Source organism: Nannobrachium achirus, assembly GCF_963921795.1.
Source record: "Nannobrachium achirus genome assembly, chromosome: 16".
Taxonomy (NCBI): domain Eukaryota; kingdom Metazoa; phylum Chordata; class Actinopteri; order Myctophiformes; family Myctophidae; genus Nannobrachium; species Nannobrachium achirus.
The window spans coordinates 39,533,688-39,783,616 of record NC_137823.1 but is presented as its reverse complement, the minus strand read 5'-3'; the positions used below and the strand labels follow the sequence as shown (position 1 = coordinate 39,783,616).

Here is a 249,929-nt window from a genome sequence, read left to right as displayed (position 1 = left end):
CAAGTCTCCATGGGATGAGTAATCGATAGAAAAGGGTATTTTTTAGGGTGAACTATCCCTTTAAGTGGTTAATGGATTTGGGCTAGCATTTTGTCCAAAGTCATTAAAGCGATGTGCTGAAATTGAGTCAGTGTGTGGAAATAACTTTAATGTCATGAGAGCTCTCATAACATGATGTGTAGAAGGCACCCAGGATTCAAACAAACAATGTTGAGTTTTCCAACATGAGAGCAATTTTCAAAACAACAAAACTTCCCAAAGAGTCCAACTCCATACAATGTCCAAATTCTACTTAAAGACAGTCCACGTTCAGTCCTGGGGTCCATCTCCTTCCACTCATCCGCCGTGTGTCCACCTCATGTCACCTTCTTCTGTCTCATACTCATACCCATGCTCCTACCTCTGCCTCAATTCACCCTTTGTCAAGTCCCGCCCATTGTCCTGCCCCTCTCCACACCCATTGGTTGCTTTGACTTGGAGGGACATTCAGTGGGACATTCCATCCACTGCCATGTTAATCCAGTGGCTTCATATTGTTATTCTGTGTGCTCAATTCTAATTTCAAACTTTGTTTCAGTCAATTGGAGCTGCTCAGTGGCAGCATAGTGAATCAGCATGTTTTTATTTCTCCAAAAATTATGTTTTAGCTAATTCAACATAAAAAAGGCGGAACCAGGGCGGGACAAGGCAGATAGAGCCTGCTGGTTGGTCAGTCAGGGACCAACCAGGAGGCTAACAAAGGGTGAATTAGATTCCAAGCACCTGCACCTGTCTGTGTGTGAGGCCCTCTGGGAGTTGTAGTAGTTCTTCTTCTTCTTCTTCCTCTTCTTTGAGTTTTAATGGTGGGTGACATCAACGTGTCTAAGTTTATACCGCCACCTACTGTATACATTATATGCTGAGAAGACAAACTATTGGGAAATGGAAATGGAAGCAAAAGACGGGTACAATTTTGAATAATTATCTGTTCACTTTAGTGGGATGTCAGAATGCCAGAATTATTGGAGACATGTACGAAAACACTTTTTTCTGTATGTTTGTTTGCTCACTGTAGATATTCACTTTATTCCAAGACACATACTGTATGAGGACTGCATAATTGCTTCTTTTCACTGCTGTCTATCATAAGTTATACTGTAGCCTTTGTTGGAGGTGTCTTGTGATAAACACAGCCGTGAGGAGGCAGACATTGGTCCTTGATTTGTTCTGACAATCTGAATACTTAAACAATCGATATGTAATTTTATACTGACCTGGTATTTATTGCTTATGATGACAGCTTGTATGACTATGGTTGTGTTTGTGTGTTCGCCAATCTATAGGCTAACAAACTTCTCTTCATGGTCACTTTCTGAGGTGTTTCTGTTTGCTCCCTTCTTCCTTTTACTTGCATTTCATATAATTTTCCTCCCAATCTTATCGGCTGACTCCATCTCCCCACAAAACATTTCCAGACTCCATCATCCTCTCTGTGTCCACCTTGCTTTGTTTGTCTCATAGACTCGTCCCTCTGCCTCAATTAGATGCCTCAAGCACTATACCTGTCTGTGTGTCGAGGCCCCCTGCCCCTGGGGGTCGGGGTTTGGGAATGTATACTATACCCATCTACCACTTGACCCCTTGTGAGGCCACAAAACATAATTATCAGAATTCAGTTTAAAACATTTTTTTTTCTTTGGCTTATCAAATCAGTCCATGCTTTCAAAATGCATTAAAATACAATGATACGGTAATTTTGATGAATGCTAGTAAATGCCAGTGCATCTAAAGCTAATTTCAAGCCTCTGCAATCTGATTTTCAAACCGTACAGTATACCGAAATGAACGGAAGGAATCCAATAATTTCCTCAAAAATCAAACAAACCACGTACAATATCGTTGCTGTCGGCAGAAGAAACCAAACCAAATATACAATAGCCTACTATGCAAAAACATCACACTGTATAAACAAGTGGTATTCAAAAATAATGATGTGCAGTACCCGCAACTTATTTCCTATTCTGAGAAGAAGACAGAAACTAAGGAATTGGAAATGGAAGAAAAAGACGGGTACAATTTTGAATAATTATCTGTTCACTTTAATGGGATGTCAGAATCCCATTATTGGAGACATGTACGAAAACACTTTTTGATGTGTGCTGCACTTTATTCCAAGACACATACTGTATGAGGACTGCATAATTGCTTCTTTTCACTACTGTCTATCATAAGTTATGTACTGTAGCCATTGTTGGAGGTGACTTGTGATAAACACAGCCGTGAGGAGGCAGACATGCATCGGTCCATAACTCCCTGTTCTTATGATTTGTTCTGACATTCTGAATACTTAAACAATCAATATGTAATTTCATGCTGGCCCTGGTATTTATTGCTATGATGAGTGACAGCTTGTATGACTATGGTTGTGTTTGTGTGTTCACCAATCTATAGGCTAACAAACGCGTCACAATGTGATGCGTTGTGAGCTTATAGATCTGCTATTTTTGCGATTTTCCAAAAGCCCAGCAAATCCAGCCCTACAGTCAATCAATGAAGAGTGCACGGTGGATCTTTAAGGTCTGTGTGGTGGCCCTGTACGGCACGCATATCCAATCAATGACTTGCCGAGCGGCTCCATGGGACATGATTGCAATGATGAATTCATGCCATTGATTCAGACCTATAATGCGTATTATGAAGATGTGCTGAACATGTGACCAGGGGCGTCGCACCAAATTCTGGGCCCCGGGTACTTTAACTATTGAAAAATAGCAGATATACAAGCTCACAGCACGGCACCGAGTGCCGCGCTGCAAGCTTGTATTTTTTTGTGCATTTTTCAAAAATATTTAAAATCCTTCTCTTTCTATGTCAGCATGGTGCTCAAACTTTTTCATGTGAAAGACCTGATAAATGGATTTCTATAATGTGTTTCTCTTGTAATCATTTGCATGTTGATCGAGTTGATGATTTATATGTAAGCAACTACATGTTAACTTAAACCTAACATGTAGTCCAAAATCCTTCATTAGTATAGCAACCGAGTTAAGGTATTTTGACCACCACTCCTCTGCTGTCTGCATCTGTTGACACTTCCTGCTGTACTGATGAGGATCCTGGGACTTCACAATGGGAAAGGAGGCTAAACCTGTGATGAACTCAAACATACAATGACTTGCTGCCTCAGTTGTTGATTCCTCCAATCAACAACTATCAGTTTGTGACTGTCTCATCACCCAGTGCCTGCCTGCTACATTGACTTGTTTCATTTAACTGTTGTCAAAGGATGTGAACTGATTAATCCAATCAACAGCCTCAGCTTTCCACTGTCCCACGACTGCTTGTTGAGTAATTTCCTGCTTGTACTTTGGAACTTGGAGGTGTGTCTTGAAGAGGAGTGACTTAATTTCAATAGCCTATATAAACCTGTGTCTTTCTGTATTCTGGAGCACTTACTTTGAATAAACCATGGAAGGAACACTTTTTACCCTCCTGAGATCTGGCCTGGCGTCTTTTCCTTTTCAAACAATGTTTCTGAGTTAAAGGTTCAATTTCCTAGCTATCAAGACCCCCAAAATTATATGTATTTGGCCACGGACCCCCATGTCAAAATATTTAGTTCCAGGGACCCCCCAGAAGCAAAATTTGAGTTACAAATGTTTGCCTAAAAAATAAATACATAAATTAAAAGATTTGCACACATTTTCATGTTTCAAAAAAATAGCAGATCTACAAGCTCGCAGCGCGGCATTCGATGCTGCGCTGTAAGCTTGTCTGCTATTTTTTCAATAGCTTTATAATTAAGGCCCCTCCACCTTGGGCACTACTAGTAACTCAGTCCCACTACCCCCCCCCCCCCCCCCCCCCCCCCCGCCCTTGTGACGCCCCTGACAGTGTGAGAACAGCAGGATGATATTCGTCTCTCTCTCTCTCTCTCTCTCTCTCTCTCTCTCTCTCTCTCTCTCTCTCTCTCTCTCTCCCTCTCTCTCTCTCTCTCTCTCTCTCTCTCTCTCTCTCTCTCTCTCTCGCTCATCTCCCCATCAGCTCATCTGATGATCAAGACGGTCAGGAATAATCATTATGTCAATAGAGTCCATCAGTGTCAAGAACACTTGCTGGAATGTGCTATATATTCCTTGCATTATTATCGCAGTAATGTATGAAGTAGCACATCCCAGCAAATGTACTTGATGCTTGCGGGCTCAATTAACATAGTACTATTATTATGCGCTTATACTGTACGTGCACATGTCTCCATTTAGGAAGGTAACAGTTAGCCTGTTTTAGAAGGGAAACTAGGCTGAAACTATAATATAGTTTCAGCCTAGTTTAATATAGAAACTATAATATAGTGGTCCAATACCCAGGTCCAGTGGTGTAAAGTAACTAAGTACATATACAAAAGGACTATACCTAATTACAATCTTTCTTACTTTCTTCAGTACTTAAAAATTTCAATACTTTTAATTCACTCCACTATATCTCAGAGCAAAATATTGTACTTTTACTCCTCTACAATTATATGAAAACATAACTATAGTTACCTTTTATAGGCATATTTAGATTATTACATCTACAAGCTCATCTACAAGCTCACAAGCACATCTACAAGATCTACAAGCTTGTATCAGCTATATATATATATATATATATTCTTTTACAATTGTTTACATATTTCACAACACACATAGGGATATCTCCCTGCTCATGCATGTGGGAATCCTCCTTCACTTTAGCCTCAGGCAAGGCTACTCCATTACACTTGGACCTGTCTTCATCAGTTTGCATGTCAAAGGCCGTAAGAGGGTTTAAGCCTTGAAAATGTGTCATGATCTGAAAATGTTTCAGTTCCATTCAAGTGTATGACTAATAGGACAAGTATTCAGAAGTTGTAACTCTTAGTTATGTAAGTGAATTGAAATTAAAATGAAATACTACAGGATGGAAAGACTTTGTTTCACATTAATGAGCACTTGTCTTCAACCACCGCCAGGGGCCTAAGATGATTTAATCCTTTAAAAACAAGAATGCTCTTGTTATTATTTATTTATTACAAGATCAAAAGTTAAAAGGAAGAAACTTAAACCTATAGGTAAACTTTGGCTATTTGAAAATAGCAATGTGACGTGTTGTGTGCTTGTAGATCTGCCTTTTTTTTTTTTTTTTTTACATTTTAGGCATAACTTGTGAAACAGATAATGCTTTTACCTTGATACTTAAAGTAGGCCTATATCTTGATGCCAATACTTTTGTACTTTTACTTTTACCAATACGTTTACTTTAAATCTGATTACCAGACTTTTTACTTGTAACAGAGTGTTTCTACATTGCAGTATTGATACCTTTAGTTATGTAAAAATGTGCGTACATTGTGCTTTTTCCAACACTGCTCATTAGCATCGGTTCAAGGTTGCGATGAGAAGGAATGGCTAGAGCCTATATGCTTTGTGGTATAAGCAGAGCCTCACTCAGTAAAGTGGCATCTGAGACCATGTCAAATCAGTGTAAATATATGTACAAGGCTAGGAGTGCAGTCATGCATACAAATGTGCAGTGACATACGTACAGTACTGTACCGCAGCAGTTCCCAAACACTGGGTCGGGACCCATAATTACTATTTTGTTTCCTACATTTTGTTATTATTTTTATTTTTTATTATGATTATTTCAAGACATTTTCAAGACAAAAAAAAACGAATGCAATGATTTTTTTTTTCTAAGCAATTTCATTATAATAAGTAAAAGAAAAATCTAAACAATTCCATAAATTAGAAAAAAAAGGTTTAAGAAATTGTGAAAATACGAGCTTGTAGATCTGCTGTTTTCACTAGTTTGGGTACCGGGCTGTTACATCCCTATGTATTTCCTATTACTCTATTACTCTATTCTATTACTATTTTCTAGTTATCTTTATTATTACGTTACTATTGTTCCCAATATTGGTTGGAGTCCACATATACTCATACTAGTGTCAGTTTAGGTCTTGGCCTTGTGTTGGAGTGGGAGGAGACGAGACCTGAACTTGGAGGAGACCTGAGTGAGCTGAGCTTGATGGAGAGCTACACCCTGATTCCACCTGGTCCAATCACCTGCGGGGCCTCCCTACAAAAGCCTTGCCAGCCCAGAGCTCCTCGTCAGGTGGAGCATGTGATGATGGAGTGCAGGGAATACGTAGTGGAAAGAAGTCAGTTAATAGAGAAATTAGCAGAAATTAAAGAGAGATATGAATTAGTAGATATATTAAGGAAGAATTCAGGAAATAAGTGTTATAAGTATATATTAGAGTATCTTAGGGAAACAAATTTAATTGGGAAAATCTGATTTTTCTTTTTTTGTTTTTTTTGTTTGATTTTTCTTTTTCTTTTTTTGTTTTTTTGTTTTTTGTTTTGTTTGTTGTATTACAGTAATATAAGTATCATATGGGTGACTCAGGACTCCAATCACACGTAGGGAAAAGTAAAGAGGAAATAAAGAGTTAAGTAGGTGGCGGTAATGCATGAGTATGTTTGCCAACCGCCAATAAACCCGAATAGAAGAAGAAGAAGCTCCTCGTCAGTTTGTTCCTTGCTGCCCATGGGGGAACATCCTGTCCAACATATATGACACTCACATGCTGCTGCTCTGGGAGCTACTCACTAGTAGTTTCCCTCTGCTCTGTGTAGCTTTAGAATCTGCTTAGCCAATCTGCTTAGCTTGTAGCATTCTTACCTTTGTGAGCTTGGAGAACATTGGGAACTTGAACTTGACTTTGTTTAAACCCACAACTAGGTTGTGGCCTTCAGCTAACACGTAGCTACCACTGCCTGCTTCTTGTAATCGCTCGTGTTTTGATAGTTTAGAATAGTGTAGTTATGTTAGTTTAGTAATCTCCTGTAATTTTGATTTGGTCTAGTTTAGTTATTTAGTGGTTAATATATAAGTTTAGGATTAGTACATTTTGATTGTTTCTTTTCTTTGCAGGGTAGTTATTCATTTGATTTATTGTTAAAGTTGTTCCTTTTGTGTTATTCCATTCATTCATTATTTGTAATCTGTTCCCTAAATACTCACCTAAAAGAAGTTATAATAAAAATACTTCTTCCACCTACCCTTTGCCTTACTAATGTTGCATAACCTTGTACCCTAGACTGGGGCATGTAACACGGGCAAACGTCTAATTTCTCTTTTGAGCTAAAAGGTTTGGGAACCAATGCTGTACCGCAAACACCATTCATACCGGTATACAGTATGCACCAATACATTACGGTAATACAATTTAATAATAGCATACATAACAAACAAGGCGCTCAATGTTCATTAACCTTAATCTTGTGTACAACTCACTGATTCTTTTTGCACCTGGATGTCTAATATCTTGTACAGTGTGCACCATATACTTGCTGCTATGTTGATGCACTTTACCTCATGCTCATACTATACTGGATGGATATGCTATGTCATGTGTATATATATGAAAAAGATTGTTGATTTGCCCCCACCCCCTCCAATAGTTATTGTAAAATGTCACTACATACTAGGCAGTTCTCTTATCCTTCCATTGTTTTCTATGGAATGAAAGGGCCAGCGCTGTACTATATGCAATTCAATGGTTTCCTATACACTTGCTAATATCAGCATAACATCAGCTGCCAACACTGTTATGAATTCTTCATTGTCCTCAGGGGCTTCGTTAGCACTGGTGTGGCTTCTATAGAGTCCAACCCAATATACCGTATAACAGCCTAATGGGCTTAATAGGGGACAGACAAGTTACCTTGTTAGTTCTCATCATTTTTGTATAGCACCAGAACCTTGACTTTGCTTGCCATGCCTTATGCTTACACTGAGAGAGGCCAAGCGAATGGTTGGCTTGGTAACGTAATCTCTATGCAAACAAGCTTTTAAAATTTCCAAGCCTTTTTTTCCCGAGCATGGGAATTTTAAAAGCTAGTTTGCATAGAGATTACATTGAATTACCAAGCCAACCATTAGCTTGGCTTCTCTCAGTGTGAATGCAGCATTAGGCAGTATAATGTAATCACTATTAGTTGTCACCACACAGAAAAACAAACCAACTACCTGGGCTATCGTGAGCACCCCAGAGAGTTTTTAACTTCAAACTCCATTTTAACCATGTTAGATTCATTGAAAACTACTGTCCTTGGTTCTGGGGTCTATTATTGTCCTAATGCAGGTATGTGATTACATTTCAGATAATAATCCATAATGACATTCTTCCTAGAATCCACTATTGTCATTTGATATATCCATGACGTCATTCTTCCCAGGAAAAACATCACTTTTGCCATTAGCAGCTACACATATATCTTTGGACCACTATGGACAGTGGGATGACCTTCAATGACAACACACAGAGGCCATTTTCACAAAGTGTCCGCAGCGGACCTGCCTCGTACGGAGGCTGAGATAATGGATGCCCCCCCATCGTTCGGGGCGGGCAGTGCAGTTTCATCCCCTCTGCCATTAGGCTCCTTCAACCCCCCAATACCTGATCCACCTCACATGGTCCAACTGGACTTGCTGAGCAAAACACATTTCCCTTGTGGATAATAAAGACATCTAATTTAATCTATCTAATCTCATTCATGCGTATTGGGCTTACAATTTCAGATGCTTGCATTTTGGATATCTAAAATTAGTTTTCTGTTATTCTTGAGTGTACGTTTTGTGCCCATATGTACTTTTAATGTTTGTAGTCTAGTGAGGTGTACATGTATTGAATATTGTTTGTTTGTACACTTAAAGTCTTTGTTGAATGCCATGCGTTGAGCGTCATCCACGTTTCCTGAGTTAAGTGTCTCTATTCAGAGCGCTGAACAGGAAGTGAACAGTGGTGGAATGGGTCTGAAACCATGCCCAAGAAAGGGGTCATACGATACGTCATACAGAGATGCGTCACATGTGACTGGCGTCACCGGCTGGTCACATGAAGTCAGAGCTACACATGAAGTCACGCCGTCTTTGAACCGTCTTTTGTATTGTCATCTCTAAAGGTGGTGGTGCCTCCAGTGGCAAAAACGAAAGAAAAACTAATTCCATGGCTAATCTCACACACAAGTAGGCTGATTTCAAATATCTTGCACATGCTGCCAGCAGGCCAAGGACCTCCATTCTCAAATCATTTTCAACTGTCATTTAATTTAAATTATAATTCCCTTCAGGCTCTGTCCATAATAACTAGTTAAATCATTGCCCAAAAATAGACAAATATTGAGATGATATATGGTCAGTAATAAAGGAGATACTGAAATACGAAATACAGAAAACAAGTGTGGTGCTGTATCTAGGACACTTGACACAGGAAAACACACATGGAGAGGACATGTAGGCTATCTGGTCAAGGTGCTGCTGGCAGCCAGCAAAAAAGCAATTACAAGATTGTGGTATAAAAGTGACCCTCCGAGTCGTGAGCAATGGCTGTGCATTGTGGAGGAAATATATGTGATGGAGAGATTTACTCATAAACTCAGGTTACAAGAAGAAACATTTCTCGAGAAATGGGAAAAATGGACTGCATACAAAACCCAACAGGATGACACCACGGGAAACTAACTTTGAAAAGGACTAAAATGTGAATTTTTAAATGATGTAACAATGTAAACCCTGCGCTGTATGATTGCGACAAAGTAAAAAACAAACAAAAAAAAAACGAGTTAAATCACAGACATGCATTGGCCGGTGTTGCTGCATGAACAGACCTTTCCTGGGTCACAACAACATTAGACACTTCATACCGGGGGATCCTGGGGTGAAGATAATAATCACCTCTGACCCTTGGTCTGCTCTGGCTGTTGCCTCCTACCAGCAGCTCTACTCAGTCTCTCCCGTGTGGCTGAACTTCTCATCTTGCTATAGGGGAGGCCAGCCACACGCCATGGGGAAACTCATTTTATCCGCTTGTATCTGCCATCTTGTTCTTTCAGCCATGACCCGCACTTCATGATCAGAGTCTGTAACTCAGCCTTGCAAAAGTTTCTATTTCTCTGCTAAAGCAGCCAACTAGACCCTGTAGACAGGCTTTGACTAATTTGGTTTCCAGTATAGGTGTTATTTACACACTGCAAAGGGCGAAACGGAAGTGGTGAGTGAGACGGACATCCAGGGACGGGCAGAGTGTGTGTGTGTGTGTGTGTGTGTGTGTGTGTGTGTGTGTGTGTGTGTGTGTGTGTGTGCAGTCTTAATACACAGTGGCATATGTGCCAATGTGTAAATATTGAGGTACAGTAGATGTGTGAGGGGTGTTATACAGTATGTGTAGATATGTTGTGTGTGTGTGTGTGTGTGTGTGTGTGTGTGTGTGTGTGTGTGTGTGTGTGTGTGTGTGTGTGTGTGTGTGTGTGTGTGTGTCATGCGCGCAGGGGGTAGGGGGGGACGGGGGGATTAACACCTCCACTTCTTTTGGGTGGGGGGGATATCCCCTCCAGTGTTCAGGTCCAAGAAAAAGCCGCAAATATGATCGATTATACTGTACACACTGAGTAGTTCTCATTTCAAGGCGTATTACTGCCCTCTAGAGGCACAGTCCCACCAGTGCAGTGCAGTGCAGTCGGCAGCTCAGCTCAGCTGTTCTGAATGAGTTTAATTAATGCAACGCGATAGTGACAAGCAGGCAGGCAGTGGCAGAAGGAGACCGTCATTGCAGGTGCTGGACCTGCTGCTGGTGTGTGTAGGCTAGTCTCACATCATTCTCAGTCAAAATGAAACGGTCAAAAAACCAAAAAACGATAACGTCGTTCTTTAAATCAAGCAACCTTTGAACAGATGCATAATGGAAATGCAATTTCGTTTGTCAACACATTTTACGTTTCCTCTTGTTACTGTGGTTCCCAACTTTTTCATGTCGGACCCAAAAATGGACACCAATGAGGCAATCACTCATGGCCCCACGTGAAAATAAATCAGTGAAAGAGTGAAAGAATCACTGTCAGTGTCACTCACTGGTCACAGAATATTTTACTAAAGTAAAACACTGTACATGCATGTGGTGTCTTCGGTTTGAAACTTGTCAACATGCACAGAACATAGAACAAATTGTAGTGATTTAATTTTCATGATTTATGAAACTTTATGACCAGGCGAATTCTGACAACAACAACAACAACAACAAAAAGACAGCAGCCGACATGTGTCTTTGGTTTGACACAGGGATATGTCCCCCCCTCCTCGTGGCAAAAGTGGGGGGGATATCACCAAAAGTGGGGGGGATATCACCAAAAGTGGGGGGGATACCCCAAAAATGTTTGCGTGCGCTATGCGCGCGCACATACCTCCCAGATGTGTCCCCTTCACTTTTAAAATGCCTCCTGCGCCCCTGGTGTGTGTGTGTGTGTGTGTGTGTGTGTGTGTGTGTGTGTGTGTGTGTGTGTGTGTGTGTGTGTGTGTGTGTGTGTGTGTGTGTGTGTGTGTGCGTGCGCGTATGCGTGTGCGTGCATAATGTGCTATGTTCCTTATTGCAAGTGGCTTACATCTCGTAAATGAAATCTAATTGTGTCCAAATATGGCGGGCTTACAGAATATGACACCTAACCAGGTGTCTTTGGCACACTCATAGGCGATTTTAAGGGGTGTCCTAGGGTGCACGTGCACCCCCTGGTCGCCAGGCGGCCATTTAGATTTTTTTGATCATAATAAACACGAAGAAGAACATCTCAAATTCGCCTTTTTTGACCCTTTGAAGCACCCATAGCATGACTTCTAAACCAATCACAGCAAATGGGGGGCGGGAGGTAATAGGACTACTGGTTTCTCAACCAATCACAGTGACTGTCTGAACGTCTCTGACAGCACAGCTGAAAAACAAACGGCAGATGATGACACCTGCAGATTTATCTAAATAACAGAATTAAACAGTTGTTTCACAGTGGAATATGCTACCTGGGGTTAACTACAGACATCCATAGGACATGTGGATAGCTTTTACATTTACCATACGTGAACTAAAGTTTTCGGCGCTGCTCAACGAGGCTGGATTACACGATGTGTTCTGTGCCTCCAAGGAATAACACTTTCTTCTGGGCACCTCAATATAACATTGGATATTTTCTTGTCATTTTCTTAAGGTAAGACATGGCTTTATTTAACTATCTGTTCACTGTGGAGTTAGCCAGCCTGTTTTCTTCTCCTCCGTGTGTGTGTGTGTGTGTGTGTGTGTGTGTGTGTGTGTGTGTGTGTGTGTGTGTGTGTGTGTGTGTGTGTGTGTGTGTGTGTGTGTGTGTGTGTGTGTGTGTGTGTGTGTGCGCGCGCGCGCGAGCGAGCGCGCATGCTTGCTTCACTTGCTTGTAAATATTGGTAGCTGCTGGTTATGGATCTTTGGTGGTGTGGTTGTGCCACACCACCAATGTAAATGACTGCTTGATTGCTTGATGAATGATGATTAACTTGATGTTTGGCTTTATATGTCCTGGCTGTGCTGCCTCTGTCTGCAAAATAAGTAAATAAATCCTATAGATAGACATATGGTGTCTAGAAAAAGAAGCACCTGTTTTACACTTTTTTTTGTTTATATTGTGTTACATTTGGGTACAAAATTAACTGCAGAAATCCGCTAAAACAACATTACAAAACCGCTAATATCCGCAATTTTTTTCAAGCGCGCACGCGAACGTCGTGCACGCGCGCTGCGCGCGCGTGCATGAGGTAATAGAGGTCGTGCACCCCCTGCTGGAAGAGGCTAGAATCGCCTATGGGCACACTGTTACTGTACCGTAGGTGTCATAATGCATGATGTAAGCATGAGGTGATGATGGGGGTGATGGAGAAAATGCCACTTATAGGCGGTGCTCCATTTTGTATGAGCACAATTTATTTACCACTGATAATGGGCTTAACAATATTATAATATTTGCAATTTATATAGGAGATGCCTTGAGAGGCAGGCGCCTTTAAACTGTTCAAAATAGCTTAGCATGTTCATGAAAGAATGTCACTTGAAAAGGCCTAACACTAAACATACTGTACAGTAGCCTATAAAGGAACATTATGATCAAGTGGTATCATCTCTGTTGAGTGTACAAAACGGTTACTTTTCAGGATTAAAATTCAAAAACAGCAAAGGCTGTAGTATGATCAAGCACAGACGAAGAAAATATATTATGTTATATGATTGAGGGGCCTATGCAACAGTGTTGATTTTGTTGACTAAAACTATGACGAAACATGGCGTTGACTACCTTTTTTCACAGACAAAAACTAAATAAAAGAACTAACTTATGATGACTAAACATAAGACTAAATATTTTGATGTTTTTTTTTATATAACACTCATCATTTCTTTTATCTAATTACTAGTCTAAAATATGAACCCGGACAGCAGTGAAAATGTATTTAGTTGCTGTCGACCACAAGTTTCTGCAGCAGGGGAAGTCCAGTCCAATTAAGTCTGGTTAGGATCTGGCATAATTAATTAACTGTGGAGGGGAGGGGAGGGCCCAGTCATCAATGAAGCCCACATTGTCTACATTATATAACCTGTAATGTTTGGCCAGGACAAGTGAGGAAACATCACAGTGAGGAAACATTTTGTTTCATTTTGTTTCCTCACAGTTAGGTGTTAGGTAACCTCACTGTCTATATTATCATGTGTATGTATGTACTATACAGTAGTAGGTTATGCATACTTGACCTTGTGATTTTGTTCTGACAATCTGAAAATTATCGAATCAACTTCATGCTGGCCTGGAATTATAATAATAGGCCTACTAATAATTGCATTTCCTTTAGTTGAGGTTGTGGTACACACATTTGCACAAGCACATCACCGTTCCTTGGTTTCAAGTGTGTGTGCGCGTGCGTGCGTGCGTGCTGCATGCGCGCGTGCGTGCGTGTGTGCGTGTGTGTGTGAGTCCTACCATAGACTGTAGAAACCCTGAGTTCCTGACACTTTTACTTGTTTTTATAATGTATGGAAGTGAAAGCTAGACTCATTCAGAGCGTCTGTCTAGGACTCTAGGCCTATAAGAGGAAGTAAACAGTGGTCGAATGGCTCCGAGATGGTCTGAAAGCATGCCCAAGATTGGGGTCATACGTCACACAGATACTTCATTGAACCATCTTGTTTTGTGTAACATGTATTGCCTCTTCTCAGTTCACACTCGTAAAAGCGACAAAGAAATATATAGAGAATTTGTCCTCTGCATTTAACCCACCCATCTGAATTTAACCCACCCATCTATTTGTAGCTGTAGAAGTAAGTGGGAGCAGTTATAGGTTAAGTGTCTTGCTCTGATTGCCAGACAAGGGGGGCTTCTCTTGCCACAAAACCACTGGTTCTCAGCGTCCGGTTCGGGGACCACCAGTGTGGTCCAAATGGAGTGTTCAAATGGAACCTAATTGGTTCCATTTGAGACCTTGCAGAGTTTCAAGGAGTGATATTTTTGGTAGTTAAAACGAAAAGTTGTTTTGTTAAAGGTTAAATCACTTTATTCTGATAGTAATCTTTGTTCTCTGCTCTTTTATAAACACAACATTCATTTCCTGGTGGGTTTGAACCTCAACCAATCTGTGTCCATGTATTAGCTTCAGTGTTTTCCGGTTCCAATTTTGTTTTCTTATTTGTTTGTGCCATCACTTCCAATTTCACTTTTAATCTATTTAATCCATATTCTAAGTAAGTTCTCTCCCCTGAATGGATAAAATAGGTATCAAGACCTGAAAATGCATTTTCTGTTTAATAATGAGCAGGAGAGACGGAGAAACTCCTGAAAATATAATAACACTATAGTCTACCTTTAAATACAACACGGATGGGGTTCGATTGGGGTTCCAGTATTGTTTAGTTCAGTAGTTCTAAATCTTTTTTAATTTCAAGGACCCCCAGTTTGATATGCACTAAAACCAGGGACTCCCACTTGATACCATTTGCTTTTATCTCTGGGACCCCAGTGTACTGTACACTGTAAAATCTTCAGGTGTCACATAAATGCGATGATATGATCAAAGCATGTTCCTTCCTCCCGAACTACATTCATGTTGAAGACAGTTACAGTATCGCAATTACAAATATGATTTAATAAAGACATTGTTTTATAATCAAATATCATTATCTGTTATCAATCCAGGGTCACTCAATGTTTATACTACTGTATAATATATTTCCTTTTCACATGTATTCATTGTTAGGAGAGTCAGTTCATACTTGGTAGACTGCTGTCGTGGTGTGAAAGCCAGCAGATGTGCTCAGCACTGCTGACTGATAGAGCAGTAGATATAACTGTAGAAATAAGCGTCTCAAAGCGGAGACCATTCCATGGTTTTCCATTTTCTTCAAGGATTGCATTTTCTCCAAGGACCCCAGGGGTCCTTGAAGAAAATAGAAGGGGGTCTAATGATTGAAAGAGGTTATCAATGTGTGAAGGTCACTCTGCACTACTACTACTGACCCCTAGTTGACCCCTAGTTGAGCTATCACAAGAATTTGAATATGTTGTCCTCATGTACGCACGCACACGTGATATGACTTCAAATCAATATCACAATTCTGCCCTACAAAGGCAGAGTGCAGTAACTACGTACAAGAATTTCTCCAAAAAAAATGGGTTTAAAAGTGTTACAGCTGATCAGCCAAATGAGATAAAGGCATATACGTAATAGTGACAGAAGGGGTATGACTACACCTCTCCCGTGCAGTGTCGTTCACCAACAATACGCTACTTTTGCACATCAGGCTTAATAATTCACAAAATCTTATCAATAACAGTCAGGTTTAACACTCAACACAAATCACATGACACTGACATTTTTAAACACACAGTATTTCTGCATATCCGGTTTGAAATGATCAAAGTCATAGTGTGCTCACAACTTTCACCACTCGTCCAATGCTGAGCTGGGTCTCAAAAATGTTTTACTTTCATCCACATCACCCATAAATACTGAAGAAAATGTAATGAATTATATTGATAAAAGAAACACAACCACATCCCTGAAGATCTACTTGGTTGGTAAACATGGATTGATACAAATGGACATGTAAAGGTTGTGTACATACATGACAACATGTAGAAAATGACAACGTGCAGTGAGCTGTACTATCTGACTGTATGGCAGTGTTTAGATGTTTGAATGCTTATGGATTTAGGGCCAAAATACTTTTCTGATCTTGTGCTATGCTATCAAGAACCATCTCTCAGCCAGATCATCTGGGTAAGGTCTGCTTTCTGTCCCTAAAACCAAAAATAAACGTGGGGAAGAAGCATTTAGTTTTTATTCACCACATATCTGGAACAAACTCCCAGAACACTGCAGGTCTGCTGCCACACATCTAAAGACCTTTCGGGTTGCCGGCCGCTGCCTTTGATTGACTTTTTTCTTTCTCTTCTGCACCGTAACACGTTGAATTGCCGTGTTGTTTAAATGTGCTATACAAATGAAACTGCCTCGCTTGCCGCTGTACTTTTAAACTGGCAATTTATCAATCAATCAATCAATCAGGTGCTTGCTACTTTGGGAGATAAGCAAGAAAGCATTCACATGGAAACGTTAAACACGCACAATAAAACGAATAAAAGCTCGAACACATACAACGCAATCAATACATACATGGATAAAGGGATCATTTTCTGGTCCTTGCCTGGGGAAAGGCTTCACGAATCAGCATGAACGTGCGATTACGAACCCATTTTCTGCCCATAACACGGCAGATTGAATCAAAGCTGGAGATTTTTCTGTTGGCCGCTGCCTTTTATTGAAGATTCCTTCTTTTGGTTTACAATGTAACTTTAATCTCATATTATACAGCATCAGTTTTATTTTAGGTTATTCATATTGTTTTTCCTCTTCTCTTTAATAAATGTTTTAAATTGTATTCAAATGTCCTTTTATCATGCTTTTCTTTCGCACTTTGGCTCATAATGTTTTATGTAAAGCACTTTGAATGGCCTTGTTGAAAGGCCATACCTTGAGACGCAAATGCTAAAACCCTTATATGTACACGCACGCACGCACGCCCGCACGCACATATATTTATATATTTCTTTCCTTTTTAAAAATTTCTATTAAAATAATTTGTTTTCCTCTCCCATTCAATTGGCCTCCCTGGCGGGCCACAACCCACACTTTGAGAAGCACAGCATGGTCCAGCTCTGCACCGGCTGTATCCAGTTCAGCAGTCTGCACAAACCCAGCGGGGACCCATGATGCACCGGGGCGGGGCAGAGAGTGTGTTGACCGCCTCAGTGAGGGGATATACAGTAGCTCCAAACCTCTTCTCAATTCGTTCTCAACACCCGGGAAAGTTCTTTCAGCAGACGTGACGAGAAGGTATATAGATTACTCCCTTTCTGAAACATGTAACACGTGTCACGTCGAAGAGATGGGCAGGAACTCTCTGACAGCCTTGTGGCTCATGGAGGACGGCGTGATCCTCAGCTTGGAGCCCCAGGCCTGGTTGATGACGACGTCGCCGTGGATGTAGCTGCTCCCTATAGTACGCTTGGCCCTGCTGCTGCTCCGGCTCTTCCTCGACAGGCTGAGGCGGCCAGAGGGTCTCTCCTGGAGCTCGATCTGGATGGGATGGGGCGGCGCCTGGTGGAGCGTGGCGGAGCGGACGCCCACCCGGTTGCCCAGCACGCCGGGACACAGCGAGCGCAGCAGGCAGCGCAGCTCCTGCTGGAAGGTCTTGTTGAAGTAGAAGTAGATGAGCGGGTTGTAGACGTGGGAGCTCTTGGCGAAGATGGCCGGGAGGACGAAGACCCCGGGGCTCAGGGTCAAGCTGTCCTTCTGGAAGATGGACGCCAGGGAGACGGCGGCGTAGGGCGCCCACGCCACCACGAAGCCCAGGCTGATGCAGAAGAACATCTGGAGGACGAAAGAAACCCGCAGTGAATCCTTGTACCCAGGGGCCAGAATTTGGTGCTACACCCCTGTTCACCATTGATCGATAAGGATTGATCGATATCAATATAAAATTACATTTTAATGTTAGTGTTAAAAGTGTCAAGGTTATTTTGTTTTGAACAACTAACTAATGCACGTGATGAGATGTACTCCGCTGCAGGTCTGTACAAAGGGTGATGATCAGAGAAATGATATGTCAATAATGTCATACTGTCCAGGACACTTTGATAATGGAAAAGAAAACATTCTACGTCCTTGCTTCTGAGTCCACTTGACTCAGTCACGACACCATCTCCTGATACATTGTTATGTTATAATTGTCCAATCAGAATGTGACTAATGTATTCTGTAACTCCATATATCTGTGAAATTATGTTTTGTATGGACACTGGACAGAAGGCACTATGGGTGAATTGCTGTACTGTACGCTGAACTCTGAACTATTCTCTTAATACAATTATTTCAAACTGACTTATTCTTGTGCTGCCTCTTTCTTTGACTCTGACTGTGGATATATTCTTGGGTGGAAGCTGAGTCTTCTGGAAATTAATTGCTTTCTAAAGGAATAAATATACCTATCAACCCACGCAGCTCACCATGGAGAGGCGTTTCTCGGCGTGCCGCAGGTTGTTGCGGATGCCACGGGCGGACAGCGAGTAGGAGAAGTGGTAGACCTTGAGCAGGATCTGGAACTGGGAGGCGGCGATGAGCAGCACGGGCACCAGCGTGAAGCAGGCGAAGGAGCAGATGACGTAGACGGCGTCCTTGGCCGAGGTGTGGTAGGCCCGCCAGGCCACGGTGCAGGACAGGCCGTAGGGCTCGGGGACGTACGAGCCCCAGCCCACCAGCGGGAAGCAGGACCACACGGTGGCCACCGTCCACGTGGTGGCGCACACCAGGCGGATGTTGGCGCCCTCCAGCCACACAGCTGCAGAAGATATAAGGAGGATCAAGAACATGGAATGGAGGTTACCAAGAGTTTTTATAGGCACCGGATTTAGGCCATGTTTCAACAAACAATGGTCTCTAGAGCAGGGGTTTTCAACGTAGTCAGGCCAAGGACCCCTTAGTTGAGAGAGAGAATGAAGCAGGGACCCCCACAACCTTCTCATAGATTCCATATAGTTTCTTCGTTTGACAGCACAATAATCAGTGTATTTTGGATTCATGTCAATCTGTGTTTTCAGATATTTAACCACTTGAACCGTCAATACTTAATAAACTTGACCTTTCACTCTGTAATTAGTCTGTTCTTTTTCCCCTCTACACCAAACCTCTTTGCAGAAAATAAAGTGCTGGGAGAAGAGGGTTCACCTGGTTCATGCAAGGTGGGGTGGGAGCAGCCCGTTTCGGCAGAACATTGATGAAAACAAGATGATATAAGGGGTTATCCTTTCAATAAAGGTAGTATATACTGTTCCTTTATAAGCCCTGCAGGAAGAGCCCTCTCTGGCCCTACAGATCAGTGACACATCAGATAATAATTGTCTCTGTCGAGTGAAAAACCTCATTATGTCGTATTATATACTGTTTCACAAGCTCAAACCGTGTTGCGTTTCGAACGCACGCACGCACGCACGCACGCACGCACGCACGCACGCACGCACGCACGCACGCACGCACGCACGCACGCACGCACACACACACACACACACAAACAGGCGGCCATATAAGGGGCTATAGCACCCCATTAGGCTATAGCACCCCATTAGACAGTTCTTCCTCATCTGAGTCATCTCACTCATCCACATTCCTGCTACTTGGCCGATTTTCACACCTTGCTCCCATCGAAATGAAAATGTACATGCACCGAGCAAGAGAGTGACGGAGACAGAGAGGGAGGGAGGGAGAGAGATGTTTCCTCCACAATTAAATAGACAAAGATCTAAAAAAGAAAAAGCGTTCGGCTTCTGCTTGTAGCATGTTAATGTAGGTACAATGTCATGCATTCATTATTTTGTTAAGAAATTGTGAAACATGCTGATTGCTGAAAGGGCACCCATTTGAATAGAGAAAAATCTGCGCCCATGCATACACACACACACACACACACACACACACACGCACGCACGCACGCGCGCACGCACGCACGCACGCACACGCACACGCGCACGCGCACACGCACACTCCCAATGCATGACACACATCCCATCATCCGCCACTCCTGACGGAGTTCACGATACGTGCAGAAAGATCAACCTCGAATCACAACATGTTCACGCGCACAGTTCAGATTGAAAGCCATGTTACAGGGGTCAGCGTGGCATTTAGAGGGCTTTGGTGGACAGGAGGAACCTCCTGTTTGGTGGACAGGAGGTGTTCTTGATGATCTAAAAATGATTCTCAAACTTTTTTTATTCCAAGGACCCCCAGTTCGACATGCAATAGAGGCAGACCACCCATTCGCTGGGGTTTCTATCTCAGAGTCCGCAATCTACACTGTAAAATCCTTAAAGTTGATTTAAATCTGAAAGCGTACAGCACACATTTGTACACTCTCAGCACAGGCCTGTAAGGGTCCATTTGGACCTCTGGTGGTTCCTAGACCGCATGTTGAAAACCACTGGTCTGAAGGCATAAGTAACCATTCACCTGCCTCCTCCTTTGTGCATAATGTACACTTACTGTACACTCCTGACTGATTGAAGTGGATTTGGCAGATGGAAATAATGAGCACCTATAGCTCAACCTCCCTGACATTCTCTAAATGCCTCTCTTAATCATCAGTACAAGCAGGTTATGTACTGTAAAGATGACATTTTTATCTTTCCGAGTTTAAACCAGGGGGGTGTCATATGGGTTCACAAGGGATGACAATGGCCACCCCATTTACACTTAACCTCAAATTCAGTTATTGAATGTGTCACGTCATGAGTCATGACACATTGTGTGCTCGTAGGCGATTTCTGAATCAGGGCTTTTATGTGGCTGCTAATAATATAATAATTTTAGTTATATTTCTGTTTGCCCTAAATATGATTTGCCGAAATTGCCGTGAACTTGGTTGGCCCATATATTTGAGTTAACGGAAGTGCCCCAATTTGGTAATTCATGCTTCCGGCATGAATTACCAAATTGGGGCACCATGTACGGTATATGGCGAGGTGTCAGTGGGACACGGCACGTGTGCTATACTTTCACTCACTGACGAAGCGTTTGTTTGAGCTTGACACAGGGCGGAACAAGGTACTTTGTTTGCTATTCTAAACGTGAATATTTGCATTACTATCATGTCTTCTATGCGTTGATTGATGTATTGATTTGCAGTCGTTTGTTGCTGTCTATTCCAGGGCGGACTCCTTCTCATTCCATTTGGGTTATGTGGCCAGTGAGGTGTGTTTTATTGCACAACGTTTGTGCCTTATATGTTCTAATATGTTTTATGTACCATTATTTACATCTGTGTTGATTTATGCTTGAACAGTTTGACGCAGGCTGGTTTGCGTCTGCAAGAGTTACACAACAATAGGATGCTACAGATGTTCTACCAGTCTGTCATGGCAAGTGTCCTCTTTTTATGGAATAACCTCTTGGGGTAGCAACAACAGAGTGGGTGACACCTTTAACCTAAACAGACTGGTGAAGAAAGCGGACTCTGTTGTTGGGTCCTCTTTGCAGGGGGTGGAGGAAGTAGCCAGACTGCGAACGGCTAAGAAGCTAGACTCCATCTTGAAGAACTCCTCCCACCCCCTCCATCTTGAGATCTTCAGTTACTGGAGTAAGATAGGAAATGACCGTTTTGCCTACCCAGGATGGAGATGCGAGAGACTAGGAAAGTCTTTTGTACCGGCTGTTCTCTTTTTCTAGTTGTTTTTATATCGCACTGACCTATGGACACTCTGCACTATTAGGTTGTGTTAGTAGTTTTGAGTTTTTTTGCTTGTGTTTGACATGATGGTGAGATACTTGTTGCACTAACTTGCATTGACTGTTATGGTCACTTTGATTTGGGGGCACTGTACTATATTGATAGTTGTGCCTAAGGACACTTTATGTATATATATATATATATATATACATATTATTCGTTCCCTTTCTTGATGTACCTTGCTCTTAAGATACTCTGTTCTTGTTTTGTTTTTTTTCTTTATCGTTTTTCTTACTTCTCTGTAACTTTGTAAATAACCGCATCCCTGGGCATGTAATTATAGAGTACAATACAGTATAACATCTCTGAAAGGCAAAAATAGCTGATCAACAAGCTTTCCTTCTAAATTAATTTGCATTCCATTTGAGTTAGGGTTAGGAGTTATACACCTGCTTTGTAATTAAGCAATATTACACGAGAGGGTGTGCATTAACGCGGTTATCCTGCACGACAGCCTTTCCACAGGAACGAGCCGACAGGCGAGATCCGTAGGAAGGGCTGGAGTTTAATATTGCGATTATACAACTGTTGCCCTTAAAAAAAAACATGTCAACTTTATTTGATTGTAATTAAGATATTCGATAGGAATTTGTAATTTTTTAATGCCACATTTAGCTACTGTGTCCCTGAACGTCACATGAAAACCGCTAGCCAGCCGCCTAGCATAGTGTGGGGGGAGAGGAGCGCTTGCGGTCTTTCGTGACCAACGCAGCTGATTTCTTTACTTGATGAGAGACCGTGCATCTGTGCTCGTTATATGCACGGTTGGAGAGCCTGTTTTCCATTGAGAGCCCGACTACCTGTTGTATAATAGACCAATTGACCACAACATTGACTGATAAACAATGTAAGTTACTGTAGCTTTTTTAACTGTTGTTTTAATCATCCATTTAACGTGCAGTTACATCTACCATGCACATTCCAGTGAATGCTAGCTCACAAGACGATATGCCCATATATAGCAGATCTCTGTATCTGGCAGTCCTTGTCCCTTTATGCCCAAATATGGAGATCTCGGATCTGTCATCAGTATATGCCCATATATGGACATGCACCCTTTTGTGCCCATAAAGTATATCACTCTTTCGGCAATGTTTATACGGTAATAAAATCAAGTGTAAAGTCTGGTCAAATCCCCATTGTAATGGCGTGGTAATTCTGCGGGCAGCAGGAGGGTAATAGCAACTCTGTTACAAAGGCTCTTGCATTATCTAGTTTTGTCAGACGGGTCACCATCAAACCTGGATCTCCATATATGGAGCTGACTGGATAATGACCTGGATCTCCAAATATGGTTATAGCTGACTCGTAGCTGACATCACCAGGATGACTCGACCAGCTCAGAGGAGGGTATAAAGAGACTGCACATTCTGTCCTAGTAGTACAGAATCAACCAACGCACTCGAGAATCTCCAACAGGGCTCTTCTCAGCACTGGACATAAGACCACAGGACGAAGGACAACAGGACGCATGACAAGAACAGGACCCAGACCTCTTCAGGACTCTATCTTCAAGACCATCCATAGACCTTCAGTAGACGATTACCCTCAAGCACACTCCAACTCCAATTCCCAAACAAACCAGGGTATCTGGCCTTTAGATACCTCTCTACTAGCTTCCTTCGAACACCCTGAAAATCACACGGGTAGGTCTACTATTTATCAGGTCATCATTATCAACGTCCTACTGAACTCAAGACGATAAAATGTCAGCAAGCAAAGTCGGATCCCCAACGGAAAAAACGGGCCTCGAATATCGATTCTCAAAGTGGACCAAAGATTCTCCATTCCAAGATGTCTTTCCTGCCAAACTACCACTGAAGATACATGTCTACAGTGGTAACAGTCATCTCAGCCATCACCAGAGAATTCACACAGGAGAAATGCCCTACCTCTGTGACCAGTGTGAGAAACGGTTCACCACAAACACTCATCTCAAACTTCACCAGAGAATTCATACAGGAGAAAAACCCTACCATTGTGACCAGTGTGGGACAAGGTTCAGCCGGAGCAATCATCTCAAATCTCATCAGAGAATTCACACAGGAGAAATGCCCTACCACTGTGGTTCAGCCATGGCAGTAATCTCAAACTTCACCAGAGAATTCATACAGGAGAAAAGCCCTATGACTGTGACCAGTGTGGGACAAGGTTCAGCCAGAGCAGTAATCTCAAACGTCACCAGAGAATTCATACAGGAGCAAAGCCATACCGCTGTGACCAGTGTGGGAAAGGGTTCTGCACGAGCACTCATCTCAAGCGTCATGAGAGAACTCATCGATGAGAGAGGACCTATCACTGACGGTGGGAGATGTTGAGAGAAAAGCTTCTCTGTAAAGTCTCACCTCTAACAACACCACATCCTAAGCTACTTTGGGCAATGTAGTGGCACACACCGATGCAACACAAAACACTCTCACACTCTCACACACACACACACACACACACACACACACACACACACACACACACACACACACACACACACACACACACACACACACACACACACACACACACACACACACACACACACACACACACACACACACACACACAGTCAGACGGCCATGGATTTGGCTAATTTATATGTAGATGGGGGTCTGCAGCCAAATACATATTACTTTAGGGGTCCTTGACATGAAAAGGTTTGAGAACTCCCCCGACCATAGAACCGTTATGGTAGAGAGCCCCCTTCACCATACAGGTGTAGACCCCCCCGCCTCCCCACCTCCCCTTACCCCCTGGCCTCACCATAGAGCAGGCTGTAGCAGGTCTTCAGGTAGCGGATGACGCTGATGGCGGCGACGGTGAACATGCCGCACAGGCCGAAGATGAAGCAGCCCAGGCCGTAGTAGACGCAGGTGGGCCTGTGTCCCAGCCAGGCGTGGTTGAAGGAGGACATGATGGACAGCGGGTAGAAGAGGATGCAGCTGAGGAAGTCCACCATGGCCAGGTTGACGCACAGCAGCTCCGAGCCCACCATCTTCTTCCTCCTGCGGTAGGAGATCAGCAGCACCAGGCCATTGCCCACCAGGGAGAGGAGGACTGAGGAGGGGGAATAGGTAATATCGTCATTGTCGGGTGGAAACCTTGTATGCCCAAAACCGCTTGTTTTGTATTTATCATTTTTAAAATGATTTAGACTAATGAAACAGCACACACACACACACACACACACACACACACACACACACACACACACACACACACACACACACACACACACACACACACACACACACACACACACACACACACACACACACACAATTATATTTACACACGTTAATATTATTGAACTCAAGTCTCCATGGTGTGAGTAATCAATAATAATAATTTAAAAAAATAATTTGGGGGTGAACTATACTCCTTTAATGTCTGAAAATACATATTAACATGAGTCCAACATACACCCATGATAGGCAGGCCTACTAGTGCTAGTGTCTAACAAATCAATCTATGCAAAAGTTTATTCTGCAACACAATATACACTTTAGTGGGGGTCCCTGCTTCATCTCTCTCTCACATAGGGGACTAAGGGGGTCCTTGGCCTGCCTGATAAACGTTGAAGACCCAAAGTTTCTTTTGGCAAACATTTTCAGTACCTTTCTGCCATCTAGTGGCTAGTTTTTAACTGCAGCATACGTACACCTTCACATGAAACAACGTGACATTCCAGCTTTCAATCCATTCTTGCTTAGAAGCTCATCAGTCATCATCATTAGTAGGCATACCATGTTTGACCGTAGACTCTACACAGAAACATGCACGCACCCACCACACACGGAGGAGTGTAGCCTAATAGGTTTTAGTTTAGTTTTTAGTTTAGTTTCTTTATTTTGGTCATGACAGTTGAACAGGACCGGACAATAAAGACAGCTTCTGCTTTACACATAGGCTATTCAGAAAACAGGTGAAACACTTATAGCCTTTTCTTCAATAAAGTGGTAGACATAATAGTGTCAATATCGAGAAAACTGTAGCCAAAACACAAATAGCCTATCTTTCCAAACCAAAAAGTGATAGTGGATAGAGGACCCCAATCAATGAAAACAAGCCATTGTGCTTTCTTGGGTTTAAAATCCTATTTGTAGCCTAGACCGCTTGTATCTGAACTTTACTGTCCAGTGAGCGTGCTGTGAATAAAGTAGGCTATTCAATCAATCAATCAATCAATCAACCAATCAATCAATCAAAGTGTGACGTAAGACGGCGCTGGCTTATGTTATTAGGCTATTCATCATGTATATCACATTATTTCTATTCACAAACAGAGACAGACAGTTTTATAACTCACCAACCATAAGGATAGCCAGTCCTACGCATATATCAGCACCTGGTGCGAGTTTGGACGCGTAGACAGAGACGGTTGTGTTGTGATGCTGAGCGGCAGAGTCAGGGTCGTGAGAGTCCTGGCCATGAGCGGAGCGGTTGAGAGGCATGTTGTTGTCACAGCATCACATTCCCACCACATGTAGAATGTGTCATGTCAAGGTCCTCTCGTTCCTTCCTTCTACATGCATGTGCACCAGCAGCGAATCACTTCTCCCCTCTTCTATTAACCCATTAAAGACCTGTGGCAGAGTCTGCAAAAATGCCTCATAAATAGTTCTCAAACTTTCGAGATTTTTCAAAAATGTAAAAAAAAAAAAAAAAAAAAAGAGAGAGAGAGAGAGAGAGAGAGAGAGAGAGAGAGAGAGAGAGAGAGAGAGAGAGAGAGATTTAGTGTGTTGCTGCTATTTTTGAATATCCAATGCTAAAATGGACAATGGAGGGACACTTTGAATCTCTGAGTCTTAATTGGGCTATAATTGACACTGATCAGTGTGTGACTGAAAGCCTGAAATAGGCTGGTTAGTAGAATAATTATAAAAAGAATATAGCTGCAAGCAGAGATACAGGGGCCAAGCAGGAATCAAAAAAAAGAAAGGGAAGGAGTAGAAGTGGGGAAGCAATTATGTAAGCAATTTACCCCGAGTGAGAGGACATTATGCTCTCATAATGTCCGCAGTGAGGGTGTTATCGGACGAGGCGCAGCCGAGTCCGATAACACCCTCACTCAGGACATTATGAGAGCATAATGTCCGACCCCGAGTGGTAAATAGCTTTTCTACCACTTTTTCCCGTATACATGAAAGAAAACACATAGTTGTAACTTGCAAGGATCTTAAGTTACAATCATTATTGCCTATAAAACTTCCGCGAGACAGCAGATAGTTCCACAAACAACATCTTCTACTCACCAACAGATGGCGCCAACTCCATACTAATCCATGCGTCTAGCTTACAGCTAAGCTAACGTCAGTTAGAAGTACCGTTCCGGCCGTAAATAGAGGCTGTTCGCTTCCAGAAAGGCATAGGTTCAGAGAAAAGGGGCTTTAAAGTTGGCGGATTGCATTGGATCCAAATAAATCGGCGACTATAGCATGCACGTTAGTAAACATAGGACCGTTGCCACCGTCATTTGTTGGTTGGGGGAAAGGTGTTCCGACTACCTCCTGAAGTCCCCGGATGTACACTGAGGCGCATTGATCTCCTCACTCAACTTTGCGGCAGTTGTCCTCTCATAACCTCCGGAATTTAGCCAATCAGAATCCAGTATTTGAACACGTGACTAGAAAAAGTGGTAGAAACTATTCTATAGCTTTTCATCACAGCCTGGAATCGAACCTGTGAACTTCTTTTTAGCGGGAATACAGTATATGCATTCAGCTACAGCCTGGTTTAAATAGCTGCAAAGCAAAAGGTTTTGCCTTTCAGGAGGACCAGCCCCCCCTGGTCATCCTGGTGAAGTATGTGCATAGGCCTATGTGTTAGGGACAGAAGAATCATTTTCATAAAACTCCAATATTCATTGGCTCATAAAAGCTTAAAATGTTAACTTAAAAACAAAAAAAACATCCAACATTTCTTTAGATATTGGTCCAAAGGGCATATTGTAGAAAGTTTCATGCACATAATTCAAAAAAACCAGGAGTATATTATATTTTAACTGTTTTTCATATAATTCCAAATGGTGGGAGATCTAAGGGTCGGGGGTCAAAGTGACATATTTGTTCCTCATGAGGAGACGTGTATTGAAGTTTCATGGCTTTAGGTCAAATGGTTCATGAGCTACTGTATATGCTACAACGCCACCCTTTGTCTACACCTGTACAACGTCACTGTGACTCAGATAACAGGAATCATCAACATCAACATTTTTCAAAATAATTTCATAAAATAAAATAAAATGAATAAATAATAATAACTAGATAATACTGTTCCAATGTTTTAGCTTAAAGGAAGGGGTCAAGGAATTCCATACTTGGGTGGCAGTGCTGAATTTACCCATGTTTGTTTTATGGGTGGGTGTTATCAGATCGTTGTTTACGCTCCCTCTATCACAGTGATGACTCGACCAGCTCAGCAGAAGGGTATACATGCCAAAACGCCCATATGCATGCACCCTAGCCTCGTACCCGCCCTCTTCCGGAAACCATTTCACGGAAGTTGGTCGTTTACTAGGCTACATGCACCCATGGGCGTCTTAAAAAGTGTAAGTATTAATTATTATTCGTGTTATGACGAGATAACACACTTTATTGTGACCATAGGGAGCAGTTAGTATCAAAACCTCCGCCTCATGTCAGTCAGTCACGCCTCATGTCACACTCCATATATGGCCGTACTTGTCCCTTTTATGCCCATATAAGGAGATCCCTGATGTCATCAATATTAAGCCCATGTCACACTCCATATATGGCTGTCCTTGTCCCTTTTATATATGGACCTGATGTCATCAACATTAATCCCATAACTGGGAATGCCCATATATGGACATATTGTGTCTCATGTGGTCTCAGCGCGACCTCGCCCTTAGGGCATCTTACTAAGTAATATACATAATATATTACCCCTTTTTTGCTGTATACAACAGTACTTTTTCATACTTTTACCTGTAACTTTCTACCCTAAACTGCTGTGTACTGATTTTCCACATGGGATAATAAAGTAATGTTTCCATCTATTGTATGACATTCAGTATTAATGTGTGAACATGTACCTCTTTGATGATCTTCAATAGGCCTAATACCCAATTGTTGTTTAGATACATGGTGGATGGAAGACTTTTATAGCAATATCTGCCTCTCTGCGGTTCTCTGATATCATAAATCAATAAAGGTGGGGACCTTATTCCAGAATCATTCCTTACAGCAGGTTAATGATTACACAATGTTCTTCATTTACAGGAATCACTTGTCAGTCTTATTAGCCTGTTGGCACTGGAGGACAAAGCTTATAGAGTCTGGACTTGTTTCTTCAAAGACAAACTCTGGAGACACTATTAAGGTAAGCACTGATCTGGCAATACAAATACATATAAAGTAAAATCAATCAAGGTACAGATGTGTTTTTATATAGATCACATGAGATTATATAGTAGGCCTACATGATGGAAGTACATATTACAATTGTACAATGAACTGTTCACAACACCAGTACATGATCAGGTCTCGGACAAACGATTCAGGAGCAATTTCTACTCCCAAATCATTAGACTGAAAAAAACTTAAATAAAATAAATAGTTTAGTGCATCTAATCTGCATTGCAGGGTAAAAAGAAATCTGTCTCGTGGGCCCCAGGTCGAGAAGTAGTCGAATCAGTTACAAATGTGTTGGAACAGACCAGTTTCTGTACAGATGAAAAGTTATCTAGCCCCATGCATGGCCCTCAAAGTGAGGTCGAAATTTGTTAATATAGCATCAAAAATCATAACACATATCTTGTATGTTTTTAGATGGGGGTCCGTGGTCAAATATTAATTTGTGTGTCCTTGTCATGGAATTATTTTAGCACAACTGATCTAGTCATGGCTCCATACGGCACATGCTGGACACTAAATCCTGATCAGTCCTTCTAACATGACATTGTTTTATTGTCTTTTACTTATTTATTTATTTTTCTGGTGTGTTCTTTTGTCGTTTGGCTGCATGATGCAGAGATCATATAAACCGTTAACAACCACAACAAACAACAACGATGATGATGATGATAATGATGATGATGATGATGATGATGATAACAGCAGCAATGTGACTATGCAATGTTTTCTCTGACAGGAATGGCTGGCCTCAGGATTGTGTTGTTGGGAGTGTTTCAGTCTGGAAAGAGTTCAGCAGGAAACACCATTCTGGGAGGAAGTGTTTTTAAAACTGCTCAGTTGTTAGGTCCCAGGTCAGTGCAGTGTGAGGTAAAACATGGTGAAGTAGCAGGGAGACATCTGACAGTGGTGGACACACCAGGCTGGTTCTGGCACAGTAAACTGCAGAACATTCCAGTGATGGACAAACTGGAGATCCAGAACAGTGTGTGTCTCTGTCCTCCTGGACCACATGCTGTTCTTCTGGTGGTTCGTGCTGATGAAGCATTCACCAAAGAAGATAAAGTAGCAGTAGAGGAACACATGTCACTTCTGTCAGAGAGCGTGTGGAGTCACACTATAGTGTTACTGTTCACCCATGAAGACCGTTTGGGAAACAGAAGCCTTGAGCTGGACATTCCGGCTGGAAGGGAAGACCTCCGCTGGCTTGTTGACAAATGTGGGATGAGGTACCATGTCTTCAACAATGACAAGAGAGATGACACTCAGGTCACACAGCTGCTGGAGAAGATAGACCAGATGGTGGCACGAAACAGAGGTGGACACTATGAAGTTGATGATGGAGATGTTGCAGAGTTGTCAGAGAGAAAGAGGAACATAGAGGAATGTGTCCGCTCATTGATGACCAAGACACACAGACAGACAACTGTTCTGAAAGCTCTGTTTGAAGGTGATGTTTATACAATCAATCAGTCAGTCAGAGTTGGTTCCCAAACTGGGTGTCGGGTCCCCAAATGATGCTGAGGGTCCCCAGATGATTATCTGAATTTGCAACTTTGTTTTCTCACTCAAATTCTCACTAAACGTATAGGGACATTTTCTTACTTATATTGATCCCAAGTGACTGTCCATGGGGTTTATTTAGCAGCATTTCCCCTGTCGTTTATTTTCCCCAGCAGATCCCCAGAAGCCCTCATAGCATAGAGTGGAGCCCGTGAGCCTATATCTCTACTTAAATAGTGAACTAGTGAACTAATGTAGAGTTTGTGTGTGTCAGGAGAACATCAGAGTCTACCAGATGTGAGGCTGATGTTGGTTGGAGGAGACCAGAGGTCCAGGAGCTGGGCTGGGAATGTCATACTGCAGGAGCTTGTGTTTCCAGAATGGAAGGTGAGTAATATTAAATGAATTTAATGTTATAATGAATGACCTCACCTGTTGGTAACTGTCACTGTACGTCCATCTTGTTTCATTTAAATATTCAGTGGTTAAAAGCTGATTTTGTAGAAAGTCCATCAAATGTATATTTTCATTTGCTCTGTAATATTTAATTCAAGCCTTCTGTGTTTTACAATTACATTTCACTGTGATCCATGGTCAGGCACATGCTCACATAGACATCAAAGGAGGCTTTATTTAGGACAGAATAGTCATTTAGATTATGGTTTAATTTAGCCCAACACCTCAGTCACATGTATTGATTATTGTAAATAACATATAAATATCATCTTACATACCAAACAGACAGAATGTGTCAGACAACAGAGACAAGTTGCTGACAGAAATCTTAGCGTGGTGAACTGTCCAGACTGGTCGACTACACCTCCATCGCAGAAGATTAATGACGTCCTTCCACACAGTGTGACTCTGTGTTCTCTTGGACCCCACGCTGTCCTGGTGAATGTTCCTGTCACGTCCAGTTTCTCTGAAGCTGACAGAAGATCAGTGGAGGAACAAATGGAACTCCTGGGGCACAGAGTCTGGAGACACGCTCTAGTTCTGTTCACAGGCGGATTCTGGCTGGGAGAGAGACGTGTCGAGGAGTACATGGAGTCTGAAGGAGAACCTCTGAAGTGGCTCCTGGAGAAATGTGGCAACAGGTACCATGTTCTAGACTGCCTCAAGGCGGACATTACAGAAGTGAAAGAGCTGATTGAGAAAGTAGAAGACATGGTGACAAGGAACAGAGGACAAGTTGCACCTTCAGACACTGGGCACTTCAGGAAGGGACATGAGACAAGACAGATGACATGGTTTGAAAGACTGACATTATTTACTGCTGAAGAATGGAACCTACGAGAAGAAGAATTCAAGAAAGAATTACAGAGGGGAGAGGAGGAAGGGAGGATGAGAGAGGAGGAGATGATAGAGAAGATGTTGAGGTTTGTGGTGACGGAGCCGGAGCCGGAAGAACCAACCGGGGGCCGCTCTCCATTCCGACATGTCGCCACTCCGACAGTGACTTCTTATTGTCGGAGTGGCAACACTTCCATAGAGGTTAAGGTTAGGGTTAGTGTCTGTCGGAATGGAGACATGTCGGAATGGAGAGATGTACCCGAACCAACCCTGCCAGCTGCCAGGAGAAGGAAAAGCAAGGACTGGACTCCTCCAAGCAGTGAGTATCAATATAATTGATCTGTTCATCTGAATACACTTAAATGTGATTGTTTCTAATTCTTACAGTGACTTTTCTAAACGAAACATTCAATCAGATAAACTCATTAACGCAGGCAGGCAGGCACACAATATTAGTATTTGTAGTACATGTGTTAGTATATAGTAGCCTACTTTAACTTGGGGCAATGATTTCATTTTGACAAAATGTCCACCACAAGCCAGCATGGCGATGACAATGACCCCTGATTGCGACCGTCAGGTCGCAGTTTAGTATCAAAACCTCCACCGGCCGTCCGTCCGTCGGTCACACGTCACACCTTTGCCCTGCTCATATCTCCGCATCAGTATGACATCACACTGCTTGGTGTGTGCCGTCAGGGTCATTTGTGTACGGTGTGATGTCATACTGATGTCAGCAGTGTGATGTCATACTGATGTCAGCAGCTATGTCTCTATATATGGAGTTATATGTTGTTCGTGTCCAAATATGGGGCTTGTGAGGTCAGACTTAGTGAGATTCGTCGGTTATCTCCATATATGGAGGGAGAACCAGCTTATGAGCCGATGAGTTGTGTCAGAGTCGAGATCCTGCTTGCATCTAATCTGTCGGTAGATAATGCCGGTCTTATATAAGGGTCATTTGTGTACGGTGTGATGTCATACTGATGTCAGCAGTGTGATGTCATACTGATGTCAGCAGCTATGTCTCTATATATGGAGTTATATGTTGTTCGTGTCCAAATATGGGGCTTGTGAGGTCAGACTTAGTGAGATTCGTCGGTTATCTCCATATATGGAGGGATGTGTTGGTTATCTCCATATCTGGAGATTCAACCTTCAACGATTTTGACATCTTGTTACTAATCTGTCGGTAGATAATGCCGGTCTTATATAAGGGTCATTTGTGTACGGTGTGATGTCATACTGATGTCAGCAGTGTGACAGGAGATAAGCGACCAACGGTTGCTTATTGCGACCGTCAGGGAGCAGTTTACTATGAAAACCTCCACCGGCCGTCCGTCCGTCGGTCGGTCGGTCGGTCGGTCGGTCACACGTCACACGTCACACCTTTGCCCTGCTCATATCTCCGCATCAGTATATAGGGCTTGTTTGTTTATTGTATGACATCACGCCACATCATCAGCTGTGGACTCTGTGATGTCATCGTATCGCATCAGTATATAGGGCTTGTTTGTTTATTGTATGACATCACGCCACATCATCAGCTGTGGACTCTGTGATGTCATCGTATCTCCATATATGGCCATCTCCGTATATGGAGATATAAGTCGTCCATGCCCAAGTATGGGCTGGTGAGGTCAGACTTTGTGTGATGCGTAGGTTATCTCCATATATGGAGATTCAACATTCCAGGCAATGCTCTCTTCCCTGGTGAGAATTGCCCCTCTATATAGGGCTTGTTTGTGTATTGTATGACATCACGCCACATCATCAGCTGTGGACTCTGTGATGTCATCGTATCTCCATATATGGCCATCTCCGTATATGGAGATATAAGTCGTCCATGCCCAAGTATGGGCTGGTGAGGTCAGACTTTGTGTGATGCGTAGGTTATCTCCATATATGGAGATTCAACATTCCAGGTGTAACTATGGCTACCCGTATGACGTGAGAGGTGGAGGTTGTGATATTTGTGGAGATAAGCGACCAACGGTCGCTTATCTCCCGATTAGGGAGTCTTACTGGTCTCCCGATTAGGGAGTCTTACTGGTTGCGACCGTCAGGGAGCAGTTTACTATGAAAACCTCCACCGGCCGTCCGTCGGTCGGTCGGTCACACGTCACACGTCACACCTTTGCCCTGCTCATATCTCCGCATCAGTATGACATCACACCACATGTGTACACAAACCTTTGTGTACGTTGCTGTGGCAACAGTCTGTTGTTGCTGGTTTGTTAGTGTACGTTAGCAACCACCTTAGCAACCATGGTTTTACCCTAGCAACCAACTGTTTACCCTAGCAACCAACTGTTTACCATAGCAACCATGTTTTTTTACCCTAGCAACCAACTGTTTACCATAGCAACCAGATACGCAGAGCAGGGATCTCCATATATGGGCATAAACAGGTGACATCACACTGATGTCAGATACTCAGAGCAGGGATTTCTCCATAATATATGGGCATAAAAGGGATTCTGTTAGGGATCTCCATATATGGGCATAAAAGGGATTCTGTTAGGGATCTCCATATATGGGCATAAAAGGGATTCTGTTAGCTGTTAGTGATCTCCATATATGGGCATAAAAGGGATTCTGTTAGGGATCTCCATATATGGGCATGAAAGGGATTCTGTTAGGGATCTCCATATATGGGCATAAAAGGGATTGTATCCCAGATGATGCCCTGTTAGGAGATCCACACTAACAGAATCCATATATGGTCCTACCGACAGCTGCTATAAGCCAACCCTGGCGATAAGGTCTGAGTCGAAGAAATGCTTCTTTCCTGGCAAGAATTGCCCCTTTATACTGTAGGGCTCGTTTGTGTATTGTATGACATCACGCCACATCATCGGCTGAGGACTGTGTGATGTCATCATATCTCCATATATGGAGACATAAGTTGCTCATGCCCAAATATGGGCTGGTGAGGTCAGACTTAGTGTGATGCGTAGGTTATCTCCATATATGGAGATTCAACTTCAATGAGTAACCATGGCAAACTGTCAACTGCCCGTATGTCTTGATAATTGGTAAAACAAACTTTTGGCATATTTGTGGAGCTCCCGATTAGGGAGTCTTACTGGTAACTATCTGCTGTATCATGTATACTCACCTTTTCCACAGTTTGTAAACGTGGTGTTGAATGAGTGTTTAGTAGATGTAGAGCTTAAGTTCTGCTGCCTCCTCCAGAGTCTAAACTACTTTCTGACAGTTTAGTGTTTTAACTTTCGTTTCAGCGTGTTTGTAGAGGTTAACCCTTCACTTCCTCCACTCCTCTCCATCTCTTTCTCATTCAGTCACGCTCTCTACTTCCACCATTCATGGTGGGCACCTGAGAAGTGAAATTGGCTATTTTCACCCTGTAAAATGTGAAAAGTTAAGAAAGTATGCTTTGGAAAATGGTTTGAAATAAAGTAGGCTAAAAATATGATTTGAACTTGCACGGTATAGGCTACATTACAACATGTGGTTCTCAACCTTTTCAGGCCGTGACCCCCACAAAATAATAACATTTGAACTTGGGACTACCCTGACGAGCACTAAGAGTTGAGACATTTTGTATATCAGGGTTCTATACACCAGAGAAGTCATGTCGTCATTTCCACTAGATGGCGCCATTTCACCTGAAAAAAATGGTTCGTTCCGTTTTCATTGCATTGACATCGCTATTGTGGAATCTTAGATCGCCTAATATAAGACCTGTGTTCAACATATAAACACAAAACTCTTGCTTTTCTGTCAAGGGGGTGGTTCTGCATAGTTTATGATATTCATTCATATTTGATATAGCCTGTTGTTAGAGAAAATCGAATCTACAGTGTCTTAAAAGTTGGAAACTACACAGGGTTTGAGACAGACTGTCAGACTGTCGCTGCTAAAATACGTCACGCAGCCCCGGCTCCTTCAAAACATTCCGGAGATTCTTTCACTACGCTGTCAGTGACACAACACAGTGAATCATCATTATTAATTATAGATTTCAAACGTTATTACAAAAGTATAAATAAAATTGCAGTTTCTGTTTTTGATAGGCCTATGTAATTTTTTTTAAAGAATAGAAAAGCGTGAAGAGAGGGGAGAATCACTTCAAATCTGACTATGTAGAACAGTGTAAATGGTCATTTTAACTTGGCTGGTCAGAGCCAGCATGCGTGATAGATTATATTGTTTCATTATCATGAAACTGTACTTTTTTTTTCTATTGCAAACTTCTAATAAATTCTTCAATAAATCAATCAATCAGTATGAAAAACTAAAAAAGATAAAATAAACATTCATAGATCCCCAGTGGTAAATTTACCTGCAAAAGCATCTCTCCTCAAAAGCCAAGATGTTTAATTGATGTTATGCTATGCAAAGTAGGCCTACTCTGTTCTGTCAGTCTTTCAATGTTATATGAGACACAAAGTGGCAAAGTGTAAATAAGCTGTAATGCTTAATAGGGTCTCCTTTTAGTTGACCTTGTACCAGTGATTTGTGCTGTCATGAAACAGTACTTTTTCCTATTGCAAACTTCGAATTATATTAGTGGGACCAATAACTTAGCCTATCTATGGCAAACATGGCTGCATTTTAAGAATTATATAAAACATTAAGGGAAAGTCATAATTAAACCCTTCATCATGGCACAGACACTTCAAATATTCCCAAGCATCTTTAATAACAGATCAAACAAGTCAATTATACAAAAGAAATTTTAATCAACAGTCTGAAAAGTTGGAAACTACAGACACTTCTGTGTCTGAAACAGATGCATTCCCCATGGAGACCTGCCAAGTGACAAGATGTTCAGTGAATCATACCAAAGCTGTTGTGTGTAGTTGGAAATAAAGGAAATAAATATTGCCAAGATTAAAAAATAGGCTAATATAAAATAAATTGCATCAGCTGTCAGTGATACCGGTAAAACAGCCTCAAGGTCGTATTCCCCACGTAGCCTTTTCAGTGATGCGTTTGGCTTTGAGTACACATCCAAAATTGCTGGCTGTAAGACGTCCTCGTCTGTGAGCATGCCACTCCTACTTGTCCCGCTGGCCAACAGTCATCGGCTGGATGATCTGCTGCTGTTCCTCTGGAGAGGATGGCAGCCGGTCCTAGATGTCCACACTGAGCCACATATAATATAAACTTTATACAACAGTATACAACTAGGTAAGACGCCTCAGGGTGACGTGACAATTCTTGGCCATCTGGCCAGTGATGTATATCGGACCAGTTACCCATACAGTAGTATATGGAGGCCACATCGGCCACGTACCACACTAACAGAATCCATATATGGCCAAGACAGCCCATATCTGTGTGGCTGGTTCTACAGAAAGGGATCTCCATAAGAGGTTATGATGTCAGATGTCATACAGGTCATAGGACTTTCACATAATGAATAACTGAGTAAGGATGTTTGAGTTCTCAAAGCATGTCTCCATATCCAGTAAATGGATCTCCCTATATGGGTACCAGGGGTCATCATAGGACATCATTCCCAAGTCCTGTTAGATGAGAATAGGGAACTCCATATATGAGCATAAAAAGGATTCTGTTAGTGTGACATCACAGTGAATTCAGAGTGTGATGTCAGAGCAGCAAACCCCTTCTGCTAGAGTGGTTCCCCTGAAATCACAGTGACATCAGAACATGATGTCAGAGCGACAAACCCATAGAACCAGTGTAAGGCGTGACAGAGATACATACAGTACACTACATACATACGGACAAGCTGTGGCCGTTTATAGACTAACAATATCAGTTTCTGTTTTTGACTTCATGTAATCTTTTTAAAAAGAGAAAATTGTGAAGAGAGGGGATAATCACTTCAAATCTGGCCATGTAGAACAGTGCATGTATGCAGATGGTCAATTAACTGGGCTGGGCTGGGCAGCACGCACGATCGCATTTCGGTAAACAAGTCAATTACATACCAGAGAATCCTTCATTTGATCTATCAAAGGATCCTGCATGTTCACCAAAACACAACAGACCTGAACTAACACATCAGCATAGCATCGAAGATGGTGTGGAATTAAGCTGAGGAGCTGTGGCTAACCCTTGAACTGTAGTCCCACATAAAAAACATCTAGGAATATTGCTCTGTCTGGCAGACCCGTCTCCATGCGCAGGACATCATCCGGAAGTTCAGAGGCAGAGTACCTAACCCTACAGTACTCTTTTTTCTTATCCCTTAAAGTTTGCAGCTCCCTCATGCACTCTTCATGATGAGCATCGTCAATGATGTTCTGGATTCTTGGCCAATCTGCAGAGGTGCATGCAACAGGAGGTGCCATGGCAGAGGCAGAGGTGCATGGACTTGCTGGTGGTTGCATGCAAGGACAGGGACAGGGACAGGGACAGGGACAGAAAAAGACAGAAATGGACGGTGTTAGCCATTAAAATATTATGGTGGGAGTATATTTACAGGCAGATGATGGTGGATGACGCTCAACATTAAAAACAACATACATGAAATGCATGGAACTGGTATTTCCAATGTGCCTGGATCGGTTGCAGAGGTGCTTGGATTTGCTGGGGGTGGAGAGAGAGAGAGAGAGAGAGAGAGAGAGAGAGAGAGAGAGAGAGAGAGAGAGAGAAACTTGGTCATGAAAAGATTGAGGTAGAAGCATATTTATGAGCAGATGTAGAAGTGGATAAGGGTGAACATTAAACACATAGATGTATGGAAGTGGAGGTGACTTGGTTGAGGTTGCATACCTGCAGAACAGGGCATAACCCTAACCCTAGGGCCTTTTCTACCCTCGAACCATATAGGCCCTTTGGAGATGCCGGCAGGAAAATGACAGCTGCAGACTCTCGAATCTTTACTGGGCCTCCGGTCTTTCCGTCTAAAAAAGAAAATGATAACAGAAGAGGTTAGACATTGTTATTTAGAGAGTAGGGCAGTCACACGCATGACATTTTAATTTACAATTAAGTGTCACATTACAATTAAATAAAATAATACCCAAGAATGTGTCTGCAATAATTGAGATGTTCAGACAAATCAGTAGGGAAAGAACATTTCTTGCAGGCAGGGCTGGCACTTTCACTCACTCACTCAGCCATTTTATCATGCCCTTACATGGGACACTTAAAGGCTGGCTGGCTATGAAAAAATCTCTCCCCTTGCTTTCACTGGGTGAGCCAATTAGATACACTTTATAACCGATTTCAGCATGCTACAACTGGTCATATGATGCAAAACCCTCCAACTGTAACAGGGGGAGGCCGTAGGATATGAGCCAGCTTGCCAACAGGTGCCCTGATAACCCAGCTAGAACAGACACATACGTAGACCTGCTTCACCCTAAAGCACACCCTACCACAGGACAGCATCCAGTGGTGGAAAAAGTACTCAAATGGTTTACTGAAGTAAAATCACCAAAACAGCAATATAACACTCTGTTACATGTAAAAGTCCAGAATTCCAATGTACTTAAATAAAAGTACAAAAGTAAAAGTACTTTTTATGCAGAATGTCCCATTTCAAGTTCTCAAAATTTTGACATTTTGAAAATAGATCTACAAGCTCACAATGTGTCTGTTGCCCTTATGGGGTTTATTCTAGGAATTAGGAATAAAACACCAGACATACTGTAGAATCAGGGCTTGCCTTGTTTATAGTTCAGTAGCTTGGTACTGTACATTGTAATAACAATGTTTGCTGTAATTAAATAACTCAGCATTTATAACAACACACAGATTTCAAATCCCAAATGCACTTCTGCTGTAATAAAATAAATCGGCCTACTGTATATTTCAAGTGTACAGATGTAAGTGCACAGATCTACCAAACCTCTACTTTAGTTAGCATTAAATCCAAACAGTATCCTATAACACCAGATGCCTGCTGAGCTAACCACTAACTAAACTGGATGTCAGCAATTTCGCTAGCATCATGCTAACGTTAGCATTCTTTGTTTGAGTTTAACAAATGATTCATTAAATGAAATGCACAAGCAAGCAAAATAAGTTTCCTCAGTAACAAAACGGACAGCATTGTTCAGCACTCATTAACCAGTGTTCTATGTGTGTGTTTTACCTACCTAGGAATTGGGAATAAAACACCAGACATAGAATCAGGGCTTGTTTATAGTTCAGTAGCTTGGTAGCCTACTGTATGAACTAGTCAAGACCCCAGCATGCAGTAACAACACAACCATGCTGCCCCTAGCAGATGTCACAAATGAAATAAACAAATGGGGCTAAATGGGGGGTATAAAATGTACCCATATTATTACGATAACATGCTCTAGTGTACCACATGTCTCAAGCGTGTAGATAGACTATTTTCAAATGACCAAAATGTCGAGGCATTTAATGTATGTTTTGTAATAATAATAAATCCACAAAGTAACTAGTAACTTATGTTTTCAAATACATTTAGTGGAGTAAAAGTACAATGTTAGGGCTTGAGATGTAGTGGAGTAGAAGTAAAATAAATAGGACATACTCAAGTAAAGTACAGATTTGTACAAAGGTATAGTACTTTTAACATTTTAGCTCAAAGTTTCCATGAATAGAACTTACCGTATCCTTTCAATCCAAGAGCGTCTTGTCCTCTCATGGGTTGGAAAACGGTGAAAAGAACAGCCATGGCCACTTACTTGGTCCGCTATAATGATTGCAATCTGGCACAAAACACAGTACCATTTCTGCAATTTTGTAAAGGTTTTCTTTTGAGTTTGTTGAAACGTTCAACCTCCAACAACTGTATCGCGGTCCAGAAACAATACTAGTCTTCTCTATGGTACTAGTCTAGAGCTGTGTTGTTTTGGCTCCAGCCGCTCCACGTTGCTGAAAACAGCTGAAAACACACTGCGCGTGACGTATGTTGTGTGCGCCAGGCAGCAGCGGCGTTCATGGGAAATGTAGTTGTTGTGTTTTGTTAAAATCGTTTCTAGCGGTTTATTGTGTTAATCGGTGGGTAGATATGTACATTTCCACCTCAGTCAATGCTTTATATCCATTTGAGTCAAAAAGCAAGAGTTTTGTGTTTATATTTTGAACACAGGTCTTATATTAGGCGATCTAAGATTCCACAATAGCGATGTCAATGCAATGAAAACGGAACGAACCATTTTTTTCAGGCGAAATAGCGCCATCTAGTGGAAATGACGTCACACTTCACTGGACTATTGTGAAAATAGCAGATCTACTATCGGCTATTTTCACAATTTCTGCCTCTAATATTTGACCATTTGGCCAATGTTTAATTTGTCATTTTAGACACCAGAGGTAGGCTCTATTTAAAAGTCCTTAAAATGTCACTTTAGAAATGTAGATACCCATACACTTAAACTTCATACCCATACACTTAAACTTCATGTTGGTTCGTTTACTGTTGAGTGAGAAAACAATGTTGCACATTAAGTTAATCTGGGGACCCCACAAAATAATTTGGGGACCCCGCAGGTTGAAAAGCGCTGCTTTACCATACATTTATCCTTCAACTTATTGTTGTAGCAATTTGTAGCAAGTGTTCAAATAGGCCTTTTCAGACTGTTTGGAGAAAGACCACGTGACCTACTGTATCATAATGTTAAACTTCTGGGCGCCAGTAAAAACATTTGAGTACTTTTTTCCACCATTGGTCACCACGTCTCCGTCCTTTCCACCGCAGAGGAAAAGGTTTTACCTCCACAGCTATTCTGTAATGTGGGCAATGTGAGGAAAGTGCGCCATCTTGTGACGAAGCAGGTGTATAACACACACCTGTTGCTGTTTCTGTGTACAGTTGCAGTTAAACGTTGTTTACTGGTGGTCATCAGTTTAAACAAATAGGCCTACCTACATTCTAGATAGGCCTATATTTAAAAGATAGATAGATATTGTTTATTTTTGTTTGTTGTTTAACTAGCTAGACGATTAATTGACGTTAAGGTTTGTGTATGTTGTCATAGCGACCGCATTGCATTGTGGGATTATGCCTGGGAGTGTCCTACAGGCATTAATTTAATGCATTAACGTAGGCTACTGATACTGAGGAGCTACTATCAATTTTCTTCTGACATACTCAAAAGTAGCCTACTGGGGCGCCCGCTGACCTGGTGGTCAAGGCGCATACCACATACTAGGCTATGATGCCTGCTGGCGTCGCCGGTTCGATTCCCGATGTCATTCCCCATCTCTCTCCCCATTTCCTGTCAGTCTACTGTCCTATCGAATAAAGGCATAAAAAGCCCAAAAACAAATCTTAAATTTAAAAAAAAAAAAGTAGCCTACTAATTTCGTAATTTGTCATTCCAACAAAACGTTTTTATTATGGAATTTCAGACACCGTGGTGACGTCACACAGCCAGGAGCCACCGTTGCGCGTTCTTAGCAACGGTTGCTAGGTTTTGCGTGACACACCAAATCAAAACATGTCACAAATTGTGACGTGAAGGTGACGTTGCAGAATTTGGCTCCATAAAAGGCAGATCACAGCCACACATGTAGCACTAGTCAGTTTGTTTATTGAGCGGTGTGTCATTGTGCATTTATATGAACACAGTCAATACTCAATATGTCCCAACTTGGAGATGAAAGACCTTCATGCAGCGACTCAGGAAATGATTCCAACTGTACAGCAGATGAATATGACTCCATGTGTTCAAATGGAGACAGCAGAGGGAGGAGGATCAGAGTAGGGGTGAAGCATGAGGCAAGGCAGAAGAAGGAGGCAGCTGTCCCACTGCAAAAACCCAAGAAAAAGTCACAGGGTCGCATGAAGATAGACATTAAATTCATTGCAAATGTGAAAAAGCGACAAAAAACCTTCTACACACGTAGAAATGGTGTATTAAACAAGGCCAAAGAGCTGGCCACGCTGACAGGAGGCCAGGTTCTCCTGCTGGTGGCCAGTCAAACGGGACGCGTCTATGAATTTGCCTCCGACAAGCTCCAGCCCGTGTTCACTAGTGAGGCGGTCAAAGCCCAGATTCAATTGTGCCTTGGCTCACCATTGGACTCACCACCACCACTCCACGATGATGATGATGATGCACCCATGGATTTGAGCACCCGTCCACGAGATGATGCACCAACAGATGTGAGTACCTGTCCACATGATGATGATGCACCCACGGATGTGAGCACCAGTCCACGTGAAGACGATGATGTTTCGCCCATGGATTTGAGCACCCGTCCACGAGATGATGATGATGTTGCCTCCACGGATGTGAGCGCTACGGCCGCCACGGGCTATGAAGAGAAGATGCATGACCTCACCTTCCAAGCTTCTGAGTTGGAGAGCCTGAGCAACACTAATGATGAATTGAAACCATCTTTCGACAACGTGGTCAGTCTACCTGAAAGACCTTCATGCAGCGACTCAGGAAATGATTCCAACTGTACAGCAGATGATGTGCTAGAGGAGACTGCCAGCGAGCGCCGCCGCCGTCTGGACAGGGAACGCAAGCGCTGCCGACGCCAGAGTCTCACGGAGGAAGAGCGCCGCCTGGAACGAGAGAAGCAGCGCTGCCGACGCCAGAGTCTCACGGAGGAAGAGCGCCGCTTGAAAAGAGAGCGGCAGCGGCACCGCCGCCAGAGTCTCACGGAGGAAGAGCGCCGCCTGGACAGAGAGCGGCAGCGGCGCTACCGCCAGAGTCTCACGGAGGAAGCCGCCGCCAACCAGCGCCGCATGAAAAGAGAGTGGCAGCGGCGTCACCGCCAGAGTCTCACGGAGGAAGCCTCCGCTCACAAGCGCCGCCTGGACAAAGAGCGGAAGCAGCTCACGTGAGCGCAACAACACCAGCCACCTCTTGCCACGCCTCAGCAGAAGTCCTGAGTGTTCCCCAACAATTAATTCACTAATAAATGAATGGCCAAATATGGAGCATGACATGAGGCGTGACTGACTCACTCACTGACATGAGCTGGAGGTTTTGATACTGCTCCCTACGGTGACTTGAATGGGGAAAACTAATGGCAAGACAGAATTAATTTGCAAGTGTGACTTAATTAGGTCACAGCAACCACACTTGCAAATTTATTTTGTCCTTGTCCCTTTGATGACCATATATGGAGATCCCTGGGGTCGTCAATATTAATCCCATATCTGGGTATGCACGTATATGGACATATTGTGTCAGTCTAATGATAACCAGTGTCGTTGCCGTGACGCGAGTAACACTTGCAAATTAATTCCATCCTTGTCCCTTTTATGCCCATATATGGAGAATATGGAGATCGCAACGTAGGTTACTTCTCGCCCCTAGGGCGTCTTACTAGTTATGTGGTTTGATTTTTATGCATATTGATTTTTCTCTGAAACCCGTTGTACTGTTTTGAAAGGTGCTATATGAATAAAGATTGTGATTATGATTTTATTATGATATGTTTATTATTATATAGAGGCAAGTGCCAAGAAAGAAGAAAAGAGAGAACAGCTCCTTGGTGATCAAAATAAATCACTTAAACAAGTGGTTGATGATGTAGGCTTTGGCTATGCCAGTTCGTTCCATCGTATACTATGCAGACTAGCCTCGTACCCGCCCTCTTCCGGAAACCAGGAATCCTCCTGGATAACGGAAGTTGGTCGTTTACTAGGCTACATGCAGACCAGCATTGTCTAACAATTTGACAGGCATCTGGACACATATCCACTCCAAATTGTATAATATATTCTAATACACTTACTTGAAAATATAACATTTTTAAAGGCATTTCATTTCCAAGTGACGATGACGAGCAATTTCAATCAAACTATGGAAACAATAACAAACAACAGCCAAGTTACGTAGGTGCTTTAGTCATTCACCCATTTAAACAAGTTAAGTACTTTAACATTCAGTCATTCGGAAACAATAGAGGGTATGCGCGTGACATCATCATCATACCAGGAAGTTATGCGGGAACGCCTACTGAGTGGCAAAAAAACTACTTTCTGGCCTTGACAGCCCATACATCCAAATAGAAAAGTCCTATCTGATTGCATTAAACGATGTTAAATGATGTTAAACTAATTTTGCAACTCACTTTGCCACTCGATTTGCCACTCGATATGCCATTCACTTTACGCATGCGCATACCCTCTATTGCGGCTCTGGCTCAGACCTAGGCTATATGAGCGTTTCATAGACAGTGAACTTGTTGTGGACATTTTTGTCAAAATTCAATTTTTGGACAATAATAGAAACACATAAAGAGATTGCCCTGAATGACCATAACAGGTCTAAAACTCTAAGAGTGTACGAATGGAACCAAATGGACTGTCAATAGAGTTATTGGTCCTTGCAAATAGAATGAGACATCGAAAAGAAAGCAGTAGATACAATAAATATAGGTAAATTATTCTACCTTCATTAAACTCTATGACTGGGGAGGGGGAAGTGGCTAATGTATGTTTTGTAATAACAAAACATGACAAATCTTAAATCCTAAAAACTTAAAGGTAAGATTTCCTAGCGTAATACAAATGTAACATACAAAAAAAAAAGAAACATCAGATGACAAACTTTAATGCAACAATATTCATTATGGTTTTTATTACTGTTACTGTATGTGCAATCTGGATCACTGCCTTAGGCCAGGGGGGTTTGATCATGGTGATTTTAATCACATCAAAATTCAGAATCATGTTACAAGTAAGGTGGGTAAGATTCTTAATTGTGCAGGCTCATCGTTGCAGTTAAAACATAGTCATATAAAAGAAAAGAGGAATGGGGGGCAGGGGGCATAAAGTGCATAATATGACTAATCTGCATAATAAATTAATGTGACTATGTGCATAATTGCGACGGTTAGGGCGCAGTTTAGTATCAGAACCTCCACCGGCCGTCCGTCCGTCGGTCACACGTCACACCTTTGCCCTGCTCATATCTCCGCATCAGTATGACATCACACTGCTGACATCAGTATGACATCACACCGTACACAAATGACCCTTATATAAGACCGGCAAGAAACAGTGGTCTAAAACAGTGGTTGCTATGGTAACCAGTTGGTTGCTAAGGTAAAAAACATGGTTGCTATGGTAAACAGTTGGTTGCTAGGGTAAACAGTTGGTTGCTAGGGTAAGAAAACATGGTTGCTATGGTAAACAATTGGTTGCTAGGGTAAACAGTTGGTTGCTAGGGTAAAAAAAACATGGTTGCTGTGGTAAACAGTTGGTTGCTAAGGTAAAAAACATGGTTGCTATGGTAAACAGTTGGTTAGTAGGGTAAACAGTTGGTTGCTAGGGTAAAAAACCATGGTTGCTATGGTAAACAGTTGGTTGCTAAGGTAAAAAAACATGGTTGCTATGTGTGCCGTCAGGGTCATTTGTGTACGGTGTGATGTCATACTGATGTCAGCAGTGTGATGTCATACTGATGTCAGCAGCTATGTCTCTATATATGGAGTTATATGTTGTTCGTGTCCAAATATGGGGCTTGTGAGGTTAGACTTAGTGAGATTCGTCGGTTATCTCCATATATGGAGGGAGAACCAGCTTATGAGCCGATGAGTTGTGTCAGAGTCGAGATCCTGCTTGCATCTAATCTGTCGGTAGATAATGCCGGTCTTATATAAGGGTCATTTGTGTACGGTGTGATGTCATACTGATGTCAGCAGTGTGATGTCATACTGATGTCAGCAGCTATGTCTCTATATATGGAGTTATATGTTGTTCGTGTCCAAATATGGGGCTTGTGAGGTCAGACTTAGTGAGATTCGTCGGTTATCTCCATATATGGAGGGATGTGTTGGTTATCTCCATATCTGGAGATTCAACCTTCAACGATTTTGACATCTTGTTACTAATCTGTCGGTAGATAATGCCGGTCTTATATAAGGGTCATTTGTGTACGGTGTGATGTCATACTGATGTCAGCAGTGTGACAGGAGATCCGATTAGGGAGTCTTACTGGTTATATTGTTGTGTGTTGTTATCTTGTGTTGCAGTGAGTGGTGGAAGTGGAACACCTTCTGAAGCAATAGGGTCGTCTGACAAGGTTAAAGATTGGCTGCTGAAGAGACATGCTGGATCAATAGCATCCTCTTCAGGATATGACACTGAAGCTCCCAGCCAGCCAGACACCCAGAAGGATGAGAGCATTCTCCGGCAGCGGCCTTGGCATCGCCAGAGCCCGGAACTGCCGACAACAGCCGCGGCAATGATTCCTAATCCGTGGCACAGCCGGACAGAAGTGAACAGTGAAGGGTGTGAGGGACGGGTGAAAAGACTAACAGCACTATTTGAAACTCCTTCAGACTGCTAGTCTGTTTTTAAAGTCTGGCGACTTTTAAATGCTGGCTTATTTCTTTCATATTAAGGGATTTCAATAACTTGAAATAAGCAATGCCCCTCACACCTGTCAACAATTTCCAATACTTTTACTTCATACTCACTGTCTCCACTCATCTACTACTGCTCACTATGTGTTGTGAGCTTTCAAACATTTTGTAGGCTATACTTTTGAGTACATTTTTGATGCCAACACTTTCATACTTTTACTCAAGTACATTTTGAATTCCAGACTTTTACTAAGTTTCACCACTGGTGGAAACGGAGAACTGCAGCCTAACTGGTTAGTTATTTGTATTCAAAGTAAAGGACGGAGTCACCTAAAGACTATTCATGTTGAGTAAATCTGCAGTCCATGTCCAGTCACCCATCCATCCCTGTTACTAATGACACTTAGGATAAATCTGATTAAATTATGTAAAATATATCTAGACCTATTACATTAGAGTAGTAGAGATAGAGGTGTAACATATATCTACGGTTAGAGATAGGTTTGGTATCTTGACTTTACATTTTGGTATGGAGTGATCTTGCCACAGGTTAACACTTACTGTAGTTAAAAAGAAACATCAAACAGAAATGAATTCTCCTTTAACTTTGACCAGGAACTTCCAGCTCACTGTAGCAGTGATATTGAACTAGTGGCCCGTGGGCCAAATCCGGCCCTAGCTGAGCTTCAAGTGGCCCCTGGAACATGATTTTGACAACTGTGCCACACTCAATTTTTTAAATATAAAACACGTTCTCATATGGGGTCCATCCATGACACAGAATCTTTTCAAATGGGGATATAGGCCTATATCAATATGAGGGGCCCTGGACTTGAAAATGTTTGCGGACCACTGCTAGGACAAAAAAACAAAGTTCCCAGGACTGTGTTGTGTTATCCTTTTAGCCCAAATGTCTGACAGAGTGACAGTACCTCATGCCGTTTACATTTCTGTCTAATAAAGTATTCAACCAACCAATCATGCTGTAGCAGGCAGGAGGAAAGTTGAAGCGCGTTCATCTGGCGCCATCTGTTGACACCCACAGCACCCTACAAGTCCACACACAGGGTATATAAAAGACAGTGGATGTATAGTTTGGAGTAGAAAGGTAAGGTAGACTTTATTTGATGGCGTTTCAAAGCCTACATAAAGGTCTGCCGTTACAAAACACAGGTTCCCCACACAGTTGTATGTCACAGAGATTGGAATGGTGTGTACTGACAGAAAGGCATCATAATCATCATCACAGCGGACCTAAAGTACAGGTTAGGCAGTCCACTTTAACCACTTGAAGCCTGGCCTTCAACTATTTTGGGCATGTCCTTATCTGCGAACATGTTTGCTTTGTTCTCGTTAGTTCTACTTAGTTTTCTAGATTTCCAAAAGAATTTCATCGAAATGTCAACAATAGCTGACCTGCAAGATGTGTTGCATCACGGCGTGTTGTGAGCTTGTAGATCGGCTATTTTTGCTATACGTCATATGGCAAAATGTATAGACCATAAGTGGTTAACCACTTAAACCTGTATACTGTGTCGGCCGGGAGTCCCCCAGGGGTCTATACTTGCACCCCCTTTCTTTTACCCTTACTAAAAAAGAAATCAATGCCGAAAATAGCACATCTATCTAAACTTGACCCAAACCTCTATGCATACAATCTACAATACAATCTAGCGACGCAAGCTTGTAGATCAGCTATTTGCGCCCATTACATGGCCAGAATAAGGGACGCTGGGGTTCATGTGGTTAAAGAGGAACACAGCTCAATTTAAGACTTCCTGTGTCGTATTTCTAACGGCCAGTTCAATCCATATTACACATTATTACATTGCTGTCAGGTGGAAACCTTGTATGTCCAAAACCTTTACTTTTCAGGAAATGGGAAAAAAGAACATGTTTTCCCATGGAATGCAGTTATTATTCAGTTAAGCTCTTGTTAATACTTGACTACAGAGAGAAATGTCTTCCAAAATAGCAAAAACAGACGATCTACAAGCTCACAACCTGAGCTTATTAAGGCGGCTATTTATGCCACTTTTGTGTGACCCTGTAACATGAACAAGTAGGGCGTTAATTTACGGAAAAGTCGTCGAAACAGAGATAAAAGGTTTCTGCCCGACAGCGATGTGTGGAAATGGATGAGTGAAGTCCTGAAGCTCTGTGACGTCCTCAGACAAAGACCTGGAGGTGTGAACGCAGAATGAACAGAGCAGAAGTTAGCTTTTGCTCAACGACATCACAAACGTGAGGCATCATCGTTCCAGACGTCCACCACAGGAATAAGTTAACATTCGTGCTTAAATCGACTGATGTTTGCCTTCAAGATGCTATAGTCTCACACACGCACACACACACAATTAACCAACACACCACATCCAGCCATATTTAAACTGCACACCTGCACCATCTACCGCTGTTATCGTAAAAGACAAAAAAAAGGATTGCCATGACAATACTCTTGGGGTGTGGGGGGAAAAAAATATATGGCTCATTTCTTTGTGTCTGCTTTTATTAATTCTATTCAGCCTGGAAAAATACAATGTATAATATATTTATATAATATATCTGTGCCCATTTCGTCATTAATTTCTCTAAACTATGATCATTTCAATGCCTTACTGTAAATAAGTCTTATGGCTGCAAGGTCATGGTTTGTGTTAAAAATAGAGTCAAGCTTTGTGTCCATCCAGATAAAAAAAAAGATAGAAGAAATCAAATAAACCGAAACACCCGAAAGGCTGAAAAAAATATGTCATGATATTGACATTCTCTAAAAGGAGACTTCCAAAGAGTTTAGCCTGCGTTTCCCAGAGTCACCGATAAGATTTCTGCCTTATTAATACTTCGCCAAACGACTGCATCACATGTCGAAAATAGCCGATATGCAGGCCTGCAGGTCGGCTGTTTTCGATGTGCGATACAGTCATGCGACAACGACCGAATCTGGCTTTGTCCATCCAAGATTCAGAGCTTCAATTGTCCCATTCAAGGGGAGAGGGCTGTCATGATTAATTTACGACGGCGTTTCGCACCCGACAAGTTATACATCAGCCTTTTATACACCTCACACACCCCTGCCTATATACATCATCAATAGACACTTGTCTATCAAAACGGTCTGGTCCCAGCCACCCGCCCAGTCCTCCAAAAGCTTGCAACACCTCCTCCCCCCCTTCCCTCTCCCCAAAAAGGTTTGCTTGCACCCGTGTGTTGGCAGCAGTGAGGAAAAAAAAAACACATACAAAATAGACATCTTTAAAATAGCAATATAGGTTTCTCTAAGTGCAGCGACAATCAGAAACATTAATTTCAAGTCATTATACCCTCCCCTCCCAATGTCTTGTATATCACAAAATGAATCAATTCTCAGTTAAGAAACTAAATGTGAAAGGATAAACTTTGATCAGACCAAAACAAAAAAAGATCAATATACTGCAGCCAGGCTGTACTGTAACATCCAAAAATATAGACTTAAGTTGAAATATGCTTTCTGCCAAAGAACTGCTGGCATTTTAGTCACTCTAAATAGGTTTACTCTTTTTTAATATACTGATGAGGTTTAACTTGTGTATTTAACCACCTCCTTAAAGCTACAATCCGGGACTTATTTTAATGGATGAAAACGGTTTATTCTAAACAATCTGTACTGTATGGTAGAGAGCATGTTAACACAATACAGCTATCACATCTGCAGTGGGTGGAGGTGGTCTCCCTACTCTTCCATTGAGAAATCTAGACCCTGGTGTCGGGGGTTAGGACACCCGACTGGTCGACAACGTCAATAAAGTTATTTGAAGCAGACGGCGCAAACCGGATTGGACACTAGTTTGGACATCGTTTACAATTACAGTACCTCTCTCTGTCAGGAGAGGTAAAAAACAACAACAGAGAAAAACCTTACGGATTGTAGCTCTAAAACGTTGCCCGCTTACAGACAGTTCTTTTTCTTACTGCGGTATGTGAAACTGTTTAGGTAATAGAAAACTCAAGTCCTGTGTCATTTGGCACACGGAGGTTCGCTCTTGGCGGAAGGTGGCGCGGCGGTGGTGGTGGTGGCGGTGGCCTCGGGGTTGTTGTCACGGTCAGCCGTGGCCTCGCGGCTGTCGTGGTCTGCGGTGGCCTGGGGATTGTTGTCGCGGCCCGCGGTTTCCTCGTTAACTTTGTTGCCGTTCTCTGCGCCGGCCTGGCGGCTGTTGTGTTCCGCGGTGGCCTCACCGCCGCCCTGGTCGTGGCTGTGATTGCTGCTACTGGTGTTGTTGTTATTGTTGTTGTTGTTGTTCTGGGCGTTCTGCAGCCCGTGGCTGTTGTTCTGGATGAGCTCAGCGCTGCCAAGCCTCAGCTCCTCCAGCTTTCTCCACAGCTCTTCCCTCTCCTGCTCCTTCTTCTTCTCCCTGACCAGGAGAACCACACACATTACATTACTTAGCACAGGGGTCTTCAACGTTTTCAGGCCCAGGACCCCTTAGTTGAGAGAGAGATGATGCAGGGACCGCCACAACCTTCTCTAGATTCCATATAGTTTCATATAAATAATCATATTTGAATTGGGGACCCCCACACCGACAAGCTCTTGGAATTGTAAGACGTGAGGCATTACATTTTGTATAACACGGTTCTATTGTGAAAATAGCTCGGCTATTTTCACAATTTCTGCCTGTAATATATGACAATATGTTACATTTTTTAAAAGGTATTAAAAGAGTCTTCAAGTCCTTAAATTGCCAATTCAGAAATGTGCAGATACCCTCTATAAACTTAAACTTTGTGTTGGTTTGTTCACTGTTGAGTGAGAAAACAATGTTTCACATTAATTTGATCATCTGGGGATCCCCTAAATTAATTTGGGGACCCATCCGGGGGTCCCGACCCACAGGTTGAGAAGCACAGCTCTAGTGTACGGCTGGTCATCATCGACTCACCGTTGCCTGTCTGCTTTGTACGAGGCGGTGAGCTCGTCAAACAGGGTGCTGTTCATCTCCATCAGTGTCTTCAGCACGTTGTAGACCAGCGCTACGATGGTCCTGCAACAGCACAAAACACAAACAACCGCTTTCAGTCACTTGCCCTTGTATGAAAGACACTGTCCTGGGAATTAAATTCAAATCTCCCAACACAAAGTACAGCGTAACACCTCGCGATGCGACGCGTTGTGAGCTTGTAGATCTGCTATTTTCAAACATGTTGTACTTTTAGTTTTGGTACTTTAAGTACATTTTGAATTCCGGACTTTTACTTGTAACAGAGTATTTCTATGTTGCATTGTTGTATTGATACTTTTACTTAAGTAAAATATGTGAGTACTTTTTCCACCACTGCTCCAGTCCATACCCTCCTTCAAAACCTCTATAAAAGAGCTCCTAGTATTGATGATCTCTTGTATAGTATTGTATGTCTACTGTATATGTCTTGATGAACTGAATACACAGGACCACATTGGAAACAAGCCCTCAGGGCCTTTGTGTTATCCTTTTAGCATACACATCTCCATTCAGAAACATTGCCATTCAGAAGATTGACTTCCATTATTCTAAATGGAGGTGTCACCTAAACCTAACCTTAACCCTCACCTCAGTGGGGCTATTTCTGAATGGGGATGTTTCTAAGTGGGGGTGTTTCTGAATGGAGGTCTGTTCCCTACCAGGTAACTCAAAAACAAAGCAGAAATCAATGCTGCTGCTGATTCACAAGTCAAATCAATGGTTTGCCAGGAAGACGACTGATTACCACCAAATGGAAATGGACCAACACAGTTCTCAACTGCCTGTGTAACTTCCTGCCAATGAGACTCCTCGACATAAACACGACTCACTTTTAATTTCTGTAGGGCAGAAAACAGTCTAGTTTACTAGGCTAGAAATCTTGTATCTTTTGTATTTTTCTTAAATTAATGGAATGTGTTACACTATAGTGTTCCCCCAGGGGTCTGCATTTAGCCCCCTTTTTAAATCTATTCTCTGAAAATCTTAGCTTTTGACAGATCAGCGTGTCTTGACTGAAAAGCAGCCAGAACAGAATACATACGGGTTCCAGTGTTCTTTGACTGAAAAGCAGCCAGAGCAGAATACATACGGGTTCCAGTGTTCTTTGACTGAAAAGCAGCCAGAGCAGAATACATACGGGTTCCAGTGTTCTTTGACTGAAAAGCAGCCAGAACAGAATACATACGGGTTCCAGTGTTCTTTGGAGATCCTGTACAGGCTGCCAAACATGATTGGTAGGATCTTGTCAATGTTCTCCTCGATCAGGCTGAGAATGTACTCGTTGTTCCAGAAATACAGCGCTCGCTCAGCCACCTGCAGGGAAGGAGAGGTACTGCGGTCAGAAACAACTAACATAACACTCTGAATGTACTAAACCAGTAAGACGCCTAATAGTCTTAAATTGGACATCTGGCCAGTGATGTATATCGGAGCAGTTACCCATAATGGAGACCCCCTGGTACCCATATATGGAGTTCCATGTACTGTATATGGAGATATGCAGTGAGACCCCAGGGACATGATGTACCATTTCTAATACTAAACTGTGACCTTCGGTCGCAATAATGGCAACACCTGAACGTTAAACACTTAAACCCTGTATACTTTGTTGACTGGGGTCCCCCAGGGGTCCCAAATCGCTTGGCAACGGTTACAGAATCTATAACATATCTGCTATTTTCTGTTGTGTCATGCTAAGAATAGGGACAATTGCTGTAGGGTTCAAGTGGTTAATATGAGCACACACCAGACCAATCCATCTGAAAACTAAGATTCATAGTTGCTCTTACGGTACACAAGTTGCAAGTACAGCGTGTGTGTGTGTGTGTGTGTGTGTGTGTGTGTGTGTGTGTGTGTGTGTGTGTGTGTGTGTGAGAGAGAGAGCATACCTGGAAGTGAGGATTGGCCACACATCTAGAGATTTGCTTGAACAACGGCTCCTCAATTTTCTTGAACTGCGTGGGCTCAATGACGTCCAAAATCTCCTCTATTTCCCCTAGATACATCACCTGATTGGACAAGAGACAGACAGACAGTGTAAACCATTGGTTCTCAAACCCTTTGCAGACAAACCCCGTTAACAAATCCCAAGGGTCCCAGAACCCCACTGGTGTAAAGTATTCATCATCACAATACTGGCTAGTCAAACTAGTCAAACTAGGCTTTTTTCATGATTCTGAATCCATTGTAAGCATTTGTTTTGCACAAAAACATTCCTTGGGCTAAAAACGGCTCTCACAAAACTGTGAAAAGAGATGACTCATCACTAAACCATAGTTTTGTGGGGCCGTCTGACCCCTCAGATGCTAATGGGACACAAACGTACAGCAGTTTTTTATGAGGTTTCCCCCGGGAGTTGAATTTCAAACTTTTAGTATGTGTTATTACACACTATTAGAAACAAATTGGTCATCACTAAACCATAGTTTTGTGGGGCCGTCTGACCCCTCACATGCTACTTAAAACAGATTTATTTTTGTATTTATTTCCTGTATTGTAAAGTTAAAGGGACACAAACTTTCAGCGTTTTTTTACGAGGTTTCCACCGGGAGTTGAATTTCAAACTTTTAGTATGTGTTATGTTATTACACACTATTAGCTACTATTGTTACACTCACATTTAGTTATAATCTACCATACAGATTGTAGTTTTCATGTCAGATATAGTGCTTTCAGAGACAGACATAATACTGTACCTCCTTCTGGCTGCAGGTTTTAGGCCAAAACTTCAACAGTCCACGGATTACCTGCAGATAACCGAGAGGAACATAATAATAAATAACATAATCATATAATGACAGAAACCATGAAGTTACGGTAGGAGTGCGTACAGGCTGGATTATATTCAGTTGCATGACGATGTAACACGTCTGAAATAGCTGTTCTACATGTGGTTGTTTTTATAGATCATTGCTGTCGGGCAGAAACCTCTTATCTCCATATTTTATTTTATTTTTTTGTAAATGAACTCTTTACTTGATCGGACTACAGTGTCATACAAAAGCATCATAAATAGCAGATCTACAAGCTCTACAAGATGTTTTGAGCTTGTTGATGTGATAGAGCTTGTTGATATATTTTGTATTTATTGGAATTTGAATCCTGAATAGTAACGGTTCTGGACATATGTTGTTCTCCCCCCGACAGAGGCTACAGTAGGCCTATATATTTGTCAGGGAACAAGATTCAAAAAGGTCAGTAGGGTAATTTGTGTGTTAAAAACTCGACAAAATGTCGTATCATTTAAAAATATATTCGCATTTCTGAACGCACAGAATATATAAGCCATTAAATAGATAGAAATAGAGGTATATGTATTGCAGGCATTCTATCACCAGCAAAAAAGGCATAATAAGAAGAACAAACAAGTCGTACCGGCTCAGTGAGTGTGGGGTCCTTCTCCAGGAACTGGACTACGCAGTAGGCCAGCTGAACAACAAGAACAATGTTAGAACCTGTCACAGTATTAACCTTTATTTCACTTCACAGCCACTAGATGTCACTGTAGTGCTTCACCACAGCTCTCCTTTAGCTCAGAGAGAGCTTACTACCATATATATTTTATCGGGGGTGTAAAGGTGGTTGCACACTGCTGCGTTTTTCGGGCCGAATATCGGAGTGAATTTCGGAACACGCAAATAAAAAAATCAACCTCACTTTATGTCAGTCACGTTTGCACACTGCCGCCCGTTTCGCGCACCACTCAGTCCCTTGCTCTCTCTATCTCTCTCTCTCCAATTGCCCTGAAAAACGCATTTCGCAACGAAAAACGCAGCAGTGTGCAACCAGCTTAAGGATACATTTTATGGATACATGGTTGGCGATATGCTATAGGGACGATATTTGTTAATTTATAGCGATAAAATCAATACAGTGACCATTTAGTCTGTGTGAAATGTATATGTGTAGAGTGTAGGATTTGCCTTTTATGGGAAAAGTTAATTATTATGGGTATGAATAAGTAATCAAAATGATTCACTGGCAAAATGATTCACTGATTCACTGGCAAAATGATTCACTGGCAAATGATTCACTACATAGAACTTTATTTGACCAAAATATGGACAAACTCACATCTTGACAGGCATGCAGAGGTTCCACATTTATACAGATGAAGTGTAGTGATATGGAATGCAGCGTGAAGTAATTAAAACCCTCGCTTTAAGGCACAAGTTCTTAGCATCGATACAATCGATTCTTATTGTGGAAATAGAAGATCTACAGGAAATTAAAATGTTTAAGTCATGTATTGCCATAAAAAAAAATCACTTAAGGAAAAGGCCGATCAGCGATCCGACTTTGGATTGTTTTATATAAATGAAATCAAATTAAATTCTCTGGTTTCTCTGGCGCGGCAGCAAATGTTGGGGCAGTAAATGAGTTAAAAATTAATGAAAATCTTTCAACATGGAAACGATTATGACAATTATGCAAAGAATCATCATATATTTATAGTTTCCTACTATAAATTAATTTCTAATTTCTGTTCATCAGCTGCTGAATCGAGGGGAAACATTTTTTCCAATTGCCCTAGCACATTGAGCATCAATTTACAGAATATGAATGTGAATGCAAAATAATTTACAATGCTATTATAGAGGAAAATAGTTAAAAACCAAGCAAGACCCTTTTCAAAAGTGGCTGGCAGGCCTACCTGCGCGTGGAACAGTGACAGTCCTTTAGCAGTGTGCATGGGGATGAGCACCTTCATCAGGAACTGCTTGTGTTCCGCCTTCAGAGGCAACGCAAAGCCATTGATGATACTGCACAGTGCACACAGACACAAAGACACTATGTTATTATGTTATAGACCTTTACTTTATTTTATTTCAGGGGTCTTCAACATTTTCAGGCCAGGGACCCCTTAGCTGAGAGAGAGATGAAGCAGGGACCCCCTCTACATCGACTTCATAGATAGATTCTGATTCATAGACTTGTTTGACAGCACTGTCATCAGTCTTTGTTGGATTTGTGTTTTTAGTGAACTTGACCTTTCACTCTGTACTTGGGTCTGCTGTTTTTTTTTACCTCTACACCAAACCTATTTGCAGAAAATAGCCGATCTGCAGGCTCTCAACGCCTCGCAGCGTGAGGCGGTGAGAGCTTGCAGATCTGCTATTTTTGTCTAAAGTTCTCCTCAGAATAGGTATGCGAGGGTTCAAGTTAAAGAATGATCCAATCACAAAGATTTGGTGGCCCCCCTGTAGTAACTCTGAGGACCCCCTAGGGGTCCCGGACCCCCTGTTGAAGACCCCTGCTTTATTTGTTTATTTAGACAGGACAATGCACATTAAAGAACAAAGTCTGCACGTAATTTTGGGTGTCCTTGACATGAAAATGTCTGAGAACCACCGACATAGAAACATGCGTTTTTTGAAAACCTTAGAAGGATTTAGAAGACATTTATAGAATCGCATCAAAATATTCAAAGAATTTTTCAAATATAGCAGATCTACAAACTCGCAGGGCGGCACTCGGTGCTGCGCTGTGAGCTTGTATTTCTGCTATTTTTCAATAGTTAAAGCATAAAACAAAGGTTAAAGTAATAATGCGTTCCGAGGCCTAAATGGGTCAACATGTTTGAGAACCACTGGGTTTGAAGGCTTGTGAACTAGGTTTGTGCTGCGTGACTGGACATGGTCAGGTGACCAACGAGGATGTGCTCATGTGACCCCGCCTTTCCCTGCAACTCTTCTTGACTGCTTTTGCATAAAAAGCCACACTTTGTGTAGCCTTTTGGGACATGATTTTTGATTGAGGGATTGACATTGATTGTGTAAATGGATTATGTTGTCCTTGCTGCAGAGCACACGCTGTTCATTGTCGAACCTTTCAGTGTTTATTCTGACACACTATGGATGACTTGTCATTTCATGATTGCCGACTGGTTTACTGAGAATTGTTCATTTGTAATCATTAAATTAGTTGTATGCCCCAGGTGTGTTATGTTTGCAGGTGATGTCAGATACTTGACAAAGACCGCAAAGGTCGAAACGTTGTTCAATCTTTTGCTGCTGCTGAATAAAAAAGACTTCGGAGCATTCTAAATTGAGTTGTGACTTTTTGTTTTCATTGTAGGTGAGCCCTCCCCACTTCTATATGACCACCCCAATGTTATGTCCTCCTCATGGAGGTCGAAGCGTGAGTTATTGTCTGCCTCTAATAAACTTTGGGAGCGTATCAAGACGGTGTGTATATATATATATATATATACACAGTATATATATTTTTTCTCTACCACACGTGTTAAAGGAAAATTCCAGAATAAAACATATTAATCCTTAATCAGCCTTTTATCACGTCTGTACATACCTGGTATGATGGATTTTTATCATAGTCCTTCCAGTTTTTACTTCTCCTGGATTCCTCAGATCTCTCTCCCACAGCCAAAACGGCGGTCAATTGAGGTTCTCCCAAAGCGCTAATTTTCACCGCTGCAAAGTTACTTTTTTCTTCATAAATCTTCTATTTATAGTTCCAAGACAGCCAGTAATCCATTGTTTTATCGCAGCTTGAGGGAAATGGCTACAATGGATACAATATAATCACAAAATAATCGTATTTTCCTCAAGACATTCTGCAATGCCTCACCAAATAAACTTTAGGTAAAAATTACCTCATGACCACAGAAACGTGTCTTTCATGAGGTACTTTTTACCTAAAGTTTATTTGGTGAGGCATTGCAGAATGTCTTGAGGAAAATACGATTATTTTGTGATTATATTGTATCCTACATTGTTTACAAATAATAATACATGTCAAAATTATTTTGTAAGTAATTCCATGAATAAATAATAAATAAAATCGAAGAAATGTATTGAGGAAAATAAAAATAAATAAAGGTAATATAATTACCTTATGACTACAGGAAGTCCGTTAAAATGCTTTGTTGTGAGTCCTTCTCAGTCATATTACAGGATTCTAGCGATCAACAGACTAACTAGATTATATTCTTCTGCTTTCTTATTTTTTATATATATACCACGATGCCTTGTTGTGTACATACTGGCTGTAATAACTCCAGGAGAAAGCTTTCATTTATTTCATTTTCGCTAAAGGGGGCGCGGTAATCACGCGAGACGCGAGACTTCATTCTTCTTCTGTGAATGCTACTATTGGGATCATGTAAACTACGGCCATTTCCCTCAAGCTGCGATAAAACAATGGATTACTGGCTGTCTTGGAACTATAAATAGAAGATTTATGAAGAAAAAAGTAACTTTGCAGCGGTGAAAATTAGCGCTTTGGGAGAACCTCAATTGACCGCCGTTTTGGCTGTGGGAGAGAGATCTGAGGAGTCCAGGAGAAGTAAAAACTGGAAGGACTATGATAAAAATCCATCATACCAGGTATGTACAGACGTGATAAAAGGCTGATTAAGGATTAATATGTTTTATTCTGGAATTTTCCTTTAATCCACTGACCTTCCCAGGATCTCCAGGAGCTCAGCCACACCGTTGAAGTGATCTGTCTCATAGATGAACCTGCAAGAGCACAAAAACAACACACACACACACACACACACACACACACACACACACACACACACACACACACAATATATTGAGATGGGAGTCTGCAGCCAAATACATATCAATGTGGGGGTCTTGGCATGAAAACGTTTCAGAACCACTGTTCTACGAGTCACCCATGTTCAACTGGCCGGGTGGTACAGTCGGTCGGTGCCCACTGGAAACAGCGGCGCTTGGCAACTGTGGCACTATTTTTAACCCCGACAGCAGATGGTCAAAGTGGAAACATCCGTTGTCTTCGGTGCCACTTTTGCCTGTTGGAAGTGACGTCGAGTGCCCCCTGTCTTTTTGCCCAGCCGGGCTTAAATACCGCTGTATCACAGCAACCAGGGTGACAACCATTAAACGCGCCCTCGTCGATGATGCGAGGATCGGAGGGTTTGCTCTCGAGTTATGGCGCCTGTTGTAGCAGCTTCAGGGTCGTCTGTCTGCACGGAGAGCAATGAGTTCTCTGGCTCAACACGTCTCAGACCAACTCCGAGGAACACCATTGGGGTCATGTTCGTGGGAAGGAAGCAGTCTGGCAATGTCTGTCACAGCACTAGAGCAGCTTTTCATGTCAAGGACCCTCGAATTGATATGCGTTTGGCCGCACACCCCTGTCTGCCAAGGTCTTGCCAGGGAGCCCCAGAAGAGATTTATGTAAAAAAGTTAAAAAAAGAAAAAAGAAAAATCCAAATGTTCCTAACATTAAGATTCAACATTTCAAAAGTAGCAAAACTAACAGATCTACAAGCTCAAAATGCGTTGCTTTGTGCCGTGTTTCCTGCTTGTGGATCTGTTACTTTTGATGCTTTTATGTGATCAAGTAGCCCTATAGGGTATTAATTCACGAAAAAACACAAAAAGTTAAACATGGAGACAAGAGTTTGGAGAGTTTTCTGCCCAACAGAGACGATATGACCCGTCAAGGACAGCATAGTTGTTAGAGTGGACAGCTATAAGAACGAGATGGTGCTCTGGGTGCTTTGGGTGCTCCTGGTGCAGGCCAGGAGGCCAGGGCCATGCTGCTGTAAATGCTGTTTTTATGCTCCAATTGTCTTCAATAAATGCTACACTTCACCCTGAGCGGAATATTAATACTTTCCATAATAGGGGTCAGCAGCAGTGACAAGGGACTATAGTACAAGGGACGAAAGGCTTTTACACACCGGGAGCCGTGGCGAATAAACAAATCAAAAATGTGTCTGGCAATATTTCGCATCCAATGATTCTTATAGTTTATGCCTCATTGCTACAGGTTGAAGCCTTTTATTCTAGGTGGAAATTGGCCTTGTTCCACTTCATTGGTTGTGTAACAGTGCTATGTTCTACCTGTAACACGCGTATATGGTGTCTGCTGTCGGAAATAAAAATATGAATAGCGTCTGCCCTCGTGAACCTTTCAAAGTAGCGTATTTGATAGGCATTATGCACTGGCGTATAACCTGTCCACACGAATAGCCGCGGATCATAGATTATAGTATGCCATCAAAAAAAGTCTAGAACACACCACTGGTGTGTAATAATACTCAACACAAACACCATTTTGAAAAATGTATGTACAGGTACAGTGTTTTTGGGGCACGAAAACGACGCATTACAAGGACCTTGACTTCAAAAAGATAAAAAAGGAGGGAGAAAGAACTCTCTACTGTAACATTCCTAGTGTCCCCAGGCTCTCCCCATCATGTAGGCACGTCGCCAGATGTCTGATGCCTGACCTACAATCACTTCATGTGTGTCGAGCAGAAACAGTATGTGCGGAGGCAACCTGTTGAAGACCACTGGCGTAGAGGTTCAAACGCGGCTTGGAGGCCAATCACTGAGTTTCTTCTCTCTCTCCCAAAAGACCACCATCACGTCTCTACGTCTGAACCATTTGAATAGATTATAAAGCAATGTTTCATGACTGAAACATTTTATTAGGCCAAGTGTGAAACAGCATGAAAGGGGCAACCTCCCCAAAGCACTAGCACTGAGTTTCATAAACAATTAGCAAAATAAGTTTTGGTGGCTATAAAGCCAACCAGTAGAGAAAGTTGCTACTGAAAACAGTCGTAGCTACTGAGAGAGCTGTAATCCATGCTTTTGTCTCACCTAGGGATGGGACGATACACGATATTATCGTTTATCGTGATAAAAAACACTCACGATAATCGTAACGTGGAGATGTCATTTATCGTGATATCATCCTCTGTCATGCACTGGGATCAATTCACCTTTTATTTGCCGAGCTGCATATCTGGTACCACTTAACTCATTGAGTGCCAATCCCGAACTAGTTCGGCTTTATTAGCGTATCGTAGTGTGCCGATCCCGAACAAGTTCGGCTTTTAAAAAAAAAAAAAAAAAAAAAAAAAAAAAATTTTTTTTTTTTTTTTGAAAATTTTTTTTTTGAATTTTTTTTTTTTTTTTTGGGACCCCATCAAATCTGGTGAACATGATTTCAATCGCGATTTTGCATGTTCCACCCCCATACAACCCCATCTAACATACAGGGCAGCCATTTTTGTTTACATTACATGTAAAACATAATGGCGATTATCTCAAGAATGCCTGAACGGATTTCCAATCGGATTTTTTTGTTTGAAAGCTGTGAACAAACTGCACAAATCCACTCCAATGCAATCCAGGATTGCATTGGATTTTTTAGAGCTCATTCTTCTCTGTTTTTTTCCCATGCATGAGGTGTGCAAGGTTTAATCATGGCTAAGTTGACGAAAATAAGGCTTCTAAAATGCTTGGTAGCCAATAGCTAACTTCAAGCTAACTTCATCCTCTTCCTGTACATGCACAAAGGAAAGTGTCCTTTCCTTTGTAAAAAAAGTCCTGGCTCCAGGGCTTGGGCATGCATTACCAGCATATCTCTATTATTCTCTGGTCACTGGGCGCCCTCTAGTGGTGATAGGCTGGCACTCAATGAGTTAAAACCCTCTATAATTGGTAAAAGGTACTTATAATTAGGGGTGCCACAATACTGAACCGGTATACCGAACCGAATGGCCCTGTACCGTACCGAACCGAACAGCACATACCGAATGAACCGAATTTCTATTTTTTTGGGTGTGGCCACATAAAAACATAATTTTTCTGTACACTTTTTTGGAGAAAATCTTCCTCCTAGTATAAATATAATAACTGATTATCATGTTTTAGGGGGGAAACAAATGATTGCACCCCATCTTTAAAATTAACGGAACATTTTGGATTCTTTATTTTTTCATTTTCAATTTTTACTGTACCAAAACCGTGAGCCAAAAAACGAGATACGAACCGAACCGTGGGCTGACTGAACCGTGGCACCCCTACTTATAATATATGTACTTGAAATAGTATTTTTTTCACGCTCTATCAAATGTCTTTGCCAAAAATAGCAAGATAATGGATTGTGATTATAGCGATAAACCTTAAATCGCAATTTCTTTTGTCACAATAATCGTGATATGACATTTTCATATTGTCCCATCCCTAGTCTCACCGCAAGAAGATGTTGTTGATCTGCTTCCGGATGAAGGCTCGCAGACCCAGGAACTTCCCGTAGATCCGATGCAAGATGGTCTTGAGGAAGTCCCTCTCCCTGGGGTCCTCGCTGTCAAACAGCTCCAGCAGCTGAAAAACACCCGCCACAGAACATCATTACACTGTGTCACCTGCAACCTTCTCCACAGAACATCCACAGAACATCAATACACTGTGTCACCTGCAACCTTCTCCACAGAACATCCACAGAACATCATTACACTATGTCACCTCACCTGCGTCCTTCTCCACAGAACATCCACAGAACATCATTACACTATGTCACCTCACCTGCGTCCTTCTCCACAGAACATCCACAGAACATCATTACACTATGTCACCTCACCTGCGTCCTTCTCCACAGAACATCCACAGACAATCATTACACTGTGTCACCTGCGTCCTTCTCCACAGAACATCCACAGACAATCATTACACTGTGTCACCTGCATCTTTCTCCACAGACCATCATTACACTGTGTCACCTGCATCTTTCTCCACAGAACATCATTACACTGTGTCACCTGCGTCCTTCTCCACAGAACATCCACAGAACATCATTACACTATGTCACCTCACCTGCGTCCTTCTCCACAGAACATCCACAGAGAATCATTACACTGTGTCACCTGCATCTTTCTCCACAGACCATCATTACACTGTGTCACCTGCACCTCTTCAGCTAGGCCACAACTACTGTACTAAGATGGTATACAGTATAGATCGGTGTTTCCAAAACAGTTAGGCCAGGACCCATATGTGGGTCACAGCAGACCAATTCTTATGGGTTGTGAAGTTCATAGTTTGTTTCATAGAATAAAAACAAATATTATTCAAATGTCTTTCCAAAAAAAAAATCACCCCGCCAAAAAAAATGCAAATAAATAAATAAAATACAGGTTTTCAGGGAAAATAAATGTTTAAAATAATAATAATAATAAATGATGAAAATAGCAGATCTACAATCTTTATTGTCACTATTAAATAGGGCGGTCCTGGGTAGACACAGGATGTGTGTTTTGGGTCTGGAGCACAAAAAAAAAGAACCCCCGGTATAGATGGGAGTCATAAAGACCAGCATTCCGTTCAGAACAAGCAATGCTGAAGACAGTAACCAGCTCGCCTCGCTGCACGGTCGACATCTGAACAAATTGGCATAAACAAACAGCATCACATCTTTACCAGCAGCAGCCCACGTTATGTAACTGACTCATGTAAGCAGCCTAAAGGCAGCGTATCGTATATAGATTTATACCCGTGGCATAGGAATGGCTATTTTCAGCTGTGTGTGATGAGTCATTAGGGCACGGTTGCTTAGCGCAGGCCGAGCAGCTTGAAGAGAATGTCACCGACACACATCTGCTGAGCACTATAACTATAAAAATCACACCCGTGTGAACTGAGCGGTGGTTTACCCACCAACCCCTAGAGCTTCGAATTAATTTATATTGAATTAAAACAACAAATCTGCAGCACTTCTCGCGTGTAACGTTAAAATGTGGCTGGTCTCGCGAGGCAGAAGTCTCCATTCGCCGCTGCAAAAGTGGGCTGATCTACAAGTCCACAATGCGTCACTGATCCAATAGGTTGTGGGCTTGTAGATTAATTAAAAGGGTGCTTGTTTAGCGACACCGACATACAGCGAAGAATAAACCTCCAGCTACTGAACTTTCCCTACACTGACCGTCCTCCGCCTAGCAGACAGTGCTTTGCCTCTTGAGTTAAACGTGCTCACGTTTCACACAATGTAACTTTAATTGATTCAGAATGATAACGAGTCAAGCTGAAACGGGCGACTCATTTGGTAGGGACGGGAAGGCAGACTGTTTACGAGACTTCTCCACCGAAAACACTGTGTAAAGCATGGATTTCTTCTCTCACGAGTCTGCCTGCACGCAGCCACGTTCACGGTAAAACTCCCTCCGTCCCTCTGTAGACTACCTAATTTGGTTCAAACGAAAACATAATCCATTGGTGTGATTATAATTGCTCGTTTCACATCGTGGTTGTTCCACGCTTCGCATAGACGATGCGATGATACTGCTCTTGCTTTTTTACCAACGCCAGTCGTCAGGCACGTGCACACAGACATCAAACGGGGCTTGAGCCCCTGCCCTTTTAAGAGAGAATTGTCCACCAAAGGGCCCTTTTAGAAATGTCAGCCCCTGCCTCTCTTAACATTCTCTGCACGTCCCTGACCAACGCGGTCCCTGACCAACGCGTGAGAGAGATAGAGAGAGAGAGAGAGAGAGAGAGAGTGTGTGTTGTCTGCCTCAGTGGTGCGTGTTCCCCACACTCAAGCCCCCACCGTTGCGCTGTGTGTGTGTGTGTGTGTGTGAGAGAGAGAGAGAGAGAGGGAGAGAGAGAGTGTGTTGTCTGCCTGCCCTGCTCAATAGCGCCCCTCCTTTAACGTGTGTGTGTGTGTGTGGTCTGTGTGTGTGGTCAGGAGAGGTATGGCCGGCGACAGACATACACGGCAGGCGACAGACATACACGGCCAGTAACATCTTGAAAGCGAATCACAGGAGCGGCTACCACCGCTCAAAAAATATAGTTTTCAAATTGTTCTAAGTCAAGTGGATGGCAGTGTTCACACCAACTATGAAAAACAATACTATGGTGATAGATACAGTTATAGTTATCTTTATAGTTATCGTGGCCATTGGGAATGGCACTTAAAGGACAACTAAATATCATCTAGGCTAATTTTCCTACTTATATTGATCCGAAATGTAGTCCATGGGGTCTATTAGGCAGAGATGTCCGTCGTCCAGTTTTCCAAGAAGAACCCAGCAGCCCTCATACTGTAGCATGGAGTGGAGCCCATAAACCTATTGCTTTTACGCTATTTGTTGCAGTCAAAAAAAATGTTTTCTCCCATCAATATGTTATTAGTTGTCATTACACACGCATCCATACCATTGTTGTCCCACACGAGCTGCCACACTCTGCTAAACAGATGTTATGCGGTTATGCATTTTTCCCAGAAAAGACGCGCTGTGATTGGCCAGAACAGCCACTTTGATTGGCAGTTGTGTCGAACGCTCATCCCAAAACATGATTTATGAGACTGTGGTGGCTCGTGTGGGACAACAAAGGCATGCGTTTGTAATGACAACTAGTGACACATTCATGAAAAAGGAAATCACTTTTGACTGCAACAAATAGTGTAAAAGCAACTGGCTTATGCACTCCGCTCTATGCTATGAGGGCTGCTGGGTTCTGCTGGGGAAACTGGAGGACAGGGGCCCCATGGATAGTCATTTGGGATCAATATAAGTAGGAAAATGAATCTAGTTATTTAGTGCGGAGTTGAGCAGCACGAGGCGCGTCCTCCGCAGGGCTTAAAATCAGTGCTGCAATTGCAGCTTCCAATTAATTAAATCGACGCTTCCCCCCTCATTTAAATTTGAGTGTTGAAGAATTACTGATTTAGGTAATAGTTTAACCGAATAAGCACGTTAGAAACTATGCATAATGGCATGTTTACACCTGGTGATAAAGAAGCAGTCTTTCAAGAGTTATTGGATTCGAATGCTTGGAAGTAAGAATCAATATTTAATCACAACAATCAACCACTCCCCTTAACCTTGACCAGAGATTTTAATATATATTTTTTATAGCAAACCTTTTTAACTAAAATCTTTGTTCCAGGAACAAAACATTTTCTGATGGGGGTCCATGGCCACATTTGGGGGGTCATTGACATGAAAAGGTTTGAGCAACACTGATATAGCAAGATAGGTTTTACAGAAAGAAGACATTTATAGAATCTGCCTCAGGCCTTAACGTTATAAACATAACTTTACGCCTGGAATGGACCTTAAGAGTCCTCCTGGATCCAAACTGATGACCTTCCTGCCGTCTCTAAATACTAGCACATACTAAAGTAAACACATCTTGTGTTCCAACACGTTGACCCCTATTTACATACAGAACACAATGAGATCTCTATGGAATATGACTGAGATGGCCCCCAGGTGCGCAATATGGTCTGACTCGGTTCCACAGATAAATATTGTGAGAATAGCTGATCTACAAACTTGCGAGGCGTTGTGAGCTTGTATACCAGCTATTTTCAATACATTTGCCTCATTTTTATATTATTTATTTGACAAAACAAAACAAAAAAACATCAGAAAGGTAGGGAACCCTTTGCAAACAAACATCTGGGTTTTAGGACTACAAACTTTAGCACCGTTGTTAAGAAGCTGCAAATCATAACTTCTTTTAGTGAATAAAATGTACTTTTAAATGATTTGGCAGACTGTTAATACAATTAACTAGTAAATCTGCAACTCAAGTAGGACCCCTTGACAAGAAGTATTGCAAGAACCTCAAAAGGAAATTTCTCTCCTCAAATGGGCTCTCCACATTATTGCTCAGCAGTAGAAATGTTGACGCTCACATGGGGTTCGTACAATATATCAATCAGAGTAGGACTTGAATGGTATAGACTGCAGACTTTAAAGAACAGTAAACTAGGGCCAAACGGCAGACAGGAAGTGAGACACTAACACTGTACAGTCTAGCAGAGTTATGATTCAGCTCATGTTCAAAGCCCCGAGGTTAGGGTCAATAGTTAATCTGTCACACACATTCAGCCACTTGTTTTTCCCCCCGCTGAGGTTTGAACTGGGGCTTTCTCCTGTAACTGAGTGACCAATCAGACACTCTATAAGCACAAGGATTTCCCCCCTGAAGCGAAACTAAGCTGAAACCTTATGTATTAAAAGTTCCGAGTTGAATTCACACACAAGACTAGGCAATGTGTGGCAATGATGGCAAAAACGATGCACAAAAAGGTGAGAGGAAAGGAACCAGAGAAAAGCCAGTGTCCGGGTTGAAACAACAAAAGTGTTTTCATAGGTCTCTGTCGGGTGGAAACCTCATATGTCCAAAACTGTCACTCTTCAGGATCCAAATTCAAAAGTAGCGGCTTCACACCGCGTTTTCGAGCTTGTGGATCTGCTACTTTTGATGCTTTTGTGTGAGGCTGTAGTATGATCAAGTATGGACAATAATTTACGAAAATAGTAATAAGTTAGAATATGGGGATAAGGTTTCTTTCCGACAGCAACGATATTAAAACGACCTGGTGCTACTGTCCATCAACACCACAGCACTAATTGGGAGACAGGGCTCAGTCAGTCTGAACATGGATTCTCTTCTCAAGCCAAACAACAGCCTGCTATTTTTAAACCCTCTGACGCCCACTGTGACTGTGGCTGGCTTGGGAAACATCACGTTTTGTTTTTAGAGGCTCATCTTTTGCAGCAACCAAAAGCCAAACCTGGTAGTATTTTAGCAACTTTAAGCCTACAGTATATTGTTGCTGTCGGGTACTCTTATCTCCATATTCAAATATTGTGTATTTTTTTGTTGTAAATAGGCCTAGAATTATTGAATGCTTTAACCAGTGAAAAATAGCAGATATACAAGCTCACAGCGCGGCACCGAGTGCCGCGCTTGTAGATCTGCTATTTTTGAAAAAGTTGTGAAAACGTGTGCAAATCTTTGAATATATGTATTTTTAAAGCGAACGTTTGTAACTCAAATTTTGCTTCTGGGTGGTCCCTGGAACTAGATATTTTGAGATGCGGGTCCGTGGCCAAATAAATATCATTTTGGGGGTCCTTCATGTTAAAAGGTTTGAGAACCACTGACATAGTAGTCTCTCAAGAACAGACTAACTGAGCTCCAAGTGAAAAGGATCTTTTGTTTTGACGATGGCTGGCCAGATTGCTGACATAGAAACATATATTTTTCAAAAAACCTTAGAAGGATTCAAAAGACACTTATAGAATCGGGTCAAAATTCTAATTTTCACGACTTTTCAAAAATAGCAGATCTACAAGCTCGCAGCGCGGCACTCGGTGCCGCGCTGTGAGCTTGTATATCGGCTATTTTTTTATAGTTAAAGCATAAAATAATGATACACAATAATGTGTACCCGTTCTAAATGGGTTAATGCCCTACTTGATTATACTAAAGAGTCACACAAAAGCATCAAAAGTAGCAGGTAGTAGCAAGCTCGAAATGTGATTTTGGACATTTCCACCAGACAGCGACCATTATACTCTGTTGACCGGGGAACCCCAGGGGTCCATCCTTAGCTACTGCCAACTGCCTTTTCCCCCTCCTACACACCAAATCTCTCGCCAAAAATAGCCTTGCTAACGTAGATCGGATTATTTTTGCCAAATGTTTGGCTTATGGCTATCATGACAAGCCCAGAATAGAGACGCTAGGATTCATGGGGTTGATGGATCAGATGCGAGCCAAGATCTCCATCTTAACAGAGTTGAAATGCAATTAAATTCACAGTAGACACAGGAATATTTACATTGATTAAGATTTCCAACACAAACACCTGACGCTATGAACTATGACACACCTACACAACTAGAGTGATTTTACATAAGCGTGCGTGTGTGTGTGTGTGTGCTGGTATTAAAGTAAAAACAAATCTCATGACTGATTTTAGGCTCAATCAGTGGTAGAAAAAGTATCAATACTGCAATATATAAATACTCTGTTACAAGTAAAAGTCCGGAATTCAAAATGTACTTGAGTAAAGGTATTGGCATCAAAATGTCCTTAAAGTACGAAAAGTAAAATTACAATGTTTGAAAACGGCAGATCTACAAGCTCACAACGCGTCGCATCGCTATTTCCAAATAGCCAAGGTATAAAATAGGGCTAAAGTGGTTAATGTTTTATAATATTAAAATGTATATCTGCAAAGTATCTATTAACTAAAGTTTTCAAATAAGTGTAGTGGAATGTAATGTAGTGGGTCAAAGATGTAGTGGAGTAGAAGTAAAAGTACTGGAAATTGGAAATACTCAAGTAAAGTACAAATACCTCAAAATTGTACTCTTGTACAGTACTTAAGTAAATCAGTACTTGGTTACTTTCTATCCATAGATACTTTCTATCCATAGAAAGCTAGATGCCTCATTGGCCGCCGCAGTCCATTGGAGCGACGAGCAACAACTGGAGTGCGGACGTCCGTGATTGCCGGAGACCACGCTGCCGGTCATGTGACTACTGGCCAATCACAATGTGTCTTTTCCTTATCAATCCATCTATTTCCTGATGTTGCCTGTTCCTGTTTCAGCTGTTCTTTCTTACAGGCTGCTTATGTAAAGGCCCGCCCCCACCTGCCTCTGATAGGCCAACAACTTCCGGTTTTCTGTGACGCAGATGGAAGTGGGAAACGACCGGAAACCACGGTTGCCGAGTCCCGCGATCTCACGCCTCAGAGCCGAAGGAGGCGTCTACCTTTCTATGGCTATGCTTTCTTTAACTGTGTGTGAATCAGCATGAAACAAGTCCTCCTGCTCCTCCATACTACAGCGTTGTTTCCTACAATTAGCACAAACTGTAGAATTATCTCTGTGGTTAGTCTGTGTGTAGCTGACACGCGGAGCTATAATGGTGGTATGTTGATTGACGAGCTCTAGGGAGGGACGACTATAGTGCACCAGCAAGGTAAACAGGCTGTGCAGTGCAATCCACCGGGAGGTCACCACCTCTGGCACTTCCTCTACCCCCGGCCGACCCCCCACCAAGGTGCTAACAGCCTCATCTAGAGCCCTTCCTTTCACTGTGCCACGGCAGTTTATTAATAAACCCCTGCAAGAGACTCAGACATCGACATTCTTGTCTACTATTGTCCACTTAAGACTATGACGAAAGATGTTCGCCGACTACTGAATGAAAACTATTGATTGACTAAAACTATGACTAAATAAATACATTGACAATTTTGTCCACAAATTACCAAAGATTTCACGTGGTTAAATGTCTGAAAACACATTGACATGAATCCAAAATACGCTGATGATCGTGCAGATTCGCGCTAAACAATGAAACTATATGAAATCTATGAAAAGGTTGTGGGGGGGTCCCTGCTTCACCTCTCTCTCAACTAAGGGGTCCTTGGCCTGAAAGCGTTGAAGATCCCTGCACTATTCTGTAAGCCTATATACACCAAAAAAATAGTAAAAGCTCACAAAAGAATTGAGTAAAAAAGTGAATATTTGGAATATTGTTGAAACAATTTTAACAACAGAATTCTTGTATGCCCCCCTCTCCCTGGTTCTGGTCTAGTACAAATTAATTTGGGGGGTCCTTGATAAGAAAATGTTTGAGAACCATATTGTCCTAAAGTATAATAACAGCACAAGGGATTAACCGGTTAAATCTCAATGCCAAAAAAGGAAAGATAAAAAAAGCATGTGGGCAAGTAGACGGTAATTAAACGATGATGAAGTAATCAAGTGAACCATGTTATTAACTATGTAATGTTAAATTATCCAGCGGCACAAAATGCCTGTTTAGAATTAAAATGTGCCCCAGAGCTGACATTCTGCTTCCAGAAGCCTGAGCTTTGCAACGAGCAAAGAAACAGAGGGCTGTCACGATCACAGCATTTTAGCTGACGATCAAACTGCAAATAATTGCGGTTAATGATTTATAATTGTGATTATGGCCTTGAACACAGGCATGGGAACGTAAGGTATAAATAAAAATGACATTTATGTTCGTCTTTTTAAGGCTTTAAAAACTAAATCCCACAGGGCAGATATGACAAATAAGTTAAATATAGTCTCTGTCGGGTAGAAAGCTCATATGCCTAATAAAAAAAAAAACACAAAAAGATAAAATATGGAGATAAGAGGTTTCGTCCCGACAGCAACGATTACTTTTGTAGTGGGTAGAGAAGCTGCCTAAGGAAACAGAAGGTCCCCGGTTTGTGTCATGATCAGTGTTGGGTGTAGCGGCGTTATAACTAACAGCGCTGTGTATATCATTCTTGTTTTTAACTGCAGAGTTCATTAATTTGGGCCATAGATAAGGCCAACCAATGACGTTAGGCAGTAATGCAATGTAACCAACTTGCGCAAGGATTTGAAAATGTGTTTTAATTGTCGGTAAGGGAAAAAGTAATTCGTTAAGTTACTTTTCTCATTGGGTAGTGGAGTAACGTAACAGATTAGTTTTCAAGTCAGTAACGAAAGTAACCTAACGAGTTACTTCAAAAAGTAACAATACCCAACACTGGTCATGATCTACACACGTCAAAGTGTCCCTGAGCTTAACCGCTCACTGCTAACCCAAGGCACTGCCCCTGTAGCACCTACTGCTCCTGATGCTTGGCATGCGTTTAAATGCAGATGCCACATTTCACTACAAAGCATACAGTGACAAATGCCACAGAGGAGTGCGGACCTCATCATTCTTATTATGATTACCTTAACTACCTACGAGTCCAGGTCACCCCACAGATCACCTGACTCTAGTGGGCTGTCGGTGAACTGATGAATCCATCAAAGACATTACACCACATGCAAACACAACCTGATAGTAAAACACATTTTGTACCAGGTCCCCTCCTTTTGTTCCCCCTCACAAGGGTGGTTAACGGCCACCCACGATCCCCTAATGCAGCGGTTCTCAAACTATCACAAAGTGGGGTCGCAGGATGGTGCTGTTGGGGTCGCACATTGGCAACAAAAAAGAATCAATGAATATATTTTAATCAAGAAACGCTTAAAAAAAGCGAGGTTGTTGTGACCAGCGTGAAGAGAACGGACACTTCTCTCCCTCTAACACACAGCTCTGCCCCCAACAACAAGTAGCAGAACAGAACAGAGCACAAGCCATTGAAGCCAACACACACACATTCACAAGCCCTTGTAAGCAGAGGCTAGAGAGTAGAGACACAAACTGATTTGAACTGTTCATAAACTATTTGCTAGGATTATGTTTAGTATCAGCGGGTGGTACACATTCATGGACCACTAGTCCATTTGGTTCCATCTGTACCCTCGCTGTGTTATATTTCGATGTAACATTACCGACTGGCTCGCTCGGAGTGGGGAGATCATTCCAGACAGACAGACCACCAGACCAGTTATCGTAATATGGGGTCGTGCTTGAAAAAAAATTGAGAACCCCTGCCTAATGCATCAAATGTTTGAGAGCATGTGTCTAGCCTAAAGCCTAAAATACGCTCATGCCATTTGCCAAACTGAAAATGAGCAGTAGGTGGAAAGTACATTTACTTTTATAGGTATTTGTAGTTACTAGTAACTTAGTTACTAGTTACTTTGTACAATGTGATAATTCAACAAAACATACATTAACCACTTCAGCATATACATTCCGGACATTTTATAATAGCCCATCTACAAGCTCACAAAGTGTCGCATGGCAAATGAGAAAATGATGAGAGCACAATGCTGCAGTTCCGCTCTGTGCCACATGGTTCTGTTCTCACGTCCAGGGCCGTCCTCCTCTGTCCTCCCCGTCCACCAGGAGAGTAAATAACTAGGGATCTATTTTAAAGCTCTTCCCTCCTCCTCCACCACCACACAATCACATCATGGAAACTCAGCAGCGCTGGAGAAAGTACTCACTTTTTTTTACGCAAGTAGAAGTATCAATACTGCAATGTATAAATACTCAGTTACAAGTAATTCAAATTCAAAATGTACATGAGTAAAAGTACAAAGGTATTGGTATCAAAAGGTGCCGTAAAAGTACCAAAAGAAAGTACTCATTATGCAGAATGCCCCCGTCACAAGGTTTCAAATGTATGAAATGCATAAAAATCTTTTGAAAATGGCAGATCTGCAAGCTTACAATGTGTCGCATTGTGAGCTGAAGTGGTTAATAATACAAATCTACAAAGTAACTAGGAACTACATTTTTCAAATAACTGTAGAGAAGTACAAGTATAATATTTGCCTCTGAGATGTAGTGCGGTAGAAGTAAAACAAAAAACAAAAAAATATGAGATACATCAAGTGGTTCCTGTATAAATAAGCCACAAAGCTTACTAGGATCTCCTTTTAGTTGACCTTGTACCAGTTATTTGTACCGTCATGAAACTGAACTTTTTCCTATGCAAACTTCGAATAAATTCCTCAATCAATCCATCAATCAAAGTAAGAGTACCTCATAATCGTACTTAAGTACAGTACTTGGGTAAATGTACTAGAGTTAATTTACACCACTGGAACCCAGTGCAGGGCAGGCACCTCGGATGTGGCCCAGCCAGGCCGGCATTCCACTACTACCCAGGCTCTACCCATGTCTCCACGTTCAGCCTGTGGCTTTGACACGGCCAGATGAAAAGTCAAGCTCTCCTGTGATTCTAAAACAAGGAGAGGTGGGACCTGGCATGTGGCTGGACCGCGTATGGGGCCACGTGTGAAATAGTAGGCAACTTGCTAGAGGGATTGTATGTCAGAGGTAGTGTTTATATAATGTTGGAATCAAATGATGACATAAATTGCTTGATCAAAAGTATTTCAGCTCATCGCTTTTTTTAATATAATAATACTAATAATAATTTCCATTCATCTGCATAGAAACAGCTCGATAACATTAACAGGAATTTTCAGAACAAAACATTTTGGTCAAAACCTTTCTATTGTACTACTGTAGCTCACGACGCGTCACAATCTAACGCTTTGTCAGCATATATTGTAGCATTGCAATTTTTGCATGGAAATTATTAAATATATGGCCTGATTTGGCCATGGTACCTGTATATTATTTATTTTAATTATCGGCACTGCTAATTGTGAACCATTCCTTTGTATATTTCAGTGTTGTATAATAATGCAAGTTATTTGGCATATCTGTCCTTTGCAATTTGTGTTAGCAAAGTCTAAAAGGCAAACAAATGTCACGGTTATGATAGCACTCTGTGAAATCTGCCTGAAATCTTTCTGCAGATCTGTTCCTATAATTGTTCACCGTTCAACACTGTCCAATGACAGAAGAGGAACGTCTCTATTCAGCCAGTCAAAATGTTGCAATCTGCCACTGACTGATTGAACCTCGCGTCACAAGCGCTTTCCGAAACTGAACGACGCTTACGTTTGAGGAAAGAGACTAGGGGTGCCACAATACTGAACCGAACCAGTATACCGAACCAAATGGCCCTGTACCGAACCGAACAGCCCATACCGAATGAACCGAATTTCCAAATCTTTTTGGGTGTGGCCACATAAAAACACAATTTCAACTCTTTCTGCACATCTCCCCGGAGAAAATCCTCCTCCCAGTACAACCACAATAACTGACCATCATGTTTTAGGGGGGAAACAAATGATTGCACCCCATCTTTAAAATTAACTTAACATTTTGGATTCTTTCTTTTTTCATTTTCATTTTTTACTGTACCGAAACCGTGAGCCATAAACCGAGATACGAACTGAACCGTGGGCTGACTGAACCGTGGCACTCCTAAAAGAGACTCACCGCTTGAGAACCACTGACCTAGTGTGTCCGGCAAACATTGGTGCAGTGGACCTATCTGCTGTGATGCCGTCCACTCTAGCACTGACAGACTGCGGTGTCAGAGCTGTGCTCCCGTTTGAATTCCCATTTCCTCCCCTCTACCACTCGCCCTTGCTCGGAGGCACAGAAGGCCTTTACCTTAAAACTATAGAGGGCTCACATACTGTAAAGGAAGTCAGGAGGAGTACAGGAATGTGAAAGACAACAAACAGATGACACCCTAGTTCTCTGCTTGCCTGCCGTGGCAGGCGCCGGTTACAGAGGGAATGACCTAATGTAACAAACAGGACAATAAGCCACATGAACCACAGCGTCCCTATTCTGGGCATGTCATCGTATTTCGGCAAAGTAATAAGGCTCAAGTTCAACATTACTGTAATTGTGGTGAAAACGGGACAATAGGTGAATGTTGAAAAACAGGACGTTTTTGTTTGTCATTCTTTGGTGTGATACTTTTCAGGACACAACGCTAATGGTTTAATGTCTTTCTTTTGTAATGATTCCAGATGTAAATGCCAATTTTGTCAATGTGACAAGCATAAGTCTTATATTAAGATATTAAAACCCATTTAGGCCTAGAATTATTGAATGCTTTAACCAGTGAAAAATAGCAGATATACAAGCTCACAGCGTGGCACCGATTGCCGCGATGCGAGCTTGTAGATCTGCTATTTTTGAAAAAGTCGTGAAATTGTGTGCAAATCTTTGAATATATGTATTTTCAAAGTGAACGTTTGTAACTAAAATTTTGCTTCCGGGTGGTCCCTGGAACTAGATATTTTGAGATGCGGGTCCGTGGCCAAATAAATATCATTTTGGGGGTCCTTCACATGAAAAAGTTTGAGAACCACTGACACAGTAGTCTCTCAAGAACAGACTAACTGAGCTCCAGTTAAGTGAAAAGGACCTTTTCTTTGACGATGGCTGGCCAGATATAGATGACATATAGAAACATAGGTTTTTAAAAAAAACCTTAGAAGGATTTAAAAGACACTTATAGAAGCGGGTCAAAATTCAAATTTTCAAGATTTTTCAAAAATAGCAGATCTACAAGCTCACAGCGCGGCACTCGGTGCCGCGCTGTGAGCTTGTATATCTGCTATTTTTCAATAGTTAAAGCATAAAATAATGATACACAATACTGTGTACCTGTTCTGAATGGGTTAAGACTCTGTCATATGGTGAAAGTTTCAACAGCATTCTAAAAACAGCATCTGGTTTTAGAGTTTGGTGAAAATATCGAAGATTAAGGTCAAGGTGACATTTCTGTATAAATACATGTCCATTTTGGGGTCCCAGACTTGAAAAAGTGTGAGAACCACTGGGGCGAACGACTCGCTGTAGGTTACAAGCAATTTCTCAGCCTCAGACGCGCTACGTCGGCTTGGTCTGTGGTCTCAGCCCATTAGGCCAAATGATGGCTCACTCATCACAGTCAATAGTCAGTCTATAGTGCTGGCCTCACAGGTCCAGACAAAAATAAAACAACTCTGCTCTCCCTTCTCCCTCTCATGTCCCCTGGGTGGGCTGTCGTGAAATGCCAAGCCAGGCACAGCCCCCAGCTCCACTTAAAATAAAGACATCTCAGCAGGCCCGCCCGTGTTCTATTTTGTGCGCCGGAATTCTTTACGTTTTTTTCTGTCCATTGTTAAGAAACAGAAAAGAAATGTTCTTAAGCTTTGTCACAGGACTCAAGATATCTGAACAGCAGCCACTGAATGGCAGCCACTTTTAGGTAGATAGTCTGGCTGTCTTGTGCTTGCTTCTGTTGTTTTAACCACATGATCCCTTCATCTGTTGTTTGCATTCCTATTCTGCGCATGTCATAATAGGCGGACATTCGCAGAAAATAGCCGATCTACAAGTCCACAATGTGTTGCATTGTGAGCTTGTAGATCAGTTAGTTTCGGCAACGACATTTGATGTAGAGGGTAAAAGGAGAGCATCAAGTACAGACCCCTGGTGAGGGGGTGGATTCTGACGTGTGATAATAATAATAAAAAAAAATCCATTCATATTGTAAAGCTGAAGCCTGAAAGTGGCCTGTACGGTACACTGATGCAAGAGGAATGACTTGCTAATGTAAGTTTTTGGCATAACAACAACTCGACTCAAGAGTGCAGACGGCGCCATGTTAATCACACTGGGTCAGCAAAGAAGGCTTTAATGCAATGAAGACACTTACCTGAAGAACAAATCTCTGATCAATGTAGCGCTTTGCCATGCTCGGCTGGAAATCTGGGTTCTCCAAAAAGCGCAGGAGAAATTCATAGACAAGCTATGGATAGAAGCAAATGAAAAGGTAATGAGAAAAAAAAAATACATCCTACCACAGCTAAACTAGCTGTTTATTTTGTTCCATTGCTGCGGTTTTATTTTATTTTTGCTGTAGTATTCACCCATCTATGTCAAGCACCAAACTGTGTGTGTGTGTGTGTGTGTGTGTGTGTGTGTGTGTGTGTGTGTGTGTGTGTGTGTGTAATGTAAATGTAATGTTGTATTTTATGGGCCGATGTAGGTATGTGGACTTTATTGTCTCCACCAGCCGAAGGCTTGGGGGAGAGTATGTTTTCCCCTTCGTCCGTCCGTCCGTCCGTCCGTCCTCGCAGTTTGTGTGCAGCTAATCTCAGTCGCCGTTGGCCCGGTCGCTGCCAAAGTGAGCACACACATTCCCTGGATGCCAATCTAGAACCTCTGCCCTAAATTTTTCAAATGGGCCTTTTCTAGCGCCACCTAGTGGCCGATGTTCGCAAAACACATTTCGGTGCACTACTCTTACAGATTTTGTCCAAAAATCCTACAAATCGGTAGGGAGTATCTCGACAGTCATGTGATCGACACGGATCTGTCCGATTTTTCATATTCCATTCTGATTGGCTTCCAAAGTTTGTAGGATTGAGCCGTTTGGAACAAAATGCCTCAAATACCGAACGCAAAGTGCAATTATCATGAAATTGCGCACACACGTTCCCACTAGGTCGAGGAAGAAATGCCACTTCAAATTTTTGAAATCAGCCTCATGGTGGCGCTATAACAGGCCGATTTGTGGTTTTACCTATAACTCCACCGATCAGTTTCAAACTTTGTAAGCACACTCCCTAGAGGCTAAGGATAAACCTTTGCCCTGCATTTCTCACATCAGCCTTTTATAGCGCCACCTTTGGGCCGACTTATGTAAAACACATTTTTGAATATTACTCCTTGAGATTTTATCCAAAAATCACGCAAATCGGTACACAGTATCTCTATAGTCATGTGATCAAGTCCGATCCGTCTGATATTTCATATTCCATCCTGATTGGCTAATATTGGCTTCCAAAGTTTGCAGGATTGCTCCGTTTTTGAACAAAATGCCTCAAATCATCAACGCAGCTTGCGATTTCCGTGAAATTTGCCACACATATTCCCAAGGAACAAATGCTACCTTTTTCACATTGGCCTGTTATAGCGCCACCAGCAGGTAGACTTTAGCAAAACACATTTTTGGAACACAATGCTTCAAATCATGCATGCAGCGTCCGATTGCCATGAAAGATCTAAGGTGAAGAACATATGCCACCCTTTTTACATTGGCCTATTATACAGTAGCACCACCAGGATGCACAGCCTGGTGGAGACCTGTGCTCGGAAGAGCACTGCTTCTAGTTTGTATCTGTGTTTTGCAATGTGTCTGAGCTGAGCTGTCTGTATTGTTTTGTTATAAAATGTAAAAATCAATAGAAATATTATGAGAGAATAAAAGAGATGTTATAGGCTTACTTGTATGTGTGGCCATGAAGCCTCCAGCGTTGGCTCATCTTCCTCTGGGTCAAAGTCGGGGTTGTCACTCGGTGGAAGAGTCCGGAATATATTGGTGCAGATCTGGAGACAAGAGGAAGGAGACAGAATGCTCATGAGACAATCAGGACTTAACGGTTGCTCGCCTTGGGTGATGTCTAGACAAACACACTCAGCCATGGGTGTGCCTTTATTGATAGGATAGTAGTTTGTCAGGAAATGGGGAGAAAGATGGGGAGTGACATGCAGCAAAGGCTGTCGGGACTCGAACCCACAACCCGCTGTCAGGCTACTTTGGAGCCTAAGTGCCCAGACCACTATGCCATTGGTGAGGGCCCGTTTGGCTCTTTTTGACTACAACTACTGTAAGTGAACCATGTCGTTGTGGCGTGTGAAGTGTTTCACAGGTTCTGGGGTTGTTTCCTTTCACCATGGCTGGGTTTCACTTAAGGTTCTCAGAACTTAATTTGGGCCCTTACTCTAGAGGAGGTACTGTACTGAGTTCTGGGGAACCCTGAACTTATCCTTTCAAAATGTTTCTTGGCGGGTTGTGCGCCTGTAGATCGCCTATTTTCGGGTGGTTCTGGTTAAAGAAACGCACGGGAGGCGTAGGACGGAGACGCTACGTCCTCCCGGTGGGGGCTCCTCGCTGGCAGGTGAGACAGTAGGGGGCAACATTGACAAGACTACACAGGAATGTATTGGTGTCGGAGTGTGGGAATTGGCAACAAAAATCATTAAAATAAAATAATGATTGAATATCTTCTGAACTGTATAATGCATTAATTCTCCTGGTTAAAATGTAGCCTAGCTCTAGTTACTTCAAGAGATCCTGCTCATCTCTTAGGGTTTTTAAATACTTGCCCATTTCTTGATAGTGCCAGAGAAGTAAATATGATTCAAATGTCGTGTGACGCCGCGGCTCTCAATGAAAGGAATGTCTGTGATAATGTCAACAGGTTCCCAAAATAGTGGAACACACTGGCATACAGGAAGATATTATTATATTATTATCCTCCAGTGTTGTAAAGAAGTGTCAGAGCAGACCCAGCAGGGCTTGTGCAAGGTAACAAAGTGCGCACTGGATGAGGTGGTGTTAAGCAGACACCGTGGGGGGGGGGGGGGGGGGAGAGAGAATAAACGACAACCTAGAAGTGTCTGAAGAGGTAAAATGTGTCTGCATGAACTGAGAAAAAAATAAAAGTGGAATACAACAAAAAAAGTCATTTTCTACAGCTAGCTTCTCATCATGTCCATGTTGTTCATCCTGCACACACAATGACAATTATTTATAATAATAACAATACTTAATAATTTATAAGAAGGACATTTAACCCATTTAGGCCTAAGTTTTATTTGAAGAAAAAAAAAAGCCTTAAATACCTAAGTCCGATTTGAAAATTACCCAGTTTCTCTGGAAAACTATTACTCAGCCTCTGTAGCAGCATGAAACAAAATTCCAAAACTATTTGATAGCTTACACCTTTGGCTTTCATAGAAAAGTTTCAGAAAATCAATACATACAATAATAACCAGTAAGACTCCCTAATCGGGAGATAAGCGACCGTAGGTGGCTTATCTCCACAAATAGGGCAAAAATTTGTTTTTCCAAAATCTTCCTGATCCATGTTGATGACATGAGTGTAGACATGCTGTGTAGTGATATTCGTGATTTTAGGGCAAAAACTGTAGGAGCAGTGTCCAAAAATGTTTTAAAAATCGGCCTGAAGGTGGCGCTAGAATAGGGCCATGTGAGAAATGAGGGGTGGGGTCTCCGCGTTGCCTTGGCGGACGAATAGGTACCGGCCCCGGCTCTCCCGGACGCTCCTAGCCCGAGTTACGGCATTTTATGTGCGCTGCAGTGGCAGGGGGTCCTCCACTGGCGGCGCCACCACTTTTGCATCCGTTCTGGAGCACCAGGAGTCGGTGGTCCCCGGGAATTCCCCGTGAGCAGCCCCGTTGGGGTGGTCATTTTTGCACAATTGGTCATTTTTTACATCTGGGGGTCCCCCAGGGACCTGGGGGTCCCTGGGGCTCCGGGGGTCCTTGGAGGTTGTAGTTTGGCAGGCAAGGAGTGTGTGTGCAAAATCTGGCATGGATCGGGTCAACGGGTGCGGAGATATAAGCAGGGAAAAAGTGTGACGTGTGAGCACATTTGGTCATTTTTTACATCTGGGGGTCCCCCAGGGACCTGGGGGTCCCTGGGGCTGCGGGGGTCCTTGGAGGTTGTAGTTTGGCAGTCAAGGAGTGTGTGTGCAAAATTTGGCATGGATGGGGGCAACGGTTGTGGAGATATGAGCAGGGCAAAAGTGTGACGGACTGACTGACCCACAGACAGCCGGTGGAGGTTTTGGTAGTAAATGCGACCTACGGTCGCAACCAGTAAGACTCCCTAATCGGGAGATAAGCGACCGTAGGTGGCTTATCTCCACAAATAGGGCAAAAATTTGTTTTTCCAAAATCTTCCTGATCCATGTTGATGACATGAGTGTAGACATGCTGTGTAGTGATATTCGTGATTTTAGGGCAAAAACTGTAGGAGCAGTGTCCAAAAATGTGTTGTAAAAATCGGCCTGAAGGTGGCGCTACAATAGGGCCATGTGAGAAATGAGGGCTGGGGTCTCCGCGTTGCCTTGGCGGACGAATAGGTACCGGCCCCGGCTCTCCCGGACGCTCCTAGCCCGAGTTACGGCATTTTATGTGCGCTGCAGTGGCAGGGGGTCCTCCACTGGGGGCGCCACCACTTTTGCATCCGTTCTGGAGCACCAGGAGTCGGTGGTCCCCGGGAATTCCCCGTGAGCAGCCCCGTTGGGGTGGTCATTTGGTCATTTTTGCACATTTGGTCATTTTTTACATCCGGGGTTCCTTGGAGGTTGTAGTTTGGCAGGCAAGGAGTGTGTGTGTGTGTGTAAAATCTGGCATGGATCGGGTCAACGGGTGCGGAGATATAAGCAGGGAAAAAGTGTGACGTGTGAGCACATTTGGTCATTTACATCTGGGGGTCCCCCAGGGACCTGGGGGTCCCTGGGGCTCCGGGGGTCCTTGGAGGTTGTAGTTTGGCAGTCAAGGAGTGTGTGTGCAAAATTTGGCATGGATGGGGGCAACGGTTGTGGAGATATGAGCAGGGCAAAAGTGTGACGGACGGACGGACGGACTGACTGACCCACAGACAGCCGGTGGAGGTTTCTACAGTAAGTAGCTCCCTACGGTCGCAATAAACAAAAATGTGTTCCTGGCTTGAGGGGTAAAAGCACAAAAATGTGTTCCCGTCCATAATGGGACTGGTGGCTACAACAACCAGGCCATCTTTTATAGTGGTTCTCCAAAGTGGGGACCGCCAGGGATCCTTGGGAAGATTGAAAAATAGCCGATCTACAAGCTCAAAACACGTCTCATTGTAAAACTTGCTTGAGGATCGCAAGCTTGTAGATTGGCAATCTTGTATCCCCCATACAAGATTTGCGTTTATAAAATATTCAAAGGTTCCCCAGGATGTTTTTCTCCTGGAGCAAAATAATTTCAGATGGGGGTCAGCGGACAAACATACAGTATATTCCTTTGGGGGTCGTTGACATGGAAAATGTGTGAGAAGAGAACCGGTGGTGTGGCGACCTGGTGACTAAGCATGTTTGAGCAGAGACAGAAATTAACATGACAACAACAGTAAGTAACCAAACAGAGCCATTATGAATTCTGCACGAGCCACAAGTCCCCATTAAAATTCTGTGCTCAACACTATGATTGTAGACGGGTCATATCCTCCACTACTGCAGCAGCACAGTATTTATAGCTAGGAAGAATTGGACAGAGTCACGCACAGCAAGAAAGTCTGCCTTTTTACACTGTGTGTGTGTGTGTGTGTGTGTGTGTGTGTGTGTGTGTGTGTGTGTGTGTGTGTGTGTGTGTGTGTGTGTGTGTGTGTGTGTGTGTGTTAATTATGTATCACTATACTGTACTTGTGGGGGCCAACTGCCAATTTATGTTATACCTGTATACTACCAGTAAGACTCCCTAATCGGATATCACAACCTCCACCTCTCACGTCATACGGGTAGCCATAGTTACACCTGGAATGTTGAATCTCCATATATGGAGATAACCTACGCATCACACAAAGTCTGACCTCACCAGCCCATACTTGGGCATGGACGACTTATATCTCCATATACAGAGATGGCCATATATGGAGATACGATGACATCACAGAGTCCACAGCTGATGATGTGGCGTGATGTCATACAATAAACAAACAAGCCCTATATACTGATGCGATACGATGACATCACAGAGTCCACAGCTGATGATGTGGCGTGATGTCATACAATAAACAAACAAGCCCTATATACTGATGCGGAGATATGAGCAGGGCAAAGGTGTGACGTGTGACGTGTGACCGACCGACCGACCGACCGACCGACCGACCGACGGCCGGTGGAGGTTTTCATAGTAAACTGCTCCCTGACGGTCGCAAAAACGGATATGTGCCCAAATATGGAGATCTCTGTATCTCTCAGTCCTTGTCCCCTTTTATGGGCATATTGGTTGGATTGGCGATTCTACTGATCTTTTTTTGTTTTGTACAACTGTACATCACGCAAGTACAGTAACGGCAGGGGAAGATCTGAGCTATCCGTGTGCGAAAGTTGGAGTCTTTAGAACCAACCATGTGCAGTGAGACCCTGTCCATGCGACTCGGAGCCGATCGGCCTCGGCTTCAATTAGTAGTTGGGATGGGATAGGATATTTAGGTTGGTGTTGGGCTTACTATTAGGCATTTAGAGGTTAGGTTTAGGGGCTATAGTTATGCTTTTTGCACTGGGACACATTATGAGATAACAGATGGGCTATTTTAGGTACATGTCACCGGCACACAACTAATTATAAGTCAGATAACAATGGCATTTAAATGAAATTGTCATCCTAAAATTCTGATGTCCTCGCAAGTATAACATTCAGTTAACTATTGACAGCTGGAAGTTCCACATTTTAAGCTGACAGAAGGGCCCAACTTTCGACAAGCTTTCAGCTAAACTTTGGTAGAGAGACAGACCATAAATTATTCCGCAGCTAAGGCGTTGGAGGCTCTGTAGGACTGGCCACCGACAACATGTCTGCTCACCTTCACTCTGCATCATCAGATCAGTGGCCTCTAACTCGTTAAGCATCTGTGTAACCACTTTAACCATTATCTTATACCTTGGCTATTCAAAAATAGCAAGCACATAGCTCATAGTGAGCTTGTAGATATGCTATTTGCTGAATCTTAATTGGTTAAAATACCTGGGCAAACAGCAGGCAGTATGTCTGACACCTCATACAGAAGAGAAGCCTTGGCTAATGTCATACTGTACATGATGTACTGTAGCCGTTCTGGTGTTACTACACTGCAAACATGCCCCGGGTCAATTATGAGCAGCACCAATAATTCCCTTGCCTAATGAGCTTGCCTGAAATATAATGTGACACCACAGTTGTAGCTCTGAGTTCTTGCGTTGTGAATTGGCTGATAATGGTTGGGATTCTGGAACCAGAGGAACCGATTCCAATACTGAGGAACTGAAATCGGTTCCATCACATGTGGAACCGTTTCCGGAACCGCTTTTATCACGTCAGAGATGGCATGTGGACTTAACGTCTGCTATACAATTACAAATACCGGTGGTTCTCAAACTTTAACATCTCACGGATCATCATAACTGAGAACCAAATGAACTTTTACTTGTCAAATTGGTTCGATTTGTACACTCTCAGAGTGACAGACCTGTAGGGGTCACAATGCGCCACGTTGCAGGCTTGTAGATTGCCTATTTTCTACATAAGTAGTTAAATCATTTCCAAACTAGAAGCAGTGCTCTTCCGAGCACAGGTCTCCACCAGGCCGTGTGTCCCGGTGGTGCTACTGTATAATAGGCCAATGTAAAAAGGGTGGCATGTGTTCTTCACCATAGATCTTTCATGGAAATCGAACGCTGCATGCATGATTTGACGCATTGTGTTCCAAAAATGTGTTTTGCTAAACTCTACCTGCTGGTGGCGCTATAACAGGCCAATGTGAAAAAAGGTAGCATTTGTTCCTTGACGTAGTGGGAATATGTGTGGCAAATGTCACGGTAATCGCAAGCTGCGTTGATGATTTGAAGCATTTTGTTCAAAAACGGAGCAATCCTGCAAACTTTGGAAGCTACTATTAGCCAATCAGGATGGAATATGAAATATCAGACGGATCGGACTTGATCACATGACTATAGAGATACTGTGTACCGATTTGCGTGATTTTTGGATAAAATCTCAAGGAGTAATATCCAAAAATGTGTTTTACATAAGTCTGCCCAAAGGTGGCGCTATAAAAGGCTGATGTGAAAAATGCAGGGCAAAGGTTTATCCTTAGTCTCTAGGGAGTGCGCTTACAAAGTTTGAAACTGATCGATGGAGTTATAGGTAAAACCACAAATCGGCCTGTTATAGCGCCACCATGAGGCTGATTTAAAAAAAATTAAGTGGCATTTCTTCCTCGGCCTAGTGGGAACGTGTGTGCGCGATTTCATGATAATTGCACTTTGCGTTTGGGATTTGAGGCATTTTGTTCAAAACGTCTCAATCCTACAAACTTTGGAAGCCAATTTTAGCCAATCAGGAAGGAATATGCAAAATCGGACAGATCTGTGTCGATCACATGACTGTCGAGATACTGCCTACTGATTTGTAGGATTTTTGGACAAAATCTGTAAGAGTAGTGCACAGAAATGTGTTTTGCGAACATCGGCCACTAGGTGGCGCTAGAAAAGACCCATTTGAAAAATTTAGGGCAGAGGTTCTAGATTGGCATCCAGGGAATGTGTGTGCTCACTTTGGCAGCGACCGGGCCAACGGCGACTGAGATTAGCTGCACACAAACTGCGAGGACACACGGACGGACGGACGGACGCACGGACGGACGGACGAAGGGGAAAACATACTCTCCCCCAAGCCTTCGGCTGGTGGAGACAATAATCATTCTTCTTTAAAGGACAACTGTTTTTTACAACAAGGGTTCATATTTTAGATAGTCATTAGAGAAAAGAAAAGATGAGTGTTAAAACGTTTTCATTTACTTCTTTTTATCGTTTTAGTGGTTTTAACGCCCATTCCCAAGATGCACCACAATCTTTCATGACTTATGGGGGCTGGTGTAAATAGTAAAATAAATTGTCAGCTTATTATGTCAAAAAATACATATTTAGCCACTTGTACGCATACCCCCAACCACTGAAATCAAAATACTAAAATAGCTAAAACGATAGAAAGCCGTAAATGAAAACATTTTAACACTCATCTTTCCTTTTCTCTAATTACAATCTAAAATATGAACCCTTGTTGTAAAAAACTAAAGTTGTCCTTTAAATGCAACGGATATTGTTGTCTAGATTATGGGATAGTATGTCAACGTCCAAATTAACCTGATGCCCTAGCTTAAACAAAGTAGTTATCTTCAAAAACATTAATAATGAAACCGCTTTAAGGAAATAAAATCTAAAGGACACCTGAGGCTGTGCTACTGTGTGATCTTGGCATTGGTGTGCTGCTCTCGTAGCTGAAGGCAGACCGTAACAACATGGCACAGAATAGCAGTTCCCTCTGGTGTATTAAAATCTACATTCATTATGATCTCCACTTTGAACAGAACATCTTTCATCCAGGCACATCAATAACAAAGCGCTATCACTCAGCCAGGGAGGGACTCAGTCAAAGACGTCCTTGTCTGGTCCTTGCCAGTCCAGACAGCAACAAAAAGAAAAAGACTCCAGGGCGCATAAAGACCTGCATGAAAATAGATCAATAAAAGACTATTTTCTAGTTTCTTCCAATATGTTAGATGCAAGCCACTGAAGAGCCTCGGCATCAATGTGAAACGGTGTGTGCGATTAATCACGGTGTTATGTAGCGGACATGTGTGTACAGGGGTTGACACTAAGGTCTCAGAGGCACTTGCCCATCGGGCAAGTACAGGTCATGTTCTACTTGCCCGAAGGTAATGCCCACTTGCCCGAAAAGTAAATCGTCCATTAAAAAATGATAGGTACGATAAAATGTCATACCTCAATACCTCCAAATCCAAATACCAAATACTTTAGCTATGATTGAATATATGTCTATGGTTTGGGTTCAAACCCATAACACTTGTTATTTTATATTTTTAAATGTAGCAACAGTAAAAACAGCACATTATAGGTAAATAGTGCTCTTATTTTACATTACACAGACCAGAAGACACAGTGCACTGGCCACGTTCAGGTGTTTAGACAGATATCTCGTGTTGTGTTTATAGACATTTGTGTCCCCTCTCAAATGAGCACTTGCCCTGTCGGGCAACCTGAAAGCCAACTTCACCTGCCCTGACGTTTTATTTACCTGCCGGGGGCAGGTGGGCAAGCCTTAGTGTCAATGCCTGGTGTATGTACGCGCGTGTGTGTGTCTACGCGTGTGTGTGTGTGTGCGCGCGCGTACTTGTATTAATATGCTAGTGAGGGTGAAATGTGTACTGAACTATAGTAGAATTGTGAGAAAAATACATTGTGACAAAGTCTTTTCCTGGTCCTGACAAGTGAACATGTTGGTTTTATGGTTAACAAATAATATTTGAAGAATGAGGGTTACAATTAGGAAAAGCTTCAAGTTAGTGTTAGGGGTGTGTATTTAGAGGTTAGGTTTACACTGAAACTACAGTAACTGATCTATATGCTTACAGCGCGTTGCAGCGCTGTAAACGTGTAGATTAGTGAATTTTTGGCATTAGCCTTATGGTTAAAAATTACCAAAGAAATGTCAAAATACTGTTAACATTCATAAAATCGGCGTCCTATTGGTGACCTTAAAAGTATAGTACGTGTGTGTGTGTGTGTGTGTGTGTGTGTGTGTGTGTGTGTGTGTGTGTGTGTGTGTGTGTGTAGAGACGGGCAGAGCGATACAACCAGCCTCGGCTACAGTACATTGCTGAATGTGGAAACAAAGGCAGAAAGAACGTGTCCAATCAGGACGAGGGAGGAAAAAGTACGTGTGGAAAACCGAGAGAGTGCAAAGCCAAGAGGAAGCCGTCTGTCACCTTGATGCGGTCACGGAGTGAGTCTCTCTCTGGTGTCACACAGATAGACGTCCCACCCACCGCCCACACCTTGATGCGGACAGAGTGACTCTATGTCTGGGGTGTCACGTAGATGGACGTCCCAACCGCCACCCACACGCCCCTCCCTGCACACTACCACAGGTGAGCCAGCCCAGAAGAAAGAGACGCAGGGATTGCCGCCCGGCGCTCCCAGTCTGTCTGTGTGCTGTCAGCCTTTTCACGCTTAACCGCCATGAAAGGGATTCTGAAGAAGAGGCTCTCAAAAAAACCGTTGCCGAGGCACAAGTGAGACGAGTCCAGGTGCGCCTTGCAATTTTGTGACAACCATAATTATTACAATATATCGTCGTTGTCGGGTGAAAAACTTGGATGTCCAAAACCGTTCGTTTTGCATTTATCATTTTAAAAATGATTTAAACTAGTGAAAACAGACGATCTACAAGCACACAACGCCTCGCACCGCGAGGCGTTGTGTGCTTGTAGATCGGCTGTTTTCACTACTTTTGTGCGACGGCCTTGTACGATGAAGCAGAAAGAACGTACACATTTGAAACTTGGAGATACAAGGTTTCCACCCGACAATGACGATATGTAATATATTATTACAATAAGTCCCTATGTCTTTATGTTTGGTGACCTACCTTCAAGTGGCACTGTTGAGCAGCCTAAAGGGCCATTCACACTGAGCACTAGAACTACTGTATAACAAGTGGCCACCAAAAAGGCACCGCTCACTTATTTTTTTTTACTACTACTGCAAATTGTGCAAACTAATTTCCCATTAAGGATGCAAATTATATTTTCTTAAAATATATCATCTCTGTCGGCGGAAACCTCATTATGTCCAAAACTGCAACTTTTCAGGATTCAAATTCAAAAATAGCAAGAGTGGCAGATCGACAAGCTCAAAATGTGTCTCGCTGTGCGCCGTGCTTCGAGCTTATCGATCTGCTATTTTTGTTTGACGCGGTAGTATGATAACATTAATTTACGAAAAAACACAAAAAGTTAAAATATGTAGGTTTAGGTTTATGAGGTTTATGTCCGACAGCAACAATATATTTTAGCCACTTTCAACTTATTTTGGGAATGACATTATACAGTAGGTGATCATTTTACATTTAATTTAATGCATTTATTCAAAATGTGTGCAAGACAGCTTGACAAAATCCCATAGATTTGAAAGGGAAACTATCATGAATTTTAAACATTATACATTAAGTGATTAGAGTGGTCACAATCATGATTCACGACATTTTTGTAATTTCTGTTCATCTCAGATGAATGAGAACAAGTCTAACAATTTGTGCAAAATGATTGCGATGACTCAAGTCGCTGCAATCAGGCGATTATGTCATAATTGTGACAGGCCTATTTGTGATGCCCTAAGGGATGTCAGTGGGGTGCAATCAATCTGTGAATGTGAAAACTACAGCCCTTTACTCCTTGGTTTTAGCCGCTAGTACCCTCAGTGTCTTGTGACATTGTCCTTGTTGGCTTTGTTTATGGCCAAACAGCCATCTCGACTTCAGAGAAATATGAATGAAGGTTGATGACAGCCGTAGACAGGCTGTTGACAGGCCTTAGACCGTATGGATGTACCAGGCCGCTGCTTGCATGCGTAACAGAGTAAACCAACCCTGCCTGCTCGAAAAGCTAAATATATCCCATGTCCAAGGGGGGAATTCCCAGAAGAACCAAGGTTCAAATCCTGGGTGTTACACCTGCAACGAATGTATAAATGGAATGGCAGGAATGCTGAGAATGAGAGACCCGAAGGAGAGCTGAACTGAAGAGCTGAACTGAAGAACGTATCATGGTAGAGCAGCTTCCCTCCAGCAGTGATGGTACTTAAAGAGCCACTTCACCTCATTGTTGTTTGGGACACGACAACATAATCCTGAGTAATTTTTTGTGTTCAATCTGTGCTTTTAGATATTTTAGTATTTCAGCATCACTAGTACATGCTGAAATACTAAAATATCTCAAAAAACAGATTGAACACAAAGAATTACTCAGGATTGTGTTGATCGTGTCCCAAACCACAATAAAATAAGATCGGGTTGTCCCAGAGGTGAAGTTGCCCTTTAAGGTAAAACATTTTTACTCAAGTAAAAGTAAAAATCTCAAATGTACTGTAGAAACACTATGTTACAAGTAACAGTCCGGAATACATTTCTTACTAAATTTAGACGCCCAGACACAAACTGTTCACTACTACTACGACCACGGTCGGCTGGGCAGGGAGGCCTACTGTTCCGTAGTGTCAAGGGTAAAAGACTACCAGATTCCTGAACAGCTTCCCCCCGGCTACAATCAGACTACTTACTGTCAAGAGGCCGGCCTGTCAACTGTCTGGAAACACTTTCCTTTACCCTCTTCATGTGGATATCGCTGATGTCGGGAAGAAACCTCTTATCTCCATATAATCTTAACTCATTCGTAGTTAACGGCCGAGGAGCCCGAAGTTTTTTCTATGTCTTTCATTGCTGGCTTCTCCTACCTGTTAAAGCGGCAGCTAATCCAGTTCCCATCGTGCGTGATCGAACACTGCTATGTATGGTGTGTTCGCGTATTCCATCAGCTTCTCAAATCCTTTTATTTTTACGTTTTGTGATAGCAAAACGTCTTTACCTAGCCCCTGGAAATCACTTTGGAAGTCACGTGGGCATGGGAAAGTGATAAATGTCCCCTGGTTAGTCCAGGCGGGCGGCGTATCATGTATTCCATATAGAGGCCCGCCCCTGAGTTTCAACAGTATGTCGAATCGGGTGCTCCTCCTGTAGTGGGCTTTGCTAGTCGCTCCAAGTAGCCCCCCTTGTTTGGTTTGGGAAGGGCGATATGTGTCGGAAGGTATTTGGCCGGGCGGAGCCAGGCTGTCTTCACGTATTTTAGCGTATTTTAGTGCCCTCACCATAGATGTGGAATCGAGCACCACTGCCCACTAGCCCTCCCTCGTTTGTGCCTCGGCACAAGTCGCCCTCCCTCGTTAAACCTCGCTGCCGTAGCAGTCAGTTCTACAACGGCAGAAGGCACCTCTTCACGTAGCGCTCACAACGTCGAGATCAGCTGATTGATTTTACTACTGTGGACGCATTTTTTGCATGAACTCGGGTTATAATTACACTTTATTGTTATTACTGCTTTTCTCCTTTTTTTTGTGAAGCAATCGTGATGTTTGTTCTTTACATGTGAAGCACTTTGAGCTGCAGTCTCTGTATGAAAGGTGCTGCTATATAAATAAAGTGTGTTATTATTATTAGTATTAATGTTAGGCCTTATTATCTGGGATAAATGAATTCAGTGAACAGTCCACTAACTGTGCGAAAGTAAGATAGGCTACACTTTTCCACACAGCATGTTGAATAAGCTCTGCCGCGAGCTGTCCCCATCTAGCTCAGTCGGCTGACTCAAAGACTAGAACAGGATTTCTCAGCCCCTACGAGGCATTAACTTCAGTCACAATAAACTAAACTACTTCGCTACTCACCCATCCAAAGGTCGCTTTTCGTTGTTGAACGTCTATTCTCCGCGGTGGGCAATCTCTCAGCACCAAACCCACTCTGTAAAATATATTATTTTTGTCATGAAATAAAACTCACCCACCTCGAACCACCGCAGACACAACCCGGGAATAAGCGGCGGTTGAGTTGGATGCGTTTTATTTCATGCCAAAAATAATGTATTTAACAGAGTGGGTGGGGTGCTGAGAGGTTGCCCACCGCGGAGAATAGACTTTCAACAACGCAAAACTACCGTTGGTTCGGTGAGTAGTGAAGTAGTTTAGTTTATTTTTATTGAAGTTGAGCCCTCGCAGGGGTACAGAAATCCTGGTCTAGTCTTAGAGCCCGCCGCCTGTCATAGGGAGCTGACGCTCTGGACCAGAGCTGTGTGTGCCACTGACACAGGCATCATCATAGCGCACACGCACACACACTGTATATGCGATCAGCAGGCATCTTTTTCACCGGCTCGTTAAGTAGGCTGATGCGCGATGGAGTGTTGTCATACCCGAGGGAAGTAGGGGTGCTGGAGGTGCGGCCGCACCCCCTCCCCCACGTCCCACCGCACCCCCTAAAGGGGGGTTGGGGGAAAAATATTGCCGATCTGACATCAGTGGCGTGAAGTAGGAGCTATTGGCTACTTCTATTTCCAGTACAATTTCAAAATAAACATGTGTTGAATGATCGATTGTATAGACAAAAAAAAAAGAAAGGCTCTTGTTTTGAAATGTGCTTCTGGGCACTGTCTAGAGAGGAAATGGCTTTCAAAGGACTTCCCTTTTAACTTGTCTGAGCGTCTGTCTCTCCGTGCGTAACATATCCCAGTAAACACTAGCCGTCATTTAGCCCAATGGTTATGTTTAGCCCTCATTAGTTGAGTTGTAGCCGTCATCTGAACGCTTCCATTTAACGATATATCACCGTTTTGGACAAACGTGTGTTAGACCATCTTTTTTTTTAAATACATTTTTATCAAGTTGTTCATTATCAGATGCTAACAGTATCTCATCCCGGTTCTACCTTAATAGTTGTAGTTTAATTGCATCCACCGAGCAGTTTTCTGGCCATTGCACATCTTATAGCTGTCTAAAAGACGTGCTGGGCAATACCTTTGAAAAATTCTAAAAGTGTAATAAATAATGGCATAATGCCGTGGTGCTGCTATGACAGCATACTATTACTTCTCTGAGTTACATAATTCATTCTGACACCAACAGACACAAACACACAAGACATGTCTCCCCACCCCACCATACGATAATGATTAAATAAAATCGTTTTATAGCTATGCATCAATATAAATTAAGTTAGTTTGTGTTGTCAAACAAAATGCACCGACCTCAAACGAACAGCGGGAGGCGATATGTCAACTACTAATAGCTGCTGGAATACATATAAGTAACAAGCTGTGCCGTGGTCTAGCGGTAGCGCACAGGTTTCATTAACAGAAGGTCAGGAGTTCGAACCCCGTCGACTCCCAGTGTCAAATAATAACAGTGTAAGAAATCATTACAAATACGATCAGCTGCGGTGGTTCGGGTAGCATACGGCGCTCAGAACCAAGGAATAGTGATTTTAAACCCTGCTTGCTGCCATCATTTTCACTACATTTTCACTACTTTCGGCGGCCGCTAGCGGCCGCTAACGGCGTTTAAATGACGGTGATACAATGTCTAGTCTATACTAGCCGGTGAAAAAACTTTAAAATTTAAACTCGTCACAGACCGGATCTAGCTAGCCGTCCGGTTACGGCGAAGACGTCATTTGAACGCGATTTAACCCCCAAATTGCTTAGTGGGATGCGTCATGGACTCGGTGAATTATAACAATACGGGCATAAAGGAATATACAGAACACCAAGACAACACAACCTAGGCTATGAAGGCATTAAACATCGCCCTCTGCTAGCCCTGGCGTCCTCACTGGTGAGTCGTGGCTATAGACTTGTAATGATGAATGCTATGTTATGCTGCTGTGCTGCCTGGCTAGGCTAATGTTTGGGCTAGCTAGTGGCTAATGGCTGTGGTGTACCAGAACCAGCTGTTTCCTAACACTGGGGTCTGGACCGATGCGGCGGACACGTTGTATGGGTCACAACGCACTGAACGCAGTGCGAAGCAACTCGTTGTGAGCTTGTAGATCTGCTATTTTCACTACTTGTTTGGTACAGGGTAGTAATGTCTCTTGGTTCACGGGCTAAAAAGTTTGGGAACCATCATGCTTGCTGTTGCAGACAGTGGTGTAAAGTAACTTACCACCGCCAGGCGGTGGCGTTGTGTATTGTTGGTTCCGTCGCCGCCGGCTGTGAGCTTAGCGGTTTGGACCGCAACGGCGATTACGTCATAGCAGCCGTAGTCCCGCCTCACGTCGCCGTATTAGAAAGGCGCCGCTTAATTTCCCTATTTGAAACCACGGCGAGAGTAGTTAGATGAACTGCAGCTCAGATTTGCCCAAAAGACGCCGAAACGAAACGTCATTTAGCCAACAATGGAGCAAAGTAAATGAGTTAATAAAGAAGCGCAGAATTGACGAGTATCATCATGCACTTTGCACAGTTTGCAGCACTGTGTGCAGTGGCGTAGGGGAGGGGCACGCAACCCCCGCAATGCAGGGGGGCCTCCAGCAGAGGGGGCCCCCACACAGCACACACCCAAATGCTCCCTACTGCTCCAGTCTAATTCTCTCTCCCCCTCCCCCGCCTGCTGGCCCAGTCTCCACACAGCTGTGTGGAATGTAGTTAATGAGCACTCCTTTAGCTTTCCCTTACCAAGAAAGGAATATATGTTTTGTTTCCCAAAAAAGAAGAGCACAGAAAGGTAATCCACCCTCTCTCTCTCTCTCTTTGTTGTTGTTGTTGTTGTTGTTGTTGTTGTTGTTGTTGTAGTACTAATGTTGTACCACTGGCACTTTGGCTGAAATATACATCAGAATGTTTGGAGCAAACATGTAGCTGTTAATATTATGGGCTCATTGGGCTGTATGCAGATAAATACATTTACTGCACCCAGCATTTAGCTAGTGGTCGTGTTGGAGCGCCTCAGTCCGCCAGCAGAGTTCATGTGCAACTTCTTCCAGAGAGATTGATTGATTGAAGACTTTATTAGAAGTTTGCATAGGAAAAGGTACAGTTTCATGACAGTACAGTTCACTGGTACAAGGTCAACTAAAAGGAGATCCTAGTAAGCTTTTCAGCTTATTTATATAGGAAACCTTTATGTATGACTCATATAACATTGAACAGATATAACTCCGTCATCATTTGCAAAAGGGCCCCCACCCCCCTCCTCGCAGGGGGGCCCCACAATTTTCAGGAATGATGTCAGCAAAGAAAAGGTAGAACGCAATGCATGTTTAGGTTTTCCTCTTGTCACTAGTAACAAAATAACTGCAGCTGAGCATAATTATACCCACAAGTCTCCCCTTCTCTTCCCCTCTCTCTGTTCTATTATTTCTGCTATGCCAGTCATGTGGATTAGATTTCTAACGGGACAATTTAACTCAAGAATAATTGCAAAAAAGATACAGTGTAGGGCCATCATGAATTCATGAAGGGTATTTGGGTGCATAATAAATAAAGGAGGTAGGCTAGTCTTAGTTTCAGGGCCGTGCAGCCCATACAGGCAAAATAGGCAGCCGCCTGGGTAGGGATGGGTATCGTTCACCTTTTAATCGATACCTTTTTCGATACCATTTTCGATACTTTTTATTTATTATTATTATTATAATTATTATTTGCCTTTTTCTATGGGCTATTTTATAGACGTTGGATCATTATCATAATAATAAACATTATAGGCTATTCTTGGCTATTTTCACAGTAACGAGTGTAGCCTACTAAAGCAGTCATTAAACTCTCAGTAGCCCAATTTTACAGATGCGACCGGCAAGGGGTGCATTCAAAAGTATCGAAACAAGGTATCGTTTGTTTTTACGTGAACCGATACCGATAGTATCGACGTCATTGAATCGATACCATTAAAAGTATCGCTGACGATACCCAACCCTACGCCTGGGGCCCCACACAGGCTGGGGGCCTCATGAGATTTTTTTTTTTTTTTAACTAACATGGGCATGGTGATTCAGCAGTGATTCATGGTGGTCCATTGGCTAATAAGTGTCAATTTAGGGGTCCTTGACATAAAAAGTGGTGTAACTTGGAGGGCGCTGGTTTAAGCTTCGCTTGTTTAGCCTTGGATCAAGACAGTCATAGGTCAGTCTTGTTAACTCAAATATTTACTTCTGGGGGTCCCTGGAACAAAATATTTTGGGATGGGCAGGCCATGGAGCCGCTCCGTGGACCAAATACATATCATTTGTGCATTTCCAGGGGTTAGCTGACATTTGGTGGGTGAACACTAGGCACAATCATTGTCATTTTGTGCCATACATTTTAGGCAGATTACCCCCCCGGACCCCCTGCGGCTTAACACATTAAGAAAACAACAAGCAACAAAACGTTATTATTGAAATATTCAATTCTAGTTTTTCAATTGATCCATAAGTCTCAATGTTAACTGGTCCGCTCAATAATGTGTCCGTGTAGAAACCGATCACAGAGCATTAGTTCCGGCCTATTTTAGTTCCGTCTCGATAAAACATTTTTTTTATTAAAGCTTATTAAATCTTCGGGTTCCTCGGGCATGGCAAGGAAGGGGTACAAAGGGGTATTTTTTTGGTTGAGTTAAGGCCCTACTTGATCATAGTACAGCGTCATACAAAAGCATCAAAAGTAGCAGATCCACAAGCTCCAAACACGTTTTCAGCTAGGTTTCTTTTGCAATTCTTTTTATTTGAAGTTATTTTCTTGTGTTTCTTATGTTTTTTTTTTCTTCACCTTATGTCTAAACATGCTAAACTGCACCTGTGGACCTACCAATGTGTTACCACTTTTGCACCTTACGCTTAACCCCATATAGTATCTGCTGGTCTTATGATATGTGTTATGTGTAGCCTAATAATGTATGTGGATATACAGCTACAAATCAAAAATGAGCTATAGCCTTAAATTGTATCAGCGCTTTTAGTGTTTTTTTTTTCTTTTACCATTTCCGCTCCCCTTCTCTCTCTCGAACCACAATTTCAGCTCTGTTCCATAAATGGAAGAGTAACTAACTCTTGCCAGTAACCAGTTCCCTGTGCTGTTCATTAGGACGGTTTGGCTTGAACAATACTCTCATTGGTGACAGACACAGCAACAACAACGTAGACTGGCCATCCATGTACAGTACAGGCCAGCGGCTCTCAACCTGTGGGCCGGGGGCTAAATAATTACAGTCCTGGTATTTTTTTCCTTTACAACTTAGAAAAATGAGTTTTCAAATAATAATTATAATAAGGTATATCAAACATATAATTTTCTGTCTGTCTGTCTGTCTGTCTGTCTGTCTGTCTGTCTGTCTGTCTGTCTGTCTGTCTGTCTGTCTGTCTGTCTGTCTGTCTGTCTGTCTGTCTGTCTGTCTGTCTGTCTGTCTGTCTGTCTGTCTGTCTGTCTGTCTGTCTGTCTGTCTGTCTGTCTGTCTGTCTGTCTGTCTGTCTGTCTGTCTGTCTGTCTGTCTGTCTGTCTGTCTGTCTGTCTGTCTGTCTGTCTGTCTGTCTGTCTGTCTGTCTGTCTGTCTGTCTGTCTGTCTGTCTGTCTGTCTGTCTGTCTGTCTGTCTGTCTGTCTGTCTGTCTGTCTGTCTGTCTGTCTGTCTGTCTGTCTGTCTGTCTGTCTGTCTGTCTGTCTGTCTGTCTGTCTGTCTGTCTGTCTGTCTGTCTGTCTGTCTGTCTGTCTGTCTGTCTGTCTGTCTGTCTGTCTGTCTGTCTGTCTGTCTGTCTGTCTGTCTGTCTGTCTGTCTGTCTGTCTGTCTGTCTGTCTGTCTGTCTGTCTGTCTGTCTGTCTGTCTGTCTGTCTGTCTGTCTGTCTGTCTGTCTGTCTGTCTGTCTGTCTGTCTGTCTGTCTGTCTGTCTGTCTGTCTGTCTGTCTGTCTGTCTGTCTGTCTGTCTGTCTGTCTGTCTGTCTGTCTGTCTGTCTGTCTGTCTGTCTGTCTGTCTGTCTGTCTGTCTGTCTGTCTGTCTGTCTGTCTGTCTGTCTGTCTGTCTGTCTGTCTGTCTGTCTGTCTGTCTGTCTGTCTGTCTGTCTGTCTGTCTGTCTGTCTGTCTGTCTGTCTGTCTGTCTGTCTGTCTGTCTGTCTGTCTGTCTGTCTGTCTGTCTGTCTGTCTGTCTGTCTGTCTGTCTGTCTGAAACAGCGTTTCTCCTCAGTGGCTGGAGCAATTGATCTGAAATCGCATCACCATTAGCATATGAACACACCTAACATAACTGTGAAGCCCGTTTGTCACTTTCACAAATCGTATGCTGTATATTAGCATTTTTATGGTGCATCTACTATCTATTCTGCATCTAGCATGAGGCCTATCTATTCTGCATCTAGCATGAGTCAACATGTTTAACCAGCTCTGTGTGTGTGTGTGTGTGTGTGTGTGTGTGTGTGTGTGTGTGTGTGTGTGTGTGTGTGTGTGTGTGTGTGTGCACGCGCAGGCGGGGGGGTGGGGGGGAGTGTCATGGCCCTGTTACAGATTGTTGTCCAAAAATCATGCAGATCAGTAGTAGTACACAGTATCTCTATAGTCTATAGCCAAACGAAACGGGTATTTCTTACATTGATGCTCCTACATATTATCATGTAAGCACCAGTTAAAGTTACTTTCCATCCTTCATATACTGTGTACCCACAGTGCACCCCATAACCCACACACTGCACATCATTTCAGAGCTCATATCTTTGAACGGGTAAGGGCTAGTTTTCACTGATAGACGGAATAATAATGTGACCATTAATGTTAATTAATATGAAAAGAAAACAAAAAAAGTCTGCAATGAGCTCAATATAAATATACATAACGCAATATATCGGTATCAGCCGATTTCACCTTGCATATTATCGGATATCGACATCGGCCAAAATGTCAACGTTGTGCATCTCTACTGAGATTGTCAAGTGGGCCCGGATCCAAAAAAGAAGATTGAGAAAGAACCGCTACAGTAGGCTTGTTATGTAGCTTTGTCCGCTGCTACGGTGCTGAACACAGCAGCACAAGCCACCCCACCAGTCTACAGCAAATTGCTTCGCAGCATCCCGTTGGCAGATGTGGAGGCAGATGAATAAAACAGGAGCCACTCTCCCCTGTTCGTTCTCATTGCTATATTGCTTTTTGCCTTCCCCTGGTGTGAAGCACCTCATTGGACAGGGGTGCTTAGGTCATGCTACTCCTATGTCCCTGTGCGTAGCCAAGCGGGGCATTATGCCCTACATGATGCCTACCGTACCCAACAGAGAGCCACTGGAAGTCTAAGGCTCACTCTCAACACACAAGCAATGCATCCAGTCTGAAGAACTGCTTAAAGGGAGAGTTCTATCGATTTACTCACCCCATGGAGACTGGAATTCAATTGGATATGTTTTTGGTTTTGTCGCATTCCTGAGGCAATCATTTTATGACCAGCAGTGGTTCCCTATGGCAGGGGTTCCCCATTTTTTTTGTCTCAGGGCACCCCATCAATATTTTTTTAATCCGAGGCACCCCTACATTATAATTTTCACTCCCAGCACCTTATATTTATAGCATATCGTCGTTGTCGGGTGGAAACCTTGTATGTCCAAAACCGTTGAGATAACAGCCATTTTGGTTAGAACTGACAGAAAATAACTTTGTACTTCTAGTTTAAAACGATACTAAATATTTCTTCAAGTGTCCAAATAAATTCCAAATATTATCAAATGATCTCGCGGCACCCCTGGACTGCCGTCGCGGCACCCCAGGGTGCCCCGTCACCCACTTTGAAAACCCCTGCCCTATGGAGACTAGAGTTCTCAACGGGCATGAAAATTAAGGCCCGGCCCTAACTGGGCCCTAAATGGGCAGGCCCGAGGCCCTACCCGGCCCTACTAGTTAGCATACCTTTTAGGCCCTACCCTACCCTAAATGTCGGGTCGGGTTCGGGTATGGTCGGGTTCTCATTACTCTATCACAGAGTAATAGTAATAAAATAATAATAAAAAATATCTTTTCTTTTTTCATTGAGCCCGAGCCCTACCCGGCCCGACTAATTAGCATACATTTTAGGCCCTACCCTACCCTAAATGTCGGGTCGGGTTCGGGTATGGTCGGGTTCGGGCAGAATTTGAGAACTCTAATGGAGACACAAAGAGTCTCCTCAAACTATTGGCTTAGGAATGCGACAAACACAAAAAAATATATCCATGATTTCAAGTCTCCATGGGGTGAGTAATCGATAGAAAAATACATTTTGGGGTTGAACTATGCCATTATCCCCCGGAAACAACCTTTTTTGACAAATCACAACGCTTGTTTCATTCACGGAGCCTCAGTGTCAATTCCCTGGGTGGTACTTCCACAAAGTTCTGGTACTCCCATTTAGACACTCAACCAGCTACTGTAGGTCCTGCCCAGCCTGACCTTAAAGGGGAAGACCACCCATTTTCAATTTTGAACTATGTCAATGTGATGACATCACACTGTTGTACTTTACAATACAAACCCCAAAATCAATCTTCCAGTTCTAGGCAACACAAAAGCGGGGGAACTTTTTTTTCTATTTCCACTCAACTCCTCTAAGGTATATTAATGACATAGTTCAATATTGAAAATGGGTGGTCTTCCCCTTTAAGTCTAGTTGTGACAATGGATGTTTTAAAATAGTAATAGTGACACATTTAAGGATGAACAAAAGAAATATCAGATTTCCTAGGAAATATTCGACAAATGACTCTATGCCCATTGGCCACCCATAACAATTGTCAGTGTGCTGTAATGGTCTAGGTCTCTTGACATGCATAGTGCAAAACAATGGGTTATGTAATTCAGCGCGCGTTATCACACACACACACACACACACACACACACACACACACACACACACACACACACACACACACACACACACACACACACACACACACACACACACACACACACACACACACACACACACACACACACACACACGTTAGGCATGCCCTTTTCAGTGTTCCAGTCAACACTCAACATGACAGGAACGCAGGAATGTTGAATGATGTACAGAACACGAAGAGAGACTGAAAGAGCTGCAACAACTTTAAAACTGGCGTCCCTACTTTCGGCATGTCATATGTGAAAATGGAATACAACAATAAAAAGTGTGTACACCTTGTGCCAGTTCTACTGAAGCAACATAATCATAGATTACTAACCAGTAAGACTCCCAAAGGGTGAGAAGCGAGGTCGCGCTGAAACAACAGAGACTGACACAATATGTCCATACATGGGCATTCCCAGATATGGGCTTAATTCATGACATCAGGACTCTCCATACTGTATATGGGCATAAAAGGGACAAACACGGAACTCATTTTCAAGTGTGACTCGCGTTGCAGTTGGTTGTTTAAGTTGGTTGTTTAAGTTGGACCATATTTTCCCAAATATGGAGATGACATCTGACATCAGAGATGTCTGACGTCATAGACCACATGAGACTATCACAATATGTCCATATATGGGGCTTAGAGTGACGCACGCACATGATCCGCAGGTTTTCATACTAAGTGCGACCTACGGTCGCAATAATCATCTATGGTCCCTTCATATTCACCGCCCATCGCAACATTATAGACATGATGAGCAGATTAGATTAAAACTGCTTATTGGTTTCTTCCGTCTGTAAAAGCCTTTTCACACACTACTACGGTGACACCGGTGCCCTAATATAGAACGCTTAATGTGAACGTTGTGTAGCTAGCCTTTTGACTTGAGACTTCATCTTATTAGGAGGCCAGCTGTCTACAGGTTCTAAGGTTATTCACCCCATGGTGTCCTAGTACTACACAGAGGCTTGTACACTTCTATGATGACCAGCTATATTAACCAGTTAAACCCTCTATACTTGACCGGAGAGGGCTTTGTACTTGTCTTGGTGTGCTGTTTTTTTCCCCCTCAACACCAAACTTCTTTGCCAAATATAGTGTGTGCGTGCACCCGAGTGTGTGTGTGTGTGTGTGTGTGTGTGTGTGTGTGTGTGTGTGTGTGTGTGTGTGAAAGAGTGTGAGTGAGAGAGAGATGAAACATAAAAGGGAATAATGGCTCAAGCATCCTCAAACCATTCCCCCCTCATGTCCCTGTCACACATGAAAGGGCCAATTCAATCAAAAACGGTTTGAGAAGCTATTTCTTTTTAATATAACATAATGTCTCTAATTGCAACAGAGCGGGGGCCAAAGGAAGGTACTGTAAACCTGGTGGTTCCATTATAGATGAAAAACCTGTCTTGTTTATGTAATCTCTCAACAGGCTCAATGATCAAAGCATAGCTGGCCCAGCCAGCATAATAATGGACCGGCCATCTCTTCATTACCATGTGATGTCCAGCAGTGGTGTGTACAGTAACTAAGTACATGTACTTGTCTCAAGTAGTGTACTTAAGTACATCTTTGAGATATTTTTACTTTACTAGATTATTTCCAATTTTCTGTACTTTTACTTCTACTCCGCTACATCTCAGAGGCTAATATTATTACTCCATTTTAATATTGTGATTGTGAGCTGGTAAAGCTGCCATTTTCAAAAGATTTGTATATATTTTGGACATTCGAAAAGTTATGAAATGGGACATTCTGCAGACATTCTACTTTTGGTACTTTAAGTACATTTGATGCCAATACCTTTGTACTTTAACTCAAGTAACTTTTGTATTGCAGACTTTTACTTGTAACAACACAGTATTTTTACGCAGTATTGATGCTTTTACTTAAGTAAAAGTACTATGCTTTGCTCCGATGTCCAGAGAGTGAAGAGAGTCTCCACCTGGCCTGTGTCTGTGAAGGCGCAGCTGCAGCTGCCAAAGGGTCTAATGTTGCTGACATGCAACACCCGGATACAATGGGGAGTCATTGGGGACGTCGTCATTATGAACCCTCTGTTACACTGGAACCCAGTCAACCTGCTGTGTACCCAACACCACCACCACACCAACAGGGCCATAGACATAGAAAGGTAGATGCCTCCTTCGGCTCTGGGGTATATCCATCGCGGGACTCGGCGACCGATCGTTTCCGGTCTTTCCCACATGCGTCACACATACATTTGGGAAGTTGGCAGGTGGGGTCTGGTCTTTTCGTACGCAGCCTCTAAGAACAGGCTGAGCCGTGCAAACGGAACTGGATGGAAGCAGTCCAATAAAGCTCTGTTGCAGGGGTCTTCAACGTTTTCAGGCAAAGGACCCCTTAGTCGAGAGAGAGATGAAGCAGGGGCCCCCACAATCTTCTCATAGATTCCATATAGTTTCATCGTTTGACAGCATGATCATCGGTGTGTTTTGGATTCATGTCAATTTGTATTTTCAGATATTTAACCACATGAACCGTCAATACTTAATAAACTTTACCTTTCACTCTGTTCTTAGTCTGCTCTTTTTCCCCTCTACACCAAACCTCTTTGCCAAAAATAGGCGATCTACAAGCTCACAACGCCTCGCGCTGCGAGGCGTTGACCGTTGAGAGCTTGTAGATCTGCTATTTTTGGCGACGGTTCTCAGAATATGAACGGTTCCAGTGGTTAATATAGAAAAGGAGAAAAAAAAGCTTCTATCACACAAAGATTTGGAGGACCCCCTGTAGTAACTCTGAGGACCCCCTATAGGTCCCGGGCCCACTGTTGAAGACTCCTGCTCTGTAAGTGAATGAGAGAAAAGTTAATTTGAGAAAAGTGCTTGGGACCGTCAATTTTTGAATTCAGCGCACAAAAATACCCCTAGGTGCAAATTTTCACGCTTTCTGCCGGAAGTGAACACCTTTTTCACATATTTCTCCCACTACAGTAGTCACTTTGACTGGCAGCGTGAGCGTGGTCTCCGGCACTCCCAGACGTCCAGCCTCCAGTTGTTGCACGTCGCTCCAATGAACAGCAGCGGCGGATGAGGCATCTAGCTTTTTGAAGCGGTGAAAGCTGCTTCCAAGGAGTGGCTTTGTGTGTCCCGTTCATGTCCATATATGGTCATTTCAGTCCAGAATGAACAGGTTTTATCTGTCCCTTACATCCAGAATATTATGTGTGTAATGTCCATCCCGGTCTGATGATTGGATGATTAAAAATGTCCAATGAGACCATACTTTGAGGATTGGTCAAGCTTCACATGACAATTCGGCCCTCCAGATAAAATCATTCATTCATTCAGAATTGGAAGAATGTATAGATCACAGAGTTCGTAGCTCTAGAACATTTAGTATAAAAGTTCACCGCGTCACTTCGAACCGAGGTTTGATTTTTACATCTATGAACAGGACGCTGTTTGGGGACCGGATCAGGATGCATGAATATGGGGGACAGGCCAAGGCTTGTTAACAGGATCAAGGTAACAAGTTCAAGGACGACAAGGAGTAAAACAATATTTTGTTCTGGTTCCTCAGACATTGTAGCAAAATCAATAATACATTTGAGTAATCAAGTAAGACAACAGTTTGACCACTGTCCTAGCACTTGCAGTGCTGGAAGAACATTTTAAAGTTGTGAAAATAGCTACAAAGAGATTGTAGATCGGCTATTTGACCCATTTAAAAATGTTAATTTTTTTTCATTTTTTTCAAAATAGTAAAAGAAATAGCAAGACAAGACAGCTAGTGTCCTTGGCATTGTTCAACACACAGATGAGGTTGCCTTTGGCCACAGAAAATAAGTAGCAAAACTTTAACACTTAAGCCCACTTTCCCCACCCATAAATAAAATATTTACCTATAATGACAGACCCCAAAATGGCAAGGTTGAAAAAAACAAGAAGCCCCCCGAAAAAGGTGATGAGAACGGCTGTGCATGGAACAGAAATGAGAAATAAAACATATGCCTGACCATCTCATTTGACTCTCAGCCGGATGCATTTATGTCCATCTGCAAACTTGTAGATTGTGTGAACATTGCAGTTCAATATGCAAACTGTCTGCTAACCACACACAGCAGACACACAGAGAGGTTGCCTGTCTTCCCTGAGTCATTCAGTGTTGGAAGTTACGAGGTTGACTGTTTTTCCCTCCGAGTCAATGTTGGAAGCAGGGACATGCTGGCCATTGGGAAAAGCGGGACAACTCCCGAACGTCCGGTTCATTCCCTGCCGGTCCAGGCCAGCCATTAGGAAAAAAAAAAATCACACCTGTGTGAACTGAGCGGTGGTCGTGGAGGCTGCGCAACAGCAAAACAAATATATATATATACCTGTATATATATATAATAAAAATCACACCCGTGTGAAGTGGAGCTGTGTGTGTGTGTGTGTGTGTGTGTGTGTGTGTGTGTGTGTGTGGATCATGTGTACCGATTTTTGTGACATTTGAAGAAAATATGTAGGAAAAGGAGCAAAAAGTGTGTTTTGGAGAAAATTCAAGATGGCGGAAAATCTATCATGGCGCAAATGGGCGTGGCCTATATGGGGAGATGCGTCATGACCCAAGGAATCCAGGGAAAAAATATTTTTAATTTTCCGACCTACGGTTCAAGAGTTACAGGCCAAAACGTAAAGTGGGGTGTTATGGCGCCACCATGCGGCCAAATGACACAATTATTTTTTATTTAATCCTTGAAATCATTATGAACCTCCTCTCCAAGTCTTGAAACTCTAGCCCCTATGGTTTGCGAGAGACAAATAATTGAATGTGAGTTTTTGCGATTCCCATTATAAGTCAATGGGGAAAATTAATTCACTAATAAATTAATATCAATTAAACTATAGAACCTTTCTCTTAGCAAGTTACTAGCCCACGATTCCCGAGTAAGCCGGTCGATTTGACATATGGCGCGAGTGTGTGGTGGCAAAACTGTGGGACTAGTAGCGTGCCGAAGTTTAGGAAGTTCAGGCTACATACACACAGACACACACACAGACAGACAGACAGACAGACCCACACGGCCACGTATAGGGAGCCTGTGTTTCACACAGCTCCAAAAATATTAAAACAATATTAAACAAAATATTAATAATAAAATGCATGTCACTCAGGCCGCCACTGGTATCCATCCTGTGTGTGTGTGTGTGTGTGTGTGTGTGTGTGTGTGTGTGTGTGTGTGTGTGTGTGTGTGTGTGTCTGGTCTGGCCTGAACAACAGCGCCCCTCCCTTTACATGTGTGGTCAAAAAAGGTACTGACAGGCTACAGACAGACAGACAGACAGACACGGAGACATACCCACACACACGGCCACGTATAGGAGCGTTGTGACCACCGCTCAAAAAATGTCGGCCTTCGTTCCCTTTTGGGGGCTGGGCGGCCATTCGGCCAACAAAGTAAATTGTCACTGTCGGGCAGAAACCTCGTATCTCCAAGTTTCAAATTTGTACATTTTTTCGCAAAGCAAAGCCCTGCTTCATCATACAAGGCTGTCGCACAAAAGTAGTGAAAACAGCAGATCTACAAGCACACAACGCCTCGTGTGCAAAGCTTTGTGTGCTTGTAGATCGGCTGTTTTCACTAGTTTAAATCACTTTTAAAATGGCTTTGGACATACAAGGTTTCCACCCGACAATGACGAAATATAATCATAACTCATGATCTGAAATGGCAAATCTTTGAGTAGTAGCAGCGCTATAGATAGCGCGCAATGAGGGCCTCTACAACTCTTTTTCCCGGGCTGAATCAGGGGCCCAGCATGTCCCTGGATGGAAGGTATGATTTGGGATTATTATTACGTCTGGGCCGGCAGCTAATCTGAGGTCTCGACTCAGCAGAGCGCACACAGAGACACACACTGACATTCTTTCCTATTCAGCCGTACGTAATCTGCACGACGTGCTGAATCACTGGGCAGCAGTGGCTGCAACACTGTGCTTCTAAACACTGTGAGTCACCCACCGCTGGCCTTCGAGGGACAGCAGGGTAATCCATGTCTGCTGGCCTGCAGGTAGACGTGCAACAGGCCAGGGTGGTCCGTCCTGGCTGTTTACCGAGACCACTCTGTAGGCCTGTAACAATTATTACATAATCGTCTAATTGCAATTATGACATAATCCCAATTATTCTGTCCTAATCGTCATAATCGTTTCCATGTTGAAAAAACGTTCATATATTTTCAAATATCTTCAAAAATAGTGGAAATAGCTGATCTACAAGCTCACAACGTGTCGCATCGCGACGCGTTGTGAGCTTGTAGATCGGCTATTTCCACTATGAATGTTCTTTTTGAAGTATAAAGTTGTCAAATATGTCATTCATTTCTTTGTATATTACGGTTATGTGTCATATCTGCCATGTGCAACTTCAAAGCCTAAAAGCCAAACAGAAATGTAATTGTCAGCGAGAAAAACACAATTAAATCGTTAATCGCCATTGAGTGACAATTAATCGTCGTGTAAAATGTCATAATCGTGACAGCCCAACCGACATACAAGTGTCTGTTCTGCAGGCTGAGTGGGCCACGAGATGCCTCTGGTGTAATGCATTAACTTGCAGACACGTGCATGTGTTTATGTATATGTCACGGTTTGTTAGAGAAACAGGACGGTCGAGAAACGGAGCACTCGTCGTGCAGCACGGGGCGGAACGGAGCCGCTCGATTGTCCACGACATTGCAAGCGGCGCGCAGGCCAGCGGACCTTGGTCCTGCTCTTCGCCCCGAGCACCGCAGGTGCGAGTGGCCGCGAAGAGCGGGCCAGGGCCGCGCGGCCGGCGGAGCGCCGCGCGAGTTACGAAGCCGTGGTGAATGCAATCGTTATATTTATGCCCAGGCCGTAAGGCCTGGGCAAGCCCACGATAAACGCCCTGTCCAAGTGACTACAATGGAGCTAATGGCTAGGCTAGGCTAGGCTAGGCTAGTAAATAAAGAAAGAGTCGCAAACGAGTGACGTCAGCGCCTTCACTAGTGAATGGCTGTCGCATTATAACTCTATGGGCTGTCGTCGCCACCTGGTGGTGATTGGTGTGTGGTGAACGACAAAACAAGCGCTCTTACATAGAACGTCCTGAGTTACCCAAACATCCGGTAACATATACATCTCTCAGGGGGATAAGTGAGGTTTCCTAAAATGTGGTAACCTAAAGTGCTTTCAGGCCAAATAGCCAATCTACAAGGTCACAACACGTCGCGGTAGGACCCGTTGTGAGCTTGTATATTTTTTTTATGTTGGACACTGGCGCTCAAACAAATATAATCAGGTTTCAGAGAGCAGGATGGCATGATGGCATACAAGTATTAAACTAGGAAATTGCGTCAAAGCAATCAGTGGAAACTCTCAATTTGGCCTGCCCATTCCTGCCAACCTAAGCACCCCCCCCCCCCCCCCCCACACACACACACACACACACCCCAACATGCATGTCTCATCATGTCAACCGCTGTGCGAGGCTCAATGCGCTTACCCTGCCAAGTAGGTTAAACCTAATTGACAAGAGGGAGAGGTCACGTTTGTTTTCACTGTGACTGCATGCGTTCCAGCGGGGTGGTGGTGGTGGTGGGTGCATGCGGCACGGCAGGGGAAGAGGAAAGGATGACAGAGGTGGATCAAAAGAAAGTTCTGGAGGGACGGAGCTCTCGCTGGCGGTGAGCGCGCTAATTCAAACCCCACTGATTCAATTCAAAGATGCTGATTTGAGTTTATCTGGCGGCGAGGATGTGTTTGATGATCACAGCAGCGAGTGTGTTGTCGAGCACCGTGAACTTCTTCCTGGTTGCTAAAGCCCTGTTTGGTATTCCTGGGCCAATTAAGCCCCATAATGTGATGTGTGTCATAGGACAAAAATATACTGCCGCTGTGGGGTTGACACCAATGTATGTCCAAAAAGTTTACTTTTCAGGAAATGGATCCAATGTTTCTTTTTTTATTTCTTTTTTATTTAAACCCCCTGTTTTCCTCACAACATAATCGCTAAAATATGCTATAAATATAAGGTGCTTGAAGTGAAAATTATGAATATATTGTAGGGGTGCCTCGGGTGAAAAAAATATTTATAGGGGTGCCAAAAAAAGTTGCTTAAGGCATAGAAAGGGAAAAATTTGTCTTTTTAAGCAGACCTTTGCATTACACTGCCATACGATGAATTATGAAATAGGGCATTCATGAAGAAAGGCCGCAAGAAGAACGTGGAAAACAGCCGACTATGCGTAGCGTCATGACACGTGAGCTTCTGTATCCTATCAGACCCTGTAATTTCTGAAAATTATTTCTATTTTGACATGTTTTGTGTCTTATGCCAGTGGTTCTCAACCTGTGGGTCGGTCCCCAAATTATTTTGCGGGGTCCCCAGATGATTAACTTAATGTGCAACATTGTTTTCTCACTCAACAGTAAATAAACCAACATAAGTGTTAAGTGTATAGAGCAGGGGTGCCCAAAAGGTAGATTGTGGTCTACCAGTAGATCACAAAGGCTGTCCAGGTAGACCACATGACATGCCCCTAAAATACAGTAAAATTATATGTACAGTATAATTAAAAAACCCTCTTTTTGACATCTGTCAATTAAGGTTACTTGATTGATTGACATCAGAAGGGCCTGTCAGCTCCCTTCATGGCTTCTAGGCAAACCCCCCAATGCGAGTCAGTAGCCGTGCAAGGAACCTGAAAACCTACCACTTCCAGTTCAGTGTGCCGCTATTCCAAAGCCCCCTCAGGTAATCTTTTGCGGGGTGGGTAGATCATGTCGAGCTGGTCATTTTAAAAGTAGCTCTCAAGTCCAAAAAGTGTGGGCACCCCTGGTATAGAGGGTATCTGCACATTTCTAAAGTGACAATTTAAGGACTTACCGTAATAATACATCTAAAATGACAAATTAAACATTGGCCAAATTGTCAAATATTAGAGGCAGGAATTGTGAAAATAGCCAATTTACATGCTCACAATGCCTCGCAGCCCGAGGCGTTGTGAGCATGTAGATCTGATATTTTCACAATAGAACTGTCCTAAACAAAAAGTAATTCCTCAACACTTAGTGCTCGTCAGGGTGGGGGCTCCCCAGTTAAAATATAACTATTTTGGGGGTCGCAGCGTGGAAAGGTTAAGAACCACTGTCTTATGCAACAGTTGCACACTTTAAATACACTCCTTCGTGGAGTGATTTGCTGATGGTTCACAGTTTTGATCATGCACCACCCACCACCCCCACCATGCATGATGAGAGAGAAAAAAACCTGTTCCCAGCAGAGCGTTTTCTTCTGAGAGCCATTTGGACTCAAAAAGGTTCCCCGGAGCGTGGAGCACACATGATGCAGAAATGATTGTCCGTGACAGATAATGTCGGTTGCAGAAAATAGACCGTGATGCCACGCCCACTGCTCTTATATCAAAGGTCCTCCTGTCCCGAGTCACGTCAGAGAAATCACTCTGACTCGGGACAGATCATCTAAAATTACAGTAAAAAGGCCAACATGGCGGACATGCATGAAACGCATCGTTGCTGTCGGGCAGAAACCTCAAATCTCGAAATCTAAACTTTTTGTGTTTTTTCGTAAATGAATGCCCTACTTGATCATACTGTAGCGTCACAAAAAAATAAAACAAAATCAAATACAGCAGATCTCCGAGCTTGAAAGGCAGCTCGTCAATCTGCTATTTTTTTAATATATTTTCGAATTTGAATCCTGAAAAAAGTAAGTTTTAGACATACGAGGTTTCCACCAGACAGTGACGATATTCCATAATGGCAAAAGAATAGCAGATCTACAAGCTCACTAAACGATACCACGTGACGCGTTGTGAGCAAACAGCTATTTTCATTTTTTTGTATAATTTATTTAAATAGGGTTGGTGGTTAAATATGGCCCAGCATGAATTACAGCCAGCATGGGTTCTGCTACCGCATATCACACTGCAAAATGCATGACTCACACTTAAAGACACTGCAGTGCAGTTGATCACATAATGAAGCTAATGAAGTATGATAAATACATTTGAAGTTTTTTGGTTTAAATTGTGTGTATAGATGCGTACGAGTGTCATGTCATGATCCCTAGTCAACAAACGGAAGTGTAAATAATCACGTATTACCAACAAGAAACTAGGATAGCAGGCAGTGTTCATTTCGTTGTCTAAAACTATGATGAAAGTTTTTCGTCAACTATGTTTTTTCACTGACGAAAACTAAATAAAAGGTTATGATGAATAAAACTATGACTAGCATATATTGACAATTGTCAACTAATCTAGACTAACATGTTAGGGAGGGACTAGTAGTGAAGAGGAGATCCAGTAGAATTAAGACAAGTCATTTTATGTTTGGTTGCGCTTGGGTTGCACTTGGGTGTTGCAGATTCACAAGCTTGTCAATCTGCTATTTTATGGCTTTAAGAGGTTTCTGCCCGAGAGCAATGACGTATGAGTGCCACAGTACTTATGTAACAAGTGCTACGAGAGGAAAGTGACTTGAATTAAACGTTTCCTAAAAGGTTACTGCATCAAAGACGGTGAGGGAGGTGGATCAAGGTGGCAGTGACCACTTCCAAAGACCTCCTGACCGTAACCAGTGACAGTAAATGAAGAGTAATGAACAGTGGCGACTTAAACAGATCCACCTGGTATGATGACATCCATCCACAGCAGAGTAGGTTCAGACGAGGGCAAAAGGATGAATGTGATTAAAAGCGGTTGTGTGTGGGAAAGTTTTATCAGGCCTTGTGTCGGCCCTTTATTGTCTAAGTGCGTGCTTGTTTCTGATATAACAGCGTCATGTTCTAGTCTGCAAATAAATCTCTGTGAAAAACAGAGGAACAAATGAAATCTTTTTCTCCTATTAGCCTTGTACAAGAAGGGGTGGTCATGTATTGCTGTGGAACTAGCTGTGGTACCATGGCTGTTACTAATTCTTTCATCAAGCTGGAGCCGTTCTGATCTCAATCAGCTGTTTTTCACCAGCTGGTCTCATCTCAGAACTTCCGCCTGATGTCGGTACAGCTCACACATCAGCTGTGAGTCGTCTGGTTTTTGATGCACTGCAGCTCAGTGATTCTTAACCTTTTTTATTTCAAGGATGCCGCCAGTTTGATATGAATTACTCCGCTGCAACCACAATTGAAGCAACACTCCCCCCCATCTCTCCAGCTCTTCTGTGGACAGAATATACGTTAGGATACCAATTTTATCCAGTCAGGAGAGAGAACCCCACAAAGATTCAGCTTAAATTAAATTCACAGTGTCCCACTTCGAATTTTGACTTCTCTTTTTTTTACTCACCACTTTTTCACTCGTCTCTCCCCTGATTGGATAAAACTGTTACCTTGACCTGAATATTTATTTCATGTTTACTAAAGAACTTGAGAGACTATTTGCTTCTTGCTTTTTTGGGAATGTTTTTTGGAAGATGTTTTGAAATTAAAAACTAAAATGTGGGAAACAAAAAATTAAGGGACCCATAGAAATGTGTCCGCGACCCACAAATGGGTCCCGAACCAGTGTGGGAAACAGTGCACTCCACTCCACCATGTTGGTGATCTTTTTCAATGACTCCACCAGCGCGGGGAATACCATTCTCAACATCAAACTATGTCATTAACACATTGGACTCCAAAATTAACTTCTTCAGAGCCACCGCTGACTAATATGGCTGCTTGTTTACGATGGCGAGTGGACGGAGCGGAAAGAAGAAAGCAGTGAATTGAGCTAAGCACCATGGGATACTGTATGTAGTGTTAACTCACTTACTGCCAATTTAAAATGCCCCTCGAGTGGCACTAGTGCCAGAAGCCTCCATAGACTCCCATGTAATTTATAGTGCACAGATCATGCACGCCCATGCACAGATCATGCACCATGTTTGTGCAGGCTGTTCACAGCTTTCAAACAAAAAAAAAAGATTGGAAATCCGTTCAGGCATTCATGATTTATCAGCCATAATGTTTTCTTCAGATGTAAACAAAAATGGCTGCCATGTTTGAAAGATGGGGTTGTATGGGGGGTGGAACATGCAAAATCGCGATTGAAATCATGTTTACTAGATTTAATTGGGTCCAAAAAAAAAAAAAAAAAAAAAAAAAAAAAAAAATTTCCTAAGTAAAAGTCGCCCAAAGTCGCTTGGCAGGGAACTCCATAGTGAGAAAGTTGCTCTAAAAGTCGCCTGGCACTGTATGAGTTAATGCGAAAACAGCTAAATATGTCTTTTTAGATACAATAAGCCAGCAGTTTCTTTTTACAGTAACACTTCTAGCCCCCAAAAGTCACATCCATCCAACCATGAAAGGTTGCGTTGTATCTTGGAAATGGGCTTATTCTGTGTAAAATGACATATTTAGCTACTTATACGCATGCTCCAACCACTGAAATAAGAATCTCTAAAACAATAGAAAGAAGTAAATGAAATAATTATTATATTTAATTACAATCTAAAATATGAACCCTTGTTGTAAAAAACTAAAGTTGTCCTTTAAATTCTATTAATTCTTTCAATGGACAAAAATCTTGTTTTATTCGATGGCCAAAATGGACAACACCAAAGGCCTATTAGTGGCCTTGCCCTTAATGATGACATTCCAGGCCTGGTGTAGGCAGGCCTAGAACTGGAGGATGATTGTGAGGTCATGTGATCAGTGACATCACGAATGAATAATGTACTCTGCAAGCCAATAGAGTATTCCCAGGTTAAAGACTGTTCCTCACTCCACTCACCATGTTGGTGATCTCGGGGTAGGCGGACTCCACCAGCACGCCCCGGTTGGTGGACACGTAGTCCACCAGCTCGTTGAGCACGGCCCTCTTGATCTCCTTGCTCTTCAGGTCCGTGACGGAGTCCATGAAGTCGAACAGCATGCAGCACTGCTGGAGCTTCTGGTTGAACAGCTCCTGCTGCTCTGTGGACGGAGCGTCTGCCAAGGAGAGGAGGAACAAAAGGAGGAGGAGGAGGAGGAGGAGGGGGAGGACACCGGCGTTAAGTTATGTCATTGCTAATATACAGTAGCTGTCACGTTGACAGTGGTAGAGAAAGTACACAAGTGTTTTACTTAAAGGACATCTTCACCACTTTTCTTCATTATAATTGGTCCTCACTAATGTTCATGATGAAATAACAACCAAAACATCTACTTGGTTTGGTCTGTGTCTCTTAGGAGGGCTTACTTGAGTAAAAGTACAAAAGTATTGGCATCAAAATGTACTTAAAGTACCAAAAGTTAAAGTACTCAGTATACAGAATGTCCCATTTCAAGTTATCAAATGTATATCGATTGTTTGAAAATAGCAGAACTACAAGCTCACAATGGGTCACATACATTGCGACGCATTGTCGGCTTGTAGGTCGGCTATTTTCAAGTGTCCAAAATGTATATAAGGCTGAAGTGGTTAATGTATGTTTTGTAATAATAATCAAAATCTACAAGTAATTAGTAACTAGTTTTCAAATAAATGTAGTGGAGTAAAAATTATATTTGCCTCTGAGATGTAATGGAGGAGTAAAAGTATTGGAAATTGGAAATACTCAAGTGAAGTGCAAATGCCTCAAAATTGTACAGTACTTAAAGCTCCTATGACACGGAAATGATCAAAGTATGATACAGTAAGTCACGTGGTCTCTCTGAAAACAGTTTGAAACGGCGCGCAACGTACAGTATGTACTGTATGACTATGGTCTTCCTGAGAAAGAAATGCATGTTGTGAGCTTGTAGCTCGGCTATTTTTCTGTCCGCACACACACACACACACACACACACACACACACACACACACACACACACACACACACACACACACACACACACACACACACACACACACACACACACACACACACACACACACACACACACACACACACACACACACACAGTGTTTGTATGAGCGGGGGGAAAAGTCATGCTGAACCGTAAAATACGGGATCGGCCCGTTTTGTAAACTAAAAGACGTGTCCCGTATCCCATATTTTAAGGTTGGGGGATAAATATGAATGACGGGATGATTTAATTGATAAAATGATTCTGCCTGTCAGTGAGCTTCCACTTCCACTCTGCTCTCCTCTGAGACGACAAGCTGCATCCCATTGCTGTGTGAGGTGCTGCGCTGTTTGTAGGCAGAACATTGTTTAATGTCTTAAAAAAAATGTGTGTACAAACAGATTAGACATGAATCCATGATAGGTGATAGCCTAAAAAAAGGGGGAAAAGCAAGCAGAAAATTAGCCATGGAATGGTATTCCTGGGAGCACTACAGTAGTATTGTCTGCCAACTAAAGCGACCCCAGACTGGCTGGTATGTGAAATAACATACAGTAAGCATGCGTTGATTTTGTTTTTAAAACCTAATGGTGATTACTGTATGCCAATATGATTAAACTAGTGTTGGGTAACCAAAGTGTTCACATGAGAACCAGGTAGACCTGGCTATATGTTTTGGAAAATTGAGAGAAATAAAATATAGGCCTACACTACATGATTTTAAGGTAATAGCTGGCCCAAAGACACCCGAATTAATATTGTGAAAGGAAAAATATGATTTAATATAGGAAAATACCTGTTTTAGCCAACTTTATAACCGATAAATACCCGATTTCAGTTTCGTCAGTGGTATAAGGAGGTGTCCCTTATTTGAAACTCTGGGAGTTGGCAACCCTATGTTTATGCCTGCAAATGCTAGTTTACTTTGCAACTGCTAGTTTTTTTTTCTTCGCATTTTCACTCCAGCCAGCTTTCTGTATTGCAGATACATAATGAAATGCATGCTTAACTCTGCCCCCTCGCCCCACAACAATGGATAACCATTAGTACAGTAAGTACAGTAAATGTATTGATTAGCTTATTGCGCATTCCTACAATGACATCTAAATATTAGCAAATAAAAAAGCATTTTTTTAAATGTCAGCAGCCGTTTAAGTGAATGTTGGATTGGATTGGATTGGAGTAAATCACATTACTTGGCACCAGCGCTGCATTTGAAAAAAAAAAAAAAAAAAAAAAAAAGGAGATACTGGTTCGGGGCTCGTAGCATGCATTCCAAATATCTCGAGGCACCCCTGGACTGCCGCCATGGCACCCCTGACCCCACGGTGCCTGGGCACCCCCTTTGAAAACCCCTGCTTTACACCACTGCACGTTGAGTTTAGGTGGCGAATACTGCTAAAAATACTGTTGGTGTATATAACGTACCGAGACCATATGCAAGTGCTGACTTTCTCTTTTGGCAGTTGGAAAAGAAGAGGGAAAATGTATTAAAAAAAGAAATACCGGGCAGAAACCTCTCATCCATATATTCTAACTTTTTGTGAATACATGAACTACAGTTGTGCATATTATTTAGCTATCTGGATCGTCGTCTTTCGTTCTGCTTAAACATGGCCTGAATGGATCAGTGCCATCTGGTGGAAAACTGTTCGTGAAGTGTGGAGATGATGGTTTGTCATCAGAATCTTACTGATCGAAGCTCTTAAGTGTCACACTGTTTTCAACTGTTCTTCTCCACTGTGAATACACTGGTGCCTCTTCAGAGATCTTAACACATAGAAACCCTTCTCACACTGTTTACACACAAAGGGTTTTTCCCCACTGTGAATACGCTGGTGTCTCTTCAGATAACCTAACTCACTGAAACCCTTGTCACACTGTTTACAGAAGAAGGGGTTTTCTCCACTATGGATACGCTAGTGTATCTTCAGGTGACCTGACACACTGAAACTCTTCTCACACTGTTTACACACAAAGGGTTTTTCTCCACTGTGAATACGCTGGTGTGTCTTCAGAGAACTTAACTGACTGAAACCCTTGTTGCACTGTTTACAGATGAAGGGTTTTTCTCCACTGTGGACACGCTGGTGAGTCCTCAGGTGATCTAACCGACTGAAACCTTTGTCGCACTGTTTACAGACTAAAGGTTTTTCTCCACTGTGGAGACGCTGGTGTTTCTTCAGGTTAGCTAACACACTGAAACTCTTCTCACACTGTTTACACACAAAGGGTTTTTCTCCACTGTGAACACGCTGGTGCTTCTTCAGAGAACCTAAGTCACAGAAACCCTTGTGGCACTGTTTACAGACGAAGGGTTTTTCTCCACTGTGGACACGCTGGTGCACCTTCAGGTGACCTAACTGACTGAATCTCTTCTCACATTGTTTACAGACGAAGGGTTTCTCTCCACTGTGGATACGCTGGTGATCCTTCAGAGCCCCTAACGCACTGAAACTCTTGTCACACTGTTTACACTCAAATGGTTTTTCTCCACTGTGGACACGCTGGTGTGTCTTCAGGTTACCTAACACACTGAAACTCTTGTCACACTGTTTACACACAAAGGGTTTTTCTCCACTGTGAATACGCTGATGTGTCTTCAGGGAACCTAACACACTGAAACCCTTGTCACACTGTTTACACACAAAGGGCTTTTCTCCACTGTGGACACGCTGGTGTATCTTCAGAGAACCTAACACACTGAAACCCTTGTCACACTGTTTACACACAAAGGGTTTTTCACCTGTGTGGATGCGGTGGTGCTTCTTCAGAGAACCTAACTCACTGAAACCCTTGTCACACTGTTTACACACAAAGGGTTTTTCTCCTGTGTGGATACGCTGGTGTGTCATCAGGTAATTTGACCGACTGAAACTCTTATCACACTGTTTGCACTGGAAAGATTTTTCTTTGATGTGGACATGCTGGTGTTTCTGGTGGTGTTTCTGGTGAGTATCCGATACCTCAATGAAACCCTCATCACATATGAGTTTTTCTTTCCTGTGTATGTCATCAAATGTGTCTTTACTTCTCCCGGCTGAGTTGAAGCCCTCGCAAGATCTTGCTTCGTCTGTGTCTTCTTGTTTCTGTCTGGTTACACAGCTCTCCAGCTCTTTAGTCTGAGAGGAGGATGAGGGAAGCTGTCCATTTCTCATCTTTTGACTGTAGAGGTTGTTGTGGCTCGTCTTCATGTTTTCATGGATGAAGACCTGAGATGTGAAGGCGTTTCTTTGTCTCTTGCGGTCTGGAAAGATTTAGCTTAGATATATACTCTGACCAGAGCTCTGGTCTGATGTCACACAAAACACAAACCGTTGACATCATTCCTAACACCACCGATTTGCACAGACACAGTTGCGGTTCATCCATCAGTGAATTTGGCCATATACTGTATCAAATCGACCGGCTTAAAGGGCCAGTTCACCTCTGGGACAACCAGATCTTATTTTATTGTTGTTTGGGACACAAGATCAACACAATCCTGAGTTATTTTTTTAGTTCAATCTGTGTTTTGAGATATTTTTGTATTTCAGCATAAAAATGATGATGAATTTTGCATCATCAATGAACTGGCCCTTTAATCAGTGTGCCATTTGTTCTCCATTGAGCTCAGGAGCAAGCAGCTTTACAATAAAGTACAGTAAATTAATTTGATTGGCTTATTCCGCATTCCCACAATGAAATCTAATATTAGCAAATAAAATAGCAGTTTTTTTTATGTCAGCTACCGTTTAAGTGAATGTACCTAGTTACTTTACACCAGGGGTAAAGTAATTTTCACCCCAAGCATCTTATATTTATGGCATACTTTACTATTACCTTTAACATAACAGTATAATCTAAAACATTTTTATCACAAATTGGATTGGATTGGAAAAAATGTAAACTTTTTATTATTAATTATTTTAAGATGATGACAACATCTGAATGAATTTGTGTTTTATTGAGTAAATCACATTACTTGGCACCAGCGCTGCATTTGAAAAAAAGAAATAAATACTGGTTCGGGGCTCGTAGCATGCATTCCAAATATTATCACATTATCTCGAGGCACCCCTGGACTGCCCCATGGTGCCTGGGCACCCCCTTTGAAAACCCCTGCTTTACACCACTGCACGTTGAGTTTAGGTGGCGATTACAGCAAAAAATACTGCTGGTGTATATAATGTACCAAGACCATATGCAAGTGTGCATGAGCTGATTTTCTCTTTTGGCAGTTGGAAAAGGAGAGGGAATGTATTAAAAAACATATCGGGCAGAACCTCATCTCCGTATTCTAACTTTTTGTGATCAAATTAACTCGAGTTGTGCATATTTTGAGCCATCTGGATCGTCGGCTTTTGTTCTGCTTAAGCATGGCCTTAATGGATCAGTGCCATCTGGTGGAAAACTCTGTTTCTGAAGTGTGGAGATGATGGTTTGTCATCAGAATATCTTACTGGTCGAAGCTCTTATGTGTCACACTGTTTTCAACAGTTTTTTCTCCACTGTGAATACGCTGGTGCTTCTTCAGAGAACTTAACACACAGAAACCCTTGTCACACTGTTTACACACAAAGGGCTTTTCCCCACTGTGAACACGCTGGTGCTTCTTCAGAGAACTTAAGTCACAGAAACCCTTGTCGCACTGTTTACAGACGAAAGGTTTTTCTCCACGGTGGACACGCTGGTGTATCTTCAGGTTAGTTAACACGCTGTAACTCTTCTCACACTGTTCACACACAAAGGGCTTTTCTCCAGTGTGGACACGCTGGTGTGTCACCAGGTTACCTAGAAGACTGAATCCCTTGTCACACTGTTTACACACAAAGGGTTTTTCTCCACTGTGGACACGCTGGTGTATCTTCAGAGAACCTGACTGACTGAAACCCTTGTTGCACTGTTTACAGACGAAGGGTTTTTCTCCACTGTGGATACGCTGGTGTGACTTCAGGTTACATAAGTGACTGAAACTCTTCTCACATTGTTTACAGACGAAGGGTTTCTCTCCACTGTGGAGACGCTGGTGATTCTTCAGAGCCCCTAACACACTGAAACTCTTGTCACACTGTTTACACACAAAGGGCTTTTCTCCAGTGTGGATACGCCGATGTCTCTTCAGAGCCCCCGACTCGCTGAAACCCTTGTCACACTGTTTACACACAAAGGGCTTTTCTCCACTGTGGACACGCTGGTGCTTCTTCAGAGAACTAAAGTCACAGAAACCCTTGTCACACTGTTTACACACAAAGGGTTTTTCTCCGGTGTGGGTACGCTGATGTGTCTTCAGAGCCCCTGACTCGCTGAAACCCTTGTCACACTGTTTACACACAAACGGTTTCTCCCCACTGTGGATGCGGTGGTGATTCATCAGATTACCTAGCTGACTGAAACTCTTACCACACTGTTTACACTGGAAAGATTTTTCTTTGGTGTGGACATGCTGGTGTTTCATCGGAGTCGATACCTCAATGAAACCCTTATCACATGTGAGGTTTTCTTTCCTGGGTACGTCATCAAATGTGTCTTTACTGCTCCCGGCTGAGTTGAAGCCCTCGCAAGATCTTGCTTGGTCTGTGTCCCCTTGTTTCTGGCTGGTTACACAGCTCTCCAGCTCTTCAGTCCGAGAGGAAGATGAGGGGAGCTGTCCATTGCTCATCATTTGACAGTAGAGGCTGTCGTGGCTCCTCTTCATGTTTTCGTGGAGGAAGACCTGAGATGTGAAGGCGTATGGACAGGAGACCTGAGTCTTGGAAAATTGGTTCATTAACACCGCTTCTGTTATTTGGACGTTTCTTTGTCTCTTGCAGTATGGAAAGATCTAGCTTTAATATCCTGTTTACCTCTTTCTTCCCTCTAGTTGTCTACAGCACACTGGTCGTACACAGACTAAAGTTGTTTAAAAACTGTTTCACATCTTATTCAGGCTGACCAGAGCTCTGGTCTGATGTTAGTGAATTTGGCCATAATACCGTATCAAATCGACCGGCTTCATCAGTGAGCCATTTGTTCTCCATTGAGCTTAGGAGAAAGCAGCTTTACAATAGTCTTTTTGGCATTGTGTGTCATAATGCCCAGCGATATCTTTTTGCATGTTATGACCATAGATGGAGATCCCTGATGGCATCAGTAAGACTTAAGTCTGTGCGTGTCAGTGTGACGTAAATCGCATATGTGCTCATATATGGAGATCCCTGTATCTGTCAGTCCTTGTCCCTTTTATGCCCAAATATGGAGATCCCTGATGGCATCAGTAGGATTATACACCCAATATGGGCATATTGGTTGGATCAGCGGTTCTATTAAAAAAAATCAAACCTCGATTCGAAGTGAAGCGGTGAATTTTTATCCTATGTGTTCTAGAGCTATGAAATCTGTGTTCTAGATCTATACATTCTGTGTTCTAGATCAATACTTTCTATGTGCTTTAGTTCTATATTTTTATGAATTCTGAATGAATGAATGATTTAGTCTAGAGGGCCAAATTGTCATGTGAAGCTTGACCAATCCTCAATTCTGCATGCACGGGACACACAAAGCCACTCCTTGGAAGCGGCTTTCACCGCTTCAAAAAGAAAATGTTTCGTACAACTGTACATTGTGCAAGTAGAGTAACGGCAGGGGAAGCTGCTAAGATCATAGGCACAAATCTGAACTATCCGTGTGCTAAAGTTGGAGTCTGTAGAACCAGCCGTGTGCTGTGAGACCCTATTCATGCTGCTCCGGACCCCATGGATCCCGGCATCAATTAGAAGTAGGGATGTCCTTTCTTGATCATACTACAGCATCGCACAAAAGCATCAAAGGTTGCAGATCTACAAGCTTGAAACGCAGCACAAAGCTGCAGTACATGATACCATGTGTGATGTATGGCTTGCGAGGTGCAGAGGTATTACAGTCACGTCTACTGGCTTCCATTGTAAGGCCCTCTAAGGATTAGACCAGTGGTTCTCAACCGTTTCAGACCTCGACCCCCCAAAATAATCATATTTGAACTGGGGACCCCCCACCCTGACAAGCACTTGGAATTGTAAGACTTTGGGCATTACATTTAGTTTGACTCGGTTCCACATACAAATTGTGAAAATAGACAATCGTCATACGTGTTGAGCATGTAAATCTGCTTTTTTTTTTTAAATGTTTGCCTCTTTCTCAAGTAATTTTTCAAAATTTGGCCAGTGTTTGACAATTTTGTATTGTTTCGTTTTTTTTTATTACTTTTGACACAGTAAAGGCCTTATTCTTTATTTATTTTAGCCGTGTTAAAAAGTCCTTAAATTGGAACTTTAGAAATGTGCAGACAACCTGTATACACTATACACTTACACTGTATGTTGTTTTATTTTTACTGTTGAGTGAGAAAACAATGTTGCAAATTAAATAAGCTTATTTGGAAGCTTTAAGATTACTTTTGAACCCACAGGTTGAGAACCACTGGATTAGACAGCGCAGTGAGTCGAGGGCTATTAGAGCTGTCAAACCTGACCTCGGCCCGGGTCCGTCTATAAACGGCATCTGGCAGTCGTCCAGAGTCCAGACATGCGACCGACACACTGTGCAGCGTTGTTGTGCAGCCCATGTTCCGCCCAGCGCGTCGGGCAGAGCGTTAAATATGTGTGTGTGTGTGTGTGTGTGTGTGTGTGTGTGTGTGTGTGTGTGTGTGTGTGTGTGTGTGTGCGTGTGTGTGTGTGTTCAGATACAGCTTGCTAGAGCAACACACAGGGGTGTCGCCCTGGGTACAAGGATTCACTGCGGGGCCCCCCATGAATGTTCTTCATAGGGGGAGGGGTTTTAACCCATTTAGACTGGGAACGCATTATTACGCGTTATTTTGTGCTTTAACTATTGAAAAATAGCAGATATACAAGCTCACAGCGCAGCACCGAGTGCCGCACTACGAGCTTGTAGATCTGCTATTTTTGTGAAAAATCTTGAAAATTCTTTGAATATTCATGTTTCTATGTCAGTGGTGCTCAAACTTTTTTCACGTGAATGACCCCCAAAATGATATCTATTTGGCCACGGACCCCCAGTTCCAGGGACCCCCCAGATGGCCCAGAAGCAAAATTTGAGTTACAAATGTTAGCTTTTATTCAAAGATTTGCACACATTTTCACGACTTTTCAAAAATAGCAGATCTACAAGCTTGTGAGCTTGTAGTACATCTCAATAGCTAAAGTATAAAATATTTAAGGCCCCTCCTCCACCTTGGCTTGGGCCCTAGTAACCCAGTCCCACTTTTCACCCCCCCTTGTGACGCCCCTGCAACACAGCAGGCCTGATTTACAGCCGTCCAAGAACATAACACCTGGAGGTGTGCAGAGGTTATGCAAACACAACCGCCATGTTGACTCTGTGTGGCTCAGTGGCTTCATGAGTCAGCACTGTGGTCTACAAGTCTGAATGAAATATGTTCACTCATTATGTTTCAATCTTTCTTGACAAATTTCCCATCTCATTAGCAAGGTTAAGAATGTGAAATGCTTGCAGCTTCATTGTGCCTTGAAATGAACCTGAACATTTATCAACTAAATATACTTGGTGGTACTCAGAGGGGTAGGGCTGTCACAATTATTACATAATTGTCTAATCACCATTATTTGACATAACCCAAATTATGTTGTCATAATCGTCATAATCGTTTGTAAAAAATTATCATATTTTCAAACATTTAAAGAAATAGTGGAAATAGCAGATCTACAAGCTCAGATTGTGAGCTTAATGTGAGCTTGTAGATCGGCTATTTCCACTACCAAGGTTCTTTTTCAAGTATAAAGTTGTCAAATATGTAAGTCATGTCTTTGTATATTTAGGTCATGTGTCATATCTTCTATATATGTGCAACTTCAAAGCCTACAAGCCAAACAGGAATGTAATTGTCAATGACAGAAACACAATTAAATCGTTAATCGTAATCATTTGAGTGACAATGAATCGTCATGTAAAATGTCATAATCGTGACAGCCCTACAAAGGGGTTTACTATTAGGTTTTGAGAACGACTGCTATACTTAACCAGAAGAACCAAACAAAGTGTCCCTCTTCTGGAGGAGACCATAATAGGCAGCAGTATAGACAGACTTATACAGTAAGTGGTTTGAAGTTTAACTATTTATTTGATGAATTAATTATTTAAGTTATTACGAATGCATTTTCTACAAGACCAAAAACCTCCAATTCCCTTCAACATCCAAGTGCACAACGAATATTTGGTGCTTTGTGATTTTTAAGTTGTCAGGTTTGTTCTGTGGGAGTGGGTGACATTATCCTCAGCCCTACCCTGTTTTCCTGTGCAAGCCATTAGCTGACGGACAAATGTATCGGTTTGTAGCCATTAGTTGACTCATAACATCGGCAATTATGCTGCAGAGCTGTCCCGATCCTTAAGTATTGTGATGTTGTTGTGAGCTTAAATAAAATAAAAGAGTACAATGCTTAAAGTTAAATCCTATATATTGCATTTAATATATATACACTTGAGTTAAATCGATTTCAAGATGTTGCATTGTTGTCCAAAATAAAGTTCAAACCATTGGTAAGAATAGTAACAGGAACAAGATATTTACTAGCGACCCATAAAAATAGCTTCGCAACCCAAAATCAGCTCCCGGCCCACTGTTGCTCTAGCTAGCTAATACAGCATTGATTTACACACCCCGTCCTGCTCTACTACCCCCCCACTCCCCCACACACACACACACACACACACAAACACACACACACAGCTACTACAAGGGGAATAGGAGATGACATCAAAGGGACGGTAGTAGTGCAGTAGTGCAGAGCTCCATTTCATATTGAGAAGTGACAGATTTCTCCATTATGTAACCAGTCAGGCATATCCCCAGAAAAGAACATGGCACGGGGGGAGAAACAGCGCCTGCCAAAGAACTCTCACCGAGTTTCACACCTAATGAAAATGTTCCAACGGTGCCGAAGGCGGCCGGTGTACGGAGGTACTGTAACTGGATGCTAACAGGTCGGAACGGACGCTTGTTGCTTGGCAGAGGAAAGTCATCCGACTGTGTACCTAGCAGTCGTGTAAAGTAACTAAGTACATTTACTTACATAAGTACAATTTTGAGGTATTTGAACTGTACTTGAGTATTTCCAACTTGTAATACTACCCCACTACATCCCGGATCCAAATATTGTACTTTTACTCCACTACATTCATTTGAAAACATAATAGTTACTTTGCAGATATAAATGATTTTATTATAAAGCATACATTTTACCACTTTAGCCCTATTTTATATCTAGGCTATTTGAAAATAATAGCCTTGCTGCTATACAAGCTCACAACGGGTCGCATCACGACACGTTGTGAGCTTGTAGATCTGCCATTTTCAAACATTTTGTACTTTTACTTTTGGTACTCTAAGTATATTTTGATGCCAATACTTTTGTACTTTTACTCTAGTACATTTTGAATTCCGGGCTTTTACTTGTAGAGTATTTCTACACTGCAGTAATGATACTTTTTCTTAAGTAAAAAACGTGACCACCACTGGTAACTAGACCTTAGTCTGCTAGTAAACAGTCCAACACCCCGTAATGTACGCTTCCTATAATACCACCCTTCCAAGGACTGAATGCTGAAGGACTGTCTATAAAAGCAAAAAAGCGAGCTGGGAAGGTAAAAGATAAGTTGACACTCAGACCACAATGCCTCTCTGTCCAAGAGTGTATTGTGGGTTAGCGTGACACATAGTTAACATTCCACCCCTGTAAGTGCAGAAATAGGCATGCTGTAAGCTTGTCTAGGTGCTGGAGGAGTCATTGCTTTGGGGCAGGCGTGCGCTGCTGGATTTGAATCTTAAGTGGGACGGCCGGTTTCAGTCTGGAGGGTTAGGCCCTGTTGTGCAACTGCTTCGAACATGGAACGAGGCAAAGTGTACAAGTAGGCGTCGCAAGTGGGGGAAAAGTGGGACTGAGTTACTAGGGCCCAAGGTGGAGGGGGCCTTAATTATTTTATACTTTAGCTATTGAAAAATAGCAGATATACCAGTAAGACTCCCTAATCGGGAGATAATCTCCACAAATAGGCCAAAAGTTTGTTTTACCAATTATCAAGACATACGGGCAGTTGACAGTTTGCCATGGTTACTCATTGAAGTTGAATCTCCATATATGGAGATAACCTACGCATCACACTAAGTCTGACCTCACCAGCCCATATTTGGGCATGAGCAACTTATGTCTCCATATATGGAGATATGATGACATCACAGTCCTCAGCCGATGATGTGGCGTGATGTCATACAATACACAAACGAGCCCTACAGTATAAAGGGGCAATTCTTGCCAGGAAAGAAGCATTTCTTCGACTCAGACCTTATCGCCAGGGTTGGCTTATAGCAGCTGTCGGTAGGACCATATATGGATTATGTTAGTGTGGATCTCCTAACAGGGCATCATCTGGGATACAATCCCTTTTATGCCCATATATGGAGATCCCTAACAGAATCCCTTTCATGCCCATATATGGAGATCCCTAACATAATCCCTTTTATGCCCATATATGGAGATCCCTAACAGCATCCCTTTTATGCCCATATATGGAGATCACTAACAGCTAACAGAATCCCTTTTATGCCCATATATGGAGATCCCTAACAGAATCCCTTTTATGCCCATATATGGAGATCCCTAACAGAATCCCTTTTATGCCCATATATGGAGATCCCTAACAGAATCCCTTTTATGCCCATATATGGAGATCCCTAACAGAATCCCTTTTATGCCCATATATGGATATCCCTAACAGAATCCCTTTTATGCCCATATATGGAGATCCCTAACAGAATCCCTTGTATGCCCATATATGGAGATCCCTAACAAATCCCTTTTATGCCCATATATGGAGATCCCTAACAGAATCCCTTTTATGCCCATATATTATGGAGAAATCCCTGCTCTGAGTATCTGACATCAGTGTGATGTCACCTGTTTATGCCCATACATGGAGATCCCTGCTCTGCGTATCTGGTTGCTATGGTAAACAGTTGGTTGCTAGGGTAAAAAAACATGGTTGCTATGGTAAACAGTTGGTTGCTAGGGTAAACAGTTGGTTGCTAGGGTAAAACCATGGTTGCTAAGGTGGTTGCTAACGTACACTAACAAACCAGCAACAACAGACTGTTGCCACAGCAACGTACACAAAGGTTTGTGTACACATGTGGTGTGATGTCATACTGATGCGGAGATATGAGCAGGGCAAAGGTGTGACGTGTGACGTGTGACGGACGGACGGCCGGTGGAGGTTTTCATAGTAAACTGCTCCCTTACGGTCGCAACAAGCTCGCAGCGCTGCAATTTTTTTGAAAAGTTGTGAAAATGTGTGCAAATCTTCGAATACATGTATTTTTTATACAAACATTTGTAACTCAAATTTGCTTCTGGATGGTCCATCCATGGAACTAAATATTTTGAGATGGGTGTCTGTGGCCAAATACATATCATTTTGGGGGTCCTTCACATGAAAGAGTTTGAGCACCACAGACATAGAAACATAGGTTTTTCAAAAAACCTTATAAAAATTTGAAATATTCAAAGACTTTTGAAAGAAGAAGTTTTCAAGATTTTTCAAAAATAGCAGATATACTGTACAAGCTCACAGCGCGGCACCGAATAGTTAAAGCACAAAATAATGCGTAATAATGTGTTCCCAGTCTAAATGGGTTGAGCCCCCTCCCCCTATGAAGAACATTCATGGGGGCCCACAGTGAATCCTTGTACCCACTACCAGGGCCCAGAATTTGGTGCGACACCCCTGTTAGTGATTTGGAGTAACACACTCTGTCTGAACCCGGAGTCTGTGTAGCGTAGAGCTGCTTTTTAAGCGCTTATTTCCCCCTCCTGTCCTTTCATGGCAACAAAGAGAGGCTACATTTAGGCCAGGCCGAGCCCTTTACATGCACTTGCTCTTTTTGGCAAAACAAAAAACTACATTATTCCACACAATTGAGTTGAGGAGGTAGGCTGCTTTGGGAAAGAGCTTTTCCCCTCCAGGCTATCAAGAGATCTGAACAATGACCCTACTTGCCAGGTCAACTTTTAACCTGTAAATACTCGCTGAACAACAGAGCACTGCATTTTTGTACAATATCTTGCACAACCTCCTTGCACAAATTGCACTTTTTGGATTCTCAAAAAGCAAGTCTTTTGCACACCTACGAAGGCAACAGGTGTGTAGGACAAAGCGAAGGCCCCAAGTTACTGAAAGAAATAACTTCGGTCTGCAAATGCAATTAAAATGAAAAATTCAAACCTTTTAATTGCACTTGGAAACAGTGTGCGAGTTTTCTCTTTCAGTATGTTTTTCGATTGCACCTAGCTCACAATTGTTATAGTTACAGCAAATAACATTGACTGCCATTAAACACAATTTTAATTTTTTTCTTCATTTGGGACACCATATACGTTTAGTAACATAACTCCATGAGTATGCAAGCTACATTTACAAACTTGGTATTGCTGGATTCAATCACACCTTACAAGCCTTTATATGTGTTGCAAGTGCAATGACAATTCATGTCAGAGTCACTAGAAAGAAAAGAAAACATTCTACATTTCTGCCTATTGCATTTCCATTCAGATATTGACATACTTTTTTTCTATAATATATAGGGGCATGTCCTGGCTTCAATATGAACCTCTCAGAGCTTCCATTGAATCTACATGATTTTACTTTATACACCTCAACTCTACAGACAGCCAGGCTGTAGGGTACCTTTTTATCAATTTAACCACTTTTGAAGTAAAATATTTTTTATACAAGAATCCATTTCATGTATGGATGAGGAAAAGCAATGTTGTGTTTGATCCTACCTCCGGTGGGGGTATCTCGAAAACTAAAGCCATTTTTGTCTGTTTGTCATTACCCTATCGGGCTCCATGTGTCCTGTGGGGACTGGGAGTAGAGATGGCTCAGCCTGGTGGATACAGCCTGACATGTAGATTCTTTCCCCCGATGCAAAGCTATTTTTACCCCTCAGAAACGGATCGTCATAGCGTACACATTCCAGAAGGGTACTTTGAGAGAGAGAATGGAAATATTTCCATGAGCGCAATCTGAAAATGGCGCTCCAATGGAGCTCAAGACGGTGTTGTTGGCATGTGAGAAGATCACGCTCGTTGCTGCCAACGGCTGCCTACTTCTTTCTACTTTTCTTTATGTTTTACTTGATTTTCGAGTGATTAAATGAAGTATTTAATGTGTATTGGGTAATTCTGACCGCTGTTTCTCTGCAATGCTTACTGTAGTTTATGCTTTGGCACCGGGAAAAGATGCTGTTACGCACCAGAAACAACCGATGTGTCAGCTCACTACGTGTCCTCGGATCAGTGGTTCCCAAAGTGGGGTCCATGGGGGGTTTCGAGGGGTCCGCAGTAAGGCTGGGCGATATGATAACGTTGTTGAATACCTCGATATCGATATTACCTATGATATTAGTATAAACAATTGCATTATATCGTTTTTCATGTTTTTCTGCTTTAGGTCCACTGCCTGCCTAACCCAGATAAAGAATATCCATGCATGCACACTGCACAGTGCACATAGAATAAATACATTAAATGCCTTATATTTCCATTTTCCAACAATGGTTTTATTGAAATAACCACACCTGGTTACAGGACTGCTTTTTTGCATGTGCTACGTGCATAGTGTGTCTGTTAATTAATTTGACCATCAATACCTCATTTCAAGCTGTCTTGTCGGTATGTAATATGTATACCTCGCATGTTGATACCTCGATATCGATATATTTTTGATATATTGCCCAGCCTTAGTCCGTAGCTAAATTTGTCATTTTAACCACTTTTATCCATTCATACGTTGGCTATTCAAAAATAGCAGATCTACAGGCTCACAGCGCGTCTCTCCATGACGTGCTGTGAGCTTGTACATCTGCTATTTTTTAAACATTTTCAAAAAACTTGATTTTGATTTTTTTCATCTTCTCTTGTCTCGACATCTCTTCTGGGGGTCCCTGGCAGATAACATTTTCAGATGGGCAGACCAAAAAATATATAAATTTGGGGTTCCTTGACGTGAAAAAGTTTGAAAACCACCGATTTAAAATGGCATTGTCTCGTCCCGAACTTTTAAAACTCATTGGAATGTCATTTAATGTACAGTGTAGGTGAGATTCAGGTTAAATATTGGTGAATTAGGGGCCCGGCCCACCGGCAGGTGAATGGACATCAGGTCACACCGACCATAATGGAACGTCGTAATGTCTCCGGTTGGCGCCCGGCCCGGAGCCATTTGTTGCACGTCTTTCCCTTGTTCCTGTACCCCCAGCTTCCTGTCTCTCCACACTCTCCTGTCTAAATAAAGCAATGATTGCCCAAAACAATAAACAAATACATTGGCAAAGATCACCCTTTGATCATAAGGAGGAAACAGGAAACTCTCTATCTCTCTCCCATGGGAGTTTATTTATTTATGTGGGTTGCAAACCTTCATAATGGCATCACAAATAAAAGCTGGCCTGGAATAATGACAAGGCAATTTTCCCAGACTGACGCTTTTGTATTGACGATGAGGTTACAAAACAAAAAAACATTCATTTTATTCAAGCTATTCGATTTAACGGCCTGGCACTTGAAAAAGCACAGCAAGCATGGTGTACTGTATGCGATTAAAGCAGCCATATTGGAAAGAAATTGGGCCTCTGACTTACTTCCCTTCCCAGGTCTTACCAATTATACCAGGGGTCTTCAACGTTTTCTGGACAAGGACCCCTTAATTGAGAGAGATGAACCAGGGACCCCCACAACCTTTTCGTAGATTCCATATAGTGTCATCGTTTGACAGCACAATCATCATTGTATTTTGGATTCATGTCAATTTGTTTTCAGATATTTAACCACTTGAACCGTCAATACTTTATAAACTTGACCTTTCACTCTGTACTTACTTAGTCTGCTCTTTTTCACCTCTACACCAAAGCTCTTTGCCGAAAATAGCCGATCTACAAGCTCACAACGCCTCGCGCTGCGAAGTGTTGTGAGCTTGTAGATCTGCTATTTTTGGCTAAAGTTCTCAGAATATGGACACAAGGGTTTAAGTGGTTAATATAAATAAAAGGAGAAAAAAACTTTCTATCACTCAAAGATTTGGAGGACCCCCTGTAGTAACTCTGAGGACCCCCTAGGGGTCCCAGACCCCCTGTTGGGTTAGACCCCTTAATTATACTAATTAAGGCTCTGTTCAATTTATTGTAGCAACCACAATGGACCACAATTTCAGACCCACTGGTGTAGCAGAGTGTTTCCTATTGAGCCAACATGCACAATATCAGCACCCTGACTGTGTTTGAAAAGAGCCTTTTAAATTCACAGTAGTATAATATTGATAAGACCTGTGAAGGAAGTAAGGATTTTTATTTTCCTTAATTTATTTATCTATTTGTTAAACATTCACAAAGAAAATTTGCAAGATGCCAAATCAGGATTGGCAGGAAACCCAGAAATGTGGCATTGGCCCGGGCGGCAGGCTGTAGTTACAGCAGTGCTGATGGATATAGGATCTCTGAAGAGTTTAACAAGTAGGGCACAACAAACCACATGGTATGCAACTATGCATTATTAAACCCTTGAGGTAAAGCTCTGATGTTAAACACTTATGATGACTGACTGTGACTGCTCTGGAAAGAATGGCTGTGGCATCACAACCGCACCGGGCCCTACATAACATTACGGTGGCTACTAAGTCCTTTGAAATGTATTACGTCAACGAGGGCACACAGCTGGAATCGCTCTCTGGGAACACAAGTGATGACAAAAGCTGAAAACACAGAGAGACAAAATAAAATCCAAGGCTGCGTATACATTTATTCATTCAGAATGAACTCATTCCGAATAGAGATTCATACCCAAACGTTTACATGGAACCTGAACAAAAGTCTATTCTGATTCAAACGGTATGTACCACCCCTCCAGACCGGAATGAAAATTAATTCTGAATGGATATTCTATTCCATTCTGAGGTGTTTACATGAGCATTTTCATTCTGAATGAGCAGTCATTCTGGATACAAGTGGAATGTAAACTCAGCCAATGAGCGGGAACTCAACCACTTGTCGCCGGGGCAGAAACCTATTATCTCCATATTTTAACATACTTGCATCAAAAGTAGCAGATCTACAAGCTCGAAAGGGACCAGGGAGTCTCCTGTCCTGACCTGAATACATATTTTCAGGACAGGATATCAATTTTATCCAGTCAAGAAAGAGAAACAGACGCTGACATGTCATGAACACACGTGAACACAATATCAATGTGCATTAAAGAGATATTTCACTTTCAAAAAAACTTTTGGTCATTTTATCAGGGGACTGCCCATAAGTCCGAAGGTTCATTAGTCCGAATTTAGTTAGGGTTACTGAGATTAAGGTTAGGGTTAGGGTTAGGCATAGTATTCTTAACAAATTCGGACTAATGAACCTTCGGACTAATGAACCTTTGGATTAATGCCATGGCACCTTTTATCATCTACTCAGGCTTTTATGAACACCCTGAGCAGATTTTAATTTACTTGATTCAGTATTTACTTAAAATATCTAAATATTGAATCAATCATATTAAAATCTGTTCAGGGTGTTCATACAAGCCTGATTAGACAATAAAATGACAAAAAGATTTTTTGAAAGTGAAATATCCCTTTAAGAAGAAAGAATAGAGCTATTCCACACTTAAAAAATAGCAAGAAGAAACAAAAATGCATCTAATATCCCCTTTGAGACAGTCAATACTTTATGCACCCGGGTTAAGATACAGGGAACAACAAAGGTCTGAGAGAACAGGCTACTGTGGTGGGGCCAACTGCAATTATGCAACCACTTTCCATTTGACCATCTCATGTTGGCCTTTTTGTGTGCGATGTGCTGTGAGTTGGATGGATAACCGTAGGTTGCTTTCAACCCCAGCAGCATGCAGCAGTCATGCAACACAGAGCTGGCCAGCAGACACTTACAATTAGGGATGGTCCGATCAGGTTTTTTGGAACCGATCAGCGATCACCGATCACAAAAGTTTGATCACCCGATACCGATCAATCACCGATCCGATCAAGTTATTATTTATATTTTCTAAATGTTAATGTTTTAACTTTAATTCATTCATTCACTCATGAATTCATTTATATATTTGCCTTATAGTTATTTACCAGCATTACTATGTATTTATTATCATAGCAGTAACTCATTATTCCTTCAGCACTGTGGAAATCAATACCCCAAAATGGCCTCAAGTGGGCATACTGAACGGCTGGTTGATCGGATGCACCGATCCGATCGGATCGGTGAATTTACCTTTTGATCTAAACCACCGATTATCGCCGATCACGCTTTGATCGGCCCGATCCGATCCATTGCCGATTGATCGGTAACATCTCTACTTACAATGCATACAGTAAATATGAGAGAGAGAGAGACACACATATGTTCTGTCTCTTTTAGGGCAGTATACACAGACAATCCTAATGAGAGTCCTGAGGTAATCCATCATCATCCTAATGTTTTTCAAACTGCAGTTAGGGCTGTCACGATATGACATTTTACATGACGATCAATCGTCACTCAAATAATTGCGATTAACGATTTAATTGTGTTTTTGTCGTTGACAATTACATTTCTGTTTGGCTTTTAGGCTTTGAAGTTGCACCTGGTAGATATGACACATAAACTAAACATACAAAGAAATTACTGACATATTTGACAACTTTATACTTAAAAAGAACATTGATAGTGGAAATAGCCGATCTACAAGCTCACAACGCGCCACATCGCTATTTTTTACTTTAAAAAAAAGATATGAACATTTTTCAACATGGAAATGATTATGACGATTATGAAACATAATCACGATTATGTCAAATAATTGCAATTAGACGATTATGTAATAATTGTGACAGCCCTAATGCATACAGTAACTATGAGAGAGAGACACATATATTCTGTCTCTTTTAGGGCAGTGTACACAGACAATCCTAATGAGAGTCCTGAGGTAATCCATCATCATCCTAATGTTTGCAAACTGCAGTATACATTATGTATACATGGGTTACACAACATTACACAACTGACAAGTATTCAAAACGTGGGCCTTTAGTGTACTATGCTGTTAGTGTGTTGGTAAACCTACAACAACGATGTTGGTAGCTGATCGGGTACTAGAGAGGCCATAATGGGCATTGGAAGGTCGCCGGTTCGACTCTCGGCTCACCCAGTCAAAGTGTCCCTGTCTTAGCAAGACACATTAAATCGAACAGCTTCCGCCTGTGCACTCATCTGAGCATATCTATCTGAGCAACCATCCGCTGGGTGAGGCTGTAAAAGGAAAACATTTCCACTCCTGCTGGGGAACAGAAAATACTCCTGTTCATATCTAAAAAGGAAAATCACGGTGCGGGGCACAATAGAGGTCATGGGATGTCGGCGGCTCACTGTACAACAAACATATTTGTTGTATTATCATCCTGTCCACGGACAGACAGTGCTGCTCATCAGCCAGACGGCTGCCCGTCCATCAACACCTCAGAGAACATTAGCCAAGCAGAAAGACACCACAACAAGTGCAAGGTGGGTATGCAGGTCATATGACCTCTGTCTGCAGTACGGCTGTGTTACCAGTACGGGTGGGTTTGTTCACTGGTGTCTGGTTCTCCCCTGGGGGGGCCCAGGCCAGGGGGTCCTTTTTTCAATCGTTTCTCAACTAATTGCCCCTAGTTTTACATCGCTGCCGTCGTGCAGAAATATCCATGATTCATTTTAACTGTTTAAAATGTGGAAAAGAAAAAGTAAAGTAACGCCCTACTTCATACAGCGTCAAACTAAAGTATCAAAAGAGGCAGATCTGCCAGCTCAAGGCTCCTGAACTACGCACCACATGGCTCAGGAACTTAACTTACGTATCAATCATTTAGCTGGGGACACCCTGGAAATCCCTCAAGGACCCATGGGGATTCATGGATCCCATGTTGAGTACCACTGGTATAAAGGAGACAACTGAACAAACCGAAAAAGTACCAAAATCACAGCACTGCATCTTAACCTACACCCATGAATAAAGGCCTGGGATACTGTACACTCAGCTCCCCAGCATAATGACAGGCTAGATTTAGGATTCCACATAAAACTGATATAGCCACCCTGTCAACATTTACCCTTGAAGTGGTGCTATCTCAACGATAGCCAACTACTATTCTCTTACAATTAAACTTAAACTTTGCACAGCAGCACTCTAAACATTACAGCCAAATTGGTAAGACATATTTGCTACTCGGGCAAGGCTTCTTTAAGTATATTTTGACCGGTTTTGTTTTGACCACAGCTATATTCTTCCATGACGCGACCGAGTATTTCACGGTGAATCTGTGCGCAACGGTGGGGGCTTGGGAGTGTGGGGGACACGAACCACTGACTATTGCTGATGATGGAGAGGTTATATAGCTTAGCTTTTATGTATTATGTTATGTAATGTAATCTTGCCGATTTAGTAAGAGACTCGTCGCCAATTGCAAGATATTTAAAAGTTATTTGGGGCCATGATGATATCCTTTCTTCCCACAACAAGGATTTATATTGTCTGTGTTATTGTTTACACACAATTATTTACCACAATTATTCACGTGTGGCAAGATCGCGGTTCACTAGTTTTTTGTAAGCTATAGACTCGAAGTGGGTGAAGCCTTTTCAGAAGTTAATTTAATGTTTTCCATTTAATGATTTCCTTTATCCTCATCTAATCTTGCGCTAATGCACGCAACTGTTTTTGCCATGTTTTAAGGCCGTGTATGCTTTTCAGAAGTTAATTTAATGTTTTCCATTAAATGATTTCCTTTATCGTCATCTTCCGCTAATGCACGCAACTGTTTTCGCCAGGTTTTAAGGTCTTATTTTAGTTGTTTCTCATAAGCTCGCAACCCTCCTTGCCCATCGCCCCCCACCTTTGCGCACAGATTCACCGGGAAATACTTGGTCGCTTCCATGACTGACTAAAACAGTCCCACTAGATTTTGACATGTTTCACCACGGACGTCTTTTTGCAGGGGGAGTTATGACACGTCATGTAACACTGTGAACATTCCAGCATGGACAACAGACTTTAGTGTAAAAGAAAAACATAACCTCTTGTATATCTGTGTTTCAAAGCCAAAGGTGAAACATTAAGATGATCAATTTAACAATGTCCCCTCTATTCAAGCAACGACTCCCTTTTAAAAGTTAATGTATGTTTGTGCTTGGTGGAACAATATCACAGCACTGTGATCCATTTAACATTATCATCTAATCTTTAATATCAAAATCAAAATCATAACGTTAATAACTACTCTATGGAAGGCAGAGTAATGTTTTGCTGAACAGAGATGCAGGGTGTCGATCAATGGAAACGAGACAGGTTTGTAATGAAATCTCAGCCAGAGATTCTAGATCAGCAATTTTCGGCTAGGGTTGGACAATACACTTCCCGCAATGTCTGTTCTCCAAATTTATTCTGCTGTGCCTGTGTTTATCTTCTTCAAATAGCGCAGCATGTTTGCAACTAAGTTCTACCCGAGGAGGTTGATCTGCGGTCACTTTAACTATATATTTTTTAGTCTGTAAACAATGTTGCAGGTCTCGTGATGCATGTGTATGCACCGTTTGAGCAGTGTGTCTTCTTCCAGTCTGCGTCCCAGGGGAGACACATTTTCAACTCCAAATACATATTTTTATGTCCCCCTGGATGACTGTTATAGTGACATTCTACTGTAGGCTGACTGTGACATTCTACTGTCGATTGAATGTGACATTCTATTCAATGTGACATTCTACTATCGATGTGACATTATGTCCAATGTGACATTCTACTGTGGATTCAATGTGACATTCTACTGTGGATTCATTCAATGTGACATTCTACTGTGGATTAAATGTGACATTCCACTGTCAATTCAATATGACATTCTATTCAATGTGACAATGTGACAAAATAACCCATAAAAGTCAAATTGGTTCCACCTCCATTTGTACACCATCAGAGTTACAGACCAGTAAGTGGTCTATTTGGAACCCCCGAAGGAACCATGAGGGTGTCTGGACCCCACTTTTAAGAACAACTAGTGTAGAGTAGACCATGGGTCTTCAACAGGTGGTCCGGGACCCCTAGGAGGTCCTCAGAGTTACTACAGGCGGTCCTCCAAATCTTTGAGTGATAGAAACTTCGATTTAATTTTATTTTCACTGTATTTTATAAAATATTGAAGCATTTGGAAAAAAATATATAATTGTGAGTTTTATAACATAAATATTCTTTTCTGAGAGGTCCCTGGCACAAAACCTTTTCAGATGGGGGTCTGTAGCCAAATACATCTAAATTTGGGGGTCCTTGCCTTGGCATGAAAAAGTTTGAGAACCACTGCTGTAGACAGAATGTGACCGGCGTCCATGCATTACAGGAGTGCCTCGTCGTGTCCCTTACCAACGACAAGAAACCATCGGCAAGCTAACAACCAAGCGTCGGTCGTGTCATGACACGTTAGCTTGAAGATCTGTTCTCTAGACAGCCGTACGTTGGAAGAGTACAAATTGAGCTCTAAGCCCGGCGCTCACAAGTTGCTGCCACAGCAACTGTCAAACTGGTTGGGTGAGACTGTGCTCAGCGTGCTTCTCACTCTGGTCTCCAAACTTGTTTAGGGTTCACACCGTCGAATTATGCTGGCAGAGTGTGTCACAACAGGAGCCCGCAAGAGACGCCAGAAAACTATTGATATTTTAATTTAGCAACTCACGATGTAGAGATACTCTGCTACAAGAAAGAGTCCTGTGTTCAGAATGTTACTTGAGTGAAAGAACAAGGATTGGCATCAGAATATACAACAGTAAAACAAAAATTACTCAGAATTGTCTTTTTTTTTTTTATAGCAGACCTACAAGCTCACTTAAAAGTAACGTAAAACAGCCATTATATATATATATACATATATATATATATATAGTTACTTTCCACCTTCTGGTTTAAGTGTCACAATAAAAAGACACTGACGGAAATGTGAGAGAAATCTTAGAAAATGTCCAATGAAAAAGTGCATGGATTCCTTCCACGCCACAGTCTTAACAGTCAGATACAAGCCTGACACAGAACAGAAATACAGAACTGGTCGTCAAGCAACATTCTGGTGATCTGATCATCAAACCTACACTAAGTATGTCTGTGTGATTACAGTAGCGTCTGGCTGCCAGGTCGCTCTGCCATGCACTAAATGCCTCTATAAACTCATATGAGGAGAACAGAAAGCACTACACACACACTCTCACACAGGGACGTGCAGAGAATGTTACACAGGCAGGGGCTGACATTTCTAAAAGGGCCTTTTGGAGAAAATATCGAAGATAGCAGACCTCCGAGCTCACAACGAGTCGGCATATTTCACCATTTTCTCCATATATGGGAATAAAAGGGATTTGTTCCCCCTGGCATCACAAGGATCTCTCTAACAGGGCATCATTAACTGTTCTGCCGCCGTTGACAGTCCTCACCGTCATTGAAAGGGTTAATACCATGGCGCCGTTGACGGTGAGGACTGTGAATCTTACTGTATATACAGTAAAGATATTATTACTTACTTAATGTCGCTCCGGTCCCGCTCACATCGGTAATGTCGGCGATTTGTTTACAACGCACGTTGGGCGTGCACGCGAAGTGAAGCTCCTCAATGTTAAGTCAATGGAGAGGCCCATAAAGAAACTTCATTTAAACAAAATAGCCATTTTGAGACATTTTGCAGCAGATCTAAATGTAAACAAGGCACAAGGCAGGGCGCAGCCATCTTGCCTCTTCTTGTCCCACACTGTCATGTGACTAGATGACGTAATCGTTGCCGTCAAGTGATAATCCAAAAAAACAAAAACAACCCCCTTCCGGCCCTTCAAAATAATAGCGGCGGCCGACGGAGGAAACGACGTGGCACCAAGGCAACAAGCAACCTTCAGATTAAGAGGCAGTAGATGTGTTAATATTGATGACATCAGGGAACTCCATATATGGGCATAAAAGGGATTCTGTTAGTGTGTGACATCACAGTGAAGCCAGAGCGTGATGTCAGAGCGGCAAACCCATGATGTCAGAGCGGCAAAAATGTGTACACGTCTACATGCAGACAAGCTGTGACATTTCTCATGGTAAACTGCGACATTCGGTCGCAACTATTAATACGCCTCAGGGCTACAAGCAACCTCGCCACAGTGATGTGGACATCAGGGATCTCCATAAATGGGCATATAAGGGATTTGTTCCCCTGGCATTACAGGGATCTCTCTAACAGGGCATCCTTAATATTGATGACATCAGGGTACTCCATATATGGGCATAAAAGGGATTCTGTTAGTGTGACATCACAGTGAAGCCAGAGCGTGATGTCAGAGCGGCAAACCCATTTCTGGTAGAGTGGTTCCCCTGACATCATCAGAGTTTGATGACATCATGATGACACATTCTTACGGTCTATGGGTTAAGGTTTGCCCATAGAAAAATGGGTACACGTCTTACGTCTACATGGACAAGCTGTGACGTTTCTCATGGTAACGTTTCTCATTGTGCAGAATGTCCAAAAATTCAAGTTCAAAACGTATTTATAATAATAATAATAATAATAATCTTTTGACAAGAGCCGATCTACAAGCTCACAATGGGTCCCATCGCAACACTTTGTGAACGTGTAGATGTTTGTCTTCACTACTATTCTTTCACAGGTAACAGCCATTGTACAGAGGGATAGAAGAAGAGTGGCCACTGAGGAAGAGGGCCACTAAGGAAGAGTGGCCAAGAGAGAGGAAGAGTATTACAATTGGTAAAATATTGTCAAGCATGAATGCCAAAGTGTTTTTATCCCAACTCATATCCCAGCTCTGGGTTTTCTGCCTCAATTCAGCAGATTTTTGCATTAATGAAGAATGCGGACAGAGGACTTTTTAATGACCAGCATCGCTCACTTGTTATTGATAATGGTGCCAAGACCAGACCAGTGAAAACAAAGCCTCCACTCTGCAGGATCCCTGTAGCATGGTTTCTAATAACAAACCCACAACACACCATAAACACTGACCAGGGTTCACCATGAACACGCCAATGAACACAAGCAGAAAGACAGAACAGAACACGGGCCTCTCCTTAACCACTTCAAGGACCACTTCACCTCATGTTCAACCTATCCTCATATAATTGGCCCTCCTCACTAATGTTCTTGATGCAATGTTTACCTTTTTTTGTCTAATAGGATGGCTGTGGAAACTTCAGAAACCCGCCTACCAGTGACATCAACGTTAGGCAGATTTTATTTTCCAGGAACAGAAAACCTGCAGTTTCTATTAGCTTGGATTCACTGGCAGGCAGGTTCTGAACTGTCCGCAGCCCTTCTCTGAGACACATAGTGAAGAGACAAAAATGCTACCATATTATAATTAGAGCCCGACTGATGTATCGGTCGTTTTTGGACCTCGATTTAGGGTGACCATATTTTCAGCCGCTCAAACCGGGACGCGAACCACTGATGCCTAAAACCGGGACCCTCAAAGCAATGTGCATGTTACCACGCACGCGCGTGCCCATTCTCTAACGTTTGTGCGTTAGAGAATACGTTTGTGCGTTAGAGAATGAGTGAGTGATTGACAAACAGCCTCAGCGTTGAATTCAGACCATATTCAGACATGCAATGAATTTGTTCATGTTTTCTAATTGTTAGGTGAGCAATGAGCATGTTCAGATGAAAAGAACATGATAAATGGCTATACAACCCCTGAAAACAGCTACTATTATTTATGGCGAAAACCAGGACAATTTCGTAGTGAATGTTGAAAACTGGGACATATTAGTGTTTTAGAGATATTTGTCGGGACACGCAGCTTGAAAACGGGACAGTCCCGGCCAAACCGGGACATCTCGTCACTCAACCTCGATGTCAGCATCGGACATCGGTCATTATCTCCCCGATGTATCGGTCGTTAATTAGCCACCATTTGATGACATTTTGCCACTCAGACACAAAATGTAGAATATATTGTCGTTGAAAGGATCCATTTGGTTTCATTTTACACTCATGAGTTAAAGATCTTATAAGGGTCCATTTGGTTACCAAATCTCCATCATTTAGCTGGGGACCACCTGGAAACCCTCAAGGACCACTGGTAGTCCCCGGACCATTGGTTAAAAAAAGGTTTTGAAGGCAAGAAGTTTTTGAAATTTAGGCTATTTATTATTATTTTATATTATTACAAAACATTGGTTAAACATCATCAAGTGCACTCTCCATCGGCAAACGTCAGACTCAGCATCGGTCCAAAAATATGGCATCGGTCGGGCTCTAATTATAATGAGCATTAGTGAGGACCAATTATATGAAGATAGGTTGAAGGTAGGTAGGTGAAGTACAGTAGGTGCTTTAAGCCCAGTTTTACCGTAGTATGATTGATGGTGTTTAGTTAAAATATCTTTGCTATTTTGAACCCTATTCTAACCCATCACATATTTTTGCTGTCGGGCAGAAACCTTGTATCTCCAAGTTTCAAATTTGTCGTGTTTTTCCTAAATTAATGCTCTACAGTCTGAAAGACAGAATAGTTTCACACTACAGTAGTGAAAACAGCCGATCTACAAGCACACAACGCCTCGCTTGTGAGCTCGCCTATTTTCACCATATTAAATTATTTTTAAAATAATAAAATCCACCCGACAGCAACGATATAATGATGACATGCCAAAAATAGGTACACCAGGTTTAAAGTGGTTGAAGCAATAATCATACTCCATTGTGCAAGGGTGTCGCCTGCCAAAAAGAACAGATCTAAGATCAGGTAGAACTTATTTTGGCAAGCAACACTTGCTGTACCGCCGAGTATGAATGGGGCTAATACTGTCTCCGACAAGAGATCCAAACTAGAAAGGCAAATTACCTGGAAAGGAAGCGCACTCAACGAAGGCTACAAGCTATTTTTGGTTTTTTAACAACTCTGTACTATGAATGTTAATCCCAGCCTGTCACTGAGAAACTACAGGGCCATTTTACTTGTGTTACCTTTATACCGCAGACGGTGAAACTTGAGCATGTGTTAAGGGATTCGAAGAAAGATGAATGTGCAATGAAGAGACAGGGAGACGTCAGTAGTGTTACTAGAAGAAAAAGATGTAGAACGAGTGGAGAGCGCTAAAGCTGGTTGCACAGTGCACACTGCTGCGTTTTGGATATCCGAAATCCTCAAAAACCCTTTTCTGGCCAAGGAGAGAGAGGAGAGAGTGAGAGAGCAAGGGACCCAGTGGCAACAGTCAAACCTGGTCCAAATACGAAACGGGCAGCAGTGTGCAAACGTGATTGACATAACGTGCGGTAGATTATCTTATTCACATGCTCCGAAATTCTCGAAACATCTCTCTCTCTCTCTCTCTCATTCCAACAAAACACTGTTTTATCTGGAACCAGGGAACAAAGGGAAAAAAAAGAAAAGAAAAGAAAAAACAGCCAGTCATATTTTTAGCTAGTCAAAACCAATAAATAGATGTTTAGTATTGCCATATGTTACTATAATATTCTCCATTTTGATCTATCATAAACAACATAAGAAAATAAAGAAATATTATTTATTTTTTTATTTTGAGAAAAAGGGACCTTTTTTAAGCAAAATGAATGGGACCCTATGGAGGATTTTCGCTGTGATCTGCGAATGGAAAGTGATCCGCGGGTCGGGCGTCACCTACAGACTCCGCCGACGGTACAGTAACGTTTAATAATATAACATGATATACTGTATACATCCCGATGATATTCGGGATAGGCACTCTGCGCCCTCTTTTAAAAATCCCGAATATCATCGGGATAGGCACTAAATGTATATGTAATATTTCCACTCAAATATAATTCTGAGTGGAATGACTGACTGGATTTTCAGTGGTAGACTAGACCTGCCTCTCATGAGGGCTGAAAAAAGGTGACAAGTTCTTAAATCAAACCCTTGTTCAGTCTGGGGCATGACTTGATAATCTACCTTGAAAAATATAACGCAGCAGCCTATAAGAAGTTACACTTAACATGTCATGTAGTGGCAGTCAGAGCAAACTACAATCCAATGTTCACACACCTCAAATAACTTTCTTCTCTGAACCATCCTTAAACACCATTCCGAAACAAAAGAAAACGAAAATAAGAATTATTTATGTGTGCGTTTGTGTGAGCATGCGTGTGTGTGTGTGTGTGTGTGTGTGTGTGCGTGCGTGCGTGCGTGCGTGCACACAAATCTGAATCGACTATAATCATTTAATGGCGTTCAATTGAAGCTTAAAGCCAAGCTCAACGTTACATTTACATCGCACAAACACTCAATCCTGTGACAGAAACATCAGCATGAATCAAGCAGCAGTCTATCTTTGGAAAGTAAAAAATTTGCTTGACTCTCTCTCTCTCAAGGCTTGTGGCTGCCATGGCAACCGTGTTGGTCTCTCAGTGACTCATCTTTTCAGTGTCTATCAACACCTCACTGCAAGAAGCAAGAAGCATCTTAGAACGGGTACACTATATTGTGTATCATTATTTTATGCTTTAAATATTGAAAAATAGCAGTATACAAGCTCACAGCGCGGCACCGAGTGCCGCGCTGCGAGCTTGTAGATCTGCTATTTTTGAAACATTGTGAAAATTTGAATTTTGACCCGATTCTATAAGTGTCTTTTGAATCCTTCTAAGGTTTATTGAAAAACCTATGTTTCTATGTAAGCAATCTGGCTTAGCCATCGTCAAAGAAAAGGTCCTTTTCACTTCTCAGCTCAGTTAGTCTGTTCTTGAGAGACTACTATGTCAGTGGTTCTCAAACCTTTTCATGTGAAGGACCCCCAAAATGATATGTACTTGGCCACGGACCCGCATCTCAAAATATTTAGTTCCAGGGACCCCCAGAAGCAACATTTGAGTTACAATCGTTCGCTTTGAAAATACATATATTCAAAGATTTGCACACATTTTCACGACTTTTTCAAAAATAGCAGATCTACAAGCTCGCAGCGCGGCACTCGGTGCCGCGCTGTGAGCTTGTATATCTGCTATTTTTCACTGGTTAAAGCATTCAATAATTCTAGGCCTACCACTGCAGGTCTAATGAGATCTGATGCAAGATTACCGCCACACTGATAGCACATTTTTAGTCCATTGCACATTATTTTTGGCAAGCACCACTTTTATTTTATTTTATTTTATTTTATTTATTCTTTTTTTTGGGGGGGTGGGGGGCACAGAGCAAAGGTCGTCAGACTGGGGAATCGAACACATAACTTGCTGTCGGGGTGCATTAGAGTCTATATATGGTAGGCACTTCAACCGTTAGGCCAGAAGCGCTGGCAAGCAACACTCTTGACCGTTGTCAAGGCCCATTAGGCTTCTGTTTTAAATGACTAAATGTTTTGGGGATGAGGTTCCAACAGAACGGTGAACTGGTTCAGGACAACAGTCAGACATTCAACGGTGAATCCAAGTGATGTGTTGGGATGAGCACAGACAGCACTGTACCCAGTTGTCATCTCAACTATTCCAAGGATTATAATATTAACAGCCCTGGTGTCTAGTCATAATAGGGCTAGAGACAAGACTTATGTAAGATAAAGCCTGTTTATGAATGAAAACCAAGTACCCACTAAATGCGGACGTACTAAACACCACTCAATGCTACGTCTGCCTCAAAGAAGACAGAGCTTAGTGAATGTAAACTGTACAAAAAGGCATCTGCCCAGACCTGACACCACAAAGCACCGTGGCCTGTGTCAAACTCTGGCCTCGAATGAAGGTAGCATTGGCCAAAAGGCACTCGATTCAAACCTCAAAAATACTTAGAGAGGCCAAAAATACTCAAAGGCAAGTTCTTATGGTGCAGAAAGAACCAGTGTTTTATTTACCCTTTTCAGACAGCCCAGGCAAATGGTGAACAAAGAAAATACAGGAAACTATTTACAGGGCACTGGGCAGCAATTGGCTTTAGGTCCTCTCAGCTCACAGCCCTACATCGACTGCCCAGTGCAGTGCCCGAGCAGTGGCAGGTCCCCCTTCTTATCAAGGCTAAGCCCCTCCCACTGGACCGTACCAATTCTGATTGATTCCACAATAAACCAGTATCTTTCAATGTCCAGTGTCCACTCCAAAGACATAAAAGGCTACCCAGAACAGGAAGCACTGTGGTATGAAAACCAAACATTTTCAAATAGTAAAACTCTACACCTTACAATAATAAACAATGTGTTAACAAACTTTAACCCGGTGTTGTGTGATATCATTTTAAAAGTTAAAACTTGGTGTAAATACTGAAAACCTAATCAATGCTATTAAATGTAGCATCAGTGGCAGGGTGAACTGCCACACCTGGTTGGCACTGCCGCCATAGAGCAGTAGTTACCAGTAAAAAATAGCAGATATACAAGCTTGTAGCGCAGCACGAAGCGACGCGCGGTGAGCTTGTAAATCAGCTATTTTTGGTGAGACGGTTTAGTGGTCTGTCTTACTGAGTATAGAGGGTCTAAGGGCGGCTTGCACCAAGAGGGATTAAATAAATCTTAGTTTAGGGTTAATCAAGGGTTTGTTGATCTAGGTTTCATTTTAAATCGAGGTGCGTTGCACCACTTAAATTTAAGCATTGCTTAACAAATCTGTGATTAAACCCTTAACCTGTGATTAAAACCATAAACTGTGATTAATTCATGGTTTAAATGTCCTCCATCTTGGATTTCGATGTAAACAAACTGGAATATGCTATTCTCTTGAGCCTAATATCATTAGCGTTACTCTTTTATTCACTTCTAGGAGAATGTGGGCAGGCCAATGTTAAGAAGAGCGCCTACAGCCAAAACAAAACAAAACAAAAATATAACCCTCCCCGTCATACGACGGTGACGCTCGGACGCTACAGTGCGGTGCGGCGATGCGGTCTCACGATGCGCGGCTAGAAGCAAGAAAAGACCACAGTTTTGATCACATTCACATTTGAGTCAATTATGAAGCGATTTCGAAAATTAAAACGTCTCCATGTTGCTTGGGAAGTCCACAAGCTTCCATGACAAATGTCTGTATGTCCCTGTAAATATTTAAATGTTCGCTAATTTAAAATAGCCGATGTACAGTAGGCTACTACAAGGATGTGATGAGATGTTTGTTTTCAGCTGTGAAACGCTGTCTGCAGTTTACTTGCTGTGGGGCTTCCCTCACAGGAGGGGGACCCCCATTCATGTCAATAGCATGTTTGCATTTAAACCACCTCTACAGCAGGTTTAAAATTAATCCCTTACTGATGTTTAAATCAAAGTTTGGTGCAACAGGATTAACAGTAATCCAGGTTTACAGTGAAAATTCAAACCAAGATTAAAAGGATTGTTTAAAACTAAACCTGATTAATGAAAACTAGATTTAAGGTTTGGTGCAAGCTGATTAAAAGATAAACCTTGATTTAAACCAGTTTAAGGCTTAAACCGTGTTGGTGCAAGCCGCCCTAAGAGGTTAAATTGAAGGCCCAAGCTTTGTGAACCACAGATGGAAACAGACAAAGACTTTGGTGCCCAAAGTGCAGGACAGGTTACAGCAGAATAAGCCCACCTGAGGCAACATCTGCTGCCCATAGACGCATCGCCATGGGAACCAAAGAGTTCAGTAAAAGGGGTGGGACCCCGTCGCCAACGGCTGGTTGCTTAACGATTTTGACCTCTACGGCAATTACGTCATAGCAGCCGTAGTGACACAAGAGGCAACCTGCACTCAGCAGCTTGGAAGAATTGAGTGTACTCTGATGTCTATGTCGACAGGAAAGTTATTTCTGGCAAACAACAGAGCCCTTGGAGTCCCTGACAGCGATGCCAGGTCTGCTTATTATAAGCGACTTTTGGGCATGTTTTACTGTAAAGTCACTTGTAAATATTGGTAGTTGTGGATTGAGGTTTCTTGGGCTTGTTTCTAAAGTGTAGTTGCTTATTTGAGCTTGCTTTCTAATGTTGCTTATCTATCTATCTATCTATATATACAGTATATATATTGCCGATATCGGATATCAGCCAAAATATAGATAGTTTCGGATCACAGCAAAAATGAGCGATCACAAATATGCACATTTATTTTAGTTTTATTTTATTGTATATTATTATTTGTATATCATACTATATACATCAAATATGTGCTATATCGGATCAGTATCTGTGTCGGATCAGTATTGCTATCGGATTGGTATTGATTCTGCCATATCGGGAATCAAATCGAAAGTGAAAAATCTAATCACAGCATCTCTATAGCTGATCTACAAAAGCTCACGTTTTGCAGTGTTTGCAGACATTTTCAACCGATGCACAGGGGTAAAGTATAGCTAAACTGGTTTTGATTAGACTTAATAAAAAATGTTAAAAAAAAACAGACTAAATAAAAAATAAAAAAAATTGTCCCCCATCACCTCCCCCTGGGAAAAACATTTTCCTGCAGGAAACCCTGAACGTGTCGCGATGCGTGGCGTTGCTTTTTCCCCCCAAATAGCCTACATACAGTAATATAGTCTGGTTGCTTGTTTCTCCCGCAGAATCTTTCAATCCGGCCCGGACGGCTGACATAGCCTGAGCCATTTGGGCACCTAGGCTGGTAATCCCGGGACAATCCCATCAAAAAGCACCAAAAGCCCCAAAAATATATTTTAAAAAGAAACAATCTTTAAGCCCTGATCCCTGACTGTGTTTTCGATAACAAGACTAATCGGAAGCATCGACAATGTACTGACAATGTAATGCGTAATGTGCACAACACGTGACGTCACGGTTTATGAACTTGTGAACCTTGTCGTTATAATCCCCTCTCTTTGTCAGTCACTCTCTCTCAGCTGTATGAAGCCAAAAGAGTGCCACAGAACCTTTGAAAGGCTAGTAGTGTTGATACTTTTTTTTCCTAAAAATGGGAACAGCGGAGCAGTGGATTTCTGCTTTCAGGTCACACCCCAAGGTCAGTCGCCTTGTTCACTACTTTGTCCCCAAGCAAGGGACCCATTTACTGCCGTGTGCCATCACAAGACACAAGCGCGCGCGCACACGCACACACACACACACACACACACACACACACACACACACACACACACACACACACTTACTTTTAAGGCCATACTGATCGTTGCTGCGAGCTAGGCCTGTCTCAATGATTATATAATCACCTGATTATTTGAGCTATTGATTTTGTATTAGCTATGACATCACATTGTGATTTTGAGCTTGTAGACCCGCTGCTACTTTTGCCATTTTTTAATTTGAATCGTGAAAGCTAAGTAACAGTTTTGGCTATATGAGGTTTCCACCCGACAGAGACTATAATTGAAGTAATTTGTCACATGCTATTCACATGCTATGCTATTGATGCTATTGACGTCCACACTGTTCTGAAATTGTTCTCCAATGTTTTATGTTTTTATTCTTCTGCTTTATTCATGTGTATTTTTTTATGTGTTAACCCTCTAAGGCCCAAATATAGAAATACTTGAAATAAAAAATTGAAAAAAATCAGATGGTGTTGTAGGAGTCCTAATAAGAGGAAAATGTAATGTTTTTTTCAAAAAAATATTTTTGTAAGGTTTTATAGCCATAAATCATAAATCATGCTCTAATTTACATATGTGGGATATTTTTCACAATAATAACATATGTACATGTTCTAGACATTCTAATGATCACCAAAAAAATAGTACAGGCATTTTACTTATGTTTTTGTGAGGAATAGCTTCCATTAAAAAGTGAGATGTTCGTCAAAACTCTGTAAAGTCAGCGGGTGTGGCGGGTGTGAATGTCAGCCCCAGTGGGGGGTATTTATATGCAAATATTGTGGCCAATGGCATTGTAATACTAAACAATAGAATCCAATGGTGATGTTTAGGTGGTAGGGGGAGCTAAAATAAAATGATTTATACCTTTTTTTGGATAAAATACAAACGTTGTAATATTACAACAGTGGGCCTTAGAGGGTTAAGCACTTGTGCTTCATTTTCTGCTCTGTAAAGCGCTTTGAGCTGCATTTCATGTCATGAAAGGTGCTATACAAATAAAGTTTTATTATTATTATTATTATTATTACATCAGCCCGGTGCAATTTACAAAGCCAAAAAGTAAAACGTATTTTTTTACATTCTGTATTATGTTCAATATTGAACATTTACCATTGCTGACCTGAGTCGTACATAACTCACTCCGCTACACAAGACTTAAGTGAGAGACCATCACTGTGACGTTCTGCTCTGGGACAGCCTCATCCTTGTCAGTTAAATAAAACACAACACAACTTGGTCACTACTAGAACATTCAGCTGACTCTCTGCCACCTGATCGCCATGAGGGAGTTAATGTGAGATGTAAACAGAGGAGCTAGCTTCCCGTCCAGTTGACCAACAAAAAGATACTAATTATTAGCTTATGTCTGACACAGGACATAATCACACACAACTAACAAAAAGCAAAACAAACTGAAATGTAATAAATTCCACCCGATTCGGCTGCAGTGCTGTTGCTGGGTTACATAACTGAGAAACTAACTACACACGGGGTGCAAGAGTTAATCGTCCACACAAGCTCACAACACAACATGGCTATTTTTGCCATCCGTCATAAGACAAAGTATAAAGGGCTAAATGTGGTTACTCAGGTGGATACTTACTGTACCTGGTGACCCGGCCTTTCAAAGAATAAAGTAGGTAACGACTGATGCTGCTTTCAGAGTTCAGACTAGAGTGGCGACAAAGCAACAAGGCTAGAAGTCATTTTCAACGGATGCTGACGATATTATGAAGCCACACAAACTGATGCCCGTGTCACTGTCGCCGTGTGACGGGCATGACGTGCTACAGTTCAAAAGTTGAGCTGGCTTCTACTTTTTTTTTCAACACTCCCATTGATTAAGTGAAGCATCAAACAATAATGTTTTCGCTCCGTCATTTCCCCTCCCCTTCTCTCCCCACACAAGTCCATCTGTGTTCCGTAATAGGAAGAAAAACTCATTGTTGCCGTTAATAGGGCTGTCACGATTATGACATTTTACATGACGATTAATTGTCACTCAAATAATTGCGATTAACGATTTAATTGTGTATTTGTCGTTGACAATTACATTTCGGTTTGGCTTTTAGGCTTTGAAGTTGCACATGGCAATAATGACACATAACTTAAATATACAAAGATATTACTGACATATTTGACAACTTTATACTTAAAAAAGAACATTGATAGTGGAAATAGCCGATCTACAAGCTCACAACGCGTCGCGATGTGACATCTTGTGACCTTGTAGATCTGCTATTTCCACTACTTTTTGAAAGTGTTTGAAACTATATTAACATTTCTCAACATGGAAACGATTATGACGATTGCGAAAAATAATTGCGATTGCCTCAAATAATTGCGATTAGACGATTATGTAATAATTGTGACAGCCCTAGCCGTTAATACAGTTTCCCTGCCTGTGCTATTTAGGCCTGTCCTCTAAAAATCGACGAATCGACGCGTCGTTTTAAGCCCCCGGAATCGACGCCAATTGTTTGAGTCGAGCCGTCAAAAATATATAATTTTTTTATCACACCAGTATACTGTGGTGCGGTATGAGAGCGCTGGACTGTGACTGTCATGTAATTCTTATTGAGTCCATACTTCCTACTACTTGTAAACTAGACTTAAAAATAAAATCAGTTCACGTGACTTGAAAGTTGCCTTGATCATATAACAGGGAGCTCTTATTTTGAAGTTAACCGCTTGGAAAGGAAATGCGTCGACGTGTTGTTATTCTACTTGAGAGCTGGCCAAAGAATCAGCAGAGCCAGCGCGATGCGCTTTCACTTTCACTGCCGTGGGTGTGTGGTGGTTGGACTCAGGCTGAGGAATAGCGACGGGTGAACTGTTTTCTTTTTATTATCTCGCACCAGATCGGCAACATAGCTCTTTTGATACAGCAGCGGTGCTCTGAGAAAATACAACTTGTGGAAATAATACGACATGCTGTCAAAGAGATGCATTATTCTCTCCTCCGTTGTTCTACTCTGCTCCACAATTCACAATTACGCACGGCAAATTACGCACGGCTGGACGCAATCTTATCGTCATTAATGTCCAGTGTCCACCGCTATCATGTCTCAATATGCACGGTAGTTCATGGATCTAATTCACTTTAAAGGCTTAAAACATATTGCTGTTTTATTGTATTACGTTGACGTGGTTTAAAAGCTTAAAGCACCACTTTTTTTCTTTTTTTCTTTTTTTTTTTTACATAAACGATTCGTCGACGCGTCGGATTAACCCCCGCGACTCGAATCGACTTGATAAATCCTGCGTCGAGGACAGCCCTAGTGCTATTTAACCCCTTTTTTTATATTTATGCAGCTTGGTTAAGCAACATGTCCAATGGTGACTCGGCAGCAATGTAGCTGTCCACACACACTGGGGTGTTGTGTAGCTGGTTTGGTTAGCTTGGTTTAGTGTATTATCAACCATCGGTTTCCTCCTGCAGTCGTTTTGAACAGGTTGAAACTTGCCTTGTCATTTCGTTGCCGTCGGACAAAAACTCTTGTCACCATTATTCTCACTTTGTGTTTTTTCATAAATTGCCCCACTTGATCATACTAGTACAGTCAGTGTCGCATAAAAATATCAAAGGTAGCCGATCTGCAAGTGACACGTTTTGAGCTTGTCGATCTGCCACTTTAGCTATTTTTGAATAAATTAATAAATTACAATAATAAATTGATTTTCCAGAGGTTTGTAGTGGGAACTAAGAACAGCTGTGTATGTAATGATGATATGGACAACTGCATCTCTCAACAGAATTACAAGCAGCTGATGGGTGACCTGATGGAAATCGGTGAAATAGTTTTTAACGAGACTGAAAAAAGAAAGAATGAAAACACACTAAATTAACACTCAGTGTGTGCGTGTGCAAGGTATTTAACACACACACACACACACACACACACACACACACACACACACACACACACACACACACACACACACACACACACACACACACACACACACACACACACACACACACACACACACACACACACACAATTAATTAATTACTGAGCTAGTGCATCATTGATGAAGTGAGCAGTGGTTCTCAAACTTTATTGGCTCAGGGCACCCCTGTAAATATGTAAATCTTTCCCCCTAAGATACAGTATGTCACGACTCACGAGGAAAACTAAAATAACTTTTATACTTTAAAAGTGTTTAACCACTTAAAACACCAGCATCCCTATTCTGGGGGGGGGGGGGGTGGACATTCACCAGAAATAGCTGATCTACAAGCTCACACAAGGCGTCACATACGTAGATCTGCTACTTTTGGTGAAGAGACTTGGTGTAGGCCTACTGGAGACTACCGCTTTACTACACTAAGTGGTTCAACTGAAGTGACATTGATTAATTTCAAATATTATCAAAGTATTCGGAGGCACCCCTGGACTTGCGTCACGGGACCCTAGGGTGCCACCACGGCACCACTTGAGAGACCCTGGCCCAGAGCATGTAGGGACTAAAGTGGATAATGTCATTGTCACCACGTGTGAACAAGGCTGCTGGATCTAATTAATTAATTTGTTCCCCATTCCTTGGGGTGCTTTTTTTTGTCACTGTATACTTGCACATACAGTGCGTGAAATGTGTCCTCTGCATGTACCCATCCTCTAACTCACTGGTTCTCAAAGTGAGGTTGGGGACCCCCAGGGGTCCTTGAGGGAGTTCCAGGGGGTGCCCACTGCCCAGCAAAATGATACTTAGGATTGAAATGGACCCTATCTAACTCAGAGAGTGTACAAATGTAACCTAACAGATCCATTTGATTCCATGTGTATACTCTCAGAGTTAAATTAACATTGATTTGACTAATTATGGTCTCAGGGATAGAAATGCCATTAAATGGGGGTCCGTGGCCTAATGCATGTCAAACTGGGGGTCCCTGAAATTAAAATGGTTGAAAATCACTGCTAGACTAGAGCTGTACATGTCTTCTCTTATATGATGGTGCCAGGCATATCATTTCAAATGGGGGTCCGCGGGCTAATGAGTGCCAATTTGGGGGTCCTTGACATGAAAAAGCTTGAGAATGACACCCCCTGGTGAAACTCTAACGTATCGGACACGCTCCAACATGACCAACAGTGTAAAGGTAGATTGCTAACAGGGAACAGAAATAATGTCTAAAATGTTCTGCTGTTACATTGCGGAGGCTACACAATGGTGAAAACTCACAAAACCTGATTAGACTTAACCCTTCATTTGAGTCCATAACCAGAAGTCTGCTTCATGCCCTCTAATACATGCTGGTGAGTTAACTTGTCAAGACTTGCCCTTATAAAAGGGAAGCAATTTAAATTGTAATCATAATACTAACTTGACGATTGGATTACATCCACACACACACACACAAAAAAACACATGTATCTTAAAGAAATTCAGAATACACAACTAACAATACTAAACATATTAAAAATCAGAATTCTAATAATGGCTGAATAATGTCAGGAATACCGGTATGTTATATTATAAAATCTTCAATCATTCACAAGTGTGTAATATAAGCTAACCTTCTTGTCTACATCATGTTTTTGCTAGCAAAGAAAATATGAAATAAAGCCCTTTGCACACAGACGCGTTTATCCGCACGGATAAAACGGACAGAATTTCATTTTTTTTAAAGAAAACAATGATTCTGTACGACCTCATGCACACCGGATCCGAATTAGCCGTGCGACGAGTGGCTGCGGTCGTGCGTTTCTTTCTTGATCGAACCCAGTTCGATTTGTGCGTCTTGTCGCATGCGGTAAAAAACTCATCACTCCTTTTATGACTCCTTTTGGGATCCGCAGCTACGATTCCGCACAGCATTGCACACCAAATCCAATGCATTTTATTCATACAGCAAACGGAAGAAACGCAACTGTCCTGTGTGCAAAGGGCTTAACTCTGATCAAATATGTACAGTAGTATGCACTTGTCTAGACAGTGGTTTTTAAACCTTTTTGTGCCCAAGGGCCAGGCACAGCAAAAGGCAAGTAAACTTCTCAAGGCACACCTGTATTCTTATCTGTGCAAAGTAGCCTCTACAACACGTGTCATCACTAGGGATGGGACGATATGAAAATGTCATATCACCATTATTGTGACAAAAGATATTGCGATTTACGATATTATCACGATAATCAAAATCCATTATCCCGGGCGGAACATTTGCCAAAAAATAGCAGATCTATAAGCTCACAACGCATCACAACGTGACACGTTGTGAGCTTGTAGAACGGCTATTTTTTGGTGAAGACATTTGATAGAGAATGAAAAAAAAGACTGTATCGAGTATGTATATTATAAGTATCTTTTACCAATTATAGAGGGTTTAAGTGGCACCGGATATGCAGCTCGGCAAATAAAAGGTGAATTGATCCCAGTGCATCACGGAGGACGATAATGCGATAAATAAAATCTCCACGATACGATTATCGTGAGTGTTTTTTATCATGATAAACGATAATATTGTGTATCGTCCCATCCCTAGTCATCACTAGTTATCACACTGTAAGTTTATTTTGATTTACCATTCCCACCCCAAGTCTAACTCAGTTTAGCCTTGTTTTATACTTTCACAAATAGCGGAAAAGGATGCATCGCAGTATTGTGCGTTGTGTGCTCGTACATCAGCTATTTTAGCCATTAAAACCAAGAATTTCCACCTGGCCAAAAGAGGGATGCCAGGTTGTAAGTGGTTAACTTCAAATATGCATAGATTTTTACGGCATAGAATTTGTCTGTAGGTATTTGGAACTGTATAGTACATTTTAAAAAGACGTTTTTGTATAGCGGACTATATTTCAATAACAATTTCAATTTGTGGTAATATGACTAAATCAAATCCCAAGGCACACCAGGACTTGTCTCACGTCACACACCGTTAATAGAACCACTGCTCTAGTCTAGAGGGACAAACAATCAGATAATTACATTTTCCGCATAACGTAATTGGTGGTGAAAATATCAATGTGCTCGCTCACGGCCAATTATTGAGTTTCAGTACGTCAAGAGCATGTTCATACAAGTCCTCTCCTTAGTGTTATAACGCGATGTGTGAGAGTGTGTGTGCACACTGAAACACTCAGGGTTATGTATCCATGTGTAACTCAGAGAGTACAAAATGTAGCGGGGTTACATTTGTAAATTAACACTCAGGATCTTCACTGTGTGTAGTGTACTACTGACAGGTAGCTACTAGATTCCTCATTCAGTTCCCATGTCTCTGCATGCACCCATCAATGGGGTTAGCTGCCAATTTACGGTCATCTAGTAGTTGGTTCTCAAACACTTCCATGCCAAGGACCTCCAAATTGATTATGCATTTGGCTGGCTGCTGCAGTGCAGACCCCCTTCTGAAAAGATCTACCTCACAAAAGTGAATAGTGCTTTGTTAGACTGTGTTCTTCATTTTACAGGGGACATTCAAGGACCCCACTTGAGAACTTCTATTAATTAATTAATTCATGAAAATGGTTTTGTTTATTTTATTTTATTCATGAAATACTTTTGAAATATGTATTTTTCAATGGAAGGGGATATTTGCCTGCGACCCATAAAATTTGGTCTGCAACCCAAACGCGTAGACAGACAATCGGAGATCTCCTACCGATACGTCTAGTGACACCTAAATTCAATGTAGGGGCTACAACTGGGTGGAAACATTGCAGAGATTTAAAAAAAAAAAGACTTCAGGGAGGTCCTTCGTAGCCTGGCAGGGCCCTCCCGAGCTACGTCATCACAAATGTGCTTCCTTCCTCAGTCTGGGGTCCCTTCCATAGAGTCTCATTATGAGAAATTATTTTCTAATTTCCAATCAAATGGCTGCATTTGGAGTGACCCGCCTCACACCGCTCCTGATTGGTCAAGCTGCTGCTGCACCTCTCACATTTTGAAAACAAACATGGTAGCCACCATGTCCGATTAGTCCAAAGCGAGTTCACATATCGCAAATAAAAGCTGCATTAAGCCAAGTTATCTGAAATCAACAACATCTCAGAACTTAAAAAAGAACAGGGTTTGCACTTTTGGAATTTCTATCTGGAAAAGACATAATTGCTGTTCTGCCAACGGTGTTTTGATGCGCTGATAGCTACTGACTGGGTAAAGGAATCTGTCTGTCAAGGTGAGTAACTACATTGTCATCGTAATGTCACCAGATGTTTTGGTAGGCGGAGATCTCTGGCTACACCAGACTGAAAATGTTTTCTCACGACACGTTGTGAGATTGTAGATCAGCAATTTTGGGCTAATGTTCGCCCCAGAATATGGATGCTGGTGTTTAAGTGGTTAACATTTTACTCTACTGGCTAGGCTACCCATAAACCTCAGTACAGCCTGACATAGGCGACTCTCTCGTATGCAGTCATGAACCGCGATAGTGCCACCAACCGTAGGGATGGGCATTTGGGCTTTTTTTGTAAATGTGTGTATACTTGGGAATGTTGTTGGTTAACCGTAGCGTGACATCAATGTCATATGTGGATATAACACGTGCAGAGCACATCAAGAGCCTTGTACAGTACACAGCTACACACACCAACAGCATCAATGAGTTGTGAGTTGTAACAACTAACAAACATGAATGCAGCAAGCAGACAAAGCCTTAGCCCTATAATACATGCACTCTTAATAATCTATATGCACAGCCAGCCAATGAGATGAGAATTTTGTCCATGAACAAGTGGAGATCATTTACTAAATACATGTTGTCTTGCATAACCTTCAAATGGATTCTCAAAAAAAGAAAATAATAATACAAATAATAATAATAACAACACCAGTGTGAAGTGAGCTGTGCTCAGTTCACACTATATACACTGATATAATGTGACGTCATGCCATGTGTAGTTATAAACCCATGGGAAAACCCTTGGAAAGCTTACGTCAAACGTACATCACTCAATGGGAAAACCCTGGGAAAAGCACTTACACATGCCACGTATAGGAGCGGTTAGCACCGCAAATTAGAAAGCCACAGAGATCATTGTGTTCTATGGCTGTATGTAGAACACATGCAATATTAGTAATATCAGCCTTTCTAGAGCTAACAGAGCCTAAAAGGTGAAAATACAGCTCAAAACAGGTCAAACAAAGTTAGTCATCCGTCTTTCTTAAAATATTTTTTCCACCAGCCTGCAGTTTCCTAGTTGTCTCTTCATCAGACACGGTTAACTGTGTACCCGCCCCCATCCCTGGCACTCATCCCTAACACCAACACACACCACCTCGGCACTGCTGCAGACAACTGAGCCTACATAATGGGACCTAATCATGTAATAGTCCTGCTCGTCACCTTGAAAAGTATAGAATGTCTACATCCAAAATACAAGTCTGAAAACATGAAGTCTCAAGCACAGCACATGGGTTGGGGTTGGTGTCTATTTTCTTTGATAAAACTTCTGGTTTGGACAAACACAGTAACCGTATTGCCTAAGAGTACTATGTACCGTATTGACAGCTATAATCCACTCCATTTAAGTAATATTTGATAATACAAATATGAAATATCTGTTTGTAATAGTGACCTCACAATGAACCCTTTTTACCACACTGCTAAAGCCAATCACTTTGCCCAGGCTATTTCCTGGTGTCGTTATTTTGGTGTGATATTGTGACACTCATTAATACACAGTAGTCAGTCAGGAACAGTGCAGCGTGTTGTGACAAAAAAGAAGCTTAATTTTAATCCTCGTGGTTTGGATAGATCTGGGATCAACAAATAGAAGACAGCTCTCCCGTCCCGTTCCTCCAAACTGTCTTTGAGTTGCCCTTGATGGCTGGTTGCAGAGTGTGTGAGTGTGTGTGTGTGTGTGTGTGTGTGTGTGTGTGTGTGTGTGTGTGTGTGTGTGTGTGTGTGTGTGTCTGTGTGTGTCTGTGTGTGTCTGTGTGTGTGTGTGTGTGTGTGTGTGTGTGTGTGGACAGGTTTTTATTACTTTGTGGGGACCAAATGTCCCCACAAGTATGGAAAAATTGGAGAAATAGACATTGTGGGGACCAAATAGTAGGTCCCCACAACGGTTTTGGTTAGGTTAGGGTTAGGGGTTAGGTTTAGGGATAGAGGTTAGGGTAAGGCCACAGGAAATGAATGGAAGTCTATGTAATGTCCCCACAACCTATGTAAACCAAGAGTGAGTGAGTGAGTGTGTGTGTGTGTGTGTGTGTGTGTGTGTGTGTGTGTGTGTGTGTGTGTGTGTGTGTGTGTGTGTGTCTGTGTCTGTGTGTGTGTGTGTGTGTGTGTGTGTGTGTGTGTGTAGCTCTCAAGAGACTCATTGTGGTGACAAAAAACAACAAAAGGTTTTCAGAAGAAAAGGTTTCCCTCCCTGGGTGGTAAAAAGTTTCTTTAACCTGCTGTCAGTGCACACAGTGCACAGTCTGCACACAGTTCACACTTTGAACAGCACACGCCTTTTATCAGCACATTAATTTGCTCACAGCAGGAAGCCAAGCATCTTCCAGTCAGTCATCATATTATCAACCCACACATCTGGCTAAGGCACATCCTGCACGCAGTCAGTCACAGGCAGGGCCTTCTGGCAGCTTCAACCACAACACGTTTGAGTTCTGTGTTGTTGTGGGGTGGAGAAACTGACTACAACTTGATGCATAGCCAGTTGCATTCAATCACTTCAAAACTGGTCTCATGTGAGCATTTAATTGCATAATAAATAAGCGACAAGTTGCATGTTTTTCCCCCCCAATGCAATTGTCGTGACTGCTGCCTGTGCAAGCTGATGTTCCCATGCCATGGTAACACATGTTTTCACGCACGAAATATCCCCACAGAGTTTAACTCCAAGAGAGCATACAAATGTAACCAAATGAACCCTCACGGGTCTGGGATCTCTAAACACCCTTGCGGCGGGTACATCTGGTTCCATTTGTACACTTTTCCAGAGGAAAGGCTTTCACAGTGTATTTGTATGTTGAATAACAAGGCATTGTATAACTTTGTGACAACAATAAGTGACCAGAGATCTCATGGGGTGAACACATTGATTGGGATCCATTTACCTTTGAGTGGAGGCAACGGGGCCAACTCGACAAGGGAGCTCTGGGTTCGGAACTGGGAAGAGCCTTGAGACTTCTTCTGTTTCTGGGCCTTCCTCATTGATTTCCTCGTAAATCCGTCCACTTTCTCGGATGCAGAGATAGCCGACATTTTGATGCATGAACCGAAAAATTGAGAAAGAAAATGAAGAAAAAACACGCCTTGGATCGATCACCCTCAATCAAAGCAAAGGTTCCCACGCGTGTCCTCCTTCCATGTGCACCAGTAAATACAAATAAAAGACACGGGAGAAGAAACAAGAAGAAGATATGGTCTATCCTCCTGGTGAAGTTCTAGATCCTATGATGTGTGTTCATCCAACATGGTCGGCAGCGACAGACCCGTTCCATCGGACAGTAGGTGTGTTGGTTCCGGACCCGATAAGTCCAGGAGATAAAAGAAAAAGCGAAAGAAGCTCAAACAAAAAAACTCCACAGAACTTTAAGACATCTACCAGACTGTGGGACTACATCAAAACAAGCCCCCCTGCTGCTGCTGCTGCTGCTGCTGTGGCCGAGAGGGGACGACTACTAAACTCTTCCCGGGGTTGGAGGAACACAATCTACAACCTGTTGCAGAACCTAATATTAAATGCATGTCACGTCAAAGCCAGACCCGGTGGTCTCACAACGCACACACTTCACCAGAACCGAGCTTTCTAGTTCTTTAGAACCCCCTCTTAAAACCCCAGCCTGGTGGATGTATGGGAGCTAACGCAACTAGCTAGCTAAAGTTAGCCTCCGTTAATGTTAGCCGCCGCCGCCGCCGCCGACAGCTGTCAGTTTGATGCGATGTAATTCATACAAAAACAAAAAGAAGTCAGAGTCGTTTTCCAGAAAGCTGTTTCTTCTGGCTGTTGTTCTCATGACATAGCTGTTGTTGCGTTGCGCGGAGCGGGAGGGGAGCGGCAGAGGTGTCGCTTCTTTGCACACACAAGGAGCTTTTTATTTAATCCCTGTTCTGTTGGTTGTTGGAGGTTCAGAACAACTGTCCTCCTCCTCCTCCTCTCTGACGATGTGTGAACTTTCAACGGAGTCTCATTCTGGGCGGAACGTTCCAAGGATGCGTCTGGTGTCGTCACAACTAAGCGACGTGGTGCAGGAAGTGCTCCAAAACAGATTTTATATGTTATTAATAATTATGAATAATCAGTGCTGGAAAAACCACTCACAATCTCACACTCTTTACTTGAGTAATAGTATCAATACAATTGAGTAAAAGTACGAAAGTATTAGCATCATCATGTACTTAAAATACCAAAACTAAAAGGAGGCTATACTCATTATCCAATTTCAAGTTTTCAAATGTACAACGAACTTCTGAAAATATTAACTACTTGGTACCGGCCATTTGAAAATAGCCAATCTAGAATCTCAGGCTTGTAGATTTTCAAATGTCCGACATTTATATAGGAATCAAGTAATTTTTTTGTAATAATAATCAAAATCTACTAAAGTAAGTTGTCCTTTAGTTGATTAGACTTACTGTTACCTGCCCCTTCCTTGTATATATTGTATATACTGTACTTACTGATTGTATAGACCTACTGTTTTCTTTTTCTTTCTTTTTTTCTTTACATGTCTACTGCATAGTACTGTGTTCTATTTGTCTGTCATTCAATGTTATATGAGATACTTAAATGGTTTCCTGTTGAAATAAGCTTAGTCTTTTCATGGATCTCCTTTTAGTAGACCTTGTACCAGTGAACTGTACCGTCATGAATCTGTACATTTTCCTATGCAAACTTCTAATAAAGCCTTCAATCAATCAATCAAAGTCCAATGTTTGCCTCTGAGATAGTGGAGTGGAAGTAAAAGTATTGCAATTTGGATATACTCCAGTAAAGTAATTTAGTAAAAGTAGCCTACCTCAAAATTGTACTTAAGTACCGTACTTGAGTAAATCTACTTTGCTACTTTACACCACTGATTAATAATTAAAATATTATTCATTCATTTAATTAACATAGTTGAGTGACCTGCGACTACTTCCGATCATTTGTGACGTCACTGACCCACCCTTGACATGATTATCCCATGTTTCATTACGTTCACATCACACTCACACATTATCCCATGTTTCATTACGTTCACATCACACTCACACATTATCCCATGTTTCATTACACACATAACACTAATGTTACACAGAAATAAAAACATAAAATAACTGAAAACTGCTTGTAGTTGAACACCAACCTCGCGTCATTGTGTTTCACTAATCAGTGCTCAGATCCGGTCTAGAGCTGCTTACTGTATCCGGGAAATTGAAGCCAACCCCACTTGCACGCAGACCGTTTCTGTATCCGCTCCTGACCGGATCTGCAATCTACAAAGTAAATGGAATCCCTGATTTTTGTGGACGCGCTTCAGGATCAGGACAAGTCTGCAGCGTCACGGACTCGCCGGTGTACGCCACTGACTGGCATTCCTACTGTCCAATCAACAACAGGAACCCATAGTACTTGAAACTTTTCCACCAATAGAAATCGCACTGAAACGGGACCACCAGACACGTGACAACTGAAAACAACAGACTGGTGAAAAGTTGCATGGAGCTGTACTGACTCCATTGTGTCTGTATTACCTAAATGAAAACATAAGAAAACACAAGCTTTAAATAATCTATTTTGAATTTAATAGACATAAACAGGCAATGGTCACCCTTATTTTGTACATCTATGAACAACTCAAGGAAAACATCTTTTTTGTTGATTAAACAGGAGCCATGTTGTAAGAACTGTTGAAAAGCAGCTTCTTGCAATGAGGAAACTGAAGTAGGCAATTTCCACATTGCGTCAATCAACTGTGAAGCTCAGGTTCATTAAGGTCATGTAATTTGAAAATAGATCCGTAATTTGAAAATAGAGCCGTAATCTCAATAGATTTAATGACCGGGGTCAGCCAGGGGTCTGTACTTGGTCCCCTCCTTTTCCATCAATCAATACCCTTTGCCGAAAATAGGATAGTATGCTTGTAGATCAGCATTTTTTTTAAACTATTATGACGACCCAATGTTATGTCCAGTCTAGGGGTGTCTAGCCATAACATGAAAAATATACAATAAAATACACAATAAAAACAAACATCAATATATACAGTAAGGCCTATGTGAAGGAAAGAAAATTCTAGGCTGGTCCATTATAGGTCATTCCAGAGCTCTTCTGTGGAAATAGGAGGATATTTTCTTCATGGACTGTGGTGAGCGGATCGTCTGAAAAACAAGAGGAGAGACTGGTAACTTTCCTGTTCTAGTTTAAACAAACATAGCCGATCAACAACGTAAACTTCTACTTTAAGAACGCTGAAGAAGACACTATACATGTGGGTTTTGACCCATGATAGCAATCAACCCATCTACAAATTACAGAGCATTCCCGCTCAAGCCAGTGTTAGGGCAGGGTGCTATGGATATCACAATATCCTTTACCAAATACTATATCGATAGTGATGATGACAACATTCTTAACATAATCAGTTTGACCGTGGGGCTTCACAAAAGTATTTACACAATGAGATTTAATGAATAATTGTCAGTAATGCCTATAAGTAGTTAACGTCAAATAATAGAAGTTGAACAGTGACTTAGTTAGACATAACTTTACTGTAATGCATTGCAAAATTTAACCACTAACACTAGAACACAAAACATTTTCAAAAATAGCAGATTTACAATCTCACGTGTCACATCACAACACGTTGTTGATCGGCTAATTTTGCTATTAAGTGGTTAAAACCAGGAAAGGTCAACACTTAATGTGCTATATTAGAATATTACAATATCCAAATTCCAGACGATATCTAGTCTTATATTGCAATATCAATATATTGCAGAGCCCTCTTCCCCACAATCGTCATCGTCAAAACGGGCGACAAGTAAACGAAAAAGACACAGATTAAATACAGACTGTCGTTTTTTTCAGTCAGGGATGTGTGTGCTTACTGGTGAAGATGGTGTCCTGCCCTCTTGTTTCTTGGAGACACTGGGACTTCTGGAGGTGCTGGCTCCTCTAGAGGATCTGGGACTTACGGGGCTTCCCATGCCCTTCCTCAGTCTTTGGCCTAACACTGACAACCAGTCCACTGCACCAGGGGAGCAGTTCTCCTTGCCGCTTTGTCTGGAAGGTGATTGTCTGTGGTCCTCTATCTGCACAGGGTCCGCGTCCTGGGCCGGGCAGCACGCATCCAAGAGTGGGCGACTTCTCTTGGCTGGAGGATCGAGTAGTGTGACACAATCGCACCTCTCGGCTCCGTCGCAGCACACTGCGGCCCCGCCGCCGGTCTCCAGCCTGCGCTTGACCCGCCGCTCGGAGGTAGGGGAAATCCTCACCGGGCTCAGCACCTCCCGCAGCAGTGGGCTGGCCGGGGACTCGGGGGTGGTGGGGGTGAACCAACGTCTGATCGAAGACGGAGTCCTCTGGTGATGGGTGTTGGCAGTGGCACCTTGGGCATGGACAGGTGATGTAGTGCTGGAGGACAATGGCAGGGCGGCCACACTGGGGGCACAGGCTGCTGGCTGTGGCGATGCCAGTGCTGGCTGTGGCGATGACAGTGCTGGCTGTGGCGATGCCAGGGCTCTAGCAATCTCTGTCCTTGTGCTCTTGGCTGGTGTGTTCTCAGTTTGCCTTGAAGGCTCTTAAAGACACAATAAGACAGACATTTGAAAATACTTTAAACTGCCCTATAGTATATCCATGCCAACTTACTGTGCAACATTGTTTTCTCACTCAACAGTAAACAAACCAACATAAAGTTTAAGTGAGAGGCTATATGTACATTTCTAAAGTGACAATTTATGGACTTTTTAATACCTCTAAAATGTTAAACATTGGCCAAATATCAGAGGCAACATTTTTGAAAATAGCCCATCTACATGCTCACAACGCCTCTCACCGCGAGGCGTTGGGAGCATGTAGATCTGCTATTTTCACAATAGAACAGTGTTATGCTAAATGTAATTCCTCAACTCTTAATGCTCGTCAGGGTGGGGGGTCCCCAGCTAAAATATGATTATTTTGGCGGCCGCGGCCTGAAAAGGTTGAGAAACACTGGTCTAATTAATGTGTAAATTATCAAAGTCCTCTTTGTCCACTTGAAGGTTTTGGCTCAATGTTAGTTCACTAAAATCATGCGCGTTGCCTTGTCTACTTACTTGAATTGGAAAGAGACCCAGGACACGCCCACCCGACAAGGTTGGCCTCTCCTAGGGATGATCTGGCACCGTCCCTTCCCCGATCCAACCTCCAGATCCGTACTGTGTTGTCATCAGAACAGGAAACCAACTGCCAACAAAATAGTAGACATTATACAGGGCCTTAATCAATCTTCCTGGTATTTTAAAACACTTCGCTTTCAAAGGAGAGGAAAGGCACAAAAAAATGATGTGTCAAATAAAGCTTAAGCCTAATTTATACTTCGGCGTACGGCAGAGTCACACGCCATAAATAGCCAATGTACAAGCCCACAACACGGTGCATCCACAATGCGTCCACAAATACTCTTAGACCGTTTTCCTGAGCGCTCCCCTGTAGAGAGCGCGGCCGCCATTGCTGCGGTGCATACAGCAGCCAAGTTGAAGTAGAATTAAAATGATTGAAAATGGGAAATACTCAAGTAAAGCACAAATACTCAAAAGAAGAGAATGTCACCTTCATGGTCTATATCTACTTAAAACTACAATCCATGTTTTATGTTCTCTTCCAATGTCGAGGTCATTGTAATAATGTCCAACCCCAATAAAGATGGCAGTGCATCTAGTCCAACCACTGTAGATGTACTAGTTGTATTGGATGATTAACGTACGGTATTCTACCATACAGATTTAGTTAAAATAACGTTTTAAGTTGTAGATTATAACTTTAGCTATGCATGCAATTGTCTTTAAATTAAGAAACCACGTAAATATTTGCAAACAACTAGATCATAGACAGTTCATTACAAGACGGTAGGTAGGTATGTCAACTCACCTTGGTGAAGTCTGTAGGACACCATGCAATAGACGTCACTTCCTGACTGTGACCCTTGAGCAACACAGGAGGTCGTTCAGGCTCCGAGATCTGTAACGAATCGACGAAAAGATTATTTCAAGACTCAAGTACACTGAAAATCCATATTTTATTATGGTGATGTAACTTCACCACTTAAGTTCCTATCTACATACAACAAATGGCAAAAACAGCAGATCGGTTATTTGTGTTATTTTGGGATTGGGAATTAAAATAAAACATTTGGGAATATTTGCTCATAATGATAACATACATGCCCATTATAGTAGTCTCTCAAGACAGAGACTGTTGGCTCACAGTTGTCTGGCTTGACAGACTAACAAAATAGGGACCTCAGGATTAAAGTGGTCAAGGGGACAAACCTTCCAGATGTATGTGTGCTGGTCACTTGAGCCACTCGCCAAGAACTGGTCGTCTGGACTAATGGTGGACTTGACATAAAACGAGGCGTTCAGGTGGCCACTGAAGACGGACACTGTTGATGGAAAGCAAACAAACCTTACATTCTGAGCCTCTGACTTCTGAGAGTTAAGAGCAGACTGAAACACAAATGTCATGCTGGTGGACATCACAAAGTGATTTAACAATAGATGTAGTTTGAGGTCGAGTCTGAGAGACCGCCGACCCGACCCCGCTCTGTAAACAGGGTTCCCACACATTTTTACCAATTCATTTCCAAATCTTTTCCAGAATATTTAACCCAATTTCCAGGACTATATAACAATAATTCAGCTCAATAACAAGTCGCTTACTCCTATGTGCAATGCACAAAGACAGGTAGTGTATGCCATTGGTTCTCAACCTTTTCAGGCCGTGACCCCCGAAATAATCATATTTGAACTGGGGACCCCGGCACCATGACGAGCACTAAGAGTAGAGGATTTTGTATAACACGGTTTTATTGTGGCTATTTTCACAATTTCTGCCTCTGCCAATGTTTAATTTGTCATTTCGGAGGTAATAACAAAATCAATAACCAAAGACAATGCATAGCTATTTTTTCCAGGACCTTCCAGGACCCTTGATAAATTCCAAAACATTTCCAGTACTGGAAAAATATCCTTCAAATTTCAAAATATTTCCAGGAATTTCATGACCTTGGGAACTCTGAGTGTGGCTCCGCCTCCAATATGGATTTATGACGCATTTGAAATACGACTTAAAATTTGGGCAAGGTTTCTTTCAGCCCGATCAGAGACGACTCTTTCTCCCATTTAGTCTTGAAAGCCTCCGGAGCAAAGGATAAAACCGTGTGTATTTTATGTATCTGGCATGTTGTCTACGCAAATTCATCCTGTGACACTTTCCACATGCAGTCCAGGAAGCCGTTATCTAGAGAAATGATGCTCACAGCAGGAAGAGAATAACCAACAGTCTATCATAACTTCATAAGGTGTAACAGTGTTTAAATAATGTCCTTCCTGGCTTTCATGGTGCCAAATTATTTATTTTGTAAAGTTTGTACTCTATTTACATGACCTAAATGGTCATGTAGTTGATAAATTGCAAATTAGTGTGATCTGGTTTGTACAAGTACAACAAAAGCCAACGCTGAACACTGACTTACTCGATACCAAAGAAGGTATTCTTTATTCTGTGAATCATATCCTTTCATTAACTTCACCTCTCCATCACAGTTGAAACAAAATAACTCAGTCTGCAGCGCCATCTAGTGATCAACAACAAGTTGTGCATTTCAAATTAATCGGGTTTACCTGGAGTGGTTTTTAATCCAGTGACATTGAACATGTAGATGTTATCATCGGTACAGTTGGACATCAGGTTAGACCCTGTCGAGTCCAGAACAAGTCCAGAATAACCTTTAAACGCAGAGAATCCAGTAATTAGCTCCCACTCATGGAATTTTCACAAAGCCTAAGTCCATTGTTTTTGTTGAAAGTAAAAGGTTGTTATAAAGTTAAAAGCTCTATTTTCCTAAATGTGTCAATGCTATATAGAGTGGTTGTTCAGCACTTCAGTCTCTCCAACTCTTTAGTAAACAGAAAATATATTTTCAAATGCTTAGGTTGGGATACCAATTTTATCCAATCAGGACAGAGAACACCACAAAGTAAAAAAAAAATCATTTATCCGCTTCAATAGTGCTCCAGTTCCAATTGTATCCCAACCTGAAAATGTATGTTCTGTTTACCAAACAGCTGAATAGATATAGAACTATTTAACACTTATTTTAAGAAACAGTATAGCTTACACCCCTTTTAAGTAAAACTAAAAAAAAAAGCCTCATCCTGGAAAGTAAGAAATACCAACCAACCTAGTTTTCGTTTGCTAGAACCAGGGTAGGGGTACGTCTGCATGGGTACAGGATCATAATGATGTACAGTGTAGTTCTTCCTAAGATCCCAAACCTTGATAATCCTGGTAAAAAAGAGAAACCAAATTAACACAATTATATAAAGCAAGATTATGCTCTTTTTTTTAAATGATCTGATTCCATATTCATGCTTTTTTTTTTTTTTTACAGTATAAGAGCTATTGATGATGACAGCCGTACTCACCCATCAACAGCTCCAGCAGAGATGAGGGTGTGTTCGTCACGAAAGAGAACCACTGTGACGCTCTGCTGGGAGTCCTGCGAGGAACACACAGCAGCACATCTGTAAAACAGCATGCTAAACCTAGCGATTCAGTCAGTCCTACAGCCCAGCTATTGAATGAACTCACCACCACAGATGGCACGATACCATGCACGTAAGGCCGCCTCTTCTTTGTTTGTTTCCTTGGCGTGATTTTGTCTGCCGTATTGTGAGCCCCGCTGATCTGTTTCACCTGTCTGTAGAAACCATCTGACAGGGAAACAGCATTTCAGTCACAGGTGAGGTTAAATCAGTAGTTCTCAAACAGTGTGCCATGAGTTCAAGTGTGCCCTGTGGATTTGTGACAACCACACACCATTATTGAATTATATACAACTATATATTTATTTATTACATCAACATTCAATTAATTAGACCCTTTTTGGTGCCCAAGGCACACCAAAATCTATACAACTTAATACATACCTTTTTTGCTGCACCTGGTGTCCCAGACCATAATGTTGCCATCTCTTCCCCCGGTACAGAACACAGCTGTTGAAGAGGATAAACATAAGATTGTCATGAGCTGTAATAATTAAGATAAGATTGACAATGGTGTCATGTCATCAATGAAGGGATTTTGTGCCTGGCCCTAAAGCCAACTCCAGATGAATCGTAGTGTCCACTTTCTGGGCCTTCAAGCTCGGGACACATTTTAAGGTTGTAGATCTGAGTAGATTTGGTGTAGAGGGAAAGAAGGTTAAAACTAAATATATCAATGGTACCTTTCTCGTCCTTGGTGAAGGCCACAGACTTGACGCTACACTGGTGTCCCTTGAATGTTCCCAGAAGTTCTCCACACTTCAGGTCCCACAGTTTGGCCATCTGGTCGCCTGACGCAGTTACCTGAGGAAGATGTTCCATGAGTACCATCTTTTAACAGTATAGTAGTCAACATTGTCAACTTCCTCATGATAATATTGGGCAACATACTGTACCTATTTATGGATCCAACTTCATACCTGTATCTACATGCCCTTAAATATATTGATTGCTTTGTTACTATCGATACCTACATTATATACAATTACTGTGGGCTGTTACATTACATAAATAACCATTATATGGCCTTTTACTGTGACACTTGTGCCACTCGTTTCAGTAATAGTTTTTTTTGCCCAGGCAGTCAGGTTGCTCAACGAAGGGTTGAAAGTGAAACATAGGTAACATGGGCACAGTACGCATTTTTAAACTGTACACTGTTACACTGTATGGTATTGTTGTTGTTGCGACTTGTTTTTGTGTGGCCTGCATGGTATGCGGGTCCACACTATTGTCAGTCACTGTGACCATGTCTTTGTGTAATAAGGCTGGGAGTGCAAGCATTTCATTGTATCTGTACTTGTATGGATATGTGTGACAATAAACCTGAACCTAACCTAATCAGACAGACTTCATCGATACATTTATTTGTGTTCGGCTAGGCCTTGTGCAGGTGACCAGGTCATTCCCCAAATTGTTATTTATATATGAGGTCTTAGTCCGTGATTGAATGCAAAGGTTACCTTTGCCTCTATGTCCACCCAAAGGTGACCTTTACACACTATGAGCATGCACACCTGACCAGTCCAGGCACAGAAGGCCAGGTCAGATGTTAAGTCATCTTTATACTGTCTTACTACTTACTGTATGTTCTTATTCTCTATTCCTATCTGAATTTGATCCTTACAGTGGTGCTGCTATGATAACTGCATCTCTCACAGGATTATCTATCCATCTATTGCAAGGAAAGTGATGAGGAAAATGTAATTTGCCGTACCAAACGAGAATCTCCAGGAACCCAGGCTATATCAAAGACAGCATTCTCGTGAGCCATCCATTCTGTGTGGACAAGAACACACAATCATCATTAGACACTTAAGTTGGATTCATTTCTTGATGATAGAAGCCGAGTGCTAATCAATGTACACTGTCAACATATCCAGGCATTATTATACATACATACCTTTCAAAATTGGGGTTGTCCGGTTTTCTGTGTTGTAAAGACGGACAATACCTTCCTCATTGGCCACGGCAAGGACATTCTGCGTGCCCCTTACTAAAGACAGATAGAGCAAGCCAGGGTCATTAGATAAAAATGTGACAGTAACGTCTTAGTATTCATGTAGCTCTGATAGTATACACATAGAATTGTTTCATTTGTATACTGAGTTACAGGTCCATTTATATACTCTCAAGAGTTTAAGGCCCATTTGTAACCCCAAAGTCAAATGATGGTGGTCTCTGAAGATGAAACGAGACACATGATAGTTGATTTACGGTACCTGAGGAGAACTCTAGTCCAAATGGGGGTACAGCACTGCCATATTTTCCATGGGAGATGTACTCATCGTGTCGGGCACACTGGAAGCCTTCTAGCAGAGAGGTGAGAGGGTACTTGGGGCACGGATCTGCTGGAACACAAGAGTTAAATCATCTGATTACAAGTTTACAACCAACTCCAACAATTCATATCAATGGATCCCTCACTGGTGGAAGGTTCAACTTTTTCAATCTTTAAGTTTATTAGAACTAAGGATAGACCCCTTATGCTGCATTCACACTACGAAAAGCCAAGCTAATGGTTTGCTTGGTAATTCAATGTATTCTCTATGCAAACCAGCTTTAAACATTTCCAAGCTTTGTTTCCAGCTTGGACATTTTTAAAGCTGGTTTGCATAGAGAATACATTGTATTACCAAGCAAACTATTAGCTTGGCTTTTCGTAGTGTGAATGAGGCATTAGTTGAGATCTCGTTTTCAATGGAGTCCTTGGAATGTCAGCCATTTCTAGGGCTAGAACGTTACAGCAGCGAGCTCTGGTCCATAGCGGATAACTCCTAGCCAGTGGTTTAAGTACATTAAGTACTGTAGACAGTGTAGTTAGTTATTCGTACTTTTACTTCTACTCCACTACATCTCGGATCCAGACAAATTTACTTTTACTCCATTGCATTTATTTGAAAAGGAGGAGATTTAGAATTCCGCACTATTAGTATTTCTATATTACAGTATTTGTATTTTTACAAGAGTAAAAGAGTAAAACAAGAGAGTACGTTTTCCACCACTGCTCCTAATGCTATGGACCAGCGCTATAGTCCACGTATAATGGACGCTGGCTAATGTATCATTAGACCAAATAAAGACTGACTCCGCCATGTCAACACGATCATAATGTATCGTGATCGATATGAAGCGTTTTTGTTTGATTAGTGGATGAACAATATCAAAATGCACGATCTTTGGCACTAAATGGACCAACGTTAGCATGCGGCTATTGGGACGTCCTATGTTCCAATTCCAAATGGGGCTGTGGAACGTTTTTGGTTTTTGTTTCAAGTTATTGATGATATGGTATCTAGTGATCGCAGAACATTATTTGCAGATTTGCAGCCAGAAGTCTTTCAGAAAATGCGGATCTGCAAGCTCAGTGTGCTTGCAGATCAGCTATTACGGCAGCCAATAAAGTAAAAAGAAAACAGGGTTTTGATCAAAAAGGTTGTTTTTCTCACCATTGAACCTCCGTCTGCTGATTCCTCTGTCAACGATGGATCTAAACAACATCTCTGCTCTGAGACAGCAGATGATCTAGACTACAGTAACACTGTTTATTTAGGGCTAATAATGTATGTTTCTCCTCAATGGTTTTCTCTTCTTCTCTACGCTACTACTACTACTAGTTCTCTTTTCTTTCCCGCGAACACCGACGGATCGAATCCCCCCGCGAAAGTTTCGTCGGCCTCAGCCATTGGTTGCAAGTGTAGTGACGTTTGACGTACGGCCCCCAGTGGCCAATACGGCGTCTACGCACGAGAGTGTGAGCCTTCGTGATTGGTCGAATTTCCTTCCGGATTCTGGCGGTATTGCTGCGACCTGGCGTTTCCCAAGGAACCCTAAGCACAACGGTGGGGGCCAGTGGTGGGCAAGGAGGAAGGGAGCTCTTCGCTGTGTTCTCTTGGACCGCGCGAAGGTGCCGAAAGTGGGGGACGAAGTAGCTCTGGTCCATCGCTTTCACCTCCCGGCTCCCGCATTGCTCCCGGTGAAGCTCTGACAGACCCGTCGGGAAACGCATGGACTCGAGATTGTCGGCCCCGCCGAGCGCTCAATACTAGTGAAAATAAACAAAACCGTTTCACTACTCACCAAACCAAAGGTCGTTTTGCGCTGTTGAAAGTCTATTCTCCGCGGTGGTGAACCCCTCAGCACCCCACCTACTCTGTAAAATACATTATTTTTGTCATGAAATAAAGTGCATCCAACTCGACCGCCGCTTATTTCCGGGTTGTGAACCATTGTATCTGTGGTGGCCGCTAGGTGGCTCGAGGTGGGTGCGTTTTTTTTCTTGACAAAAATAATGTATTTTACAGAGTAGGTGGGGTGCTGAGGGGTTTACCACCGCGGAGAATAGACTTTCAACAACGCAAAACTACCTTTGGTTTGGTGAGTAGTGAAACGGTTTTGTTTATTTTCACTAGTATTGAGCGCTCGGCGGGGCCGACAATCTCGAGTCCATGCGTTTCCCGACGGGTCTGTCAGAGCTTCACCGGGAGCAATGCGGGAGGTGAAAGCGATGGACCAGAGCTAGGGACGAAGATGTACTATTATTCTGTCTATAACGGCACATAACTCGGTAACGACGCTGAGTCAGTTCATGCGACCCGTCGCAGCGCCTCCGTCGTTATCACCGAAAACAAGCGCTCCTTTCCCTTGCAGCCCCTCGCGCCCCCACCCTCGCGCTTAGGGCAATTGGGAAAAACGTGGACGCGGTATTGCCTGGAAAAACAAGAAGGAAAGGGGTCCACCTCATAGTGGTGGAAAAAGTACTCAAATGTTTAATCAATACTTGATACTCAAAACGTGTTACTTGCGATAATCTATCAATCAATCACAGATACTGCAATATAGAAATACTACAAGTAAAAGTCAGGAATTCAAATTATACTTAAAACTGAAGTAGACCTATATGAAACTGAAACTGTACTTTTTCCTATACTTGAAATACATTCTTCAATCAATCAATCAAACATGCTATTCTCAAATGGCCGAAATGTATATAATATAGGGTTTAAGTGTTTAATGTAGACCTATATTTTGTAATAATAATCAGTCTACAAAGTAACTATAGCATCTAAAGTTTTCCAATAATTGTAGTGGAGTAAAAGTACAATATTTGGATCTGAGATGTAAGTAAACACACACACACACACACACACACACACAGCTGAGCTGGGAGTGTTGTTGCCAGATTTTGCTGGAGAAACAAGCAACCAGGGGTATATGAAAACAAGCCCAAATTACTTGGCAACACAGCCCAAACCATTTTGCTGGATTATAGTCAGGGGGGCAATGATGCACATACACACAGAGATGGAGAAGTGAATTAACAAAACTCTTGCTTTATTTGAAATAAAATAAATCCAAAACGTTATGTCCATAAAAAAAAAAACATGTAAAAAACCCTTGAAAAAACACATGGTGACGTCATCCAATGGGAAAACGGGATGATGACGGCACCATCATCACCATCAACAGCCAATGAGCGACCAGCATTCTTGGTGACGTTGCCATCAACAAGTGTGACATATAGAATCGACTATGTCTGTATGTGTGTGTCTGTTTAGCTATCTGTGTCTATGCCATGTGCCCATGGCCAATCAGAGAGGCGCAGAAAGGGTGACGTCATAACATCGAGGCATATAAGGGCCACAAGAGAGGCTGTCTATGCCCCTAGCCAATCAGAGAGGGGCAAAGGGTGATATAGAGCATCGCAGTGAGGTGTCGGAAGCAAGCTGGCCATTCATTTCTACCATAGGGTTTTTCATTATCAGCCACAAAGTCGTAGCAATTCAATGTACACTTACCACTAGGCTGGTGGTTGTAAAATGGTTCTATATGTTCCTGTAGAACCCCCGAGTATGTATGCAATCACTCTAGTTTTAGTAAAAACACGTTTTAATCAAGATCGCACGGAGAAGAACTGCATTTCCCATACTGCTAAACATGTACATCCGGTGAAATTGACGTCTGTGATTGGTCTAGCTTCTTCTTCTTTCACATATCTTGCGGTTACCGCGGAAGTAGCTACTGCTCCCTGTCTGCCCGGCAGATTATTGCACTTCAGCAGAACAGCGAGTGTCTTTCTTTTACAAATATGATGCACTGTGTAAAAGATGACGATAAGAGCGTCCACAGAGTTGAAAATCACTACATGTCAGGCCATATGCTGGCCTGGATAACTAAACTGAGCGTGATTTAAGGGCTATATTTCAGGAAACAAGTGTCATTCGCAATGCATTCTGGGAGTGTAGTTTCCGCAATTTTAAAAATAATGATGTACACAGTCTTGTACCCTGCCCTTTTTTCAGCTTTCTAATTAATTGTTGCATTAAAACATTTTGAATATTGTCATGATTCCTCTCCAGCTGAGGTAGCTTTTACAGAGGCTTAAAAACGTTTAAATAAATACTTTATGAAATGTCTATGGAAGAAATGAATGGGGAAAACGCTTCCGACACCAGAGTGAAGACGGGGTGGGGCTTCAACTGCGATGCTCTATTATACTATCGAAAAATCATAACAGTCAGCAGGAAGAGAAAGAGAAAGGTCAAAAAAAGCTCCAGAGATGTTCCAGGAAACAACATCAACAGCGACAGATGTCCCAGAAAAGGAAGAGCGGTGTGCCAGCGGTGATGAAGAAATCCTCAGAAAAACTACGCTTAGCAAAGGATAACGCATGTCAGAAGTCCCAGCTCGTAGCCAATATCAAGGCATATATAAGGGCCATGCACAAGAGAGCACGTAAGCTCTTTGCACGTAACCAATCAGATGGGCATAAAAGGGCATAAGTAAGCGTTCCCGCATAGGTTTCTGGTACGATGGTGATGTCACGCGCATACCCATATGGAGGAGCTGCAGCCTGCGCACATCGGTGTTGTCAGGCATGCATTGCAACCGTTGTGTTGTGAGTGAGGTCAGACCAGAGCTCTGCTCAGCATGTATAAGATTTGAAAATGTTTTTGAAGTCCACTTCCAGAGGATACAGTGACTACAGTGACTCAGTATTGTAAGAGAAGGAGATAGGAAACATAGGGATTCAGAAAGAGGATAGGTAAACTGTCCATTACCCAACAGAACCTTTAACTCTGGCCCCTGCACAGTCCATGTATAGATGCAGATTTGATGATGAACCACCTCTCCAGGAAGGAGTGTTGTCTCAATCTTCCCAGACTAAGGTTTTCTGTTCTGATTCATACTTTGGATCTCAATTGAGCCATGATGACTTTTATTGCCAAATGCCCATAAATGGACAGATCCCCTCAGAATCCTTCCAGCAAATCACCAGAATTGTAACCAGCCAGGAACAAGGAGACACAGACGAACCAAAATCTTCCAGTCATCAAAGGTTTACCAAGACTTCAACTCAACAAGAAGTGAAGACACATCAGATGACCTATACAGGGAAGAGAGCGCACATCTGTAAACATTGTGACAAGGGTTTCAGTAACGCAAGGGTCCTGAATATACACCAGCGTATCCACACAGGAGAAAAACCTTTCTATTGTAAACAGTGTGACAAGAGTTTTAGTCAGTCAGGTGTCCTGGAGAGACACAAGCGTATCCACACAGGAGAAAAACCTTTCATCTGTAAACAGTGTGACAAGGCTTTTAGTCGGTTAGATCAACTGAAGAGTCACCAACTTATCCACACAGGAGAAAAACCTTTCATCTGTAAACAGTGTGGCAAGACTTTTAGTCGGTTAGATTACCTGAAGAGTCACCAGCTTATCCACACAGGAGAAAGATCTTTCTTTTGTAAACAGTGTGACAAGAGTTTTAGTCACTTAGGTGACCTGAAGATTCACCAGCGTATCCACACAGGAGAAAAACCTTTCATTTGTAATCAGTGTGACAAGAGTTTCAGTCAGTTAGCTACCCTGAGGACACACCAGCGTATCCACACTGGAGAAAAACCTTTCCATTGTATACAGTGTGACAAGAGTTTTAGTCAGTCAGGTGGCCTGAAGATTCACCAGCGTATCCACACAGGAGAAAAACCTTTCATCTGTAAACAGTGTGACAAGGCTTTTAGTCGGTTAGATCTCCTGTTGAGACACCAGCGGATCCACACTGGAGAAAAACCTTTCATCTGTAAACAGTGTGACAAGGGTTTTAGTCGGTTAGATGAACTGAAGAGTCACCAGCGTATCCGCACTGGAGAACAATCTTTTCACTGTAAACATCACTGTAAACAGTGCAAAACACCGTCTTCACAATGGAGGTTAAAGGAATTATGACATGCTGTTTTTACCAATGATAAAAGTCTTTCTTCTGGTCCTTAAAACGTGTATTAAAATGTTAAAACTGAAAACTTCACTCCAGGGAGCCAATGCAGGTTTTTTTTCTCTCTGTGTTCTGTGGCCTTTTGAGTGGCAAAGATTATAATTACATCTAACGATGGTTCTCCTCCATTCACGTTTGGTGAATAGCCGGGCAGGAAAACTTGATGTCTTCAGGCGGTAGCAAAAAAGTGCACAGCACACCAGTCCTTATGAGGTGCCGGCCAACGGGACAAACACTATCAATGAAAAACGTTAAGCCGCACACTCGTAGCTGGTCTTCAGGCGGTAACCATCGATCATCAGGTGTTTCGACCCTTGAACCGCTACACCCTCCTGATGGCAGGGTCGGCAGTGGTGGCCAAATCACTGCCCATCTCCTCCTCCTGGCCAAGGCTAAACTCCCCTCTCCTGCTCTATTCTTTTTCCCAACAAGAGAGGAGCCTCTGGGGAGGTATTGGGTGGGTCCCTCCTGAGGTCTTGAGGTGACACAGGTGCGTAGAGTTCTCCAGTACTGTGGGGTTATTCCTGCCTGGAGCTCTCCTTCGTCTCACCAACTCACCAACCAAGTTGTGCGCTGCACCTGTGTCCCCTCTTTTCCACTCTTGGTCCTGGCTTGATGTATTTTTACCTTTTGTGTTCCTGCAGATGTTCTTGCAATGACAAACTTAACTAACTTAACATAACTTCCTGGTACGAAGATGATGTCACGCGCATACCCTCTATATGGAGGGGCTGCAGCCTGCGCACATCGGTGTTGTCAGGCATGCATTGCAACCGTTGTGTTGTGAGTGAGGTCAGACCAGAGCTCTGCTCAGCATGTATAAGATTTGAAAATGTTTTTGAAGTCCACTTCCAGAGGATACAGTGACTACAGTGACTCAGTATTGTAAGAGAAGGAGATAGGAAACATAGGGATTCAGAAAGAGGATAGGTAAACTGTCCATTACCCAACAGAACCTTTAACTCTGGCCCCTGCACAGTCCATGTATAGATGCAGATTTGATGATGAACCACCTCTCCAGGAAGGAGTGTTGTCTCAATCTTCCCAGACTAAGGTTTTCTGTTCTGATTCATACTTTGGATCTCAATTGAGCCATGATGACTTTTATTGCCAAATGCCCATAAATGGACAGATCCCCTCAGAATCCTTCCAGCAAATCACCAGAATTGTAACCAGCCAGGAACAAGGAGACACAGACGAACCAAAATCTTCCAGTCATCAAAGGTTTACCAAGACTTCAACTCAACAAGAAGTGAAGACACATCAGATGACCTATACAGGGAAGAGAACGCACATCTGTAAACATTGTGACAAGAGTTTCAGTAACTTAAGGGACCTGAATATACACCAGCGTATCCACACAGGAGAAAAACCTTTCTATTGTAAACAGTGTGACAAGAGCTTTAGTCAGTCAGGTGAACTGGAGATACACAAGCGTATCCACACAGGAGAAAAACCTTTCATCTGTAAACAGTGTGACAAGGCTTTTAGTTGGTTAGATGGACTGAAGAGACACAAGCGTATCCACACAGGAGAAAAACCTTTCATCTGTAAACAGTGTGACAAGGCTTTTAGTCGGTTAGATCAACTGAAGAGCCACCAACTTATCCACACAGGAGAAAAACCTTTCATCTGTAAACAGTGTAGCAAGACTTTTAGTCGGTTAGATCACCTGAAGAGTCACCAGCGTATCCACACAGGAGAAAAATCGTTCTTTTGTAAACAGTGTGACAAGGGTTTTAGTCACTTAAGTGACCTGAAGATTCACCAGCGTATCCACACAGGAGAAAAACCTTTCATCTGTAATCAGTGTGACAAGAGTTTCAGTCAGTTAACTACCCTGAGGACACACCAGCGTATCCACACTGGAGAAAAACCTTTCATCTGTAAACAGTGTGACAAGGCTTTTAGTCGGTTAGATCAACTGAAGAGCCACCAACTTATCCACACAGGAGAAAAACCTTTCATCTGTAAACAGTGTAGCAAGACTTTTAGTCGGTTAGATCACCTGAAGAGTCACCAGCGTATCCACACAGGAGAAAAATCGTTCTTTTGTAAACAGTGTGACAAGGGTTTTAGTCACTTAAGTGACCTGAAGATTCACCAGCGTATCCACACAGGAGAAAAACCTTTCATCTGTAATCAGTGTGACAAGAGTTTCAGTCAGTTAACTACCCTGAGGACACACCAGCGTATCCACACTGGAGAAAAACCTTTCATCTGTAAACAGTGTGACAAGGCTTTTAGTCGGTTAGATCTCCTGTTGAGACACCAGCGTATCCACACAGGAGAAAAACCTTTCATCTGTAAACAGTGTGACAAGGCTTTTAGTTGGTTAGATGGACTGAAAAGACACCAGCGTATCCACACAGGAGAAAAACCTTTCATCTGTAAACAGTGTGACAAGGCTTTTAGTCGGTTAGATGGACTGAAGAGTCACCAGGGTATCCACACTGGAGAAAAACCTTTTCACTGTAAACAGTGAAAACCACCGTCTTCACAATGGAGGTTAAAGGAATTATGACATGCTGTTTTTACCAATGATAAAAGTCTTGGTCCTGGTCCTAAAACGTGTATTAAAATGTTAAAACTGAAAACTCCACTCCAGGAAGCCAATGCAGGTTTTTTTTTCTCTCTGTGTTCTGTGGCCTTTTGAGTAGCAAAGATAATATACCTAGTCACCAGAGATGGCGTAGTTCAGAGATTTTCATGGTCTGTCTCATGTCAATCATCGCCTGTGCTCCGCCCCCCCCCCCCCCCCCCCCCCCCCCAAAAGCCCTGGCCCTCACACCTTCTCCAACTTCCCCTTATTGTATGTATGGTGCAGTGAGGTGATGTTGAAAAGCTCCGGTGATACAGCAAAGGTGATAAAACACACACCCCCTGGACGATGATGCGTACGTCCAGAGGCCAATGAGCTCACTTTTCTGAGCCTAATTATTCTAAAAAACTGAACCACTGAATGTAGACAGCTCAGTTATTTGGGTGTAATTGAGGTCAGGAAACATAAAAAAACATTAAAATTAAAAAATATACTGTATAGCTGTATGCTGATAAATGCAGGTTATACAACAGGTAGTTCCGATGAAGTAATGAGATAGCTATCTCCGGGTGCAAATAATGAGCATTACCACACTGGTTAATAATAATAATAATAAAATAATGGTCTTTATTTGTCCCAGAGGGATGTTTCAACAACGAAATCACATAACAAAATACAACATTTTTTTTTTGTATTTCCATAATTATTTAGCTCCATGTGTGCATGTGTGCAGCATACAAACAGTAGGATTACTTATTGTCAACGACAGAATGATGAGTTTACACCACTGGAAGGAACCCCAGTTTATTTGTTATTACTTAGTTATTAGTTATTGCTTATCAGTTATCAACACATATAGCCTATGTGGCATAACTCTTCATATAGATCCTCCTTTGTTTGTCTGTCTGGCAATGCTATTCATTTTTCTCATTTGGAGTTGTTACAGCAGTTCAAAAATGAAAGTACTGTTACTGTATGCATCTACGATAAGTTGACGTTTTTGCAGACTTCTCAGTGACAAAATGTATAGATTCTATTTATAGATTGACTATAACTATAACTTGTAGTGGCAACATGTAATGTAGCCGATTAATTAATTTTGCAAACGCAAGCAAACTGACTTTGTCTGGGTGAAATAAGGTGTTGTCTATGGTGATGGCTGGTGTTATCTGGTCATTGCCCCAGGCACTTTAAAGTCTTAATCCAGCCCTGCGGTTCGCTCTGGCGTGTTACAAAGGTGTGTCATGAGTCACCAGTGCCTGTTGGTGATTTCTTTCTGCCTGTTGGTGATTTCTTTCTTTTTTTTCCCTTTCTTTTTTTATACTTCATCCTGCCAGGAAATTTCAGTTTTCAGCTTCACTCAGAGTGTTGCCCACAGAGGAGCAGTTAGGGTTTAAGTGTCTTGTTCAGGGACACTTCGACACATTGCTGAAGTCTGGAGTCAAACCTGGGACCTGGGGGACCTCCGGCTTCCCAGGCGGGCTCTGTATGCATTCAGCCGTGGTCACCCTAGTTCAAGGGTCTTCAACGGGGGGTCCGGGACCCCTAGGGGGTCCTCAGATTTACTACAGGGGGTCCTCCAAATCTTTGTGTGATAGAAGCTTTTTTCTCCTTTTTTATATTAACCACTTGAACCCTAGCGTCCATATTCTGAGAACTTTAGCCAAAAATAGCAGATATACAAGCTCACTTGCGAGGCATTGTGAGCTTGTAGATTGGCTATTTTCAGCAAAGAGGTTTGGTGTAGAGGAGAAAAGAGCAGACCAAGTACCAAGTGAAGGGTCAAGTTTATTAAGTATTGACGGTTCAAGTGGTTAAATATCTGAAAACACATTGACATGAATCCAAAATACACTGATGATCGTGGGTTTTGGGGGACCCTGCTTCATCTCTCTCTCTCTCTCGACTAAGGGGTCCTTGGTCTGAAAACGTTGAAGACCCCTGCCCTAGTTAATTTGACAGGTTGGACCATCACAATGCTGGTATTCAGGCGAGTTGCTGGTCATTTTCTCTAAGGAGGTCCATGAGCATCTCCTGATTGGTCAGATCCTCCAGAGAAGAGTTCATTTCCTCCAGGAGCCTCTCTCCCACCAGGAACTCTCTGACGTTATGGACAGTCTTCCCCAGACGGTGATCAGTGATCCGGTCCTGGGCAAAGTTGTAGGTGCGTATCCTCTCTGACCGGGCTTTGGTGCCAGTCTGTGCTTTGCGTGCATTGTAGCGTTTGGTGCTCTCCTCCTCCAGTCTCATGGAGTAGAGTTTGGCTCTCAGCGCCTTCATGGCTTTCTCCCTGTTCCTCAGCTGGGATCGCTCTTGTTGACACTCTGACACCACACCAGTAGGTAGATGCACGATTCTTACTGCGCTGTCTGTGGTGTTGACGTGTTGCCCCCCGGCCCCACTCGCCCTCTTGGTCTCCACCCTCAGGTCCTTGGGGTTTATAGTGAAAGAGATCTCAGTCGGTTGTGGTAGGACAACGACAGTGATGGTACTGGTGTGCATGCGTCCCTGTTTCTTTGTTTTGGGCACCCTCTGGACACGGTGGACCCCTGCTTCGAACTTCATCCTCTTGTAGCTCTGTGGGCCACTGATGCTCGCTGACGCGTGCCGCAGCCCACACATCTCACTGGTCACGTACTCCAGGATGTCAAAGGCCCATCCTTGGTGCCGAGCAAATCCCTGGTACATATCGAACACCTCAGCAGTGAACAGCATTGCCTCCTGACCTCCGACCCCAGCTGTGACCTCTAGGACAAGGTCGCTCGCGTCCAATTCGACCTCAGGGAGCAACAGAGCCAGGATCTTTTGTCTGATGTCCTCAGTGTCTTTGAGACAAGCTTTTCTCTCCACGTCTGCCAGCTCACGCAGTTCTGGATCCTCATCCATTTTCAGTAGTGACTCCGTCTCTGCTATCTCCTTTTGTTTGGTGTCCAGGTCTTTGATGCACTGGATGAGCGGAGCCAACACTGATAATTTAGTCCTCTTTGCCCTCAGCTCCACTTCACCCAACTGCTCTGAAATATTGTTGTTGACGAGTGTCCAACATTCACCATAATCACTCTCCGTCTTCTTCAAATAGCTCTGCAGAGATCTCCTGGCAAAGATCTCATCGACCGTCAGCAATTTATCCACCATCAATGGTAAACTAGTATGCAGAGTTCTAGTATAGCTTTGTAATTAGAGGACAGTTTATGAAATCCAACGAAGTGATTGGGAATGCATTTGCTTCTATGAAACGAGATAGTTGGTGCTTTTGGAAGACAAGGCATCAACAGAGACAACAAACTATTGTTCTCTCTGGGAAATATATGGATAACTCCTCTGTAGAACATATACATGCTACGTTGTTTGAAAGATTTGACTGATTAAAATAGGTGATGGTGTAGGCTACGATGAATATCTAAGGTCCCCTAGTCAGCAACTCACAAACCCACACTCACACGTACTCGCACAAAATGGAGAATCTAAATCTTAAATCCAAGTGCCCTCATGCATTCTTTATGTGCCTCTATCATGTCTGTGCACTTCTCCTCTCCCTTTTCAATGATGCAAGCATCCCTAACTTTCTTGGTTTCAGGACAGGCACAACACGCTTTCAGTGGCTTCTCCTTGGTTCCTTCAATTGCTGGAACAGACTCGACACTGGTAGCAGATTGGCAAGACATGATGACCAAATACATTATGTAATGGTATAAGCAGTTGACAATAGTTGCAACTTTGTTGACTTAATAAAGGTCTGATATGAGAGGGTGACAACGAAGACAGATTCTGAACCATAGTGTCGTAAGCATGCTGTCTTACTTTTTAGTCCATATTTGGGCATTGGGTGCTGATGTCACTGTGATGCAGATGTCCATATATGGGCATGACTGTAATATTTGCAAAGTGCACAAAAGGCACATTGGGGGAACCATGCACAGTATTGTAACAACATTGGAAATATTCTCTTCACAAAGGGCTCCGCATGATGGCAGTGGCATCCCCCAGCGGGAAGTTTGTCACACAGGCGGATTCCCAGAAGCACTGATATGCCCATATATGAGCATTACTGGAAAAGTCAGACACACAGGCAGACAGAAAGACAGATCAGGCAGTGCCATGTCCAAATATGGCTAATGGCCATCTGCATCACGGTGACATCAGCACCTGAATACCTAATTATGAATGTCTAAGGTATGACATCACGCACTACACAACAGAACTCGTTAAAGTTTGTAAGCGTGATGTCATACTTTCTAGACATATTTGGGCAGTCGAGTGGGGGGGAAAATGCAGAGGGATTTCTAGCCCTCTATTATTGTACACCAATCACCAAAACAAAACTATATGATATTTCTTAATTATTTCACCCAAAACGTGTATAACAATTTATGGCTATTATTAATATAATAACACTGTCTGTCAGTTACATAATCATAAGAGGATTCGTAGAATGAAATAGGATTAAACCTGATTTTGGCACAAAAAAAAAGGCAAAAGAACTTGTGATTTAGGCCAAATAGATTGCCTATTTTGGCCTAAGTCACACTAGTATACTGGCCATCTCCATAAAAGGGACGGGAACAGCATGATCCTTTTCATTTGGGAGATTGGCGATTTTAGGTTGTCAGTGTCATGAGGAGCTGATTAGGCAAAACATATAGATTTCCTAAAAAAATGACTTAGGCCATTAGTTTAAGAAGGTGACTCTGCTGAGGTGCAGCTATAGGCCAAGATGCCAGTTAGCACAAGTGATTTACCACATTTTCCCACCAGGGGGCAATCATGTTATGGCTGTGGCTATTTGCAATTAAGAAGCTGCTGTATTATGACTCCTTATAGTGAGGGAAAACTAGCAGAATATCTGTCAAATCTGGGAATAAATTCCTTACCAAACAATTTCTTCACCAATGTGTTCGTAAAGGTGTCTAGTAACATATCTAACAAAGATTGAAATTCAACATCCCTAGCAAAATGTTTGACAGCTAGGGTAATTCTGGGTCTCATTCACTTACTATAAACACTGTACTATAAGGGAAAAAACTAGGTGTTTTTAATTATTTTGTTTTGCACGAAAAACATTCCCTGGGCCAAAAATCGACCCCATACAACTTGTGAAAAGTGATGACTCATCACTAAACCATCGTTTTTTTGCGTCTGATTTTGGCCCAATGAATGTTTTTCGTGCAAAACAAATGATTGCAATGGATTCAGAATAATTAAAAACACCTAGTTAGACCCCTAACATGCTACTTAAAGCATATTTTTGGGAGTGATTTTTTCCCTTATAGTACAGTGTATAGTAAGTGAATGAGACCCAGAATTACCCTAGCTGTCAAATATTTTGCTAGGGATGTTGAATTTCAATCTTTGTTAGATATGTTACTAGACACCTTTACGAACACATTGGTGAAGAAATTGTTTGGTAAGGAATTTATTCCCAGGGTTTTATTAAAATTCCCTGACTATTACAGAAAGTTGACAATAAAATCCTGAGTGTTCATTTATCTAGGGCATATTTTAAATGCTGATAATGTACTAAACGTACATCTCAGAGTTAAATTATATCTATGGATTGTACTGTAATATAATTTGCACACGCAACTAGTGTTATATTTATATTCTCAAGTGATGAAGTGCAGACACAAATTAAGCTTTTATTAAGTTGCTTGTAGTGATTGTGTGTGAAATTAGAATCACACTCTCCGCACAGTGCCTCAGCCAGACCTGGAGGAGACGATGATGCTCAACACAGATGGACAAGGTGTTGTAAGGTCCAGAATATCCTCATGTCTTCTGATTCTGAACAGAACAACTGGTCACTACACGCTCAAATCTTCAGTGTTCATTTAACTGTGCAAGCCAAATGGACTCCTTACTCAGTGAAGTCGGTGTGTCCATTTGCACGCTCACAGAGTTACAAATGGACACATGGACTTCACCGTGTTCCATATCGTTGCTGTCGGATGGAACCCTTGTATGTCCAAAACTTTGGACATACTTTTCAGGGAACAGGAAAAAATAATATGCGTTCCAATCGATCCAGTGTAATTATTATTTAGTCATAAGCTCTAGTTAATACTTCTCATGGGTGCGTTTATATGCACATTCAGAATGCCATTCAGAATGAACTTATTCCGAATAGAGCTTCATACCCAAACGTTTACATGTGACCTGAATACAAGTATCCTCATTCCACTGTCGTTTACATGACCAAAGGATTCATTCAGAATAGAACTTTGGGCATGCGCAAAGTAGGCCTACTTCAGGTCGGAGAAGGGGGGGGGGGGGACAGCAGTTCAGACAGCTGTTCATTCCGAATGGAGCGTTTATATGACAAATGTATCCCGATTGAAACGGCATAAACCACCTCTTCAGACCAGAATGAAAATTCATTCGGGTCAGACGGGAATGGCCATTCCTAAACGTTTATATGAGCATTTCTATTCTGAATGAGCAGTCATTCAGAATATAAGTGGAATACATCTGTGCATATAAACGCACCCACTGATTGGAAAAGTCACCATCGTCAAACTGCCTGAAGCCTCGTCAGCTGCCATCGACCCGCCTGAACCCCTGAACCACCCAGCTGACACCCCATCTGAACATCCTGAACTGTAAAGTCAACCAAGCCCAGAGGTCGGTCTCTGTCCCTCCTGTTTCCCAGACCACTCCTACCTCTGTTTTGCCGTCCGTCAGCCCTTTATTTGTTCCCCTGGGTCCCTGGCCCTTGATTTCCCCAAATCGGTTCCTCTCCCCGGGGTTCAGTTTGTCTCCATATCTGTTTGTCTACCTGTCTGTTTGCCAGTCGCTTTGTCTGTCTGTCTACTTATCCTCCAGGCGGGGAAATCTCAATATTTCTACGTTTTTATTTTGACTAAGGGTTAGGATTATAGGGTTAGGTTTAGGCACAGTTTTACTGAGGTTTGGGTTTGGGCTAGGTTTAGGCATAGTGGTTAACATTCACCAGGTTCACCAGCGTCGGCAGGTTAGCATTTCACCAGGTTAGAATTCACCCGCGTCGATCAAATGGAACGTCGAACAAATGTTATGTTGCAATAATAACGACACGCAATATCGACACGATCCCCCTCCAGGCTCCCTTTTGACCCGTTTACCTGCTTTTTGTTTGACCACCTGCCTGCCTGCCGGTCTGTCAGTTTATTTTCCTGTCTCTTGGTTTGTCTCATGTTGTGCTTGATGACGTGCTTGTCTGTTTGCATGTCTACTGTATCTTTCTGTGTGATTCCCTGATTAATGGTCTGTGTGTGTGTGTGTGTGTGTGTGTGTGTGCGTGCGTGCGTGCGTGCGTGCGTGCGTGCGTGCGTGCGTGCGTGCGTGCGTGCGTGCGCGCGCGCGTGCACGCGCACGCATTCCAAGTGTTCTGGAATACCTGTGTGCTTGTTTGTGTGTCTCTGTGTGCCTTGCCTTGCCCCAACCAGTCCAGCATTTTTGTATTTTGTTTCTGTTCTGCTCCATCTTGCCCTGTCCCTGACCAATGACCATACCAGTACTCCTAAGTCCTGTTCCCTGTCCAGAGTCCCATCAGTCTTGATCTTGACAGTTTAGTGTCAGTTCTGCATTTTCAACCTTTTCAGGCCGCGACCTGCCTGTCTGGAATTGTAAAAGTTGAGGCATTACATTTAGTTTCATCTGCTATTTTCACCACACACCGACATTTGTCCTTTCAAAGACACAGACCTAAAAGAAACCTACCTGTCACCTGTTTAAATGTCATTGTTCTAAGACGAGTGCACAGGAGGAGTCAGAGCACGGTGGTAAGTTTAATTTGTCATGAATGTCCCCAGATAATATTTCTGTGTTGACAACGTGACCACATGACCTGTCAGTACAGTTTAAAAGTACCAAAGAACACTTTAAATGTCAGTGTGCAACTGTGCACTAACCTACTATGACACTCACACATTAGTCATTAAAGCTAAAAGCCTCTACCCAGTAAAATCATCAGCGTACTTTAACCCATGGGTGTACAAATGATTAAATTAATCTGAGGCTTGTCCTGTGTAGACCTAATTTCACATGTATCTAATTTCTACATCTTGAAGAAAAGTAATGATTTATAGAGAAACAAGGGTATTTTGCTTCATAATTAACATCTCAAGCTTAAAAGAAACACTGTTATCAGCACACCTTGGGATGTGTGATAATATAGATAGAACTACTTAGAACCTATGGGGCTGTTAAGTATGACATCATTTTGTAGGCAGAGGAGAATTTCTGCCCCCAGTTTCCGTGAATCTTTTTACTATTTTTACTATTTACACATTTTTCTTCTCTTTGTTGTTGAAAGGAAAGTGTTAGAATGATACTTTAGTCGTTATTTTTGTCTCGGCTCTGTTGAAATAGCGAGGGACAGAAAATGCTCTGGGGGCAGAGTTCTCCTCTGCCTACAAAATGATGTCACGGCTTAAAAGCCCCATACTGTACTTTGTTGACCCCAGTGGTCTATATACTTGGTCCGCTCCTTTTTCCCCTCTACACCAAACATCCGATCTACAAGCTCACAACGTTGTGACAGATTGTGAGCTTGTAGACCATCTGTTTTCGTGGAATGTTTGCCTATTATGCCTAGACTAGGCACACTATGGTTCATGGGGTCAAAAGCAGAGAAGACAAATCAAAAGCATGACAATAACAACTTTGTCCTAGAACTTCTAATTTCAAAAGTTGTAGTTGTGGTCTTGGTGTGAACTGTATAGTTAATGGAATCATGAAATCAAACATGTGGAAAGTACTGCAGAGAGAACATAGATTCATACAAATAGTCCTACTACACAAATTATGCAGCATCTCTGCCAGTGACATCCATGGCCTGAGGCAGTATGTTTCAGGGTTGTGTCTGTCTGTCTGTCTGTCTGTCTGTCTGTCTGTCTGTCTGTCCCAACCTTGAGAACGTGACATCTCAGGAATGCCTCCAGCGAATTTCATGACATTTGTCTCAGTGTGCACATCACAGAGGACCTGACCTGGAGTATATGCACACAGAGGCCATGGCAAAGAAAGCGAGGCAGTGTCTGTCTGTACCACATGAGACAGTTGAAACTAGACTGCACTCTGTCGAGTTGCCAACTTATATGGCCTGCTACTGTGATTGGTGCTGTTCGGTGCTGTCTGTATGTACGTATGTATGTATGTACCGGTATGTATGTATGTATGTATGTATGTATGTATGTATGTATGTATGTATGTATGTATGTATGTATGTATGTATGTATGTACCGGTATGTATGTATGTATGTATGTATGTATGTATGTATGTATGTATGTATGTATGTAAGTTTGGCAAGTTGGCACTCTGTCGAGGTGCCAACCTGTGCCTTGTTATTTTATCAGGTCGCACTTGTTGGTGATGACGTCACCAAGAAAAGGCCCTGCCAAGCCAAGTTCATGAGGTACATGCAGTTATTTCTTTCTTTTTTTGTACTTTTTAAAAAATCTTTTGAAATAAAATATATATATATTTTTTTTTAAATGTAGGATATTTTTTTATAAGCCTTTTAGAGCGGTGGTTCTCAAAGTGGGGTACAGGGACCCCCAGGAGTGCCATGCTACAAGCTTGTACGTACATCTGCTTTTTTTGTAAAGTTTTTAGAAAAATATTGAAAATGTTTGGACATTTTTGAATAATTAAATAACACAAGTCTTCTCTTCTGGGGGTCCCTGGCACAACACACTGTCAGATGGGGGGCCCGCGGCCAAATACATATCAATTTGGGGCTCCTTGGGCACAAAAAAGTTTGAACCTCCGTTTCAGAGGTCAATGTAACAGCCGGTGACCAATGACCGTCCAGAAGCCACGGCAGAGCTCATCAGAACTGACCTTGCTCCTGGCCAGACGGTCAGACAGAACACAGCAGGCAGTGAATGGTTGTACCGTACCCAAAATGACACAGGACTGACCCCTTCCTCAGCCACATGCAGGGCACACATCGGCTTGTTATGGGCTTGTAGATCGTCTGTTTTGGGCGAAGAGATCTGGAGTTGGGACCAAGTGTTGTTGGGCCAAGCATATGCAGGGCAGTGGTTCTCAAAATGCCTTAACACTGCAGCATCATAATCATTTTAACCACATTTATACATGGCGATAAAAAAAATAGCAGATCTACAAGCTGAAATTTTGAATAAACTTTGTCCCAAACACATTAAAAAGTGTGATAACCACTGATACAGTATAGGGTTTAAGTGATTAGGTAGACACCCTGCCTCAACCCACCATAGGCTTCAATTCATTTTTATTTATAAACAATAATGTACAAGTTTTGCTTGTTTGTCTTTTTGAAATATTTCACTAGATTTTCTTTCTTTTTTTATGTAAAAGGGGCTCTGATCGAGCTGAAAACAGATTTGTCGTGGGTGATTGACAGTCATGAGATGACTGAAGTTTTTTTTTGCGAGATCTTTAAGCCTTGCCTGCCATAAAACAAAATGTAACGGATAACATTTTGGGGTAAAATATTCACCCAACCCTATTAACCTATGGTAGCTAGGGAGCGTGTGATTGGACATGCAGGTACAAGTGTGTCACTAATGAGTCCTAGGTAGATGTTACTGTCCAAATGTTCCGGCTGCTGCAGAGAATAAAATGACACAACTAATGCAGAGAGAGAGAGAGTTAGTTTAATGTTATGCCTGACATGGCAGAGCTGAGCTTTCTGGCCTTAACTAACCCCCCACCCCTCTCTCTCTCTCTCTCTCTCTCTCTCTCTCTCGCTCTCTCTCTCTCTCTCTCTCTCTCTCTCTCTCTCTCTCTCTCTCTCTCACACACACACACACACACACACACACACACACACACACACACACACACACACACACACACACACACACACACACACACACACACACTGCGCAGTTTGTGACTCAGGGTCTTGCATGACTTGGCCTGCAGCAGGTCTAAGGATTTGCAGCTTACAATCCGGACTCTACACGGGGACATGGGGACATCTTGGCACACTGTCAGAATCTGGAGTGATAATTCGATGGAACATTTGCGGTTCCATGACGTGTACCCTCGTGGGGTTACAAATGGCTAAATGAACTGTAACCCTGGGTATCTCTCTGCAAGGCATTTTAAGTCCGGTATACGGACAGTATGAGAGTGATGTTTTTGACATGTAATTTGGACTCTACCACTGATACAAGCTTTATGAGGTTAAAGGAGTAGTTCACCCCCAAAATGACGTTTTTTCTATTGATTACTCACGCCATGGAGACTTGAGTTCAATAACATCTTTTGGTTTTTGTCGCATTCCTAATCCTAAAACAAAAAATGGATTATAGTAACCCTATTATCAAAGTACCCTAATGGTTTCCCCATCCAGCGCCATGCATTCGGGTCCCCATTCAGGGCCATGCATTTGGGTCCCCATTTGGAATTAATGGGGGCAAATGTACTTAGGAATGAGACAAATACAAAAGAATATTATTGAACTGAAGTCTCTATGGCATGAGTAATCAATAGAAAATAAGTCATTTTGGAGGTGATCTACTCCTTTATTCTACTCCTTTAACAAAAGACTGAACCCATGAATGAACACATATCGCCTATCGTTATCTCTGCCAGGCCAGATACGGCCAAAGGCTGGAGATGATGTTTTCGTTCCTGTCTGTCTATCTGTGGCTGTCTGTGAACAGCTAATCTCCGTCACTGCTGGACTGATCGACATGAATCTTTGCACACACACACACACACACACACAGACACACACACACACACACACACACACACACACACACACACACACACACACACACACACACACACACACACACACACACACACACACACACACACACACACACACACACACACACACTCACAGTAGGCCATGGAAGAACCTCCACCCTGACACTGTCTGTCTGCCTGCAATCTCTCAAGACAGATTCTGCTAACAGCAGCACCACTGTCTGCCCTCTAAACATGTAGTGTTGTCATTAGTATAACTAGAAAAGATAGTTTTGTGGTTGCTGACGGTTGCTGACGTGACTATATTCTACAGTAAGCTAACTGTCATGTGAAGCTCGACCAATTGATTCCCACTCCCATTGATTCCTTATTGATGCCCACTTCCATTGATTCCCTATTGATTCCCACTCCCGGACAGAAGTCTGTCTGTCTGTCAATTTCCAATGACAGCGGAAAGGTTACCCTAGTAATAAATAATGTCTGTCTGTCTTTCCAATGGCATCTATCTAAACCTTTTAAAAATAATGCCACACTAGACAGACAGTAGTAGACGCTATAAGACACAAACCACTCGACTCGAGGGAAGTCGAGTCTTTGTGCAACTTCAGCCCCCCCCCCCCCCCCCCCCCCCCCCCGAATATCCTTCCTCCCTTTCTCTCTGTGAAGGTGAAAGTAACGAGTGCAACACCTTTGTTCTCCGAGCGCGGGGTTGGCAGAAATAGCTCTCAATAATGTATTAGGAGAATAAAGGCTGTGGGCTCATCTGTATGGAGATGAGGGTTTAGGTTAGACTCTGTGCCAAGACCAGCTGTTTTCTGTGCTACCGGTATATATATGTCTCAGTGGTGAGAATTAAGCATCATCTATTGTATTGTTGCTGTCTATCTCCATAATCTAACTTTTACTCAGTTTCGGGGGTGCCTGCTGGCCTGCTGGTCCAGGCACATACAACTTAGGCTTTGCTGCCTGACGGCGTCGCCGGTTCGATTCCCAATCCAGGCGATCTTTGCCGTGTGTCACTCCCCATCTCCTGTCAGTCTGTAATGTCAATAAAGGCATAAAAGCCCAAAAATGTATCATAAAAAAAAGAATAAAAATAAATATGAATGTTTCCTTTCCTCAACAATGTTCATGTCAGGTATTGTTCACACCCAAAACCATCCATAGAGGAGTTTTATAGTATCTCAAACTTGGCATAAACTACACCTCACATCTTTTTTTCGTTTTTTTATTTTGACACAGCATCAAGAGTAGTAGATGTAAAAGCTTACAACACATCACCATGCATTGTGATTGGCTATCTTCACCAAGTATAAAGGGCTTAAGTGGTTAAGAAAATGTCTCTCATAAGCATGACCTCATGTTTCCATTGTCGTGAGTACCTTTGTTTTCTTTTGTACTGAGGGAGGAGGTTGACCTTTCGCTGAGGAATAAATGACTCTGTTTCATGTTAACAGGAGCAAATCAAGTTAGTCACTTATTGTCCCCAACTCCCCCCTCCCCTATAAGTTCTAACCCCCACCCCCACGCGAAATGACAATAATGGATGCTCGTGCAAATTGGAGTTGAGTTCAAAGGGTTTGAATCCGCCCCCGCCAGGTCGTTAAGATGTTGTCATCCACCTGCACACCCACACCGTTCACTTATCAAACATACGCTAGGTCTAGGAGGCCCGTTTATACTCTGTGTGTGTCTGCGACATGTGTGACAATGGCTCCTTTGAAACATTCCTTGAAAACAGGGTTGTATTTCTTTGCTGTCAGGCAGAAACCTCTTATCTCCATATTTTTACTTTTTGTGGGGTTTTTTTCTCCTAAATTAACACCCTACTTGATCACACTACGCAGCGTCACACATAAGTATCGAAAGTAGCAGAGCCACAAGCTCGAAACGCTATATTTGATTAAGTCTCCACCTGGCAGAGACAGAAAACTAAAAACAGAAGGATGGGGATGTTTTCTTAAAATAGCTGATGTACAAGCTCACAGCGCATTACATTGCGAGGTGTTGTCCTTGTAGATCTGCTATATGTGTTTTTTTTTTTTTTTTTTTTTTCAAATTACATTAAAGCTTTTCATTCAGACAGAAACGGTTAATTCAAGTTGTGTGGAATCTATATTCACTCTGTCCACGTGAAGCATTTCCAGTGTCTGACCTCATTGAAAACATTGAAAACGTTTCACTTTTTGTGTTGTGATCGTGTATTACAGTCTCTCTCTCTCTCTCTCTCTCTCTCTCTCTCTCTCTCTCCCACCTCCAAACTATCTCTCCCACTCTTTCTCTCTCGTATTACAGTCCCCCCCCCCCCCCCTCTCATTCTCTCTCTTTCTCTTCCTCTCTTCAAAATGTTGCTGTTTGTGTGTGGACTTTTTGTCCTGTCGTGTTAAACAGTGTTGTTAGGTCAGATTAACAAATGGTTTGGGCCGGTGGCGTGGCTGAATAACAGCATTAACCAGGGGACAATGGAGGCGTTGGGACTCTGACAGCCCGTACGGTTGATGTCATCCTCTGACTCAGGCGGTTAAAACACGCTTCTACCGCCCGTCAGCCTGCATGGACGCCAAAGCCCAGTGACATCAGCAACTAAACTGACACACATCACTCTGCCTCACACACACTGTGGTTCACTGGTTCCCAACCTGCTTTCATTGGAGCCCCACCAGCCTTACATTATCCTTTTTTGTGTGTTTTTTTTCTCCTCTAAATTAGCGCGCTATGTGATCATACTACATGCATCACACCAGGGGTGTAGCCAGGATTTACCAACTGGCTAGGCCTGGCACAAGGCACAAGGCTAGGGTGGGCACAGATGCGAGCTTGTACATCGGCTATTTAAAAAAAAAATAGCGAGCGAACATTTAAATATTTACAGGGACACAATACAGTCGTTACAATACAGTCATCGACTTCCCAAGCAATATGGAGACGTTTTAATTTTAGAAATCACTTCATAATTGACGGACTGAGCTATGATCAAATCAAACTGTGGTGTCTTTCTTTGCTTCCTAGATAGCTGTGCATCGCCACGTCGCGCCACGCCGCGCCTCGCATTAGTTCTTTTTGGGTGGGCAGGCCCACCCTTGGCTACGCCCCTGCATCACACGAAGGCACTAAAAGTAGCAGATCTGCAATTCTCATAGGACGACTATCAAATCTAGATCACTAGATCATCTACTTTTGATATTTTCTTCAAAGTTTTGAAAAATATGGCTAAATATGGCTATAAGTTGGACTGATAGACAGACCATGGTGGATGACAGCAAGTTATGATTTTGTGCAACACGTTTAAAAGTTTGTCTCTAAAGAGCCTGGGACAGATTTTGCCAGATTTTGTGAGAGAAACAAGCCACCAGTTCTATGAGCCCAAAAGAAGGAACTACTATTATGCCACATGAACACTTTGAACCTGTATACATCAGCTATTTGAAAATAGGCGATCTACAAGCTCATAACGCGCCGCGATGCACCGCGTTTCGAGCTTGTAGATCTGCTATTGATCTGCAAAGAAAAATCTTGAAATATAATGTTGTTTTACATTGGCACAAAATATTTCCAGATCTAGCCAAGTACAATTTGGGGGGGTACTTTCCTTGACATTAAAAAGTTTGAGAACCACTGATTTAAACAACATTTGGGAAAGTAGCCCAAGCGACTACAGTTTAGAAACAAAGCACCCCCAGAAAAACTCAACCTGCGGCCGCAACTACCAATATTTACAAGCGACTTTACAGAAAAACAAGCCCAAAGTCGCTTATAATAAGCACACTAGGCAACACTGACTGTGAACCCAGCACCCTGACGCTCTCTCCCAAAGAGAGGGCCCCGGACCCCAGGTCTGATTGCCTCTCTTCTCTCACTCTGGCGTCCTTCTCACAGAATGCAGATAAGGGGGCAACTTTTCTTTAACGATCCACGCAAGCAGAGAGCAAAGCTACCGTAGGTAAGCCATGCCGAGCCATGAGGCCCATATAGGGCAGAAGCCTAACTCCTGTTTCTGTAGCGTGAGGCAGCTTGATGTACAAGTATACACCCCCTGGACATGACGCTAGTATATGTCACAGGGACTTACCCTTGATGCTGAGGGCCAAGCAGGGAGGCATTGGGTCCTATTTTTAGTGTTTTTTGATAGTGGTAGCGACCTCCCCATCTCAGGGCAGACACACTAACTGCAAGGCCGCTGAGCTGGGAGCAAGCATAGAGAGCAAAGTGGCAAGAAAATAAACAGTAAGAAAATTTGTCTAATAGTATCATCCTGGCTAACATAACAAGCTAGCACTGCCTAGTAGTGTAACAAGCACTACTAGGCAGTGCTAGCTTGTTATGTTATAACAAGCACCCCAAATGAAAACTGATGTTTTGGTCTGTGAATCCTTATTCAATATTATTCTAAATCAGGTGTTGGACGGATACAACTCGGGGGGTTTTGGTTGGTTCGGTTGGGTGCTCACCTTCTGCGCGTGTTCCCTATAATAGTGTTCACTGCCGCCCACTCTCTCTGAGTGCACATTGAAAGGTCAACGGCAGGACGAGGTCAACATTGAACTGTGTTGATGCAGGGCAGCATAGATTGGACGGCGAGCAGAGTGTACTGTCGTACGACGAAGCATGACTCAGGGCAGGCTTTCTCTCTGTGTGTCTCCCTCTCCCATTCTCTTTTCATTTCAAGCTACCCTCGTTCAATCTCTTATATCTCTCTATCTCTCTCTCTCTCTCTCTCCCTCTCTCTCTCTCTCTCTCTCTCTCTCTCTCTCTCTGCCTGCAGCATTTCTTGCATACTCACCAGTTTTGCTCCACGGTAGAACCTCCACTTTGTTAGTTCTTGAAAAGGGGAGAAAAACAGTTGGAGAAGGACTTGACATGGTGTCATTTGCAAGGAGCCAAGAGGCTTTCTGTCTAAAGCCGCACCGTGCTAAACTAAAGAATGTGCTGAAGTTGAAGAGACAGGAACATTTTTTGGCAAAAAGATTAGCATTTCTCCTTGACACTGTGAACTGTAAATCGTAGTGACAGTGTACCCCGGGTGTTGCAGATTGCCAGTTTAGAAACAATAAGAACATTTGATACAGCTGTCTTGATCCTCATAATGTAACAATAAATATTATAACACGCAGCATTTATAACATCAGATATTCCTCTCAAATACAGTATTGCTATGTGTAACTTGCCCATTTCAGCATTCCATAATAGCTTATTTCATGCTACTACTACGGTACTTATGTGTGCACCCACATTGTGCACCCATTCACACACACATTAATACACCGATGGTGGAGGAAACCATGCAAGGCACCAACCTGCTCACCGGGAGCAACTAGGGGTTCAGAGTCTTGCTCAAGGACCCTTCGACATGCCAACTCTACCCCTGAGCCACTGCCGCCCCTGTGTGCGTGTGTGCGTGCGTGCGTGCGCGTGAATACTTGCGTGCGTGCGTGTGTGCGTGCACATGTGTGGCCCGCATCACAAATACACAGCAGAGGCAGAGATACTAGGGGAAATTAATCACAACTGGCCCTTCAGTCTGTTGTCAACATTATTTTAGCAAGGAGGAATTCCTTCTACCAGACCTGTTTCTCATCAATAACGTACGGTATAATAGGCCTGTGCACCATCATAGAGAACAAGACCTTATAGCACCCCGCTTAATCTCTCCAGATGGACGTCGCATTGCGACACATTGTGAGTTCTGCTATTTTTGCACAACTAGAGGTTTATGTCTGAGTCATAGTGTCAGGGTATCCTTGTACCCGTCTGTCATGTGTCCCTTTATGCCCATATATGGAGATCCCTGATCATTCACTAGCCTAATATGCCCATACTACTGAGCAGCCACTCGGTCATCGAATTATTGGCTTAGGAATGCAACAAAAACAATCTTTATGGGGTGTCTGATTGATAGAAAATACATAATTGTGTGGGTGAACTATTCCTTTAACTGTCACATTCTAGTAGCAACTTGATCATAATGTAACAATAAATATTATAACACGCAGCATTTATAACATCAGATATTCCTCTCAAATACAGTATTGCTATGTGTAACTTGCCCATTTCAGCATTCCATAATAGCTTATTTCATGCTACTACGGTACTTATGTGTGCACCCACATTGTGCACCCATTCACACACACATTAATACACCGATGGTGGAGGAAACCATGCAAGGCACCAACCTGCTCACCGGGAGCAACTAGGGGTTCAGAGTCTTGCTCAAGGACCCTTCGACACTAACTCTAGGGGAGCCCGAGATCGAACTGGGAACCCTTCGGGAACCCTTCGTGTTCTTAGATGCCAACTCTACCCCTGAGCCACTGCCGCCCCTGTGTGTGTGTGTGTGTGTGTGTGTGTGTGTGTGTGTGTGTGTGTGTGTGTGCGTGCGTGCGTGCGTGCGTGCGTGCGTGCGTGCGTGCGTGCGCGTGAATACTTGCGTGCGTGCGTGTGTGCGTGCACATGTGTGGCCCGCATCACAAATACACAGCAGAGGCAGAGATACTAGGGGAAATTAATCACAACTGGCCCTTCAGTCTGTTGTCAACATTATTTTAGCAAGGAGGAATTCCTTCTACCAGACCTGTTTCTCATCAATAACGTACGGTATAATAGGCCTGTGCACCATCATAGAGAACAAGACCTTATAGCACCCCGCTTAATCTCTCCAGATGGACGTCGCATTGCGACACATTGTGAGTTCTGCTATTTTTGCACAACTAGAGGTTTATGTCTGAGTCATAGTGTCAGGGTATCCTTGTACCCGTCTGTCATGTGTCCCTTTATGCCCATATATGGAGATCCCTGATCATTCACTAGCCTAATATGCCCATACTACTGAGCAGCCACTCGGTCATCGAATTATTGGCTTAGGAATGCAACAAAAACAATCTTTATGGGGTGTCTGATTGATAGAAAATACATAATTGTGTGGGTGAACTATTCCTTTAACTGTCACATTCTACCAGAACAAGTACTTATTCCTTGTATCAATTCCAAACCTCTCTACGTCGTCCTCCTCCATACATCTGGCCATTTGGGCATTGTTTCAGCATGCGGCTGTTACCATGGTGGCAACGCTGTTAAATATCAGTGATGTCAACATGCAGACTGTTTCACCCGTTTATGCCCATATAAGGTGTTCCGTGATGTCAGTGAGTGATGGCAGTCAGTGATGTCAGGCATTATTTAAACATGCTTCTCTTATGGGGGTCACTGGCACAAAACCTTTTCAGATGGTCGTCCGTGGCCAAAAATACACATCAATTTGGGGATCCTTGACATGAAAACCTTTGAGAACTATACTGCCGTAGGCCTACAGGATTAGCGTTATGGTCACTTTACAGTTGAGGCATTTGGCAGAGCGGGGGGTCTCATCCAGTCGCTGTGGTCCCCATGCACCGCAGACAGCTGCTATAGCGGAGACTAAACCCTGGTCTCCTCTGGGAGGGAGAAGCCACGCCGTGCTAAAAGGCTTCTGGCTCCCGGCCAGCCGTTCGGCAGCTAGGTGACCCCCCTGTCCTAGAAACAGTTGCTGTTTAGATGTGGACTAGCAACGGGGTGCAGACAGAGTCATTGTTATTTATACTGAGCAGCAGCGTAGAGCCGCAGCGCTGAGGCCAATAACCACTGTTTGTCTCAGTCTCTCCTGCGAGGAGAACAAGTAGTTCACAATAACTTTGTACCAAGGAAGGGGGCACTGCATTGCATGTCTGTAAGCTCACCTTATGACCAGTGGTGGTGGGAAGTAACTAAGTGGAAAGTACATTTACTGAAGTACTGTACAATGTTGCGGTATTTGAGTATTTCCAATTTCCAATACTTTTACTTCTACTCCTCTACATCTTGGATTCAAATATTCAAATATTACTCCACTATATTTATTTGAAAACTTTAGTTACTAGATATTTTGCAGGTGTAAATTATAGTATTATTATAAAACACACATTAACCCGCTTTAGCCCTATTTTATACCTTGGCTATTTGAAAATAGCCGATCTACAAGCGACGAGTTGTGAGCTTGTAGATCTGCTATTTTCAAACATTTAGTAATTTTACTTTTGGTACTTTATGTACATTTGGATGCAAATACTTTCATACTTTTACTCAAGTACATTTTGAATTCTGGACATTTACTTGTAACGGAATAGGCCTACATCTACAGGGCAGTATTGATACTTTTACAAAATGATGCTCACTTTTTGCTTTCTGCAGTTACTTAGCAGATGTTGATTATTATTATTATAAAACACACATTGACACATCGAAGATGTTTGTCAGTTTTCTTTACTTTGGTAGTGCAAGTATTTTGAATTGATGACAACACTTTTGTACTGGGAAGTACAATTTTGAACACATTTTACTTGTAACAGAGTATTTATTTTAGTGATATTGCTACTTGTATATCTGAGTAGCCTACTCCACCATGCTGGTTATAACCTTCCTCTGAGGAGATATAAACAGTTTACTAAACACAGAGTCATTGTGGGTAACGGGGTATAAATAACTGGGGACATCACCTAATACTCGCAGTCAGTCACGTAATAAGCCATCTACATGTACAGACATGCTTCCATTTTGGGAGAAGGTCAGAATTAAATTAGGCCTTTCCAACTGCAGGCAGAATGACAATATTTGCTATTCTTGAGGCCGTTATCTCACATTTCATTGAGGCATGAGTTACAGCGAAAGTTGCAAGCGCACAGGCTGTCTGTCATTGTGCATATCAGTTACTATATCACGATGATGGGGGACGTCTGTGTCATCGACTCTGTGCATTTAAGTGTATTATCGGAGAGTGATTGACGAGGGAGCGTCCCGCGTCTTTTGATTGTTAACTAAACAATATTTGTCAGTTGCTAAGTGACTGTGAGGATGATTCAGCCCCTCTCCGGGCTAAAGGACATGCCAACTCGAATGAATAATACCAGAGCGGACCGGCCCAAGTCAGGGAAAATGGGGTTGTTATGAGTACAGAGATAGAGCAAGCTGCAGTTAGATATAAACCATGCTTTCTCCTGGGAATCTGTCTCAGAGCCGCTGCTGGGCTCTGCTCACAGACGGCACAATTGCAATTCCTTAAAGGAGACATTTTGTCCTTTTAAGTGAAGACAAAAAAAGATATTGCCCAGTTTTGTGAAAACAGATGGTGGTACATAACTCATCCAGCTGCATTTCCATATCTGGCTTCTGGTGGATATTTTGGGCATTTTCTTATTCATTTTTTATTACACATGTTCTTGAAGAGTTCAATGTTTAGATTAGGTTAAAGCAGGCTTCATTAATGAAATAAAAACTATAAAAACAGCTATATACAGTGACCTCTCAATCTTTTAATTGTAAGGGCCCCCAGATGCCCATCCTATCCTATAGGCCTATTAAAATGGAGGACTGGCCGGCAGGCCGGCAGACCTCTGACGTCATGCTCATCTCACCATGACTCAGACATAACCATATATGGAGTTCCCAATGCAGCCACGCCCCAAATATGGTCGGTGTGTGTTGTCTAACCTCAATGTGTCTCAGGGCATCAGAAGAAGAAGAAGAAGCGCAAGCAAATCAGTGAGCTCTGTATATGGGTACAAAAGGGGCATGCCCATAACCTACTGTATACTGATGACATCAGGGATCTCTATAGTCTATATATGCATGGGCATAAAAGAGACTGACAGATACAGAGATCTCCATATATGGGCATATCAGTTAGATTTCCTCAGCAACTCTAAGAGTGTAGCCTACAAATTGGAAGGAAGATTGACCTGTAACGGTCCATTTGGTTCCTAACTATGAATCATTTGAGAAACCAGTGTCTTGTATAATACTAACAACGCAGGATAGTTAATAAGATAAAATCAACAGCCTAATATCATAATAATATTCACACGTCGGTGTCAAAAGATAAGGCTTTCCAGTGATACAAATGCACGTTTAATAATACATCAAGTGATTGTATAAACAGACCTAGTGACAGTAGTATTTCAACAGGGTGTGCCGGTGCGGTGCTACACTGCCACTATAACCGGGGGCCTAAACAAAGACATTTATTGGGTGTGAAAAGGACAGAGAGCACACTGCAGAAATGCTGAGTGATCATTGAGTTCAGAGAGTGTACAAACGGATGGGTTTGTGCACGCTCAGAGTAAAAGCAACACTCAGGTTTTTGACGGTGTGTATCTGTGCTCATCAGGGACGTGCTGGGCCCCTGATTCAGCCCGGGAAAAAGAGTTGGAGAGGCCCTCATTGCGCGCTATAGAGAGAGATCTCTCTCTATAGCGCTGCTGCTACTCAAAGATTTGCCATTTCAGATCATGGCAAGTGACAAGCCAGTGGGCCAATTACATGAGTTATATTTTGTCGTTGTCAGGTGGAAACCTTGTATGTCCAAAACCGTTTGTTTTGTATTTATCATTTTAAAAATGATTTAAACTAGTGAAAACAGCCGATCTACAAGCACACAACGCCTCGCACCGTGAGGCGTTGTGTGCTTGTAGATCTGCTGTTTTCACTACTTTTGTGCGACTGCCTTGTATGACGAAGCAGTGCTTTGCGAAAGAATTTACAAATGTGAAACTTGGAGATACGAGGTTTCTGCCCGACAGTGACGATTTACTTTGTTGGCCGCCCAGCCCCCAAAATGGAACGAAAGCCGACATTTTTTTTAATGGCCGGCCTGGACCGGCCGGGAATGAACCGGCCGTTCGGGAGTTGTCCCACTTTTCCCAATGGCCAGCACGTCCCTGGTGCTCATCACATCCCAGTTCATGTAGCTGCCGTTGCAGTCCTGTGGAAACCTAGCTCTTATGTCCAAAACGGTACATTTTCAGCATAATAAAACAAAATAGCAAAAAAATAGCAGATCTACAAGCTCAAAACGTGCCACGATGCGATACGTTTTGAGCTAGTAGATTGGCTATTTTTGCTTCTTTTGTGTGACACTGTAATATATGACTAAGTAGGACATTAATTCATGCACAAACATAAAAAAGAAAAACTGTTAAAACATGGAGATAAGAGGTTTCTTTCTGCCTGACAGCCACGATACAGTGAAGGTCACTCACGTCCATGATGAATGGATTGTTATTTCGGGAAGGCTTTGTTGGTCTTTAGCAATGAGATGAAAAGGGAAGAATGATCTAATTAGAATCAGAATGATCAATGAACTCATTTTTTAACTCGATTATTAGGGATTTGAGGCAACATTATGGGACATTGAAATAAGTAAATGAATCAGTCTGATCCCCGATCTCTCTATTATTATGTAACGCGCTGCATGAAATAGACGGTGGACACATGCATAATGACTCAATGCTGTCGGGCAGAAACCTTATATCTCCATGTGCCATCTTTCTAAGGTTTTTATTTTCACAAATGAATTCCCTATCATTTTATACTTATGACTAAGTTGCACAAAAGGAGCAAAAAACTGCTGATCTACACGCTCACCACCAGTGTTGCATTGGCCGTGTCACACGTGTACACGGCGTCCGCCCTGAATCTTTTTCAGCTGGAGCACGCGCACTAGAGCATTCGCCAAATATTCGAATATTCGAATATCAAAGTCACTATTCGACGTCGTTCACCGAAGTCGAATATTCGCTTCTTTTTATTTTTGTATTGTTTTTTATTTAAAAATATATTGTTTATAAAGCTTGGCTAGATAGGAAGTCATAAGAATGAGTTGTCAATGCCCCTGGTGGATTAATCTTTTAATGCTTTATACCAGGGGTTCTCAAAACCTTTTAGGCTGTGACCACCAAAATAAAAATATTTGAAATGGGGACCCCCACCCTGACAAGCACTTGGAACTGTAGGTATTACATTTAATGTGACTCGGTTCCGCAATATAAATATTGCGAGGCGTTGTGAGCATGTAGATCGTCTATTTTCACAATGTTCGCCTCTTGTACTTAATATTTGACAGTTTGACCAGTCCTATTCGAATACTTTTTAGGTTGAATAATTCGAATACTAAAAATCACTATTCGTGAATGCCCTAGCGCACGGATATCGATGTAAAACAACCATTAAGTTCACACCTCAACAATGTTTACAAAAGCTGTAGTTTGTCATACCAGGTGATTTAAAGAGGTGGTGCCATAGTTTTGTACTTTTTCTGTTTTGTATGTGTCTATGGAGTTAACATTACTCTATTAGGCCCCCAGGTGTGGTTGCCGATTTAAATACACAGATTTAATGACATCATAATCATCCCTTCCCTTTTACCATACACCCAACACTGTGGGTGTGGCTAACTTCAGCTGGGTCACCACCCACCCAATCTGGCGAGCCATCGCAAAGAAAGGGCGACGCCCACTCGGTCTGTCTCTCTTCCTTTGACTCTGAGGCTGTCTCGAGAGATTACCACCCACCTGACAACCAGGCATACTTAATGAACGGGTGGGTGTGGCCACATAAAAGCATAATTTTAACACTTTCTGTACACTTTTTTGGAAAAGATCTTCCTCCTAGTATAATCATAATACCTGATCATCATGTTTTAGCGGGGGAAAGCAATCATGGCACCCCATCTTTAACAAAGGAACGTACCTGAATGCAATAGATTAAGATTGTAATAGACTTGCCAACTCCTGTAGAGTAGGTGTTAAGCGATGTTCGCGTGATGTCATCAAAAGATCGTCCCCCCAAACATTGAATCACCAATGCAACACTGCTCACCATGCATTACGTTTTTTTTTTTACGTAGGTTGAAAGTATCACTACAAGTAGGCCTACTTGTGACTCACTAAATAATAACATTGGAACATTCTTTTCTTCAGTTTTTTTTTTCTTTTTTCCATTTCATCTCTGTCGGGTGGAAACCTCAGAAGTCCAAAACTGTGATTTTTCCGAATTCAAATTCAAAAACAGCTAGCAGCAGATATAAGTTCAAAACGTAGTCGCTTCGCGGCACGCTTCAAGCTTTTAGATCTGCTACTTGTTATGCTTTTTAGAGATGCAACGTTCGCGAACAAATCGAATCTTTTGAACGGCTCTTTGAAGTGAACGATGGGATCCGGTTCGCGGAGTAGGGAGCCGTTCATTTGGCTGAATTGGCTCGCGACGCGGTGCGGCGCCGCGATGCGCGGTGCGGCGCGGTGCGGCGCGGCAATGTGCAGCTATCTAGGAAGCAAAATTAAGACACTACAGTTTTTAAGCGATTTCTATAATTAAAACGTCTCCATATTGCTTGGGAAGTCCACTTCCATGACAAATGACTGTATTATGTCCCTGTAAATATTTAAATGTTTGCTATTTTAAAATAGCCGATGTACAAGCTCACATTGTGCCAGGCCTAGCCAGTTGGTAAATCCTGGCTATATACGCCGCCAGGGAGGAGCGAGTTCATGGTTGCCTGCTTGGTTTTTTTAAGGTGTTGCATGAATAACATTAGTCAAGGTAGCTTAATTTACACACACATGTTTTATAAAAAGGGTAAATACAAAATTGTGATCTCAACTGTCAGCAGAGGAATGTGGTGCCAGACCGTGCCACCTTGTGGATTCATGTTTCAACAAAAATATATAAATATGCAATGAGCCAAAAGAGCCAAATGAGCCATTCTTTTGAACGGCTCTTTCAAGTGAGCCAGAGCCATGGCTCTGGCTCACTTGAAAGAGCCATAAATTGCATCTCTCTTTTGTGTGACGCTGTAGGGTAATCAAGTAGGGCGTTATAATTTTTTTGTGTTTGGAAAATGTTGAATAATTTTGAGATGGGGTCCTCGGCCAAATATATCCACCTGTTTCCGCGGGAGTTTACTGGAGATTATTTGGACCTGTTTGGACCACACTTCCGGTTTAACAGCAGACATACAAGCTCACGTCGCGTCGCAGATGCAGCCGTTGTGAGCTTGTAGATCTCACTCGGCTGCGGCGCCGGAAGCTCGGTACAGCGTTGGAAACTCATGGATACAGTATATAAATTTCTTTCCTTGGCACGAAAAAGTTCGACAACTACTGGTGTTGTAGTGCTGTGCTGTGCTGTGCTGTGCCGTGCCGTGCCGTGCCGTGCCGTGCCGTGCCGTGCCGTGCCGTACTAACCTAGATGCTAATAAATATGCAGCAAGTGAAGGGCCATAGGTCGGCAGACTGTTGAATCCTTGGCAGTATCTCTGGCTGTCATCACTGGACATGTTGCTTTTCAAGCTGTTGTGTTTGTGCAGCACGGCCCATCTGTGCCATACCGCTCTCACAGCAACACACTCTCACCACGTCTTCTGTGCTTCAGCATGGCGGGCAAAACGCAGCAAGTTGACGTTTTATAAAGAGGCAAGAGGAGAGAAGGAAACACTTTATTTTGTATTTTTACTTCAACGTGAATTTGTATTTAAAAAATAGGGGAGTTTATCTTAACCACTTAAGCCCCTATACTTATTTGTTGTGCAAATAGCAATAGCCATACAAGCTCACATCACATTGCAATTCAACACATTGTGAGCTGACAATTTTTTACTATTTACCTCAAACCTCTGGGATTCCTGGGTTGATGTGGTTTCTGCAGTTAGCAGAAAAAAAGCACAAGAAATGTACAAATCCAAATCTCACTATTTACACCCGAAAGTGTGCTCTGGATGAATGACCTGATTAGGGATGGGACGATAAGCGTTTATCTTGATAAAAAAACACTCAAGATAATCGTATCATGGAGATTTTAATTATCGTGATATCGTCCTCCGACATACAGACACTGGGATCAATTCAACTTTTATTTGCCGAGCTGCATCCGTATTTACCGCTTAAACCCATATTTACTACTTAAACACATATTTACCACTTAAACCCTCTATAATTGGTAAAAGTTCCTTTATACTTGATACAGTCTTTTTTTCACTCTCTATCAAATGTCTTTGCAAAAAAATAACCGATCTATAAGCAGATATGTACATGTAGATACCTACCGGTACATGTACCGGTAGACCAGCTACTGTATTTTTTGGCAAATGTTCACCCCAGGATATTGGATATTGATTATCGCGATAATATCTTTTGTCACAATAATCGTGAAACAAAATGTTCATATCGTCCCATCCATAGACTTGATTGGCCTCTAACTTGTAATTCAACCGTTATACTGTAACACTCTCTGAGGTGGCACAAAACAAATGTATATGCATGACAGCTGGTTTCCAAGGTTACCTGAGGTTAAGTCCTTCCTGTATACCTCGGTGAAGACAGGAAGTGGCTTCTGGGGCCAGTAAATACCACACTGAGCTGTCACATTTTCCATACACACACCAGGAGTGGAAAAAAGAGAGAGAGAGAAAAAAAAAGACCAAACTCTTCACCATGTTTAACATCAGACTTTGACATTATCGTGCATCGAATGTGTGATCTGTAAACGGAAATGTGAAACCTCAGCTCGTCACGCTTTCCAGGGGCTGACATTATAAGAGTGTGGTCTAGAACTCACTCAACCCTGACTGCTTTACATAATTTTGAAAGATATGGTTGACTTTTTATTTATTTCTGGGTCATGCGAAATTTGTCTTGCTCATTCCAAATGAGTCAAAGGTTATTCTTGGAACATTGCTGTAACAATGAAAGCACAAAAGGGTCCTGTCTGTTTTTCCACTCTTAAGTAAAGGTGAAAACAAAATACAAAAATTATAATGTCTATTTCTATTTATTAGTGAATCCCAAAAAGTAGAAAATTAAGGCATTTCACATTTTCAAAGAGCTCTTTGGTGCAGCTTAATGAGTTGCTACACATTTTGTCTGTGATACAACGTATACAGTAGTTTTCCAGTTACAATGATCTTACATTATAATGTTTAAGGTGCTGCATGCCTTAATGTTTAAGAACATCGGAAATTCAGGAGGAAAAAATGTCAGCCAATCAAATGTAATAATGGGTGTGTTAGATTTAGATGTGTGCAGATCGCAGATTGATAGTGGGTTTTGATTGGTTGAATACTTTATTAACAGTTAGTACAGAGGTACAGTACGTAATTATATAATAGTGCTAAACAGATGACACATAAAAAGTCCTAAGGGCTTGTTTCCATTGTGGCCCTATATTTTGGTCCACAGTACCAAAAATAAAGTGCATTGTCAATGCACATCGTCAATGACACAACTAAATCCAACACACCCATTATGTATTTGATTAACTGCAGCTGTGTTGCTTACATCATAGTGTGTGTTATAAGGCCGGTCTTCTGTTTTGAGAAATGTCTGTCAGTGCTGGTCTGAAATCCCACAGGCGGCGCAGAATAAACATGGAACTACAATGTCATAATGTACTGCACAGGCTGAAGAAGAACATTGCCATGTACTGTGTTCTGCGGTACTTAAAAGTACTAAAATTAGCAACTTATTGTGACTTATTTCATAATTATATTTCATGAGTAGGATTGTCGAGTTTGGGCTGATATGTGTTAGGCCTCACATATTCACAACAAAAACATGAACCTAGTAGCCACATTCCCCTGCACTTTTTTCCCCCCACACTTACCGGTATCTGTCTAACCATTCTTGTCCTATTCAAGAATGTAAAAAAATAGACAATAGATAATCAACCTGATCAACGTGACACCTTGTGAGCTTGCAGATCTGCTATGTTTGTATATTTTAATGACAGAAGCCAACCAAAGTGATATACAGTATACAGAACAAGAGAACAACAGATAACAGAGCCAAAAATACAATAAATTAATACAACAAGTTCAAATACAGACAGCGAGTAACAGTGAGGTAGTGTCTATGGTCCTCTAGCCTGGTCATGCCATTTTCAGGTTTCTGATCCGTTCAGATGCGGAATTAACTGTTGTAGTTTTTACGTCATTTTTTTAGTCATCAGGCGACCGGAACCACCGACCGGAAACCATCGCTTCCGTTCGCCTCCAAAATGATTCCCCTAGTTTAAAATTGGTTTAAATTGGTAGATATAAGATTGGTACAAGCTCACAAGTATTGTGAACTTGCACATCTCCTATTTACGGAAGGAAAACACTTCCACATAATGTTTTCCGTCAATAGTGTTTCCATAAATAAGAGATCTGCAAGATCACAACGCGCATGGTGAGCTTGCAGATCTCCCATTTAGAAGGAAAGTTTTCCACTCCCGCCTACGATGTCATCACTGAGCCATAGCCAATGTCAGACCAGTGCTCAAGAAAAAACCTGGAAATGTAAGTGTGATGAAATTAGCTTAGGCCTACTATTAGCCACATTTAACTCCCTGTCTGCATCCTGTAGTGCTGGCGGATTGTGGATACAGGGGACAGATGTTTGATTTCACTCACACATTAATTCATTCATGTAATATATTTAAATGACGATTTTGGCCTATAAATCCTAGTAGTAACATTAGCACCTCAGCAGAAGCCACAGTAGAGCATACCCCAGCACAGAGAGACGTGAGACCGATAGTTATAGGTGAGACCCCATTTGCGTTGCCGAAAGATAAGCGTGAGAGCGTTTTCGGTCCGTATTTCACAGCATGCTAGCCCTGAATGCCTGTAGCTATGGTCCAGAGTAGCGACCTCGCTAACGCTCTGGACCAGAGCTAGCATGTATGTTGGTCCACGCTGCGTGCAAGTGTCTAAGCTGCTCAACAGCGCCACTTGGTCACCCAGCCTGCCACTGGTCTCCTAGCAGTATTGCAGCTGTTGGTATAGGGACATGACGACACACAAAGTCAAACCTGGGAAGCGGTTTTCACTGGCCGAGTGAGGAACAGCGCCACAGATTTACTACAGTATGGCATTGTGCTGCGTAGGTCTTTAGATGTCATATTCTGAGAGTACATTGAACCCTCATTGGCTGGCCTCATACCAAGGCTGGCCAATGAGTAAAAAGTGACGAGAAAGTGATGACTAGTTTACATGTTTGTTGTTGATCAGGTCCTGCGACCTGATGAAAAAAAGATGGACAGTAAGGGGTGGTTAATTGTATAGCACTGTTTCCTGTTAAATGTCCCATTGACCTCTACCACTGAACCAGTAATGGACCTTATACAAGCAAACGTGATGATGTCACTAATGTCACTAATCTCCACAGTACCTAAAGTCAGGCAGAATTTCATGTATTTTTTAACATGTCAAGCATGACTAGCACCTGACAACATGAAACCTGTTCCACGGGACGAGCCGGGTTCACAGAGACACCCGGCCCATGTTGCTGTCATTGTTTGAATATCCTAACTGATGACCTAACTGTAGCTTTATGATCTCTTAAGCCTGACAGTTCTACAGTCCTATAGTCTGTAGCATCTTCACATTTTTTTCAACAAAAATAACTAAGCATACAAACAGATCTACAAGCTACATTATGTTTGAAGAATAGCCAAAGTACAGTATAACATTTTGTATTTTTTGCTTGTTATTTTATATTTCATTTATGTATTTATTTACAGCATGCTATTGTTGACTGGTGTTCATACGGTATGAATGAATGAATGAATGAGAACTTTATTTCAGACACATCAGACAGGTCTATATGAGAATAAAAACATACAAATACATAAAAAAGTTTTTTTAAATATAAACATGTGCGCCAATGGCACCATAGTCTGGATGTGACATATAACCGCAATTATATCATTATCAGATACAGCCAATCTGCACATGAACTTGTACATCAAGTGTCTAAGTAGGGCAGGGCAAGTGGGTACCCCCACACTTACAAACATATGACTAGCACTGCAGCTTCGAGGAGCTCTAAGTAGCAACCTCATGCTGTCATTAGACCACCGTAAGTCGTCTCAGGCTACTTTGTCTATACCTGCACCAAAGGTGAGCCGTATACAAGGGAGTGCAGAAACTTTTTAATAGGGCTATTTTGAGCACATGCTAAATTTACGGCACAGCATATTAGCTTGGCCATATCATTTGCGACATATGCTTACCTTGCTACTCTTTTTCAGGTTCTGCATCAGGCAAGAGGATTGTATAGATTGTACAGTAGGCTATATGTTGGTCTGTATACTTTTATATTTATTGAAGATGTCTCTTGTTCTGCTTCTGCACCAGGCAGACAGGATGATTGTATTGTATTGGGTGTATATACTTTGTTCTTCTGTAGGCCTACCAATTATAGGCTACTTACTGTATTTTCCCTGTATTTGTAACTTTTTAATGCTGTGCTGTCAATCAATAAAGGTATATTTATCGTCAGATGTTTGCAAAAACCTCCTACTCCTGTACAGATTTTGTCCAAACATCATGCAAATCGGTACACGTGATCTCTATAATCATGTCCTCAAGATGGACCTGTCCAATTTTTCATATTTCATCCTGATTGGCTAAGATTGACTTATGATTGACTTATACTTATACACTACACCACACTACACCACACTACACCACACTACACCGCACTACACCGCACTACACCGCACCACGCCGCACCACATCAAAATATCTACATTTTCCATTACACAAAAGTACCCATATCGGTAAGAATATTTACCCTTTTAACTGTGATTATAATACAATATAAATTTGTATTACAACTATCCTAATTATAATACAGTATAATTGATTATAACTGTGATTATAATTCACTATGAAGTATTAATGTATTACTATAACAACACTATAATAGATTATAATAGTGGTTATAACACAATAGAATCTATTATCATGTATTACAACTATATCCTGGTGGTCTAAATGAAAAGTCAGTGAGTGATCAGTCATTATGAAGTATTTGGCCCTGTTTGGCCTAGCTCAGACCTACTCTAGATTGGATACTTTTTAGTACCACGTTTAGTACCACTTTCACACCACTCTACCCAGGTCCTTTTAGTGGAAAACCTGGCACAAGTGGGCGGTGTGGAGTGGTGTGGTGTTGGGCCATGTCAGTGGAAAAGGGGATATGTATTTCTACCCTTGCTGTACCGTACAGTACTTTTCATATTTACTCAGTGACGATCTATCTATCGGTAGTGTTCACAACAGCTCTGCCAACTGAGCTTATCTCTGTTGGCACGATGGATTGTGTGTCGGTTTGCCGAGTGCGAGAGTGGCGTTTTATACTAGCTCGGTTGTGAATCACTATTATTTAATTGCTATTCCTTTGCTACTTTCTCATGTTGCTTCACTGTGGAGGAGTGAAAACCATGCAGAGAATCGTCTTCATACCGCTATAAACAGAGATGATGTAAAGAAAAAGGTATCTTGTAAATGTTAGAGCAGGGGTCTTCAACAGGGGGTCCGGGACCCCTAGGGGTCCTTTTTCACCCTCCTTTTTGGAGCGGTGAAAGCGCTCCCAATTGACAGGTATGTCCGTGGGTATGTGGGTGGCTGGGTGGCTGGCTGGCTGGGTGGGTGGCTGGCTGGCCGTGTAGCCTGGCAATACCTTGAGTGGCCACACACAACACACTAGTTAAAGGAGGGGCGCTGTTTTGTGCAGGCCAGGCACACTCACCACTCACTCACAGGCACAGTTTACAGTTTACAGTTTAGGCATTTAGCACAATAAGCAGATACAAAACATCACAAGATAATGTCATTACATCAACAGCAATATAACAAGTTCAAATGGATATCTATCTAGAAAAAAGCACAATATAATCAAAGTTCTAAAAACCTAAAAAAAGCTTCATGTATGGTCATTGTATGGCTCACTCACTCACTCACACACTCACTCACTCACTCACTCACTCACTCACTCACTCACTCACTCACTCACTCACTCACTCACACACTCACTCACTCACTCACTCACTCACACACACACACACACACACACACACACACACACACACACACACACACACACACACACACACACAGCAAAGGGGCCATTAATCATGCAAAGTTCAAACATTACGTGGACATTATTTTGTTAACTATAAAAACAGGAACAGATTGAGGGCACAGTTGTGCAGCCTAGACACACACGCACACACACACACACACACACACACTCACTCACTCACTCACATAGGGTACAGCTGCTCAAATTCACCGCTCCACTTCGAACCGAGGTTTGATTTTTTTATATTAACCACTTGAACCATAGTGTCCATATTCTGAGAACTTTAGCCAAAAATAGCAGATCTACAAGCTCACAACGCCTCGCGCTGCGAGGCGTTGTGAGCTTGTAGATCGGCTATTTTCGGCAGAGGTTTGGTGTAGAGGGGAAAAAGAGCACACTAAGTACAGAGTGAAAGGTCAAGTTTTTTACGATTCAAGTGGTTAAATATCTGAAAACACAAATTGGCATGAATCCAAAATACACTGATGATTGGAATCTATGAACAGGTTGTGGGGGTCTCCGCTTCATCTCTCTCTCAACTAAGGGGTCCATGGCCTGAAAACGTTGAAGACCCCTGTGTTAGAGTATTTATGGTGGACGATCAACATCTCAGCCCTGCGATCAGCTGTGTCCATTTATATTCCGCTGTACTGGGCTGCTAAGAATAGCAGCAATCATACATGTGCTGCATTGTTTGAGAGTGCCAATGAGGCTAAATGCAGAGCAGCTTAGATGGTATTATTATGGGCAACAGCATGGCCACCGTACTCAACCCCAGGACTGAGTTAACCCATTATGACCTGAGGCCCATTCTACAAATGCCTTCTAAATCACTAGTTCTTCTCACACTGTCAAGATGTTTCACAAAGCAGATCTGCTATTTTTTGAATAGCCAACATGAAAATCACGTAAAAAAATATATTTTTTTTTACACAAATGTTCTCTTCTGGGGGTCCCTGGCACAAGATATTTTCAGATGGGCGTCAGCGGCCAAATATCTATCAATTTGGGGGTTCTTGGCACAAAAAACGTTTGAGAACCACTGGCTTAGATTAGTATTATTAAAGGTTTGAAGCCAGCTAGGCCCTTTCACCAGTGACACGTGTGCTGCCTGCCTGTCATCATGGGCACGTTGCCGTCAGCCAACTTGGCACTCAGTCAGCGGCCATCTTCTTGCCAGAGACACGCTAACTGATTACCACCAATAATAATGTCACATTTGTGTCTCACATAGAATCAAGGGGTGACCAGGCTGTACAAAGACATTCACGCATGGCCACTGTCCTTTGAATGTCAACTTTTAAACTTGCGTTAAGGCAGACTGACTGGCAGACTTGGCAGGCCTGCCTCAAGATCAGACATTTTATATTGTCAGTGTCAGGCAGAAACCTTGTATCTCCATATTTCATGATTTTTTATGTTGTTGTTGTTTCATGAATGATATCCTATTTTATACTTTGTTGTAAGACAGTGACGCACAAAAGTATAGCGATGATAGCGACCTTTTCCTATAATGACATGACTATATAATGACTACATGCTCCAAATAGGGACGCCATGTTGAAAGTGGTTAAATAAATCTGTCTGTGGGTTTTATAAATAACCCATCACAATTATTGAAGCTGTATTATGTACCGTATACAATAATTTTAGTGAATTATTTTGCAAGTTATTTTGTCCAATCTGTGTGGTAGAGTATGTTAATACAACATATAACTTGTATTTGGTCTCCCTGCTCTTCTATTGAGACATTTCGATCCTGTGTCTCGGTTGAACACAAACTTTTATGCAATCCTGTTGCTGTTTTGACCGGATTCACCTGAAGGTCAAATTCAAGTTCTCCCTCCCTATAGAGCAAGAGAGGCTCTATTAGCTCAGTGCTAAACATTTCAGCTCTTGTGCAGGAGACCTGCATGGAAGAAAATGTACTTCTCAAAATGAATGAATCATGACTGTTGATAAGGTATGGCAACATGACTGGTGTCTTGAACGCGCACGAAGGCGCGCGTTCAAGACACCAGTCATGTTGCCATACCTTAGCTTTTTCTGAACTGACGCCACTGTTTTCAAAATCCAGGGTAGAACAGGGAAGTTAGTTCAGCTTTAACAAGAGCTATAGTGACTAAATAATAACACTGGATCCATTGGACAGTGAGGACAGAGTGGTCACCAGCAGCAGGCTACAATGAGATGACATTATCACAAGCTGTTGTTGAAGAGTTCTTCACTATGTTTGAAAGAACAGTCACTACTTTCAAAGTAGCAGTATGTATGCCAAATCAGCAACAGACAGACAGACAGACAGACAGACAGACAGACAGACACACCCACTCTCATGCACGCACATACGCACTACGCACACATGCACACAGACAGACATGTCAGGCAGAATAGATAGATAAAGTCTGCATAATAATCTATTGATAAATCATATAGGCATAAATATAATGTACAAGCTATATTTTGTCAATGAGGGTATGTAAATGTAGCCTACTGACAACAGTAGACAAGGCTGGTAACCATGTGCAGTCAGCCAGCACAGTGGATACAATGGCCTTTATATGCGGTCAAGCAACACTGGAAAAAGAAATGAACAATAGGCTATACCATTTTATCAACAGTGAAACATTTATTCATACAGAGACACAGTAAGATGACGTCTTTTTAGATCCACTGTTCTCTTGTTGGTAGACTGATGGATTTATGTTGTGTTTTGTGATGACGACAACAGCAGAGCAGGTGCTCTTTGAAGTTTGTGAATCAGCAGGTGGATGCAGGAAGCACCGACCGGTTTAGGGATTACCCCTTTTGGTTTGGAATGCAGCCTAGAACACCCAGTAAAATCCTGAGTGTGAATTAACCAGTCGGACGCTTAGGGGTCTGTTCTGTTGTTTGATAGGCTATAGCTAGTACAAATACATCTGAGAGTGCAAAAAATTATACCTTTTGAACACTCTCAGATTTAAAGGACAACTTTAGTTTTTTACAACAAGGGTTCATATTTTAGATTGTAATTAGAGAAAAGAATCGTTTTAGCCATTTTAGTATTTTGGTTCCAGTGGTTGTGGGCATGCGTACAAGTGGCTAAATGTCTTTTTAGACACAATAAGCTGACAATTTCTTTGTTACTATTTACACCAGCCCCCATAAGTCACAACAGCCCATGAAAGATTGCGGTGCATCTTAGGAATGGGCTTATTGTGTCTAAAAGTACATATTTAGCCAATCGTTAAAATCACTAAAATGATAGAAAGAAGTAAATGAAAACATTGTAACACTCAGCTTTTCTTTTCTCTATCTAAAATATGAACCCTTGTTGTAAAAAAAAAACAAAGTTGTCCTTTAAAGCTGCAGTATAGTGTTTCTCTTTTGTTCAAAATTGTGTTAAATACTAAATAGCTCTTTATTTTATGAATGTTTGTTCAGTAACAGGGGTCTCCCGTCTCCCCAGCTCTTTAGGTAAACAGAACAGGTCGGGATACGCATACAGGATAAAGGTGTCAGCAATCTTTATGACATGTGCCATGTTTTAATTTCCTTACTTTTAATTATGACACCACATCAAAATGTAATATTTCCAAATGACTTTGATTGTCCATATTAAATAACCTTTTTCTTTGGAAATATTTTATTTCACATCAGGATGTAATGATCGTTAGACTCCCTCCCCACTGTCCTCAGTCAGTTAGGAGTTTGAATGAATTATGTGCAGGATGTAATTTAATTTGTATATAGATGTGAGTGAGTGGACTTCATTTAAAAACTCTTATTTTTTAATATTTAATTTCAAATAAAAATCCTCTCTCTCACACTTCTGTAAGTGTGCCAGTGATCATTCTCTCCTGCGCCAATGTTGGCACCCGTGCCTAAGGTTGCCTACCCCTGGGTTAAAGGATAGGTGATTTTGGAAATGATGGCACAAAGAAATGATCAGACAAAATTTGAATTGGAACAGTATACATTTTTTGTTGATAAATTGGTTCTTTCTCCAGATTGACTGGAATTAGCAACTCACCTGAACATGTTGGCAATTCTTTTGTTTATTAAAGGGATAGTTAAACCCCAAAAAGATTTTTTCCCCCTATCGATTACCCAATGGAGACTTGAATTCATGGATATGTTTTTGTTGCATTTCTAAGTCAATAATTTGATGAGACACTTTGTGTCTCATTATTGGCTTAGGAATGCGACAAAAACTAAAATATCCATGGATTCAACTAATGATATATATAAAAAAGTCATGTTGGGGTGAATTATCCCTTTAAAGAGCTGGAGAGACAGGAGGAGACCCCTGTTACTGAACAAACATATGGGGATACTGTCTGAATATAGAGGTGTAACTTTTTAATTAGGCCTAAATACTTTTTTGTTTCACTTTTTTTTAATATCAGTTACACTACAGCCTACACCAGTAAGACTCCCTAATCGGGAGATAAGCGACCGTAGGTCACTTATCTCCACAAATAGGGCAAAAATGTGTTTTGCCAAAATCTTCTGATCCATGTTGATGACATGAGTGTAGACATACTGTGTAGTGATTTTCATGATTTTAGGGCAAAATCTGTAGGAGCAGTGTCCAAAAATGTGTTTTTAAAAATCGGCCTGGAGGTGGCGCTATATGGGAGAGATTCATGTTGATGGGATGAGTGTAGACATACTGTGTACCGATTTGCGTGATTTTAGGGCAAAAATTGTAGGAGCAGTGTCCAAAAATGTGTTTTGCAAGAATCGGCCTCATGGTGGCGCTAGAAGAGGGCCATGTGAGAAATGAGGGGTGGGGTCTCCGCGCCGGCAAGGCGGACGAATAGGTACCGGCCCCGGCTGTCCCGGTCGCTCCTAGCCGGAGTTACGGCATTTTATGTGAGCTGCAGTGTAGGGGGTCCTCCACTGGGGGCGCCACCACTTTTGCATCCGTTCTGGAGCACCAGGAGTCGGTGGTCCCCGGGAATTCCCCGTGAGCAGCCCCGTTGGGGTGGTCATTTGGTCAGTTTAGCACATTTGGTCATTTTTTACATCTGGGGGTCCCCCAGGGACCTGGGGGTCCCTGGAGCTCCGGGGGTCCTTAGAGGTTGTAGTTTGGCAGGTAAGGAGTGTGTGTGCAAAATTTGGCATGGATCGGGGCAACGGTTGCGGAGATATGAGCAGGGCAAGAGTGTGACGTGTGAGGTGTGACAGACAGACAGACTGACTGACGGACTGACTTACACTTTGTGCAGGGTTTGATAGTAAATGCGAGCTACGGTCGCAATTAAACAAACACTCTGGATTTTGACAGTGTTCGGGTTCTTGGCTCCTTGCAGCAACAAAATTGGCATGTAGGGACTTTTGATTGGTTTCCAATGACATCATCACCATGGCCGCTCGTTTTCGTGCGCACTCGGGACGGGACCGTGCGTTCACTCGGCAATCTCCGTCACACAGTGCCAGCCTAAGGAGACCCCTCCCCGTTGCGGGGCGTTTGTTTTGCGGGGCCGGGCTTACAACGAATCCCCTTTCATATGAACGCAGCCACGCATTGGTTCGATTCCCCCTCAATCGCTCCCCCGTCTCCCCCTCTCCCCTTCTCCCCCCACCACCACCAGCAGCACCGCTCCTGTAGCTTGGCTGACTTCCTTCAGTGTTATTTCTGTGGGGTTCAAGTACCTACCGCCACATCCACCGCCACACCGGGACGCTGCTGAATGGAGGCGCCCCTGTCAGCCAGCCTTAGAGGAAGAATAATAATAATATTATTATTATTATTACCCTTCTACACCCAGCCCACCTCCCGCAATAAGGCGAAACATACTGATCATACAAATACATGTAAGTAGCCTGCAACTTTTTTTCCCCTCCTCCTGTGCGATAGTTGAATCAATCTGCACTATATCGATGTAGAAGTTATAGCTGTCAGGATCAACTGTACACTGTACAGTACAGCCACACACAGACGCATAATATTCTTTATGGGAAAATTATAGCCAAGACGATGATTTTATCGCGATTGCATTTAAACGCACACAAACAAAACAATATCCGATTATTGGGTTTGCTTTAAAATGTAATCTAGATTTGTGTTGGCCTGCTATAGCCTCGATCTCTCTTCTCTTTTTGTATTCGGTTTAAATGTGTATTAATTCGTAGCCATACCATAGCGAACAAGTTATCGGACGTAAATGTCTTCCAAATGAAATCCAGGCATGAATGTATTTTTATTTCTTAATTTTTGGAGTCAGAATGGAGATTGCGTTTTGTGTAGGCTATAATGCGAGAAGATGATCGGACCGTTCGCTCCGAGCCCGGAACGCTATATCATATTCTCAGCACGTTCTCATGCCGGTTTCTTCAATGAATTTGCCATGAATGATTTCTCCCTGGGCTGAACGTGTACCGCTGCTGCTATACACCACGACCAACACAGGACAACACACACGCACGCACACTCTCTCTCTCTCTCTCTCTCTCTCTCTCTCTCTCTCTCTCACACTCACACACACACACACACACACACACACACACGTTCACAGGGACAGACGTCGCTTGGCGGGGGGCTTTTTTTTCCCTTTAAAAAAAAAAAAATATATAGACTATATATTTTTTTTACATAATAGTGGGAGGATGACATGGCTTTTAAATGATTGTGCTTTTTGGTAGAGGGTTATTGTATCTTTTATTTTTATTTTCTCTCTTTTTTTTCTTTCTTTTTTTTTTGCACCCTGACTTCCCATTTTGAGGGAGAGACCAAACTGCGGCGTAGCGTTGATGCAGCATTTTATCTTTTTTGTCACTGATGTGTAGAAAGCTGTGTAGCCCCACTGAGAGGCTCCAGCTGTAGACACAAGCTGAAGCTTGGACATACAGCACATACATGGGGATGGTGGGAGCATCATTACACTGTGACTGCACAGTGCACACAATATGCATTTGCAGGCATTTATGTCCATTTCATTCAAAAGTGATTCAGTTTCAGTTTCATACTGTCGTGCAGAAACCTTGTGTCTCCAAGTTTCAAATTTGTACATTTTTGCTGCTTCTGCTTCATCATACAAGGCCGTCGCACAAAAATAGTGAAAATAGCAGATCTACAAGCACACAACGCCTCGTACCGTGAGGCGTTGTGTGCTTGTAGATCTGCTGTTCTCACTAGTTTAGTTCATTTTTCAAATGATAAATACAAAATGAACGCTTTTGGACATACAAGGTCTCCACCCGACAACGACGATATGCTGGTTTTATTTTCTAAAACAGTGGACAGTGTCTTTTTGGAGCGGTGAAAGCGCTCCCAATAGACAGGTATGTCCGTGGGTATGTGGGTGGCTGGCTGGGTGGCTGGCCCTGTCCGTAGCCTGGCAATACCTTGAGTGGCCACACACAACACACTAGTTAAAGGAGGGGCGCTGTTTTGTGCAGGCCAGGCACACTCACCACTCACTCACAGGCACAGTTTACACTCACTCACTCACTCACATAGGGTACAGCTGCTCAAATTCACCGCTCCACTTCGAACCGAGGTTTGATTTTTTTTCAACCACCACCAACTTGGGTGTTGCCCTGCAGGTGTTGACATGACTATTAAAACCCTTTTCTGGTTTCTGCAAGTCGATCACACGGACGGACACGAGGGGGTGCGCCGAACTCTTCGGTCGCCGCTCGTGGCCTTTGCGGCGCGGTCGGCGAATCCTTGGCGTTCTTTGAAACAAAATCGCTCCTTCACGTTCGGACGTCCTCTCACTGGTAGATCCCTGTGTTAAATCTATCCATTTGTAAACCCAAGAGTGTGCAAAAGGAACCAAATAGACACGTAAGGATGAGAAAGCAAAATGATCACTGTAAGGTTTTTCTTTTACGGTTTCACTGAATGAAAGCCCACAGGGCCTTGACCGCGTGCTCCTCCTCTCTCTCTCTCCTCCTCGCAGAGCCGCTTGTCGAGTTCTCCCTAGACGTCCCCCGCCCGCGGCCTCCCCATGCCTCCGTCTCCTCTCGACGACAGAATTGTGGTGGCGCTGCCAAGGCCAATCCGACCTCAGGAACTCCAACTGCGCCTGGACACCACCAGCTTCCTGGACTCCATCACCACCAGCGGCAGCGGCGGCGGAGGGGACCACCACCACCACCATCACCTCCACCGCGGCGGCAGCAGCAGCAGCAGCAGCAGCAGCGTAGGCAAGACCATCATCAACACTACCACCGTGGTGAAGATCCAGTCGACTACCACCAATCTCATAACGTATATGCCCTCATCCAACGGATCCACGCGCTCCTTGTCGTGTGGATGTAGCAGTGCCAGCTGCTGCTCGGTCAGCACCTATGAGAAGGACGCCCCCGCCCAGCAGAGCCACAGCCAGGTGAGTGCTAGCAGCCCCAACCTCAGCAGCTATGCGGGCGGGCCCTCCTCCAGCAACCACGAGGCCCTGAGCGCCGGCACCTCGCCGGTCCTCGCCCCCCACGCCGGCCCCCCGGCCCACAAGGCCCTCCTCCTCCTCTCGTCCGTGCGCGTCATCCACCCCAATGAGCTGGCCAAGCGGCTGACCTGCTGCCCGCTGGGGCACCCCGTGGCGGGGACGCCCATGCCCGTCGTCATCGACTGCCGGCCCTTCACGGAGTACAACAAGAGCCACGTCCGGGGCGCCGTGCACATCAACTGCTCGGACAAGATCAGCCGGCGGCGGCTGCAGCAGGGCAAGATAACCGTGCTGGACCTGCTCTCCTGCCGCGAGGACCCCCGCGCCGCGGAGCCCTTCAAGGGCATCTTCTCCAAAGACATCGTGGTTTACGACGAGAGCACGGCCGAGCCCTCCCGGCTGACGCCCTCGCAGCCGCTGCACGTGGTGCTGGAGTCGCTGAGGAGGGAGGGCAAGGACCCTATCATCCTCAAAGGTAGGAGAGGACAGGCTGTGTTGTAGGGATGGGACCATAATCGGTATTGTCGTTTGTCGTGATAAAAAGAAAACGCTCACAATAATCGTATCGCGGAGATTTTCGTGAAATTGTCCTTCGTAATAAGCTGGGATCAGTTCACCTTTGATTCACTTAAACCCTCTACAATTGGTAAAACACACCAGTAAACATACTTATTCTTTTCACTCTACACAACGCGTCGCAATGCGAAGCATTGTGAGCTTGTAGATCTGCCCCAGAATATGGATGCAGGGGTTCAAGTGGATGATAAAAGTGGCATTTTTTGATTGTCGCGATAATATCTGAATTCGCCATTATTTTGGTCACAATAATCGTGACTTTTCGTATTGTCCCATCCCTACAGCGTCTATGTTGGGTCGCAATTTTAATGACGTCACACGCACGTCCCTTAACACCTACATTACAGGAGTTAACAGGTTAGATAATGGTCTTTTGATATGCATAAATCACCCTGGTGTGAGTGTGACACTGCAGAGTTTGTAAACGTTGTTGAGGTGTGAACTTAAGGTTGTTTTACATCGATGCATGTCCGTGCCTGTGAGAGGCGTGACAGTGCTCAAAAGGACTACTAGTCCCCTAACCCGGAAACCAGTTAGCATCCTGCACTTCCTCTCTCAAAGTCTATGTTTCTTTCTTTTTTTTTACCGATTTTTGGTTAAATGCCTTAATTAAGGTCTTCGGTTAACACGACCATAAAGGATTTTCATCATCCCTCGAACATCCTATTTAGTGTGAAGCTGTCAAATTGTACCCATGGGCCCATATGGGTTTAAACTCCCTCATACACAAAAAAAATAATTTTAGTAAGTAAATGTTACCTCTGTGGAAATGGAATTTGAATTGTTCCACGGCATCTTTCAAGAACTCAAGGGCAGGTAACCGCGTAAACGTTGACCTAAATGACTTCATATGACGATTATTTCAAACCTTTGCGGCCATTACAATTAATGAATTATATATGTTTTTGTAATAACGAAAATAGCAGTTCTTCAGACAAGCTCATTTGTAGAGTTTGTACATTGGCTATTTTCAAAATATTCGTGAGATCCAAGTCAAGTCATTGGTTCTAAATATTGGTTTCGATATATTTTCGGTCAGTAATATTTGAATATGATGTCCAATATAACAAACTGTACAGCAGTTGGAAATACAGTGTAGAGCACCTTCTGATTTCTGTTAATGAGGCCTAATCATCAGCCTAGCATGTTGTAGCAGGCTGCGTACGCGTCTCTAGCTGAGTATATAACATGCTTTGAGTGTTTAGGAATGTGTTTCAGCTGTTAGTAAATAGGGAGTCCTGTTGAGTTAGACGTCCCCGGGCTGGAGCCATGACTTCTATCTTTGGTGTGTGTGTGTGCGTGTGCGTGTATGTGTGCGTGTGCGCAGGGATGTGCAGAGAATGTTAGAGAGGCAGGGGCTGACATTTCTAAAAGGGCCTTTTGGTGAAAATATTGAAAATAGCCGACCTCCAAGCTCACAATGCGTCGCTGCGCGATGCGTTGTGAGCTTGGAGGTCGGCTATTTTCGGTACTTGATACCACACTAAACTAAGCATAAAAAAGGCAATACTGGTGAGGTGGCGTACAGCATGGATTTCTACATGGTGAGAGCAATTATTTTAACACAACATGCTGTATTAAAGTTCAGGAGAGTTTGGACAAAGGCAATTCTCTTGAACGCTGCCTTCAGGTATAGCATGGAAAGAGGGCATTTGCATGTCTTTCACCATAGTAAAAACTGCATTCATGGGCACCTTTTACAGACAAGTAAAAGGGCAGGGGCTCAAGCCCCCTTTGATGTCTACAGTATGTGTGCACGTGCCTGTGTGTGCGTGTGCGCGCGTGCGTGTGTGTGTGTGATGTTGGACAAGTATGCCCGGGTTGGGGTCTGGGTGGTGAGTGCCTGTCATATGCCTTCTAGACACCGTCTTGCAATGAGATGAGATCACAGCACCTCCATATCTCTCCTCTCCTCTCCTCTCCTCTCCTCTCCTCTCCTCTCCTCTCCTCTCCTCTCCTCTCCTCTCCTCTGCTCTCCCTGTTTGATGGAGGAGGCTCCTATCTTCTGTGTGTGTGTGTGTGTGTGTGTGTGTGTGTGTGTGTGTGTGTGTGTGTGTGTGTGTGTGTTTCTCAGTCCATTTGAAGGAGCAGCTAGCACTGACTAGCACTGACCAGCAGGCAGATTGAATTCTCATGAAATGCAGGCAGTGTTCGCTGCTGTGCTGCTGAGGGAATCCACTGTTCTCTGCCTCGTTCTCCATCGGCCCAGCAAGTGTCTGTCCATATCTCTCCGCCCTGAGTCAACCATGTCATATAAAAGGATGTATCTTAGCCACTTGAGCCCTATAATATACTCAAGTTGTCCAGGGATTGTTCCCCCAATCCTTTTTCCCCCATACACCAAATGATTGCCTATTTTTGCTAAATTTTCGCCTACCTGGTATTAGGGCATTCACGAATAGTGATTTTTAGTATTCGAATTATTCAACCTCAAAGTATTCGAATAGTCGAATATTCGACAGGACTGGCCAAACTGTCAAATATTAAGTAAGCAAGAGGCAAACATTGTGAAAATAGCCGATCTACATGCTCACATGTTGTGAGCATGTACTGTAGATCTGCTATTTTCACAATATTTATCTGCGGAACCGAGTCACATTAAATGTAATATCTACAATTCCAAGTGCTTGTCAGGGTGGGGGTCCCCAGTTCAAATATATTTATTTTGGGGGTCACGGCCTAAAAAGATTTGAGAACCCCTGGTATAGAGCATTAACAAATTCATCCACCAGGGGCATTGACAACTCATTATTATGACTTCCTATCTAGCCACGCTTTATAAACTATATATTTTTTAAAGAGAAAACAATAAAATAATAATAATAAGCGAATATTCGACTTTGGTGAACAACGTCGAATAGTGACTTTGATATTCGAATATTCTAATATTCGGTGAATGCACTACCTGGTATATGAGGGGATGACACTAGGGTTCATGTGGTTAGCAGTGTGGTGCCCTTGTGGATCATGCTGGCCACCATTAGGAACGCGTGTCTGTCTAGGGCTGTCACGATTATAACATTTTACCTGACGATTAATTGTCACTCAAATAATTGCGGTTAACAATTTAATTTGTGTTTTTGTCGTTGACAATTACATTTATGTTTGGCTTTTAGGCTTTGAAGTTGCATATGGCAGATATGACACATAACCTAGTAAATATACAAATAAATGACTGTCATATTTGTCAACTTTACACTTAAAAAAGTGGAAATAGCCGATCTACAACATTTTTCAACATGGAAACGATTATGAATTGCGACAGTCCTAATCCAGTCCACTCAACACTGCTTGGTCCTCGCCAGTACACCGACCTGGTGTGAAGCTGATCGGATGAACGGTTCTCTCGATATACAAACGTGAAGGACTGGCATACATACACAGGGGCGTCACAAAGGGGGGGAAAGTGGGACTGAGTTACTAGGGCCCAAGGTGGAGGGGCCCTAGTAACTTTAGCTATTGAAAAATGCACTCGGTGCCGCGCTGTGAGCTTGTAGATCTGCTATTTTTGAAAAGTCGTGAAAATGTGTGCAAATCTTTGAATATATGTATTGTTTAAGCAAACATTTGTAACTCAAATTTTGCTTCTGGGGGGTCCCTGGAACTAAATATTTTAGATGGGGGTCCGTGGCCAAATACATATCCTTTTGGGGGTCCTTCACATGAAAAAAGTTTGAGCATCACTGACATGGAAACATAGGTTTCTTGCACACATTTTCACATTTTTTCAAAAATAGCAGATCTACAAGCTCGCAGTGAGCTTGTATATCTGCTATTTTTCATTCATGGGGGCCCACAGTGAATCTTTGTACCCAGGGCCCAGAATTTGGTGTGACACCCCTGTACATACATTACATAGCCTACGGTGGACGATACATGTTACATAGCATATTCACAATTATAACAACATAAAATTATTAATTATAGCAACTCTTAGCTTATATCAATGCTGGATGTAGCCCACTTGGGCTTAGCATTGACTTGTTCCTTTTGCAGTGTTAAATCTGATTCTCCATTCTTTTCCTTTTAGCTCTCTTTGGTGGTAGGTGCGTTTTGCTGCTATATGGTTGTCATTTGTGTTTACCTGAACTGTCATTCTGGTAAAGCCGTGTCATTTCTCTGCCTTCACATTTAAAAGAGAGACTTCCCTAACAATAGAAATAGAATAGAAACACATTTTGATAATTTTTTTCAGTAATTTCATGAAGAAATCAAAGGAAAATCGTAGAAATTCCATTAATTAGAACACAAGGTGTATGTAAAGCGCCTTGGATAAAGGTGCTGTACAAATGCAAAATTTACCATATAAGGTTTCCTTCTTGGGGAGGTTATACAGAGGGTCCACAGCAAAAAGTAATTAATCACTTTATCCATGTAGGCCAGGGTTCCCCAATAGGCGGCCCGTGGGCCATTTGCGGCCTGCGGGGGGCTACTGTCTGGCCCCCACCAACCCCAATAATAATGGTGGTATAAGAGCAGCAACAACACTAGAATATCGTCGTTCTCGGGTGGAAACCTCGTATCTCCAAATTTGCTTCATCATGCAAGGCCGTCACACAAAAGTTTTGAAAACAGCAGATCTACAAGCAAACAACGCCTCGCGGTGCGAGGCGTTGTTTGCCCCCCCCCCCGTTCCCCCCTGCAATGTTGTGGCCCTCGGCTTGGTACCCTAGACATAATTCGGCCCTTGGAGAAAACTAATTGGGGAACCCTGATGTATTCAAAAACAGCAGATGTACAAGTTCATTTATACATCTGCTATTTTTTATCATTTTTTTTTAACACAAATCTTCTATTCTTGAGGTCCCTGGAAGAACATATATGTTCTAATGGGGGTGTCTGTGGCAAAATACATATATTTTGGGGGGTCCTCGACATGAATGAGTGTCCCTATTCTGGTCATGTCATGACAGCTACGAACACATAGCCAATGCATTGGGAGCTTAATGTAGGCTATGGGCTACTTTTGGAAAAGAGGGGGAAACAAAGGGAAAAAGGAGGAGACCAAGTATAGACCCCTGGGGGACCCCGATAAGCTGAAGTATACGGTATAGAGTCTAAGTGGTTAGGTCACACACACACACACACACACACACACACACACACACACACACACACACACACACACACACACACACACACACACACACACACACACTGTTAAGGTTGGAAAGGTGAGGTTCTCAATTGCAAGACTCAACTATGAGTTGAGAGGGGATTCTGAGCTGCAAGGCTCTTCCTCGATCGTTAATGGATATTAAGGAGTTATTCTGTACTTTGAGAGAGAATGGTTCAGATGGGAAGGAATAGCTACAGATTACAATCTATTGCTAGTAATCTTAAATTAATCAACGATCAAAGTAATTATGGTTTTGGATGAACTTTATAGTATTCAGTTGGGGAAGAAATGACGTAAGATTACGAAAGTGATCCGTCATCCTAACAGTACCCCCCCTCCACGAACGCGTCCTCGCGTAAGGACAGGGGAAGTACACCTTGAATCATCGATAGCCATGATGAGGCCAGGAGGAATTCGGAGTCTGGAATCTCTTGGGGTTCCACGGGGGAGAGAGATCCAGAGGGGGTGGAAGGTCCACTGTGAGTTCACAGGGATCCACACACACACACACACACACACACACACACACACACACACACACACACACACACACACACACACACACACACACACACACACACACACACACACACACACACACACACACCACACCCTCATTGTAGGGCTGTTTGTCAACTATGTTCTATCACAGCTTCTACAGGGTGTGCACATTATTATTATTATTATTAGTAGTAGTAGTAGTAGTAGTAGTAGTAGTAGTAACAGTAGTAGTTGTAGTATTAGCAGCAGCAGTACAGTAATTGTATGTTTGCCCATGGCGGGCATCAGTGGTGAATTATTATTTATGAAGATATTATCACCTTGCCCTATGATTGTCTTCTCTGTGTGTTCTCATAAACAGTTTGTTGGCTTTCCAATAAGGAGTCATAAAAATAAAAAAAGAAGAAATTAGCAGAGTCCTGCACACTGAATACAAAGGCAGAATGGAAGAGGATCAAATCATTTGCATCTAATATTTACTTGCGGACATGTTTGGCCACAAGCCTTTGCAAGGTAATGATGATTTGATGGGCTTCAGAGAGCAGGCCTCTGCTAAACCTTTTTCTATGATTGACTTAATATTTATGTTAATAATACTGCTTGAAGACATTCTGCACTATCCTCTCGAGACCCAGCAATTATCTTTGTACACTGTAGTGCAGTCACTGCGGTGGTTCTCAAAGTGGGGTCCAGACTCCAGCGACCACCAGGTGTCCTCAGGGGTTTCCAGGGGGTCCCCAGCTAAATGTGTTAACTCTCAAATACCTGGAACACGCCCGAGTCGCGATAGAATTTAACCACTTTAACCGTTATTTTATGCTTTAACTTTAGAAAAATAGCAGATATACAAGCTCACAGCGCGGCACCGAGTGCTGCGCTGCGAGCTTGTAGATCTGATATTTTTGAAAAGTCGTGAAAACGAGTGCAAGTCTTTGAATATCTTTGACCCGATCTTTGACCCGACTTCTAAATCCTTCCTCTGAATCAGTGGTTCTCAAACTTTTTCATGTCAAGGACCCCCAAAATTACAGGTATTTGGCCACGGACCCCCATCTCAAAATATGTTGTTCCAGGGACCCCCCCAGAAGCTAATATTTGAGTTACAAATGTTCGCTTTTAAATAGATATATTCAAATACTTGCAAAGAAATATCATGATTTTTCAAAAAGATCTACAAGATCTACAAGATGCCGCGCTGTGAGCTTGTATATCTGCTATTTTTCAATTGTTTAAGCGGTCAATAACCCTAGGCCTGAATGGGTTAATACAGCATCACAATCATTGAACCTCTTTATCCATATTTAATATGTTGGCTATTCAAAAATAGCATACAAGCTCACAGCGTGTCAAAAAACGAGTTTTCTAACACGAATCTTCTCTTCTGGGGGTCCCTGCCTGGCACATATGTTTTTCAGTTGGGGGTCCGCAGCCAAATACATATCAATTTGGGAGTCTTTGACACGAAAAATTTTGAGAACCACTGCTGTAGTGTCCAGTGTGTAAACTACCCACAAAAATTTCGGAAACGTAACTTCGGTCCTTTATACCTTCCCTTTAATAATACGTTGATTACCACCTTACGCGGTACAGCTTGTAAGCATTGGTCATTCGTGGAATGAGCAGCAGACCCAAACATTTGGGTTGCGCCCTGTTGCCAAAATGGCCTGCCATACTGCCCTGTTGGTATTCACCTTTGCTGCATTGAATAATTGCACTCTACCACAGTAATAAGGACAAGAAAAAGAATGGACCGAAGTTAAGTTTCCGAACTTTTTGTGGGTAGTTTATATATCGTTATTGTCAGGTGGAAACCTCATACTGTATGTTCTACACTGTCACTTTTGAGGGTTCAAAAATTGCAAAATTAGCTGATCTACAAACTCAAAACTCGAGTTTTGAGCAACCTTTGTGTGACACTCTAGTATGCCGAAGTAGGCGCCATTCGTTTACGAAAAAAAACAACAACATAAAAAGTAAAAAATATGGAGATAAGAGCTGTGTAATAAACAAATGTCAGTTTGTTTATGGCTAGCAGTGGAAAGACTTGGTACATGGTGTGAAAAGCCAAGAGTGGGGGCGAGAGCGAGAGTGAGAGAGAGAGAGAGAGAGAGAGAGAGAGAGAGAGAGAGAGAGAGAGGTAACTGAGCCATTGGGTTGTGAAAGTGAGAGAGAGAGACATTTGTATGGTCTTATTCTGTGTGAGTTTAGTCAGAGATAATGACAGACGGTCACAGTCCACAGACCTCATCTCTGCACAATGTGCCGCTTTTTGGACGGTCTGTTATTCTCGCACTGCCTTGGGGGAAAAAAAGGGGGGACTATATTTGTCAATTGAGTGCATTCTAAACACAAAGATGCTGGCTCAGGGTGAGTCAAAATAAGGGGGCATATATTTTTCAGTTTGTTCAGTTTGTGTTTGCCTCTGAATTTGTTTACTAGCCACCTTAACATGGGCATGTGACGAAGTGTGGCTCAACAGCCCTTGTACACTACTGTGGATCAAGTCACATAACGTACAGTACCGTATAGTACAGTGTATCCACACACCCACAAGAACATTATTCTGGCTTTATTGGTATCTTGGCTAACAAATCGTCGTTGTCGGGTGGAGACCATAGGGAAAATAGCAGATTTACAAGCACACAACGCCTCGCGGTGCGAGGCGTTGTGTGCTTGTAAATCTGCTATTCTCACTAGTTTTGTGCAACAGTCTTATGATGAGGCAGGGCTTTCATTTTACAAAAAAACTTGCACATTTGACACTTGGAGATAATTATGAAAATATCCTATCCACAAGTTCTCATGTTGCATTTGCCAAGGCTTGTACATCTGCTATTTTCACTGCTTTTGTGTGACACTCTTGTATGATGAAGTAGGGCATTCAATTATGGAAAAGAAAAACCTAAAACATTGAAATATGGAGAAATAAGGTACAAATCTGACTTTTATTTTCACAAGTCACAATTAATGGAAAGGCAAACTTCATTGCGCTCACATTGCTTGAAATGGCAGAAATAATGTTTTAGGCACTAGATTATTTTGCTTGTATGGCAGCATGGCTCTGCAGACTATCTGTCTATAACTGTGTGTGTGTGTGTGTGTGTGTGTGTGTGTGTGTGTGTGTGTGTGTGTGTGTGTGTGTGTGTGTGTGTGTGTGTGTGTGTGTGTGTGTGTGTGTGTGCGTGCGTGCGTGCGTGCGTGCGTGCGTGCGTGCGTGCGTGCGTGCGTGCGTGCGTGCGTGCGTGCGTGCGTGCGTGCGTGCGTGCGTGTGTGAGCTAATCCACACCTTGTAATGATGTACGCAGACCTCAGCATTTTCTTTTCACATAATGTTTTATCATATTGGTGGTCAATGGGGCTCCGAAACCTCAAACAATGTTGGTAAGGGTTGAACTTGTGCATAACAACATTGTACCTCATCTTTCAACTTAGTTCTGGCAATACGGTGATATCTTGAGAGCTCGCACCCACGTAAAATAAATGTTGGGGAAATGTTTTTGTTAAATGGATATCGTTGCTGTCAGGCAGAAACCTCGTATCTCCAAGTTTCACATGTGTATGTTTTTTTCGTAAGGTAAAGCCCTGCTTCCCCATACAAGACTGTTGCACAAAACTAGTGAAAATAGCAGATCTATAAGAACACTTGAACACTGTGTGCTTGTAGATCTGCTATTTTAACCATTTTAAATCATTTTTAAATGATAAATACAAAACAAACGGTTTTGGACAAACGAGGTTTCCACCCGACAACAACAATATACGTTGTACCATTGCAGAATAACAAGCATAAAGGCAACTTCACTGGAATTCCCCCGTGTGTCACCCAAGGTTCAGCTCAGCAGGGCCCGTTCTGTCACTGTGTAGTTATGACCACTGTTGCCAGATTCTGTGTGAGAAATAAGCAGCAAGGACTATGAAAACAAGCTTATCTTATTGTTTTTAATCCTGTTTAATGTGATATCTTTCTGTTGTTGATATTTTGAGAAGGGGGTCCGTGGACAAATAAATATCATTTTGGGGGTCCTTCACGTGAAAAGGTTTGAGAACCACTGACATAGTAGTCTCTCAAGAACAGACTAACTGAGCTCCAGTTAAGTGAAAAGGACCTTTTCTTTGACGATGGCTGGCCAGATTGCTGACATAGAAACATAGGTTTGTCCAAAAAACCTTAGAAGGATTCAAAAGACACTTATAGAATCGGGTCAAAATTCAAATTTTCACAATTTTTCAAATATATCAAATAGCCGCGCTGTGAGCTTGTATATCTGCTATTTTTCAATAGTTAACGCATAAAATAATAATACACAATACTGTGTACCCGTTCTGAATGGGTTGTTAAACAGTGCAGTTGCTCAAGTACTGTACTCAAAACGAATGTGAGGTTGCTTAGGTCCTCAAACAAGGGCCTACTCAAAGTCCCTAGAACTAAATTAAAAACAAAAGGGGATCGAGCCTTTGCAATAGTAGCTCCAACATTATGGAATGATCTACCATTGTCAATAAAAAATGCTGAGTCAGTAAATGTTTTTAAAATACAGCTGAAAACTCATTTATTTAGGATACATTTTGGTGCGTAATATTACTTATTTCCTTGTATTGTTTATTCATTTCTATTGTTTGTTTTATTCTTGTTCTATGATGTTTGTTTGTTTTATTTCATTGTATCCACTGTACAGCACCTTGTAACGACTGTTTTGAAAGGCGCTTTATAAATAAATTTACCTTACCTACCTTACCTTACCTCAAGTACAATGTTCAGATACTTAGGCTACTTTACTTTTACTTTACTTCTCAAAGGGTAAAATTGTGCTTTTTACATTTATTTGAAAACCTTAGTTGCACGTTACTTTGTCGATTTAGATTGCCATTACAAAACAGACATCAGCCATTGAAGCACTTCTTTATAGTTAGTCTACGGATCTACAACCTCTCGTCTACAGATATGTTTTTTTAAACATTTCAGTTCTTCAGTGCTTTACTCTCAAGTAAATGCAGGACGCACGTACGAATGCGAACCACGCACGCACGCACGTACGCACGCACGTGCACACGCACACACACACACACGCACACACACACACACACACACACACACACACACACACACACACACACACACACACACACACACACACACACACACACAGACTGACCACAGTTGACAGGAGATCCCCCACCTGCCCAGTTACCATGGAGACGTTTTGAGTACATACAATGACCTCACTATTGGCATGATGTCAACACTTGTAATATGAACAATGAAGTGATACTCTGTGTGGTGGTCGGACCCCACCCCCCACCCACCCAACCGGCCAGCACTTAAAGCCAACAGGTGCAACACTCACACTAACTGAAACTAACTGGAAAGAAGCAACATTTTTTCCTTCCCGATACCGATTCTGATGCCCTTATCGGTATTGGTCGATGTAGAGTACTGATATTTTTCATATTTCTCAGGCCTGTACACACACACACGACCCAGCAGACCCACACACAATACAGTACAGTACCGTACCGTACAGTGCCATACAGCCTCCACCGCTCAGTTCTCATGGGTGTGATCTTTCTTTTGCTGTTCAGACTTGATCAAAATCTGATTTCAATGTAGATGGGCCAGATATTTGTTTATTTATACGGATCCCCATTAGCTGAAGCTGACACCTAAATTAACGTCAGCTGGTCTTCCTGGGGTCCAAGACATTAATATACTTGACAGCAATACAAAATATTACAATCGCAATGTATCACAATGACTAAAAACAACAACAAAAACACATTTGATAAAAGTCAAGCATCACATAAAAAGAGATATCCAACAGGGATACCACAGATTTTAAAAAGTAGCACTATCAATCTGGTATGTATTGTAAGAAAGGTGTTATTGTATGTTTTTTGAGTGTACAATACTGTATATGAAGCCTAGGTTTCCTTTTAGAACAGGCATTTTCTTTAGTTTTACGAACATCACTTGGAAGACTATTCAAAATTTAGCTCTCTTCTTGGAATTGGACTTGGGCAGGGGTAAAGTTATCTGTCCACCTCATGCCCCACGAGTGGAATACGTGTGGAGAAAAAAGGGGAGTCTGGGTGTTATGCAAATATGTACCGTAAGTAAACTAGCAGAAAGTCTGTCTTTGACAGTTGGTAAAGTAAGAGTAAAGACAAACATTTGCGTAGTTAGTCTGAGCATATAGCCGACAGTATAACATCATTCTTAACCGATCATGTCTTCCGTGTCGCCAACGTTATGTCAATATTACAGGATTATATTCGTTATTAAGTGAACAAGGACAGATGTCTTAGCAAGAGAGACTTAAAAAGTTGTTTACCTGAGAGTTTGACTCTGAGGAACATAATGGAAACAGCCATTTCTCATTCTTAACGCATTCAGAACGGGTACACATTTTGTGTATCATTATTTTATGATTTAGCGGTGCCGCGCTGTGAGCTTGTATATCTGCTATTTTTGAAAAATCATGAAAATTTGAATTTTGACCCGATTCTATAAGTGTCTTTTGAATCCTTCTGTTTCTATGTCAGCAATCTGGCCAGCCATCGTCAAAGAAAAGGTCCTTTTCACTTAACTGGAGCTCAGTTAGTCTGTTCTTGAGAGACTATACTATGTCAGTGGTTCTCAAATCTTTTCATGTGAAGGACCCCCAAAATCATATGTATTTGTCCACGGACCCCCATCTCAAAATATTTAGTTCCAGGGACCACCCAGAAGCAAAATTTGAGTTACAAACGTTTGCTTTGAAAATACATATATTCAAAGATTTGCACACATTTTCACAGCTTTTTCCAAAAATAGCAGATCTACAAGCTCGCAGCGCGGCTGTGAGCTTGTATATCTGCTATTTTTCACTGGTTAAAGCATCCAATAATTCTAGGCCTAAATGGGTTTTAAGGTGATGAATGGGGAAGCAACTGGTCGTTAGGTGATCCACCACCACGACCATGCATTTATGAATCAAAAAGGAATTGAAATAGAAAGGAGCGCAAACGAACTGAATGTACCATGAAGCCATTCAAATGAATGTGCTTATAAATACATAGCTGTGCGAGGGCTTCTTGTTGCATAGAAAAGTGATTCTCAACCTTTGGTACTTTTTCAAGGACCCCCAGTTTACTCTGCATTAAGCCTGTGGTTCCCAAACCTTTTCATGTCAAAGAAACCCCCAAATTGATCAATATTTATGAACACTGGTTTTGACCTTGCTTGCTCCCTCCATCTTCCTCTCTCTCTCTCTCTCCTTGTCTCTTTTCACACACACACACACACACACACACACACACACACACACACACACACACACACACACACACAAACACAGGAGCAGGCACGTGCACACATAGACATCAAAGGGGGCTTGAGCCCCTGCCCTTTTACCCATCTGTAAAAAGTGCCCTCTCCAGACCATGAATACAGTTTTTACTATGGCGAAAGAAATGCAAATGACCTCTTCCCATGCCATACCAGAAGGCGGCATTCAAGAGAATTGCCTTGTCCAAACTCTCCCGAACTTTAACGCAGCCTCTTATGTTGAAAGAATTGTCCTCTCTGTGAAGAAATCCAGGCCGTTACGCCACATCTCCTGTATTCACTTTATTATGCTTAGTTCAGTGTGGTATCAAGCACCGAAAAAATAGCCGACCTTTAGCTCACAGGTTCACGTTGTGAGCTCGATATTTTCACCAAAAGGCCCTTTTAGATCATGGGTTTTCAAAGTGGGGGTGCCGCGACGGCAGTCCAGGTGTGCCGCGAGATCATTTGATAATATTTGGAATCTATTTGGACACTTGAAAAAATATTTAGTATCATTTTAAACTTGAAGTACAAAGTTATTTTCAGTCAGTTCTAACCAAAATGGCTATTATCTCAACGTTTTCCTCGCAACATAATCACAAAAATATCGTCACTGTCGGGCAGAAACCTCATATCTCCAAGTTTCAAATTTGTACATCTTTTGGTAATACAAGACTGTCGCACAAAACTAGTGAAAACAGACGATCTAAAAGCACACAACGCCTCGCATCGCGAGGCGTTGTGTGCTTGTAGTTCTGCTGTTTTTACTAGTTTAGTTAATTTTATAGATGATAAATACAAAACGAACAGTTTTGGACATACAAGGTTTCCACCCGACAACGACGATATGCTATAAATATAAGGTGCTGGGAGTGAAATTTATAATGTAGGGGTGCCTCGGATTAAAAACAAATATTTATGGCGTCCCCTGAGACAAAAAAAGTTTGGGAACCCCTAGCTGTTTTAGATATTTCAGACCCTGCCTCTCTAACATTCTCTGCACGTCCCTGCACACAGGAGGCCTTAGCTGCTTCAGGCAGAACCACGAGAACCTGTGTGACCACTCGCTGCACCTCCACGAGGGCCTGGACCAGGTGGGCGGGGCGTCCGGCCTGCCGGGGGCGTCGCCGTCGCTACCTCACTCCCTGCCCTCCACGCCGGACATCGAGAACGCCGTGCTGACGCCCATCCTGCCCTTCCTGTTCCTGGGCAACGAGCACGACGCCGGGGTAGGCACGATGGGACGATAATCGCTATTAGCCAGGGGCGTCAATTGTGTATGGCAGGGGTATGCAGCTGCCATACCCTGGGGGGGGGGGGGGGGAAATAAAAGTTACTTTTAAATATAAATCCATGAATGTCTCTTTGTCTATCTGTGCTGGTTATTATGTTGTTAAATTACAGTAAAATAATTACAAATGCAAAATTTAATAAAATGGTCACTTTAACAAGGTATTATAATTATATTCTCCACACTTGTATTCTCCCCATCTTGACAAAATGGTATATTCCCAGGTTCCGCAGGTCAGCTGCACAGGTGCAATGCATTATTGTTAATTGTGGCACGTTTACTAACATGCTAAGTTTAGCTGCACTTGAAAAACCATTTCAGGCTGCCATATCCAGCCCAAGAAACCGTAGAAACCTGTGTAAAAAACTGACAAAAGTATATATATATATTTTTTGAGCGGTGGTCACAACGCTCCTATACGTGGCCGTGTGTGTGGGTCTGTCTGTCTGTCTGTCTGTCTGTCTGTCTGTCTCCGGGTCTGTAGCCTGCAGTAACCTTTTCTGACCACACATGTTAAGGGAGGGGCGCTGTTGCACACACACACACACACACACACACACACACACACACACACACACACACACACACACACACACACACACACACACACACACACACACCACCGCTCAGTTCACACAAGTGTGATTTTTCAGACATTGTGAAAATAGCCGATCTACATGCTCACAATGCCTCGCATCGCTTTTCACAATAGAACCGTATTATCCAAAATGTAATGCCTATTTTCCATGAGGACTCCCATCTTTGCCATACCCTAGCTTTTGCTGAACTGACGCCACTGCTATTAGCGTTTATCACCATAAAAATAGGCTCACAATAATCGTGTCGCAGAGATTTTAAATTATCGTGAAATTGACCTCTAGTCGTGCGTCATTGTACTTTTGTTGTAATATATGGTAATGGTACCACTTAAACTCTCAATACTTAGTAAAACGGACCTGCAAAGAATGTGCGTGGTAAATTCTTTCTACTACACACCAAATATGTTCGCCAAAAATAGCCGATCTACAGCTAACAGCTAACAGCTATGTTCACCCCAGAATATGGATGCTGGTGTTCAAGTGGTTAATAAAAGTTAAGAGTTTTAAGCATATCGTCACTGTCGGGCAGAAACCTTGTATCTCCATGTTTCAAATTTGTACGTTTTTTCACAAAGTAAAGCCCTACTTCATCATACAAGGCCGTCACACAAAGGTAGTGAAAACAGCAGATCTACAAGCACACAACGCCTCGCACCGCGATGCGTTGTGTGCTTGTAGATCGGCTGTTTTCACTAGTTTAAATCATTTTTAAAATGATAAATACAAAACAAACAGTTTTGGACATACAAGGTCTACAAGCATACAACGCCTTGCACCGCGAGGCGTTGTGTGCTTGTAGATCGTCTGTTTTCACTAGTTTCGTTTTTTTTAAATGATAAATACAAAACGAACAGTTTTGGACATACACGGTTTCCACCCGACAACGACGAGAGGTGGCATAGCTCAGTGGTAGAGAAACCGATATTAGAACACGAAGGGTTACCGAAAGGTTCCCAGTTCGAATCCGGGCTTCCCCTGAGTTAATGTCGAAGAGTCCTTGAGCAAGACTCTGAACCCCTAATTGCTCCTGGTGAGCAGGAGTGTGCCTTGCATGGTTTCCTCCGCCATTGGTGTATGAATGTGAATGTAATGCACAATCTCTGTGAAGCGCCTTGGATAAAAGCGCTATATAAATATACCATGGATCACAATAACATTGTTAATGGCTTTTACTTTGGGCACAATAATGGTGACATGACATGTTCATAATGGTTCCATCCCTATGGCCAGGACCTGGGCCTGCTGCAGCGCGCCAACATCGGCTTCGTGCTCAACGTCACCACGCACCTGCCGCTCTACCACTACGACACGGGCCTGTTCAGCTACAAGAGGCTGCCGGCCACCGACAGCAACAAGCAGAACCTGCGGCAGTACTTCGAGGAGGCGTTCGAGTTCATTGGTAATGGTTGGGGGGGAGGGGAATCACACCCAGTGATGTCATATAGCTTCATTTCGTTAAGCTATATGAATTCTTGTGTTTTCCATTAACTTCAAGGTTGCTTATCAGAGCCACTTGGTCACCCAGCGTAGGGCTGTCACGATTGACGATTAATTGTCACTCAAATAATGTAATGATTTAATTGTGTATTTGTTGTTGACAATTACATTTCTATTTGGCTTTTAGGCTTTGAAGTTGTACATGGCAGTCATGACACATAATTACTGACATATTTGACAACTTTATACTTAAAAAAGAACAATGATAGTGGAAATAGCCGATCTGCAAGCTCACAACGCGTCGCATCGCGACGCGTTGTGAGCTTGTAGATCTTCTATTTCCACTACTTTTTGAAAGCGTTTGTAACTATATTAACATTTCTTAACATGGAAACGATTATGACGATTATGCAAAATAATTGCGATTACCTCAAATAATTGCGATTAGATGATTATGTAATAATCGTGACAGCCCTAATCCAGCGGTATTGCAGCTGTTGAGGCCATCCTCATGCATACACCGTCCGCGTACGCCGTACATACATACGGGACAAACACACTCTATACAATAGTGTTGGAGCGCCGAGGCACCGCTCAATTCTTTTTGGATCTGTTGATAATTGATTTTGCTCCCTTTTTTTATTACCACTTAAACCCCATATGGTTGAGTCCCTCAGGGCTCTATATTTATGTATTTTCTGTTTTGTTTTTTTGAGTTGTTTGCTCACAAGGCGGGGGACTGCCCCATAGGTCGAACTCCCGTTGGGTTAGATAATCACCCGCGAGCATCGGCAGGTTAGATAATCACCCGCGAGCGTCGGCAGGTTAGATAATCACCCACGTCACGGTTACTGAGGTTAGGTTTAGGGTTAGGGTTAGAGTTAGGCATAGTTTTACTGAGGTTAGGATTAGGGTTTGGTTAGAGTTTGGTGGTCGATCCAAAGGGTGTTCGACCTAATGACATGTTACCACAACGCGTCGTAGCACAAGCTTTCCCCCCAATGCGACTGGTGGGGTTTAAGAGATTACATTTCAAAATCTTTTGATTATCTGATTGATAATTCACTTATTCTTTACTTTTCATAAATAGCTAACATAAGAAAATAGGGCTTAATTGGTTAATTAGACTCATTGGTTTATTATTTCCCCAGCTAAATAGTTTTAACCACACCAATACATTTGTACTTTTACTTTGTTTCCTACATTGCAGTATTGACACTTTCACTAATAAAACATGTGGGTACATGATGGCACTGCCATGCACTTGCTTTGGGTCAAGTTCTGTTCACAAGCCTCAAGACCTGGCTGTCGGCCTGCCTTGCTGAGTTTACAAAAACAAGCATAAGGCAGAATTAATGACACTTTCTCCAGAAACAGGCTATATTAAATATGAATGAATATCATAAACGATTCAGAGCCTCCCCCCCCCTGACAGAAACTCCCAGATGATTTGTTCGTTTTTGGAACACAGTTCTTATATGACGTGAACTAAAATTCCCCTAGGGGGAATTCAACACACAAGATAACAATGGGAACCGAGGGGATAGCGCCTTCTAGCGGCAGTGACGTCAGACTTGATGGTCTATAATTGCGACCGTCAGGGAGCAGTTTACTATGAAAACCTCCACCGTCCGTCCGTCCGTCCGTCCGTCCGTCCGTCCGTCACACCTTTGTGACCATCAACAAACGTCACACCTTTGTTGATGTTTAAATCGAAGAGTCTTGGTCAAATACTTCTGTTGGTTTCTGCACTGATCATTTATACAATTCAGCTGTGTTTGCTCGTGTCATCATGATGAGGTCATAAATCAGCCATGCCCAAATATAGATTTTACGGGTTTACATGCTTACTCAGTTATTCGTTATGTGAAAGTCCTATGACGTCTATGATATCTGACATCATCATACATACATTCCCTTTTATGCCCATAAATGGAGATCCCCTCTGTAGAACCAGCCACTGACATCACTGTAATGTCAGGGGAACCAAATCCCTTTTATGCCCATATATGGAGATCCCTGTGATGCCAGGGGAACCAAATCCCTTTTATGCCCATATATGGAGATATGGAGATCCCTGTGTTGCCAGGGTAACCAAATCCATTTTATGCCCATATATGGAGATCCCTGTGATGCCAGGGGAACCAAATCCCTTTTACGCCCATATATGGAGATCCCTTATGTCATCAATATTAAGCCCATATCTGTGAATATCTTTGGGTACCAGATGTCTCCATATATGGTTAAATGGTCCGATATACATCACTGGCCAGAAGACCAAGAAATGGTGCAACCTCGCCCTTTGCTTTTCTCCCTATAGGCATCTTACTGGTAGGTAGTTTAATGAGGAATGCAGTATGGTGGTAGGTAGGTAGTTATGGCCTTTGATGTAAGATTTTCACTTTCTAGGATAACTATATTTGCTATTCCCAGATGATGCCCTTTTAGGGTACCCCTCATGCCCATATATGGAGATCCCCAGGCTTTACTAATTAACATAAGTTTTATGCCCATATATGGAGATCATTGTCCCAATGTCATCAGATATATGGGCATAAATGGACACAGGCAAACTAGATGGGCTGTATGGATATCCAGATGTGTGATGTAAGTGTTTTATCAACACCTCGACCAGCTGTCTGTCAGTCTGTCTGTCACACGTCACACTTTTGCCCTGCTCATATCTCCGCAACCGTTGCCCCGATCCATGCCAAATTTTGCACACACTCTCCTTGCCTGCCAAACCACAACCTCCACTCATCAATTCACACATGACCCTCTTCTAGCGCCACCATGGGGCCGATTCTTGCAAAACACATTTTTGGACGCAGCTCCTACAATTTTTGCCCGAAGATCACGCAAATCGGTACACAGTATGTCTACACTCATGTCATCAACATGGATCTGTCCCATATAGCGCCACCATCAGGCCGATTTTTTCAAACACATTTTTGGACACTGCTCCTACAGAATTTGCCCTAAAATCACGCGAATCGGTACACAGTATGTCTACACTCATGTCATCAACATGGATCTGTCCCATATAGCGCCACCATCAGGCCGATTTTTTCAAACACATTTTTGGTCACTACTCCTACACATTTTGCCCCAAAATCACGCTGCGACCTGGCGGTCGCTTATCTCCCGATTAGGGAGTCTTACTGGTATATATTTTATATGATGTATTTGACAAATGAAAAAGGATATCGATAGATAGTTAGATAGTTGCAGCCCTAACACAGCGTCAGAAAATCTTCTTGAAACGCTGTTTGAAACTGAATGATGTCCTTTTGCAGGAGACGCATTCATAGCCAAAGGATCTACAGCAACTCGGAACTGACGCCAAGAGCAGATGATGTAGAATTATCTCGGGAGGAAATACTAGATGCACTTAATAGGAGTCTGGCACTGGCCCTGTGAGAAGTGTTTCTCAGTGTAAAGCACACTTCATAGTTGCATAACCACTTCAGCCCTAGTATATACTTCCTTGAACGGAGTCCCCCGCGGCTCAATACTTGGTCATCTCCTTTTTTTCCCCTCTACACCAAATCTTGTCGGAAATAGCCAGTCGGTGGATCCGCTATTTTCACCAAATGTTTGCCTATTTTTGCTGAATGTTCACGAATTATGACATGCCCAGAAATAGGGCCGCTAGGATTCATCAGATTGATAAACTTTTTTAAACATTAAGGATGTCCATAATTACAACACCAGAGGCAGCGCCACAGATCACTTTCAACCCAGAGTCAAAACCAACAAAGGGTAAAACCCGTTCTTCTGCTATACCACCAAAATGTGGAAAGCCTTACCGAAGGCCATAAAGGAGTGTGGATCACTAGCATCCTTTAAAATTGCCCTGAAAAACCACTTACAGGCAGCAGGCGTTCGCAACTGGTAAAAAAACAAACCTAGCCCAGCCCTACCCTCCCCTGCCCCTTCTTTGTACCGGTATATACTTTCTGTTTGTTTAGACTTACTGTATTCTTTTTTTTTGTTCTTTCATTTTCTTTTCTTTACATATCTACTGCATAGTACTGTGTTCTATTCGTCTGTCATTCAATGTTATATGAGATACTTAAATGGTTTCCTGTGGAAATAAGCTTAGTCTTTTCATGGATCTCCTTTTAGTAGACCTTGTACCAGTGAACTGTACCGTCATGAAACTGTACCTTTTCCTATGCAAACTTCTAATAAAGTCTTCAATCAATCAATCAATCAATCAAAAACTAAACATCGATATTTGCAGAATCCAAACATATAGCGGATGTCTCCGCGCATGACTGTCCGCGTGACCTATCCATGAGAAATATTGCCCATAACTATAACGATAAAAAATGGCTATATATATCGTTCTCTGGCTCTATAAGGGTCCATTTGGTTGCCAGCTCTCCATTTAGCTGGGGACCACCTGGAACCCCCTCAAGGACCACTGGTTGAGAACCATAATTATTTGACAAAACCCATTTAGGCCTAGAATTATTGAATGCTTTAACCAGTGAAAAATAGCAGATATACAAGCTTGTAGATCTGCTATTTTTGAAAAAGTCGTGAAAATGTGTGCAAATCTTTGAATGTATGTATTTTCAAAGCGAAAGTTTGTAACTCAAGTTTTGCTCCTGGGGAGCCCCTGGAACTAAATATTTTGAGATGGGGGTCTGTGGCCAAAATACATATCATTTTAGGGGTCTTTCACATGAAAAGGTTTGAGCACCACTGACATAGCAGTCTCTCAAGAACAGACTAACTGAGTTCCATTTAAGTGAAAAGGACCTTTTCTTTGACGATGGCTAGCCAGATTGCTGACATAGAAACATAGGTTTTTCAAAAAATCTTAGACGGTTTCAAAAGACACTTATAGAATCTGGTCAAAATTTAAATTTTCAAGTTTTTTCAAAAAATAGCACGAAGCGTGGCACTCGGTGCCACGCTGTGAGCTTGTAGATCTGCTATTTTTCAATGGTTTAAAGCATAAAATAATGATACACAATTACGTGTACCCGTTCTGAATGTGTTAACACCCGTCCCTCCTGTCTTCCAGAGGAAGCACACCAAGCGGGCATGGGCCTCCTGATCCACTGCCAGGCGGGGGTCTCGCGCTCGGCCACCATCGTCATCGCCTACCTGATGAAGCACACCTGGATGACCATGACCGACGCCTACAAGTTCGTCAAGACCCGGCGGCCCGTCATCTCCCCCAACCTCAACTTCATGGGCCAGCTGCTGGAGTTCGAGGAGGACCTCAACAACGGCATCACGCCGCGCATCCTCACGCCAAAGCTCATCGGGGTGGAGACCATTGTTTAGGAAAAAGCACGTCGCTCCACACACGCGCGCCTTGCGCACGCGCGGCCTTGCGTGTGCTCGCGCGCATGGCAAGGCAGAGCTCGCGCTCCTTTTTTTCACTGTTTTGTCAAAGGGACCGTGGCGCTACTCTGTTTCGGGGGAGTGTGAGAGAGAGGACTTTTATTTGAGGATATCCTCGCGCTCGTGTTGGGACTTTCTCAGGCGATTGCCAAAGCACTGGGTTCACTGGTGATGAGAAATGCCAAAAATCCCTTGTTGTTTGGACCTGGGCTGATGTCCCAGAGGAGAAGACAAGTCAAGAGAGAGAGAGAGAGAGAGTGAGAGAGATGCCTAATTTATGCTCCGTCGTATGACGGTGTCAAGTGCTGGAAATGGCCGATCTGCAAGCTCAAAGCGCACCGCATCCGTGGCGCGTTTGGAGCTTGCAGATCAGATATGTCCTGCGGGCGACAGCATTGTATGGTGAGGTATAAATCAGGCTAGAGAGAGAGAGAGAGAGGTGGTCAGGGCCGAGGCTGTCCATGTGTGACCGCCGAGGAAAAGGAAAATAGATGAACTGTTTGGAGGAAAAACAAGGTATTCTTCTTCAGGCGTGGAGGAGCACAGTCGAGGAGTCAACTCTTCATGCTTTTACACCAGGGACGTGCTGGCCATTGGGAAAAGCGGGACAACTCCTGAACGGCCGGTTCATTCCCGGCCGGTCCAGGCCGACCATTAGGAAAAAACTAAAAATAAAATGTCGGCCTTCGTTCCATTTTGGGGGCGGGACGGCCAACAAGGTAAATCGTCACTGTAGGGCAGAAACCTTGTATCTCCAAGTTTCAAATTTGTACATTTTTTCGCAAAGTAAAGCCCTGCTTCATCATACAAGGCCGTCGCACAAAAGTAGTGAAAACAGCCGATCTACAAGCACACAACGCCTCGCACCACGAGGCGTTGTGTGCTTGTAGATCGGCTGTTTTCACTAGTTTAAATCATTTTTAAAATGATAAATACAAAACAAACAGTTTTGGACATACAAGGTTGTTTCCACCCGACAACGACAAAATATAACTCATGTACAGTAATTGGCCCACTGGCTTGTCACTTGCCATGATCTGAAATGGCAAATCTTTGAGTAGCAGCAGTGTTATAGAGAGAGATCTCTCTCTATAGTGCGCAATGAGGGCCTCTCCAACTATTTTTTCCCGGGCTGAATCAGGGGCCCAGCATGTCCCTGTTTTACACTGTGGTACACAGTTGATGTTTGCAGACTCAGGCTGGGCTGGCCACAGCAGTGCCTGTCAAAAAGAAAGAAAGACAACAAAAAAAACGGGGGGAAAAAAATCTGACGAAGACCTGTTTGGTGTGTTAACGTTGTTGTTCTATTTTTATACCGGGGTTTATGTGGGTGACCATGACAAGCCCACAGTGGCTTACTGTGCAATAATTTACAAGTGGAATGCAAAACCGAAAGCTTGATCTTATATGTATATATTGAATAATGATTAATATTAAAACATTTCCAGCTCTTTGCTGAGGTACCATTTTGATGTTACTGTAATTGCTGTTGTTACATAAGTTCACGTTAATGGTGCATACAGTTATGCTGTAATCATATTTGGGGGGGGGGGGGGGGGGTGTAAAGAGGTGGAGGGGGGGGGGGGGGGGGGGGGGGGGACAAGAAATATTTTTTGAGCACTGCTTCGGGTTGTCTGTGTCCGTCATCTGTTGGTTTCATTTTGTTTATTCTTCGAGAAAAGAAATACACAGAATCATGGATTCACATTACATTTCTTTTGGTCTATTTTCTTCATTGTCTTCGTTTTGCATTATTTCATCCCTTCACGATACAATATACTTTAGCAATAGAGTACCGAAGTCCTGACACCACAGAAGTAATTTCTGAATGGAGAATACCGGTTACTTTCGGTCATCTTAGAATCGTCTCATTTAAGAATTGTGATCCAAAAATAAACAAACTGTCCTGGCGATATTGTCTGTATCGTTTATGATATAGTCAGTCACTCATATTTGAGTCCGTTTCTGGCGAAAATATACTAAATTCAGCAGCGGTAATTGTCTCGCCGTCAGTTGATGCTTCCTATCCATAGAGACAAACTGCCGTGCTAATTTGTTTATTTTTTGGAACACAGTTCTTATATGACACGATATTAAACACATCTATGGGAATTCAGAAGGGGGGGGGGGGGGGTCGTGACGCTGGTAGGATCCGTAAATGACGCAAGACTTTGGTGCTCTAATACATTATTCTATTAGGCAGCCATAAGAGCCTTGTTGTGCATGACTGCCGGAAGGGGAAAGTGAGGTTGCAGTGATTATTCTACAATAGGGCTATTGTTGTTGATACACCTTGTAGTCTGGAGCAGTGTTTCTCAACCTTTTTTTCCTGCATGGGCACACTTTTCATGTCCAAAGAATCCATGGGCACACCAACATAATACGGGGGGTGTAAATATCGTCGCTGTCGGGGAGAAACCATGTATCTCCAAGTTTCAAATTTGTACGTTTCTTCGCAAAGTAAAGCCCTGCTTCATCATACGAGGCTGTCGCACAAACAGTAGTGAAAACAGCCGATCTACAAGCACACAAGTGCGAGGCGTTGTGTGCTTGTAGATCGGCTGTTTTCACTAGTTTAAATCATTTTTAAAATGATAAATACAATACTGGCTTTCAAGCAGTTTGAAGGGGCACACTTGACTCTTCTCAGGGGCACACCAAAGGTCCCCAGGCACAGTGGTTGAGAAACACTGGTCAGGAGGGTTTTAAACGCCTGCCACCATTCATCGCCTCTCTCCCATTTTGTTTTGGTCGATCACGTTTTCGTTTCATCATACTCCAGCGCTTCTTAATGTACTGTAATGTGTTCTGCTGTGGTGGTCCCTGTAACGTCATGTGTGCATGGTGTTGAGTACGTTCACCGTGTCCAGGAGTGTTTGAGCTATGATTTACTTAACCTAACTTAACGCTGCAGCTCTTCTGTAATCTTTTAAACACTTGAATCCTATATGCTTTGGGGCACGGTGACGCAGTGGTTAGCGCTTCGCCTCACAGAAGGTCCTGGGTTCGATTCCCGCTGGGGGACACTGTGGGTGCTGGGGGCGTGTTCCTCCCTCCGCGTCATCAGCGCCCACACCCTAGGTAGGGTTGGCGAAAGGGCCTTTCTGTGTGGAGTTTGCATGTTCTCCCCGTATCTCCTAGGGTTGATACCCTCACAAAAACATGCAGTAATGGTCTCAATAATGCCTCCCCTGGCCAGCCGGGGCGCCTGATGGAGGGGAAAGGAACTGGTTGGAATAACGTGTTCCTTCCACATGCTACGTCCATCCCAGGGAAATCCCCCCTGTCAGGTGAAAAGAAACAACTTGGACTACCCAATGCATTGAAGGAAGCATGAGGATTGTCCGTTGTCTCTCCAGGTGTGGCAGAGGGAGAGCAGAGCCCAGGATTACATAGGCAATTGGCACTGGGTGAAAATGGGTTACAAAATCGTGGGATAAAAAATATAGAAAAAAGAAGTCCTATAATTATGCTTTGATGATTGGTGTACCCCAGGGGTCTATCTACACCTGCCCCCCTACTTTCTCTCTTTGCCAAAATTACAACAAGCTAACAAGGCGTCCTGTTGTAGCGCATTGCCTTTGGATACATCACTGCTCTGGATAGGGCTGGGCACCACCTTGGTTAGCGCACTGCTTGGGTCGCGGTTCTCAACCTTTTCAGGCCGCGACCCCCAAATTAATCATATCTTAACTGGGGACCACCCCCAACCCTGACGAGCACTAAGAGTTGAGGCATTACATTTTGTATAACATGGTTCTATTGTGAAAATAGCAGATCTACATGCTCACAACGCCTCGCAACTGCTTCTAATATTTGACAATTTGGTCAATGTTTAGAGGTATTAAAAAGTCCTTAAATTGTCACTTTAAAAATGTGCAGATACACTTAAACTTTATGTTGGTTTGTTTACTATGAGTGAGGAAAACAATGTTGCACATTAAGTCAATCATCTGGGGACCCCCCCAGAATAATTTGGAGACCCCCCTGTGGGGTCCCGACCCACAGGTTGAGAACCACTGGGGTAGAGCACTACCTAGAGCAAGTGCACTATAGCGGTAGTGCACTACCTTGGCTAGAGCAAGTGCACTATAGCGGTATAGTGCACTTGCTCCTTGCGTACTTGCGTAGGCTGTCCGGCACTACCTTGCGTAGGGCATTACTCTGTGTAGGGCACTGCCCTGGGAAGGCCCCTACCTTTGGTTGGGCACTACCTTGGGTAGGACAAGCCTGCTTTCATGTGCTGTTCTTCTAGTGCCTGTGTATACTGTATGTGTAGCGTTCATCTACAAAGTTTAAAAAAAATCCTTTGTAGAATTCTGGTTTGGGATTCTGACTCTTGGAAAGTTCCCTAGAGGCCAGACCTGGGGCGGAGGGGGGGCATTATGTAAGTGTGATCTGGTAATTTTTGGACATGGAAGTGAGCACCATAGAATTGTTAGCCTACACTTGCCCTGGTTACAGTATATGCAGGTATACAGCAGTGTACTGTATATCACACACAATCTCGGTGTATAAAATATTCATATACAATATTCTATACTTTTACTCACATAATGAGTTATAAATATTAGTAAGCAGGGTTAGAAAAATAAATAAATGGGGGGGAGTGCACATTCTTAATAGCTTCAGCTCGACATACTAGTGAAAATGGATGATCTACAAGCTCACAACGTATCACGATGCGTTGTGATCTTGTAGATCTGCCATTTTTTTATTTAAACTTTTGTGGAGTACATCATTATTCGCCTCCATCCATCCAGATCATGTATTTCATTAGAACCAAATCTAGCTGTACTTTGTGTTTATATTAGCCATGATGTAAGCGCAGGTTTTCAGAGTGGGGTCCAGGGACCCCCGGGGGTCCTTGACGGGGTTCCAGTAGGTCCCTGTTAAAACTGTTAAAAATGAGAAACAGGTTAACCGCTTTATTCTTGGCTATTCCAAACTGGCCAATCCAGAAGCTCACAATGTGTCACAAACAATGCAACGCATTGTGAGCTTGTAGATCTGCATTTAGTTTTTTTTATATGGGGGGGTCCACAGCCAAATACACATCGGTTTGGGGAAGGGATGGGACGATATGGAAATTTCATATCACGATTATTGTGAACAAAGAAATCGCGATTTACGATAATATCGCGATAATCAAAATCCATTATCCTGGGGCAGAACATGTGCCAAAAAATAGCATCTACAAGCTCACAACGCATCGCAATGCAACACGTTGTGAGCTTATACTGTAGATCGGCTATTTTTTTTTTGGCAAAGACATTTGATAGACTGTATCAAGTATGTACAGTACGTATACCGGTAAGTACCTTTTACCAATTAGAGGGTTTAAGTGTACCGGATATGCAGCTCGGCAAATAAAAGGTGAATCGATCCCAGTGCATGACAGAGGACGATATCACGATAAATGTAATCTCCACCATAGGATTATCGTGAGTGTTTTTTATCACGATAAACGATAATATCACTTATCGTCCCATCCCTAGTTTGGGGTCCTTCACATGAGAATGTTTGAGAACCAGTGCTCTGTATGTGGCTGTCCGGCTCTACTGTGAACAGACTGTACAATTGTGGGGATTAATATCTCCAAAATGCCAGCAGGCATAAAGGCAGACACGTAGCGCAGCTAATGGATTAGTTGCAGTACCCCTCCCCCATCCACCCACCACCCTCCATTGATCTGGATGGCCCTGGTTGTTTATCTATTCTAATCTATAGGATACTTTTTCATGTCAAAGGACCCAAATTGATATGTATTTGGCCGCGGACCCGCAACTGAAAATAATTTGCGCCAGGGACCACCAGAAGAGGAGAGTTATGTTTAAAAAAAAATCTATATGATTCCAAAGTTTACAAAAGTTTTTGAACATTTTCAGAAATCTTCAAAAGCAGATGTAGGCTACAAGCTCGCAGCGTGGCCTGTTTTGGAATATCCAAAGTATAAATGAAGTGGATAAAGTGGTTAAAAGGATTATGATGCTACAGTACATTAACTAATTCTTGCTGGGGACCCATGGAAAGCGTCAAGGAAGGACCCCTGGGGGACCCTACTTTGAGATCCACTGACGTACAATACAATACACTATAACACCTCTTATTCAAGTTACAGCATTTAATGTGTCTCACAACATTTCTGACATCCGTTGCTCTAAAAACGTTTGTCAAGTTAATGGGTGGTGCAACCAACCATAGGATTAGCCTCAACAGTTTATGACCATACACTGAACCTTTGAATATTAACAAACTTACACCAGGGTAAAAGTAGTTCCTTTCAAAGAAACTAGGATACCAATCATACTTTTTTATGTTCAGCTTCGGCCCATTGCTGGTATGGAGATTTGATCTGATCTTCAAAAAAGAAGGGGAAAAAAAGTAATACGTTCTGTCGTAAGAAGCAAGTTAACGCGACAAGCAAGAGTAGCCTAAAACTGATCATAACTGATCTTCGACAACAACAAAAAAGATCAGTTATTTCTATCACGTCATGTTATGAAGTATAGATTTACAGAGTTTACAAATACAGAGTAACTTTGAGGATCTGAAACATTTCACAAGAATCTTTTTTTTAATCCCTCACATGAAAATTCATGCTATGCAAATATAAGCTATTAGTATAGTTCCTTTTCTTTCCTCAAAAATATTTGTATATCATTTGAGCATGGTATACAAGTCCAGAAATAGCTTGGTGATATTTAGGGCACATGTAAGGAAGTCTATTTCTGCCACCTATGTTAAAATTGGCTTAAGGGAGGACCGGACGGCCGGCGCCGGCGGAAAAATACTGAGATTTGCATATATGGGCACAAAAGTGACAATGACTAACAGATTATACAGGGATCTCCATATACTATATATATGGCATATCAGTCAGATGGCCAGTGCGACATTCAGCAGGTGTGAAGGCCGTACTGTGGTCCGAGCTCTAATACATTTTAAAAGACCTGAACTGTGAGGTTTATCTTCATATCTTCAGTTTATGGCTGGACAGCAACAGCCAGCCCAGCCCTATAAATATGAATGTCCCTGTCCGAGTCGCTACCTGATGGAGTTACACCACATTGGGGGTGCTTGTAGATCGGCTGTTTTCACTAACTTAAATCATTAAAATAAATGATAAATACAAAACAAACGGTTTTGGACATACAAGGTTTCCACCCGACAACGACGAAAAATAACTCATTGGCCCACTGGCTTGTCACTTGTCATGATCTGAAACGGCAAATCTTTGAGTAGCAGCAGCGCTATAGAGAGAGATCTCTCTCTATAGCGCGCAATGAGGGCCTCTCCAACTCTTTTTCCCGGGCTGAATCAGGGGCCCAGCATGTCCCCGCCCCAGGGGTCTTCAATTACTTCCTCAGTGCCATCGGACAGTGAGCAATGATGTAACCTCGTCATTTACCTCGGCAGAGTGCCGCCAGTTTCTGTATCCAGCATTTCAAATGAAAACAGCTCTAATGTTTCGTACACAGTCCAGCCATACACCGCACAACGTTTTGTTAAAAAATCACGCAGTGAGAAGTCAGCGGTGCTATTTATGAGTTCATTTCACTGGCCAATGTGACCCTGGCCATACGTAAACAGACACCAATCCACCCTTTGTCAAGTCCCGCCCCTCTTCACACCCATTGGTTGCTGTGTCTTGGTGGGGCACTCCACCCACTACCATTTGAATTCAGTTGCTTCGTATTGTTATTCTGTGTGTTCAATTTTAATTTCAAACTTGGTTTCAGTAAAAAATGGAGCTGCTCAGAGGCAGTATAGTGACTCAGCATGTTTTTAAGTGTTTTCATTTCTCCAAAAATTAAGTTTTTAGCAAATTCAACATAAAAAGGGCAGGATAAGGCAGATAGAGCCTGCTGGTTGGTCAGTCAGGGACCAACCAGAAGGCTAACAAAGGCTGAATTGACCAATGACAGTCCAGACAGACACAGGACAAACAGACAAAGACAGTACTTGGAATTGTGATTAAAGAACTGTAGGCTTTATTATTTTTATGCAGAGGTAGAAATGGCTTCCATATACTTTACATGCCCTTAAAATATCGGTTTGAATTAAGCGTGCATTTCTGAGGCTGCATGAATATATTATGATAATGTACAGTAGCCTCAGAACGTCGTTGTTTTCTCTAAAGAGAGTCACTCTACTGGCAGTCTCTCGAGATTCTCACAAGGTTTTCAATTTCAAATGCTTACAGTCTGTAACTTGGAAGCGCCGGAAAGCTGCAGAAAATAAGGCGGATTTCGCCTTTGCAGTCGTGTAAATACGCAAATCCTACTGGAAATCAAAGCCTAGCCCATTAAGACCTGAGGCCCATTCTACATACATTATGCCTTCTAAATCCAAGTTTTTTCTGAAAAACCTGTGTTTTTAAATGACACAGATGCTTATTGCTTTCCCGGTTTGAATGGGCTTGTTGGGGATGGAAATTCAAAAATATAATTTTAAAGACAATCTGTGAAAATGTGAATGGAAATGACAGGTTCCAGAACCCTTGACAGAGTTCCAGGAGGTCCTCAGCTTTATGGTTACGTGAACCAAATGGACCCTTATGGGTCTGCAACTCAGATCGTACAAGTGGAACCAAATGGACCTGTAACCCAGAGTTATGGGGTCCGTGGCCTAATGGATACCATTGGGGGGTAACATTTTGAGAAGGGGGTGTAAGACTAGCATTGGAAGATTGGTCTGGCTTGAGAGACTGTACTCCACTGGCAATTATAAAATATGTGTTCTTCGCACATTTCTCTCCAATTTCACTTCCTTGTGTGTGTTTGTGTCTATTGGTGCTCAGCAATATTACTGAATATAATAACGGTGTATGATCAATTGCAACGTTTTGTAGCTTATTTATATTCAACGATTAACATCCGTAGGGGTAAAAAAAAGAGAAAGAAAGTGCTACTCATCTGATCTGAGCCAATGTTATATCAAACAGTGAACTGTGTCATTCCTTCTGTTGGTTTCTATACCGATTTATAGGCTACTTGTATATGAATTAATTATTACGCTATTAAAAC

General features: G+C 42.5%; 6 protein-coding genes and 1 long non-coding RNA gene across 7 annotated transcripts; 1 reads left to right on the top strand and 6 right to left on the bottom strand.

Moving 5' to 3' along the window:
- Window positions 1–17,274: 17,274 nt before the first annotated feature.
- On the bottom strand, window positions 17,275–26,124 carry opn8c (opsin 8, group member c; the record flags this gene model as incomplete). The annotated part of the gene is made up of 4 exons (XM_080744911.1): window positions 17,275–17,772; window positions 18,408–18,739; window positions 24,434–24,727; window positions 25,980–26,124. 4 exons carry the CDS (start codon window positions 26,122–26,124, stop codon window positions 17,275–17,277), a joined length of 1,269 nt encoding a protein of 422 aa, XP_080601037.1.
- An 11,189-nt stretch (window positions 26,125–37,313) lies between these two features.
- On the bottom strand, window positions 37,314–40,511 carry LOC308300188. The gene is made up of 4 exons (XR_013962812.1): window positions 40,372–40,511; window positions 38,557–38,687; window positions 38,308–38,370; window positions 37,314–38,158 (listed from the first exon to the last, which is right to left on the bottom strand). It is a non-coding gene; the product is annotated as an uncharacterized lncRNA (long non-coding RNA).
- A 7,713-nt stretch (window positions 40,512–48,224) lies between these two features.
- On the bottom strand, window positions 48,225–159,433 carry ppp2r5a (protein phosphatase 2, regulatory subunit B', alpha isoform). Its single transcript, XM_080743983.1, has 13 exons — window positions 158,455–159,433; window positions 113,356–113,552; window positions 79,136–79,237; window positions 77,562–77,654; window positions 63,012–63,142; window positions 59,444–59,503; window positions 56,674–56,782; window positions 55,395–55,448; window positions 54,716–54,766; window positions 53,909–54,028; window positions 53,206–53,333; window positions 51,960–52,061; window positions 48,225–51,431 (listed from the first exon to the last, which is right to left on the bottom strand). The coding sequence occupies exons 1-13, from the start codon at window positions 158,600–158,602 to the stop codon at window positions 51,038–51,040; spliced, it is 1,689 nt and encodes a 562-aa protein (XP_080600109.1). The 5' UTR covers window positions 158,603–159,433; the 3' UTR covers window positions 48,225–51,037.
- A 2,205-nt stretch (window positions 159,434–161,638) lies between these two features.
- On the bottom strand, window positions 161,639–170,635 carry dtl (denticleless E3 ubiquitin protein ligase homolog; the record flags this gene model as incomplete). Its single annotated transcript, XM_080743989.1, has 15 exons — window positions 161,639–161,704; window positions 162,434–163,125; window positions 163,643–163,772; window positions 164,457–164,546; window positions 164,858–164,970; window positions 166,211–166,315; window positions 166,771–166,874; window positions 167,015–167,088; window positions 167,184–167,302; window positions 167,519–167,584; window positions 167,818–167,938; window positions 168,852–168,913; window positions 169,038–169,130; window positions 169,357–169,482; window positions 170,584–170,635. The coding sequence occupies 15 exons, from the start codon at window positions 170,633–170,635 to the stop codon at window positions 161,639–161,641; spliced, it is 2,013 nt and encodes a 670-aa protein (XP_080600115.1).
- A 9,304-nt stretch (window positions 170,636–179,939) lies between these two features.
- Window positions 179,940–181,088, bottom strand: LOC308301014 (peptide chain release factor 1-like, mitochondrial; the record flags this gene model as incomplete). Its single annotated transcript, XM_080744910.1, has 1 exon — window positions 179,940–181,088. The coding sequence occupies one exon, from the start codon at window positions 181,086–181,088 to the stop codon at window positions 179,940–179,942; it is 1,149 nt and encodes a 382-aa protein (XP_080601036.1).
- A 329-nt stretch (window positions 181,089–181,417) lies between these two features.
- LOC308300642 (cytochrome c oxidase copper chaperone-like) lies at window positions 181,418–181,618 on the bottom strand (the record flags this gene model as incomplete). The annotated part of the gene is made up of 1 exon (XM_080744517.1): window positions 181,418–181,618. One exon carries the CDS (start codon window positions 181,616–181,618, stop codon window positions 181,418–181,420), a length of 201 nt encoding a protein of 66 aa, XP_080600643.1.
- Window positions 181,619–216,002: 34,384 nt separating this feature from the next.
- On the top strand, window positions 216,003–240,840 carry dusp10 (dual specificity phosphatase 10; the record flags this gene model as incomplete). The annotated part of the gene is made up of 5 exons (XM_080744079.1): window positions 216,003–216,131; window positions 218,222–219,182; window positions 233,227–233,438; window positions 235,330–235,498; window positions 240,575–240,840. The coding sequence occupies exons 2-5, from the start codon at window positions 218,270–218,272 to the stop codon at window positions 240,838–240,840; spliced, it is 1,560 nt and encodes a 519-aa protein (XP_080600205.1). The 5' UTR covers window positions 216,003–216,131; window positions 218,222–218,269.
- Between the last annotated feature and the right edge of the window lie 9,089 nt (window positions 240,841–249,929).

Coding starts and splice junctions, on each gene's coding strand:
- ppp2r5a (XM_080743983.1), bottom strand. CDS start 158,602: ATGTCGGCTATCTCTGCATCCGAGAAAGTGGACGGATTTACGAGGAAA. Junction 55,449..56,673: donor TGTCACTGTTCCACGCGCAG/GTAGGCCTGCCA, acceptor CTTGTTGTTCAG/CTGGCCTACTGCGTAGTCCA. Junction 52,062..53,205: donor TCCAAAGAACACTGGAACCC/GTATGTATTCTG, acceptor GTGCTGTTGCAG/GACCATCGTAGCGCTGGTCT.